Here is a 257948-nt window from a genome sequence, read left to right on the forward strand (position 1 = left end):
ACCTGAGCTTAGACGAGTTGAAACGTGCCTGTCTGGTTTTTGTGCTTGCGTTCAGTCATGCAAAACGACCAAAGATGTTGTTAGCATTTGACCCCTCCCAATGTATTCCTATAGCTCCGAATAGGGGTGAAGTTGAGCGCTAACAACGCTCTTCCACAGGCACGCACAAAGACCAGACGGGTACGTATCAACTCGTCTAAGCTCAGGTAAGAACATATCACACTATGGAAGAACTGTGTGTCCTCAGTCACGGAAAAAGACCAAAGATGCTGCTAGCATTTGGCCTCTCCCAGTATATTCCTACAGCTCCAAACGGGGTGAAGTTAGAAGTACGAGCTACGGGCACAAAGACCAGACGGGTATGAATCAACTCGTCTAACTTGGTAAGAACACATCTCAGTATTGGAAAGTGGTGGCCTGTTCCTTTAGTCAAAACATGACATCATTACCGTGGAATCAAACCGGTTATGTCCCGCCGCCTGTAAAAGCAGTTCACTTCAGGTCACCCATTATGAAATGAATGCTTGAGTATGTTGAATGTTGAATGAAACAGTGTGGCTTTAAGGAATATTCGCTTAAAACTACATGTTTGAATGGCCTCTAACCTCATGAAAGCTTTCTCAGCTTTACTCATTCAATTCATGCTTCTACATTTGTGTCATGTTATTTTCTATGAACAAGGACTCACATTTTTTTTTTTTTTTCTAACTTGCAAGAGGGCTTTTGAAACAAAAGTCTTTTCAGCAGTCACACATTAAATGTTTGCGGAAAAAGTGTACTATCTTTTTAACAGAGCCACAACGAACATCCACCGAAAACCTCTGGCATGACGGCTTTCAACCTTAGTCCTTGGTCTCTCCACTTCTCTGCGGATCCATTGTGCCACAAAATGAAAATAATTTGTTCTGCAATTTGTGGAAACATTTTAAAAGCTCAGCCATGCCTCCTTGCCTTCAGTCGATTACACCTCCAAGTGTTTCCTATTTGTAGTTAAGTCGCTGCTTTGTGTGAATGCTGTCAGGCACTTTGAGTTTGTTGAAATCTGACCTGAATTGTTAGTCTTTTGATAGATACAAAAGTATTTTAGCACGACAGTAAAACTCTCACATTGATCCTACTGTGTGGCGCTTGAACATCGTCCCTACAGTGTGTCTGCTGGGTAATCACTGGTTTCCCCACGGATAAACATGCACAATAATCCGCCATTCAGTTCCTCCAAATAAGATCCTGGCTCAGATATGGAGAAAGATCCACGCAGAGGACATTGAAGTAAACACTATGTAAGTCGTCGTCAAAGTTTGGCATGACGGTAGTTTTTATAGCGCCACTTCCTGCCTGTGCGTCCCGTTTGCTGCAGTGGCGGCAACGGCGGGCGCGGGGGCAGTCTTCTTGATGGAGGTGAGTCTGATGTGGGACGTGCTGTGGAGGTAGCTGGGCTGGCGTTCGGGACGGGAGCCACGGCCGCACTTCAACTGACTGCAAGGGCAAAAACAAAGACAAAGAGGTTGTATATTCTTTTGTGTGACCAGCAGGCAGCAAATACAGTGTGGACTTTTTAAACTGGCTTTTTGTCTCAAAGGCTTTTTCAGGCAGAGTGTATTGTATAAATCAATCAGACTATCACTTTTTTCTCATTATTGTCACTTACTTATCACTTTTTTCTCATTTTTGACACGTATTCAGTTTTTTGTCTCATTATTGTCACATATTCATCACTTATCTGTCTTATTTTTGTCACGTATTTATCATCTCATTATTGTCACGTATTAATCACTTTTTGTCTCATTATTTTCACGTATTTATCACTTTTTTCTCATTATTTTCACGTATTTATCACTTTTTTCTCATTTTTGTCATGTACTAATCACTTTTTTTACATTATTGTCACATATTTATCACTTTTTTCTCATTATTGTCACGTATCTATCACTTTTTTCTCATTATTGTCACGTATCTATCACTTTTTTGTCTCATTATTGTCACGTATTTATCACTTTTTTGTCTCATTGTCACAGATTTATCACTTCTTTCTCATTTTTGTCATGTACTAATCACTTTTTTCTCAATTTTGACACATATTCAGTTTTTTGTCTCATTATTGTCACGTATTTATCACTTTTCTGTCTTATTTTTGTCACGTATTTATCACTTTTCTGTCTTATTTTTGTCACGTATTTATCACTTTTCTGTCTTATTTTTGTCACGTATTCATCACTTTTTCTCATTATTGTCACGTATTTATCACTTTTTTGTCTCATTGTCACAGATTTATCACTTTTTTCTCATTTTTGTCATGTACTAATCACTTTTTTCTCAATTTTGACACATATTCAGTTTTTTAACTCATTATTGTCACGTATTTATCACTTTTCTGTCTTATTTTTGTCACGTATTTATCACTTTTCTGTCTTATTTTTGTCACGTATTTATCACTTTTTCTCATTATTGTCACATATTTATCACTTTTTTCTCATTATTGTCACGTATTTATCACTTTTTCTCATTATTGTCACATATTTATCACTTTTTTCTCATTTTTGTCACGTATTTATCACCTTTTTCTCATTATTGTCACGTATTTATCACTTTTTTCTCATTTTTGACACGTATTTATCACTTTTTTGTCTCATTATTGTTGAATATTCATCACTTTTTCATCTCTTTGTTGTCACGTATTCATCACTTTTTTGTCACGTATTTATCATCTCATCAGCCTCAAACATCACTTACTCCCTTGTACTTGTCAGTCCTCCGTGTAGCGGGTGAGCCCACCTGTTAAAGTGCCGTCTGAAGCTCTCGCTCAGCAGGTACAGGGCGAAGGGGTTGACGCAGGAGGAGGAGAAGCTGAGCACTCGGGCCAGTAGCGTGATGACCAGGTGGGCCAGGGACAGGTCCGTCTGGTGGTAGTGGAAGGAGCGGTACATGTACAGGACGTGATTCGGAAACCAGCACAGAGCGAACAGGCCCACAAACACAAGCACGATCTTCGCCAGACGCTTCCTCGTCTCAATCTGCAAAAGGCAGAGAGATTGTACAGAAAATGATCTTAGAATTGCAGAGTTTTTTCCAACATATATCACATTTTTTGTTTGTCACAGAGGTGCGACAAACAATGTGTCATGTCTGAACAAATAGATTCACAATTCACCAATGGATATTCTTGGACACCGTTCGTAGTCAGTGATGAAGAAAAAAGATAATGGAAAAGATAAGTTCTTAAAGTAAAAGGGCTCAACTGGACCCCATAGAGCAAAATGTCAGTCATGTCTCACCCCGTAAGAGCTGCCTTTGAGCCTGTGTATGTTCATACAGCAAGAACATTTCACCATCTTCTAATACCAAAGGGGTTTTCCATTTGGAGTTGGAGCAGCTAAAAGCCCCATGAGTCTTGTAGAACCCACAGAAGGTCAGTCACACACAAGGGAAATGTTAGTGTGAAAAGGGGTTATAGTCCCTATATGACAGGTCTCCAAGTAAATTCCCCAGACGGCCAAAATATATTGCCAGATATCTTATGTGGGAAAACACTATTGAGGAAATAGTATTGCACTTTACAAGCTTCTGCTATCCTGTCGTCATTATTCACTCCACACTCGATAGTGGTAAGCTGCTATCGTAGCCACATCTGCCCTAGTGTTTTAGGACAGTTTTATTGAGATTAATTTAAATATGTCATTTCCTGGGGAGGTCTTGATCATGGATCATGAGACTCTCTATCAGCGGTGTTTAGACCCTCTTGCATTTACCACGTGGCTATAATGAGCTGTTTATATCCTGTTCTCTTATTATGTCAGTGCCCTATGCTGGACACGTGCAGAAATGTTTTCTTTTTTTTAATTTACGCTTCCCCCTAGTGGCTGCATAACTCGGGAATAGGCTTGAGACTTCCTCATTTATTGGACATACTCAGGAATTTGTGCTCTGCAAGTCACAGGCCGGATTTAAATCATTTCACGGGCCGGAAGTGGCCCGTGGGCCGCCTGTTGGAGACCCCTGCCCTATATAGTATCAACAGAAGCACAAGATAAGGCAAATGATCTATGATGTAATGATCTCATTGCCAAAATAATAAGTTGTGATAGTGCTTAAACTTCTAAGGCAAGAAGTTTTCGCCACAGTTGAATGAAATTGCTACATTGTTTTTTTGTGCTTTTGAATTAACACTTAATAGTTGACACAAATATTAATTGAAAAAAAAATCTGCAATTCATCAGTCGCCTGTAGTTTACTAGTTCATGTTAAAAATGTGCACAAATCCATACGGGGATAAAATAAAACCAGCCAAGAGCAAAAGCGACAACACACATGCCATGATGAATCTTGCTTAGCGTCTGTCGTGTCCACTTTTTGGGCCCGCAGCTGCTCAATGTCTCAGCACCATTCCTCTCCATCTCGCTCTGTCAATAAAAAAATAAATAAAAACCTGCAGACCCGCACACTCTGGGCACTTGCAAAGGCTCATGGGAGTTGGGAGCTGCCAGATCACATTAGAATCAATGGCGACACGGCAACACCTGAAGTTACAACGCGCTCTCACATTTAAGGAAACCAAAGAAGCTGACAAAACACACTCGCTCGTCTGTCTGTCTGTACGGCGTGTCTGAAAATATCAACATTTTTGTCTTCCACTTCAATACTTTACATTTGAACCTGGACCAAAAAAAAGTTGATACCACCTTTCCATCTATTTATTCCACTTTTGAGACTCTATATATTCTCATCTTGTAAACACGTTGCTTTGTAAACACACTTTATTCATTTTTACAGGTACATGCTTGCCTGTTCTTTTTTTCCCCTCCAAAGCCTACACTTTGTCGCTGTCCCCCTGCCTGGTGCTGAACCCTGCAGCTCTTAGCAGGAGGACCCATCGGTGGATAATGGGGAGTTTTTTGAAGTCCACATCTGGTACGGCTCATTCACAAACACCTTTGGTCCACCGCGGCCTTCATCTTCCCCTCTCTCTCTGTCCGTCTGAGAGCTCTGACAATGACACGCTGCTGTGAGACATGTGTGCGTCTGCTTTGTAGTGACGGCTACAGCTTGAAAAAGGCTGCACGAAGGAAGGCCACATATGTGACACAAAAGATGAAGAATACCTTACTGTGTTTCAGAGCACACAAATACTATGTTTAGAATGAGGCTCCAAAAATATCATTCAATTTTTGTCGTGCTTTTTTGTCAGTATTTATCACTTTTTTTTCTCATTATTGTCATGCATTTATCACTTTTTTCTCATTTTTGACAGGTATTCATTTTTTTGTCTCATTATTGTCACGTATTTATCACTTTTTCTCATTATTGTCAGGTATTTATCACTTTTTTTCTCATTATCGATCACTTTTTTCTCATTATTGATCACTTTTTTCTAATTTTTGTCACGCACTAATCACTTTTTTCTCATTATTGTCACGTATTTATCACTTTTTTCTCATTTTTGACAGGTATTCAGTTTTTTGTCTCGTTATTGTCACGTATTTATCACTTTTTTCTCATTATTGTCACGTATTTATTACTTTCTTTTCATTATTGATCACTTTTTTCTCATTATTGATCCCTTTTTTCTAATTTTTGTCACGTATTTATCACTTTTTTCTCATTTTTGTCACGTACTAATCACTTTTTTCTCATTATTGTCATGTATTTATCACTTTTTTTTCTCTTTATTGTCACATATTTATCACTTTTTTCTCATTATTGATCACTTTTTTCTCATTTTTGTCACGTATTTATCACTTTTTTTCTCATTTTTGTCACATATTTATCACTTTTTTCTCATTATTGTCACGTATTTATCACTTTTTGTCTCATTATTTTCACGTATTTATCACTTTTTCGTCTAATTTTTTTTCGAATATTCATCACTTTTTCATCTCTTTGTTGTCATATATATTCATCACCTTTTTTTCTCACTTTTGTCACTTTTTCGTCTCTTTCTTGTCATGGTTTCGTCTCCTTTTTTGACACTTTCTTCAAAGCACTTACAGCAAAGTGACCTCAAACAATCAAAACAAATCGACGGCACAAAATCATCCATCATCATCTCATCACAAACAACATCACTTTCTAAATCAATGGCCAAAGCCAAAGAACCGTCCTCTCTTCCAAAGCTGTGTGTCACTTTTGCAGCCACATATTTTGTGACACACATTTATTGAAAGAATCCAATCGCTGTGTAAACCTGGCTCGTGGCACGACTCCATTGTCCCATTGTTACGCCACACAGATGGAGGGGGAAAAAACACACACACACCATTTGCTACTGTCAGCGCTCCCTGCTTATGAATAAATATGAACCACATTGTGCCACAACAAAAACTCTCTCTTTGTAAAGTTATCTTTTTTTCTCCACAGTCCGAGTTGCCGTCCGGGAAGTTAAAGTTAATTGCATTCTTTAGGTGCTGTCAATCACAATAAATTGGCATTTAGAAACTTTGCCAAAGAGTTTTTTTTGTTTTGTTCTTTTAGTAGCCGTGAACAATGAGCCAGCCTAAATGCAGATCGTAGAATGGGTAAAGAGTGAGTGGAGTTTCTGACTCCAAGGAGGAAGGAAAGTGAAGCTGTGTTGATGAAGATAAAGATGAAGAAAAAGACACATTCTTATCATCTTTACCTCTTAAAGGGGGGTATTATGCAAAATTGACTTTTTCAAGCTTTACATCATGTTATTATGTTATGTTATCATTAAAAACATGCCTGAAGTGGTGCCTTGGCACATTCACATATTTTTGAGTAATCTGTAAAAACTCTGATGGCGGCCATTTTAGGGATAGGTTTGCCTGAGTCCCCCTAGGAACGCCCCCACCTCCTGGAGACGCCTCCGAGCTTTTGCCGAGTAACCAACCACTGCTCCTCAGCAGAACCCCCTCCCCACTGATGCCACAGACAGCGTGTGGAGGGGGCGTGTCTGAAAGGGTCAGTGGTTCTTAAAGAGACAGAGGCCTATTTCAAGACATTCACTACAGCCATTTTGAGAGAGCAATTTTATACAAGGCAGTTATTCTAATTTACTGCATTTACAGACCAACAGAAGGTTTCATCATCATTGCAGTGTGATATAGACTGGTGCTATGTGACTGAAAAAAGCATAATACCCCCTCTTTAAAGGTCCTATATCATGCAAAATCGACTTTTTGGAGCTTTTAGCCATGTTGTTATGCTATTTCCTTATCAAAAACACCCCCAGAGTGGTTTGTGGCTTCATTCACGCAGCTCTCAGTAATCCTCCTGAATCCTGCTCTCTGAGGCTCCTCCCTCTCCTGGTGAACGACTGAGTGTTCAGTTGTGTCGTCACAGCGGAACGGAAGTGCTCGACGTCTGTAATGTAATGTCTTAATTCTATGCTTACGGTCTGATTTTAATTTGTAAAACAGCGTCATTATTTCTGTCGTAAGAGAGAAACAAAGAGAAAAAAATAAATAAAATAGAAAATAAAAAAAATAAAAAGGATGTGCCCGATGTGCTTCCAGGTCAGCTGTGGCCAAAACAAACACCCCTGAGCGTCTGAACAGATCAGTCATGTTTGCGCTGCAGCTGTGAAGATGGAGCTCGTTACCTACTCTGGACACACATGTTCTTTATTCTTAACTAACGATAATGTCACGGAGAAAAAGAAGCGCGTTTGGCTACGGAGTTTATTCAACCTTTTTCAGGAAGAGGCCACTCAGCTGTTTTTTTCTCCGGGATTCAGCGACTATCAGCCAAAATATTGTTTTTCTGTAACTGTCTCTGATGGATGTTTGGTGAACCTTCGCCAGAATCGAAGTGGATTAACTTTTATAACCAACGCGAGTCCCATAATGTAAACAGCGATGGAGCAGAGCGGTGAGTCAATCCAAACGTGTGTTAGCTTGTGTGTTAGCATATTAGCATGTGTGTGTTAGCCATTTATGAAGCTGTGTTGCAGATGTCAACTCCGTATAACTGCATCGTGAACCAATTTCACTTATTGCTGTTTATTCATTACGGTAAAGTATGTGCGGAGAGAGGGGGCGGAGTTAACTGAATCGAAGCGTTGTGTCTTCCGGGTTCGAAAAATACCTCCAGAAAACACTTATATTTATCACAAAAATGAGTGCTCCATAATGGTAGAGGTACAATATATCATATAAATGCCTATACTTAACTTTGGAATGGCTAAAATAGCATGATATAGCTCCTTTAAAGGGATATTTCAGGATCTTTGACATAGGGCATCAGTTATGCAGAGTGTTGTTGATTTTCTTTTTTTATTTGTTACCTGCCGTCCTTATATTTGAAGAGTTTAGTGGTGCTAGGCTAGTGCATGTCTATGGTAGCTAGTAGCCTGGAATTAAAAACCTCTTCAGAATCATGGGGTCGTCCACCAAAAGGTGCCATATCTGATTTGTAGAAAGCTCCTTTGTGAATTCCTTGCGCTCTGGATAACCAGGAAATGAGGACCTACGTCGAAAATCCTGAAATATCCCTTTAGCCCCCGCCTGAACCAAGCACATCATCTCCAGTTTCCCAAATCTAAAAGCTTTGGGAAAGGGCGTCAAAAAGACAATAAACAAGTGACAAAAACACAATGAAAAAGTGATGAAAAAGCAAAAATAGAGCTATACAAAAAAGCCACAAAGAGCGACAAAAAAGCAGCATCAGTTTTGTAGGACTTAGCTTTGAAATGAGGCGTTACTCTGGCCTAGGCTGTAAGCTCCAGTCCAGAAGCCTTTAGTTTTAGATAAAGTCAATATGTTTTTCTTTTTTGTATTCCATAATATAAAAAAAAGATGGATTTAACTTCACCTCGTCGCAAAACTCAATTCACTGTTTATCCTTTACTTCTGTCTCTTTGCATCTTTACCTTCGAAGGCCACTCTTCCGCGATGAAAAGACAGCCAAGTTGGACATTTCAATATAGTATATAGTCAATATATTATAGAAAAACTGAAGAATACAAGAAACAAACAAATCATTACGAACTTCAAAAAGCCAAAGCCGACCCTGAATGACGTGTAAAGTTTGTTTTAACTGAAAAAATGGGAAAAATGCATCCTTGATTCAGGCATTTGGTATGAGACACAGTATCAAACACACTTATTATTTCCTTCCTTTAAAAATGTCATTAATGATTTGATCTTGCTTCTAACGTTAGTCCAGGAAGGCCGTGGTTTCTTTCCACACATATGAAGCAAGAAGAAGAAAATATCAGTGTCCACTTCGCTGATGTGTCATACTTCTGATCTCAAAGGGTCAGTCTCATTCCCAGCCCCAGGGAAGAATTCTCTCTCTCTCTAATACGCCTTTATTGGCCTTTTCTGAACAATACATCTCAATTTACTCACACTAACACCGACACAAAAAGACACAGATATAGCACAGACATCACAACACCTCAGACATCGCCAGACCTGATGGAAAAATGACCCACACTTGGGGCCGGATGGAGCAGTGTCCTTGGGCAAGACACTTCACCGGCTTTGCCTCCAGCGTTTGTTCACACTGAATAAAAGTCTGACGGCGGGACAGTTGTGCAAATGAGCTCACGGGCCGCACAATCTGGCACGTGTCTCCTGTGTGTTCATTAACATGCTCTGCCCCAAATCGACGACTCGTTCAGGTAGAGTTCATTCTGTGAGGATTTGTGTGAGTTTTGTGAAGTGCTCCCATTTATCAACAGTGGGTTCAGTATTAATAATAATGGACATAATGCTTTTGGTGCTTTTTCAACAAAACCCCCCCAACTGTTACCCATTTGAGCCTGTCGGAATGTAATGGTTCAGTTCATTTAATAGTTTTGACACCAGTTTCCCAGAGTCTACCAGTAATGTATAACAGCAGCTCCTTGACAGCAAACTTTTCTAATAGTGCCCCATGGCAACTTGAGAAATCTTAACTTTAGTTTAGTTTACTTTATTTGACCAATTTTTTTTTTTTTTTCTTACCAAAATTCACATCATTATACAGTTCAGGATATTGACGTTCCTCTGTGTGTTTTTTTGTATGTATTTTCAGTCCATATAGGTTAGTGCTGTTCGACAGATAATAAGTCCGTGGCCGAGCGAGCACTCTGCCTTGGGACCTTTTGCCAGGTCATAGCATGTGTTTTGAGGACGGGAATGTTCCTCAACTCTGGGTTGAACCTGACAGCAAAATTCACCGGAGAGGTTTGGATAAGGAGGTTCAGCTGACACGAAGCATCTCTGTCAAGAGGTCTGTCATGTGAATAAAAGATGAGAAAACCATGGACTATGACAGCTATTTATGAGCAGAATGATAACCAGAGTCCAGATTTATGTGGGATCATTTTATAATAAAGCCATTAATAAAGCTATGTCAGTTATGTGTCATTATGTGTCCATCTCTTTATGGTTCATCCTTATTACATAGACTTGTGGCGGTAAGAAAAGGACAGGTCTAACTGACTGAGAATACAATACAGTTCTAATGGTGCAAAATGCACAAAGGAAGCCCACCCTGTGTTGAGGTCTCTAAAGGAAATGTGTTATTAAATTATCTGGCCAGTGGTCTGAATCTACTGCAGCACAATGCCACAATGATGAATGAGTCTGATTATTGAAGGAGAATAGCCAGGACAGGAACGAACGCATCAAAAGGGGAAAATACGACAGAAAAACAGGTGCTGTGAATGTGCCCTAAATGTTCCCCACTGAATGAGTGTGAGTCTTTTAATGTGTGTATGCACGTATAAAGCTCCAGCTACAAGATGATGTACAGCACCTGTCCCTAATCAATTCCCAACCGGTTTTTACCCACAAAGAGCTCAGCCGACCTTTAAAAGCTCCAATGTACTGTTGTTCAAATGTACAGGTCTGCTCTGGAAAGGCTGTCTGTGTGGATGAATGTGTGATTACTTGAACCTGCACTGCTCCCGCTCCCTGACCTAAGAAAACCTCCGGGCGTCACCGCTCAGATTGTGTTGAAGTGTTGAGTCCACAGCTGTCAGTCACCTGTCACTGCCCTGTCAGACAAATCAGTGTTCACCTGAGTTTGCACGCCAAAACAACAGTGACTGCACCAAATATAGTCTCACGACAGGGGCGAGACTCAACTTCCACTGCTCAAGTTACTGTTGGGGCTCAAACTTTAGTTCGTGAAGTGGCTATAGCAATATGGAAATCCATTCTCTGCATTTGGCCCATGCCTCAATGCCATGTGTCACTTAGAGCAGGCGATGATCAACCATTCTGTCGTGCCTGTGGACCCATATCCAGGTCTACCACCAGAGGCATACATAAACATAAAGAATGGAGCAAAATTGCAAAATAATTAGCTTTTCCCCCTGTTTATGATTTCCCCTTCAATCCTTAGACCGCCCTTTAAGAAGACCACCACTCCATAAAAACAACATCCTTATTGCAGCAGAGGAAAAGGTCAGAGTCTGCAGATGGAGCTGTGTACTTTAAAAAACATTTGTCTTTATGGCTGTTGCTTCTGCTATCATTGCTATGGCTGCACACTTTCGCTTTTTTACTCTTTTCTTTTGCTGACCTTTTGCCACTCATCCCCATTTTTCATATAGTTATGAAAAAACTACATGAACTCCATTTAACGCATTCTGAAATTGTTTAAAGGGGCTATATCATGCTATTTTAGCCATTCCAAAGTTAAGTATAGGCATTTATATGATATATTGTACCTCTACCATTATGGAGCACTCATTTTTGTGATAAATATAAGTGTTTTCTGGAGGTATTTTTCAAACCCGGAAGACACAACGCTTCGATTCAGTTAACTCCGCCCCCTCTCTCCGCACATACTTTACCGTAATATAAATAAACAGCAATAAGTGAAGTCACTTCACGATGCAGTTATACGGAGTTGACATCTGCAACACAGCTTCATAAATGGCTAACACACATGCTAATATGCTAACACACATGCTAATATGCTAACACACAAGCTAATATGCTAACCCGCGTTTGGATTGACTCACCACTCTGGTCCATCACTGTTTACATTATGGGACTCGCGTTGGTTATAAAAGTTAATCCACTTTGATTCTGGTGAAGGTTCACAAACATCCATCAGTGACAGTCACAGAAAAACAATATTTTGGTGAAAGTCGCTGAATCCCGGAGAAAAAAACAGCTCAGTGGCCTCTTCCTGAAAAGGGTTGAATATATCAATCAATCAATCAATCAACCTTTATTTGTATAGCGCTTTACAACAGCACCCGCTGAACCAAAGTGCTTTCCATAAGTGCAATATAATAAAAACAATTTTAGCCCAAAATATTTAAGAAAATACATATAAATTACACATGTGCAATTAGCAGTCAAAAGCGGCTTTAAACAAGTAAGTTTTCAGCCTCGCTTTAAACAGTGTCAGGTCAGTGATGGCTCGTAACTCAACAGGCAGAGAGTTCCAGAGCCTCGGACCAGCCACTGAGAAGGAACGATCACCCCACTGCTTACTTTTGGTCCTGGGGACCTCCAGCAGGTGTTGTCCTGCAGACCGCAGCGCTCTACTAGGCTGATGTGCAACAAGCAGGTCACATAAATAAGAAGGTGCAAGTCCATACAGTGCTTTAAAATATATATATAAACTCCTCGTCCTCGTAGCCAAACGCACTTCTTTTTCTCCGTCCGTGACATTATCGTTAGTTAAGAATAAAAAACAGGTGTCCAGAGTAGGTAACGAGCTCCATCTTCAGCTGCAGCGCAAACATGACTGATCTGTTCAGACGCGATGTGTTTGTTTTGGCCACAGCTGACCTGGAAGCACTTCGGGCACATCCTTTTTTTATTTTTTTTCTTCTTTTTTTTTTTTTTTTTTTTTTTTACATTTTTTACTCTTTGTTTCTCTCTTACGACAGAAATAATGAAAAAGCTGTTTTACAAATTAAAATCACGCTGTAAGCATAGAATTAAGACATTACATTACAGACTTCGAGCACTTCCGTTCCGCTGTTACGACACAACTGAGCACTCAGCCGTTCACCAGGAGAGGGAGGAGCTGCTGCTCAGAGAGCAGGATTCAGGAGGATTGCGGAGAGCTGCGTGAATGAAGCCACAAACCACTCTGGGGGTGTTTTTGATAAGGAAATAGCATAACAACATGGCTAAAAGCTCCAAAAAGTCGATTTTGCATGATATAGGACCTTTAAGAGCTTAAGTGTAAATTCAGCGTAGAGATCCCTCCTCGTGTAAGTGAACAGAAAAGGGGTTCCCTGGTCTCATCTAAAAGTGTGAGACCTGAGGCTAGTGTGAGCGAGAGAAGAAGTAAGGGGAGTGCAAAAAGCATCATGTCCCAAATCACTAAACAGTTTGTAAACCCCTCAAGGGTCACACATAGTGTATTTGGTAAACTTTTACAAAGAGACACATCAGTCAACTTGACCGATGTTTAGTAACCGACTATAAGAGTGGATATTGATTCGAAAATGAGAGGTTAAAACCCTCAGCGAACTCCAGAACATCCTCATTTCTAAATGCACATTTGTAGCTGTTGCAACCAATTCAGACCAAGCCCAAAGGCCACACCTGCTGAGCACCTGCGACTGTTTGGAGTCAGTACTAGCATCATCTTCGAGAGCTGTCTAAGATATGGCATTGCGGTCTGGTTCGGAGCACTCTAGGTAAAAGATAAATAAGAAATAAAAAAAAGACATGTTTGTGTAGCAATGAAAATAGTTGGAACTGCAGAGATTTCGTCACTCCAAGTCCAGGAAAATTACCTGTGACCCACAACATGTCTTGCACGAATAATACGAAGTGTTGCCGATCTTGTCGTCAGCAAGGCGCTACAGAGCCATCAGGCAAAACACAAACCGCTTTAAAACTCCTTTGTGCCAATTCTGTGGCAAACAGGCTATAGTTTTTAAGTAGTGTTCTTCTGGGAGACACAAGCTTCAAAAAACAAACGTCTTCATTTCTTCCCTACAGATTCCCTACGCTTCGGAGGAACATCAGTCCAACCTACCACGTCTACTAACTCTTATGTCTTCATCAGTGTTGGGAACGTTGCTTTAAAAAGTAATTAGTTATAGTTACTCACTACTTGTTCCAAAAAGTAACTGCGTTACTAACTGAATTTTTCTATAATAAAAGTAACTTGCTACCATGAAAAGTAACTATCTGCGTTGCCGTTAAAAAAAAAAGTGGCTATTTTTTAGCAATTTCCACAAGTCAGTCGTATTCAAAGTGAATGGGGAGGAACAGGAGTAAAAGAAACATGTGCCAACAGCGGCAACGATCAGGACAGACTTTACGCACAGGCAGTTTGAGACACTGAGAGAGAGAGAGAGAGACGGAGAGAGAGAGACGGAGAGAGAGAGACAGGGAGAGAGACAGAGAGAGAGAGAGAGAGAGAGAGAGAGAGAGAGAGAGAGAGAGAGATGGAGAGAGAGAGGGAGAGAGAGAGAGAGAGAGAGACGGAGAGAGAGTGAGAGACGGAGAGAGAGTGAGAGAGAGAGAGAGAGAGAGAGAGACGGAGAGAGAGGGAGAGAGAGAGAGGGAGAGAGAGAGAGAGAGAGACGGAGAGAGAGTGAGAGAGAGAGAGAGAGAGAGAGAGAGTGTGAGAGAGACAGAGAGAGAGGGAGAGAGAGAGAGAGAGTGAGAGAGACGGAGAGAGACGGAGAGAGAGAGAGAGAGTGAGAGAGACGGAGAGAGAGAGAGAGAGAGTGAGAGAGAGAGAGAGTGAGAGAGACGGAGAGAGAGGGAGAGAGAGAGAGGGAGAGAGAGAGAGAGACAGAGAGAGAGAGAGAGAGAGAGAGAGAGAGAGTGTGAGAGAGACAGAGAGAGAGGGAGAGAGAGAGAGAGAGTGAGAGAGACGGAGAGAGACGGAGAGAGAGAGAGAGAGTGAGAGAGACGGAGAGAGAGAGACTGAGAGAAATGGAGAGAGAGAGAGAGAGAGACGGAGAGAGAGGGAGAGAGAGAGAGACGGAGAGAGAGAGACTGAGAGAAATGGAGAGAGAGAGAGAGAGAGAGAGAGAGGGAGAGAGAGGGAGAGAGAGAGAGACGGAGAGAGAGAGACTGAGAACAGACACAGTCTGATGTGTGCGATAGGTTCTGAAGACAAAGGTACAGGCCGTGCAGTCATCCCTGTCCTGGAGAGGCAGAGGACACTGAATGATGGGAGCCCCAAAGGGCATCAACAAAGGCAGATGCCCACCCTCTCCCACTCTCTTCCACCCTCTCCCATGCTCTCCCACCCTCTCCCACCCTCTCCCATGCTCCTGCAGCAAGAAAAACAGCTGCTTGAGCTGACACGGCAGCGCTTCATTCAGCCAAACTGTAACGCGCCACTTTGTTTCCCAGTAACGATGACAGTAACGGTAACGATGAGTAGAGTAATTAATTAGATTACTCCATTACCAAAAAAGTAGCGCCGTTATACTTAAACACCATTATTCCCAACACTGGTCTTGATTGGCTGAGGTTATTCATGTTTATTCTTATTTATTTATGTTTATTCATATTTATATATACATATATTTCCAAGGTTTAAAACAATGTGATGTATAGTATGTCTGTACATGATACTTTAGTTCTGTGCCTGTGTTACCTGTCTCTTGGTGTGGTCGCTGAGCTCCCCTGGCATGTCGTGCGCGCTCTTGATGAGGGTGCGTGCTATGTGGTAGTAGTAGACGGAGATGATGGCCAGAGGAATGAGGAAGTACACCAGGAAGATCATGACGGAGTGGATCTTTGGGTGCATCTCGTTGGACATCGGGTACGGCACGCAGTTGGCAAAAGTGATGTTGGTGCCCGTCTCAGACTGCACCTGGAGAGGAATGAGGGACAGTGTGTTGAAGTATAGAGGTCATCTTTACAGTGACAGTGCATGTCAGGAAGAGTCCTGGTGGTTTTGAACATCTTCCATTGATGAATGATGGATGCCGCTGTGCTCTTCAATACTGCAACAATTGTTCTGTGCCCTTCTGTGCCTCGATACAACCGTGTCTCGGAGGTCTACAGACAGCACCTTTGATATCCCGGCTTAGTTTCTGCTCTGACATGCACTGTCAGCTGTGGGACCTGACATAAACAGGTATGTGCCTGTGTCCAAAGCAAGTCCATTCCATTTCATTTGGCTCAGGTGGACTGTTGTAGAAACATCTCAAGGATGATGAGGTGTCAATACTTTTGTACATGCAATATTTCCCAGGGGCATTTTTAGATTTGTGAGGGTAAAAAACACATTTAAAGAGACTGGTCATTTTATGCTCACTACTGCCACCTCAGGTCTTATGCATAACTGCAGCTTCTATATTAAAGGAATAGGCCACCGTTTTTACATACTGTGATATGCTCTTACCTCACTTTAGACGTGTTAATATATCCCCGTCTGGTCTTTGTCCGTGCGCTCTGCCAGGCAAACGGAGCACATACGCAGCCTCTCCCACATGTCACATAGCTCCAAAAAAGCTCACGATAGAAGCTACCAAGCTCTTCCACGTGTTCCCTATTTAAATAAAGTTACGTGAAGTGTTTTCATGCGAAGTATATTTACACAGAAATGTAGCATGTCGATTTTATCGGTTTTACTCCTCGTATCATTACGCCTCACAATATAGTCCCCCTTTTTATTTGCTTATAAAATCGACACGTTACATTTCTGTGTAAATATACTTCGCATGAAAACACTTCACGTAACTTTATTTAAATAGGGAACACGTGGAAGAGCTTGGTAGCTTCTATCGTGAGCTTTTTTGGAGCTATGTGACATGTGGGAGAGGCTGCGTATGTGCTCCGTTTGCCTGGCAGAGCGCACGGACAAAGACCAGACGGGGATATATTAACACGTCTAAAGTGAGGTAAGAGCATATCACAGTATGTAAAAACGGTGGCCTATTCCTTTAAGACGGCACTTCGGACCCGAAGTAAAAACTTTTTCAATGACAGTGCAGGATTTTAGAGGCAGTTGTGTCTGGGCTCATTCTACACATTAGGACATGGCTGGAACATGTAGGGGAGGAAAATACTTAGTTAGTATTAACATTTTTAAACTCTGTATAGTCCCTAATTTCGGAATGAGGCTGTAACATAACAAAATATAGAAAAAGTGGGGTGTCAATACTTTCCGGATGCACTGAATGTACGGACAAACATTTTGTAAAATAAAACAATAACATGGAATTATGCAATTAAGTAAAGTTATACTTTATTAATCCCCAAAGGGAAATTTGTTCTTTGCATTTGCCGCTGGGGCAACCTGTAGGAGCAGCCAGGATGGGCCGGCACTCGGGAACCCAGCTCCAGATGTGGAACGAGGCTAATGGTGAGAAACACCTGGCCAAAGGATTCACCTATTGTACATGTTTCTAGTGTTAGGGGAAACCAGAGTACCCGGAGGAAACCTCGACACGCAGACAAGATGCAAACCCTACAAAGAAAGGCCCCGTCCAGGTGGGAACTGAACCCGGGACCTTCTAGCTGTGAAGCACGAGCGCTAACCACTGCGCTACCGTGCCGCGCCCCCACAAGAACATGTGCTTTTTGTAAATATTTCAATTGTAAAAAAAATATATGTTTATTCAACTAAAAAGGAACCTTGGCAAGCAAGTGTATTTGTAGATGACACATTGAGGCAATTCAATGTGCGTCACAGTTTCATAAAACCATCTCTTTCCACACACACAGGAGCAGGACTGAAAATACTCTTTGATTGAATCTTGTTTTGATTACATTTCTTTGATTAAATCTTGTTCCTTCTTTTCTGTACTCAAATTGTGTAATTTAAATTTTGCTGCAGGAAAAATGTTGGAGATTTAGACATCGTTATTAATGACATCTCATTTTGTTTTTGGTTAACCCCGTCAAGTCAACAAATGATGATGACAAAATGAACGCCGGTGTCCTTGCTGGTGGACAAAAACAAGAGCCCTCATACCCTCTTGTCACTTTGTCACATTTTCTATCTCAGTCCCTAGTGACTGCCAAAAAGTTTGTGGGTGGCTGACGCGAAACGGAGGCGAGAGCAGATGGAGGAGAGGCTGAGCGCCACGGAGAACCGGCGCGCTTAACCGTCTGCATAAATCAGAATCAAGAGCAGGAGAGGGGGGCAGCGGTCCTTCATGAAGTCAGTAAATACAGTTTTATTGCTGGGGCTGCTGTGGTCCGATGGGAGTCTGCTCTCTGAAGTGATGATGAAGTGCGTTACACAGGACGAGCCAAAGTCAAACAGTTTGGTTGGTTAAATTTACGGGGACGTTTATCGCTGTCAAAGTTTTTTACGGAAGAATCACCTTTGCAAACCGTGTATTCACTTATCAACACAGAGACTTGGACCAAAGTGGTTTATGATCAAGTATTGTGACGGCAATGCTGTGAGTAACTGGGGCGGACCTGCACTGATCATGATTATTGTTATTTCTTAGAGCGACCTAACGCAGGTCAACGTGACTCTGGTACTTACTGGCATGTGGACCACTTGAGAGAAGATGGCCTCGGGGACAGCGAGAATCATCGACAGAACCCAGATGGACACAGCCTTGAGACAGGTCCAGAACACAGCGCCGGAGGTCTGGATGTCCATGGGGTTCACGATAGCCCTGTACCTACAAGAAAAATTACACACAAAAAAAAGGTTTGTCAGAGAATGAGATAAGCCTGAATTGTATGGCCCTATTCTTCTTCAGAACCGCATATGCCTCTAAAAAGCCTATTGTGTTGAATTGGTGATGAAGTAGGATTTCCTTGAAAATACAACAGTTTCTCAGTGCATAATAAAAATATATTTAGCATGATTGGCCTCGCTATAACCAAAACATCCTTTTTCTTCATGCTTGCTGTCCCTAAAGCCTGTTTCTTTCAAAGTAGAGTGGATATTCACTGTTTTCAGAGCCTCTGTCACGTCCAGTCTGTTCGACGCTGTGCTGATTGGAGGAGACAGAAAGAGCAACTAAGTTTTGAAAATGTCATCCAACAATGCTTTGTTTGACAATGGCTTTGGTTGGAAGCAATTTTCAAGCAGTAGCAGAGGAGGAGGAACTGTCCTAGGTAATGCGTCCTGTGGATTAGTCCATTATTGTAGATGAACAAAAGTAAATGTAATGTAAAATAGAAATAATAGTAACTAATTAATCACAAATCGGACAGAAATTATTCGCAATTCACTGGGATTAATCACAACCAGCACTAAATCACAGTGAATCACGATTATTCACATAATTACTTTTTATAGGGGTTATCCGTGTGATGTCATAACATGGCAGTTAGTGTTACATCAGCAAATTGAGTGGACCGTCTGCCATGTTATATGTTTCTATTTCTATTTCTGTTTAGATTTAAAATGTGCATCTGTAAAAATATCCGTTTTCTTTTTTCATCTAAATGGCTTTACTCTTATTTAAGACAAATTTCCTCATTGAGGACAATAAAGTTTATCCATCCATCCATCCATCCATCCAGTTAAGGTTAAGCCTAATCCTTATTATTATATTGTGAAGTCATTCATAATGGCAAAGCGACCTAAAAAGAAATAACTTAAAAAATAAATGTCTATAAGAGCCACATGGCACAGACTATCTCCCCCCCAGATCCCAGTGAGTGGTCATCACCTCACCTCCCTCCCTTTAAGTCCATGCCCTGCCTCTCCCTTTAAAGGAATAGGCCACCGTTTTTACATACTGAGATATGTTCTTACCTTAGCTTTGACGAGTTCTTCAGGACCTGTCTGATCTTCACCCGTGCCTTCAGTCACGTAAACACAGCGCAGACGGCGTTAGCATTTAGCCTCTCCCTCTCTCCTCTATAGCTCCAAAACAGGTCAAGATAGAAGCTACCAAGCTCTTCCACGTTTTCCCTATTTAAATATGGTTACGTGAAGTGTTCTACTACAAAGTATAATTACACAAAATCAAACAATGTGGATTTTCTAAGCGGATAAAATGGGGAACTACTGTATATTGTAAGGCGTAATAATACCAGGAGTAGTTTGGCATCCGCACAGTAAAGAGAAGATTACTGCGCGGATTTCGAACTACTCCTGGTATTATTACGCCTTACAATATAGTCCCCCCTTTTATCCGCTTAGAAAATCCACATTGTTGGATTTTGTGTAATTATACTTTGTAGTGGAACACTTCACGTAACCATATTTAAATAGGGAAAACGTGGAAGAGCTTGGTAGCTTCTATCTTGACCTGTTTTGGAGCTATAGAGGAGAGAGGGAGAGGCTAAATGCTAACGCCGTCTGCGCTGTGTTTACGTGACTGAAGGCACGGGTGAAGACCAGACAGGTCCTAAAGAACTCGTCAAAGCTAAGGTAAGAGCATATCTCAGTATGTAAAAACGGTGGCCTATTCCTTTTACGGGCACAGTGTTTTCTATCAGGTCAGCAGGGCGCTCCTGTGGAGGGACATGCTTCGTTCATAAACATCACTTGGTTGATGTTGAGCAGCGATATCAGCACACCGCCCACGCTCGCCATACATTCTCCTCAAGTCCTGTGTCTTTTGTCTGTGTCGTGTCTGTTTCACCACAACAGATTAAACTCAATGACCTCAGTCTTCGTCCGCCTTTATCATTCCCAGACCTGAAGACCTCGCCGCATTGACCCACTGACCCACCTTCTCCAGCCAATCTTTTCTAATATCGCTCTCTGAAAGCATTCCTCACAGTTTGGACACTTCCGTTCACAATAGCTCAAGTACTCGTAAGCCAGGGTGTCTTTGAAGCAAGGTAAATTGATTGGATTCCGACAAGTAAGCATTTCCTCTGTGACAGACTGCGGAGACAAATCGGACTTGTTGTTTTTTGTTCCTTCTTCTTTTTCAAATAATCTTTCACAGATTAGGGAAGAGAAAAAAAACCTTAACCAAACCAGCACAAAAACAGTTTCTTTAGAATTATAGCCAACATGGAACAACATTGACAAAATATTCACACATGTTTATATGAAAAAACAATCCAATTGAACATTTTTGTAGGACAATGTGAGGTCTTATCCATGCCTGGATTTAGTCTCGCACAAAACCAGAACAAAATGTCATAGCACAGCATTCACATCATTATGGGGAACTTAATGATTAGAATAGAAATCATGTTTTTTCCTGTTGGAAGCAAAGGGAATCTTACACATGACACATTGGAAGACGGACCGATCTGCACGTACTGCACAAATGTTACTGACAACATGCAGTTTGAATTTTCTAGACTGGTAAATCATATACTATAAACTCAAGACCTACACTTTAAAACAATACTGTATTTCAATAAGGCATTTAGTCAAGTCATGAGACCGCTGAAGGATGACAGGATTACTATAGCCTCTGTGTAGGAACCAGGCATGTTTTGTAAGGAGTCATTTGTGATTTTGTCATCTCCGTAAGATTTTGTGTCAGTCGGAGTTTACTGGTTGCTGACAGAGTGGACCAAACCGTATTAGCCCTCTAACTCTGCTTGATAAATAATGAACATGAAAAGCATGATAAGTATTTACTCTTTTGTTCTTTCACGTCTGACTGAGTTGACATTTTAAGGTGAAGGAGTTAAAAACTTCTGATATTAATATTGTATGTTCATTACATAAAATAATCATTAAATCATTCATTTGCATTCACCATCTGAGATAGCTTTGTCAGTATTGACCTTTGACTTTTTAGCCCTGTGTTAATTAAATGAAATCACATTGTTTTGGCCCAATATCACAACCGGAATTGCCTCACCGAACAGTGAAACAAATAACCAAAGTAATGTCCTAAAAACAGTCAGCAGCAGATGGGCATGTGCCCACCGTTAGATCCTCCAGTGTCGAACTACATGCAGTGCCTCAAGAATTTTAAAGAACTATGTGTGAAAAACAAAAGGTGAAATCAATGATGCCTGAGTAAAAACTCCAGGAGGTGCAGAGGAGGAGAGAAGAAGGGAAGAGAAACACAGGTGGAGCAGTGGAGGCGAGGGAGGAGAGTGAACTGTGCTCTCCATCGGGGACAAATGAAATATTTTCATTATTGTGAAGTGTGTTCAGTGAAGGACGTGCATCGCATTTGATCTGGATAAACACATATCTGTGCCGTTTTAGTGGTGTTTTCATGTCAGCTCCTCTTCCAACTACGTGATGGACCAAAACAAAAAATACATTTTTGCTTTTACTTTTTATTGTGTCAGTGACACCCTGAAATGACAATTCAAATCCTTCCTATATTTAAAAAAATAATGATTAAATGAATATGGGCAATAGCAGTAATGTTCAATGTTCTAAGCCCTCATTTAAGGGTCACAGGTTCAAGCCCAGCCTGAGCACAGTCTACATGAACATGTGTCACATCCTCAGTGAGACAACCCCTTGCACCTGAAAGACTTCAAAATGTAATGATAATGATGATCGGTAAAAGCATTGTCATATCCAAATAAAACCTCACAATTTTTGCTCACAGAAAGTGCAGTAATTTCCAATCTTAAGACTCACAAAGTGCCCTTTCCTTCAAAGCATAAAGGGTTAGTCAGGTGAGGTGGACTCAAGGCCTTTTCAAACCAATCCAATGATCTCCGTCTGGAGTGGTTGAGCAGCTTTAATGAATGACGGGACATGTTCCTTTGGAGAGAATTTAACTTTCGGACATTGGAGGAGATTGTTCAAAGCTGTTTTTTGGAAAGGGCATTTCATTGTCTGTCTTTAACTGTCTTTAACTTAAACTCCTAGCTCCTACTTAAATTGTTACCTTAATCCCTATGATGTTTTCTATCTCTAGTACTGACATGAAGCTCTTTATTTTTGTCTTCTCGAAAACCCCTTCTCTAATTTCTGGTGACAGAATTGCTTCCTGTCCTTTGACCAAACCATATTACCCACCGCAGATACATCAGGTGTGTTGTATAGGAGCTCATTTCCTGTCCACAGCTGAGTCCAAATCCCAAAACTGACCCTGATGAACAAGTAAGTGGACGGAAGGGGGCACTAATGAGCCCACTGCCACTCCCATGAGCTTCTGTCCCAGGCTAATCACGCTAACAGGTCATTAGCTGTGAAAATCATCTCCTGTCACATGTCCCGACCGATCGATCACAGGGGAATCCGGAGGGGCGGGGTAGAGAGGGCTGAGTGACTCTGTGCTGTTGCTATTGACCAACCAATGAGATTTCAAATGAGATTCTAAATTTTTTTTATTTTGGTCAGTATTGGGTTTCCAGACTTACAGGAAAACTTTCAAACTTAAATGAGTACCGCGTAAACCTTTATTAGTTTTACAGTTGATCATTCACAAAAATCTCACCTGAAGAACCAGTAAAAGAAATGTACACCAAAATGTTGCATCATTGTGATTGTTTGACCTTTCATGCTGTGGATATTCAGTAGCTTCAGGACAAGGTGCCTCATGCATAACACTTCTCTGCTGTGACATTTTCAAGACAATCACAATGCTGGAAAAGATGGGACAGATTTGACCTGTTTTGGTAATACAGTTCTACATACACTAAACATCTGCTTTCCAGGCATTATGATTGGGTTTACATTCTTTAATTTCAGATGGTGCATGTAACACTCCAGGTGTGATTCACTAATCTGGATAACAATCACGACTAACTCTGTGGTGTTGTTTCTGTTTATTTTAAGCAGCCAGTTGTGCATCCTCAGCACAAGACGCCACACTGTGGACCAAGAAATCCTCCTCTCTCGGCTGGAACACTGGGTGGGGATTCATGGTTAAGCTCTGCAGCGGTTCCGGTCATACCTGGCCGATAGACATTTTTGTGTCAGTTTGGGAGATTTTGTCTCCTCTTTGCCTCCTCTGGACCTCTTCAAGGGTCAAACCTTGGCCTTGTATTGTTCTCACTGTATATACCTGACATCTGAAGCTCCTCAAGAGTCTATCCTTGGCCCTTTATTGTTCTCACTATACATACCTGACATCTGGAGCTCCTCAAGAGTCTATCCTTGGCCCTTTATTGTTCTCACTATACATACCTGACATCTGGAGCTCCTCAAGAGTCTATCCTTGGCCCTTTATTGTTCTCACTATACATACCTGACATCTGAAGCTCCTCAAGAGTCTATCCTTGGCCCTTTATTGTTCTCACTATACATACCTGACATCTGAAGCTCCTCAAGAGTCTATCCTTGGCCCTTTATTGTTCTCACTATACACACCTGACATCTGAAGCTCCTCAAGGGTCAATCCTTGACCCTTTATTGTTCTCACTATACATACATCTGGAGCTCCTCAAGAGTCTATCCTTGGCCCTTTATTGTTCTCACTATACATACATCTGGAGCTCCTCAAGAGTCTATCCTTGGCCCTTTATTGTTCTCACAATATATACTCCCCCTTGGATCCATCTTGAGCAAAAATAGTCTTATTTTTTTGCCGCTGAAGAAGCATGACTCACAAGCTGCTACCTCTTTGAAATCCTGGATGTCTATAAACTTTCTGAATCTAAACCAGAAGAAATCAGAGGTGATAGTTTTTAGCCAAAATAGTTCCGGCCCCAATCCTTCAGTTGACCTGGGGTATTTAAATGTTTTTATTTATTTATTTTGAGACTATTTTGGGTGTCAAAAGGGATTCCAACTTGAACTTTGAACAGCAAAAGTTGTAAAATCACAATAAAGTCACAGTAACTTGCAAAAAATTAGACCTATTTTAACACAGCAGCACTTTGAGAATGCCGTGCATGCTTTTGTGACAACCCGGCTGGATTATTGCGGGGTGAGCCAACATGCATCTTCTCGGCTGCCATGTGTCCAAATTTCTGTAGCACGACTTTTAACTGGAGCATGTTGACGTGAGAGCTTGACACCAGTTTTAAAATCCCTGCATTGGCTTCCGCTGGGTTTTAGAGTTGATTTAAAAAAAAATAATAATAATAACTTTAAAAATGTAAATGGCCTCGCCCCCTCCTACTTCTCTGATTTGATTCAGCCCTATGCTCTCGTGCCTTCAGGTTGGCAGATCAGCTGAAGCTTTTGGTCCCCAAAACCCATCGAGATTAGACAGGCTCAGTCTCTGCCTGTTTTCGATTTTAAGTATTATTGTTTTTGTATATATATTTGCTTTGGCTATATATGTGTGTTTTTGTGTACATCACTTTGGCCAAGCTGTAAAGTGTTTAAAGTGCTTGATAAATAAAGTTGGTATCGTATGGCATAGCACAGTGAAAGAATAAATTATCACGGTCACATGGTCTCATTTATCAATACTGAAGAAGAAAATCTCATATGGTCCGTTTAATTTGCTCCGGGCAGTACTCTGGCCCTGATAAGATTTTCATCACACATGTGTAATCAGCAGAGGTTTTCAAATCATCCAAGGTGCTCCAATTCTCCCCAGCATTCGGCATTACAAGGCCAGCAATTTTCTTCATTATGTGCTTTGAGTCGGTGAAGGCTGGAAACAAAGCAACTTATTTGACCCCCTTATGTTGTTGTGTTGTTGTGAGTTCTACTCTCTATATCCATCTCAAATACATCGTTTGAACTGGAGAATGTAGCCATTGACCTTTACACTGATTACACTAATATTTAGACTTCATAACATCGCCACAGGAGAAAAAGAACCAGTCTGCCCCGTGTCACTGAAGAGGCTTTTCCACCAAGGTGTTGGTTCTGGGCTGGTTCAGAGCTGGTTCTGGTGCCGGGTTGGTTCCATACTGACTTGGTTTTCCACCAAAATGATAGCTTAGCCTATTGTCATAGCAATGCTTTGGGAAGTCAACATCAAAAATGGATAGTAACATCTTACTACAGCCACTTCTGGTTATAAAATACAGAAAAATAAGTTTATGTTTCAGTCACAGCAGCCGTTAACATTTTGATTTCTTCTTTCTAACTCTTGTTTTAGCTAAAGAGCATAAAGCAAAACAACAGTTTCCTCCACAGAGCCTGTTTTGGCTTCTCCAGGAAGTTCTAAGCACAAACTAACTAATATTGATTGTTTGGAGGAGAGAGCCACGCCCCTAGCTGCTGACATCACTGGTGCTCGTTTCTTGGTCCAGCTTTTAATTGGTTCCCAACCGGCACCAGAATTTGGAACCAAGAGCCAGCGTTTTTTCAGTGGAAAACGAAAGAACCGGTTCTGAAACTGGAACTGGCCCAGAACCAGCACCGGCACCAGCTTGGTGGAAAAGGGCTGTGAGAGAATCAAAGCTGCCTCAAATCTTCTCCAATGCAACACAATCTTACATACTTGCCAACTTGACCTAAATACGAAGAAAAAGAACAACAACGAACCTGTCCTTGTCCCAGGATAATGCTCCTGACAGCTAAAGCACCATGGTAAAATCTATAGTGTTTGGTGGAGATGCGGAATATAACAAGGTCTGGGCGTGTTTAAACTAAATCAAATCTTGGCTCCGTTTGAGTGCTCCCCAGTGGAGAGGCCAAACAGGAAAGTGCTGAGTGAATATTCACAGCACTGACGAATGAGAGCCACTGCTAACCTCGCTCTGAATCAACACGCTTCTACAAACACACCCGTCGAAATGAGAGTAAGAATAAACTACATACGTCTTTATCACGTAAATATTGCTGGGCATTGCAAGGTCGGAACTATCATGTGTTGTCCTGTTCACAACTATAAAATAGGACTGTTGAATATATTATTGTTTTACTGCAATACAAACTTGAAATCAATAACATATGAAGAATAGTTTTAATACTATAAGACTAAGAATGCTAGACTTCATTGTCCTCTCAGGAAAATTCGTCCTCTGCGTTTGACCCATACTGTATTATTATTATTATTATTATTTACCTGGGTGCTAGGTTATAGCAGTAGGAGACCTGGGCGCTAGGCTGTAGCAGTGGGTGACCTGGGTGCTAGGCAATAGCAGTAGGTGACCTGGGCGCTAGGCTGTAGCAGTGTGTGACCTGGGTGCTAGGCAATAGCAGTAGGTGACCTGGGCGCTAGGCAATAGCAGTAGGTGACCTGGGCGCTAAGTTATAGCAGTGGGTGACCTGGGTGCTCGGCTATAGCAGTACGTGACCTGGGTGCTAGGCGATAGCAGTGGGTGACCTGGGTGCTCGGCTGTAGCAGTAGGTGACCTGGGTGCTAAGTTATAGCAGTGGTTGACCTGGGTGCTAGGCGATAGCAGTGGTTGACCTGGGTGCTAGGCGATAGCAGTGGGTGACCTGGGTGCTAGGCGATAGCAGTGGGTGACCTGGGTGCTAGGCTGTAGCAAAGGGTGACCTGGGTGCTAGGCGATAGCAGTGGGTGACCTGGGTGCTAGGCGATAGCAGTGGGTGACCTGGGTGCTAGGCAATAGCAGTAGGTGACCTGGGCACTAGGCAATAGCAGTAGGTGACCTGGGCGCTAGGCTGTAGCAGTGGGTGACCTGGGTGCGCGGCTGTAGCAGTAGGTGACCTGGGTGCTAAGTTATAGCAGTGGGTGACCTGGGTGCTAGGCTATATCAATAGGTGATCTGGGTGCTAGGCGATAGCAGTGGGGGACCTGGGTGCTCGGCTATAGCAGTACGTGACCTGGGTGCTCGGCTATAGCAGTAGGTGACCTGGGTGCTCGGCTGTAGCAGTAGGTGACCTGGGTGCTAGGCTATAGCAGTGGTTGACCTGGGTGCTACCCATTTTAAGTGGGTCAGTAATCATCAAATATCATTTTGACAGTCTTGATGGACAAACATGCTTCATTCTATTATTCTTGTTTATTTTCATTTTTTTTATATAATGCATGTTGTTTACTTGACTCAAATAAAGTACTTAAATACTTAAATAAAAAACTTCATGAGTTGAAATGTGTACTTTTAATTGGGTGATGGCCATTATAGTAGGATGTCCTGCCATTTTTAGCAGTGCAGCTACCCTGTGCAAGATAATTTTTTTGTCCCATTCTTTGGCAAACTTCTTCCCATTCTTGTAACTGCTCAAGAATTGCTCCCATTAAATGTTTGGCATTAAGATAAAACCTTTTGAAGAACTAAGTTTTTCTTCTTTTGTTTTCTTGTTTTTAAAAGATTGTTAAATTTCCGTATTTGCAAAGCCAAGACCTGGTCGATTGTCTAGTTTCATATGAGACAAAACCGAAAAGAATCCGTAAACTGCAGCACAATGTTTCATCAAAATCTAATCTGCTGATTTAGATTTCATTTTGAGAGAACATTCGGTGCTTTTGACAAAACAGTGTCATCACCAGTGATCTTTTTGAAATCACAGTCTAATCCGTCTTGAATGAAACTGTTACAGCCGCTATTATCATTTTAATTTGTTTTCATTCTTTCTAATATTTAGCAAAAACATTTGTCAGCACTGTCAAATATTATTCAAATATTTAAAAAAATAACAAAAGTTGTATGTATGTTGTTACCTGCACTTTGTAGTTATACTTCTTATTGTTGAGTCTTTTTTGTTTTTACTCAAACCATATATTTGTGTCTCAAGGCTCTGGCCTCAAGTGATGTATGTGACAAGATAGTGAGCGCTATTTGCAAAAGATTTATAGGTTTAATTCCTGTATTGATGCACTTGTCCTCCCTGGTCTTCAAAGACGATCATGCAGGTGAGCTATATACTGTCTTATGCTATCTACTTCACTGTTTATAAGATGTTTCTTCGAGACTCACTGACTTTTTAAGCCTGAGGCCGATTTGCCTGTGAAGGTTTTTATTTTATTTTCAAACCGCTGAAGATTGCGGCGTTACATTCTCAGTCATTTCATCTTATCCGCCCGTGCAGAGACAGCGCTGACCTTGGACTGTGGCTGTTTTTGAAAGTCGGTGTGTGGAGTATTTCAGGAGATGGCGCTTAAGTAGATTTGATACAGAATTAAGCAGCTGATTGCTCATTAAGGAAGTCATCTCTCGTCATAAGGGAGTCCTAGTGGAGCATCTCATTTCAATTTGCCCGCCGTTTAACGCGACAGCAGAGGAAATGGGGATGGACAAAACTCAAGGCTTTCTCCTCTAATAAAAAAATTAAAAAACGGAGACGACGACTTTTCCTCAAGTCGGAAAACGCACACATGCTTGCTTTCTGTCCGTGCACATGACTTTGCCAGATGAGTGGACGCATCACGCAATAATTCTTCTCACATTCACACGTTAAAGTCCCTGCAAGCTTCTTTTAGGCCGGGGTAGGCAAGTGTGCTTGGCGGAGGGCCGATTTTCATCATTGTGAAAAGACCAAGGGCCGGACCTGCCAAATTTAGCCAACAGTAAAGCACCATTTTCTACAAACGCCAGCGTTGTTTGTACATGAGTAGAGCTGGTACCGTTAAACGACACCAGTCTGGTACAAGGGAAAAGAGTTTAGGTTTTACTGGTGTGTAAATAAAATAAAATACAGCTTTGATGATGTTGATGCTGTTGCCCCTGGTTGTTTCAGCTCAAATAAAAATTATTGGTTTTCCCAAATTTTTTTGCCCAAATCTTTTGTTTTCTTTTCGTCTATATAATTTGTTTTTCTTATTCCCATTTTTGCTATTTCTCTAGCGTGGCTAACTCCCGGCTGCTGTGTGCGCTCGAATTATTTCGAACTGCACAACAGCCTGGGGACCATGGGGGAAATTTTCGGGTGGATTTGGGAACCAATCACAGAACGAGGAGGGACGGCAAGACGTTGACGCGCTATTCGATATACGGAAGCTTGTAGTTTATTTACGGATAATAATAAAAAAAGTTTATTTACGGATCCAACATGACAGCAGCAGACACGATGGTATTTTTTGATCAAGCTTTAGACCTTGTTCTAAATAATTTAGCTCAAAAGTTTACAGTGGGTACGTCATACGTCATCTCATACGATGATACGATTGGCCATGGCTACGTGCAGACGCATGATAGACTTTTTTTTTTTTTTTCGTATCGCCCAATAAACGACTATGGACGATCGTAAACCACACCTCTCCTACGAGAAAATGAATTGGTGGTCCCCAGACTAAATATCACTTGTGATTTTAGTCTGGTGTTAGCCAAGCTACTATTTCTCCCCATTTTCCCCAATTTATTCCCCATTTATTCAAAATTTTTCCCAACAAATGATTCCCCATTTTCCCCACATTTATTGACATTGGAGATGAACCTGATAATGTAAATGTGCAGATCTTCTACACATTATGGTTCTGTTTTCTGCTTCTAGAAGAACCAGTCTCCAATGTCAATAAAAGTGGGAAAAATGGGGAATCATTTGTTGGGAAAAATTTGGAATAAATGGGGAATAAATCTGTGTCACTGATAGGGCTTTTCCACCAAGGTGTTGGTTCTGGGCTGGTTCAGAGCTGGTTCTGGTGCCGGGTTGGTTCCATACTGACTTAGTTTTCCACCAAAATGAGAACTGTGCCTATTGTCATAGCAAGTAGCATCTTACTACAGCCACTTCTGGTTATAAAATACAGAAAAATAAGTTTATGTTTCAGTCACAGCAGCCGTCAACATTTTGATTTCTTCTTTCTAACTCTTGTTTTAGCTTAAGAGCATAAATCTTTTGCTTTCTTTTTATCTGTATAATTTGTTTTTCTCTTTGCCATTTATTCTAATTTTTTTCCTATTTCTCCCCATTTTCCCCAATTTATTCCCCATTTATTCCAAATTTTTCCCAACAAATGATTCCCCATTATTCCCACATTTATTGACATTGGAGATGAACCTGATAATGTAAATGTGCAGATCTCCAACACATTATTGTTCTGTTTTCTGCTTCTAGACGACAACTATTTGCGTATCGATAGTGGAAAAAGTATTGTTCGGGTATTGGTATAGAAAAAAATTTGTAATGTAATTTTACCCACATTTTGCACATTTCTAGAGTCCTCTAACAGGCATTTGATCTCTGACTTGTGTATTAATGTCATCTTCCAAACCATTCAAAACATCCTGAGGGCCAGAGGTTCTACGCTGGAGGGCCGGATTTGGCCCGCGGGCCTGACGTTGCCTACCCCTGTTTTAGGCGATGCATTCAGTCATTACATATAATGATTTTATTCTTGGTTAAACTGGCATTATGGTCAGAGTGCAGAAGAGCAGTAGATGTAGTTATAGTTATATAGTGATAGCGATAGTAGCAGTCATATATATCACTTTGTCTTATCTTGTGTGTCATCTGATCCTTCTGGTTTCTAGAGTAATACCTCACACTGATAGCGTCTATTATCATAAATTACATTATCACAACAGTCGAGCGGCACTGCAGCGGGCTACAGTCCCAGCGGTCCCAGATTTCACATTTATAAATCATCGTGCCACTGTTCATTGACTCTGTGTTTGAGGTGGAGTAGATTTATTGAGCCTTAAGAGGTTATAAACATGTCATAGAGTCAAAGACCTGAGTGAGCGCCTTTTGAAGTTGCGCTATTTGTCTGTTGTCGACATTTAACCTTATGTACAAGCGAGAGGAGAACCAGAGACCGATTTACAAGATTTAACTGCAAATTCTTATTGGCCTTTATTTTACAGGACATTGTGGGGAATCCATTTTGCAAACCTGTGTCGATTGTTAGGCCACTGTATGACCACCACCACCAGTGTTAATTTTGACAACATATTTTATTTTAGTTTTAGTCTTAGTCTTTTGACTAAAATGTAATTTCATTTTAGTCGAGATTTAGTAAAAAAAACTTTTCAATTTTAGTCTAGTTTTAGTCGACTAAAATTGCATGGCAATTTAGTCGACTAAATTTAAGCCTAATTTAGTCGACTTCGCATTTATAATATTTGTTATAATCATATTTAATCAAGGTTCTTGACTTCATGGAGCTGCTCCACATGAATAAAGCTCAGAGCTGTTCATTTGGCAGTGAATTTACATGATATTTTTATTATATATATTTTATTTTATATATTTTTATCCGTTTGTTGCTACTGATGAACAACTGAATTTCCCCTCGTGGGGATTAATAAAGTATCTATCTATATGTATGAGGCTCTTTCAGACTGTCAATAGAAGTTTGGATGATTTTAGTCTCTCCTTTTAATTTTCATTTAGTCTTATTTTAGTCGACTAAAATATCTGGACATTTTAGTCGTAGTTTTAGTCTCATGAGGAACGTTTAATTTAGTTTTAGTCCAATTTTAGTCTGCAAAAATATCACTTTGACTAAAATTAAGACTAAATATTTTAGTCGACGAAATTAACACTGGCCACCACCAAAATAATATAAACCAATGATATGCGTAAGGATTAGGGTAAATCTCTTTTTTTTGGCACACTTTTCTCTTTTGAAAATCTCGTTAAATTGACAGCCTAACCGGTCATAAAACCATAATACATCGTAACTACTTCAGCTTTACACTAATCCAACATTCTTATCTCTAATATCAATATTTTCCCATTGATGCGGGGCTACCACAAGAGTTCATTATGGAATCCCTGTATCAATATGCGGTAGGTCTCTGGTGGAGTGGTTGCAGAGGAAAATCTAATTAAAATGAAGTGTGTTCACTCACCAGAGATAGACAGTGGGGACAATGCTATTAGAGCGCAGTTCAACAGGCCCCAATGTCGGGCCCCCCAGTGGCACTGTGCACTTCAACACTATACAAATTATACAGCATTATTTAAACTCAGGGGAAACAAGAATGTGTTGCTGCAAGATTTCTTCACACGAGTAAAATGCCAATGTGTTTTTGTCACAAATAAGATTATGCTATGCGCTCCATTTAGGCACACTTGGTAATGTACAATGTCGTCTGCTCAGAAGTAAATATTTTATGAGGGTTCAAAGCTCAATGAATCTGGTTTGGAATTGACTGGAAAATGTGATCTATTTGTGGGGGCTGCTTAAAGTGGAGAGGTAAGTAAGGGATATTCTTACCCTTGACCCTTGACGATACGATTTCCCATAACAATCTATATGTTAAGTTTATACATAAAAAATGTGAAAATATGACTTTTGCATGTGTCTCCCCTCAAAGGAATAGGCCACCGTTTTTACATACTGAGATAATGTTCTTACCTTAGCTTAGACAAGTTCATTTGTACCTGTCTGGTCTGCATGCGCGCCCTCAGTCACGTAAACACAGCACAGACGGCGTTAGCATTTAGCCTCTCCTCCTCTCCACTATAGCTCCAAACGAGGTGAAGATAGAAGCTATTTTCCCTATTTAAATATGGTTCAATCAATCAATCAATCAACCTTTATTTGTATAGCGCTTTACAACAGCACCCGCTGAACCAAAGTGCTTTCCATAAGTGCAATATAATAATAATAATAATGGTTACATGAATGTGGATTTTCTAAGCTGATAAAAAGGCGGAATAATACCAGGAGCACTTTGGCGTCCGAGGAGAGGCTAAATGCTAACGCTGTCTGTGCTGAGGTAAGAACATGTCTCAGTATGTTAAAACCGGTGGCCTATTCCTTTAACCAGAGACTCATGGATTGCTTGGCTGCTAAGTGAAGCTATTAAGAACATACCTGGAACATAAACACTTAAACAAGGCCATTGATGTTATAACATGGTGGGAATATTAATATAACAAACTAGTTTCCAAGCATCTGTCTTCAATCATGATGCATTGTCCCTGTTAATAGTGTGTCATTAATAATAAGGAAGTGGCCAACCGTGAGAAAACGGAACTTGATGCACACTAGATATGTAAGATAAGAAGAATGAATTTACAACCAAATATAACGTCACAACAAAGGGGTTTTATATGGATATTTTGCTTTGCTTTGTGAGGCGAAAATAGAAATTGTAAGTGGAAATATTGATTTCTAGAGAATATTTGAACTGCTGAAAGTTTGTGCAGTTCCACGACCTTACACTACTGCAGTTCTGTTTTTAAATGAAACACCGCCGTCCTTTCCTGCATGTTTTTTTTTTATTATTTCTTGGTTCATGCACAATATTTCCCTGCTGTCTGTTGTTAGAAACTACTTGTTCTGAATTCCAAGAAAGAAAGAAAAAAATGTTGTTTTCATTTGTCTGTCCCATGTTTCACAAAGATTATAATCCTAATCTTGTGGTTCGCGCAACTACAACAACAAAACCTGGGTTATTGGTGAGCAAAGCAGTAGAATTGGTCTGGAGGTTGTTGGCGCTGGAGCATGACGGCCGAGTGGGTTGTTAAATTAAGGACAGTTAGAGAAATGAAGCTATGAAAGTAGTCATGTTTTATCTAGACCAAGAAAATATGACTGTGACTCAAAAACGTTTAACAAACTGCTAAAGTGGAGGAATTTGCATTTGAAATCTTCATCCAAATCACTCTCCACATGATCATTCCAGTCATTTAGCTTTAAAATCAAATGTAGTTAAATAATGTAATGGATTGTTGAATATCTGCATTGTCCTGGACACAATAGTCCTTTTTGCTTGTGGCACACATACACCTTTGGTATGTCCGTTTGGTCGATTTACTTTTCCATAGGCTATGGGTACGGACAAAACCTAAGTGAATCAATAGAAAGGAGATGAATTAATCAAATGCCAAAAGCACATAACATGGCCCCAGGTTCTCAATGTAGGATTAAAATGAGGAGCACTGATATCAGATGCACTTTCACTGAGGTGTTCAAATTACTGATGCTACAGCATGCTCAAATCAACGGGAGGGGGACTGCTATGGGCAAGGGATAAGGGTTTTCTAAAAACACACTAGATAACAGAAATACGAAACAAAGAAGTCACAAAAAAACTCATAACAAGTCAATTACACTGTGGTTTGGCCGCTGGCGTATTTTCACTCTCTCTCATGCAGCCATCACACTGGGGGTGGTCGCCCGCCCACAGTTACTAAACTGGGCCTTTAATGCTCAGTTTTGAAATTATATGCAATTATATGTATTCTTTCTGTATACGTCCTTAATTTTTCAGCGTATATTATATTGGATTGAGTCTTTTATCTGCACATTACTTTCCTATAGTGCAGCCAATAGTTCCACTTGAATGAATGTGTATCTATACTTGTTGAATTACAATGTGTATTCGATTAGGGAGATGTTCCTATGGATTGTTTTTTTTTTTCACTATAGGCATATAGACTATTGACATAACTTTTTAAAAGAGTGTTGTGAAAAAGTATATGAATCAATAAATTAAAAAAACATAAAGTAGCAACCCACAACCCAGGCGTCCAAGCTGGCCAAGTCTGGGAAGGCTTCATGTATTTATTTAATCCATATTTACTGATTTGGTTTTGTCTCCCATAACTGCCTAATATCCTATAATCGCTTGTATTTCTCGTACTCACTGCTCTGGAGTTCATTCTTAAGAGTTTAAACCAAATGGCGTGTGGGACAAAGATCTCTTAGCAGTGGGTTTATCAAACAATAATACCGGTCACCCCAAAGTCACAAACAAGCGTCCATGTTTTACGCACGCACCGGTTGAATCCCCAAACGGTCGGGCCTCCCGGGTGTCTTACCTGTCCGCACTGAGCGCCGTGAGCGTGAACACGGACACGCCGACCGACGTGAGCTGAATCGCGGGGATGAGCTTGCACGCAGCCTCGCCGAACACCCACTCCTCGGAGAAGAAGCGGAAGGCGTCCACGGGCACGCAGGTGACCAGCAGCAGCAGGTCCCCCGCCGCCAGGCTCGAGATGAAGATGTTTGGGACGCTCCGCATGGCGCTGTTGGTGATGAAGATGTTCACCAGCGTGATGTTGCCCACGAGACCCACGGTGATGATGAGGATGTACACCGAGGTCATGACGCAGCGCACCACGAAATGGACCGTCTCCGCGCCGTCGGAGTCCGTCCACCAGACCGGCTCTTCCGCGGACCCGTTGGGGCTGAACGCGTCCCCGCCAACAATACGGTGGTCCGCGTTCAGTGAAAACTCGTCATCCATGGCAAACAAGTTGACGAAAAAGTGAAGGAAAGGACGTAAAAAGTTTAATCCACGTGGCGCGTAAAGTTGTGAGTGGAGAAAAACGCGCGCGCTGGTGATGTGAGTGATGCGCAGGTCTGAGGCTGGAGGAGACTGAAGCGCGTGGAGAAGGGGCAGCGCGAGGAGGACTCTCTCCATCCCCCCCCTTCTCTCTCTCTCTCTCTCTCTCTCTCTCTCTCTCTCTCTCTCTCTCTCTCTCTCTCTCTCTCGTGCTGTGAGAGGAGATTAAGGGGAGGGACACTTGGAAGAGCAGGTGAGCGCTCTTGAGATATGTGCGATGTTCTCTTGTATTGATATTCAGGGGTGGGCTGGCCATATGTCCATTCTGGAAGCGCACAGAAGGGCCACCGGTCTGGCCTCTCAATTTTCTCCTTAACCTCTTTCCCCCTACCTTAACCGAGCTGCCCAAACCTAAACGTTTAAAGCAGTAGGAAGTAACTAGTTTACCTTAATAAATCCTTTTCGTAGGGCTTCTGGGGGTAGTGCAAATGTTAATGGGATGATTGGAGAAGAAGAAGAAGAAGCTAACAGGCTAACGGGCAAAGCTAACTGCGGGCTAGCGCCACTTAAACTGTATTTACAGCCAAGTTTGAGTGAGAAAAAAAAATCTCCATTGTGTAATTGGATGAACAATATCCCTCTCTCCCTTTGTCTTTTCTGTCAGCGTAGTATTTTCTCTCACGAACAATTAATGATTAAAAAAAACGCAACATGCTATGACGCCTGCAGTGGCGCTTATGGCCTCTAGGGGCATGAGTTACTTTAAAGTACTGCTTTAAAGGAAAAGCATCAAAATAGCGACGGAAACGAGGTTGAAAACGGAACAAAATGTGCCGGAAAAGCAACAAAAAAGTTACCAAAAAAAAAAAACGTGACAAAGGAATGTGACGAAAACACGCCAAAAAGCCACAATAAAAATAATGATAAAGCAACAAAAACAAGACAAATGTGACAATGTGACAAAAAGTTACAATCACTTTTTGAACTAGAGAAAATGCACTCTGCGGGTGGTGAGAGGCTAGGATAATTATGTCTTTGTGGAAATGCTTATTTACGCTAATTTGGGCCAGGCTGGGCAGAGTCCAGGGCCGTTTTTCAGTCCCAGTCCGCCCCTCTTTTTTGTGTATATAAACTCTCAGTCTTACAGGAATTTGCCATTTGGTTTTCAAACTTGTCATCTGGTCTGTTGTTTGGGCAGACAAGCAAAAGCATTGATTCGTTCGCACAATCCTTCAGGATACTTGCTCAATAATCATAACAATCAAGGTCTCAAACCTTCACTCAAGGGTTTAATACTTTATCCCACAATATTTAGGCTATGTTATGCATTGCTAAACTGAAGGGCCCAAACAAGAGCTTAATATTTGTAAGATTTTAAAGGGGTGAATGTATTGTTAATCTCTTGGCCTGTCTCAGGTGCATCTTGGAGTATGGATAAATATAGCAGCAGAAGTGGACCTATGGAGCAGTAGAAACACAAGTGATTAAAATGTGTGGTGAGATCAGCCTGTGATGGAGTGTCTAGAAACTGCTATGTGTGATGTTTTAATGAATGAGCCCTATTAGAGAAAACCAGGGTCCTCTAATGCGAAAGAGTCTGAACCGCCTTTATAGTGAAGGAAGCATCAGTCGTTGCCTGAGTTTGTGGCTTTTAAAATTCTATTATTAACTTGTGGGTTAAGAGACTGCTTTTTAATGTACTGTGTCCACATCACATGTTTGTGTAGGTCCTCAGTCGTCCAGGAATTTTCCGGCACGGTCAAGATTTTTTAATTGAGATCAAGAGGTTTGCAAACGAATGATTATAGGTTGCTTCCCTTATGTTCTACTCATTCGTAGTCAAATGTACTCTAGCCTGTGCGTTACCAGTCTTACATTTATCTACAAGAGCATAAAACCTTCTGACGATGTGAAACTATCAACAGTCCTGTTGACAAAATTCCTACAATGATATTTGCAGCATGTGTTTACATTTTGCACAATTTCATTGTACAGTTGTATAATGACAAATCTGGCACCTCAACCTGATATAGAGTCAGGTCCATAAATATTGGGACATCGACTCAATTCTCATCTTTTTGATTCTATAAACCAGTACGAAATATTTTAAATGAAACAAGATGTGCTAAAACTGCAGGCTTTGAGCTTTAATTTGAGAGTATTTACATCCAAATCAGATGAACGGTGCAGGAGTTACAACCGTTTGTATGTGTGCCTCCCACTTTTCGAGGGCCCAAAAGTAATGGGACAGAGAAACAATTATAAATCAATGTATTTTTTTTCTTTTTAATATTTGGTTGCAAATCATTTACAGTCAATTACAGAAGTCTAGAAGGCATAGACATCACCAGACGCTGGGCTTCATCCCAGGTGATGCTCTGCTCTGCCAGGCATTTGGCTGAATATGAGCACATACAGTAATATTGCCCGAAACACTTCAGAATTCATCCTGCTGCTTTTGTCAACAGTCACATCATCAATAAATACAAGGGAATCCATTGGCAGCCATACAAGCCCATGTGCCCATGTTCTGGTTAATCATCTGCATTCTCTCTGGTGACGTCTTCTCTTGATTGTTGACTTTGACACACATAGATACAGACGGCATCTCGTCATAGAAGGGGGCGTGGCTTCGCCGAGGGGGAAAATAGGATCTTTAGAGAAACACAATTTTTCACACTTTTCAGCCATTTTCTGGTAGAATATGAACTTATTCATCACATATAAATAAAGTCAAGTGTAAATTGGGCCCATATGGATATTTTCTCACAGCACATCGTTCAGTCGAAGTGAAAAAACGGCAGTTGTAGCTTGCGCTAGCTAGCCGTTAGCATTAGCCTGATGCTAACATGTAGCATCAAGTTAGCATTCTCCGTTTTTTATGTATTTATGGGCTGTTGAACCACTTTGCTCCTCCCCATGTCGTTGTTTCTTTCTTTAGTAGAAAACTATATTCATAATTCAGCGTTTGTTAAGTAGTTTGTTAAGTAGTTTTTGAATAATTAGAGAAAGTTTAGATTTTTCTTCAAATTGTTTTCCAACATGACCATATATGGCCGATTCCAGAGATGCCGTCTGTATCTATACACCCACCTCCTGATCTGACCTATTGGGTTTTCTACACCAGGGAAATCATTTTTATTGTTTTTATTTGGTCAGGACAGTGCATGTTAATGAACATACATGGAAACCTACACAGATACAGGGAGAACATGCACACTCCACACAGAAAGGCCCCATCCAGGTGGGAATCGAACCCCGGACCTTCTAGCTGTGAAGCACGAGCACTAACCGTTCATGCTACCGTGCCGCCCAATTCTTTGGTCATCCACCACATTAGTTATCCGTGGTCTTCTGAGTCTTTTGCTGTTGTTGAGCTCACCAGTGTGGTCTTTCTTTTTTTATAACGTTCCAAACTGTTGATTTGGCCACGCCTTGTATGTTTGCTATCTCTCTAATGCGTTTGTTTTGATTTCTTTCAGCCTAATAATGGCTTGCTTCATTGATCGTGATAGCGCTTGAATTCATATTGAGAATTAGCCACAACAGTATGCAAAAATTAAAATATCACACTTGAAATTAACTCTGGACGTCTCATCTGTTCCTTATGAATGGGATAAAGAGAGAAAAGCAAACACCTGGCCATGGAACCGCTGAGCAGCCAATTGTCCCATTACTTTTGGTTTGGGTGTTTCATTTGAAATAAATTGTGGTGGTTTATAGAGCCAAAAAGGCAAGAATTGAGTCGATGTCCCAATATAGGGATGCACCGATACCACTTTTTCTAAAACCGATATGAGTACGAGTACTTTGATTTAAGTACTCGCCGATGCCGAATACCGATACAAGTACAAGGCAGTTTCTTCAACATTCTTACTTTTTTCACAGCAGATTGGTTTGTAATTAGTTAATTTACTCATTTACATTTCCTTAAGTAAAGTAGGCGACACATTTAAGAGCAGTTATATTAGAATTGTGCTGATGCCATTTATTTATTTATTTTCATTCAATATAATTTTACATTTTTATTGCACTTTATTAGACAGACAGAAAAGCCCTTGTCCAAAAGCTCCCCAATGCCTGTGCTTTATTCATTTATGTATTTTTATTTAACAATAGTATTGAGATGGTTATTTAGATGGTCTCTTTTCGTCTTTACTTCAGCTCCTGTAGATTTTCTCATGTGTTTATAGTAGCTTAGCGAGTAGCTACAGCGTTTTAGTCGCTGGGTTAGTTTTTCAGATGAATAAACCCCTGGGCATAAAACGGCGTCAGAATGGCCAAAACTGCTAGCCGCGAGTTAGCAACGTTAGCCTGTATGTTGTAAACACTGCAGACGCTGCAGCACTAACAACATTAAGCTCTGGTTAAATCCAGCACAGACTCTGATTTAGAGAGCGCAGTCTGTAATAAAGTCAGCTCTATGTGGATTATTGTATTTACACTAAACAATTCTCCAGTTTGTTGCTATTTTCTCTCCTCAGCTGAGAGCTGCGCCTCGTAGGTGCGCTGGCCGCACGTCAAATGGTATCGGTTTCTGGTATCGGGACCTCATGAATGAGTACGAGTATGAGTACAAGCATGTGGTATCGGCCCGATACCCGATACTGGCATCGGTAGCGGTGCATCCCTATCCCAATATTTATGGATCTGACTGTAAACCTGAAGACAATACAATGTTTAGGGGATTCTAGCAAAGCAAACATCAGTTATAGCCTCATAATGATTATAAGTTAAAGAAATGCTTTAAGTCTCTGAAAAGAGTGTAGGTTATAGCAGCAGGTGGAGACTCGTCTGTCATTTCAGGGATAATTAACCAAGACAGTCCGAGCATGCTCTATAAGGTCAGTCTCAGGCGGACACATGTTCAGTCCATTGAACCTCGCTCAAGGGCATGGGAGCCTGCCACACAGCATTAGCTCCTGGTTTATATATTTAATCCTTTACAAAAGACTAAGAACATAACAAATTGCATTTTTGCAACAGGGCAGCATTTGATAAGAAGCCATTAGTGAAAAAAAAAACTTCAGTGGCATAAAATTCCAAGGCTATTCAAGACAAGAACATTAAACAAGCCTTTTGTGCTTTTACGCAAACACCAAAGAGACTGATCGGGGCAGTAGTACTGTGATCATTTCAAAGATTTTCTCTTCAAAGTGGAGGTGAGAGATCAGGCTTTTTTTTTTCAAGTGACAAATCGGAGCATTAGGAGGACAGCTGCATACAAATTAATATAGATTATACCCTGGAAAACGAATTGTATAGACTGAGAAAGGCAACAGTGGACATACATTTCTACCGCATTTTATTCTTTCCACTGTGTCTAGTGAAATCAGAATAGCCTGCCCAACTCCATGTGATTGAGGTTAAAAGGCTCCAGGTAGCACAGGAATGTGATTTATCCTCGGCAATACAAGTCTTTTGCAAGTCTATGTAAATCACGGACCCCACCAAAGGATAAATGCACTCTGGCCTTATCTTTCGTCCACACCTTGCATCATTTCTGCCTAAAAGTCATTAGTTTGGCATCGTTTGGCATATCTTAGAAAGTCCAGCCTCACTGCTAAAGCTATCACAGCGAGTTTTCCAATCTGACATGTTTGTGGGTTTACCACAGAATATGGCAGAAATATGAAAGAGGGAAGGGAATTTCGCCAAGGCATAGAAAGTCAGAGCAGAGAGATGAATTACGATTTTCAGATTGGAAGAAGGAAGAACTTTATTTGTATAGTGCCTTTCCCAGACATAGTCACAAAGCGCAATACATGAGACAAACGTCAAAACTGTCTACATTTATTTATGGTGCAAAGGCATTTACAACATTAAAGAAACATATTGTGAAATATATTTGTGTGTCAGGCCTAATAGAAGCTATTAATCCTGACAGTTGCTGGATTGGCCTCAGCGACCTGACCGAAGCCACTCTTGTTTAGGTTTTAATAATAATCTGTTCATACTAAAAATGGTATTGACAAAAGCTGCTTTGTCTCTGCCGTTGACTGAACTTTGAACTTTCCCATTATTTATTTAAAGAGGGGGTATTATGCTTTTTTCAATCACATAGCACCAGTCTATATCACACTACGATGATGACCAAACCTTCTGTTGGTCTGTAAATGCAGTAAATTAGAATAACTGCCTTGTATAAAATTGCTCTCTCAAAATGGCTGCAGTGAATGTTTTGAAATAGGCCTCTGTCTCTTTAAGAACCTCTGACCCTTTCCGACACGCCCCCTCCACACGCTGTCTGTGGCATCAGTGGGGAGGGGGTTCTGCTGAGGAGCAGTGGTTGGTTACTCGGCTGGTGACAAAAGCTCGGAGGCGTCTCCAGGAGGTGGGGGCGTTCCTTGGAGGACTCAGGCAAACCTATCCCTAAAATGGCTGCCATCAGAGTTTTTACAGATTACTCAAAAATACGTGAATGTGCCAAGGCAACACTTCAGGCATGTTTTTAATGAGGGAATGACATAATAACATGATGCAAAGCTTGAAAAAGTCAATTTTGCATAATACCCCCCCTTTAAACTAATATTTCCATGAAAAATCCTCAAAAGCAAAGTTTGCAGCATGTATCAAGGACAAATGAGAACTTTAAAAAACAATGGCAGAGAAAGTTCATCGGAAACATTTTGTGGTTGAAAAAAGTTGTTACTTCGGGTCCGAATGCACAAGCTTATATAGAGAAGGTGCAGTTACACAAATGACCTGAGGTGGCAGTAGTGAGTATAAAATGCTCAACTTTCATGTAGCCCTTGTAAAGATGTCACTGATAGGCAAGTTTGGGCAAGATTACCATTCACAATATCTCTATTATAGGCATTAGAAAAACGAGCTGTAGAAAAACCTCAACCTGTCCTTAAAGGCCCTGTAGAAAACGTTGCTGTGGTCAGAACGTGTTGCTAAAATTCTAAATGTATCACTAACATCCCGATTATTCAAAGGGATGAGTTTAAAAGCGCCTTTTACTGCTACACTCTGTCTACATTATGTCCACCAGTAAAATCGTTTTCGCATTGGTACTACAATCGCTCTTAATACACTGAAGACGTTACGACAGAATCTCTTTTTTCCCCCCACACGTTTCTGCAAACACAACATACTGCAATGGGGCAAGATGGATTTCACTCCACTACGAGGATAAATGCAGCTCCAATAGGCTAGTTCCTTAAAATTGAAGTACTTTTCAAAGTGTGTCACTTCAATACTCTGTCTTTATCCTCATCTCCATCAGTCCATGCTTTGTTGTTGCGAATAGAAAAGCAGTCATCCAGAGCCACACTGCTACACTGCTGAAATGGTGCTATTCAGAGGACGACGGATTAGAAAAAAGATGGACTCCGAGTAGATGCTAAAAGCTAAGTTGAACTAATGGGGATGAAAAGCAAAGATGAAAAGATATATTGAGTACTTTAGTTGTTTGGGCTCTTTGAATGGGACAAACAGGACTCAAGGCAAAATCTGAAAGATGAAAGATGAATCCAGAGATGGTTTTCTCTTGGTCATTAAAAGTCTAAATTTGATGTCATAATTGAGGTTGCTGACAAAGCCTCTTGAGGTTTTCAATTCTTAAATCAACCCAGTACAGATAACACCTTCACAACCTTTTTCTATGATGATGATGATGATGATTATGATGAAAGCTCAATCGAGAGGGACAGGCATGAATGACTGAAATCCCCTCCTATGAGAAAACATTGTGAACAGGTTAAGGTTGCAGTTCATGTTCAGATTCGCTACTATGTAAATCTCAAGCACAAGTGCATCTAACCTCACACTCGTCCTGATTCGTTTTGCCCTTGAGCAAAACACTTCACCTGTGTGGATGTGGTGTGAGAGTGATTGGCTGGGGGTTGGCTGATGGGGCAGATGGGCAACTTCTTCTTTTATCCAGGACATCTGTCATCCAATTCGTGCAACGTGTGTGTGGTTTTCCTCACAAACATCAACTTAAAAAAGACGTAAGCCGAAAGATTACAAAAGAAATGAATTGTTGTGATAGTTGTGGTTATGTAAGCGCTTTTGTCCACTGGCCTCTGACGTTCCTCTGGTGTTTGTTTTGAAAGTGGCGACCGGAAGAGCTGCCCTCTAACCACATGTGACTCCTGTGAGCTGTGCGTCCCTCCACCTCCCGATTTGTGCTGGATTTTAGGATTGTGTGCGGAAAAAAGACTGGGCTATGAACAACACGCCGCCAGGATTACGGTTGGTGTGTGGACTTCTATTTTATCTTCATTTTGTGTTTTTATTTTATGTAATGTTAATTTGCATCAGGGCTTTTCCTTTTGTGTTGATGGTGACCACTCAGGACAACACCAGCTTTACCCATGCTCCTCCAGCAATATTTGCTGCTACGGGTGTGTTCACTTCACTAACTAACTTTTGAAGCTGTATTGGTTTTCCAGATTATATAACAACCGTGCAATGTTAGTAGATTGTTTCTTCGGAATTCTCTACGTAGTCATATGGGAGAGGAAAAAATATCGTACTAGGGTGATTGCCCTTAACATTTAGATGATGTGAGACATGATATTGTACAACATTATGGCTCTAAAGAATGCACTAAATTTGCTTTTTACAGCTGAAAAATACTAGTTGTGAAAGCTCGACTTATAACTTACTTCGATGGCTTGTCTAACCAACTGCATTGAGTGAGTCAGGAGACGCTATCTGCAAAACTGACTTTCTGGAGTTTAAATTTCTAATTGGTTTAGTATCAGAAAAGTTACTACCTTCATTGTATAGGTTTCCTGTTTGTCCAGGGGCAGGGGAGGTGTTTTTTTTTCTGCTGACTGAGACCTGTAGGGATTATAATGCACACACAACATGCCCAGCTGCCCTTTGTCTGCCTCTGTTGTGTTTAATTCAATTGATGGAAGAATAAAGGCCAAAAGAAATATGCATTGTCACGAGCTTTCAGGGGGTCAGAGCTGAACGTGTTACAACTGAGCTAACACCCAACAGAAATGAAGCTCGGGGCCCACCAGCAGCTGAAATGTCTCTCAACTACATCAAGAACATCTATGAAGGATGTGTGAGTACAAGTCAGAAGGAAGAGTGTATCGTTTTGCATCTCGCAAAATACTGTTGGTTAAATATTGCTGTTGGCTCAATGTTGAAAAATAATTTATGAGGCCTGTTGAGGTGGTGAAGCATTAGTAGCTGCTTCTGTGTTGTTGCCAACAATAGAAAGAGCATAGATCATCATTGACGTGTGACAGTACTAGTATCATTGAAGTCTGTGTTACCTACAGAAATGAATAGGTGAAATGATCTTGTGATGCTACTGTGAGAGAGAATGTGCCTCAAAGAATGTGCTTGTTTAGACTGTTGGGAATCTGTGTTTATTCTTGTATATTACAATCCCATCTGTCGACAGAAGATGCTGTGATTATAATCTTTGTTTGCATTATCTGGTTTGAAAAAAAAGGATTTTTGTCTCACAGATTGTCATTTATTTCAGCACACAGCAGAACCATGTGGTATGTGTCCCAGACAGGTCACGTCCTCACTCCGTAGGTTCTGGAACACTGAAAAGAAGCAGTCTGTCAGTGTTATGCTACACTGAGCCTTGGGAGTTCCAACGGTGATGTCGTCATTGCATAACACAACTAAAAAATGGTCGGCATGCAGATTGGGAACCACAATGGAGACTCCGATTTGCATCATAATGCTCCTTTAGGACAAAGCAGTGCACCTGTATGAATCAAGTAGCTTGAAGTAGAACTCTAAAACATAATTTCCAGGGCCAGGCACCTTTCTGATTTGAGTTTATTTACTGATTTTCTGAGTTTAAATCTAAAAGATACAAGTTGTACACATATACAGTGGGGAAAAAAAGTATTTGGCCAAAATCCAATAGAATGTCTATGTGAAACTGACCAAATACTTTTTCCCCCACTGTATACTGATGCTCTATAGTTGTTGGACACAGCATCAACAAACGTGACAGAGTCAGGGGTTAGGGACTCTATGATGCAGTTGTGTTCTTCACATAACACTGATCCCGACATGTCTCTGTGTGCAGCTGAGGCCTCCGACGGTGGTCGGACAGTTTCACACGCTGTTCTTTGGGTCTGTGCGGATGTTCTTTCTCGGAGTTCTGGGATTTGCGGTTTATGGAAATGAGGCTCTGCACTTCAGCTGTGACCCCGACCGGAGAGAACTCAACCTGTTCTGCTATAACCAGTTCAGGCCAATAACACCACAGGTACATCCATTTACCACAAGATGGACGACACTTAAAAGATGTATTATACCAGATAACAAATGGACACTTACTTAAGGATTCTTAGTCTTATCAATATTGTGCAACATGAGCTAAAGTCAGTAGAAGCGTTGTGAAACTATATTGTACTCCTCACCTTTGCTGCTGCTGTTGCGCAGGTGTTCTGGGCCCTTCAGATGGTGACAGTCCTGGTTCCTGGAGCAGTCTTCCATCTGTATGCGGCCTGTAAGAACATAGTCCAGGAAGAGATCTTGAAGAGGCCTCTCTACACAGTCTCCTACATCATCTCTGTGCTGCTGCGAATCATTCTGGAGGTCATTGCCTTCTGGCTCCAGAGCCATCTCTTTGGGTTCCAGGTCCGTAAGTCCACTGTCATCAAGCAAGGGTTTGCATTCAGAATAATGTGTAAACTTTAAATGGAACTGAACTTAACCAGAATGTATCATTTTTGCAGTTCAAATCAATATTGTTACACCTTGAAATAGGGTCATAGTTCTGAGCATTCAATGGCTGGTTGAGTTTCAGAGTCCCAGGTCTTTCAATGTGGTCTTAAGTGGCACATTTCATGATGTCATATGGTGCAGGCCCCTTGAGTGTGATTCATATGGTGAGAGCAACCTCCACAAGGGTGTATTTGAGAGTGTTTTCAGATTAAGCCAGGTTGTACTGTGACCGACGGGGTCTTGTGGGGCTAAGGCCAAGCTACAATGAATAAGTTACTTCCTGCAAAAGCCAAGTATTAGCATTCATTTTATTGATCTGCACCACTGCACAACATGTGATGCTATTAGTAACTGGTGTTGGATGTTTAACAATTAATACAATGATTTTAATTCTCAAAACGCTTTGATTTTACTAAACCATCTCATGGAACATAACAGTCTAAGGCAGGGGTGTCAAACATACGGCCCGCGGATCAGGCCTAATTCGGCCCCTGCCCTGTAGAGCATAAATTCCAGAGTATCTAAAAAAAAAGTAAGTCTCTAGCCCATTCCTGTGCGGAGTTGTGAATTTTTAAAGAATAACCAGAATGCTCATTCTAGCCACTAGGGGGCATTAAATACAAAAAAAAAGGATAGAGTTCCACACGTGTCCAGCAGAGGGCACTGACATAATAAGAGCTCAGGATATGAACAACACATTATATAGCCATGTGGTAAATGGACAGTCTGCCCCAGGGCGGCTGTGGCTTCAATAAAAGTTTACCACCACCAAGTGAATGAACAATGACTACTGCACTTTCAGGAACTTGTGACACAGGCTTGTAAAGTGCAATACAAGTGTAAGCTGTTGTCATTAATGAAGCTACAGTCAAGTTGGGGCTTTGATCAAATCACAGCTTATTATTATTCATTTATTGGAAACATTTTCTCTATTATATGTGGCCCGCGACCCGCCATGGGAGCTGAATTTCGGCCCACGACCCAAAATGAGTTTGACACCCCTGAGCTAAAGAAAGTGTTTTATTGAAAGCAGCAAATTTGTATGTACTACTGCTTTTTGCTCAATTGTTTTTGCTCGAGTGTGCATTCGTTCTCATCCAATCAATGCGAAACCCCTTTTTTACCATCCAATCCAAGAGCCAAACCGCTCCAGACCCCACTGTTGAGGGTTATCCGTGTGTGGGTATGTTAGGATTAAGTTACTTTCTTATCAGATTACTTGTTTCCATATTTAAGAATAGGTCACTACACATGGCTTGGGGTCCTTGGATCCTAGTATGAGAATAGGGGAGATAAGACTCTAGTGTCTCACGACTCCTTTCTCTGCAGGTGCACCCACTGTTCATGTGTGATGCCAGCGCTCTGGAGAAGACCTTTAATGTGACCAAATGTATGGTTCCTGAACACTTTGAAAAGACCATCTTCCTCAGTGCAATGTACACGTTTACTATCATCACTATCATCCTGTGTGTCGCTGAAATATTTGAGATTCTGTGTCGCCGCCTTGGATATCTCAACAACCAATGACCACCGTGCGGACCGAGAATCTTTGTGTCGCTGATACTGCCACTTCAAAGGGTCTGTATGCTGCACCCTAACAAACGTGCACCCAAACATTATGGCAGTGAGTCGGGAAAGGTGTAGGTTCAATGTAGAAGTGTGTCGGGACTGACAGCCAGAGATTGTGTTTCTTCTGTATTTGAAGCTGTGACGTCAGGTGAGATGATCAGCTACAGTTGATGAAGCTTGAATGTGTCTGGACTGGTGCTACAAAAAGTGTGACTGTGTATGGAGAAGGTGACTGTTTCGATCAGAAAACATGGCTGTAAAATTCCAGACACGTGTAACAGTAGTTGCTGGTTTGCTAGTCAGAAGTACCATTGGTTAAATTCAAGGGTGCTGGGTTCCATTCCAACTATATCAAAAAGGTTTTAGAAATCATCAGTCATATGTTATATGGCCATTATTCAGTGAAAGTGCCTCTGGACCTGAGTATAATTGTGTTCACAGTAAACTGAAATGGGGCCAGCAGCTCCACAAACAGTGTGCTGACAATACACTCCTATTATGAGCCAAAGTGGCTGACGTCACACTTCATTTATCTCTTACATTTTCTATACATTGGCGCACTTTAGGGTTTGCTTTGTTTTAGATCACTGGCTTGGCCAATTAAAAAGTAATACAGTATTTGAATTTGACTTGAGTTTAGAAAACAATGATAGTGAACAAGAGTAACAAAAAGGCTACTAAATTAACATTCTACAAAAACTGGACAACTCGATACAGTTGGAACTTTGAATGGATTTTTACCAGAAGACATTCTTGATTCAATGAGTTTAGTTCAATTTTCTGTCCATCCTTTGGCCTCAATCACTCTATAATTTACTCTGTATAGTAGTTTAAGACAATGTTCTGTATGTTGTCTGACCAGTCGAGTTACTGTATTGTAAATTATTACCTCTGATGTATTCTCTCCAATCAGACATCCATCCATCCATCTTGTGTTAGTGTATTATGATCTCAGGTAAAGTGCATAGACAGATCTTACAGTTCTGTTGCTCTTTTGATCAATTTGTAGATACTTTATGCACTTGAAAACACATGGCAGATGCCATTAAAGGTGCATTATACAGTGCAACTCTTTCAATATGATTTTACAACAACCAACAAGATTTGATATTCTCTCATATGCTCATATACTTTCATATAGGCTGCCCATAATAATGATAGTTCATTTCATTCACCAAGATAATCTGCCTATACATCTTTAAATTTACTTTGCACTAAAATGACATGAAAGCATTGTTCTTGTCCAACGTCCTGACTCAGATTAGAGTTCAGGAGTTTAACTGTGTAAGACTTGAATCGTTTTATGAGAAATGATTGCATATGTAGCATGATGACCACTTTGTAAATACATTTAGAATGTGGTCATGACTGATATTACTTGTATATCTATTTGTAGTACTAAACCTATTATGTGTAATTACTATATACTATGAAATAAAGGTTTCTTATTTTCCAGCAACAGAAGCTGTATGTCCTTTATAGTTCTTCGATGTACTGATTTCGCAAAACTTGTCTTTTACAAGCAGCCAAGCTCAGCAAAATCTTTTGTATGTCTGTGTGTAATACTTTGTTATATAAATAAAACATTTGAAGACTTTCTGGATTTATTTTTTGCAAAAGAAAATATCTGGGAAATAAGTGTAGGCTATAAATTATTCTTATTCTCAGTCTTTGTCATTTCTTGCACAAGGTTTTTGAGTTTTTCCTTGCCATGAAGGAACGTCTAAGGACGGGGGAACAATCACTGTCAACTAGCCAACTCACTGTTCATTTTTTTGTAGAACAGTACATTGGTGTATTTGTGTAGCCTTCTGAGGCAAAACCTTTGATTTGATTAGACTTGATTTGAATGTCTGTCCTTCCACATTCCTTTGTACAATCTTGGTACATGCTTAAAACTGAAAATGAAACGAAAATAGTTGAAACACCTCTTGAAAAAGTGTGTGCTCATTTGTGCATCTGGTGAACTCAACTCCTGACATGGATTTTCACCTATAATTACCTGAACTGGGTACGGAAACAAAATTGGATACCTAATAAGATACAGGTACATATTGTACATCTGACAAGAGATGTGAAAATTAGTGTGTGGTAAGTGGAAGTTGGATATTTTGCTGACATGCATATTAATCACTGCCAAAACAACATACTATACATAGATATGATGAGAGTGTGTGTATCACTGATATACGAAACTTCACTTCACTTCATTGGATATTTATGAAAGTCTGCAGGAACAATTTTTATTTATCCACTACTGCGGGTTGTTACAGCATTCTCAGTCGGTTAGGAACATGGACCAACACCTTCAGTGCTGATGTGGACTGCGGGCCCCCCTGACGCACAACGAGTCCTGCTGCTACGTCAAACTGACAGGCAAAAATGTGAGAGTACTGACTTTCTCCTGCAGCTCATCAGAATGTATCGCTTTTTAGACGCAGAGGGAGAATTGGAGATGGATTTTACAATTTGAAAAGTTTGAACAAGCACAAAGCCAGAAAAGGTCAGCTGAGAGATTGAACCGAGATCCACACCGCTGAGAAGCAGAGCTAACCTCTAGCTGTTTTGAATTTTAGTGATAAATATATAAAGTTGACCCGCAGTGCTGACCTACATTTGTCATTATTTTTGAAAGTCGCAGTCTCACATCACCGCGGTAGATAAATGTTCACTGGCTTGACAGGGCTCATAAATCATATCACACATTCCCATTCATTTAGACTAGAAGTCAGAAAGGATATAAAGTTTGTTGAGGTGGTCGATCATGATCTGTCTCGGTTCCAACTAAAATCAAAGGGAGCAAGCCAAACAATATCAATCAGCGTTGTGATGAATGAGCTCCATTGTCTATTTACTAACAGGAAAGTTTCACCGGATCCTTACAGGCAGCCAACAAGATCATACTATAAGAATGAAAATATAGGCCTACTGTATGACTTAGCCTTATATGGGGCATTCTAAAACACATAGTAGTGAATTGTTTATAATACAATACTATAATTCATTTTTTGTCAGTTAGAATGTTGTATAGCCTACTGCAAAGCTTAGTATGGGAAAAAAAACATATAAAAGCAATTTGTGCACTGATCCATTCAACAGTCCTGGGCATCAAAGAGGACCGGAAGAAAATTGCCTGTTGAAATTTGCCATGGGAATTCGGGGGAAGAAGGAACTCAAAGGTGCAACAGAACTGCAACAAACGGATATTTTTGGTAAGCGCCTCCGTACACGCCTCAGTCATCATTTCTCATATTTTATTGTTTATCATTATGTCTGTGTAAGCTCTCAGTCGTACGGGCGTTGTCCATCTTTAATCGAGGTACTTGAGTCATCTTGGAGGAGTTGCGTTTGGCCCGCTTTATGCTAATCTCCTCAGCCGACAGGGCACTGCCAGTCCAATGAGACGGAGCCTCAACCAACAACAGAACAACAGGCAGGAAATAGTTATGAATAGGGCAGGACAGATCAATACTCTACTTCGAAGGTGTTCACCCGCCACAGGTGAGAGTAGCTGTGAGTTGAGGGGAGGAGCCAGACCAAGCGCAACTCCTCCTATGTGAGCTTGATCTAGACTGCGGGCTGAGCTGAACCTTAGTTCGCTGACGAAGCCTTTTGGATGAGAGATGAAATGCTGGAGACTTCAAGTACAGAAGATGACTCAAGTACCTTCATTGAAGATATAATGACATCTACCCGGGGATCATCACTGATGTTGAGGAGGGCAGCATTCAGGTCAAATGCATGCACAGCAATGGCGTGAATAAATTTAAATAGCCATGCCCAAGGGAAGATGTTAACTGGTATGCTGATGAGCAACTGCTATGTCTCGAATTATTTGGAGCACTACAAATATTAAAAGAGAAATAAGAGTTCACAAAGACTGACACTGTTGTACACTGTTATGTAGGGCAAGGCAATGTTCTTTTTTTTTTAAGACACCAGTACACTAATATTTGGTTTACATTATTGGTAACTGAACCACACTTTTTTATCTATACCTATCCTAAATGATTTTTATGTTCTGTTTACCAGTAACTGGCCCTACTGTTATGTCCACTCTGTCCCCCGTGTTGACCTTTGTTCACCTTGTTGAGTTGATGTTTTTTGTTATCATTTTATTAAAATTACATGTATCATACATGTTTGGTTATTGACATAAATGTATAGAGGTGTTAGATAATACATGCAACAATTTGTGTGTATTTTGCTTTGTCCTGGATGTTTTAAGAAATAACAAAACCAAACCATCTTCCTAGCAACACTGTGACAAGTTTACGAGTTTTTAAACTTGTACAAAATATAAAATTTAGCATATTGAGCATGACCATTATGTTTTTTCAGTAGGTATACAGTCTTGTTTTTAGGAGGAAATCTTTTTTGTTTTGTTCTAAGATTATTATTTTTTTTAAGTTTATGACATCCAAAAGGCACCGCATTTAAAGAATGACCCATTTATCATTACTAACAAAAAACTAAATAATAAAATATTAATAATAAACATGACTTTTACTTCCTGAAGCGATTGAGTGGCCTAAAAACTAAACATAAAATAACTTACCAGACTGCTTGGACTGAAGGGTGCAATCAACAGCACAATTTATTTTTTGGTAAATACTATTTTTGGTGCAAAAAAAAACATAATTTGTCCTGCCATTTTCAGAATTATTATTGTTTTTTTTTTTTTATCATGGGAATGAAAAGTCCTCTGTTGAGAGGAATTTCCCATGATGTAGTGAGCTCATAGCGAACTCTATCGAAGGAGTGGCACCTGATCTCACGCTGACATCACCGTCCCGTGAATGCGGCGCCTCCTATTGGTCAGTAACGCGGAAGTACAAGGAGCACCTATGCTAACAACAACAATCAGTTTGTTCGCAATTCCTGTATGAATTTGGGACCGCCTGGGACTGCATAAACGCCATGGCTGTACCGGCCGCGCTGAAAGCCGTCCAGCACCACGTCCGGACCGCACAAGAACACGAGAAACGGGATCCGGTCGTGGCTTATTACTGTAAGTGTGCGGGGCTAACCATGGGGCTAACGCACTGGCTAAGGGTAGCTTCTGGAAAGAGCAATAAGGAAACTGCTCTCTCTGTCTGCTCGTATAAACCTCCAGAAACTGTAGTGGGAGATTTTAAAATGCTGAGATGCTTCGCTTTTGTAGGATTTAGTTGATGTCAATCGTGTGCGTGGCAAATTCTTAAGTCAGCTGTTACTGGCCAAACTTCTAATTAAAGGTCAACTTCGTGGCTTAATTAAGGATATATTTGATCAAAATGGTTGGCGTGATCCTTTCCTTACCTTAAGGCTAACATGACACACAGCCTGGGGTGCCTCTCGGATCAGATGCTTGGTTATTCCCCCAAATAATTTCAATAATCTTTAGCATAGAGTTTGTATTACTCTAACAGATGGGATAAATTATTGACTTTAAAATAATACTGATTACTTGAATATAGTTAGAAATCTTTAAGAGATATCTACATATTATAGCTATTTGGTAGAGCTTGACCAAGACTGATTTTACAGGCTCTCGATTATATGTGGACTGTGAGAGCTGTGGCCTATCTTTGGTATAGGTCTGGTCATACTTGTTTGCAAATTGCCTGAGTCATGCATTGAGCATGCATTGGCATTTGCGTCTCTGCTGTAAAGAATGGACACCACTCCTGATCAGAGTGCACCGAGTACACAGAGTCACAAGGTTTTTTTTTCCCACTATGACGTATGAATTTTAAGTGAAAAAATTTCACTATGCCCCTTGAAGTGTGATTGTTGCTGGTGAGTTACAACTGAATGTTCAATTTGTGACTCTTTATACCTTATACCATACCTCTTATACCACATTGCTTTGTAATTTTTGTGTTTGTATTCCCTCCAACGGTGCAACAGCTTGATGTGTTAATCAGTATCCCCTAATTAAACGTAACTCAGACAACCCAGTCCAGTTGGCGACTCTTCTGTGATGAAAACCCCCTGCACGACTGAGAGTTAAACTTTGAACATGAGATGGAACAGAATATCATCAGTATTCTTGAGTGCAGATGTTTTCAGACACCTTTAGCTCTTGAAGACTGGCTCAAGGACTAAAGCCTTGTGGGGCCTGAACTCGAACATTGTAAGAGCCTCTTGTTCCTTTTCACCAATGTTTTATATCTTGTTTTTTTGTACAGAGTGTTTTCATGCACTGCTTTGAACAACATCTCTGGGCTCTGGACCCGTTGCAGCCGTAACAATCTTTATTCCTTACCATAGTGGATTTAGTTTTGAAATCACGTTCTCTGTCATTGCACTACAGCTGTTGCCATTGATGAGCAAATTTCAGATAAATCAGATTTAAAAACTGAAAATACTGCCCTGGACTGGATTTCCCACAAAAAGAAGTTTACCGACACATATGGAAGGTTCAGTTTGTAGAACCCTAGGCGGAAGTGTGGTAAACTACTCTATTAACTTTGTACAGGTAGCTATTCTTTAGTCTAGAACTATAAACCTGCGGCCCATAAACACCTTAAGAAGAATGATGCATGAATGACTCCTGATAACTGCTGTTCCTCCTCACACCGTGTGATAAATGGACATGATTTGGCCGTCATTAATCAGGCCGTATTGAAAGGTGACACCACATTAGCCACAATCATTATATTAATTGAACAAAGGACACAGACCTCGTCCTCTGGGTCTGGGAACAAGCAGCTTCAGGAGGGGATTGATGACAGGACTATTGGGTTTATCATTCTGCGCACTTACTTAGTTGAGTGTTCAATCTTGAGCCTGAAGATATTGATACGAAACACATAGGTCCTGAGATTACAGCCATTGTTGGACCAGATTTGTTCTACTGGCTTCCAACAGAATGGCGTTGGGCCCTTTGAAAAGCCATGTTGAATAATGGACTCAATGTAACTCTACTTTCTTCCTCATTGTTTGTGTCTCCAATGCGTGCTGCACAGACTTCTACGAACTTAGCAAAGTTTTAGCCATTATCCTGTCATCTGCTCGTGTTTACCCTCTGAAGCTGTGTTCATCCTGTTAGTATGGACGCCTGCAGTCTCTGGCTCATTACTGGTCCCTGATTGGCTGCGGAAGAGTCAGGATGGAGCGCCTGGCATGCTGGGAATGTTTGGGGAAGGATTTAACCGTGAGGTTTTTTTTTTCCCGAGATGCTCGTGACTAGTTGTTTGTTACACTTAAAGATCTGTTTGATCCAGTGTTTGCGTTTCTGCCAGTACCAACACAGTTTATTTTATTCTTGCTCAGATCTCAATAACGACAGTAATTAAAAAGGACATTTTAAGAAGATGGTGGATTGGAAATTGGATTGGACAATATCACAAAAAGACAGAGCTGCTTGATACGAGAAGAGATAAGGATAGTCTTGAAAATGTCATTAATTTACAGTGTGTGTACCTTTTGTTCTTGAGCAAAGATCTTAAGAAATAGAGATTGGGATTGTGCTTTCAAAACTATGATTTCTGGGATTCCTGCTGTGATGATTTTGATGTGATTCTCGACTTTCTGTATTGGTTTTTGGTGATGCTGGTCTGTGCTTGCTTGTTGCCTGGTGGATTTTCATCATAACATTGAACTTAATTTCTACTGAATTGACCTAAACAAGGCTATAATGGTACTAAATGAAGAAAATCATTACTATGACTGAACCGACACAGTGATGTCAGCTCCAGATTAAAGTCTTAATAATTAAGTAGAATGTTTATTTGGCAGAGGTCACTTTGCCTCAGGTCCTCATAAACAACATGGAGTCTATGTGACAGCTAGGACGAAGATTCCCTAAGTTTTTCCTCATGTCCCCCCCACACTGTCTAACTCTCTGACTTCAGTTTTTGCTCCTCATCATCCTCGGGCAAGGTCAGTCACGCTTTCTGTTCTTCACTTGGTAAACAAACATGCTGTACTATAAACTATTGAGGAAACATTTGGCTTGGAAGAAGCTCAGAAGCGAAGAGCAGTTCAGCAGCTACTGGAGGTTGGTAGTAGAGCTGAACGATATGGACAAAATTTCACATCTTGATGTTCATGCCAGATATCTCGATATCGATACGATACGGGTTCAATCAATCAATCAATCAATCAATCAATCAATCAATCAAAGTTTATTTATATAGCACCTTACAACAACACAAGGAAGACCAAAGTGCTTCACAGAAAGATAAAACAACATTAAAAAATCAATCAATCAATCAAATAAGTGCGATCTAAGTCTTAAAAGCTAGTGTGAAAAGATGTGTCTTCAATCTAGACTTAAAGAGGGACAGCTCAGTGAGAACACGCAGACTCGGTGAAAACCAAATATTTTTCAGAAAAATAAAAGCATCATTACACAAAAGAGTGCAGTTTTATTGATCAAAATCTATATCATTTATATCTCGATATCAATACGATAACGATATATCTTTCAGCCCTAGTTGGTCGTAGGGCTGAAAGATACCATATCGATATCGAGATATGAGCATTCACGATATTAATATCGAACAAGCAGCAATTTATCGTATTGATATCAAGATATTAACATTCAAAACATTCAAATCGAAAAAAGCAAGATATAAACTATATAGATTTCATCTATAAAACTGCACTCTTTATTAATATGTCTTGTAATTCTTGGTTTTCCCTTAGTTGTATGGTATCGATATCGAGATATCTGGCATGAATATCGAGATATGAAATTTTGTCCATATTCTTCAGCCCTAGTTGGTAGTACTTGTTTCGGTCAAGCAGGACTACTCCTACAGGGCTAATCAGTTCTATAAGCTGTGATTGCTATTATTCCAACTCTCATAAACTGTCAAATGAAAAGGAAACTTGAATGTAACAGCATTAAGTCTTATACTCGATATCAGAGTTGTACTAATCTTACGGCTGGGCGTTAAGGCTGAAAGAATCTTGATTTTTCTTCCCACCTATTAATGAATCAAACTCACATTACATCAAATCAAATCAATAATCAATATAGCTTATATGGTTCATGAATGTCCACAATACTCTTTAAGTAAATCAAAAAACAACTAAAGAGTCCAGTATTATTTTACACAAGAAACTTTCCATTTTACCCCTCCCCAAAGGAGTAAAATGAATGACTTGCGGGTTGAGCAGTGAGAGGTGAGGCAGAGCGGCGCAGTCCTGTGTTTTGTGGCTCATTGGTGCAGACAGAGCAGACCACTGGAGGTCAGCACCAACATGTGAGTGAGTCCAAGGCTTAGACCCTGGCCCCTACAGGCCTGCATCTGTGATCTCAAAGAGGATGGGATAAAAGCAGACGAAGGGGCAATGGAGGACAGAGGAGACATGTAAGAGCAGTCACATAAGTGCATTCAAGGAAGTTTTTTCTATATTAGCCACATTGATAGTTTTTTTCCTTGAAATAGCTGAAGCAGCGGGACATCGAAGGAGGAATAGATTATCTATCTATAGCAAAGTAATAATCTTCTTTTTTCAGTCATTTGTAATTTTAGGCATTATATGGTTTGTAAAAGTTTCCAGGAAGGTACTTTTAACCATTTGCAGCTGAGTCGTAGTGACATGTTGTTCGGTCTCAACTAATATTGGGATTTTGAGGCAGTTTTCCGTGGCTTGTGTAAACAGTGTATCTGAGTATCTGTAATTAGCGCAGCAGATGGTGTTAAATTGTCCACGGTGTGAACAGATTGAGACCTGAACCAGACGTGGCTGCAGTTCATCAATACCACTCTCAGGCCATGCCGTACGGAGTCAAGAACCAAACTGCTTTTTTTCAGTCATTAAGAGGGAACAAATTCCATCTGGATTTTATGGCATTTGTTGCGTAGAATAAATACAGACAAAGACAAATAAAGCTCATGAGCAAATAAGCACACATCTAAACGGTGTTACTGGGCACGTCAACAGGCCTGTCATTTGAAATGTTAGAAGAGTTAAGCATTAATTGGTGAATAATAAGTGGGTCAAATATTTCACCCACAAATATTGCTTCTTTTATTTTTAAAGGGGGGTGTTATGCACATTCAACTTTTTCAAGCTTTACAACATGTTATTATGTCATTCCCTCATTAAAAACATGCCTGACGTGTTGCCTTGGCACATTCACATATTTTTGAGTAATCTGTAAAAACTCTGATGGCAGCCATTTTAGGGATAGGTTTGCCTGAGTCCTCCTAGGAACACCCCCACCTCCTGGAGACGCCTCTGAGCTTTCGTCACCAGCCGAGTAACCAACCACTGCTCCTCAGCAGAACCCCCTCCCCACTGATGCCACAGACAGCGTGTGGAGGGGGCGTGTCGGAAAGGGTCAGAGGTTCTTAAAGAGACAGAGGCCTATTTCAAGACATTCACTACAGCCATTTTGAGAGAGCAATTTTATACAAGGCAGTTATTCTAATTTACTGCATTTACAGACCAACAGAAGGTTTGGTCATCATTGTAGTGTGATGTAGACTGGTGCTATGTGACTGAAAAAAGCAGAATACCCCCTCTTTAAATATTTGGAAAATATTTGTAATACAGGTCATATAATTAGAATATCATGAAAAAGTGCATTCACTTAAACTGTGAAACAAAAATATAATAGACTCATTACATGCAAAGTGAGATATGTAGCCTTTATTGTTATCATTTTGATGATTATGGCTCAAATTAAAAATCTCATAAAATCAGAATATTTAGAAAATTGATTGTAAGCCATAATCATCAAAAAGCAAAACCTTTTTGCTTATTTACCTATTTGCTAAGATTGCTTCTGTTACAAGCTTATTATCAAAAGTCAACATAATTTAAAGAAAATAAGATTCCTTAATTACCATTGACTGTCTCTTTGACTGGCCTTTTAAATCGAGAGTGATTTAACACAAAGTAAATGAGACAATCCAATTAAATGTTTTGGCGGCCAAGCTTTTTCTCAGGTCTCAGCTCACGCCCACGCCAACTGAAATACGTCTGAATTCATCCCAAAGCTGTACATATGGACAAAAAGAAAACTGCTAACAGCTTCATTGACGTCAATCAGATTCTGTGGCTTGTACAAGATCAAGGCCTATCGCTAGAACTTTCTTCACATTGGCTGAAAAGTAAGTGCTTTCATGGTGGAAAAAGCTTTTAGTTTATTGATAAAATGTCATTAAAAGTCAATGTAAAGCAAATGGTAGCGCAACTTGACTCATGTTAAAAAGCACAAGCAAGAGGCGCAATACAAAGAGAGCCTGAGGTGAGTGTAGCTCATTGTTCAGAGTTCTTTTGTGTAAACACAGAACAGAGTTGGCTGTAGCACTTCTGTAATGATCCAATCAGATTAAAATGGCGGCTGAACTGGAGCCAAACGCTGTCATCCAAAGGTTTTCAAAGTGAGTGATGAGGCTTCATTACAAGCAACAAATCACAGTGTCGGCGCAACCCTGCCATCGATCGACACGTTCTGGGCGGGACACGGCTCACAAACTGGACCTGTCTGTGGACTTTGGTGGATGAATCCTTTGTCTCAACGTAAAATGTAAACTGCACAGGAATTTGGTTAAAGGCTGGATTAAGCTAGTGGCCCGATCCATTTGGGTGCAACAGAAATCTTACTTCACACGTGCCTTTTCGAATGAACTTTTCACTTGGTGATTTCTTTTGCGGAAGCTCTCGGACCTGTATTTCCTGAATTACAGTATGTCCGCTGCCTGTGTACCATCACTGGAGCTTTGGTGTCATTGATTTGATAGCCTGCCCTGCCGTTGTTGGGTAAAAATTAGAGGCTCACATACTGCATGTAGCATGTTTGAATTCCCTCTGTTTTAAGTTATATTATGTGCTAAGTCGTGTCTTTAATGGCATCTTGTTGCAGAGCGCACAATAAATCAGAAGCAGAAGAAACCCTTATCATTGGTGAACTTTTCCCATGTTCTGTGACGCTACATCCTCCGCATCGTCAAAGGCTACAGTCTGTTCAGTCTTTGTCGGCCGCAGAAGTGAGGCTTGTGGTCCGCGGCACAAAGGAGGTCTTTGTCCCTGAGATGGACTGGAGAGAAACTCTGTATGGCTACGAGATCCCTGGCAGCTTGCGAAATTCAGAGATATCAAGATGATTTAGAACCGTGCTTTGGACGCAAAACCTTGGAACAAGATTAAACCTCCAGAACATCCGGGGCCTTTCTGTGCGGAGTTTGTATCCCACATAAAGTCAACCCAGAACATTGCACAGAAGGCTAATCGTCCAGAGTGGGCTTAAAGGAACAGGCCACCATTTTTACTTACTGAGATATGTTCTTACCTGAGCTTAGACGAGTTGATAGGTACCTGTCTGGTCTTTGTGTGTGCCCTCAGTCACGCAAAACGACCAAAACTGTTGTTAGTGTTTGGCCTCTCACAATGTATTCCTATTGCTCCAAACGAGGGTGAAGTTGGAAGCTACCACGCTCTTCCACGCACAAAGACCAGACAGGTACGCATCAACTCGTCTAAGCTCAGGTAAGAACATATCACAGTATGGAAAAACTGTGCCCTGTTCCTTTAAGTTCTGGGTATGGCACCTTTGTTAAAACTAATCATGCTAAATACATGTTTTCAATCTTAGTATGACCTCTTGACCGCTTCACTAATGATAGAAAATAGAATAAAAAATGGTCACAAATACTCATGTTTTGTCCTATTTCGTCTATTTTTAGCCCCGGTGGAGTTAAATGCTCAATGGCTAATCATTTGTCATTCTCTGGCCCCAAAACACTGTAATGAGCGAGATTTGTGGAAATGTTGAACGTTCAGACTTCGTGAACTTGGCAGTGACTTAGTTCAAATCTGTGTTCAGAGAAAAAAAGGGACATTGTTGAAGGGGGGGAAAGGAGGTGACTCAGCCCCTAAACACGAGCTGGAAAGGCACAAGCTCACTGCCACTTCGAAACGATGACTAATCTCCTAATCACAATAGGAGGTTCCAATTTTGGTTCTTGACATTTTTTTCTTCTTCTTCTATTTTCACATCTCTCGTTGTATCGAACCACGGTGTCTGAAAATTGAGTTAAAATGTTTTGAAGCCATTTATTTCTCGTAAAAGTAAAGCTGATCATCTTTAATTGACAATATTGGAAGTAAAACCTTTTTAAAATGTTTGACATATCTGCCCAAACTCGATTCTCACATTGTGTTTTTCTTCTTTTTTTTCTTCTTCCTGCCAGGAGTGGAGCTTCAGCCTGAAGGCAAATACTAAGCACTGTCCTGGAAATATTTTTCTGCAAAGTTAACTTTCTCAGCTCAGGCCTCTGGCTTCAAACTTTGCGCTCTGTCGTCCCCGCGGTCCGCTCGCTGTGGCCCATTCTCCGCAGTTTAGTTTAATGACCTGCTGTGTCATGCCGTAATTGCCTCACCCTCTGTAGAATATGGTCAGAAGCTTCTTATCTGTCAACGTTTTTTTATTCGCTTAACATTTATTTTCCATAAAAAGTCACAAGTGTAGCGTCGATGCTGTGTTATGTATTAGAGGTTAAGGTGAATTGGGTGCAAGCTTAAAGGGAAGTGATAAATCTTTGAGACGTTAAGGCCCAAACTAATTGACAGAAAGGGGACTGTGGGAGTTGGACTCAAGTAGGTTTGACTCGAATAAAGAAATATTTTGAGCTCAGATGCAAGCGAAATCCATTATTGACCAAAGATTGTGTAAGATTTCTTGCTCGGCTGGTAGGTCTTCGGAAAATCATGTAATAAAGAATCTACAAATTGTAACATTTTTGTAGTCGGTTACAGCAGATGTTGTCAGTGCATCCCCGTGTTCAATTGGTGGGCCTCATGTTTACAAAGATTGTTTCCTTTTTTCTGTTGTGCTGCAGGTCGTCTGTACGCCATGCAGACGGGGATGAAGCTGGACAGCAAGTCTCCGGAGTGTAGACAGTTCCTGATCAAGCTCATGGACCAGCTGGAGACGGTGAGTCACGCATTCTCGCTCAACGCCTCTGTGTTTGAGAGGCCACAGCGCACCGGCATAAAGGACACGTATTGCCACAGGAGCACAGGTTGTTATTAGAAAGAGTTTGTTTTGCCTTAAAGATAAGACTTACTATAATCTTTCTGACACTGTGAGGCTTTGGTGGAAGAAAACAAGCGAATCAGTAATGGATATTAAAGCGGGGTTACACTTTTTCAAACGCATCTCGAGCACTATCTTTCACTTTGTTGGTTAAAAAATGCCAAATTTCCCTGGGCCCAGGAGAAACCCACAACTTCCAGACTGAGGGGCAAAATCAAATGACACATTTCCACTTCAAAACTGAAGAACTGCCACACATTTTGCCACACGTGTTATGACATCACATGCATCCCCTGTATAAGACTCAAGTAGGGCGGCTCGATTATTGAAAAAATAATAATCACGATTATTTTTGTCATAATTGAAATCACGATTATTCAAACGATTATTTGTTGCCTTTAATAAAAAGTCTATCTTTATTTTAGTTATTTATTAATCAAAACACTATGATGATATTTTATGTTGTCTGGACAGTCAAAGTACAAATGATTTCAAGTACGCCTTGTTTAAAGAGAGGTCTCTGTTTCACACCTGCCCCCTGCTGGCCAGCCCTCACACCTGTGCAAGTAAACTGAGCAGTGCGGCATGAGCCATGGCACGTGAACAGCGAAGGGAAAATAATCCTTTGCAAAAAAAATATATATATATAAATATAATCGATTTTTTGCAATTATGCTAATTTTGTAATCGTTTACTGTTGTAATCGAAATCATAATCGAATTTCGATTAGACTCAAGTATTACTCAAACATGCATGGATGCCTCAAAACATTGTAACATTGTTAAAAGATTATGTCTGCATTGAACCTGTTACTCAGAGCAATATGTTTAATTTGTCCCTCAATTTAAAGCAACAGAGTTTATCAGAATCAGAATCGTTTTTATTGCCATTGCTTGTAAACAGGTTCACAAACAAGGATCTTTTCTCGATGAAGACGTGCAACATTAAACATAACAAAAACATAACACAGAGTTTAGATAAAAATAAGCACAAAACTTTAAACTACAAGGCCATGGGGCATGCATAAAGAATAGTAAATAAATAAGCTAAAAAACAATATGGTAAGATGACAGCAATTGACATGGAACAACAAGAGTACAGCTAGTGTATAATTCTGTCACTTTCTTATACTGTCTTGTCTTCCTCATTTGCTGAAACAGAAGTTTGCAGACAGCTTACACACTGCTGACAAGCCATTCTCATTATACAGACTCTAGATTTTAATTAGTAGCTCACTCAAAAACTTGAAATCAATCCCTGGCCACTTGAATTTTAAATATGTGTCAGGGTCTTTCTGCAACCTTTTTGGAAACTCTTCTGAATAATGTATGGTTCTAACTTTTGAAGTTTCATTTTTAGTGTTATAAATATTAGCCACTATTGAAGTCTTAACTCACTGCGTATAAAGATTCTGCCTTTTCCTTATTTTTTTGTTATTGATATATTGTTTTAAAAGGTCTGTACACTTGCCTGTAAACCACCAGGCAACGAGAGGCTTGACATTTACCTGGATCACAGCTCCGGACTGGACCGGGGTCCTGGACTCTACAGGAGGGTTTTCTCTGTTCTGAGGTTTCCTGTTGGCATCTTCACCTCACCACAGAAGTGAACCACATTAGGCCAAGTGAAAGTTTGTTCAACTCACTGCTTTCAAAGGAGGTTTAAGTGGCGTTGTTTTGATGATCTTGGTAGGGATATTGATTGGCTCTCTGTGGTTTCCATTGCCTTTTATATAATCATTGGAGGTACAAGGCGCTGAACCTACGATGCGACGGGATATGACTCCTTTCAAGTTCAGCAGCTTCTATATTCTCCTCTGAAAATAGTGGATGTGTGAAGAAGGCTGTACACTGCAGTGATCCACCATGTGGTAAATGTGGTTTCCTCAGTAATGTTGGAGCATATCACCTATAACTCTGTTGTTTTAGACTGTGTGAGACATATGTGTTACTGGGAGTATAATTGAGGTCACACTGAGGTCAATGTGTGAAATTTTGTACTTGACTGACTACCAAGGGACAAGAGCAACCAACGCTGTTCACAACTTTAAATTTGTTCCTTGACTTGTCCCTTTTTCAAGGAGTGATGTAATCTTTACTGGTTAACAGTGTATTAGATCCTCTGACATGGCATCCATCCTGTCCATTGGCTTCCCATTGGGGGGTTGTTACGTGTCCAGGGAGGCAGACTTTATTTGTTGCTCAGAGCCAATTAGCAGCTCTCTGCACGGACACTGAAGACACCGGCGCAGCAGCTTGTCCCAGTAGGCTTGTTTTACTGAGGCTCTCGGGACGTTCATTAAAGTCCACTCAGGATGTGTCTCACCACGGGACACACATCCGCCACTTTGAACATGGCACCGTGAGTTTTTGGTACACAGACACTAATGGATGCTTAAAGGACGGTGATGGTTTCATGGAAGAGCATAAACTTAGGATTTTAGGGGGTGTTTTAGTTGAGGTGAAAGAAGTTTCAAGAATGAGATCAACATCACGGACTTCTAGTCAGGTGATTGTGACCATCAGCCTGGCTTCTCTTATGGAGATGGGTCCCCGGGCTCAGCACTGCCTCTGCCCACGGCTCCCAACGGATCGTCAAATCGTTGTACAGTTGATGTATTATGACAAATAAAGCACCTTTACCTGACTTCTTCTTCCCTGATGGAACGGGATATTCCAAGATGACAATGCCAGGATTCATCAGGCTCACATTGTGAAAAAGAGGTTCAGGGATCATGAGACATCATTTTCACTCATGGAATGGCCGCCACAGAGTCCAGATCGAAAATCTGGGATGTGCTGGAGAAGACTTTGGCGCAGTGGTCACACTCTCCCATCATCAATACAAGATCTTGGTGAAAAATGTATGTACACTAGATCAATGCCACAGTGAATGTGTGCTGTAATCAAAGCTAAAGGTGGCCCAAAATATTACAGCGTTTTTTGGGGGGTTTTTTTCAGGGTTTTTTTTCTCAGTTTTTTCTTTTCTTTTTCTTTTTGGTCATTAAGTGTATAATACTGTGTTCTTTCATATTAAGAGCCCACAAGTGAGTAGCAGCTGTTTACTGTGTGGCCAATTCTAAATACGAGCTGTGAATAGTGTATATTGTAATATATAAGACTTCCTAACATTTTATTGCCTTCATTTTGTCTTGTCAGATTCAAGCAAGTGACTTTCTCATTGAATTACTTGTGTGCTTTTGGGCTTATTGTGTTTTTGAGGATCCTTTTTCTTTCCCATATTGCTTGAAAATGTTGATCTGCTTAATAATTTGGAACGTCCTTCTTCAGTAGTTTTTCCCTTAAGTGGACTTGCCTGGCAAACTAATCATCACAGGCGTCTGCGATTGTTTTCAGTGATTCAAAGAGCACTGATACACTATACCATCCATGAGTTTAATTAAAAAAAAAACAACCTTTATGACGCTTAAATGCAATTTTTCGTAATAATTCGGAACAGTAGAAAGATGCAATACAGTCTAGTGCTCACAACATAAAATGGATAAATGTTTTATTTATTTCTTGGTTGGGTAAAATAACCACATTTGTTTGACTCTAAATCGCAGCAATTTGCGGCAGTGGAAAAAGCTCCTGGCTCCTGCCCTGTCCATTGAAACTGCACTGGAGCATCACTTGAATCCAATCAGGCTCTTCCCACATGGGGAAAGAGGTTAGGAAAACCCGGTCTGTGAACCTTTACGTTGTGTCAAAAACATGCCTTTAATTTCCGAAAATTGTTCCACTTGTTGATGCCTCCCAGCAGTGCCCCCTCTCTCTCTCTCAGGACGTCCTCCTTGTTCTCCATGGACTGGAGTCTCTCCGTGTGTTCGTTACATGTTGGACTCATTAAAGCTTGGTCATCACGGATCTCTTTGGATACGGCCTCTACCGGGACTCACTGGAAAATCACATGCTTCTAATGACTTTCATGTGGGTCCGGACGGGGGAAAAAACCAAGAAGGACCATTAGAGATAGGACAGGTAGCAGGCAAACATCAACTGTTTTACAGGCTTATTTAGTTTGTGGTCCGCTGCATTCCAGACAGAGCTGGCATAGTGGCTACGATATTTTCTTTTCTTCTAATCGTAAGTTGCTTTCAAATAAAAAAAGGGAAGCAGAGATATGGTGTATAAATTGCAAGCTTCCTAGCCGTTCTTCAAACAGATCCTCCATTATCTTTACATGACATACTTCCACCTGCTTGATTCATGTAGCTGGGTTTCTTACAATGGACTATTTTGCACTTTCTCATTGAAAGTCATTATAAGTTAAGTTATATTTTTCAAACAATCAAAAGGTTGTTTCGTATAGCCTCCATGAGACGATGCCATTTCACGTCAATGGTATCGTCAATCACTGTTTACTCACTAAATGGCACAGATTCTTGTCCTTTCAGCTCAAACAAATTGTAAAATGCATTTCACAATTCAGAAACAAAGTGAGACAAACAAAGTGGCTACAAAGTCATTTCAAAACAAACCGAATGTATTAGATTCACAGACGGTGATTACTGGCGAATGGACTGGTCAGTAAGGCACAAGGGTCTCCAAACTTTTTACTTATCGTGAGTTATGCTATACAAAACTGACACAAGCTGCTTTTAATATCAGTGTACTTGAGTAACTAGGAGGTTTAGGCAGAGATGATGATGTTCGAAGCTAAGAAAGAACTACATTGTGAATCAAATCTCCTGAACAGTTTTACCGATCACTTCAATGGCAGGATTCCTTTATTCCCTTACGGCTTGTTCATCCTCCTTCAGACATGTTTCTCCAAAGTTAGCAAACAGTGTGTCCATTCAGTGTCCACCTGAGCCGACTGCTTTTTGGGTGCATTTAGCCGTAACCCAACACCGCCCTGGACACACTGGTGGAAAGATACAGCGCCCGAGGTTAAGTTTAAAAAGTACAACGCCATTTGATTCAGTGGGTGCAACGCAGGTGAAGAAGTGTTCAATTATCTTCAAACCCCAAGCTCAAGTTTTTCTTTTTTCTTTTCTAATCTTCAGCAAGCAGCGAGCGAAATGTCAGCTGGCTTTTTCACGCGCTTTCGCCCACTTTTGAGCGAGAGAGAAGAAAGTGCGTCGGACTTTTAAGGGCAAGAACTGAGCACCGTGCCAATCGGTCCCATCTGTCAAAACTAAATTATTGCCACATTAATTGCTCATGCTTTTGCTTGAGCTTGGATTAAAAAGAAATGTTCTCAATCAGGGAAATTCAAGTTATCCACCTTTACAAATGTTAATGGCTTTTTAGGCCTCAAGACAAAGTTATCATGTTAAAGACATTGTGTGACCTGGTCCAGAGTTAAAGACTAACAGATAATGTTTTTAAAATTATTATTATTAAATTAGCATAGACAATTTTACATAAGGGTTAGCTGACTTAAAATTGCAACTGTCTGAAGGAGTTGTATCAAACTAACCCAGGGTCCTCACTTACCTTGGTAGTAGTACATGTTGCGCAAGTGCATGTTTTCTTGAACTTTTACTTTTGAGCTTTAAAAGTGCTGCTGCAACCTGTGACTTTCCCAATGCAGGACTAGGGCTGGGTACAGTTAAATTGTTTTCGAAACCAGGTAATTAAAGGGATATTTCAGGATTTTTGACATAGAGCCTCATTTCCTAGTTATCCAGAGTGTTGTTGATTTCTGGAGATATATTTTTTTATTCATGCAGTCCTTATATTTGAAGAGTTTCGTGGTGCTAGGCTAGTGCTAGGCTAGTGCTAGGCTAGTGCATGTCTATGGTAGCTAGTAGCCTGCATTAAAAACTTCTTTAAAATCATCGGGTAGTCCTCCAAATGTTGCCATATTTGATTTGTCGAAAGCTCCTTTGTGAATTCCACGTGTAGTAATGTCGGTAAACAAACTACTGTAGATCCGGTAACCTAGCAGATCACTCCGCCCCTGCGTAGCTACAACCAGTAAGCTGATGATGCTCAAATATAAGGTATTTTTAATGCAAAATGGTTATATTTAAAAAATATTCAGTCAACACAGACATTTATATCAGTATTCTGGTGTTATATAAGTGATTTGCCTCAGGTGCACTGTGCTTAGGTCAGACTTTAATGCAGGCTACTAGTTACCATAGACATGCGCTAGCCCTCTAGCCTAGCACTAGCCTAGCACCGCTTAGCTCTTAAAATACTGCATGAACTAAAAAATATATCTCCAGAAATCAACAACACTCTGGATAACTAGCAAATGAGGCCCTATGTCAAAAATCCTGAAATATCCCTTTAACCAGTACTGATACCTGAGCGATACTTTTTTCTGATACCTATACTAAAATTTTTGTCCAGAAAACAGAGCAAATTTTCAATATCGGGTTCATCTTCAGTGTCAAAAATGGGGAATAATTTTGGAAACAATGGGGAAAAATTGAGAGAATCTTCTAGACACAAACAATTAAGGAAGTAGTTTATCAAAGTAGACACCTCATGTATTTTAACTTATATTCGGCTACTACCACTATGGCTTTAGCTACAGTGAGACTACAGTGTGACTGAGTTGTCTTGTTTTTTTTGCAGATGAAGAAGGACTTGAAGAACAACGAGTCCATAACTCAGGAGGTGGTGGGAAACGCTCATATCGAAAACTACGCCTTAAAGATGTTCCTCTACGCTGACAATGAAGACCGGTCCGGCCGCTTCCACAAGTAACAAACTCCTAGATTTCATAACGGACATCGGACAACATACAAATTCATTTAACCAGAATGGGATTTCTTTAGTTAAGATTCTATAGGTCCCAACAGTGGTTCTCAACCTTTTTTTTTGTTTTTGTTGGGACCCTCAGTAACAACAGGGCAGGTTTTCCTTTCAAATTACATAGAAAATACACCTCCCATATGAGTTGGCAATCCCCCTGAAATTATTTTGCGGTTGACAAGCACTGGCTTAAACCACCATTAAAGGGATATTTCAGGATTTTTGACATAGGGCCTCATGTCCTAGTTATCCAGAGTGTTGCTGATTTCTGGAGATATATTTTTTTTTTTGTAATTTATGCAGTTCTTATATTTGAAGAGTCGAGTGGCGCTAGGCTAGTGCAAGGCTAGCGCATTTCTATGGTATCAGCTAGCCTGCATTAAAAACAGTCTGACCCGCTCCACATGAGCAAATCACTTGTAACGCCAGACTAGCCATATAAATGTCTGTGTCGATAGAATAATTTTAACCGTTTTGCATCTAAAGTAACTTATGTTTGAGCAGCATCAGCTTTGTGGTTGTATAAGCTATGCGCCGGCGGAGTGATCTGCTAGAAAATAGTTCCTCAAAATGCGATCATTCATGTGATGCAAGGTCAGTTATACTCCAAAAATTATTCTATGGACACAGACATTTATATGGTTAGTCTGGGGTTATAAGTGATTTGCCTCAGGTGCTCTGTGGAGCGGGTCAGACTGTTTTCAATGCAGGCTAGCTGATACCATAGAAATGCGCTAGCCTTGCACTAGCCTAGCGCCACTCGACTCTTCAAATACAAGTTTCGTGCCTGTCCTGGCTCCCTCCATTTGAGAGTAAACCATTAATGTTACACTGAGAAACGACTTCAGACCACCCGATATCTCCTTTTCTTCTTTACAGTAGTTTAGAAATGGACAGCTCGCAAACAGCTTGTCTTCACCCGGAGGTTTTCATGTTTCTTAGCGAACGCAGTGACTCATGAGACACAACTGTTGAGTTCATTTACTGTGAAGGTTTACACTGACTCAGAAATAGCACTTCCACGTTCATTCACACCAAATGTTTTCTCTCGAGCCTCTAATGGGCTCCTGATAAAAGGATCCTGAATATGACGTATTCGTAGTCTCCTTCATCTCTGTCTTTGTGTGAAGTAAATAAGCAACAAATACTACTTTCAGGGTTGTTTTTCAGATTCTCAAACTTCAAGTTGTCGTAGCATTGAGCGAGTGCCACCATCAGACTAAGCAATAAGCCTAAAATCTACAAGAAATATTGTTTTTCATTGATGGCTGGTCCATATCAGTGTGTTTCAGATGGAGAACATGCATTTTTTAATATTGTTTTGGATAATGTTCTGCACTCATTTAGCAGTTTAACAGATTTGGATAACACATTCATGTGATGTTGGTGTCTTGACCTCCTGCTGACTGGTTCTGGTAGCAGAACAAACAGGAAGGTGCGTTTCCTCATGCTAACCGCCGAGTTTTGAGTCGGTGAATGGGTCCAGGTGACATAACCCGGTCCAGTTTGTTTGTTTTCGACTGTAAACATGGCGTCACCCGCCTCTGCTTACAACCGAGGTGTTATGAAGCCGGCTGGGAGGAGCGCCAGGGTCTGAAGGAAAACAAACAGGCTGCGTATAATGAGGAGCAGGGTCAGCACAGCAGCACACACCTTGTAAAAACAGATTTTCACCCTGGGGCTGAGCGGGGCCAGGACACGCAGGGGAAACAACCTAAAGCTAAACGATGTGCATAGATTATTAATAGAGGTGGGCCGTTATCGGCATTAACGTGCTGCGTTAACGCGAGACTCTTATCGGGCGATAAAAAAAAATATCGCCGTTAAACTATTCTCAAAGCTGGGTTGGGAGCTGGGTCTATACTCTGCAAGCTGTGATGACTTTCACCATGATATTTTATGGTCAGCACACACTACACGACTTTTATGCCCAATTTCGGACGCACAGGAGAAACGTGAGTGAATATAGCGTCTCCAAAGCGACACACAGAAGCAGCGGCCAATGACGGAGTGAAAAAAAGACACCGCAGCGCCTCCCTCTTTAAAACAGCGACATAAACAACTCATTTCATGGCCAAAGCCCCTCACGAAACAGCGCAACTTTATCACCAAAAGTTCACGAGAGCCTTTTCCAGCTACATTTCAACCGCGAGCAGAGTTTAACCACAGCACTTACTGAGTTTGGAGACGAACTTTACAGCTACTTTTCTCCGAGTCCGTTAGCTTCTCTTTCTCCGCTGTCTCCTCCTCCGTTTCCTTTTCTTATCAAATCCAAAGAAATACGTCCCGCATCTTCGTGCTGTCGACGTTTATCTCCATTTTGACAGAACTATCGCCAGGTTGAAGCTCGTAGTAGCAGTAGCTGCAGCAGCATGAACTGCGTTGTTGTGACAGTGATCACGTGACACTGTTGACCAATCAGGAGACGCGCACATGTTTCCCACGCTCACAAACAGAGGCCTGTTTTTTCTGATCTGGTAAGATGGCCCACATTACCCGTAAATAAATACCTGGGGACTCCTGCCACAGCTGTCCCATGTTCTTTAGCAGGTCATAGTGTGCAGAAGAGGAGATTTAGTTTGTCACAAAGCTACTGACTGTAGACAGTTCATCAGGACCTCTTATGTAGTAGGCCTACAGTTCAAAATTAATGTTTAACTGAATAAACAGTTAGTAAACACAAGTGCATCTTCTTGAACATGAATAATTTTCATCAGCAATTATCATAGTAGAACATTCTCAAGCAGTTTGTGATGCATTTTGGAAACAGGAGATGAGCCCCTGGTCTAACGCACCACCTGACTTGAGAAACTTGTTCTCAAAGACTTACTTTTAGTCATTATTTGGGTAGCACACATATTCTGAATGGCTTCGGCAGAATTCAAGCGAGCCATTTTAATCTAGATTAATCTAGATTAATTTCAAAATTAATCTAGATTAATCTAGATTTTAAAAATTAATCTATGCCCACCTCTAATTATTAATTATTTTTCTGTTTGTTGGTGCAGCAAGAGGGTCCCAGGTTCTAATCACAAACTTTTTTTCCCCACGTGCTACAGTGTCCATCAACAGGTTACTCCACATAGTAAATCACCTAGATTTTAAGAATGATTGACCCGGTGCCATTAAGGATTACACACAGACAGTGATTTCAAATGACAAAACATGAAACTTCAATGTTTTTCTAGAGCAGCATCATCCGTTCTTCTTCCCAAATACATGAAGGCTATTTATCAAAAGGCGGGGTTCCTCGCTCTAGCCTGGACTTCCCGTCACCTAGTTAAGGTTGTAATGGGGCAGTGGGAATATGCCAAACATGAATGGGGCGGTTGTGGCGGTTGGGCCTCTGTGAGTTACAGGAAGTGTCTGATTCCAGCGCAGTTTCCCATAAACATCCTCAGACCTGTGCGGACCAGAGGACAGGCCGGTCCAAGCGCTGGGAGCTGGATCACTTACATGCTCTGACAGGAGCGCAACCAGGAAAATGATTGTGGCTTGGCTTTAAATGTGACCACTGCCGTCATGTGAAAATCATTTTCTTCTGCTCAAATCTTACCCGGTGTCAGGATTACTGAATTACATGCCAAGATTTAGTCTGTAATTTATTTTCCAAAAATAATTAACCATTGTCACAATTCAGTTCACACAGATGACAGAAGAAAGAAATTGAAAGAAATTAACATTCAACATTCTGGATGAGTTTCCTTAAAAGACTTCAAAAAACTTAAGCCAATGAATGTCTGTAGTTTTTTAATTTAAAATATTTTTATCCTTGCATAGATTTTATTTTCTATTTCAGCAGATACAGTACAAGGAGGAATTAAGCAACAGCTGAGAACAATAGAGGCCTGTGCCTTGACTAGTAGAAAAATTGCCATACACAGAAGATAAGAAATGTCAAGTCAGGTGACTCATTCTTTTTTGACATTGTGATGCGTGTGTCTCATCTCAGTATGGCTAATACCACATGAAATGATGCTGAATCAGAGCTTGCATTGAAATGCTTTGTGTTCAAGAGTTTCAGATTTTTATTTAATTTAGTTTTTTTTATGGCATCAATAATATTATATAAACATAAATAATGGACATTTTGCCCTCCACTTACAATAGTGCTTTACTCCGCTGTGTAAAGTTGAGGCGAGCTACAGACAAAAACAAGGTAAGACGACATAAACGTCCCAAATATGACTTCTCTTTTGTAAGAAAATTATTTTAAATTGCTCTGCCTTTCTGCCTTTTTCTGCAAACACCAACAAACCTTTTAAGAGCTCGCTGGTCGACGCATCTCCGCGGTGAAAGCTGTCATTTTCAGAAGAGAAACAGATTTGATTTTGTTTTGCTTTTGCAAAGACATTTGACAGAGGAAGCACAGATTGATGAGGCTTTTTGGCAGTTAATTACACATCCCCATTCCCGCCTATAATTAAAACATTTTATTCATCCCGCGGTTGGGTGTAGCTGGTGGGCTGCTGCTGCTCTTATTCCAGCCTCGTTAAGCTTTAAGACTGATGAATATTCACCACAAGCTCCCAGTGCTAATGAGCCAAAACCAAGGAGTTTATTACAGTGGGCTGAAGTGAGGGAAACCCAAAACTTTATGTATTATTGGCTCAAAGCACGGAGAATTTTTCAGTAGATTTATTTAATTGTGTTCTTTACTTCTCATTAAATGCTGTGCCTGCTTTGTTTCTGTTTATGAGTTGCAATATCAGTAAGAATGCACAAAAGCTTTCACATTCCAAGCATGCCGTAATAATGCTAGCTTTGCGTAATGTGGGGCCATTTAAAGGAAAAAAGCACTGTTACTTTTCACAGTAATATTACGACCACACACACACGATTGATACTAAACTTACACAACTTACTAGTACTACTGGGTTCTTTGGAGTACTTCATGTTTTGCTGCAACTGATTCTTCTAGTAGTGGAATACAATGTGTCTTGCCTTACACTTATTGTAAAATGAGACATTTGTGAAAAAACCCACCTTTTTTATTATGAAACTCGTCTACATTACCGTGACAGTATTGCTCCCACAAAGTTGTGGAATATGTTGTTCGTACAAACTCATCCCTGTGAAGAATTGGGACGTTAATGAGTTTGGACCACAACTGACATTTTATAATTGATGTGCTCCCTCTGTCGTTTTTCATAAACAAAACAAAAAAAATCATGCTATTAGTACAACAAATAATGTCATTCCATTTCCATTTCTACAAGACTTTCTTTGTGCAAAGTGTTAGCAAAGCCAGTTGTAATTTGTGCTTTCTATGGTGCTGTCTCATTGTCCATCAGACCAGACCTTAATACCGGCATTGCTACCGTTTAACAGTACCCAGCCCTTGTTCTACTGAACTTGTATCATCTTGCAAGCAGCCTGCTACATTCACCAAATCTGCCAGTATGCCATAGTCTCTGCACTTTCAGGACATTTCTTTCAGGACATGTCGATGAAGAAACTAAAATCTCCAACTAAAAACGAGGCTGCAATATTGAGCGTGTGTTCTGTTCTCTGTTAGAAGAAGCGCCTGTATTCTTAAGCGATAATTAACTCAGAGCTCTGCTAATTGGCAGCTGCATTCACTGATGAAAAAAGGCCTGGCCTCCTTCATGTTGCAAATCATCATTTATGACGAGAACTGTTCTTTTATTTTAGGGGTGCACACTTTCAGTATTAATGTTATTTCAATATTAAATGATGCAATACCCATATCTCAAGAAGCCACAACAAATCGCCTTATCACTTCCATCTGACTGACATTTACGCACTTATGAGCTGAAGACATTTAAGATCTACAAATGAATGAAGAGGCACCGAGAGCCCCCCACACCTGCAGCACAGTGGAGGCGTCACAAGAGGAGCTACAGGAAACAAAAAAGGGACAAATGAGGAGAAGATGGAGAAAGACGAGAGCAGAGGGAGCGGAGGGAGCTGCGCATGAGGAAGAGGAAGGGAGCTGGAGGAGCAGACCAGTGCAGGACGCCACGCTTTGCAGCAGGGACAAACCCAGGAGGCGGTGCACCATTTCAGAGGAGACTGAACATGGCAGCCAGCCAGGTTTCCTCTGGGCGCTCCAGTTTCCCCTGCCTCCAAAAACATGTTGGTCCGGTTGGCCTACCATGGCGGCTCAGGACTCACCCAACACCTGAATGAATAATAATAAATCCATTTCGTAGTCCTTCTGGGGGTAATACAAGTGTTAATGGGATGGGTCAGAGGCGCAATACACATTTATGGAATCACAAAAAGAAGGCTAACGGGCAAAGCTAACAGCGGGCAGTTTTTTGTGTGTGCAATATTTACAGCCAAGTTTGAGTGAAAAAAAATATCTCCATTGTGTCCCGCTCTCCCTTTGTCTTTTCTGTCAGCGTAGTATTTAATCTCTCTCTGAAATATGTAGTAGTAGTAGTTTATTTGGTCAGTTCATTCCTTTAAACGTAAAAACATTTCCAATTCTTTGTGTACAACACGACCGAAAGGGTTTAGGCTGAAGTGAAAACTTATAACACCTAACCCAGTTTACAGACTTCCACGAGAGAAAAAACAAAACAAAACACAAACATTAATAATGAACAATATCAAATGTCAAACAGAAGAGAAATAAGCATGTATCTGAAGTTAGTAACATAAATTTCAATATTCCAACAAATATGTACACATACATTTGTTTTATGTTAATTTAGTTGGAACTTAATCATGTCATCATTATTATTTTTTATTTATTTTTCTTACTTTATTCATCCTAAACTTATACATTCTTGAATTTTAGTAGCTTTAAACAACTTTTTGAAAGCTTTGACTGTTTGGGACTGTTTTAACTGATCTTCCAGGTCGTTCCACAGAAATACATCCACTCTTTTTATTCTTTTTAGCTTTTGCTTTTTTGAAAATAGCAGTTCCTCGGAGGTTATACTGACTTTTCCTGTGTTCAAAAAGCTCCTGGAAATATGGCAACTTTAAAAATGTATAAAAGTTCAGAATTTTCCAAATTTAGTTCCATTTTAATGGTACTGGTCCTGATTTAGTCGGCAAGGCAAGGCAATAGAGTTCACTGTGTTCAAAGAGTGAAATATTGTAATAAAGCCATTGCAAAATTCCCGACAGTAGATTATTGCAGTTTTTCTGATACTCTGCAGCCCTAATTACATAACCCGGTCATTTTTATTAGAGATGAGGTCCCCAATCCTGCCTTATTTCATTAGTGCTGACAGAGACGGCGTTTGAACTTTGTGCCTGTTTTTGTGTCATGAGGATTGGCTCCATAATTACTCTTTTCCTCATAACATCTTGACTTAGTATTTGTGGTACTTTTGACTTGTCTCTCCTCAATTCGTGTTTCTTCATTTCTTTCCTTACACTTTCCCCATTATGTGTCTCGCAGGAACATGATCAAGTCGTTCTACACCGCCAGTCTGCTGTTTGACGTCCTGGTGGTGTTTGGGGAGCTGTCAGAAGAGGTTGGTGCAAAGTAGAAGTCAATCAAGCTGAATGCGATAAACTGGGGAGAATTTGTTGCCAAATGCCTTCAGCAGCTTTCAAAAGCAACACATATCAACATCAAAAATGGCAATATTTGGGATTTTCAAATGACTGTTAGCATAAAGTCTTACAGTGTTGCATTGTTTTTAATTTAGGGCACAACTAAAATCCCCCCATGTCAGCTGTTGCCTGTAGTCCATTCGCTTTGACATGTGACAGGCAGCAGATCTGTGTCAGCCTTGTTCCTAGTTGTCAGAAGAATCATTATCCCATCAACGCGACGCTTGTGTGAGAGCCAGTGTTTAGTGTCTCGCTGAAGCCTGACTGAGGACAGATCTGGTGGCATGTGCTAAAAAGAGGTTTTCAGCATCTTATGTCCAAACTGTGGAGGGACACATGGCGACAGGAGGCGAGTTGGCACCAGGATGTGTAATAGAGTGAAGTACAAGCATTCTCTTCGATGTAAAGAGTGCGCAGGGCAGCGATGGGAGGAGGAATGAAAAGGAATGTGGTCTTTAGAGCTCTTTATTGTGCTACCCTGCAAAGCAAGACATGTGAGACTTTTGTTTTCGCGTAATCAGCTATTGATTCCCTCAGAGTTTTAGGAAAGCCTTGACTTCCACTTGAACATTCTGCTAATGAGTGATGTTTAAAGCGGACAATTGATGGATGTGAAAGCTGCTTTTATTTGTTTGTGATGAATGTGTCTTTTTCAAGGCCTGCCATTTGATTAGATAGCGCTCGTCGACCACATTAGTGACAGCAGTATGCGACCGCCAACTCTGTTCCCGCTTCACCACCAAACCTGGCACCATTCAATCAAACTTGACAAATGCAGAGTGTCTCTTTCACTAGGATTTAGTCACAGAAAGTGCCACCTTGAATGACCTCGCTCAGTTCTGCCATATTTTCCGGAGTATAAGTCACACCAGCCAAAAAATGCATAATGAAGAAGAATAAAAGCATAAATAAGTTGCTCCAGAGTATAAGTCGCACCAGCCTTGGCAACTCCCTGGGCATGGGGGCTTAACTGCACCCTTGACAAGCCTCTCCCGGCAGCACGTTGTTCAAGCACCCATTTGTGAACTCGCTCAAAGTAACCTTCACTTTTCGCCAGTCCTTCACAAGTTTCTCACTCCAAATTGTCTTTCAGTTAAAACTAGCAAATGATGCCTCAGGCCACCCTGCTAAAGCCTTTTTTGAGATGCTTCCTTCAGGGAGAAGGTATCGCTCCATCATATGTTCTACTGATCGACATATGAACAGTTTCTTTCCACAAGCTGTGATCGCTTTAAACAAGGCACTTTAAACAGGCACTTCTATTATATTTATCGGTGTGGACTTTTATTGTACAATGTTTTGCCCTTAGGCTTTTAATGTGGCATTGTTTGTTTGTTCTGTTTTTTATATTGTGTCTTTTTACTTGTTTTACATATCGCACTTTGAGCTCTTTGCACATTTTTTTCCAATGTGGTTTTTCAAACTGCAAATGGCCAATAAATGAATCTGAATCTGAATCTGAATCTGAGTTGCTCGATTACCGTTTTGTATATTTACGGTTGAACAGGAGTAGCAGATACTGGTACACAAGCCTAGAGCGCCCTCTAGTGGCTGTCAGTGTGAAAGTAACAAACATGTGATATATAAGTCGCAAGTGAGACTTATAGTCCGGAAAATGCAGTGGTAAATTCTTCAAAAAAGTCACATTTTTGTGCCCCCGAAATGTTTGGCACAATAAACCTGAACCTAAATCTTTTATATTTTATACTAGCCAGTTCAAAGGGTCAAGGATGTCACTGCAGTCTGACGTGTCTCTCTAAAAAGTCAATACTCACCACGAGTAGTGCTGTGTTTGTGTATTTTCACAACTCTTGCACTCACCAAAACCCAGCCCCTCTTCCCACTCGCTCCCGTTGGCGCCAGATCGTTTCGTCCTGTTGTGAAATCACTCCGCAGTGAGTCACGGTGCACCTGCTTTTATAACGGTGTCATTAAAGCTGCATTTTCCAGGCTAATATCGCGTCAGTGTTGTTTCAGAGATTAGCTTGGCCACCTTTAGCAGCTCGGCTCCACAAACAGTCAGCGCTGTGTAAGGCAGGACTGGGCCATTGTTTTGGGTTACGCCGTTGGGACTTATCTGGTCAGAGCAGGGCTTTCTCCGTTCAGGCTTATCTGAACCAGCGCCGTGGCCATCTCTCTGCAGCCCTCATCCGGCCGATACACAATCACATCGCATGACTACTAATTTTATGCTAACCCACATTCGAAACAGGCCAAAATACCATCATGGGAACTGTGTAGGCCATTCGAGCAGAATATTGAGAACACAAAAACATCCAGTATAGGGCAACAGTTTTGGACGAATATGTAGTTATGATTTTTCCTGCAATGTATGTTTCCAAATGACATTTTAAATATGTCCAGCAGCACTAACATTGAGATATTATAGTTTGTTGTTACTAGGGAACAGTATGTTGCCTAAACAGCCTTTAACATTAGCTGATCATCACTGTTGCTCTCGATGCAAACTCTTATCATTCAAACGTTTTCAAGAGGGAAGGAAAACTGAAATCACTCACTGGCATCACAACATGAGCCAAAAGCTGAGGTCAAACTTTTCTTTGAGGGCAATAAAGTACTCTTTAATCATGATATGTGTTGTAATACCTCGCCATATTTTGTCTGGCCAAGAAATACCTTTTAGGCAAATTGATAGGCCATTTTAATCCCAGGTTGTAGAATTAATGACCATGTAACGAGGCTTCTCCTCCATTCTCCCCTGTGCTTTCTCGCACCAGAACATCCAGCACAGGAAGTACGCTCGCTGGAAGGCGGCATACATCCACAACTGCCTGAAGAGCGGAGAGACGCCGCAGTCTGGACCCATCGGCATGGAGGACGACGAGGAGGAAGCAGGTGGGAACCGCTGATACGGCACAAAAAACACTAAACATCAGCGTCGTCATCCATAACAAATTAGGCCAAATTCAGTCGCTGAGGGCCACAATCTGGGGCTGTCTTGGTCTCAGAGTTTGTGTTAGTCCCAAGCCTTGATAGGAAGCAGATTCTTGGAAAAAGGTGGGGTAGATGTTATATTATGTCTTTTTTTTTTACCACTACTGTCCATGAATGCCACATTAGATTTGCAGCTTCATTGAAATTAATTAATTTGCTTTGGTTGAAAGATATTTGCAAAGATTATGATTCTTTTCAAAGCATTTGTCTGTCTGGGGCCCCTTGTTTTTGTAGCTGGGAGAGCAACCACTCACTCAAAGAAAAATACAGTTTTACCACTTTCTTTGAGCATTCACCTTTTTTTTGTGTTTGCTTTCTGAACAAACAAAACATAGATTTCTTTGAATGTGGTCATCAAGTTTCAACAAGACTAGATTTTATCATTATTATTTTTAAAGCAGTCAGATGAAAATAATGTAGATAAAACATGTGAGGAGTGAGGGCAGGTTGTTTGCCTTAGAGATAACGGATTTATTTATTCTTCTGCATTTCCTCACATTTTACGTCCAGCCTCGGTCAGCCTCCGTTCTCCTGTTTGTGACCTTTGCTTCATTCCCATCTTTCACTATAAAACCTAACCTTTAGCAGGAGCAGGGCTTGGACAAACACCGGTGAAATCCAGCGAGGGTGGCCCCATTATTAGAACAAAATGGCTCCTAAAGTTCAGTGCATTTGGTGGAGCATGTGGTGGGAGAAGACAGGCCTTCTGTTTGGATGTCCACCGGGCTGTTCTCTCCAAATGTTCTCCATCTTCCCGCCCAGAGAGATTTGAGCAACTTTTCCATGTGGTGTTTGGCTCATAAGGCCACATGTTGGGTGCAACTTTGGACTTTAAAACAATTTCATCCAAATAGGGTTAGGGGTTATTGTAGCCTGCTGTATCCTAACAATTTGTAACATGAACTCACAATATTCTTATTTAACTTTATCACACACAGTAATTCAAGTCCTAGATACAAACTGTATGCACAAAACATGTTTAAATAAATAATAATGAAACAAACTATGTACACAGCAAAAGAGTAAAAGTCCAACTTGACGTCAATTTTATTTTTCTTAACAGAACAAGTAGGAATAATATAATATAATTGGACACATACTGTGGTTAAATGTGTTGTCTACTTTTCAATCATTTTTCGACCTACACAGAACCAAATGCTGATGGCTTCGAGCATCTGGACTCATTTTAAAATTGCAGCTCCAGTTGTGCTGATTGCGTCAGGGCCCCCGAGGGACAGCTCTGAGCTATGCTTTCTGACAACTTCACCTTCGGACATGCGCTTCAGGCTCAGAGGGCGAAGCCTGAACGTATTTTTCATGTCGGGGAACGTGTGTCGAGCAAATCTTTCACGAACACAGGCCAGCTGGAGGTGTTTTCATACTACGAAAATGTGGGCGTGTGCCGTTTTGACCCAGACTTTCAACATGACATCAGTCCAAAGACAACACGGAAAGACATGGACATTTCACACTCAACTGACACATTAGCGCACTTTTGAAATGGGTTCGAGACGACTGCGAGTGGTTAAGAGTTGTGACTGCTTGCCAAGGCAAATCTATTTAGATTAACGGAGCACTGCAAAGACTCTAAACAAATACATGGAGCGGTGGAGAAGAATGTGCTATAGCTTCATAACCTAGAAAAAAACAGATTGATATCGCTGTGCATAGAACACTGATATATATCGGGGATTGCTCCGGTTTAAATGGATTGGGGATTGGACAAACTGGTTGGATCAAGCGTGCGTGTTGGAAATTTGATGTTCTCCAAAGAAGTCCTAATGTAGAGTTGCAAAGACACAAGAGAAATGTATTCACCATCAATATGGGACTCGGAGACTTGAACTCTCCATACATTGTGGTGGTATTAATCATTCAAGTCTCACTGTGCTTTCACAGAAGAGGGTTTAAATAGGCCTAATGGTGGCGTCAAAAGAGAGGCCAGAATGCCAGTAAGGCTTGTAAGAGACATCTTGGCCATGGCACATTGATTAGTGCATAGCAGAAGGCTTCTGTGAGGTTTTGTTTATGCCAAGGGAAACAGATTAGTGTTTTTCAGGGGCTAAGATAATAGCATAGATGTAGTTATTGATTGCCAACAATGGTCAGCACGAGAGGTGTCCTTGGTAGGCGGTGCAGGGGCAAGAAAATTCTCTCACTGCGCATCCATTCAATATTTTTAAAAATGTTCATAGAAATTGTGAGTCAAAGCATGACCTTTGAGAAAATTGTGATGAATATTTTCCCGCCCAGCCCAAATTTACAACCGTAAGTTGAAGCCCTTCAGCCAATACATGTTTTTAGTTTCATCCCACTTAAAAATCTTGTCCTAAAAACCGCAACACTCGAGACAGCTTGATGTCAAAACACTTCAGTTCAGTCCCTAGGCCGGCAGCCTGTCGTCCTGTGACCATTTTTTTTCCTGCCAGTCCCCTTTTCCCTTAACGTCTCACACTCACTTTCACACTCTCGCCCCACCGCTTTGTTAAACTTGCCTCTCCCATCATGCACTGGGGGCTCTTAGTCTGTCAGTAACGATGATGGCTCATTCCCACTGAGGCACAGAGCCCCACAGCGAACGGTGAAGTCATCCCCAGCGCGTGCAGTTTTGGAGTTTTCTGGGGCTAAAATAAGTGGCTGGATTTCAACAGCTGTGCTAGTTCGGCACAGCTGGAACTCAAACTAGCTTTCATTACTTTGTACAGTTTCATGTTTGAACAAAAGTGACAAAATACATATCCGTCAGAGTCCCTTATTGGAGACTGATTGCTTTTGCTTTTAATCAAATACTCTGTGGTGTACTTTTATTGAACGACATTGAGATGAGAGTCATGGTCTGCAATGTCCCACTGCAGCGTTCAATTACTTTCTATCTTGAAAACGCTCTGACAGAGGTCCGTACCACACAGCCCATATTAATGACGTCCCTTATTTTTATTTAACAGTGAAACTGTTTTACTACCAATTTGTGAAATATCTCAGATCCATTATAACTCTACGAGCGACAGTTTATGAAAGACATCTCCAACTGAAACCCTTCAAATGTTGAAGCCGATCATTATGCGGGATTGGATTCCCAAACCTGTCATATTAATCTTCTGGGTGAAAGTCCTTTCAACTTGCCAACATCAAGCACATACATTTGAATATTCTCATCACTTTTGGACGCAATTATGAGAAAATGACCTGACTATTGACAGAGAAGGCACTGAACATTGTGCCAGTTTATCTTTGATGTCGATATGTCCAATGTCACTTTCAACATTGTTTGTATAACATATTTACATCAACACTGGGGGCCCAATGTGCTTCACATAAAAGGCAAAAAAGGCACACACTTTAAAGGGATTTGGCACAAAGAGACAAACAGTTCATGGAATTCTTGTTCTTTCTCAGCCCGTTCTGCACATGCACCAATCTCAGCCAATCAAAGAAAGGAAGCCAAACAATAGTTTTTCTGTATTGCGTCACTGCCACTTGTACCGCAATATCACTTGTGAAAGGTTACAGTGCCACAGTTCTCCTCTGAGCTCCATTAACCTAGATAGACCTCTCACTTGTTAGGCTCCTGCTGCTTCTTGGAGCTCTGGTCGTTTTTAAATAGCAGCATGATACCAATACAGCCATATGGACTTCCGATAAAAAGCAGGGGTCATGGCCAAGATGGGTGTGAATAGTATTCGTTTTTAGTGGCCTAGTTAAAAGCTTTAAAAGGTCAATTTATTTGCATTATCCTTTAAATTCAATCAGAAACACTTTGGTTCAAAAGATCTTTCCAATAGATTTTTCTCCCCACGTTTTTTTTTGTTATGTTTCCTGCATTGCATAATGTGGTAGCGCTCTCCAACACTTGACCGAAACCCTCATGTCCTTCAGCTTCGAAAATTAAAAGTTTCAGATTTCACGCTCCCATGTCAAAAATGTCCAAAAAACCTGCCAGACAATTATCCACTGACGCCAGAGCATGTTCCTCTATGGCTAAGTGCATGTATTTGGCAGGAAACGGTCCAATTTGAATCAACACTGAAGTCGTCAAATGAATAGATGTTTGGTTGTGTTTTGAGACTTGTATTTCCCGTATTTAACGGTGAACTTCTGAAAATGTCACCAGTAAAACCGCTGTGGTGGTAGTTACGTGACTTGACACATAAGCGTTTCACTGGAGGCGGCACAACTTGCTTCTATTTGTAACTGTGCTTTTATATATTTTAATATGTAGTTCAAATGTTTAAAACTATGACATAATAACATTCCTCCATTCACTTCTTAAAGGAACAGGCCACCGTTTTTCCATACTGTGATATGTTCTTACCTGAGCTTAGACGAGATTATACGTATAACTGTCTGGTCTGTGGAAGAGTTTGGTCGCTTCTAACTTCAACCCGTTTGGAGCTATAGTTATATACTGGGAGAGGCCAAATGCTAGCAACATCTTTGGTCTTTTTGCGTGACTGAGGGCACACAGTTCTTCCATACTGTGATATGTTCTTACCTAGGCTTAGACGAGTTGATACGTACCTGTCTGGTCTTTGTGCGTGCCCGTGGAAGAGCGCGGTAGCTTCCAATTTCATCCCCGTCTGGAGCTATAGGAATACATTGGGAGAGGCCAAGTGCTAACAACATCTTCGGTCTTTTTGCGTGACTGAGGGCACGCACAAAGACCGGACAGGTACGCATCAACTCGTCTAAGCTCAAGCAAGAACATATCTCAGTATGGGAAAACGGTGACCTGTTCCTTTAAACCCAGAGTACACCACGCAATTGTTTTTTGTCTTGTACGTTTCGAAGTCCCGTTGCAAGATGTGGGGAAGGTGAAATCGTGAGCCAACATTCGTCTCAACTGTTAAATGGTTCGAAGATTGAGTCGTAGCTATGGCTGAAGTCTTTCGAGTTTCAGGCTCCTGGGCAGCATGAGGTGTGTTCATTATCGTGGAAAGGCACAGGGGACAGTCAAATGCGGTGCAGTTCAGGCCGGGGCACTGTTGCTTTGTCTCTGGCAGTGAGCTGGGGGTGTTTGTTGACGGCCTGCCTGACAGAGATCATTGCTGCAGCGAGAGGATGGCTCTCTCTATGACAGGTACTCCAGAATACAGTATCAGACTTGCTTGACATCTCTTGCAGCTTGTCTTTGGTCGTTCTATTTTTAATCGTTGCTCCGGTCTCCCTGGACAACCTGTATTTTCACGCTTTGACATACAATTTTTCCGCGCAAAGAGTGAGGTTTTGTCTCAGACAGACACAATTGGCTGAAGAATTATTTTAGATAGATGGAGATGTTGGGCAGCTAGGTTTAGGAGTTCGATGCCATCAGATATTGTACAGTGTATGTGAGCATAATGAGCAAAGACCCTTCACCTGCTTACCTCCAGTTGGTGAGTTCAGGCAGCACAGATTGCCACAGTGACAGAAATCTTATCTATTTGGTGACGTGAAACACTTTTATTGCAGTGGAAAAGAGGCTAAATTAACTTCATATCCATGGTGACTTTGTTGAACTGTCACCACTTCTCCCAGTGCGGCGACTGGCTGACAAAGAACAGTGCTTGCTCATTTTGGACTCTATTGTCCAACGTGCCCCTTGGCAAAGCACCGCTGTCCGCTAATCGCTCCAGAGCGGCTCAGTCCATTTGTAAAATGAGTCATCTTTTCTCTCACTTCTGACCACAAGAAACGGGTCTGTGTCCAATGTTCAGGAACAGCTTGCAACTACACTGGATTTACGAGAGAATTTCCAATGAGGCATTTAATTCAGTGAAATATGCTGCATTTCGTCTTAATGTTGTCGTTTACAAGGAAGAGCGTTGGCACTGTGGATTTACTAAACAAAAATCCTGGCAAATCTTTTATTGTATTGTTTTAAAGGACTTCCTGACTTGTGAACTTTATACTTTATGCAAATTATTGGTTCCGTTTATTTCCTTTTTTGATTTGAGATATCTAAAACATCCCCACATGTCGATAGAACAAAGAAATCTTTAGAAAAATCTTTGTGGAGAAAAGTATTCTTTCTCTCTGGGTTTGGGTTTTGGGACTTTTGAAAAAACTTTTATCTGTACAACAAACATTTCCAAAGCTTGACTGAAGACGAACGCGACTGGGGACTTTCAAAAGCCCACTCTGAGCCTGGCACTAATGAGTTTGACAGAGAGGTCTAGTCTTTAGCTTTTCTATTTGTTCTTAGTCCTGCTGTAAAGTCCCTGAACTCTTTCTTATTCCGCATCGGTGTGTCTTGCTCTTTCATCTGCTGAAACCGCAAAAGCCAAAGAAGATAGAAAAGTCTGAGATGTTAAAAACTCTCATCTCCCTGTTGTGCCTTTGTCGGCGTAAGCTAATGAAACACTTCCAGCTGGGGTCACAACAAAGCACAAATGTTACGCTTTGTGCAGGTGGGGAAGCTTGGGCCATTACAAAACCTTACGTGGACATTTAATGGATAATTGACGGCTTTTGGGAAATTCCGCATTCATATGTCTGCAGGAAGGCACGTGATAGAGTAGTGAATGCAACGAGGTCACACTGCTTGAACTCTTATGCATGTGGCACTTTTGAAAGGAATAATCAGTGTTGGGCAAGCTATTTTAAAATGTAATATGTTTGTATTACATATTATGGTTGAAACAATTTAGTTGAGTTACACTAGTTACTTTTGAGTTGCTTCTGAGTTACTTTTGGCAAAATGTGTACGGAAAAATGTAATAATGCCTCCGAACAAACATTATTTTTTTTCCCTTCGCAGGAGCTGCATTTTACTTGGGGGAGTTTGGAATTTGTTTGTTTGTACATCAATGCAAACCCTTTAAATGCTCTTGTAGCTCGAGTTACTTACCGTATTTTGTTTAAGTAATATGTTATATTCCGTAGTGACAGAGAAATGGAATATATTTTTGTAACTCTTAACTTTAGTAATGTGTTTACCCCCAACACTGGGAATAACCTTAAAGGGGTTAAATCGACTTTTTCAAGCTTTGCATCATGTTATTATGTCATTCCCTCATTAAAAACATGCCTGAAGTGTTGCCTTGGCACATTCACGTATTTTTGAGTAATCTGTAAAAACTCTGATGGCAGCCATTTTAGGGATAGGTTTGCCTGAGTCCTCCTAGGAACGCCCCCACCTCCTGGAGACGCCTCCGAGCTTTCGTCACCAGCCGAGTAACCAACCACTGCTCCTCAGCAGAACCCCCTCCCCACTGATGCAACAGACAGCGTGTGGAGGGGGCGTGTCGGAAAGGGTCAGAGGTTCTTAAAGAGACAGAGGCCTATTTCAAGACATTCACTACAGCCATTTTGAGAGAGCAATTTTATACAAGGCAGTTATTCTAATTTACTGCATTTACAGACCGAACAGAAGGTTTCGTCATCATTGTAGTGTGATATAGACTGGTGCTATGTGATTGAAAAAAAGCATAATACCCCCTCTTTAAAGCAAATACCTAACATTTTGAACCTTTTTGTTTTGAGGACCACTGTATTACGGTATCTATCTTGTGGCTTAATATCCTGTTTCATAATGACAATATGATTGAATAATTGTATTTCTTTGTGACACTTGTTTTATGTTGACTTAATAATAAAAGGCACATTAATGACAGAGATGCCAACCATAAAGCTGGTCTACGCAAACATCTGAGTTATGACCGTGTAAACAGTGGATTGCATAACAGTATTTCTGCCTCATTATGGCCGTTTCGATATTAAACAAAGGGAGTTGCTCGCATTCCCAAGGCCAGTGGTTCACATGTTCACATTATGCACTGTGAACTTGTGATGATGCTGTAAGGCTAATTAAAATTAAGTCATTCATTTTCTAGACTTTTGTTTTTGTACGACAGCCATCTGTATATTTTATAGTATTACAATCTGATCTGTATGGCCTAACTCTCGGACCAGTTGGAACCCGAATAAATCAATACTATGCTGTGGAAAAGTGCCTTAAATCTTTAACCACTGTCTAAATATTCCTTCTTATTAGATTAGCGTAGACAGTGCAGCCTTTACTGTAAGCCCTATTAGCTCCTCTATCGCGTTACCGGCAGCAAACGTGCGGCGTTGTATCTCATAGACCTACATTTGTGTACATAGGAGAGAAGCTTAGCCTGACATCCCCTGCCTGTCAGTGTACATAAACACACTTTTAACATGTTACTGAAAGCCTAAGTGTTCTCCAAAACATTAGGAAAGGGTCCGGTTTCGTCCTAAGCCTTCCTGTATGCGGCGGTAATGACAGTTTGGTTTGTAACCCGGTGTCAAATCCAGTTGATGTCGACAAAAGTGAGTCTAATCTCAGAAAATATCTCTGGCTCAGAGGCATGTTGTACTTTTGTGAGGTGTGGTGCCGAAATCTGCAGAGCCCCAGCAAGAGGATCGTATTATATGTAGAATTTGCAAATAAAACGTCGACTCGGATGGCTCTGAGCTGTTAAGTAAATATTCGAATTATATACAAATTGACAGTGGGTACATGTTTATTAAATAGTTTTGATTCTGCAAAGAGGAGTTTCCATGTTCTCATAGAAAGTGCTTTAGTTTCTTGCATCATATCTACAAGTTTAATCCATATCACAGTCACACAGGCAAGGTGGGTTTAATAATAGTCTATGAATGACAGGACAATGCAAGCATCAAACCATTGATATACTGTCCTTTTGTACTGTCTGTGTTTGATTTCTCATGTTGTCCTCATGGTTTTCGCAGACGAAGAAGGCGCTTCAGGATACTCGGCCTCCGGACCGTCAAACTATGGTTCGTTCAGAGGCGGAGCTCCTTCGCAAAACTACGAGGACGAGGGATTTGGAGCTGGGCCTGGTCCCAGTCCGGGGATCGGGTTCGCCCCCGCCGGACCGTCCTCTGGACCGCCGTCCGGACCCCCCAGCATCAACTACAACAACATCCAGATCCCACCGGGAGCCCACGCCCCGGCCAACACCCCGGCTGAGCTTCAACCGCCCTCAGGTACCAGCGGTCAAGTGGTTCCGTGTTGTGTTGTATTCTATTTTCTATTTTCTATTTTTTCTATCTTTTATGTATGTGGATGTTTGTCCACCCATTCTCAATAATCAGTCCTAGATTTGAAAATTAAAAAAAAGCACTCTCACCTCTCAGACTGAGTGGGGCTTTTTGGAGTGAAAATCTTGACCCACCACTTCTTTAGAAAATGCATTCCATCAATATTCAGCAACGCTAGAATAATGTTGCATCATGCTGAGAAAAAAATTATGTGGACAAAGTTATGTTGCTGGAAACATTTAATAGTCTTAATGGGACCAGGCCTGAAGTCAGCTACGAAACTGTTCTCTTGTCTCCCATTTAATTCAATATTATACAAAGATAAAGACCATAGAATTTACCATGAGGACCTAACAAGTCTTTTTGAAAAGCGTGGCCTGTCCCTTTATCCATCTGCTGTAATCTCATCTTAATTTCCCCTGATAGCGCACTTATACGTGACACTCTCTTCACTTTCTGGCAATAGATTTTCCCCAAAGACTGATCCAATGCTCTCAAACAAACAGTGGAGCGTGTGTGTGTCTGTGTGTGTCTGTGTGTGTGTGAGGCTGTTAATCCTGGACCAATTGGGGAAAAAATAAAAAAAACAATTACGAAAAACCCTCCAGAGGTTAGCCGGATGAGTTCAGCGCTCCGATGACATTATCTAATCAGGTGGTGTCACACAAGACCATTTTGAGTGTAGAAGTTTATGTAAGGCTTCAGGCCGCACTGATGAGTCAAGTTAGGTCAAAGCCACAGTGTCTTTAACAAACAAATATTGACAGGTATAGATTAGCTGGTTTTATGCATAAATTTGTGAAGGACGTTGTAACCAAATAATTGCGGTCTTTGTGATTTTTTTTTCCTGTATGTCCGAACCATAACAATCTGCAAACAAACATAAGCCTATCATAATCCCGTAATCCTATCCATCATTGTAACAAACCATAGCTCTGTCTGTGTTTTAAAGGAATAGGCCACCGTTTTTACATACTGAGATATGTTCTTACCTTAGCTTTGACGAGTTCTTTAGGACCTGTCTGATCTTCACCCGTGCCTTCAGTCACGTAAACACAGCGCAGACGGCGTTAGCATTTAGCCTCTCCCCCTCTCCTCTATAGCTCCAAAGCAGGTCAAGATTGAAGCTACCAAGCTCTTACACGTTTTCCCTATTTAAATATGGTTACGTGAAGTGTTCCACTACAAAGTATAATTACACAAAATTAAACAATGTGGATTTTCTAAGCGGATAAAAGGGCGGACTATATTGTAAGGCGTAATAATACCAGGAGTAATTTGGCATCCACACAGTAAAGTGAAGATTACTGCGCGGATTTCGAACTACTCCTGGTATTATTACGCCTTACAATATAGTTCCCCCTTTTATCCGCTTAGAAAATCCACATTGTTTAATTTTGTGTAATTATACTTTGTAGTGGAACACTTCACGTAACCATATTTAAATAGGGAAAACGTGGAAGAGCTTGGTAGCTTCTATCTTGACCTGTTTTGGAGCTATAGAGGAGAGAGGGAGAGGCTAAATGCTAACGCCGTCTGCGCTGTGTTTACGTGACTGAAGGCACGGGGGAAGATCAGACAGGTCCTAAAGAACTCGTCAAAGCTAAGGTAAGAACATATCTCAGTATGTAAAAACGGTGGCCTATTCCTTTAAGTTTATCTGCAGTGAGAACATTTGCAGAAAAAGCAGCGACATTACCTTGATCGTTTTCTTTAACAGAACCGCCCAAACCCACACCTACACCTCGATCCATGCCCGCTGTGGACCCTGGTCTCCTCAACGCCCAGCCTCAAGGTAAGCAACAGCTGACTCACAACAGGCGGAACAACCATTCACTTTTGCCTCTAATGCTTTAACCATCGAGAACTGTCAATTCCAAATCCAGAAGCACCACTTATCCTTTCTACTGAAAACATTCCTGTTATATTTAGCGCAGAAACCCGCTTGTAAATCCTTATTATTTTTTAATAGGACATTTACAGCTATGAAAGAATGTGTCTAACAGAGCCTAACTGTCCTCAACATGTTTCATCTAAAGTTTAAACTTTCACTTTTGTTGTTCTTCGAGTTCATTCGCTTTTAAATTCATTGTGCCGTGACACCATTTGAGAAATATCTTTATAATAATGACATCTCACTTGTGCTGACTTTCAGTGGATCATGCCGTTTATGCAGAATGCTAAATTTAACCTTGGCTTTCGCTCTGACTTTGAGATTTTCCAATGCCCCCCCCCCCCTGCTGGGTTCCCATTTGGTGTGGTTCAGATCATCCTCGTATGAAGCTAGCATTTTTCCACAGTTTAGCAGAGGCTTATCTTTTGCATGTTTTATATGTTATGCCTGAATTTGACTGCTGGTGGAATCGCCTTTGAGCCGAGCAGTGAAGTTTCAAAGTTGTCAAGGTAGTGTGGGAGTGTTTTGGACAAACAAAATGAAAAGCACGAGGATTTCAGAGAGCATCTACCCTCTTGTATTAGAATAGAATAGAAAGAACAGAAAAAACTTTATTGTCTACTATGCACAATGATGGCAGAAATTTGCCTTTGGCTTGCTCATACATTCTAATACATTTGCCCAGCAATGTACATAATAAAATCAGTTCATTATAAAATCAGTTCACTGCAGACACATTTGCAGCAGGTTCACGTCATTAAGGAAAGAAAAAAAGGAACAGACTTTCTGAACGACATTAATACTTACGACTTATTCAGCTCCTTGATGGCAAAGCGAACAAAATAATTCCTGTACACATTTTTCTTGGTATAAGGAAGTCTGTATCTCTGCCCTGATGGAAGGAGCTCAAAGTGATGAGAAAATGGGTGGCTATCATCATCTGTGAAGGGCATTTAGTATTATCGAACTAAATGCCCTTCAAATCAGTGTGCAAATGTTCAATATGAATCGATAGAAGATTGTCAATGATAGTATTTGATAGTGTTTTCAGGTGTTTCTCTTGTGCATGATTCACAGCCACCTCTGAACCCACTGCCTGTGAGAACTCCTCTCTGCAAACACAGGCCTCCCCCGATCTGTCTGGAAGGCAGAGATTAGCAACACAACAAGGCCAAAAATAAGAACTTGTATGTCTTGTTCAGCGCATTGTAAATATCGAATCAAATGAAATCGTGCCCTTCATATCGAAATGTGTATCGAACCATGACTTAAGTGAATCGTTGCATCCATAGATTGCATTTAGGACTGCATTTAGCTTATGGGAAATGTCCAGCCCCATTGTTTCTTAAACACCCAACTGACCAAGCGCATTTTCTCCAGTTTGGCTTTAGCCAAATCTAAAGGCTTCTTGAAAAAGGCTATGAAAAAAAAAAAGAGTCAAATAGCAACGAAAACAAGGATGAAAACACAACCAAAAACATGACTAGAAAGTGATGAAAAAGCAACATAAGAGCCACAATGAAGCAATAAAAGAGTGGGAAAAATGTGCCAGAAAAGCAACAATAACGAAACGCGACAATAGTATGATGAATACGCAAAAATGAGACAAATAAGCAACAAAAAAAGCAATGGAAATGAAAAACCAAAAACTATAATTGACAAAAACGTGCCCGGAAAAGCACCAATAACGCATTAAAAAATGTGCCAAAAAAATATATGAAAAAAGCCACAAAAGAGTGACAAAAACATGACAGAAAAGTGATGAAAAAGCCTCAAAACAGTGACAAAAAAAGTGATGAAAAAGCCACAAAGGAGTGACAAAAACATGACAGAAAAGTGATGAAAAAGCCACAAAAGAGTGACAAAAACATGACAGAAAAGTGATGAAAAAGCCACAAGGGAGTGACAAAAACATGACAGAAAAGTGATGAAAAAGCCACAAAACAGTGACAAAAAAAGTGATGAAAAAGCCTCAAAACAGTGACAAAAAAAGTGATGAAAAAGCATCAAAAGAGTGACAAAAACATGACAGAAAAGTGATGAAAAAGCCACAAAACAGTGACAAAAACATGATGAAAAAGTGATGAAAAAGCCACAAAAGAGTGACAAAAACATGACAGAAAAGTGATGAAAAAGCCACAAAACAGTGACAAAAACATGACAGAAAAGTGAGGAAAAAGCCACAAAACAGTGACAAAAACATGACAGAAAAGTGAGGAAAAAGCCTCAAAAGAGTGACAAAAACATGACAGAAAAGTGAGGAAAAAGCCACAAAACAGTGACAAAAACATGACAAAAAAGTGATGAAAAAGCCACAACAGAGTGAAAAAAACATGACAGAAAAGTGGTGAAAAAGCCACAAAAGAGCGACAAAAACATGACAGAAAAATGATGAAAAAGCCACAAAAGAGTGACATAAACATGACAGAAAAGTGATGAAAAAGCCACAAAACAGTGACAAAAAAAGTGATGAAAAAGCCACAAAGGAGTGACAAAAACATGACAGAAAAATGATGAAAAAGCCACAAAAGAGTGACATAAACATGACAGAAAAGTGATGAAAAAGCCACAAAACAGTGACAAAAAAAGTGATGAAAAAGCCTCAAAAGAGTGACAAAAACATGACAGAAAAGTGATGAAAAAGCCACAAAGGAGTGAACAAAAACATGACAGAAAAGTGATGAAAAAGCCACAAAACAGTGACAAAAACATGACAGAAAAGTGATGAAAAAGTCACAAAAGAGTGACAAAAACATGTTGGAAAAGCACCAAAAACACATTAAAAAAAAGCAATATAAAAGACACACACAAGAAACCTACGAAAACACGACATGAGCGCTTCAAAAATGTGACAGCGTGGCAAAAAAGTTCCTGTTTTGTAGGTCTTAGCTTTCAAATGAGGCACTACACTGGCCTGGAGTCTGTAAGCTTTTTGATGCGCTTGGTTAAGGCAGGTTCATAAGGTGGTAGCTATGGTTCAGGAGATCAAATGGGATATTCCTGCCGACATTCTACTTCAACCCAAACTTTGCAGAGGAAACTAGACGCAGGGAAAGAACAGAAACCTTCAGAAGTGGCCGCGGCGCCGCAGAGGGACAGACTTTGACTTGACCTTTTCGAAGATCAATCCAAGTGTATACTTTATGCATGCGGCGTCGTCATCAACAACAGCAAGCCCTTTGTTTGAAATGCCACCTTTATGTTTTCCTATCTGCCACAGCACAACATGGAGTCTCCGAAACGAAACTCAGCGCAGGGCGAAAACATTTAGACGTACGCTAGAATTCTGTGAAACAAGCCAATCAATGGAAAACCCCAGACTATAACAGAGCTTATTCAGTTGCATCTGGAGACTTCCTATAGATTTTGATGTCCCATGGTAAGGTTAAAGTGCACCTCGTTGTCCCCAAACGGAAAAGTGTCATCTGCTATTGACCCTTCCCTCAATGCCTCCAGGGTAATGTCCAATCTCCAGATCTTGATTTAGTTTTTGACGGGATTACGAAGCTGGAGGATTCCTGTCGATCGGGATGGACATTGGTGAAAAGCATCGCTTGTTTCTCTTCCCCTCGTTCATGATGAAGATGACTCGGTTAAAGGAATAGGCCACCGTTTTTACATACTGAGATATGTTCTTACCTTAGCTTTGACGAGTTCTTTAGGACCTGTCTGGTCTTCACCCGTACCTTCAGTCACGTAAACACAGCGCAGACGGCGTTAGCATTTAGCCTCTCCCTCTCTCCTCTATAGCTCCAAAACAGGTCAAGCTCTTCCACGTTTTCCCTATTTAAATATGGTTACGTGAAGTGTTCCACTACAAAGTATAATTACACAAAATGAAACAATGTGGATTTTCTAAGCGGATAAAAGGGGGAACTATATTGTAAGGCGTAATAATACCAGGAGTAGTTCGAAATCCGCGCAGTAATCTTCACTTTACTGCGCAGTAATCTTCACTTTACTGTGCGGATGCCAAACTACTCCTGGTATTATTACGCCATACAATATAGTTCCCCCTTTTATCCGCTTAGAAAATCCACATAGTTTAGTTTTGTGTAATTATACTTTGTAGTGGAACACTTCACGCAATCATATTTAAATAGGGAAAACGTGGAAGAGCTTGGTAGCTTCTATCTTGACCAGTTTTGGAGCTATAGTGGAGAGAGGGAGAGGCTAAATGCTAACGCCGTCTGCGCTGTGTTTACGTGATAGAAGACACGGGTGAAGATCAGACAGGTCCTAAAGAACTCGTCAAAGCTAAGGTAAGAACATTTCTCAGTATGTAAAAACGGTGGCCTATTCCTTTAAGACTGAAGACTATTTAGAGAAAGCTACGTTTGGACGTTTCGAAGTCAGATGTGTGCAGGTTGAGATGTCGAGATTGTGTCTCTGGATGGAAGGAGGCCGAGTTTGGAGCTGCCCGGGTCTGGAGAGGACTACGATGATATCTCGATTCCTTTTCTCTGTTCAACAAAATGTCATTTCACCAGAGCTAATTAGCCTCTTGTTGGCGATGTCAGATATCAGCAGCACCGCACCTGTTTGCTCCTCTGTCCGTTGCTATGGCAAACATCGCAGTCATTTGGTGTTGGCCTTTTTCCTCTATTGCTTTTTGTTTATCAATGCAAAAGGAGGTATTCATGAGCAATTACTAATGAATTGAATGAAAATGGCCCTTTTTCTTTTCCTACAGATCTACCCCTATGTTAAATATTTGCGACATCCACAGTTCTCAGCTCCCCCCCACTCGCTCTCACTGCTGAGTCTCGTGAATGCAGACGTTTCCCTAAAAAAAAAACCTTGCTACATTTTTAAAAAAAAGAAAAAAAAAAAAGTATCTAATAACACGCCTCCAACTCGACTGGATTAGTGCTGTCTGGTGCTGCAGATTTCACCAACCGCCCCTCCCGCTTTTGGGAAATAAAATGCGTTTTCAGCACTGCGCGGATAAATGGGCGACATGAATTATTCAGAAAGAGCCTCCCCAGAGTGGTTTTAGGGATAATACCTCCAACATAATTATTATAAATGTATTTGAGAGTAACTGCTTCTGATTCTCATGCATAAATAATTAAGTATCTCTGGGCATCGTGCTTTTTTTTTTCTTTCTTTTTGGAGGTTTGTTGCGAGTTGCGCCAAGTTGAACATGTGTTTTTAATCCTCAAACTTGGCGCCGCTTCAGTTTTTTGTTTTCACACCATATTTCATGCCCTAAAGCGGGATGCATAACTCGGTGCCTTCAGAGGAACAACAGAGCAAGGGAGTGCGAGGGAAAACAAAGAACAACGTCCCGAAAGACATCATTTAAGGTTAAGAGCTGGAGTTGTAAAAGCTTGCAAACTGACTGTCACGTTATTGTCAAAACAACCAGCTGTCTATACTTTGTTATACCTATCCCAAATGTTTAATCCAAAACGATGATCAGAGCTAATGTGTCGGAACTAGATTACAACACATATTTAGGACACTTTCATAACTCACCTGCATATCTAACATATTCACATAGAACATCCCATACCCCCTGTCCCTTGTTCTTTTCTTGCTTATCACGTAATATTCTGAATGAAAAACCACACGCAGTGACAAATCCTTTTCTCGTTCATTCACCGCTGTTAGAGTCTAGAGCTCAGTGATCGTTCTTCAGTAAAGATCAGGTCATGTCTGTGTCATTTTCACCAACGCCAAGTGAATGAGAAACCTTAGTGCAGTATCGGAAAGGTTCTTCTGAGAAAGCTGTTCATTTTTATCAATGTCCACCCTCACTAGTTCACATTCATATTTCTATGATGGTCTGAAAATCCAGCATAAATATAGCATAAGCCTGAGGTATATCTTGCTCTTTATATAGACTTGCGTCACTCATGTTCATTACAGCCGGCCCCAGGGGAGCGCATGGTTCCTGCTCAGTGCTATGGCCTGGATATGCGTCGCTCACATCCGCTGTGTTAATTAACTTTATGAAAAGAGACATATTGAGGCTTTGAATTCACACCCGCACCATATGTCCACATTCTTTTTCTAAGATCTGCACTCCATCCATCACTGAAAAAAGGCCACCTTTTTTCACAATTTGTATGTAATTTGAAGAGATTTTTTTTCCCTTGCATCAAAACAACATCGAACAAAGTATCGAAAGCAGGTACTGGAAAAAATGTATCTTTCAAGACCAAGTTTTGATGCCTGTTTGGCATTAAAGGAAGTTACTTAGTACTGCTTTAATTGAGCTGAAAGAACCAAGTAAATCGTTTACCTTAATAAATCATTGTTGTAGTCCCTCTTGAGGTAATGGTCTTTCATCTCCCCCGGGTGTCTCTGGCCAGAAAACCACAATTGCAACTTCCCTGCACCGGGTCGAAGTCACCAATACACTAATAGAATCACGAAGAACAAGCTAACAGGCTAACGGGCAAGGCTAACTGCGGTGCCACTTAAACAGTATTTACAGCCAAGTTTGAGTGAAAGAAGAATCTCCATTGTGTAATTGGATGTACAATATCCCTCTTTACTTTTGTCTTTTCTGTCAGCGTAGTATTTACTCTCACGGGCAATTAATAAGTAAAAAAACATACATGTTACGACACTTGCAGTGGTGCTTATGGCCTCTAGGGGCATGAGTTACTTAATAGTGCTTTGAATGATACAAGTTTCAAAGAAATTGTCTTTTATTGAATTATATATTATTGTTCTCTTTCTGAAGATGGATGACAAACATTTTGGTGTATAGGCATTGAAAAATATGTCCTTTAGGTATCCATATTGTAAATCAAGTATCGTTAAAGTATCAAGAAAAAAAAAGTTTGATTAAAAGTTTATGATGGCATTATGACTTAATGGCCTTTATTTATATCCTCACAGTGTTTCCAAGAGTGACCTGGTCGAAAGATCACAAAAACAGTGGCATATTGACCAAGTGATCAGATTCTTTTCAATTAGATGCAAAGTTCTGACAGAATTAAGAGTAAAGTTTCAGGAAAGTGACATTTAATCTGATTGTAAATCTAAATATAATATATAATATCTTTCAAGATATTGGTTTCCTTTTTATTGTTTAAGATAATACGTATAAAAAAATTAGGCCCGATTAAATTGCTAATAGCTGCAATTGTCCTATTGGTAATTCTAATTTCTTATTTCAAGCCAGATTACTTTAAAACTGGTCAGAAACGTCATGTAAAGAAAAGAAGCAGATTGAAGCTAAATGATATTTCAGCTCCTTTAAATCATAGCAGATAACAGAAGAGATAAGTGCATTAAATACTGACTACTTTGATTACTACCACAGTTTAGTTACCATGACACAGAGACCAGAGTAGATCATTTCTCTCAGCGTCTTTACATGGTCATCATCACAAATGATCAGCCTCTTATGTTTTATTAGAGCACACAAAAGGCACACGGGGTCACTGTGACTATGCCATTTTAAATAACCAATGACTTGAATTAGCGCTGCATGCGACTGATGATTGTTTTACCAGATGAAGAATGAAGACAGCAATATTAACAGCCGCCTTGGGGCCGCTCGCTCCTCATAGCTTTATTTTCCTTGTTAACTTTTGTTTCAACATCACATTTATCTTCGTTTGATGCTTCCGCTATTGAATCCCTTGCAATTAATCAGTGGTTTATTGTCTTCCATTAAAATCTCATTAGGGAGCTCTCATGTACAGGCGGCATCCACACTGTTTTGTTAAATAAAAATGAGCGAAGAATGAGAGTCCTATTGATTAAGTTACAGACATCAAGCAATATTTAGCTGAATATTGGCTTAAACAAACCAGAGATAATTTAATTATTTTATAATGAGTGAAATTCGAGAGTTTGAGAGCAAGTATTTAGGCATTACACTGCAATCCAGGACAGACTGTAATGTATTTGTTGGTTTACGTTTCATTATGAAATATTTATTATGAAGCTCTTCACAACATGTACCAGCTGGTGAAATGTATGACCTTCCAAGCACAACCAGGCCTAGATCAGGGGTTCTTATATGTTGAATCCAAATGGGGCTAAATGATCAAAAAGTATTTATTTTAATTGTTTGAATTCACCTGTAACCCAATAAGAACCTAGTTTAAGTTGGTTTTGCCTTGAAAAGAAATGATTCAAATTTTAATTTTATAATAAAGCATTTTGTTTGAGGGGTTGGTGCACAGAGGTCAGCTGTAGAGCAGACACATCTGTCTCGCTCTGTGGAGCGTGTTTGACAATCATAGCAGAGCAAGCTCCCATGAAAAGATCTAAATAGTTGAGATTTTAACTTTTCACTGAGTTTTTATTTGGCTAAAATGGGCCTTGACTTGAAACGGAGGCATTTAGGCTTTTAGCCTCTTCCCATAACGTTTGTGCCTGTCCAGAGAGGAAGAAGAAGAAGATCTTTACTTATATAGCGCCTTTCACAGACATGGTCACAAAGCGCTTTACATGAGACAATTGTACATTCACTCCATACTCGGTGGTGGAAAGCTACGTTTGTAGCTTCAGTTTCCCCTGGGGGAGACTGTCAGAGGCGCTTTCGCGACTACACACGTCTGCGCCAACGGACCCTCTGACCACCACCATACATTCACTCACACATCATTCATCCTGGCCTATTGTGCATGTTTTTAGTGGTAGGGGAAACCGGAGTACCCGGAGGAAACCTACGCAGACACGGGGAGAACATGCAAACTCCACACAGAAAGGCCCCGTCCCTGGTGGGAATCGAACCCGGACCTTCTAGCTGTGAAGCTAGCTGCGCTACCGTGCTAAGGAGAGAGGAGGAGTTAAGCAGACAGAGGAGAGAGCGCGACATTGGTCTTCCTGTTTTGCCCTTTTCTGCGTATTCTGCAACATAGGTGCACTGTATTTACTATTTTGATTTTAAGCTAAATATTTTTTTATTTATGTTGAAAATTGATGTATTAACAAATAGTCAAAATAGTACAATTTAGGCCATTATCGGGCTTCTCCACCAGCCTGGGCTAAAAAGATCCAATAAGAATAGAATCTGCCATCTTGACTAGAAATAAGCAGCTGCAGTTTATGTGGATTATTAATTTTTTTTAAGGTTTTAAAGGTGTTTGTGGCCAATATAACCTGTATCATCCCATCATTGTTCCTGACTTAAAACAGCTCTTTTCATGTTAGACACATTATCACATAATACACTAGGGTTATAGTGCAGATACAACAAAATATGTCGGGGTGCCCTAGAGATGAAAAGGTTGAGAACCAGTGACCTAGATCAAATCTGAAATCAGGACTAAACTGGGTCAAAAAAGGTGGTGAGCAAATGTAATTCTAAAAGTTTAACGTTGTCACTGCCTTTAAAAAATGCCTTTGTGTTTTCGGTTCACAAAAGAGCAACCCATCACTTTACTACTGCGATCAAAACTTTCATGAGACAACTCCAAAACTCATGGCCCACTTTTTAGACAAACCCTAAATGTCCAGGCAGCTTGTGATGAAATTACCTTCAGTGGGTGGCACTTCGTTGTTGTATCATGAGAAAAGTAATTTGCTACAACCAACCATTTGCAAACCTGTAGTGCATTAAAACGATGAGATTGAATTGAAAGACCGTCGCGCCTGGAGTTATCTAAATGCTAATCGTTGCCACATTTTGCAGCTTCAAAACCACTTGATCACAGACTCAAATTTCCTTTTCTTAAGTCTTCCTTCAGTTCATGCTAAACCAGATTTTATAGCGTTGTTCTTTTGGGAATAGGTCTAACTGGAGCCAGGACTCTGAGATCCTGCCATCACGAAGTTTTATGATTGAAGAGCACTGACAGAGCAGCGAAGGGAGTGTCCCCATATCAAAGTCATTATAAGACTCAAGGCTCAAGGCATGTCTCAAAAAGTAGGTTAACTTTGAACAGTTACCGCGCAGCTACGTGTAAAGTAGGCCATTCACACAGTCTGAGAGAAACAACGGTCGAAATTGTGGAATCGTCTACATTACCGTTTGCCGTATTTTCCGTACTATAAGTCGCACTTTTTTCATAGTTTTGCTTGGGGTGCGACTTATTCTCAGGTGCAAAATATACAATCTCACAATGTTGTTATTTTCACCCTGACAGCCGCTAGAGGGCGCTCTGGGCTTGTGTTCCAGTATCTGCTACTTTTGTACCACTGAAGATTTCAAAAACGGCAATCGAGTAGCTGAAAAAAAGTTTGGAGTGAGCGAGCGACTTGTGAGGGACTGGCGAAAGTTACTGCATTAAAGAAAACAAAAAAAGCTAATCGCGAGCTAAAAGCTAGATGACCACAGCTAGAGGAGCGAGTTTGCAAATGGGTGCTTGAACAAAGCGCTGCCGGGAGAGGCTTGTCAACGGAGCAGTTAGCCTCCATGCCCAGGTAGTTGCCAAGGCTGGTGCGACTTATACTCCGGAGCGACTTGTATATGTTTTTTTCTTCTTCATTTTGCATTTTTTTTGGCTGGTGCGACTCCAGATCGACTTATAGTCCGGAAAATACAGTAAAAAGAGTTTACAAAAGGCGAAGAAGCTATGGCGTAAAAGGATTTATTTGACACTGGCACAATACAACCGCACCGTTATTCAAGCTACAGCTACACAGTGTGGGATAATGAATAAGTTAGTGCATAGTGCAGTATATGATGGCCTCCAGTGGGGAAGCCAACTGTTAAAAAAGGGGGAAAAAGAACCCGACAAGCCAAGTGTGTTAAAAAATCTGTAAAGGTCAAGCTGCTTTTGTCCACTTTGACCTGTCTGCCTGTGTGAATCCAACCGTGTCAGCGGTGATTGAGAGGTCATAGGCGCAAGAATGATGGCCAACCTTTCCGCACAAAAATGTTTCTTCTCTGGTCATCACAGAATGCGTAAAACAGAGCCCTATTTAGCAGACGCAGGAATACCGTTTCTCCAGAGGAACACTTTGTAAGAACAACCGTTGAATGTCATTTGTTCAACCTGCTCTGACCGTCAGTAAGTGCAAAGTCTACAGTTTTGGTTGGACCCGTTCGGATCCGAGGAGTTCCCCCCCCCCCCCCCCCCCCCCCAAATAAGAATAATAAGAGTAACTGGAGTCCTGAGGCTCTGCAGAAGCACCAGCCACGGCCAAGTCAAACCCAGACCAACACTGGTTCAACTGCAGTAAGTCCGGCTGTAAATCTGAAAATCCACAGCGTGTAGAGAAAAGAATGGACTGTCTGTGACCGATGCCTTTCATTTCGATTTAATGAGAACAACCTTATATTATTAAAAAGGAACAAACAAAAAAACATAAATGCAAAAGCCCACACACAACCGACCGCCGCTCTCCACGAGAAAAAACAATGTCTGAATGAAAATAAGTCAAGTACAACAGTAAAATCAACAGGCAATTTGAATCCAATTTAGCTTTAATCATATATTCTCTCTCGGCAACACGGCATATACGCAATTGTGAATAAAATCGCTTTGTATTTACCTTTCTCGTCTTCAAAGTTACTGCAGTGACACAGAGAGGCCCTAACTCTACGTATTGAGCAGTCACTAATAATGACAGTAATTATTTGCTTTGCCTTAGCCGCTCTCACAACGACCACCACTGATCACATTAATGCTTCTCTCCGAGCAGCGGAGCTTAAAAAACATATTTGAGACAGAAATTGAATTATGCTACAACCGTAAGCCCGTAATCCCCGAGCGGATCTGCCTCCTCCTTAGAAAATGTGCTGAGCGCAAGAGAGAGAGAAGCGAGAGGCCAGACTGTAAGAAGATGGGAGTGCGCCAGAAACTACAAGACTTCGACATTAGACAGATATCTGGAGAGGGGAGGACAGTGTGTGAATGGAAACTTAAGAAGACATCTCTTCTTGTTCTTGCATTTGAAGCGCACTGACGAAGCACCAAGGAGAAAGAATCTTTCGATAATTATGAAAAGATGTTTTCAGCCTCTTGTGATGACAAAACTATACATATGGAAGCATGGGTTTTCATAGCTTCAGTTCAGTATGAATATTGTTTTTTAGCCGTTTTGACAAGATTATTTATTATTATATGACTTATGGTTGCTTTGGAGGGGTGCAATGCATCATGGGAAGTGTACCTGACACACACATGGAAGCACATCTTTGCTCACTGCATGCTATGAGTGATATTCGATAACAAAAAACATCTTTTTTTATCATTATTAAGTCAGAACAATACTGAAAAACAAAATCAGAACCAAAAACAAGGCAAGTCATAACTAAAACTGAACTTTTACATATTTTAAAGTTATTTCAGGCTGTATTAGCAAAAACAATTGCGTGTTTTGGGCTTGTGTGATGTGATGGATATTTTGTCTTATTATATTGTGATTATGATTTAGTGTAATTTCCCCCTCTGTCTTTATTGACTTTGACATGAACCATTAATTAATCTGTCGTGGAATGAGTGTTTTGGACAAATGTGGACTAAAATTGCTTTGCGTTCTTTCCTGCAGGTAATGTGCAGCTTTCCGCGGAGGACTTCACCCGAGCTCAGAAATACTGTAAATACGCCGGCAGTGCCCTTCAGTACGAAGACGTGTCCACCGCCATCCAGAATCTACAGAAGGCGCTGAAACTACTCTCCACCGGGAAAGAATAACGCCTCTGTCCTCTGTCTATCTCCCATCTCTATCTCCAAGCCCCGCCCACCAACAGACTGACCCACGACCAGCCAATACAGCCACCACTTCGGGTCCCGAACAATGACCCGAGTGTCCCCAAGACGCAGTTATTAAGGAGAAACGTCAAAGCTACAAGATGATTGGACGAAAGTTGGCATGTGACCTTAGTTATTATACAGTATAAGAGAATGAGGCTTTCAAACAGAGCTCTCACAGAAAATAAAAGATAAAGACCAAAAAACTAATTGTTGAAACTTCACAAAAAATTAATCACAAATGTATTTTTCTTTGCCTCATATCATACATAGTTTTTTTTTTTTTGAAAGTTGAAAATCCCAAGACTTCTCTCCATAATATTAGATTATAAATGAGAATGAAAAACAAGTTCTAAAATCTAAAACTAAACCATTGTTTCATTTTGGTTTTAACATTTGAGTCAGGCCCTTTGTAACTTGATGTTAAATTAATAAGTAGCATTGTAGACTAATGAGTAAAACATTAGGTTTTGAAGACAAAAAAAGAACTAGTGCCTTTTCTACAAAAAAAGTATTGGAATACAAAAATGCTCTCTCTATGTAATTAAGTCAGCTGTGAAATGTGGATTGAGAATAATTATTTTCTGTGAAACTTTAAGACCCACACTGTTAAAAGGATAAAATAATAATTACATTTAAAAAAAATACATAAATATATCTTCAAAATTCCCGTTTACAGTCATCTGATTTGTGTCCACTCAATTTTATTGTGAAATTGATCTTTGTCTAAATCTGTTTATTTGTTAGTTGTTTTAGATGCTCTAATAAACTCGCCTGCAATTTATGCAAACATCTGTTCTACGTTTTAAGGAGCACTTAGCGTTCATTGCTGGGGTAGATTGCATGGGACAGGTCACTGTCGTTCCACCTTTACAGATTATTATATTTACTATTATTCTGCACTGATGTAAAAACACAATCTGTTCAAGACATTCAAGCTTTTGAATAAAACTTTTGCAGCATAAATTCCGCTACTCATGCTTACTGCACAAGTAGAGTGTGTCATAATTAAAGCAGTACTAAGTAACTTGTTAACCTTAATAAAGCCTTTCCGTAGTCCCTCTGGGGGTAATACAAGTGTTACTGGGATGATTGGAGGGTCTTTCATCTCCCCCTGGTGTCTCTGGCCAGAAAACTACAATTGCAACTTCGCTCCCACCGGGTCGGAGCCACCAATACACACTCATGGAATCACGAAGAAGAAGCTAACAGGCTAACGGGCAAAGCTAACTGTGGATAGCACTACTTTAGCAGTATTTACAGCCAAAAAAAAATATTTCCATTGTGTAATTGGATGAGCAATATCCCTCTCTCCCTTTGTCTTTTCTGCAAGTGTAGTATTTACTCTCGTTGACAATAAGTAAAACAATGCAACATGCTACGACACCTGCAGTAACGCTTATGGCCTCTAGGGGCACGAGTCACTTAGTACTGCTATATTCAACAGTGTGTTTAGTAGTAATAGTTTTCAGATAGTACTTGGGTTCAACATAATCAAGAACTTTTAAGCAGAGAGCAGTTCAGTTTGACTACCTTATAAAATTAAATAGGAATTATTATGAGTGTTATTTACATTTGATCAGGTCTTCGGTTCTGAATTTGCCTTTCAGTTTAATCACGGGGTTAGTTCTTGATGCTCAGCCTTGGATTTTCTTAGGCCTGCCCAGTGCAGTACACGGTCTCTGTGACCTCCAAACTGTTTGAGACAGATGAAAACCCACTTCAAGAGGATCGGACGTTATTCTCTCAAACCACCATTGCTGCTTCTGCCATCCACAATTCAATTCTTTTTTTTGTTTTCTTTTCACCTGCAACATATTTAATGAAACTCTTCATCTCTCCTTATCTCGAGCACAAGCTACTTCAGTTTGTTTTTCCGGATGTATGTTCACTCCTTAAGGTTCTTGACCTGGACACAAACATCTGTCCATAGACCGTCCTCAAGAGTAAAAGACTGAAGAGGTTAGCGATGGGTTTCATGGGAACATCGACCCTTTTACTCCTCATATTTTAAGAGGTTTCAGCCTTTTCTCTGCACCAACATTTTCAAATCCATTTACAAAACCTCTTTTGAATCGCATGCGGTCTCTCCTCACACTTCCTGTTCTCTGCTCCCTTCCTCTGTTGCAGATATTATTAGCCCGAAGCACTCAACGTCCAAACCGTGCATAGATTTATTGCAAAAAGGTCCAGTTAATTTACCTCTGTGGAAGTCTCCAGAATTCAACCGTCAATCTTTCAAACAGTCTGTCAAAAGTTAGCTCCATCTGCTCAATGGCCAAGGACATGCTGTTTAAACCCAGCACGACCCTATATTTGTTCAACGTTTTCGGGAGTGGAAAGAGAAGAGGATGGAAGTTAAGTTCTAGCTGCAAGCATAAGGACTTTCAATCCGATACAGTTAATTTTTCAGTTGTAAGGGAAATCAGAGCACCCAGAAGGAACCTATACACAAGGCCCCACCAAACCCAAGATTGAAGCTGGGACTGTACCGCTGCACTGTTTCTCATTTAACATCATGTTATTATGTCATTCCCTCATTAAAAACATGCCTGAAGTGTTGCCTTGGCACATTCACGTGTTTTTGAGTAATCTGTAAAAACTCTGATGGCGGCCATTTTAGGGATAGGTTTGCCTGAGTCCTCCTAGGAACGCCCCCACCTCCTGGAGACGCCTCCGAGCTTTCGTCACCAGCCGAGTAACCAACCACTGCTCCTCAGCAGAACCCCCTCCCCACTGATGCCACAGACAGCATGTGGAGGGGGCGTGTCGGAAAGGGTCAGAGGTTCTTAAAGGGACAGGGGCCTATTTCAAGACATTCACTACATACATTTTGAGAGAGCAATTTTATACAAGGCAGTTATTCTTATTTACTGCATTTACAGACCAACAGAAGGTTTGGTCATCATTGTAGTGTGATATAGACTGGTGCTATGTGATTGAAAAAAGCATAATACCCCCTCTTTAATAAGTGGGACTAAAAAGAAGCCCAAGTTTTGCCAGTTTCCAGGCAGCTTTTTTCATGGCTTGAGGTGGTGAGGGTGACGGTCACTATAGGATGGGTCAAAGCCGACTCCTTTTTATCTAATAGAGCCGAGTTAGATATATTCATGATTTAAATAAAAAATATATGGATGTCTAAGAATCTGCATTATCCGTCTTGTAAAAAAACTGCCTGAACATCCAGAATGGTCCAGGGTATTTCATCACAGAGTCCATATCTTAACCCCATTGAAAGTCTTTGGGGTGTAATGGGGAAGCCTTTGCTCAGTGGTCAGACTCTCACCCATCATCAATGTAAGATGATGGGTGAGAGTCTGAATTCAACACTGCCCTGGATGGAAATCATTCCACATTATAGAAGCTCATTGAAACAATGCCGCTGCTGTAAATCAAAGCAGTGGTAAGATCACACACAGCATTAATGTGTGTTGTGTGTGATCTTTTTCTTTTTGTGGCGATTATTTGCTGTTCAGGTGCTTTAATTGACTACATGTACGTAGTGATAAGCTGTACACTAAGCCTATGGAGCAAATCAAGCCCCCCCATCACTTAATTTCCTAGGTTTATTTTGACATATGTGCAGAGATCGAAGTAGTCGTGAAAGGTTTAAGTATTGTCATTTCCTAAACTTGCAGAATGTTCCTCCCATATCTCTTTTGACAGAGGAAAAGCGACCTGCTACCAAGCAAGCTAGTCTCATGATGGTGTGCAGAATCATTGCATATTACATCCAGACAGGGGCAAATACTTTCCGATGGGACATATAAAGGTGAACGATACATCTAAAGTGAAAATGTCTGAAATATGTGACACAAATCTTCATTGGTATAAATGGCTGGGGGGCTGCTTGGGTTTAATGTGTGAATCTGTTCGTTCAGCACCATTACTTCCTGGTCTACATGCCGTTATTTCCTCCAAAGGCATCCACGTGAAGATAACCATGAGAAGGAATAAAACTCAGGGTGGCGAAGGTGAACGAATCCAGCACACCTCATTTGACTTTAATCAGAGCCTGCTCACATCAAATCTGCAGGAAGTGCTGCACACAAATCACTGTAAAGAACAGGATGTTAGCGCCATCTTGAAGTCGAGTACCTGGTATTACCCCTATATTTGCGTGGTGCCTCTAGGTTGAACTGCATATCCATTTAGATGAATGTCCCACTTTTCATTAGTGCTCTGAAATGAAAATGTGATAAAGACTAAGGTGAGTGTCCTATCTTGCTGGGAATGGCATTACCGTAGTCCATAACGGGCCCCCAACCTGTGGGCCGTGGTTCAGAACTGGACCATGCGCTAGTGTGTGTGTGTGTGTGCGTGTGTTCCTATAATTACGACATTGTGAGGACCAGTTTCAGTTTTTAACTAACAAAGTGAGGACATTTTTGGAAAGTGAGGACATTTTGGGTGGTCCTCACTTAGGTTTAGATTAGGGTTAGGATTAGGGTTCAGGGTTAGGGTCTGGGTAATAAATTTTCTAAGAGTGTCCTCTTTAAGATAGAATTATAAAAGTGTGTGTGTGTATCTTTATCAAAGTACGACAGTCATTTTTCAGTCCATCTGTGTAACTACAAGGCAGTTACTCAACCTCAATTGTAGTAGCAGTAGTAGTAGTAGTAGCAGCAGTAGTAATAGCAGTAGTAGTAGCAGTAGCAGCCATCTTAATTGTCACTTACCAAGAAGCATTCAAAATAGAGACACACTGAGTTTTTGTTCACGCTGAAGCAGTGTTAATTTCGTCGACTAAAATATTTAGTCTTAATTTTAGTCAAAGTGATATTTTTTCCAAATAAAATTGGACTAAAACTAAATTAAAAGTTTCTCATGAGACTAAAACTATGACTAAAATGTCCAGATATTTTAGTCGACTAAAATAAGACTAAATAAAAATGAAAAGGAGAGACTAAAATCATCCAAACTTCTATTGAGTGTCTGAAAGAGCCTCATATCATGTAAATTCTCTGCCAAAGGATCAGCTCTGAGCTTTGTTCATGTGGAGCAGCTCCATGAAGCAGAGGAACAAGATTAAATATGATTATAATTAATATTATCAATGCAAAGACGACTATATTCGTCTTAAATTTAGTCGACTAAATTGACATGCAATTTTAGTCGACTAAAACTAGACTAAAATTAAATTACATTTTAGTCAAAAGACTAAAACTAAAATAAAATATGTTGTCAAAATTAACACTGCGCTGTAGATGTTTTATGGCACCACTGAAAACTCCTAGGGGTCATTTATTAGGAAAAGTGCTAAATAGGGCGTGCATGCTGGAAATTAAGATATTGCTAAATGTGGGCATGTTGCACCTAGTTTACCATTTAAATCACATATATTACAGTATTAGCGCATAAAATGCGTAAATGGCTCTGCCGCTGATCCACTTTCGCGCGTGCTACTCTTTTTGCGCATGACCAAAAGCTTAATAAATGAGCCCCGTAGTGCATGAGAGACTTGTGCTGATTGATTGTCATTTCTACGTTTTATGACGCCTGGCCCTTATTCAGAACTTCCTCCCAAAACGCTTCTATTGTGAAATGTCTCCGGAACCCCCGGTATCTTCCTCTCTGTAACTTACCACAGCCCCTGCAGCGCCTCCGAACTATCTGCCCGCTGTTTGTCAAATCTCAGCTCTGTGCACGTCCCCTGTGCGCGCTCCCGCCTCTACCCCTCACTCACATCCCTCTCTCTCTCTCTCTCTCTCTCTCTCTCTCTCTCTCTCTCTCTCTCTCTCTCTCTCTCCTCCCAAACACCGTGTTAGTGCTTCACTTCTTCAAGGACCGTCTCCAAACTTTGCTTTTACGCGCCTGTGTCCGGCAGCGCGCCGCGGACAGTTGGATAAAGTTGCCTCTTCTTGTTTGGTAAAAACTTCGTGGACAACTTTTTCTTTAGGTGGGAAACTTTTGTAAGACAGGACGATGTTCTTGAGAGGAGACCAGCTGCCGCTCCAGTGAAACATGTAAGTAACAAATCGGAATCTCACTTATGTCCAAAAAAGTGCTCAGAGGCACTGTAACTCTAAAGTGTGCGCGTAAAGTTTGTAAGTAAACTCTGTTAAACTTGTTGAAGAGGTTTTAAGATGAAGAAGATCGTAATATTTATTAAGTGGACTATTTGCTGTCATGGATCAATTGACAAATTGTTATAAACTGTGTTTCGACTGGAAAAAAAGTTACGACATAAGCAAATTGACTGAGGCATTAGAGCAGACGATAATCAAAGATTATTCGCCGGGCTGTCATTGAACATTTCTTGATGGTCTATTATCATTTCCACTGAACCTTCTAAAATTCTAACTCACTGTTTTTGTACATTATTATTTCAAGATTGGTTCTGAAAAGGATTTGTGGTGGTAGAGAAATCATTGTGAATCATTTTTACATGAACATTTCTTCAGTTAATAGTTTGGCATGTTGCTGAATGTTGAAACTGTAATGTATGGCCCCATTTTGATTCTACACGTTTTCATTATGTTGGTCACTTTCATAAATTGTCTGTAAACTGTCTGTAGTAGCATTTAAAAGTTAAAGAAAAGTGTCATGTCCAAGGGCACAGTTGTCACTACTATGCAAAGCCATGATGATGGATAAAACTGCCTTGAAGTTAAGAAGTGACAATGTATACCTGAGCTGCTGCTGCTGCTGCTGCTTCATGGACTTGACACTGAAAGCCAGAACAAATCTCTATCATCCATCGGTTGCGTCAGATCAAAACTTTGTTCAACTCTTCGGGGTCACATGGGGTTTGCGAGATCATTTCAGGAAGGCCGGCTGGCATACTTTCTATAGTTTGAACAGAACATGTGCCTCTGTAGGGGTTGCAAACACCAGCAAGAAAACAAAGCAAATGAGACCCAGTGGTTTAACTAATAAACACAGGGAAATGTATATAGCACTTTTCCACCTTCACTGGGCACTCGCTCTCACATTCAGTCAGCAATGGACACAGGGTAAACACTCTATAATCTGAATGTTGTCATATCTGTTATTTGCTTATTGCATTTCTCAGAGATTACCGTTATGTGTTTTTTTTTTTCAGACAATAATTAGATCGAATGGGATTGCCTTATCCGTTCTAAAGCTTTCTTAAACTTTTTTTTGCTGAGTCGCTGTTGTGTAATTGATCTAAGGGATCTGGAGTATCTTTCCTTTTACCTCTCAGACTTAACCCAAACATAGAGAGAGGGTCCTTTGTAATGGCTCTTAGATGTAATCAGGTCTAATTTCCCATGTTCCACCTCTGGCTTCGCTTCCACAGTTTGGGAATTGATGGATTGTGGGATAATCCATTTTTTTTTTCTTTTTTCCGACCCGGAACGCTGCTGGGAAAAGGCTGTTCCATGATGCCGTTTGGCTGCCTATAGACGCTGTGCATATGTTTACAATCTGCAGCATTCGCCCCCAGTGTGAAACGAGGAGAGACGTGCAGGGATCCACGCCATGATTTGTCGACTAGACGCTCAGTTGCAAATGTTAGACCCTTCATAGATAGTTGTGGGCTTAGTTTTTGGTCAGAAGTAGTATCGTACAAACTTTATAAGACGCCAGAATGAAGAAGTTGTTGTTTGCTTTTCAGATTCAAAGTTCAGCGAGCAGGCTGTATGGCTGGATTGATCTCACTGTTCAGAGTGTGCTCGTCCTTTCTGTCTCCGAGTTGCCGATACAGAAGTTTTTTGTGTCCGTGATTTGTGTAGCACCGTGGTTAAGAAGTGAAGTTTGCATGTTCTCACCGAGTTTCCTCCTGACACTGAGGTTTCCCCCCCAATCTAAAACAGACGCAATAGGCTTACGCTTCCAACTAGGTTATAGGACAAATGTCTCTCTGGGGACGATAAAATAGTCTGCAAATGTTTTTTTTTGTGGGTAGAATGTGTCGCCTGAGTCTTTCCTCTGGTGTTGTGGCAGCGAGGTCAGCCTGGATCTTCATTTCTTTGAGTTATCATCCTGCGGTAACCAATCAGAAGCCAGATGCGCAGCTCTTAATGACTCTACGCTGCTCCCTGTTTTGTTTTTGAATTGCCGTAACTCATCGAAATGACTTCATTTTAACCAGATTAATCTTCCCATCTGATGTCACCGCCGTAGAACTGAAGGCTATACAGCATGAGACCATTAGCTGAAACGTCAATGCTTTCAGATATGATTGTCTTTTGGGAGGGAAGTCAACTCATTCCTGTATTCTGATGTCAAAGTGAAAATAATTAGGTCACAGTGTTACCCAGAATCTTTCACATGTGCAGGAAAGTCCAGAGAGTTGACGGTGAGTAGCGGTGGGCACAGTCTTTGGTCGTTGGAGTCAGTTTTCTAAATTGTTTTCCTGCTTCATTTGCATGTATTGAAATAGACCCACTTCGTCCAACCTTTTAATACATTTTACACCTAACATCATAGGGCTGCTCGATTATTTCTGTCATAATTGAAATCACGATTATTCAAACGATTATTTGTTGCCTTTAAAAAAAAAGGATTTATTTTATTTATATGTTTATTAATAGAAAAAACTATGCTGAATATTTTCTGTTTTCTGAACAGTCATAAAAGTACAAATGATTTCAAGTACGCCTCGATTAAGGAGAGGTCTCTGTTTCACACCTGCCCCCTGCTGGCCGGCCCTCACACCTGCGCAAGTAAACTGAGCAGTGCGGCCTGATGACATCATCACACAGCACTGTTTTTTTTAATTTTTATGTCAGACAAAAGCCATGGCACGTGAAAAGCGAAAGGAAAATAATCCTGAAATAACGCAAGTCTGCTTTGCAAAAAAAAAAAGAATAAAAAGAATAAATAAAATAGAAAAAAAAAAAAAAATGAAAAAAAAAAAAATTATAATCGATTTTTTGCTAATTTTGTAAATCGTTTACTGTTGTAATCGAAATCGTTATCGAATTTCGATTAATTGCACAGCCTTATAACATGTTACTCTGTATTCCTTTCGCATGAACCCGGCCCTATCTTTACTTGACTTTTGAGACTTGATTAAATATTGATACACGCTTTAAAACAACATTGTAATTATGAGATGAGCGTCATGCATTATATTGAGTTGGATGCTGAACACATACAAGCTGAGGAGAACGTCATTCAGAAATTAGCTTCGGCTGCAGAATACATTTATGACCTGGCGTATACATAATCATATGTTTGCATATCTTTGTATAAGGTAATTACCTCAATTAGATTAATAATAACATGGGCAGGGCAGCAACAATTAGGTCCACTTAAGCTTCAGTCCCTCCTCAAATGTTATTATTATGTTGTGTCTTAGTATAGACCGATATAATAGTCTGGAACTGATCTTTAACTCGCATGTTTTGCTTTCTTTTTGCATTTGCGATGACCTTAGATGACTTCATAACTCCGACAACATGAACAACAATGACACTTTCATATTTGCCAGTGTGTTGCTATGTTTATGTGCGTTTTTTCCTGTGTTTCTGTGGCACCAAAACCAGGCCTGGTGTATGTACCTCAGTGTTTTGGGACAGCTGGTGTAAACTTGCATGGATGCACGCATAAATCAAAATGTCATGTGTTTATGGAAAGCATTTTAAATCAATTACAATGTTGTCTATATTTGGATAAGTCAGCGACCAGCGACTTTTCGACACCTACAGTTCTATCTGGCCGTGGTTTCCACAATTGTTTTCCTTCGCAAGCCAGATTTGTTAGCGACTCGACGAAGGGCATTGTTTGCAGATGATTTTGTTTTGTATCAATTTTAGAGGAGCTGCCAGACTGACAATGCTCCCCTGGAATATATTAGGAATGCTACAGCTGCGGAGTCAAAGCAGTGAAAGAAAAATGGCTTCCAAATTGAGAATGACAGGGACGTGTCAGTGGTGAAAATATGATGCATTATCGCAAATACACCACATTTGGCAACAACTTGGATTAAGATGATTGCAATAACAATACTATTGCAATATATATAGGTTTTTTTAATACAATTTTGGCAGAACTACAGGATTAATGGCTTTGTTTGTCGGCTTTGTAAAATTAGATGCAAAGCTCAGTGATTTTGCTTCTTACGATATGAATGTTTTCTCACGTTATATTGTGATTACACCAATTTGCCGATCTATTGTACAGCCCTCGTTCAGATGAATGCTGGGAGGCATCGGATAGACATTTTTGTGTTGTTCTGCTTCCTATACATACAGTAGTTGACTCCTGCTTTGGACCAAAGCTAGCTGGATTAATATTTAATGTGTTATTGATTGAGTTGTGTTACCATCCATCCATCCATCCATTTTCTTCCACTTTTCCACTTCTGGGTCGTGGGGGCAGTTGTTGGAGCTGCCCAAATCACATTGCACCAGCCCCTTATGGCTCCTCCTGCAGGTGGTGGGTCCACAGAAGGACGGCCTCGTGGTTCTCAGGCCTGTTGGTCTCTCATAAGGGGCCTCTGAACCGCTCTTTGTCTGACCCGTCCCCTAGGAGCTGTTTACCAGGTGCACAAAGCCCCGACAACAGAGCTCCCAGGATCATTCGGGTGCTCAAACCCCTCCACCACGTTAAGGTGGCGGTTCCAGGAGGGGTAGTTGTGTTATAGTTAGTAGAATTCATCTGAGGTGCTTGCAGAGGTGAATCCAATCCCCTTTTATAGCACATTGAAACAACAAAAGTGTTTCCGAAGTGCTGCACATAAGATCATGAAAACAATGAACAGATACAATACTGATTAGCTATACCACAAAAAGAAACAGATTAAAAAACAAGATAAAAAACAGTAGATAAAACAATAAAACAAACAAGATCAATGTGAAAAGCCTGAGAATGAAAGTGGGGGACGAGATTTTAAACACTCCACAGTGGGGGCCGTACGGACGTGGAGGGGCAGAGCGTTCCACGGATTAGGGCCAACAACGGAGAACGCTCTGTCCCGCTCTGGTTTTACGGTTCTTCTTAGCAACCACCGAGCTGGAGCTGGCCCTCAGACCTCAGTGTAGACTTGGCTGAGGTCTGCGATACTACACTGAGGGGCCAGTCCCATCAAAGCTTTCAAAACAAACAACAACATTTTAAAGCTTACAGGGTGATGTGTTCGCGTTTCTGGCTCCTGTTAAAGAAACATGCCACCGTTTTTACATATTGACAGATGTTCTTCCCGGAGCTTAGACGAGTTGATGCGTACCTGTCTGGTCTTTGTGCGTGCTCTCAGTCACGCAAAAAGATCAAAGATGTTGTTAGCATTTGGCCTCTCCCGATGTATTCCTATAGCTCCAAATGGGGGTGAAGTTGGAAGCTACCACGCTTCTCCAGGGGTACGTACACAGACCAGACAGGTACGCATCAACTCGTCTAAGCTCAGGTAAGAACATATCTCAGTGTGGAAAAACAGTGGCCTGTTCCTTTAAAAGTGGGTGACATTTTTCAGCTGTGGCTTGGTAATCGGATGGAAATGGCAAGGTAACCTGGATAACGGGATGTATTTACTAGCCTGACAGGCAAAACGCCTATGCTTTTCTCATTCTTTATAAAGAAGTGTGATCTTGGACCTTAATAATGTGCATTCTGAGGCGTTAAACCGGTCAAAACTATCAAAGAGAGAGTAAGAACAGACAGCGTCAATGAACAATGGACATTTATTCAAACAGGACAGTTCAGAATCTCTTATACTGTGCTAAAAAGGATGTCCAATGGATGTTATAGTTTAATACAGTCCAAAACGTGCAGCAAATTTCCTTCTTTTTTTATGATCTCAGTGACAGTGCTGTAGCATCTCTTTAGCAAGTCCGGTTCCATCAAAGACACACTTGTTCAGAGTCACCAGGGGCCATTACACACCGCTCTCCTCCTCACTAACAACTGCGAGAGAAGGTTAACTCCATCTGACGTCAAACTCCGAACCGATCTCGGTCGAAACAGATTTGGGCCTGGTTCAGAGAGCTGCCCGGTTATAGCGCGAAAGAATGCGTTTAATTAAATATGTGAAGATTTTTGAGACCGGTGACATTAAGGCAAGCAGAATTTGATACACATGGCATCAATGTTAGCAGATGTAGCGGTGCCAGTTTGAACCAAATCCACACGGGTCAAATCTGGCGCGAGAAACATTCACCTCTAAATGCTTCAAGTGTAAAGTTTTGAGCAGTACGAGCTGTTAGTAAAGATAACATGGGCCACATTGTGATGGCTGGAAGACTATCTCAAAAGATACTCCAAACCACAGCGCTTGGTTTTGCAGTGGTCAGTATTTATCTGAGGTGTGAGGAGGAGTTAGTATCTTAAAACTTATTGCGCTGAGTTGTTATCATGTGATTGTTCTCTGTGAGTTCCCCCGTCTCGCCCCAAATGCATGAAGAACAGGGAAATCTCCATGACTCACTGTCACTGTCGCAGTGATGCAAGACACATCAAACACAACTTCCTTTTCCATAGTCCTAAACTCGGCTTCACTGGTCATGCCTCTACCTGGCTTTCACACTTTTCCAATAACCCAGGGGCTTAAAGAGGGGGTATTATGCTTTTTTCAATCACATAGCCCCAGTCTATAGCACACTACAATGATGACCAAACCTTCTGTTGGTCTGTAAATGCAGTAAATTAGAATAACAGCCTTGTATATAATTGCTCTCTCAAAATGGCTGTAGTGAATGTCTTGAAATCGGCCTCTGTTTCTTTAAGAACCTCTGACTCTTTCCGACACGCCCCCTCCACACGCTGTCTGTGGCATCAGTGGGGAGGGGGTTCTGCTGAGGAGCAGTGGTTGGTTACTCGGCTGGTGACGAAAGCTCGGAGGCGTCTCCAGGAGGTGGGGGCGTTCCTAGGAGGACTCAGGCAAACCTATCACTAAAATGGCCGCCATCAGAGTTTTTACAGATTACTCAAAAACACGTGAATGTGCCAAGGCAACACTTCAGGCATGTTTTTAATGAGGGAATGACATAATAACATGATGTAAAGCTTGAAAAAGTCCATTTAGCATAATACCGGGGTTAGAGTTTGGGTCTTATGTTTTATTACATTATGTTCCTGCAAAGTACTAATACACATTAGTCCATCGTGCATCTAACCCATAGGTAAAGTTATTACACATTGTTCCAAAGCACATTACATTGTACTAAATTTGGCAGGTACTCAGTTACTCACTGCCAAGAAAGCCCTCAGCTGCCATGTGTGCGAAATGCGCTGTATAAATAAACATGCCTTGCCTCTCCTTACACAGTACACATTCAAATATTTAACAGCAATTATTATATGCTAAGTTTTTATGCATTATTCTTTTATTGATTTATCATTGGACTGAACGTTACAAGTATTTCTTTAGTAGTTTTACCATATGGTACTTTTTGCTGGAGTCCCACAGTGAGTAAAGTGGCAAAAGCTTCATGTTGACATACGTATGAAATACACAGAGAGTTATATGTATATTTTTGTGGCATTTCATTTGGAGAAACAATGATTTTCACATAATTTCATGTTTTGTTTCTCATCATTTATGTCAGTGCTGGATCGTAAACCAGACTTCTCTGCTCAAACAGTCACTCAGCGCTCACAGTACTCATTATCCAAAGGTAGTTTTACTTGAGTAATCATTTTGGTCACTACTTTTTACTTTTTTTCCAAAGTAAAGTTGAGTAAATGTTTTGCTACTCTGCCCATCTCACAGTAAAAGTTGTTCAAACATCAAGTGCGAGCCAACATGCCTTAAAGGTGCATTGTGGAACTTTTTATGTGGAAAAAAAAAGTTGATTTGACCTTGTAGTGACGCAGTGGGTGTATGAGTGATCAGCATTGTGCCCTTACTTTCCATCACGGTGGTCTCTACAACGCTCTACGATCAATTGTTTTGTAGGTTTTCTGGTGAGAGGGTCTGTCCGCAATGAAAACCTTCCAAACATTTCATCCTGGAGCTTCCTAAAGACCGCTGTGATGGAAAGTAAAGGCGCCACGCTGACCACTCACACAGCCACTGCGTCACTACAAGGTCAATATGCACAAATATCAACTTTATTTTCCCACATAAAAAGTTCCATAATGCACCTTTAGTTTGAGAACCACTTTTCTAAATAATTATATGTCCTATACCTCTTTAGCAAACACCACGAGTAACGTCCTTTTTGACCCACATCCGTATCTCGCACATTTGTCTCCCTGTGTTCTCCTCGGTCACTGTATCTTTTCAAAATGGCCGCCGCGGGGCCCGTACAGAGCGGATGAATCGGAGCCTTTATACCGCTCTGTCCCGGGTCTCGGGGGGACTCCGGCAGGGGGTGGGGGGTTGGGACGGCACCAGAGGAAGGACCCTGGACTTCCACAAAGACGGGACTTCACTCTGAATGTCAGCACATGCATGAATTTGTGTCTGCGGAGTTGACAAAAGGCTCGGATAGAAACTTTTTCTGTTCCCTGAGAGGATTTAAATATTAATATCGCCCTCTGCTGCCGCTGCTGCCTCCGAGTGTTCGACTGAACGGAAAGGTGGTACGGGGGCAAGAAGACTTAATTAAAAGTTTGAGTTTCTATCCTTAACTATTTGCTTTTCTTTCCGCACCTTTTGAATATCAATCAATCTGGGCTTCAAGCTTTCATACATATTTGATTTAAACAGACGGAGCTGGAGATGGGACATCTTTCTTTCAAAGACTAAGAATAAATATTGGAATTGGATAAGAAGTCCTATCCTTTCCAGGTGAATGTTAAATAGCGTACTTTCCCCTCTCTTGCATTGTTTTCTAATTTTCTAATACATGATGCTTGTATTATTTGGTCATCCAATGGGAAACCAACATCCAATTATTATGACTAGCTCAGTGACAGTGTGTGTACAAAATATTAGCCTTTGATTGCCTTTTCAGTCCTCTACTTTTCAGGAAGATTAGTTTCAGGGAAAGTTACGGACCGCTACATGGTGAAGGACACGCTGTTATCAAAGTAGATTTTGCACAATACAAGTATTTTTGCCATTTCTGAGAAGCCACGGTCAAGAAAACACGAAGAGATAATCAGTCTTTGGTTGAATTGATCGATACAGGTTTATTCTCTTCATTAAGGTAAACATGCCACAGTTTCAGTCATGGAGCAGCGAAAATCACACTCAAGCAACTAGCTACACATATTTAACAGTAAAGAAATACATCTCTGGCAGTTCAGGAGGTGCCATCAACATAAAACAGCCTTTGACAAACTGCCGCTCACAATATGTAAGGTATCGAGCACTGAAAGAGAGATGTATGGCAGTGCTGCAGGCTCAGATTCATAAATGAGTCTTTACCACCAGGATTTATGTTTGTCATATACAGTAGAGTATCAGACGTGCCATTGATTTAAAAGTGCTCCAGCGGCATTGACAATTCACTCATTGATAAAACTCTGCTATGGTCAATGTAACCAGAAATATGAGTATAATTTAGTTTCATGTTTCAGGCTGGGTGAAAAGAACTGACTGTAAATAAATCAAATTTGAATTGCCTATTATATCCAGCTGGTTCCTCTTCCACTGCCTGCGTCCCTTTGGTAATGAACACGATCAAATGCTCCATCATGTTTCCACCATACTTCATCTTCGCTTGTTTATGCTTTCTTGTTGTGGAGTCTATGTTTTTCAGGCTCGTTTTGGTCTTACATTTTGTCCGGGACTCGCAATAAAGTAACCAAATATGAGGATTTAATATATTGCAGGATTGCCGGTATGCTTTCTTGTAAATTCCTCATGTGGCTGAGTTTTATGGTGCCAATGGCAGTAATGTTCACGTACTGTAAACGTTCTGACGTGTGTGCCCTCTGACCTTTAGGGAGTCCTCTGCTGGGGGGTGGAGCGTGCGAGGAGTGTTCCCTCTGGTCCTGCTCTGGATGAACCTCCACACAAACGGTAAGACACTGATGCTAACGGACTTGAACGTACGACGTTAGGGCACATACGGTGGTCTGTCTGTTCACGCAGTATGGAAAAGGTTGTTCTCGCAGCTGTTTTGAAATAACCATGGATAAAACATACAACTGAAATAGAGAATACCGTAAATGCTCTAATATAGGCCTGGGCCTTTATTTACTCAAGGGCATCTCGGACCAGGCCTTTATTGGAACCAGGCCACAATTAAAGACAGGCCTTTATTTCTATTTGAGCAAAACGAACGACCAGGAAAATGAAGAAAAACGAGATTTGTGTCCATTTGCACCTAAAATATTAGGTTCATTTATTAATTAACATTTCAAACCCTCTCCCAGCGGCTGGAACATTGACGCCTTTTATTTTGTCGGGACAACAGGAAGTGTTTCGTTGCTGTTAGCGGAGCTTCAATGTCACTGCAGGTTTCTGTTTCGTTTTTACCGCGGACCGGATTATTTGTTGTCATCTTGTGTAAAAGGCGAGTTTAGACGGAGCGTTTGTGTTTGTGATCGATCATGAGACTGACCCGAGAGAAGACGAGACGCTCGCGCTGATGGGAGGAGTTATTTTGAGGCGTGGGACTGACCTGCACACGGAGCAGCTGGACGTGCTTTGAAGACGCGATCGTGACTTTATTAAAACCCTGGAGGGTCACACAACATTTGTTGCCCTGTTTCCAAATATCGTCACAGGAGGTTTGAAAAGTGGCTAAATCTATGTTAAAGTTACGCCCGCACCGCGCCTCTTGGCCCGGGTTCCCGTTTGTTTACTTCCTGCACGTGAGTTTTCATTTACACGAGTATGAGACAAATTCCTAACATGGGGAATATTTCTACTGCTATAGTTTGTAATAAAAGCCCCGGCCTGTTTTAGAGACCGGCTTTTTTTTAGCCTCCGTCAGCCGCGAACCCAGCCACTGTTAGAGACCCGGCCGCTTATGGAAAACAGGCAATATTGTAGGCACCATGATGGAGAGAGCTCACTCCAAATTTACCAAACAATGAACCTTTACTTAGAGCTGACATATAGAACAAAGTATTTTTATTGGTAAAAACATGTGCCTTTACAGTGATCGGGCTCGCCTTTCTTCAGACCAGCTCGTTTCCATGGAGATGGAAAAAAAAAAGAGAATTCATCTGTCATTTATTGAAAGATGTATCGATATTGTAATTATCGTGACCGGCCGAACAACATGTTATTCAAAATCATTTATTATTGCATTATTCAACCAGAGAAATATTTGTATTTATTAACAAATAAATCAAATTCCGTACAATATATTGAATGTTTATCTTTCTCATTTTGTATTTACGTTACACAGGTCAATGAAGGCAATAAACACTGCACTTACGATCATTGTTTGTTTTTTTCCTCACTGAATGTGAATATTGATTGTATTTTTGATTACTTCTCGCCAACCAGCAGTAAATCTCTCGTCCCTCGTCTAGTTCCTGTTTGTGCCATATTTGCGGAGCCCGGCTTGGCCTCAGACATAACTCACTCTTAACAATAGTGGAATTGTTGAGTGCCGTGAATGTGGGCGGTTTTATCATTTATCCAGAGCTGCTGTTTCTCTATCTCTGCGAGGACACGCTCAGGAAACAGTGGTCAGGACTGAGCGTAAATCAGGTTTAGCGACGGGACAAAAACATCGGCGCAACAAGGATACAGTCTGTGCCGGGGGACTGACTTGCGCTTCGGAGTTATTGTGTTTAGTTATAAGATTTAGTGGGGATGGTTTTGAGACATGTGGGATGCAGGACATTTCATACCGCAAAGATACATGTGTGATTGCTACAGAACGCTGACTGTATTTAACTGTAATAAAAACTAAGAAGAGGAAAAACGTTCTCCCGTTACTCCAACATTACTTTAACAAAAGCTGAATTCTGAATATATTTTATACTAAATAAACATACACAGACATGGAGCAAAATGGTTCAACAGGCCATAAATATCTAAAGGGACTATACGGAGTTTAGAAAAGTTAAAATGATGTATTTTCCTCCCTCTACATGTTCCAACAATGTCCTAATGTGTAGAATGAGCCCAGACCTGTTCACCACAACTGCCTCTAAAATCCTGCACTGTCGCTAAAAAACATGTTATTTCGGGTCTGAATTTCCGTCATGCATGAGCTTAATATAGAAGCTGCAGTTACACATATGACCTGAGGTGGCAGTAGTGAGTATAAAATGGCGAACTTATATCTAGCCCACATATGTCAAAGTCAAGGCCCGCGGGCCAAATCCGGCCCGCGAGAGGGTTTTTTCTGGCCCCTGGGATTATATAATTTTATTATTAGAACTGGCCCGCAGGTCACTGCACGCCAGCAGCATCCAGGTACTTTACACGCACCAACGCACTACATTTCCCACAATGCAACGGTGGCGCTCCGAGCGGGAGGCCACTTCCTTTCATTATTCATCAGCGGGCATTAGCATCACTTCAAAAGTCAACTTTCAGATAGTCTACCCTTAAAAATGGCAAAACGGAAGGTGGACACTGAGAACTGGGCTTTTCTGTGTGACATCACGACTCATCTGAATAGTAGTATATTTTTAGGTTTTCAGTCTGTTTAATGGGGATCACTAGACTATATGCGGTCATTACATTTTTTTCAATGAACATTCGATCAGTCCGGCCCTCGGCTTGTTCCTAAATTTTTCATTTGGCCCCCCATCCATTTGACTTTGACACCCCTGATCTAGCCCCTTTAAAAATCGGACAATGCTAAGCATGAAGCTAACTTTAGCTTCAGGTGCTAACGTTAGCAACGAAGGCCGTTTTTCGCCTCTACAGAATAATTAGTTGTGAAAAAAGACCCATATTGACGCCATTTTGGCTTGACTTCATCAGTGAGTGATGAATATGTTTTGTCTCCCAGAAAACAGTTTGAAAGAATGAAAAATTGTTATTCAATGTTTTCTTCCTTCTCAGCTAGGTCATACCTGTCAAGTTTTAGATTTGAAAATGAAGGACATTTTCCAGCGCCCATTGTGAGCCGTCCCATCAGCACAGCCAAGCTCCAAGATGGGGTAAAATAGGGTAGTTTTCCGACCAAAATGGGACATTTGAAATCAATGCAACCTCACGACAACTGTCACCCAGGCTACAGCAGGCGGCATTTCTCACGAGTCGAGTAGCAGAGTAGCACTTCAGTTTGGAGAGGCAGAGGAATATTAAATTATTATTATTTTGTTATAATACGGGAGATTGGCGGGAAAGAGGGCAAGCCTAAAATATAGTAGTTTCCCGGCCAAATCGGGACACTTGGCAGCTATGGGCTCGGCCACTAAAGCTCACACCGTAATCATAAAATGCCAGACTGGTTTGGTTTCCCTGTCAAATGTTTTGATTCAGTGTTGAGAAATTGACCGCAAACATCCAAACCATATGAATTTGCTTCTGTAATGACTGTACGTCCACAGCTGTGAGAACAACCCTCCATCCTGAGCAGTTAGCTGGAATTACCGACTGCACTGCTGTGATCACTGCGGTGATGAGGATACATTAAAATGATAATCAATATGACCAGACCATAATAGCCACTGGTGTTTTCGCTGTGTTTACCATGTTTTATGCTAATGTTCACTTATTTGTCATTCATTCATTTATGTTTTGTTTTCACCTTGTCATATACATTTTCTTTTTGTCTGCCTTTTGGTGAAAATGTCACAATAATCTAACCATGTTATCTTGAAATCTTGTTTCTGTTGTATTGTATTTGATGAATCCCCGATAATTGTCCTTTATTGTGTGGCGTTCTCACCAAACAGCAGACATGAATATGGTTTCTCTTCACTTTAATGTCTCTGCACGTGTCCATCATGTGTTCATTTATGTGATCCCGTCTCATTTCCTTTTCCCATCTTGGCTTTGGAGCTTGTTAATGTCGCTTCTGGATGTCATGTGTTGCACTAACCACAACGTGCCACAACATATGAACTATTATCTCACCAAACATTCACAATAAACTCATTACTTCATTCACATTCTCGCACTTTTATATAAGGAGATATTTCACCCCATTTGACCGTTGTGAAATACTTTTGTGATTTACGTGTGGATCGTCTTGAATATGAAAAACATGAAAAACATTTTATTATGATGGAATTACAGTAAGGAAACAAATCAAGATAGTGAAGGTGTGAAACACAGGTCAGATATCGTTTCCATGGCGATGAGGTCCATTATTACATTTTCCACAGCGGGGATTTCACTATCCAGTTTATGAAGACTGGCAATAGTTGCTCAATAAGTAATATTATGCTTTTTCTTTTATTGAAGCTTTGACACTAATATTGCTCCCGAAAGCAGAGGGCAGAGGAAGATGGGAAACAACAGCCAAAGTTGGGTTCAGAGTGTTTCTTTTGGTCGGCTAATACAGTTTGTTTTGGCACAATCCAGCTGAACACTGTATTGTGCGAGTTTTATTAGCTCGTTTTGTGGAACAGACAGAACGTTCATCAAATCGTAAGCTCTGATGAGAAGTTTATGCAAATTCACAAATGTAATTGCTGGACCAGTCAGTTTTGCTCAGGCATAAATTTGAACAACAAAGGGGTAGAGATGGATGAGTTTGCAACATTGGAACATCTGGCTGTGAAAAAGCAGAGTCATGTCAACTTTCAGATGAGCAAAGTTTTTAAACACGGATGAAGCTGGTGGTGTGCTGCACTGACGCTTCTTTCGGAAAAAACTAAAGCTAAAGTTTGGCGAGCTAGACCCATTAACTTGGAGTGTATAGCTTTCCTCGGTCAGTCCAGTCAAACCTTCAATGCAGCAGACAACAGTAAAGAGAGACAGAGAGAGAGTAAGTAAGCGTCTCTAATGTATTTTCCAGCCCACAGCGGCCCCGGGCCCAAACCAGATTTTCGAACGCTCATAAAGTTCTCACCGCACACATGGAATGGGCTTCACAGAACATATGGTGCACGGCATTAACACTGCTTTCACCTACTTGAGGTAAATAGTGTTAAGTGGAGTGACTCTGCAATAGCATCGGATACTTCTCCCACTGTACATCATTCAAGTTGGCATTAAATACTGTACATTGGCACGAAAGTATCGCATGGAAATATTGAGAACAGCTCTGATGGTGTGAAGTTTGCACTAACTCAGATCTCTTCCAGTGCTCCTGACAAGTCGCCCAGTGAAGGATCAAGCATGGGTCAAATGCACATGGCTTCATTTTTCCTCATTTGCCTTGAATACGCTGCGTAGTCTTCCTTTACGCCCATCCTTTCGCTTGCAGAAGTTCACTTACTTTTCTTCGCATTCGATTTAGTAGGCCACGGCTGACAATGATTTCCGCTTAATGTGAAATGAGAGTCTCCAGATGTCCCAATTACACTCCGCTGCAGTCTGATTTAATGCCACGTAGTGTTATAAAATCAAGGGAAGCTGCAACTGTTATTACTTTGGCATTTCGCTGCCATTTTTCTCCTGTTTGGCCCACATTTTTTAGCCCTGTAACACTTCTGCCCCTCCCCGCCGGAGCCTCTCCTCTGCTCCTCCTCTGGGATGCCTCTGTGGATTATCTCCTGCTGAAAGATGACGGACAGGACACACCTGGAGTGATTCAACTTCGCCTCAAACAGCCGTCCTTCTCGCTAAACTCAATAAACCGGCTAAATTACCCAGCCGTGGCTTCAGCTGCGACGAGCACACAGTTCGCTTTATAGGTGTAATTCAGATAAACACAGTGTAATCTACAGATCGTTTAGACTCATTTGCAAAGTAGTGAAGTTTCCACAGCTGCTGCTATAGAGCAAAGTAATTTAAAGTTTAAAGTGGCTCAGATGATTGAGGATGTGACACTGTTCCCAAGCGAGAGATATAGTTTCACATTCTGACTACAAGAGCTGGACACTCGAGTTGGACACTCGAGATGAGGCCAGTCTCCAGGTAGTCTTGGTGAAAGCAAACAGGTTTGATTTCAGCGGAGACCACATGGAGACTTGAAAGCGTCTCCATGTGGTCTCCGCATGGTCTCCGAGAGGTCTCCGTAACGTCTCTGAGACCTGGCGCATACAAGGAAATCTTAAAGAGACTCCATGCGACTTCACTTTTAGGGTTCATTTTGTCATGCACTAGGGGAAACTCCTGTTCTCCAGTCCCACACCTGGGACACCCTCCTCCAATGATTACGCCCCCCCCTGTCGCCCTGAATCTACCGGGTGACAGGGGGCGTGACCAGCCTGTCAGACCTGTTGGAACTGGTCACGCCTCGGAAGTAAGAGCAGCTGATGACGGCCAGCAGTTGGCGGCTGAAACATGTAAAGGTAAAGATTTCAACATCTCTAACCCTAGTGTCTGACAAAATGAACCCTAAAAGTGATTCTGTAACACGAGTAGACACAATGAATGTTACAAAGTCCATACGACTTGTTGAGATCTCCTTGGTATCCAACATTTTTCTCTGAGACATTGTCACAGCTGCTCGAGACTGCGTAGACCTCTCAGAGAACTCTCGAAGACCACACGAAGACCGAACCTGTTCGCTTTCACCGAGACTACCTGGAGACTCGCCTTTTCTCCAGGGGACGTCTCTGAGACATCTCCGTGACCAGCGGCAGCTCAAGTGTCCAACTAGTCTCTAACCAGTCTCTCAGCTGGTGAGATAGGCCCTTTGTACGGGTGCAATCAGTCCGAGTTGCGGAGATGACTCACCATAGTGAGATAGGCCCTTAAGAGTAAGCTTCTGCGATTAGAAACGAAATGTCCTCAACTCAACCAAACCCAGTCGAGTCATCGATTTAAGCTTTACTACAGTGAAGGTGTAATTCAGATAAACACAGTGTAATCTACAGAACTTTTAGCCTCATTTGCAAAGTAGTGAAGTTGCCACAGCTGCTGCTATAAAACAAAGTAATTTAAAGTTTAAAGTGGCTCAGATGATTGAGGATGTGACACATCATTGTTCCCAAGCGAGAGCTATAGTTTCACATTCTGACTTCAAGCACTATTTGGAGACTAGTTGGAAACTCGAGTGGCTGCTTGTCACGGAGATGTCTCAGAGACGTCCCCTGGAGATAAGGATGGTCTCCGAGAGGTCTCCATAATGTCTGTGAGGCCTGTCGCAAAGATCTCAAAGAGACTCCATACAGCTTGTTGAGATCTCCTTAGTGTCCGACAGACTGCGTAGACCTCTCAGAGAACTCTCAGAGAACTCTCGGAGACCATGCAGAGACCGAACCTGTTTCACTGACTTTTACCTGGAGACTCGCCTTTTCTCCAGGGGACGTCTCTGAGACATCTCCGTGACCAGCGGCAACTCTAGTGTCCAGTCTCTAGGCTGGTGAGATAGGCCCTTTGTATGGGTGCAATCAGTCCGAGTTGCGGAGATGACTCTCTCTGGTGAGATAGGCCCTTAAGAGGAAGCTTCTGCGATTAGAAACGAAATGTCCTCAACCAAACCCAGTCGAGTCATCGATTTAAGCTTTACTACGGTGAATACTTCCTGCGCCAATGAGAGCCTGCACAGATACTCAAACTACAACCATTCTGTGTCAGCAAGCACGTCCTCACCATCTTACACAAAGGCTTTACAGAACATGTGATGACCTTCTCTTTCACTAGTTGGTTCCCCTCGATTATTGCAGAACAAAAACTGCATTAATATACAGAAATTACCGCCTCTATACAAGTCTGAATGTAAACTTTTCAGCAATAAAAAGTGATTAAAACTTGTTCATTATTAATATGAAACTAAGAAACAAAGGCTGAACACTCCACAAACTTTTGATAGAAACGCAAAGTTTAGCTGTAACTTCACCGCTCAGTTACGCAATCGCCTTTTTCTGAATAAATTTTATATCTGAGCCACAAAAGACAATGCGAGCTCAACTCAAGTAGTGTTTTTTTTTTTTTTTTTTTTTGAGATGGAAAGCCCGATAGAACTCACCACCCCCAAAAACATGTCCCGCACGGCCACGGTGATTCCTATTATCTTAATTATCTTGTCATATAAATCCAGCGCTGTCGGAACATTGTCTCTTCATCGTTATAATGAGCGTCTCCGTATATTTTCTCAGCTGTTTGGGACATTTGCGATCGGCGCTAAACGACTCTCAGACACTACTCTCAGTCCAAACCCAGTCTCCGGAGGGTTTGTTTATTGTTATCTATGGAGCGAGCGGCCCCGTTCTTTACACACTGCTCGTATCTCCGCTGTAGACGGACCAAACCACATGGTACTAGGTTTGCACAGCTGGAGTGACTTTACTGATGGAGAGATATGCAGAGTGATAGTGTATGAAGTCACTAACAAGCGGCAGGGTTCAGTTATTTCAGACGTCACTGAGTCGCCATGCATTTTAGAGAATATCCGGTTTATTAGTTAGTTATCCAGTTTATTTGATCATTCTTCTTCTCCTGCTGAAATGCTCTGATCTATATTTCATGGATTTTGTTCGCACTCAAACTGTGTTCACTACGGCGTCATTGATTTGTTATACCATTATGGCATTGGCTCACAGAAAGAATATTGTGCTCTATTCTGGAGATAAAGACCACGTTAATTCAGAGTTGTCCAAAAACTTTCATGGTTTACAGCAGGGGTAGGCAACGTCAGGCCTGTGGGCCAAATCCGGCCCTCCAGCGCAGAACCTCTGGCCCTCAAGGTGATTTTGAGAAACATTACGACACAAATTAGAAAGTACTTTAACATTTTACACAGGTTTTGAGCCCCAAGCTATTTCTGTTATATATAAATGATGTTTGTAAAGTATCGGATGTTCTTGATTTTATTCTCTTTTCGGACGACACAACGATATATTGCTCTGGCCCAAATCTTAAGGAGCTTGTGTCGGTGGTTGAAAGAGAATTATATAAACTAAAAAGTTGGTTTGACGTAAATAAATTGTCACTTAACTTAGATAAAACAAAATGTATGGTATTTAGTAATAAGGAGATAAATGATGAGATCAAGATCAAGATGAATGAAAATGAGATAGATAGAGTAAATCATATAAAATTTCTTGGAGTGATTATTGATTGTAAAATGACATGGAAACCACATATTTTAAACACGCAAAAGAAAGTATCCAAAACTATTGCAATTTTGTATAAATTGCAATATATTTTGAACAAAAAAAGCATTACATTTACTTTGTGGTTCTCTTGTCACACCATACCTAACGTATGGTATCGAGATTTGGGGAAATACTTATAAAACTGGAACCAATCCAATTTTCCTTTGACAAAAGAAGATTAATCAGATTAATTAATTATGCACCTTACAATTCACCAAGTCATTCACTGTTTATCCAATCAAAAATCCTGAAGTTCTATGACGGCAAAGTTCATTTACAAAGTTAAACAAAATAAAATCCCTAAATGCTTGCAAATATTGTTTACCCAGCGAGAAAGTAGCTGTAATCTCAGAGGAACATATATATTTAATCAACCGCAAGTACATTCTACATTAAGAGAACACTGTCTATCAAGCAAAGGAGTTAAATTATGCAATAGCTGCTGCAATGAGTTAAAACAAGCTACGTCTCTTTTTCAGTTCAAAAATATTTACAAGAGAATAATAATGTAAAAAAAGATTTGACAGAATGAAAATTAATTAAATATGCTTCTGGAGCGGACAATGGTCCACCCGTGTTAATTCAGCGAACGGATGGTTATTACCATTAACGTGCTGCATTTATGATTTAAAAGTGAAGGGCCGGCACAATAAGCTTTAGCTTCTGCCTGCGCCTGCTCATTTATTGTGTTCATTGCTTGACTTGCATGTTTTGAATGTTTTGAATCATTTTTAAATGACCAAACCGAAATAAACCAAACCAAACCATTTTTAAGGTTAAATGGGAGAAATACTGTCGATACACCCAATTAGGTCATATCATGTACAACTCTGGCATTTGTAGAGAGAGATTCAATCTAAAGTTTGAATAGATTTGGTCTGGTGTAAGATCAGATAAAACATCTTATCGGAAGAAGTCATAATTCTCTTAATTCAGATTATATTGTATCATCTAAAGTGAAAAACAAATGTTTTTAAAAGTGAAAGTTCATTTGTCTGATTTCAAAGTGGGTTTCATGCTTGTTCCATTGACATCAGCATTTGTATCTTTATCTTAGATTAGTCCAAACAGACTCAAATTCAACATAAAGAACCTTTTCCTTATGCAATTTTAAGTCATTTATCTCATTTAAGATGGTAGTTTTTCCAGTGTAGTGCTTTACTTTGCTTTTAACTTGCCTGCCCCTGGTTTACAGTGCATGGCTGCGTCAGTGGGCCTGTACATTTGCAGTCCTCCTATAGAAACAGCTCTGTTCGGTATTGAAAGTGTTATTTCGCCTCTGCAGACGTTACTGACGTTGAGCGTGAGGTGTGAACAGGAGCGTTGGCTGATGTCACTTCACACTCTGGCATTAACAACCTTACACAAACTTGTTGTAGTGTGCGTTTCTTTAAGCATCAGGACGGTTTTGTTTTCTGCGTTTCATACTTGTGACCTCGCTCTCGTCACCAAACTGACACAATAGTTTCATTTGATTTTGACTTAAACCTCTTCATCTCCACCTGAATCGAGCACATTTTCTCCAGTTCGGCTTTGCCCAAATCTAAAAACTTACAGCCTATAGGTCAGTGGTGTAGCACCTACCAAGACCAAGACCTACAAATTTAAACAGATCTTTTTTCTTGCGTTTTTGGGCGCGTTGAAGGCACTTTTTTGACATTTTTTTTCATTGCTTTTTCATCAATTTGTTGCCACTTTTCTGTTGCTCTTATGCTGCATGTATGTCACTTTTGTGTCACTTTATTGTCTTATTGTCCATTTTTTGTCCATTTTTTGTCACTTATATGTAGCTTTTGTGTCACTTTTATGTCACTTTTTTTGTCTTTTTTTTATCACACTTTGACAATTTTTTGTCTTTTTTGTCACTTTTTTTCATTCTTTTGTCACTTTTATGTCGCTTTTTTGTCTTTTTATCACACTTTGTCAATTTTTTGTCTTTTCATGTCACTTTTATGTCACTTTTTGTCTTTTTGTCACTTTTTTCACTTTTTTGTCACTTTTATGTCACCTGTATGTCACTTGTATGTAATTTTTTGTCACTTTTTTCTAAATTTATGTCACTTTTATGTCACTTTTTTGTCACTTTTTTGTCAATTTTTTGTCACTGTTATGTCAGTTTTTGTCCCTTTTTTGTCCCTTTTATATCACTTTTTTGTCACCTTTTCTCCTTTTTGTCATTTTTTGTCACTCTTTTGTCCCTTTTTTGTTCATTTTATGTCACTTTTTTGTCACATTTTATAGACATTTTTTGTCACTTTTGCGTTTTCTTCTCATTTTTGTCGCTATTATGTTTCTATTTTTTTCAACAAACTTTTAGATTTTAGATAAAGCCAAACAGGAGATAAAGTGCTCGGTTCAGGTGGGGGTTAAGAAGTTAATAATGACTTTTTTCTTCTTCTTTTCTGTTAGTCTTCACAGAACTACTAAATCCATGGCTCAGTCCAACTTCAAACCTGTCGTATCCCTGTAGTTCAGGCCTGGTTTACCCTGGTTATATACGTGGTTGACTCATGGGATTTAAAAGCCTAAGTATTGAGAAGAACTGTGATGTCCTTCCTCATTATTATCAGCCTTATAGCAGGTCAATATTAAGCCATATTACTTCCACATTAAGATCTTTTTGTACATTTATGATCTCGCCCATTATGTTGTCCACTTCACAGCTCTTTGATGACTTGCTGAATGCAGGTGCAGCGAGAGGAATGTGGTGGAAACATTTTAAGCACAGAGCTGTGTAAAGGGAGAAGGCCAAACTGATCAGCGTCACTAAACTGGAGGCGACTCTGAGAAAAGAAAGAGAGTATTTTTAGAGTCAGGGCAAAATTGCTTCAGGTTAACGTCTGGCGATACCGAGATACCGTCTAATGTCTTGATAGGATTGAAAGATGTTGAAAGATGTGAACCCCCCACCCTTAAAGAGTCGGACATTTTTTGAGCTTTTAACCTCTTACCCCCCACCTGAACCACTGTCTCCAGTTTGGCTTTACCCAAATCCAAGCACTTCTCGACTGGAGAGCAACAGTGTAGTGCCTCATTTGAAAGACCTAGAAAACTGATCCAAACTTTTTGGTTTGTTTTGTCGTTTTTGTCACATTCTTGTCACATTCTTTGAGCGTGTTTGTCGTGTTTTCTTAGGTTTTTCTGTTGCTTTTTTGTTGCGTTTTCATCACGTTTTTGTTGCTTTTTCATTGTTTTTGATGCTGCTTTTATGTCACTCTATTGTCTCTTTTTGGTGGCTCTTTTCGTTGCTTTTTAGTCACATTTTCGTTGTGTTTTCATCAGGGTCTTTTGTATGTTTTTTTTTTTTGTCGCTTCTTGTCGTGGGTTCGTCTTTCTTTTTTTTTTGCTTTGCTGTTGCATTTTGGTCGCTTTATTGTCACATTTTTGTTGCTTTTTCATTGTTTTTGATGCTGCTTTTATGTCACTCTTTTGTCTCTTTTTGGTGGCTCTTTTCGTTGCTTTTTAGTCACATTTTTGTTGTGTTTTCGTCCGGGTCTTTTGTTTGTTTTTTCATTGTCTTTTTGGTCGCTTTTTGTCGTGGCTTCGTCATTTTTTTTTTTTTTGCTTTGCTGTTGTGTTTTTGTCGCTTTATTGTGGCTCTTTTCGTTGCTTTTTAGACGCTTTTTTGTCACATTTTTGTCACATTTTTGTTGCTTTTTCATTTTTTTTTTGGTCATTCTCTTTCACTTGTGGCTTTTTTTCTTCATTTTCGTCACTTTTTTGCTGCGTTTTCATCACGTTTTTGTTGCTTTTTCATTGTTTTTGATGCTGCTTTTATGTCACTCTTTTGTCTCTTTTTGGTGGCTCTTTTTGTTGCTTTTTAGTCACACTTTTGTTGTGTTTTCATCAGGGTCTTTTGTTTGTTTTTTCATTGGGTTTTTTTGACGCTCTTTGTCGTGGCTTCGTCATTTTTCTTTTTTTTTGCTTTGCTGTTGCATTTTTGTCACTTTATTGTGGCTCTTTTTGTTGCTTTTTAGTCGCTTTTTTGTCACATCTTTGTTGCTTTTTCATTTTTTTGGTTATTCTTTAGTCACTTTTTCACTGTTTTGTGGCTTTTTTTTCTTAATTTTCGTCACTTTTTTGCTGCATTTTCATCACGTTTTTGTTGCTTTTTCATTGTTTTTGACGCTGCTTTTATGTCACTCTTTTGTCTCTTTTTGGTGGCTCTTTTTGTTGCTTTTTAGTCACATTTTCGTTTTCATCAGGGTCTTTTGTTTACTTTTTCATTGTTTTTTTGTCGCTTCTTGACGTGGCTTTGTCATTTTTTTTGTTTTTGTTTTTTTGCTTTGCTGTTGCATTTTTGTCACTTTATTGTGGCTATTTTTGTTGCTTTTTAATCGCTTTTTTATCACATTTTTGTTGCTTTTTCATTTTTTTTGTCACTCTTTTGTCTCTTTTTGGTGGCTCTTTTCGTTGCTTTTCAGTCACATTTTCGTTGTGTTTTCGTCCGGGCCTTTTGTTTGTTTTTTCCTTGGGGTTTTTTGTCGCTTTTTGTCACGGCTTTGTCATTATTTTATTATTATTTATTTATCTTTTGCTTTGTTGTTGCATTTTGGTCACTTTATTGTGGCTCTTTTCATTGCTTTTTAGTCGCTTTTTTGTCACGCTTTTGTTGCTTTTTCATTTTTTTTGTCATTCTTTAGCCACTTTTTCACACTTTGTGGCTTTTTTTCTTCATGTTCTTCATTTTTTTTGGTCACTTTTTTGCCGCGTTTTCATCCTTTTTGACACTTTTTTTCAAGAAGTTTGGATAAAGCGCTCGGTTAAGGCGGGTGGAAAGATGATATAACGGCCCCTCAATGTAGTACTTCACTTGATTCCCGCCCTCATAGTGTCGCTCTGAACACCGTCATCTGTGCAGCGCCGGACCTTTAGCCGCACCGCCCTCGCCGTCGCGTCCACAAAATTGCCTTCTACCTGATGAGGAGCCGCATTCCGTGGATCTCCCGCTAACGACATTTGGATGGAAATAACTGTATGAAATCATTGTAATGTCTGTAATGGCGGGGCAGATTGGCGCTGGCACCGGAGCGCACATTTACATTTAGATAGAGGAGCGCCCGGGATAAGCACGTTTTCAAAGTAATGAATTGGTCGCTTTGTGGAAGTGGATGAATTTGATGGTGTTAATTGGATGGCAACAGAATCAAAGCCACGTCAAATTGAGTGAAATTGCAGTCATTTAATTCAATGCTGAGCCTGAATTATCGGAGGAGGCAAAATAAAAACATCATTTATCTATTTGCTTTTTTCGGGGGAATCAAAGAGTGTTTGGATTTTCCTCCTGTTTGTACATATTAGGCCTGTTTTATCACATTCATGCGTGAGTCTCAGTTTACAGATAGTGAAAAACATTGAATGAAGTTTTGCATCGGGATTGGGACGGTCCGGTAGTATTATCATTTTAAAGAGGGGGTATTATGCTTTTTTCAATCACATTGCACCAGTCTATGTCACACTGCAATGATGGCCAAACCTTCTGTTGGTCTGTAAATGCAGTAAATTAGAATAACTGCCTTGTATAAAATGTCTCTCTCAAAATGGCTGTAGTGAATGTCTTGAAATAGGCCTCTGTCTCTTTAAGAACCTCTGACCCTTTCCGACCCGCCCCCTCCACACGCTGTCTGTGGCATCAGTGGGGAGGGGGTTCTGCTGAGGAGCAGTGGTTGGTTACTCGGCTGGTGACGAAAGCTCGGAGGCGTCTCCAGGAGGTGGGGGCGTTCCTAGGAGGACTCAGGCAAACCTATCCCTAAAATGGCCGCCATCAGAGTTTTTACAGATTACTCAAAAATACGTGAATGTGCCAAGGCAACACTTCAGGCATGTTTTTAATGAGGGAATGACATAATAACATGATGTAAAGCTTGAAAAAGTCCATTTTGCATAATACACCCTCTTTAAAAAAGTCAATACAATACCCTTTAAAGTGATAGTCTGTAAGTTTGCAAAGTGAGGAGACATAGGGTGAAATGTGAAAGTGAACTCCTCCCCTCTTGGAACAGAAATCCCTTCTTAGTTTGCAAAATGAGGAGAGCAGGAACAGAGTTTTGAAAGTAAACGATCAAGCTCCTCCCCCTCCCCTCCTGATTGGATCTGACAGGCTGGTTCACAGGAAAAGCTTGTCTCATTGGTCAGCGCGTGAGGATGCTCGACTGTGATTAGCTGCAGAAATCTGGGAAGGAGGGACTTTGTGAAAAATAATTTAGGTGTATTTGTACTTACTTTACATCAAAATGCAAAACCAGGTGGTCGATTTTGCCCATTTTGTAAAATGTGTAAAACACTTAGACTTCCAGACTATCACTTTAAATTGCATGCCGAGTCAGTGCCGAATGATGTGGATATTGGTGATTTCTAGTGATGGGCCAGTAAAATCTTGTAACAGTTAGAGGCTTTCCTGGTAAAAGAAAAAAACATCGATCTTTTTATTTCATTCAGTCATTTAGCCGCTGTTTGCTCTAGATGGTGCTCCTTACGCTTCCCCCGCCTGGTCAGCCATCCGTGCCGGCTCTTGTACCTCTTTAACCTCTTGACCCCCACCTGAAAGTGAGGACATTTTATCCAGCTTGGCTTTACCCAAATGTAAAAGCTTCTTGAAAAAAGCGTCAAAATAGCGACGAAAACGAGGATGAAATGTGACGAAAAAGTGACGAAAACACAACGACAGCGCTTCAGAAAATGCGACAATAAAGTTACGATCACTTTTGTAGGTTTTAGCTTTCAAATGAGGCGTCACCCTGTTGCTCTCCAGTCGAGAAGCTTTTAGATTTGGATAAAGCCGAACTGGAGAAAATGCGCTCGGTCCAGGCGGTAAGAGGTAAGAGATTAAAAGCAGGACTTCGTAAAGAACAGGAAAACCACAGTTAATTGGAAAATGGGGTAAAAGCAGCACATTTATTCATCCCTAATGACTTTCATTATCGGTATATGGACCAGAAAACATCTGTGGTTTAGCGGCTCGCCACTCAAGGCAGCACAGTGGAACACTCTGCGCCGATGACCTGCTTTGTGACACTGATACGCAACTCGCAGAGTGAAGCACTTTTCAAGACAATTGACACTTTGGTCACGTGACCAGATGTCCCTGAAACAGACTCCGGCGCAGTTTTTAGAACAATGGCCACTTGTAGCAGAGATTCATGACAACGACGCTACGGGCCAACATTGCCCTCCATTCCTGTAGTACCTCAGTGTATGGGCGACAGAACAAGCTAGTTTTCCATTAGAAAGCATTGTACTTTAGACAGCGTGGTGCCAACATTTTTTTTTTCTTTCTACAACTAGATATTCCTCCTGTGAGGTTAGGCACAATCAAAGGGACAAGGCTGGTTTTCGTAAGGTACACTGCAAAAAGTGAATATCAAGCATTGGCTTAAATGTCTTGAATTGAGGAAATGTTTTTTGTTTAAGGCAGTTTTATCTCATTTAGACTTTTTTCCTGATCTGACCAAGTTTATTTTGCTCTTTTGAGGACGTTTGTGACTAGTTCTAAGGTAAATCTCACTTGAAATAAGAAAGTAAAACTGCCAATGAGATAAGACCAATTTTCTTACCCCATTGGCAAAGAAAATTACCTGAAATAAGGACGAAATGTATCGAAACGAGTCAGAAACATCTCAGAACAAGTGAAATAATCTGGGTCAGGAGCCCACCTACAAATTTCATTGTCAAAACATCTCAAATTCGGATTATTATACTCAAATTGAGACTTTTATACTAATCTACTTCATTACTTTTTGCAGTGTACATTTTAGAAATCTCGTATACTAATGAGGGCCGGACTTTGATTGACAGGCCATTAGCATCAGAGCTAATGACTCGGGCTCGGCTACGACTGAACTACACGTCACGCGAGCGCCGAGTCTACAGTGAAGATCCCCAAACCCTTTTGCCCTTTTAAGGAACAGAGCTGTGTAGGAGGAGTCTGTAAACCCGCCATGGATTCCCTTTCGAACGTAGTTGTTAACGTAAACGGGGAGGAGTGAGAAGGAGCTGTCTATGGTGTCGAAGCAATCTGTTTCAGGAAGAGCGATACAAGCTCCGGAGCTCCGGGTTTTTGCCGATGAGACAGCTCAGCAATATGAAAATATATCTCCAAACAGTACAAAAGAAAAACTCTTGTGATGCCGATCGTCCTCTCCTAAAGCCTAAAGTACCCATAGTCTAGTGTTAGTAGTACATTAACCTCTTAACTTCCACCTGAACGGATCCCATTTTCTCCAGTTTGGCTTTACCCTAATCAAAAAGCTTCTTGGGGAAAAAAGCACCAAAATAGCCACAAAAAAATTAGAAGAAAACAAGGATGTAAACACAACAAAAAAGTGACAAAAATTCAACAAAAATGTTACAAAAATTCAACAAAAATGTGACAAAAATGTGACAAAAACTCAACAAAAATGTGACACAAATTCAACAAAAATGTGACAAAAATTCAACAAAAATGTGACAAAAATTTAACAAAAATGTGACAAAAATTCAACAAAAATGTGACAAAAACTCAACAAAAATGTGACACAAATTCAACAAAAAAGTGACACAAATTCAACAAAAATGTGACAAAAATTTAACAAAAATGTGACAAAAATTCAACAAAAATGTGACAAAAACTCAACAAAAATGTGACACAAATTCAACAAAAAAGTGACAAAAATTCAACAAAAATGTGACAAAAACTCAACAAAAATGTGACACAAATTCAACAAAAAAGTGACAAAAATTCAACAAAAATGTGACAAAAACTCAACAAAAATGTGACACTAATTCAACAAAAATGTGACAAAAACTCAACAAAAAAATGAGAAAAATTCAACAAAAAGTGACAAAAAGCTCAACCGAAAAGTGACAAAAATTCAACAAAAAGTCACAAAAACTCAACAAAAATGTCACAAAAATGAAAAAAGAAAAAATTGAAAAAAAAAAAAACATACAAAAGGTGACACAACACAGCAACAATGCGAGGAAAAAGATCAGTTTTGTGGGTCTTAGCTTTCAAGTGAGGTGTTACACAGGCCTATAGCCAAAGATGACAGAATGCATTTGGTTTAGGCGGGTATATCAATATTGTGGTATGGATCTGTCCATCTTTCTTTACTGTAATGTTGAGATGGATTTGTACAACCTCACGTTGATTCTCAGATGATTTCAAACCCATATACTGTTTTTGCATTATACCTCTAAAGTGCTGTTGCTCAAGCCTTTGAAAACGAAGAGCACTTTCAGTATTAGACTTTTAGAATACGACGCGCTTTGAGCGAAGGAGCGCAGCTGGGGCCGCCGCCGCTAAAGCAACACACCAAAGAGTTTAAACCAACAATGGAGCAGCTATTTGAATAAAAGAGGCTTCACAACAGGAGCACACTTCAGCAGGATCTGGTGAAGGATGTGGGCCTGCCGCTGAGTCAGGAGGAGATCAGAGGGAAGAGCACGTGTATTTTCACAATGACGTTGTATCGTGTTCAATCAACTTCCTCTCTCCGGCCTGCGGGAAAGATGAGAAGATGGTTTACACCGGCTTAAGATCAGCCAAAGTTGAAATGGATGAGGAGGCAATGCCATGAAACAGAAATACAGCTTTTCTTTGCATTTTGAACAATTATCTAGTTTTATCCATTTGTGTTTTGAGACTCATTAGCTTTAATCAGTCTCAACACATTCCTATAGATGCACTGTTTTAACTGCTCTATGGTCAGCGCTGCCTTTCTTGTCGGCAAACCCTGGATAAAGCGTAACATGAGCGCTGAAACGTTAGCCGTAGCTTTTAGCCGCGAAGGAGGAGGCTGAATTGACTTCTATCAAACGCACAAAGAGGTGTCCCGCGCTCCCCTCTTTCTCCCGTCTCGCTCTGGGAGGGTCGATTTTTTTTTTTTTTTTACCGCGCCCTGTGATCCACTGATTCCATTCACAAACGCAGAGGCCGTGGCTTTGTGCGGGGGGAAAAGCCTGGAATGTTCGCCTTTTTTTTTTTCTTTTTTTTTTGCTCTTAATTATTTGTGGGAAAACTGGCTCGCTTTGATGCAGAGTCCAAATGTTTCTGAAATGTCGCGCTGAAAGACTAATGGCTACGGATTCGGCAATTTGTCCTGTTTATGGATGTAATGGGCCAGTAAGTGGTGCACCATTTGGCGTCGCGACAGACAACCACCACTTCACTGAACGAGGAGGATGTGTTCGTATGAAGTTGGATGAAAAAAAGCAGTGCATTATTGTAAATCTGTGTGTCTTTCATGTCTATAAAGCAGGTAGATGTTCTCACAATCACCATGCTTTAAAGCAGGGGTAGGCAACGTCAGGCCCGGGGGCCAAATCCGGCCCTTCAGCACAGAACCTCTGGCCCTCAAGATGATTTTGAGAAACATTATGTCACAAATCAGAGAGTACTTTTAACACTATTAGAGTTAAATGGGAGAAATAAAGGTAGAAACACTGTCAATACACCCAATGAGCTCATGTATTATGTACAACACTGGCATTTGAAAGAAGTGCACTGGAAAAGGAATAATCATTTTAAGGAACAAATGACATGAATCTACTTGAATTAAGAGATTAAATCTAAGGTTTGAGTAGATTTGGTCATTTGAGACGAGATTAAACGTCTAGCAGTAGTTATTCTCTTAAAGCAGTACTAAGTAACTCTTCTCCCTAGAGGCCATAAGTGCAACTGCAGGTGTAGTAGCAAGTTACAATTTTTTAACTTATTAATTGTCTTGGAGAGTAAATACTACGCTGACAGGAAAGGCGAAGGGAGAGAGGGTTACTGTGCATCCAATTATACAATGGAAATATTTGTTTTCACTCAAACTTGGCTGTAAATACTGTTTAAAGTGACGTTAGCCCGCAGTTAGCTTTGCCCGTTAGCATGTTAGCTTCTTCTTCATGATTCCATTAGTGTGTATTGCTTTCTCCGGACCGGTGGCAGTCAAGTTGCAAGCATGGTTTTCTGTCCAGAGACACCAGGGGGAGATGAAAGACCCTCCAATCATCCCATAAACACTTGTATTACCCCCACAGGGACTACGGAAAGGATTTATTAAGGTAAACACGTTACTTAGTACTGCTTTAATTCAGAGAATTTTCTGTCATTTCACATGATTTCAAGTGGGTTTTATTCTTGTTCCAGTGGCGCTATAGGATTTGTATCTTGGATTAGTTCAAACCGACTCAAATTCAACATAGAAGAAGAAGATGCACTCACTTTCTGTTTCTGTTTTTCAACATAGAAGAACTTTAATTCAAGCAATTTTAAGTCATTTATCTCATTTAAGATGGTCATTTTTCCAGTGTTGTGCTTTACTTTGGGCTAATAATCAGCGGCTTCCGCCCTCGGCCTATTTACAATAAAGAAAATCGGCCTCCACCAAGAAAACTTGCCTACCCCTGTTTACACTGACATGGTTAAAATGGATGGATTTATACTTTCCCATAATAATCCTATAAAAATGCTGCAACTTTAGACAGTGGCATACACTGTTATGGCTTTAAACCTCTTGCCCCTCGCCTTAACCGAGCACATTTTCGCCAGTGCGGCTTTATCCAAATGTAAAAGCTTCCAGACTGGAATTATAGGCCAGTGTAACGCCTCATTTGAAAGCTACAAAATTGATCTTAACTGATCTTTACCCTCACATTGTTGCAGTCCCTTTTTGGACTTTTTTATCATCACTCTTCTGTCACTTTTTGTCACCTTTTTATCAACATTTTCCACCCGTTTTTCACTTTTTTCCGGTCTTCTGTTGCACTTTGGTCTCATTTTTGTCGCCGTTTTCGAGAAGCTTTCAGATTTGGAGAAGATGTGGTTGAAATCTAGAAATGATGGTAGAAAATGTGCATAGATTTCAAGTAGTGGGACAACTAATGGAAGGAGAGGTGGTTTCACTGATCCCCAACAAAGGCTGGCAGTTCTGTTATTGAAACCCATTGCGAGGGACTTCATCTAACGTGCTTGTGAATGTTTAGTGATTAAGACGGGGGGCCTTTTATATGAACTGTGGGATTCAGGTTCTCGTTGTCCCTCCCGGTCAGGCAAGTGTTAAAATGTCAAGTCAAACTCATCCGTGTGCAGACGGGGGCCGCTCTGACGTTGCCAGCGCATCGGCTGTGGTTTGGCTGCAGCGTCAGGGCTGATCAACGGAGCTCATTGTTGGGGCGTCGCGGAGAGCAGCGCATTCTCTGCTTTTTCCACTTCAGCTCAGTGTCTCTGGGTTTTACATGACTTTTTTTTTTTTTTTTTACGAGAGACACACGGCTCATCGCTGCACCATCCAGAGACATTCATCTTCGTTTTAGCTGCAGGGAAGCCCGAGTGGAAGAAATCCGCTCGGAGACATGTGCTGTCTCTCTGATGTGGTTTCGTAAATTATGATTTAAAGCAGCTTTTTACGGAAATATTTGGACAAAATTAAAACTTCTGTTGCATTTCCCAGCTTGTTCTGTTTATCGTCAATAAAGATAATTGGCAACATTTCCAAACTTGTCTATAGATACGGCTTAGTCAGTCGGTTTAATTCAAGTCAGTTATGGTTCCAGCCGAGGTTGGAGCTTAATGGCTGCTTAAAGGCGCATTATAGAACTTTTTGTGCGAAGAAAAAAAGTTCATATTAGTGCTTATTTGACCTTTCAGTGACCCAATGGTTACTTTCCATCCCAGAGGCCTCTAGGACGCTCCAGGGTCAATTGTTTTTACGGTTTCTGCTAGGTTTTCGCTGCTGATGGAACTGTTTCCACGGTTACGCATACATTCCATCCAGAAAACCCTACCAGGACGGCCACCAGGATTGAAAGTAAAGGCGCCATGTTAACTACACCCACTGTCACAGTCACTGAAATACATACTAATGTTAACTTTTCTTTTTTTCATGTAAGATGTTGCACCTTTAAGAGCATCTGGCATAAACATTTTTGTGTGTATTCGGCAGAGAAAAAAGCATCAAAATGTTTTTCAAAACCCTCTTTATAAAATCTTTACATAATACAGATAAAAAGGACATTTGTATGATTGGTGTGATTACTGTTACTATACTGTTACTACATCCAACATATACACTCAACACAGCATTAACATTGCACATGATCTTTCTATTACTGTCTCTCTTGTAGGATTGTCTCTTTGTGCATGTAATTATAAATATCTTTCCCGCAGTTGTCTTGTCCAATGACACGGCACTTGTTTGATCTTCTGTTCTCACTGAATGGGCCAATCCCCCAACAACACACAGCATTTATTCATCCAGTTTGTTGATGTTCTGATTTATCTATTCCTTGTCTGTCTTCTTTGGGGATCACAGTATCTAGTCTTAGATACTCGTTTTACTCGTAAGCGTTCCTCGATAACTCTGGCATGATCTTACTCTATTGCGCTGTGAATTCAACATTCCCATCTTGAGTCTGCCTTTTTTAACCATAATCTTGACTGCTGATGTTTTATATGTGTCTAATGGTATGTCGTTGGATGTGTCTTGAAATCGTTGGCATTGTTGATCCTGTTTGTCAAATAATAATCCAACTCCTTTGTGTTGCATGTTATAACGGACTTGTCGGCCAGTGCTACTTGGCACACGGTGCATTATAGGTCTTTAAACTTGGGTTCCCTCTCTTTTGATTGTCAGTTTGCTCTTAATTCTTCAAAGTGAGTGTCTTTCTTGCGTTCCTTACTGGGTCTGAAACAACTTCATGTCCTTGACGTGCTAAAAGCTTCTAATCGGCCCTGTGTCTGTGTAGCATGACCCTCCTGAATTAAAAACGCTTTCTTTCACTCAAGAGTCTTTTGATGTGTTCCTAATCTTGACAGTCTGTCTACTGTCCTGCCCCCCCTGCTTTAACCATTGTCCCGACGGGGGGGCTCTAACACATACAAAAGTAATTGATTCCCAAAGTTCTTCCATCTCGCTGCCTCCAGTTCTCGGCTGCGTGGCCCCAGACTGTAACCTGGTTCTGGAGGGTTCCCAGGGGGTGATCAAGTCTCCGTGCTACCCCCAAAAGTACCCCAACCTCCAGGCGTGCCGCTGGGCCATGCAGGCGCCCCCGGGACACATCGTTCAGCTGACGTTTGTGGACTTCGAGCTGGAGGAGGCGCCCGGCTGCATCTACGACTGGGTGGTGGTGAACACGGGGCTGACCGACGTGCGCTTCTGCGGCCTCACGGCGCACGGGCTCACTCAGAACTCCACCGGGAATGAGATGGTCCTGTCCTTTAACTCAGACTTCAGTGTGCAGAAGAGAGGCTTTTATGTGGAGTACAGACATGGTAGGTTATTAGAAAATGGCTATGGCTGCAGTTCTTTCCTATGTCCTCAACGAAATAATCAGTCTCAATGGGTTTAATTATGTTTTGAACCTGATAAACCGGTCATGTTTACCACCACAGAGTTTATTCATGTTAAACCCCTGGAATAGTTCATAGCAGGGGCAGGCAAATTATGGCGGAACATTTACTGTAGCTCTAGTTTTGTTCATCATCTAAGCCACATGTGTCAAACACAAGGCCCGCAGGCCAGATGCGGCCCACAAAATGATTTATTGTGGCCCTTTGTAGAGCATGAATTTCTGAGTGTGCCAAAAAAAAGAAGAAGGAAGTCTCGAGCCCATAACCCCATAACTCCGCACAGGAATTTAAAGAAACAGCCAGAATGTTCACTCCAGCCACTGGGGGCAGCTTAAATTTAAAGCAGCAGAGGGCACTGACATAATAAGAGATCAGGATATAAACAGCATATTATAGCCATGTGGTGAATGGTCAGTCTGCCCCAGGACGGCTGTGGCTACAATAGTAACTTACCGTAACGATGAATAATGACTATATGTAGCACTCTGACAAACATGTGACACAGGCTGATGAATATTTCTGTATTTTTGGAGTGACAGGTGCTTGGATCTCAGTTGTGCATCTCGTTTCTTATAATATCTTGTGGGCCAGTGGATTGATGCTTGAGGACTGGAATTAGGAAATACATTTTATTCAATTTGCAGACACTTTTCTCAGAAATAACTGTCACAAAAAAAAATCACGTGCCCCTGAACTCATGGCAACATTATAAAACAGCTCATATCAACAACATTCTGGACTCTTTGCCTGTTCGGTCTCAAATAATTGTGAAAACAACAAGAAATTTGACAAAACCTGCCAACTATTTTCAGCTATTCAGTCGGTGTATCTCTCGAAAGCATTTTGCACTGTTTGATTCAAAAGACACAACAGTCTGGTGTCCTGTAGAGCAGTTTTATTTTCATTGCAAGGTTCAAAGACTTGTAGAGATCAATGGTCTACTGATTTTTTAAAGAGTCCACCGGCGCTTTGTTTCTTTTTTTCAAAAAGGGAGAGTATGTTTTTATAAGTGCATGTATCACTCCACGTTCAGAGTGATACATACGCATTTACCTGACCCCCAAATCAATTCGCCCTCACAGCCGGCTCCCCCTAAACTCAATGCTCAATTCTCAAAGGTGCACTAACATTGTGTCCTTTTTCTGTGCTGTGTGATTTGAAAACAATTTGACCACTATTCAGATGATTACCAAGCAATTGCGGCTTTGCGGATTTGCAGGAATGACTTTATATTTATTTTATTTATTTGATGATTCTAAGTTCTATTTTAAATTTGAGCTTTTTCACTTTTGGTTAACAAATACACAGACAATTTTGTACCGAGAAAAACATGTAAGGTGGATCTACGAACAGTTAAACATGTTTCCATTAACGTTCATTCGAGAATTTGACTCATATCACACTACCTTAAAGGAATAGGCCACCGTTTTTACATACTGAGATATGTTCTTACCTTAGCTTTGACGAGTTCTTTAGGACCTGTCTGGTCTTCACCCGTGCCTTCAATCACATAAACACAGCGCAGACGGCGTTAGAATTTAGCCTCTCCCTCTCTCCTCTATAGCTCCAAAACAGGTCAAGATAGAAGCTACCAAGCTATTCCACGTTTTCCCTATTTAAATATGGTTAAGTGAAGTGTTACACTACAAAGTATAATTACACAAAATTAAACAATGTGGATTTTCTAAGCGGATAAAAGGGGGAACTATATTGTGAGGCGTAATAATACCAGGAGTAGTTCGAAATCCACGCAGTAATCTTCACTTCATTGTGCGGATGCCACTTCACGTAACCATATTTAAATAGGGAAAACGTGGAAGAGCTTGGTAGCTTCTATCTTGACCTGTTTTGGAGCTATAGAGGAGAGAGGGAGAGGCTAAATGCTAACGCCGTCTGCGCTGTGTTTACGTGATTAAAGGCACGGGTGACGACCAGAAAGGTCCTAAAGAACTCGTCAAAGCTAAGGTAAGAACATATCTCAGTATGTAAAAACGGTGGCCTAGTCCTTTAAAACCCCCAGGTTGTTGAGCTTTCTCTCTAACTCGTCTGTATGCGCTGTAGTTGCTGTGGACCTCAGGAACCAGAAGATCCTTGTAACGAATGGAAACGGACAGGTCACCCAACTCTCGTCCTCCGTCTCCGTCCCCGCGCTCAGCCACCTCACCGTGTGCTTCGAGGCTGAGCGCACCTCGCTACCCTCTAAGGTATGACGTCGGGCAACACGTGGTCCTCACAGCAAAGTGTTCTTTTTGTGTCTGTGTGGCTTTGCCGGGGGTGATTTGCAATAATGTGTCCCGTTCCTGTCTCGTGACTCTGCAGAAAGAGTGGTTCTTCACATACTTGGACAAGAAGAAAGTGGCCCTGAGTTTCGGTGCGAGCGGCTCGCAGATGAAGCTGGTCGTGGATGAACAGGAGTGCTCTGTGGACTCGTTGATATCCCAGGCCAACTTCACGTCCGCCATGAAGCCCTTCTGTGTGCTGTGGTCCTCTGCCAGCGGGAAAGTGGTTCTCTACTACAACAACCAGTACCTCACCACGACCTGCAGTGCTCTGAGCGGGAGATCGGTGTCGGCCGGAGGACTCTTCAGACTTGGAGGTAAGGGAGGGGGGGGAGACAATTTGGGAAACAGGGGTCAGCACAGCAGGCCTGGCGAGCGTTAATTTACTTCAGTATCCTTGACCACAGTTTGTAAATGAGGGACATAGGGAAGGGAAGGGAGAGAATTCAGTTTTCCGACCTCGTAAACACCGCAATCTTCTTCCTCAAGAGAAACTGTGATGAGTGCCCGGGATAACACGCAATTCTGAAGGCTTTGTGGGTGAGATAGGTGTAGAGTAAAATATGGATGGGAGTTGGGCACCAATCAGTTGCCCAGGATGCAGTGCCAGCACGGAATCGCACATCGATAACGCATCAATGCTGCTCTTGGCTGAAGAACGGTAGATGAGTAACTTTTAAAATGATGAAGGCTCACATAATGTCACCTAAATGTCGAAGGGCTTTGCTCGCCTGGGGAGCGGTCTGAGCTGGAAGCGACACTGGCCATTTCTGCGTGCCTTTTTTATGCGTTTATCTCCGCCCTCCCTCTGCCCGCAACTACACCTTTCTCCGGGATGAGGTGTTTCTTCCTCCGCAAATTTAGCTGCCGCGGCTTATAGTAAGGTGCGCTTAATTGGCCGAAAATTAACGTTGCACTAACCCGCAGTTAGCTTTCCCCGCTAGCCTGTTAGCTTTTCTTCGTGATTCCATTAGTGTGTATTGCGCCTCCGGGTTGGAGCAGGGAAAGTTACAAGCATGGTTTTCTGGCCAGGGGGAGATGAAAGACCCCCCAATCATCCCATCAACACTTGTATTACCCACAGAGGGACTACGGAAAGAATTTATTAAAGTAAAGTTACTAGAAAATAGTACGGTATATGGCCATTTGTGGGCATGTTGCGCCTAATTTACCGCTTGAAATGGCCTGTATTACACTTTTAGGGCCCCAAATCTGATTTGTAAATGAGAGAATGCTGTGTGACTAAAAGAAGAAGAAGATCTTTATTTATATAGCGCCTTTCACAAACATAGTCACAAAGAGCTTTACATGAGACTTGGGCTGTATCAGAATGTCCACACTATTCCCTATATAGTGACTATATAGTGCTCACGCCATTTTGTAGGGGTGTCCGAATGTCCAGAGAGAAAAAAGTAGTCCACTCGAAATTTCCCACAATGCATCTCGAAAAGTAGTGAGCATCGATGGTCACTAAACGGGTCAATATAGACCACAATGCATTGCGAGAGTCGGAGAAGAGCCTGACAGAGACAGGTCTTTGAACTAAACAACACGACTGAATGAAATTAGCTGTTTCAGTCGTGTGTTTGTGTTTCTCATGAATAAACGACCTAAATATAAACGGCTACGGTGAAAAAATGCTAATGTTAGCTGCTAACCTTTAGCTTGAGCTTTTAAATGACCGACAGCTTCCTCTCGAATAATCCAAGCCATTCATGTAAAATCCATGTGAAATAGAGTGTATCTGACTCATATTTATCCATAAATATTCCACTGTCTCATGAGTTTGGTCTTTATCACAGAAATACTTTATTCCCGGAGTTTAGCGAACTTTTAGCAGATAGTCACTCAATCTGCTGGCGCTTCGGACACCGGGCTCTGACCGACTTTCCTTTTTTGTGATGATAGTTTTAATTCTAATTTAAATGACAAATAAGACGCCTAAACAGTCGTTCTGTTTCATAAAATACGTTTGTAACAATAAATAAATTAAGATAAAAAAATGTATTTAAAAAAACGCCTTGTGGCTTGTGTCCGAATCGCCAACAGAATCAGTGACTATATAGTCGACTATATATTGCGGGCCTATGTAGTGAATGAGGGGTTAGGGAATAGGGTGGACATTCGGATACAGCCAGAGTACCTCTGACCACCACCATGTATTCACACACACACACGCATCATTCATCCTGGCCTATGCATGTTTTTAGCGATAGGGGAAACCGGAGTGTCCGGAGGGAACCTACACAGACACGGGGAGAACATGCAAACTCCACACAGAAAGGCCCCGTCCAGGTGGGAATCGCTGCGCTACCGGAAAAAAAAATACATAGAAGTACATATAATAAAATACATACAGAGGAGTTTTGCACATGAGCAAACACTTGGTAAATCTTAAATCAATTTTTGTCCATCAGTTCACCCTGAACATGTTGCCAGGCTACACGTATCAAAAGTCATGTTCTGTCGCACAATTGTTGTTGTTATTGTTGATTGCATGACCGGAGATTGACCTGCCGCCTTGTACCTCTTGACCAGGCCAGCAGAGCTTTGATGGCTCCATCTACAACTTGCGCCTGTGGGACTACTCCATGTCCCAGCAGCAACTCAGCTCTCTGACCTGTGACACCGTGGGCAACGTCATCGACTGGGACAACGCTTACTGGGACGTCCCATCCACAGTGGCCCAGACAGACGCCTCGCTCAGCTGCAGTGAGTAAAAGTGCTGGGGTGAATGCTTATAGTATACACAGATATTATCAGTCAGTGGGGGAAGATATAGAATACATTTTTACATAATGAAGAGACGGCTCACTATCCACTTCTCTATATCTGCACTCACATTGATCCTCCAATTCTAATTCCCAGAACCATTTCAATACACTCACTTTACATACATTCTGTCAAAGACTCAAGGCCAAAAAGCCTCAAAACAAAAAGCACATGTTCTTCACTTTCCTGCACTTCTCTGACCTTACAAGCTGCATTTTTAGCGATTTACAATTGAGAAATATCTGGAGTCCTAAGTGTTTCGGGCACGTTGGCTCTTGGCAGAGGCAAGCTTTCGCCACAGGAGGTTCACTGCAGCGGTTCGGACTGAACGCCGGCCAACACTGAGGGCTTTGTGAGAGAGTTTGAGAGAGTTGTGCAGAATCAGGGCTTTTGCTTCGACTCCGTGGGTCATTGAAGCGCATAGGCATGAGGCAGGGCAATAGGCTGAGGTTTTTAGGTGCTTCTCTCACCAGGCGTAGGCGCATCTCCAGCGGCTCAGGCTCACACAGGGTTTGCTCAGGTTAGGTCTGGGGTTGCGTTGAAGTCTTGAGATGCCGCGCATGCATTTTCAATTGGCTTTTTGATCAGTGGCTCCCAGCTGGTAGGTCAGGGTGAAAAAGTGAATCGCAGCGTCATTTTTCAGTGAGAAATAGGCCTTTGCCAAAAATTTTAATATATGAATTGTTTTGTTATAGTTTCACAGTCTTTGATAATCAGGCGTATGATTAAAGCTTGGATCAACAGGACCATTTGTAGATCATTTATTTTTCATATTACTATAATTATTGTTATTATTATGAATTGAAATGTATATTATTATTTATATGTTGTTATATATTGGTTAAGGATCACTGTTTTGTATTATGCAGTTGCATCTCCATATCGTTCTTGAGGTAGCCATACAAATTTCAGCACGCATAATAACGAGTTTTTCATACATTATATTTCTAAACGGGCATTTTTCCATATATTGAAGATATGGCTACATACAATTTCAACAATATCCACCATCTGCTGCAGCCGCAAATGTTCATCCATTCAGGATATGCTGTTGCAGATGACTTAATAGAAGATATCACCGCTACTGTATTTCAATATCCCTCTTTATTATCTCTTCAATAACTTCAATAACACCATCATATAATTGTTGTCCGTGTCTAACTGCAAACGTGTGACCTTGTACCATGTGTCGTTTGTTTTGACTGGTAATGATTGCGATTCAGCTGCTCTTGCTCCGATTCATTAACCATTCATCCCTTACAGATACGGATATAATGATGCATTGTTATGCAAAACCGCCTCCTCTGCTTGATAACTGTGTATTGTCCACTAACGTATGCCTCTTTCTTTGCAGTATGCTCCCCAAATTGCGTTCATTTAACCACTGCTGCGCCAACTAGTGGTGAGTGCTGCTAACAACAACCTGCTTTGTGCGCGTGTGTGTGTGTGTGTGTGGGCATGAGATGTAACATTAACTGCATATAACAAGTATATTTCAATCAGAAAACTATGATAGTGTCTTGTGTGAATGTTGCAACTTATAAATCGGCCGTTGGTTAGAGAAATGTTCAGCTTCAGAGTCCCTCTGTTTGTACAAATAAAATAATACGCTGAAATTCTGTACTGACAATTCCATGGGCATGAATGCTGTCAGTTGTCTGAATTTTCAGCCAAAGGATTCATATGGCATGTTTGTGTTTCTTCATTTTTGTCAAAAGTTAAGTATTACCCTTACACGTTTTTTTCTTTTCTTACCCCTTACATTGAATCCGTGTCCTTGATTAATTCAGCACTTTTTAATAGCTGTGTTTTGAATGCATTGAGAGCAAGCTACCCAATCGTCCACTGCCCAATGATCATTGGTTCTCATTTGCCGCGGTGCCAGTCAGAGAGGCGAGTGTGGCAGGGGCACAAATTGAGAAGGCCGAGACTTGTTGTTTTGCAGCTCTTAAAAGTAGCGCATAGAATAACAGCTTGTCACTGACAGTCTGTACAGAGGTAAGTTTACTTCACACTGTGCTTAGTAAGTCGTGTAGGGGGACTGTAGACGACTATACATGAGTAGTTTCGTTGAGAAGTTTTACTTTTATTTCACTCCATTGGACTTTCTACTCTGCTTCATTTCTATAGAGACTCCATGGTACATAAAAAGCCTAAAATTGGCAGCATATTTTGCCCCTTTTTAAAGCTTCATGACTCCAGAGCAGCAGTTGGCAGTGTGCAGATGTCCTCTTAATGCCACTGACTAACAACAAGGAAATCGGTTTGTTCAAGCCATCATTGCCGTTATGATTTGGTATTCTAATGTTGTAATTACTGCACCTATAGATACAGACGGCATCTCGTCATAGAAGGGGGCGTGGCCTCGCAGAGGGGGAAAATAGAATCTTTTGGGAAACACAATTTTTCTCTCTTTTTAGCCATTTTCTGGTGGAATATGAACTTGTTTATCACATACAAATAAAGTCAAGTGTAGATCGGGCCCATATGGATATTTTCTCTCAGCAGATTGTTCAGTAGAAGTGAAAAAACAGCAGCTGTAGCTAGCGCTAGCTAACCGCATTAGCCCGATGCTAACATGTAGCATCATGTTAGCATTCTATTCATGTATTTATGGACTGTTGAACCACTTTGCTCCTCTCCATGTCTTTGTATCTTCATTTAGTAGAAAACGATATTCATAATTCAGCGTTTGTTAAAGCAGTTTTTGAATAATTAGAGAAAGTTTAGATTTTTTTCAAAATTGTTTTCCCCCTTAACTGTTTTCAAACATGACCATATATGGCCGATTCCAGAGATGCCGTCTGTATCTATGGGTTATGTAGTGAATGATGAAACTATTGCAAGACTATGAAAAGTACTACTGCCTGCTTTCAGACGTTATTGCAGGCCTAGTAAAGGTAACGCTGCACAAAAGTCTATGCTGGATATACGCCGAAATGGACAAATCTTTTACTCAGAAAAGTCTGAATTTCAGTTTTTCATTTGTTTCATTTCATTGCTGCCAACTCAAGTGCAAATTGGGGCCTGTTTTGCAGAGTTTTGAACATTCCCGGATCCTGCCGTTATCTCTCTGTTGAATATTCCGAAGAGCGGTCTGTGAAATGTGCTTTTTCCTCTGACAGAATGGCGAGTAATGAGAACGCGGGTCACCGAGCTGATCCGTAAAAGTGCTCTCTTTTCAATCACGCCGCTATTGTTTGATAATGTGCGTTTCTATAACTGATGAGGGGCAGAGGTGGCCCGGATGTTTCCCTCAGATTGAGCGCATTTGTTTATACTCTGTGTAAACATTCATACAGAAACGAGTTGTCTGTTCTGAATCTCCCCTGCTCTTACTTTACTCTAATTCATTGTTTTCCTGCGTCTTGGGTTTGATAGTGGCCTTAATGTCATTATGTGCTGCCACGGCCGCATCGATCCAGGATTAGCTCTAAAGAAAGATAAGGTGAGGATAATTGATCCTGTTGGGAGCGTCTGATTACCGTGGCTGAATTACACAGGCGAAAACAGCCCACGCATAGTGAGAGGTCACTGGAGAATTCAGTTTAAATTAATGTAAATCTATTGCAGCTTTTTTCAAGGAATATGGTTTTATATGTACTTATAAGAATCCATCAAAGTAGAGTATGGGTAAAAAAAGAAAGAAGGATAATTGAAAATTGATTATTATCCTTATCTGAAGCCAAGTGTTCAGAGATGTTGTTTGTATTGTTTATATTTTTTATATTATATTGTTGTAATAGAAAGGCAGAGTGCGTAACATTTTGTATTCTGCTGTTGCAATTCATAACATGCCTCTAAAAAGCAGCTGGACACAGGAAATGTAATTTTTTGCAGTGGGTAATCAAAGATAGGATTTGGATTTGTTCAACTATAAAAGTATCGTAATATAATAAAAGTGAATATCTTCATTATTATATTTATTGGGTGAAATGAGACGTGGTGTGACTTTAAACATAAAACAAACATAATACCTTTAACTTATAACGCACTTTACATACAACAATCTCAAAGTGCTACAAAAGACAGAGACTTAAAACAATACAGATTATAGTTTAAACATTAAAATGGGAATGCAAATGTCTTGAGCCCCCTCATAAAAGACTCCAGGGTTTGCGGGGCCCTCAGATGTGGCGGGAGGGTGTTCCCCAGTGCAGGGACGGCTGTTTGAAACATGGTGGCAGCGGGACATTCAAGATGCGGAGAAGTTGGTAAGAGATTTCACGGGGATCAATCCTGTTTCAATTGGCCGTTCTCCTGCTGAAGTACTGTGATCTGTATTTCCACCGAGCCTTTCTGCTCAAAATGCGTTTACGGCACTCACTGTTGATTATGATTTTTTCGCATGCCGCTGTCTAAAAATGGTGGCTTGTATCTTGTGTTATCTCTTGTATAGAGAAGTATTGCTCACCACATGTCTTTGTTTAGGGGCCCTAAAGCACATTTAAAAGCCACAATTATGATAGATTTTTTTTTTCTTCATTTGAACCAAAATGGTGGAAAAAGTTGAGGGAATGTATGCATATACTGTATACCAGGGGTGGGCAAGTTTGCTCGGTGGAGGGCCTGTTTTCTTCATCGTCAAAAGACCAAGGGCCGGACCCTCCAATTGAAGTAGTTGAAGCAAAGCATCACTTTCTACATATGCCAGTGTTGTACATCATATACACTGTAAAAATGTCCATCTTAAATTAGATAAATGACTTAAAATCACTTGAATAAAGGTTTTTTTTAATGTTAAATTCGAGTCGGTTTGAGCTAATCTAAGATCAGATAAAACGCTAATGCCAATGGAACAAATAGAAATCCCACTGGAAATCAGACAAATTACATTTTACTGTAAAAAATATTTATCATTCACTTGAAATTATACAAAATAGTCTGAATTAACTACTCCAACTTTAGATTTAGTCCCTTAATTCAAGTAGATTTAAGTCATTTCTACCTATAGATGTGTATTCTTTTAGGATTATGGCCTAAAAGGGTGCTCTGTTAAGACATTTTAACAGAGCACCCTCTCTTGCAGATTTTTATTCAGCAAGAGACAGAATTTCACATTTCTAGAGTACTATAACAGGCATTTGATCTCTGATTTGGGTCATAATATTTCTCAAAATCATCTTGAGGGCCAGAGCTTGGTGATGGAGGGCCGGTTTTGGCCCCCAGGCCTGACGTTGCCTACCCCTGCTGTACACTATGTGTAATACATATTGTAAAATCACTAAAGTCCCCGCAGGCTAACAAAGCTGTTCATTGTTCTTTTCATTGGACCATGACCCTTTGTGCACTGTCAGTTTATGTGAAAACGCCGCTCTTAAATATGGTGTAAATGCCCATTGAAGTGGCCTGAATGGTAAGACAAAGTGTCGCGGACATCTCTGGACATTCTTGTTTACTTTTCTTCAAAACGACCACACAATGTTAGCCGGCCTTAGACTCTTTAAAGCGCTTATTTTACTATGGTTTTCCACTGGCCCTCTTTAAGTGGACATTTTATAGATGGGGAGAACTCATTGTTGCTCCATTCTTTTAGAGACCTCTAGTGTTCTCAATGCATTTCTCCGTCTGATGAAAGAGCAAAGACGGTGCCCATAGAAGGAGAGAGTGTTATTGTGAGTGTTGAGATTCAGGGCTATCTTCTTCTCAGGCCCCATTGTACTCTTCAGGGCCACACAATGAGGGAAATCAGAGCAAATCATGAGCAAATCAGACAAGTGACAAGTGAGTTCTTATAGTGAAAAAAGAAGTGCCGTCTTTAATCCTTTCAGGGTTTCCTTGTGCTTTTATTTATTTGAAAGCTGTTATATATCATCTATTCGAAATCCGTTGCATTCAGAAAGTGCAATGAGGAGTCTCAAGAATGTAGTTTATCACTCATTTGATAATTCTCTTGGCATATATGTAGCTTTGGCCAGTACAGAAAATATTCTTGTTGTAGCAGTTGGCATCCATCACTGTTATTTGTCTTTAAATATCTCATGGCTTTCATATTTAATTAGGTCTTCTATCAATCAGAAACACTGAACCTGTTTTGACCGCTCATGTCAGATCCTGGAGGCAGACTGGTGCCATATAGGGATTATTATGAAAATGATTATTGTACATCCAAAATATAATAGGATCAAAAACAAATGAATTTCTCGATTTCAAAGACATTATTCTTGTCCTTTGCTATTGTAACCGTTATTATAACAACAGATATGCCCTGAATGTCATTGCAGTTTAGTAGGGACACACGTTTTCTCAGCATAAGCTCAGTTTGGTACAGTAGCTGGAGTAGTCGTAATCAAGTATACCAGTAAATATTTGCTTTGAACACAAGGCTTAGTTTTTTACAACCGTGCTGTCGCCTCCGGCAGCCCTACAGTGCGTTTCATGTTTCTGCTGTCGCCGTAATGAGTGGAGAATCAGACGCCAGGAGCAGAGTGGGATCAGGCGACTGCTGTGTTTGTGTACACTATAGACCACTTGTGTACGTTGCGTAACTCACATATGGAGTTTAATGGTGAAAGAGCGATAGTAAAACATGAAGGAGGAAGGTGACTGTACTTCAGGTCACAATAGTTCCAACTGCAGGTAGTAGTATTAAAAAATCATATAATCATGTGCATTTTGTGTTCATAGACTTAATGATCCTTAAAGGTGCATTATGCAACTTTTTGCGTGGAAAAAAGGTTGATAGTAGTTGATGGTAGGTTTTCTGGTGAGGAGGTTCGTCTGCAGTGAAAACCTTCCAAACAATTGATCCTGGAGCGTCCTAGAGACCACTGTGATGGAAAGTAAAGGCGCCATGCTGACTCATACAGCCATTGCATCACTACATCAGTGTTAATTTCGTCGACTAAAATATTTAGTCTTAATTTTAATCAAAGTGATGTTTTGGACGACTAAAATTGGACTAAAACTAAATTAAAAGTTGTTCATGAGACTAAAACTATGACTAAAATGTCCAGATATTTTAGTCGACTAAAATAAGACTAAATAAAAATGAAAAGGAGAGACTAAAATCATCTAAACTTCTATTGACCGTCTGAAAGAGCCTCAGATCATTTAAATCCTCTGTTAAAGGAGCAGCTCTGAGCTTTGTTCATGTGGAGCAGAAACATGAAGCAGATGAACAAGATTAAATATGATTATAATCCATCCATTTTCTTCCGCTTGTTCGTTGCCGGGTCGTGGGAGCAGCTGTTGGAGTTGCCCAAATCACATTGCACCAGCCCCTATGGCTCCTCCTGCAGGTGGTGGGTCCACAGAAGGACGGCGTCATGATTCTAAAAGGGCCTGTTGATCTCTCATAAGGAGCTTCTGAACCGCTCTTTGTCTGAGCCGTCACCTATAGGACCTGTTTGCCATGGGAGACCCTACCAGGGGCACGAAGCCCCGACAACAGATCTCCCAGGATCATTCGGGTGCTCAAACCCCTCCACCACGTTAAGGTGGCGGTTCCAGGAGGGGTAAGATTATAATGAATATTATAAATGCAAAGTCGACTAAATTAGTCTTAAATTTAGTCGACTAAATTGACATGCAATTTTTTTCCGACTAAATCTCGACTAAAATTGCATTACAAAAGACTAAAACTAAAATAAAATATGTTGTCAAAATTAACACTGCACTACACGGTCAAATACACACAAATATCAAACTTTTTTCCACATGAAAAGCTGCATAATGCACCTTTAAGGAAAACTTGTCTTCTTCATTTGACTCATTAGGAAGCCAATTCCAGATCGGGATCAGGAAAAATTGTCGAATCACATTTGAGGCCATCTTCATTCAGAATATAAATGATTCATTAAAACACTGGTTCACTCTTGCGCAATCTTGTTCCTAATTGTCATGATAAGGAACTAAATTCAGGGGGGAAAAGCCATTGCTATTGGGCGATGTCAGACTTTCTTTTGATAATTCAGGGATCGGGTGGCGACGATTTCCCTCGCTTTCCCTCGCTTTCCCTCGCCATTTAAAGTTCGTTAGGGAAAACCATTTGTGTTACAACTCCTTAAGTTACAGCATCTGAACACTTCCTGAATAGCGTGAACTTAAAATGTCATATTTTTGAACAATAATGTGACTACTCAGCTCATTTTGAGAAAGAGAAGATTGTGGTATGTTAATTTCATTTCTTATTCCAGTCTTTTACCAAACTCCCAACAAATACTAAGGGTTACTTTTGTATTTACATGATGGAAAACATCGTTAGAACAAACAGCACCAAAACCAACCGTGAGCCAATTGTAGCAGCTCCCTGTAAATAACAAACATGTTTTTGTCCGTAATGAGCCACTGCCTGGTCACCCGTGATTAGATCAGTTAGGCTGCCTTAGCTACGCCATAACAGCCAGGAGAGGTGAAACGGTGACTAATATGCACAACAGGAAGCCATCTGAACAGCTTACGTGAAATACAGAGTTCAGGATTGTGATGTCATATCGCTAAGCATCATGGGATTTGCAGCAATAATAGATTAATGGAGATTTGAAAATTGCATGGATTAACAGATTTACCGGTAGTCACTCAGCAGCTAACGGAGTTGTTTCTCCACTTTTTACACTGTTTTTTGGCTCATGTTAGTCTGTGGAAAATGTATGCTAGCACCTATAAACACGATCTCCATGGTAACAGTGAATTTTCCTGAACTCTATAGGTTCATACGGTACATTAGAGCTAAAGGTAGTGATAAACAAATGAAGGTGTCATCAGCTTACACAAAATATAAAGCAATAAAAGCACTAGAATGCAACCATTTACACCAATAAATGTAGCAGCTTTGATATTGTCACTGTAACATGCAATATAAGGTTAATTAACTGTCATTCAAACTGTCATGCCTACCACAGCAAGCTGAACAGTTTTCTTAGCTTCGACATCCAACGTCCAGTGAATCTTAAAACACCTCAAACATTATCGTTCTTTGGCTTGGGAAAAATGCTAACCACCACTTCAGTAGAACGCCATGTTTAATTGGCACATATACTTTTTCCTAACTAGACATAATGTAAATCTTGGCAGTGAATACGCTTATTGATTGCAGTAGAAGATGGTCCGTGAAAAGAAGGTAAATAAAACAAGATTTGTACCTGTGAAAGTCCTTAGTTTGGTACTTTCTTCGTTTTAAAGTGTTTATTGGAGCCAAGCCTCACTTCTTCCCTCATTAGCCCTCCGACCCTTTGTCCACTATTTTTACAGTCTCCAGTCTCTGCTGCCAGGGACTTTTTTTGGATCATATTTAGACTTTAGCGGTTCATAATCACAACCAGGTGGATTGAAACAAAAGTTAGTCCGGCTGCTGGGGTTCTCCTTCTCCTCGCATGCAGCCGGAGCATAGAGCGCTCTCGAGTTTCTGCAGGGAGCGATAAAAGCACAAGTATGCGAAAGGCAGGCCCTGAGCTGGCGAGATGAGAACATGAGTGCGCACAATCCTGAGCTGTGTGTGAACCGTGATTAGTGGATTCCTTCGCTCCACGCGGCCAGGAAGAGATGAGAGGATGGCATTTGGGGAAGCACGCCGCTCTGGAAGCATCCGACCGGCTTGTTTAAGGGGAGACACTACAGGCAAAACTCAATTTTTTTCAGTTTTCAGGTTTTGGGCCAAATTGGTCTCTGAACATATAAGCTTTCACCCGGAAACAGAAAATATACCTAATCTTCACAATAACATGTTTAAATATTGCGCTGATTCAATGTTCCCCCATAGACTTATATGGGACAATGCAATTTCAAGGGCCTTTTTCTCAAAACACATTTTTCTGTCATTGTGGCGACACTATGTCCACGTCAGTCGGACCTAAAGACTTCAAATTTTCCAGCCTTGGACTGAACAATATTTGGAAGATTTTTTCAGAGGGATTTTTTACTATTTAATCCCTTAAGCCCCATTTATGGAGTTTTGAATGTCAAAAAATAAGGCGAAAATTTAATTTTTACACATTTTTCCATTAAAAAACAGCTTATTTTACAACTAAACAAGAAATCCAAAATCCCCTCTGAAAAAGTCTTGGTGACTCATTCATCAATAAAATGAAACCATAAATTTGAATGTAGCTCTATCCGTTATTCAGATTTCGTCGCCGAAAAAATGGGAAATTTGGGGCATTTTTAGGCATAAAACACCTTATTCTTATCTGAAAAGATGAAATGACAGAAAACAATGTATTTTTTTCTCACATTTATGCCAGTAATCTACAGCAAAACTTTCAAATTGATATCTGTTAATATACATATTTTCCCTATTCACCTGCAGTGAAGCATGCTGCTAAGTGGGTAACACTGGGAGTTTTATGGTGGAAAAGTCCAGATGTTTGGACATGAAGGGATTGTTACTTGACATGTGTGTTCGTATTTTCCGATTTGAAACAGATTGTGAAGTTTTGACTCGAAATGTTTGTCCTTCCATCTCACTTGATGTATTAATGAATTAGCGTTGTGTAGCTTTCTTTGGGCATACTCGTTGTGTTTGAATGGCAGAGCTGAACATGTAAAATGTAAGAAAGACAAAAAAGCTATTCAATCTTGCTAACATTTTGTCATTATGTTTTTGTTTTCGATAAGGTGTGTCTCCACCGAGCCTCACGTCTTTCACCTCCAGTTGCGCCTCTTCAGGACCAGGCTGTCCAGGTAGGAGACAACATCTGCACACATTCAGAGTCAGCCAAACAGGATCCAAATATTGCATCTAATTTCCTCAGCGTTTACATTGTGTTGTGTTTTGTCTCTGGGATTTTTTTTTGGCTTAGGCAACATTTCTGAAGCTGCCAATTTCCCAGTGTTTATGCTTTATCAAGTCTCTTTAGAGCAAATCCTCTCCTAATTTAGATACGTGTTGTATCCATATTTTAGCGTTCAGCCCCCATTCAAGCTTTGTGTGTAAAATGTAAAAATACATCTCAAACTGAAATATTTAATTGCCTCATTTATAACCCCATGAATTTATATGTTCTCTTTTAGATCATAAATTTGAATTGAGTGCCTAGAGCCTTGATCAATTGTACATTTTAGCATTAAAAAGCAGTCTCTGAAGCCTAATAGATCGACCACATGTAAAACTATACCAATCCTTAAACAGCCTTCATATTTCTGGGTAAAGCAATTAGTCCATGCACTCAGACAGTCTCCTCAGATAAACTCTGTCCCTTAGGCTATGTTATTATTAGTACAGACCCCAGAGATCTATTCAGCCAACAGGAAAACCATGCTGTGTCAGAACTTAATTGGACAAGAGCAGTGACTTTATAAATGTTGGTTCAAGGAACTATTTATATGCAGATTTTTTTCCTTAATGTGCATTTCCCAATATTGAAGGTACAACATAGAAAAGCATTTTGAGAATTAAAGCAGTGCTGAGTAATTTTTTTACCTTAATAAATCATTTTCGTAGTCCCTCTGAGGGTAATACAAGTGTTAATGGGATGATTGGGGGGTCTTTCATGTCCCTCGGTGTCTCTTATCAGAAAACCACAGTTGCAACTTCACTGCCTAGGGGTCGGAGGCCCCAATACACACTAATAGAATCACGAAGAAGAAGCTAACAGGCTAACGGGCAAAGCTAACTGCGGGCTAGCACCACTTAAACAGTATTTGCAGCCAAGTTTGAATGAAAAAAAAATATCTCCATTGTGTATTTGGATGCACAATTTCCCTTTGTCTTTTCTGTCAGCGTAGCATTTAGGTACTCTTGACCAACTCCTGACTTATTTGGAGAAATCCCACAGCTTCAGATATGTTTCTCCACCGGTATTTAAGTTTGGGTCTAATGGAGAGCGTGTATTTTCTTATCAGCTCACCTTTCGTCCAACGTCGGACAATGGCGCGGTGGTGTGTTGTGTACAATATATTTCGGAAGTCACATCTGGGTTGTGCACAGTAGCTCACAGTCTACGTGAGCCAAAGCCGGTTTTAATGTCAGTTCTCACACTCTCACACTCCAAGGGGACTTTTACTCTAAAGGTCACTGCTGTTGGACGATGCCCTTGAGACACGCAGTTGAGATAGAAATGTACTTAAATGGTTAGACCAGCAGAGGCCAAAGGTCAATGGGCCAAGAGAGACTGGAAATTCCAAACAATCTTAAGGAATTTGTTGAACGAAAGGTCAATTCTACTCACTGATTTACCTAACGTGTATTGTACAGGCTACCCATTTCACAAAAGCAAACCACTTTGTGAAAGATTTTGCCTCTGTTTTTCCTGGTTTGACATATATTTGAGATGTTTAAAGTGGATCTTTTGGTGCAGGATGTGACATATGAGGTGGAACTGAAACATAACTATCACCCTTTTCAGTTAAAAAACAATGTATTATTGTGTGCACTTTGCCGTTTTTTTTTTCTTCTGCCCTTGGAGTGAGGTGTAGCACCACACCTTTGTTTTGAGATTTGCCTTCATGATACATATCAGACACAATATCACTTCTTTACTTAAAGTTATAATAAAACATCAAACATGTCCATGAAATTTTTGTAGGGCCTAATGAACAAATTTCAGGTAAGTTTGCTGCTTTGCCTCACAATGGAAATGTCATTGTATCTTAAAACCAATTGCTTATTTTATAAGCCGCTTGTTGCTATACCCACCATGCACTGCTCATATATTACTATCATACCGCTCCTTGCTCATTTGTCTGTGCTTGTCTGTCCTCTGGTACTCCCTGTCACAGCCTCTTCCTCTGCCTCCAACCCATCCACTGACTCCACTAACTCCACCCCTGATACTAACGCCGCCACCAGCCACGGTAAGACCCCAACCCAAGGCCTAAACAACTGCCTTACCCCTCCACTCCCTACTCTTCATGTACTGAATCAAGCATCATTTTCTTTCATTTCAACATGAATATCCAAAGTGTTGCACAGAGTATAAAAAAGTAAAATGCAACTGTTTTTTTTAGCTTATTCAAATTTCAAAAAAGTGTATTTTATCCATATTTTCTCTTTTTCATATGTGGCCTGGGAATAGCCGTTGTTGCTTTTTCCTTGTTTCAATGGCAGGTGACCTCATTGTAAACATGTGACAGGCCCCCCCTCACCGTTACACAGGATACAGGTTTCAAATTCCTGTAATTAAACTTCACCTCACAATCGCAAAAGATAAGGAAAGACCAGTGGGCAACCTTTACTGTATTGTTTTACTGTTCCTTCACAAAAGTTAACCAAACACTTCATTTATCACTGATTTTCATTTCTACAAGCGCATTCAAACCCGTTGCATTCCTCCTTAGCGGTGCCCGGTGCCAGCTCTCCTCTGGCCGATGGGTTTCTTTCCACATTATGAGTCCTCCTGTGCAAACAGACTGGCACTACAACTCGCCCCACTGCTCCAAAAATAACAATATGAATATTTCTTCCCAGTTAGGATTCCCATTTAGAAAGCAAATGAATACGGACCAGAGGTTTCTCAAATAAGTTTTACTGCAACCAAAGATTTAACTCCCAGTAAAATCCAGGCTCGCGTCCAAACACAGCCCCAAACTCCCTGTTCTACCGCAGAGCTTATCTACCACGGGATACATTTTAAAGTTGGGGCTTAAAGTTGGGTTTTGGACAAATTTATTTTGCATCTACAGTTACATGTATCAAGTCTGACAGTGCGTGACATCCATCCAAACAAGGGAAGCCTGGAGGGGGAGGCAGCACTGTCACAATAATATTTTTGGCAGAAATCACATATAATAATATGTTTCTGTATTGGACAACAGCGCTTTGCAAGCAAAAAGCGTGAAGTGTAGGGCGTTACAAAGACGCAGCATGGACGGGTTACAAAACGAAAAGCTTCATTCAAAACCATGTGGAATCCAGGGCACATGTTCCCCTTAGTCACATGTCATTTTTTTGCAGCAGTCAAAAATGGACACCACCCAGGACTGGAAAATACAATCATTATTATTCGCTGCACACAAAACCATTTCTTTCTCTCTTTTTTTTTTTTTTTTGCAGTTAATTAACCTTCATTTCTTTCCACTTATCTTCAGGCTGTGGAGATGAATACATTTAAACATGTTTTAACAGTGGAGTAAAGAACAGAGCTTGACAGAAGATATTATTTCATGTTCATGGCCATGAATGGGAAATGTATTTCACCTCACTGGCAAATAAAATATATATATATATATACGATCAATATAGATATGTTTTTGTTTATTTGTATGTATGCTTGTTGCTGCAGCTCTGTCACCTCCCACCCCTCCGTCCACCCCAAGCACTGCTCCACCCGCTTCTCCCAATAATCAGCTCCTAACCACAGCCGCCAGTTCCAGTGCTGCCCCCTCCTCCTCCGCTGGTGGTAAGGCTGGGCTCCTCTGCTGTGTCTGTTTTCCTGGGAAGCATTATTAAATATTGCTATATACGACCATGACTGCTGCTCATGGTTTTAAATTCATCTTTTAATGTCTTCAGAGCTTATTATATTTAATCCTCTGCCTCTTCTTCTTTTACACCAACTTACTAACTTCATGTGCCAAGTCAAGACACTTCAAACCTCAACATCTACTCATATATTCACTATCCCTCCTTTGTTGATGTCCAAACCATTTCAACTTGCTCTGTTGCTTCCAGTCACAATGGATCTTACTATCTTTTCCTATTATAGCGCAATAAATACTTTCCGGGAAAATATTGTTTTGCTTTGTCACAAACACTTTCTTTTACACCCTTGATACACTGTACCTGCCAAATGTAGTACATTATAATGTGAAGTGTATTTGAATCTGTAGTGACTTGTACCTATGTGTTACATACACAATGGAATAATACGCATTAGTACTTTGGAGGTACATACTGTCATAAGACTCAAGACCCTAACTCTAAGCTTTAGGGTCTTATGTCTTGTTTCATTATGTACCTCCAAAGTACTGAGACACATTATTCCATTGTGTATGTACTACATAGGTACAAGTTATTACAGATTGTTACAAAGCAGATTACAATGTACTAAATGTAGTTTGGTACATTGTTTCAAGGTAATGCCAAATAAAGTGTGACCGTGTTTGTGACACTTGTAACAAATGTCACAAACATGTTTTATGACATTTTGTGTGTCTGTTTTTGTTTCATTGCTAACTTCTTTTGCTAACCAGCACTGACAACCACTACCATGAGTTCCACCACCCTGCCTGCTACCACCAGTGCTAACGTCACACCAAGCAATAATGCTAACAGCACTGCTATCCTCCAGCCTACCATTACTACTAGCAACCACACCATCATGACTGCTAGCGCCAATGCTACCACAGCTGCTGTGGCTAATGCTATCACCAGTGCCATCAACGCTACAGTCTATGCTTCTGCTTCACCCGCTAATACCACTGCAAATGGTAAGACCATACAGCATCCTCAAGGCTTGTAGATATTCTGTATTCAATGTCATATCAGTGGCACTGTACACAAACACACACAAACTAAACTATATGTTTTGTAATCCTTTAATATATGGTTTTGTCACATTACAGTAGCCAAAACATGCATTGATTTTGAGTGGATAAGGGAGGCTAGGCTTATCATCATGTAGATACTGCATACTAATGAATCATATTGTTGGAGGTGAGAAGCCATGAATGGAACGCTCTTTATGAATATGAATGTGCAGCCAGAGATATTTCAGCCGTGTAACCTTGAAAAAAGTTTCCGAAGAAATAGTATCATAATGTAGAGTACAGATGTCTTGCCTAGACGTTCCTGCGCTATAAACATTTAAGATTTTGGATCGCTTTGCTATCATCTTTGAAATAGGTTTTTAAGTGTTAATCAATTAATAAGCAAAGTTTATTTGTGGAGCATGATGAGTTACGAAAGGTGCTTCCCAGAAAGAAAATGTAGGCTACTCGAAATTACACGATGGCAAGTAAAATCCATGAAATATAAATGATCATTATAAAATTAAATGTATAGTGAATATGAATACCGAGGCTTTGATCCGAGTATTAAAATTAAGCAGCATAAGAAGAATGATGTTATGAAAATCAAGGCCTTCATCACCTTTAATTTTTGGCACAGATCATAATCTTTTCCCCGACAACAATGACTGTTTTTTATGGGTCTGTGTGGGTGGGAGGGAGGGTGTGGGGTTAATGGGGAAGTGTTGAAAAGTCTTGCAAGGTAAATTTTATTGGTATTATAGCTTTCCAGTAGCTTTTTCCTAACTCCATCATTAATGCTGTTTACCCTTTCTTAGCCCAACAGTCCTCCAGCACTTCACCGGCTTCAGCAACTAACTATCCATCTACTAACCCAGCCACGCATGGTAAGGACGAGCTGCTAAACTGTTGGACGTTTCACCCACAGTAGATCACATTACTTTAAAAAATATCTTCATGCTGCTTTTTATCATTTCATTGATTCTAAAAGATCTCTTTGAAAGCCTTGGTCGGATGTTTCAATAAGCAGGATGAATGTTGTTACCACTTATTATACTTATTACACTTGTAACATAATTATATATATATACTTTTTAACAAATGCTAGTCGATGAACAAGTTCCCCCTAAAACCCTGAATCCCGAACCCTGTATGACTTTACAGCTAGTCCTTATATACTACAGTATTTAGAGAGCAGAACAAGAAGAACACAAAAAACTCTAATGCAAGCATAAATAAATCTTAATCTTGTTTCAACTTTAGCATTCAGCACCTTCTTTGACTGAAACACTGCATGCTGCTACATTAGTCTCTCTCCCAGATCTAATCATCCCATCAGTCCTTCAGCTTTCTCCTGTAGTTTTTCCAAATAATCCACTGTTTTTATTTTCCAGGAACAACCTCCCCACAGCTGTTAATCACTACTAACCCAACAGCCACTAACTTAGCTGCCACTTCTGCTCCCTCTTGGGGTAAGGCACAGCGTAGTTTCGATGCAAGTTTGGGTTTTATATTGCCATTTTTCACTACCGTTTACCTTTCAGCTTCAAGTTTATTCAGATCTGGTGCTTTGATTCCTTCTTTACATAGTATTTCTCAGCGGGGACTTGATTTCTTGGGACCTCTTACTTACTTGTCTAACTTACCTTATTGCCATTAGACTTTATTAAACAATTCAATCAATTGACCAGAACTCAACTAGCATAGATAAAAATCAACCTCCTTTTAAAGGTATTGTTTTGAAAGACAACCGAAAAGTAGACATTTTAACATATTCATTCCCTGTGTAAGTGATAAATTATGTGCATTGGTAATTGTTGTGTATTTTGTTGTTGCTTTTTCACCTCATTGGCCTTTGCCACTTCTCTATTTTGGTGACAGTAAAGAAGACTGCAGTATCATCACAAATCAAAATCTCCAACTATCTGGTCAAAGGATCTTCAAAAATGACTTCCCAAACACCAACTTCTAAGTTACACATTGTGAAACGGAGACATCTTTTTCCATCATACCCTTCATCCTCCTCCGAAGCTCCCACCAGTTTTGTGAGATCTTTGAAAACAAAGTTATTGACTGTAAATCGACCTCCAAGATTGGTCCGGAGTCTCTCAAGCCACTCCCATCAGCCCAGATTCTCACCCCCGACCGTGAGGCCTCCTGCTCAGACGCCGCCTCCATGGTCTCGGCCCCGAAGGCAGCGGAGCTCCAAAACGTCTCTCGGGTACATCTCTACTCCACTGATATCACAAGGAAGAAAACGACCAACCGGATCAAGGCGACCGATTTTCAGGACATCACCGAGACCGCTCACGGTTCACGTCACTAAACCTCCGGGTGAATTCACAACAACGCCTAAACCGAAATATGCCACAAAGTTTACAACCCCACAGAGAAGATATACGACAAGAGCTCCTTATTTCACAAAGCAATTCCCAAACCAGCCAGCCAATGGAAGTTATCCTTCAACCACAGCAATAGTAACGGATAGGGGCACTTCAAAAACAACTAAAAGTAAGGACCAAAATAGAAATATTACAACTATAAAACCTAACCTTACAACTTTCCGTATGCTAACACAGAATGCTAATCCAAGAACAAGTCCAAAACCTTTACTCGATATCTTTAAAAGTACAACTGCTAATGCTACCACCACCACTGCAAGAATTACTTCCATGCCTGGATTACATGCAAGTAAAGTAACTCAAAATAGCAGAAAGCTTAGACCTACAACCAGTACAGGAATCTCAACATTTACTAAAACTACTAACCTTCCTGCTTTTACTACTATGACCCAAAAACGGGTTGCCCAAAATCCCAAAAGTGATGCACATGTATCTAAAAATTCCCAAGAACATACCTCTACTGCTAGCCCTACACGTCTGCCAAACTTAGAAATAAACACTAAGGTTTTAAACATCTCTGCTCCTAGTTTGGCATCATCATCATCACAGTCATCTCTCAGCAACAGAAAGAACAAGCAAAGATGGTCGCCTGTTAGCATAATTAGCCATGTTAACCAATCAGTGGCTACCAATAACTGGACTGACCCCATAGAGCCCCCTATAATTGAATACGCATCCGGACGTGAACCATTTGTGTATGATTTGGGAAATTTCAGTGATGCTGGTGATGTTTTTAGCCTGTACAATTTTGACTATTCTTTAGGAGAGCCGCCCAATGTTGAAGTGCAACCTTTTCCTGTTCAAGATACGGCGGCAAAACAAGAGAATCAAAGTCAAAACATGGATGAAACAACTATACAGGAAAAGATTGAAGAACCGATGTCTTTGATAAATCCCACTCCAACTTTACCTGCAAGGTCGTCGACGGCTACGACAGACAGTGCTAGCTTCAATGTACATGACTTTTCTCCACCGTTGTTGCGCTCAAGCTCCCATCTTCCAATAATAATCCCATCCCCTATTGCAACAGAGAGCTCCACACAGCACCCCAGGTCCGCTCCACCGAATCTTTTAGCCCCTCCAGACACCATAGATCGAATTGAGGCGCATTCAGGACCCCCTGTAATCAGACATGACGCTGCTGAAGGGTTTACACAAAGGCCCTCCGAAGCGAATTCATCGCTGCACGTTTTTTCCAAAGCACTTGAGCCAGTACAATCTTCAACATTGCCTTTTCACGCTCGCCCCAATGCGACGCCAATACTTTCCTTGCTTCCGCCGCGTGTGCCTTCAGTTTCCACAGAACTCACCAATCTTTCCCTAATCTCCCGAGCGCTTGATCCAACTCAGCTTTCCCATATTGATTTTGCGCACAATGCCTTATCTGATAGAGATAGCTTGCTCCCCCCGATGCCTTTGTTGCCATCTGTTCCTGCACTGTGGAGTCTTCAAAGCACACAAACAGACCATTCTCAATCCCATGCCACAGCTAAACAACCCGTTGACCAGATCGTCCCATCTTTTCCAGCTCAAAGTCGACTTTCCCCCTCACCCACTACACCGCGCTTTCTCAGTTCTCCCTTATCAAATATTTTACAACCCTCCTCCAGCACTTTGTCAGTTTTACACGGCCCCACAGAGAGGCATTCAAGTAGCGCGTACCCCCCTTCGGATGACAGAGCACATGATTTTGGCCATAAGCTCGCTACGACTTCTCTGCCAAAAAATTGGGACTGGAGTGAGCGCTTGGATAGTGATCGAAAAGCCTCTTTAAACTTTGCTTCTCCGTCGCCTCTTTCTGGTACATCCAGCATTCTGTACGCGACTGCACATTTATTTTTCCCGCATCCCGACAGCTCGTCACTCACTCCTTCCCACATTGCGCTGACAGGGCAGACTCCTGCGCTGCCAGAGAAGTCAGAAAGTAGAGAGACTGCATTGCGAGATGCATCTAATCCTGCAAAATTGTTACCCAATACGCAGATTAGCTTGACATTTGATAGAGACTTATTGAGATTGTTTCCCACTGCTTCTCAATCATTCCCCACTCTCGGAGCTCTAGCCACTCCGACGCCGAATTTGTTGAATCCCTTTGTGGACAGTAGCACCCTTTTCAGCTCTGCAAGTTCCCAGAGCGCTTTAGGGCAAGATTATGCACACATTTTATACCATACATTACACCTCGCACCAACTTTGACTAATTTCCCTTCAAGTTTCAAAGCAGATACACCCGTTACCAGCAACAGTCAGACACTTTTTCATCCAGCTGCGCCTATGCATTTTCCTACTCCCTCTACCCTCCTTCCACCAATCGCTGCTTCCTCTTTTCATGCAACGCTTACCGAGCAATCTAGTTCAAGTATCTCTGGCTTGTTGTCACCCACTCCCAAATCTTCTGAATTCCTGCAACCCACGTTAGCGGTAATCCAGCCATTCCAATCTATGCCAAACCATAATGGCACTGAGCTTTTGAGGGAGCACAATTTGACAAGTAGCCAATCAAAATTTGACGAGCAAGCGTTCAGAGTCCACGGTGACAAAATGGAAAAGCCTGAGGCCCCGTCTAATAAAGTGGAATCAGATGGGAATGGGGAATCTCCACCAATCAGCGTTGAAGGAGCGAGTTCGTCAAGCCCCGTGCCTACTAAATCGTCAATTATCGCCACAAAGAAACAGATCTCTCCTGTGTTTGACATTGCAGACATTGCTCCAAAAATCCACTCACTGGAAAGATCAGAAGAAGAGTTAGCGTCTGCTTTAGAGGAAAGTCATAACCATACAGATGGGCTACAAATGGACTATGTTTTGAATGCTGAAAAGGCCTCAACATTTTCTCCAAGACCTACTTTTACAAAACCCGGTCCGCTTTATCATGACCTCCCACTAGTTTATGGCCTAAATTTGCCCCCTTTAAGTGCAACCTCCACACCACACACTGTTTCGAATATCAATGGCCCAGATCAAGAGCGCATGCCGGGGATGGAGGACATCCCCCCTACTGGGGCCACCGCTGTTTTGACATACAATGCAACCAAAGCAAGAAATGTTTCGGAAAACGTTGGGATGTTGACAGGAAGCAAAATAGGCCTGGATCCAGCTGCAAATGGCCGGAATATTTCTAAAGCTATTGCAAGATTTGACAATACAGGAACCTCTGAGGAAGCGAGCAGCAGTGAGGAAAAAGTGGTTGAACTATCACAACGTTTCACGACCACAAAAAGGCCATTGTCGAGCCAGAAAATAGTTAGCGATGACGAAATGAAAAAGGCCACATCAAATCCTTCCAAAGTTACAAGCACGAAGTCGAAAATGCCTTGCCAATGTAACCGTCATTTTACCTGTGTGTGTGGACTGACCCCGGGGAACAGTATGTGATGAAGTCACACCAACGTAGATGTAGAAACTCGACTTTTAGGATGTAGAGCAAATCAAAGTAGTGCCATAGACGGTATTCAGTTTTAGAGTCTTCAACTTATATAGTTCAGTTCAATTTATTCGGTCAAAATTATGACAAAAGATTTACATTCAGTTAAGTATACTCCTTCATAACATTACATACAAAATGACTGAAAAGGTATAGGCTGGAGCTAATGCTTATTTTGCCTAACCTTGTTTTTTTGTTTGTTTGTTTTTTAAACTTACAGCACATGTTTTTGTTAAACTTTCTAACATAACATCAGACATTCAAAAGGATTTTATTTTATTTATATTATATATATATTATATTATTTATAACTTGCAAATCACCTGTGTCAAGTAGCGCTGCACAAATACCTGATTGCAATCAAATCACAATTTAAATGGTTGCAATTAGAAAATCACTTTTTTTTCAAATGGTCTTTTTCTCTTTTAACTCAACTGCACCAAAGACTTTAAGACTGAATACACATCATATGATTTTTAAGGTGAAAGGGGTAATCGACAACAATGTAGCTCAAATTCATAACCACTCTGATAGTTTTTTAGTACACACTGTTAAAATGTATAATCAGTTCCTCTTGGTTTGGGGTCATAACTACTAACATCCATTCCATTGCAGTCACTTGTAGTTTTTCGACAAATTATTTTTACGTGTGCTTTTTGATGCCATCTTTTCTACTTTACTTAAGTCCTTTTGCTTATACTATTAAACAGAACATTTATTTTGTGTGTGTTTTTCAGCCTTACATCTTTGTCCTTATGTAGTTTTGATGGAACAACTTTTTTTCCTCAAATGATTTTCCATCCTGTATCTGCAGCAGCATCTTCTATCAAGATATACCTGATTTTGAATGAACTGTAGTGAGCTTGTAGCGACATCTAGTGAGCAACCAGGCACATAGCAGGAGGAAAGGGATGCGCCACACTGTATTTGACCATCCAAACTCTAAGCATATTTATTTCTTGTCAAACACTAAATAGCACTAAGTAGGATGTAATTTTACTATTCTTTGTTTGTGTTCCAAAAAAACGTAGCAACTAATCAGCAATGACAAATTTGAATGAACCAAACAGGCCTTTAATGTTTGAATTAACAGCACAAAGGTCTCCAGCTGAACTCCTGCCATGTGTCAAGCTCTCTATCGTCTGCAGTAGTATCAAATCCAGACTATTGATTATGTGAATATTATGCTCCACAGACAGTTTGTTCTACCGCGTGGCGTTTGTGGTGGAGGACAGCACTCTGACCATGTCCCAGGCTGACGTCGAGGAGGCTGTGGTCATCTGGGTTAGTCACGAAAGCAGCCATTTTAGATTCATCACTGGAGATGGTTATAGGACCCACCACTGTGATCTTTATGCTAATGTGGGTTGGCAATCTCTAGAAGCAAGGAGGGAGCAGCATTGTCTGCTGTTTATTTATAAAGCTCTTCTTGGTGTCCTTCCTGATTATTTGTTTAATCTTATAAATGTCAGGTCAGATGCTGACCAGCTGAGGTCTCAGGACATTTTGACTCTCGAGTCTCACCGTGTAAAGACAGAATGGGGAAATAAGGCCTTTTGCTACTTGGCACCAAATGTCTGGGATGAGGCACAGAAAACCTTTTATGTGGATAATCTCATGACCTTCCATCAGTAGTATATGGACCCATGGAGTATCCTCCATGGGTCTGCTCTTGTTTTTAAGTTTTACACATTTTCTTAGTATTGTGTTGTAGTCTAATCGTTCCACTGTTGTCTTATTGTTAACTGTTATTTACCTTGTATGTTTTAACAGGTCTCTCTTGCAAATGAGACATTGAGTCTCAAGAGACCACCTGTATAAATAAAGAATAATATGAGAGGTTAGCACGGTGCCATTACTTTCGATCACAGTGGTCTCTACAATGCTCCAGGATCAATTGTTTTGTAGATTTTCTAGTCCATTAATAGAGAAAACCTTCCGAACAATTGATCCTGGGGCGTCCATAAGCCTACTGTGATGGAAAGTAAAGGTTCCATGGCCGCTGGGTCATTACAAGGTCAAATACGCACACATGTCAGCTTTTTTTTTTCCACATAAAAGTTGCATAATGCACCTTTAAGAAACCTACACATTTCACAGTGTGTTTACTTGCACAAACGCCCTATAAATAAAAGCTTTATTTTTCCACAGTTAAACCAGACATTTCAAAACTGGACCCTGTCTGTCACTGTGGACTTTATAAGGTAATGTAACTGGACTTGCCGCTTTATAACTCACAGTATTCAATAGCATTGTCTGCAATCCTCTCTCGCAGTGTGCAGTCTGGCTCAGCTAACAACGGAGTCATGAGGTAAAACTCACTAAACTGCGCTTAATTTCATTGTGAGACCAGCTGAACTCATCTGTTTTCTGTGTTTGATTATGAAAAGTTACCAGTGCCAGGCGCTGCTGGTTCACTACTTCACCACAAACGAGAGTCTGGGAGAAGCAGCTAAAGCTCGCCTGTCCAAAAGCCAGGCTCAGCTGGGCACAGGACTTCGCATCCAGGCAGGCTCCATCAGTGTCACACTAATAGGTACTACTGTGTAATCAACAAATACTATGTTGCTAAAAACAAAATAGAAATATCAAAGTTGCTGATGACCATAAATTTACAATACAAACGTTCAAATCAACTATGAAAAGTTTTTGTTTTTCCATTACTGGTGCCAAATTATGGAACGATTTAAGCTCAGATCTAAAACTGTGCTCAAGCATGAATCAGTTTAAGAAGAAATATAAAGAAAACATTTTTTTTTTGAAATATGAGACAACAGAACTTACAGATTACAAGTGATTCGTCTCATGTATGTGCCTTGTTACTGTTGCTATTTAGCAATTTTCTTTTGAGTTTTGAGTAATTATGTAGGAACAGGAAAATGATGTTATCAATCTGTTTTTGAAATAGGGGGTGGGGTTAAATAAGTTTAACTTCTCCTCGCTCCTTTTTGGACATGTGCATTTGTATTTGGCTTTTCAAGGAAACTGGCAAGTCTGCTTTTGTCTTTTTGATTTGTAATAGCCTTTATGTTTAAAATTTTGTAAAGGTGTGTTGTGTTGCTCACATGTTCAAAATAAAATAACGAACGAACGAAAGAAAGTGCTCAGAAATGTTGTGTGAGGTGCTTTTTGGTATATTGGCTATATTAGCGAGTACACATCGGAAAGACTAACACCCAGCGCTAGGTTTTATAGATTTTCTTTGGTGGTACTTGGTGTGAAATGTTATTGATCCATAGACTTAATTGTCAGTATTAATTTTAGTTTTTACCAAGAACGCTTTTCTGTTCATTTATTTAGTTACTTCCTTCTTTTCCACTCAGAAAAAACAACATACAACATCTTAACATGATTTTATTGTTGTCTACAGAGAACTGTCCAGAGGAGGTGTCCGTTCACTATCGCTGGCCTGAGTCTCGGCCCACTGTGAGCCACACACTTCCCTGCTTCCCCAACAAAGACAGCAGTGCCTCCAGGACATGGTAAAAAGAAAGAAAAGCCAAGAAAGAGAGAGAAATGTTTATGCGATGTTTACAAAAGAAGTACAAACTGTGCCTTTATAGATGTGTGTCTTTGTCTGTTGTCCAGTCTGATTAATCCTCAGAACTTCACGTCTCACTGGTCGACTCCAGACACAAGTAACTGCACCGTCATCAATGACATCCAGGTATCCGCAGGTAAGAACCATCACTGAGCTCTCATTTGAATAGGCTCAAACTAAAAATCATCACAGCATTTATTACAGCGCATTTCCTTTCCAGAAAGGCACATGTATTGTGGTGTAATATGTTTATTTTTAACATGCAGAAAATGCAGCCGAAGTGGCGGACCAGCTTGTTGTCATTACCAACAATGAACTATCTCAAGAAGAGGTGAGAAATCAATCTGTGGGTGCATGAAAAGTGTGTGTCTGTAGCAGCGGATTTAATTAAGCTGAACACTTTCTCTCGCACCAACACTTCATCAATGTGTCTTCTTGATCTGATTGTAGGTGTCCCAAGTGGTGACCAAAGTGAAGGAACTGGTGAACGTGGCCAAAATCAACACGTCTTTGGCTCACACTGTGGTCACGATTATCTCTAATGTGATGAAGCGCCCAGAGACCACGCTGGCCGCGACGTCTGAGACGTAAATTATAGCCCTCAATAATTATGTTTTATAGCAGTGTTAGCTTTGTCGCATACGTTATTTTGTGAGGTTATTTGGGGGGAGATGTCTTTTTTTCTTCCGTACAAAAACTAAACGGCTAATTAATAATGACTGTCCAAATGCAGGTACAAGATAAGATAATGGAGAAATGTACTTATTTACAGTATTACAAGGTGCTACAGGGATCTTACCAACTTCTGTATAATGCATTTCTTCTCTCTTAAAGCTACACCGCACAACATTTGACCCAATAAATAGAATAAAATACAAGCATTTATTTCAATACAGATATTTCTATATTTGAAAAATGCCTAAAAAATGAACAAACAAATGTATGTTTGCTGTGACCGACTCACCTCTCCTAAGCTCGCACTGGAACTTTACTGGGGGCCGGGACGTCTCGAGCTCGGAAATTTTGAAATTTATATAGATTTAGTCCTCATCCAAATCCATTATTATATTCCCCACTGCATAAATATAATTTTCTGATCATTAAGAGTGTGGTTGGTATTGCAGGCAACAATATACTGTAATCCAAAATGTTATACAGGGTACCTTTTAAGAGTCATATTATGCAGAGCTAGCTGTCTAAAATGTCTGGTCATTTTTATTTTTATTTACAAAAAAATGGCTACTTAAATTAAATTAAATATTTTAGAAACAAATAAACACTATTTAACAGTAGTGAGAGGTTACTCTGAAATGCTAAAACTCCCATTACTGAAGTACTGAATACAGACAAGATACAACTAAACAATGTTAGTCTAAATATGTCTATTTTATCTCAGAAGATGAAGATGAAGTCCTTAGTAAAACACAGTTTTAGAGAGGATGAATATGGCATCCTGCATCTCCCCGTGAGCGTTTGTCAAATAACAAACCACTGAAAACTATGTTCTTAATTTTCATCATGTCAAAGCAGCTAAAAGACAAAGGCAAAACGGAAAAGTAAAGAGAAGCTGTTAAATAATAAGCTAATAATATCCATTCCAGTGTTGATTGTAAATGTATGTTCTTATTTATTTTCAGAGCTCTGAAAGCAGTGGATAAACTGGCACAGAAGATCGAGTTTGAGGGAGACACTGTCAGCATCACGTCCAAACACTTGGCTGTGGGCGTCTCTGCTCTGAACACCACCGTGTTTAAAGGCACCCGCTTCAGCGCCTTCCTCCCGCCCAACGCCTCACAGGCACAGGTACATCCACACAATCTGTCTGTTGCTTTTGCACGGTAGTACAGCGGTTAGCGCTCGTGCTTCACAGCTAAAAGGTCCGGGTTTGATTCGCACCAGGGACGGGGCCTTTCTGTATGGCGTTTGCATGTTCTCCTCATGTCTGCGTAGGTTTCCTCTACCACTAAAAACATGTACAATAGGTGAATCCTCCAACCAGGTGTTTCTGACCACCAGCCTGGCTCAACATCATGGAGATGGGTCCCCGAGCGCCGGCCCACGCTCACTGCTCCTACAGGTTACCCCAGCGGCACTGAGGATGGGTCAAATGCAGAGAATGAATTTCCCTACGGGGATTAATAAAATATAGCTTAACCTTAACGCCTCATTTGAAAGATAAGACCTTCAAAAATGTGTCTTTTTTCCTTGCATTTTGTCACTTTTTTCATGCTTTTGTGGCTCTTTTTTTGTTGTACTTTATCCCCGTTTTCGTCTCTATTTTGACGCTTTGTTCAAGAAGCTTTTAGATTTGGGTCATGCCAAACTGAAGAAAACGTGCTCAGTTCAGGTGGGGGTTAAGAGGTTGAGTCTACAAGTTAAGTTATTTAGGTTGACTTTTAGGGTGGCTTGGCTAGGGTGGCTTTTAGGGTGGCTTGTCTGACCAAACTCCTGAATCATTGCTCTAATGTTTCCCTCCTCAGATTGACTTCGTGTCGACCCGTTCCAACCCTTTAGCTCAGGTCATACTCCCGGCCTCTCTCCTCTCCAACGTCTCTCTGACCGAAGCCGAACGCAGCTCTCTGTCCCGGATCAACTTCATGTTCTTCTCCAGCACCAACCTCTTCCAGGTCAAGCGCGGCTGCCATTTAGAAATCACGACCACAACATGTGCAGGACTGTATGGCTGTAATCTTATTTTACTTCACATTTAGAGAGAGCAGGACGGCTTGGCTCTGAACAGTTACGTGGTTGCCAGCAGCGTTGGGAACTTCACCATCAGCAACTTGCAGGACCCAGTCAGGATCGAGATCGCTCATCTCACAGAACAGGTGAAGAACGTTTGCTCAGACAATAGACACCAAACAATGTCATGACGTTTTGAAGTATATGTGCCTTTCTTGTACTATTCACTTCCCTCATGATGCTTAAGGTCATGCTCTTATCTACTCCTGTATCACTCCATTTTTCTTGTGTAACTTTCAGGCGTTTGACCCGCTCAAGCCCCCGGTCTGCATGTTCTGGGACTTCGCTATGAAAGGTGAGTCAAGATCTCAGCTCATTACAATATCTCCAGGGAAGCATTTGCGAGAAACCATACTCCTCCAAGGGAAGAGGCGATTGTCCAACATAATTGCAGCTCCCCTCGATCAACGCCTTCTCCGTGAACACCTCAGTGGCCAGAGAGAAGTGATCTAGCAATCTCAAGATATTGATTGTCTGTTTGAAATGTTGAGTCAGTGAATTTGTTTAGATAGAAAGATCGAATGACCAACTCTTTTGCAAGGTTTGTTGAAAAGTCCCCTCTCCGCTGAATAAAATGTACAAAAGCCTGTTTGTTCTATTCTAGCAATTACTATTTCAACATCACAGTGCTGCATCAGATACACCGTACAAATGCAGAAGTGTAACATAGTGAGACACACTTTATTGCTGCGTTTTGGAATGACAATAGTTGGATGTCAGCTGTGGTTTGTTCCTGTGTGTCCACCAGATGGCACTGGAGGCTGGAACAGAGAGGGTTGCCAGGTCTCAACAGAATCCAGCAGCAACAAAACTGTCTGTCTTTGTGACCACCTCACTCACTTTGGCATCCTCATGGTAAGAAACAGCACTAATGATACAAAAATACTTTTTTATAAAGGTTCTAAAGTAAAAAGTAAAAAATTGGTTGCGTTTTAACCCATTTGTAAAAGCTCACTGACCCACAATGAGGATGGCTATTTGAGATTATTTGAGACTATTTGCAAATACTGTTTACTGGAATCTTCATGTTTTTGAAGCCGCACGTTTTTCTTTGAACCCTTGATTATTTTCTACAGCCAATACTTCAGTACTTTCACTTAAAGGAAAAGGCCACCGTTTTCCATGCTGAGATATGTTCTTACCTGAGCGTAGACAAGTTGATACGTACCTGTCTGGTCTTTGTGCGTACCCGTGGAAGAGCGTGGTAGCTTCCAACTTCACCCCATTTGGAGCTATAGGAATACATTGGGAGAGGCCAAATGCTAACAACATCTTTAGTCGTTTTGCGGGACTGAGGGCACGCTCAAAGACCAGACAGGTACATATCAACTCGTCTAAGCTCAGGTAAGAACATATCTCAGTATGGAAAAACTGTGACCCTTTAAGGCTGGGGTGCCTGATTTTTAATGTTCAAAATGGGACATTATTAGTTTTGGCCCAAACTCACAATCCCTGCTGCACACCAAAATTTTTCAAAGCAAATTAATTATTTGCACGTTTCACGCCCGTGTACAGCTTTGAGTGGCGGCAAAGTGAAGCAGGTGGGGCCAGGTTCCCCAGCTTTAAGTTAAAGTTTGACTGACTTTGATATTTATTTGAGTAGATCACTAGAACTAGATTATGACTGGAAATTCTCTCAAGGACTTTGAACACTACGGATGAGGAGTGAATGAATTATGCTACTGCTATAAGCACTGTATACGTCAGACTTCAGGTACAGTCTGTCTGTGCTTTTGTATCTGTCCCTATCAAATACACAAAATAAATAAATAGTTGTAACTTTTGAGAATCTGTGCTCTGTTGTTACATAATGCATTTTTAAAGCTGCAGTAATATTGGGCTTGTCCAGCTACTCTCCAGTGTCCACGAGCCGTTCTCCTCGAGGTCTTTCTGACTTCATGTTTCGTGCGAAATCGAACAAACTACTTAAGCTAATTGGTCAGGTTTTACGTTCAGGCTGAGTTCTTTGTTGGTTTTCTTTGATCACAACAAAAACATGTTGGCTTGTTTCTACATGAGCTCACATCGGATATAATTGATTTATTCACTTTTTACAGCAGTACTGAGCACAGACTTTAAAGACCACGTTTATTTATTGTCTCCCTATTGTTTCTCTGCAGGACATTTATGGGTCATCTGCGTACATAAACGAACGGAACACCAAGATCCTCACGTTCATAACTTACATCGGCTGTGGGATTTCGGCCATTTTTTCAGCGATTACTCTCCTCACGTATATCGCATTTGAGTAAGTCACACTATCTAGATGATTTAGTGAACCCACTCGGGGCAGCGTGTTAGAAATGTCTTCATCTAAAACGGCTTATGTTGATTAGAGGCTGATTTATTAACCTTGGGTAAGACACTTCGCCCATCTTCCGGTGTCTGTGTAGAATGAGAGTGTTTTGCACACATAATATTTGCTTCCACTTATCAATAAAAGCTAAAAGTCTGGCCATGAAGTTCAAGTTAGGTACATTTATTCTTGATTTTACCTTATGTACTCGGATCAGTCTTAGACATACAGTACAATGTATTGACTTTTGAAAATTTGGTATCATCATCACTCATAGTCAATGCTAGCGATCACAAACAAGAGAATATTTGGAGGCATTTTGCAACTGTCTTGAATACTGTGATAACAATTGTATTGTGAAACTTCACTTGACCTCTTTGATTATGTAGATTCCTTACAATTATGTATATGATAAAATGTGCTTGTCAACCTCTTTACCCCCACCTGAACCAAGCACATAGCTGCAGTTTGACTTTAACCAAATTTTAAAGCTTCTTGAAAAAAAGTGATGGAAAAAGTGATGAAAAAATGATGAAAATGTGACTGAAAAAGTGACAAAAAAGTAAGAAAAAAGCAATGAAACAAATTGTCAAAAACATGAGGAAAAAGATCAGTGTAGATGAGTTTTGTATTGTTCAGATGAGGCCTATTGGCTGAAACCTTTTAGATTTTGGTAAAGCTGAAGAAGAGAAAATGCAGTTCAGTTAAGGCGGGGGTTAAGAGGTTAATCTGCATTAAAATGATAAGACAGGCAAAACAAAGCTACATTTATGTCAGGAGGATCAGTACTAAATTCGGTAATTCAGTTATTTGATGTTTTAGTTTTCGACTGTGTAAGGGGAGAAATGTAATTGTAATTATTAATTAGTGCTGTCCTATTCGTTGCTCACCCATCTCCTTCTCTCCTTCAGGAAACTCCGCCGCGATTACCCCTCCAAGATCCTCATGAACCTGAGCACGTCCCTCCTCTGCCTGAATCTGACCTTCCTATTGGACGGTTGGCTGGCCAGTCTGAGCTCTGATTGGCTGTGTGTGTCTGTGGCCGTGTTCCTTCACTACTTCCTGCTGACGTCGTTCACCTGGATGGGCCTCGAGTCGATCCACATGTACATCGCCCTGGTCAAAGTCTTCAACACCTACATCCGCAGATACATCCTCAAGTTCTGCATCGTCGGATGGGGTCAGTGCTGCGAAAACAAAACACTATGAGGCTGTTTCCTCCTGGGACACCACTGACAGGAGAATTATGTTTTTAACCACGCTGTTTTTTGTTGCATGGAGCTTCAATGTTTTAGCTTTGGGCTTTGATTGACAGGTCTAGGATCCAAACTGTCAAATGTAGCTCAGTCAGTTCAGCTCAGCTTCCGGAAGTTATCAAGAGTTATCAATGTTTATCAAGCGTCGTTTGCCCACAATTGCCCCCACCTTCACCGAGCGCATTTTCTCCAGTTCAGCCGACCCACACCCAAATCTAAAAGGTTCTTGACTGGAAAGCTATAATAGGCCAGTCTCATTTGAAAGCTAAGACCTAGAAAACTGATCTAAACAAATCATTTTCCTTGCGCTTTCATTTTCCATAGTTTTTTTTTTGTCTGGATTTTTTTGTCACGTCTTCCATCGCTTTTTGGCATTTATTTGTAGCTTTTTTTGGGTCATTTTTTTTTTTTACTTTTTGTTGCTCTTTTGTGGCTTTTTTGTAGCATTTTTGTCACATTTTTGCCACTTTTTCCATCGCTTTTTTTGTCACATTTTTATCACTTTACCAACTAAATTTAGTTTGTAATGTGTTCTGTAACAAGCTGTAATAATTTGTATCTATGCAGTACATAAAAAATGGAACAATGTGTATTAGTACTTTGGAGGTACAAAATGTAATAAGGCAAAAGACCCTTAGCGTTAGGACTTAAGGTTAGGTTTAGGGTCTTATGTCTTATAACATGTGTACATGTGCACATATGTACCGCCAAAACACTAATACACATTACTCCATTATGTATGTAACCTGTAGGTACAAGTTACTACAGTCTTACATAGCACATTACATTGTACTTAATGTGGCAGGTACACTGTAGTAGTGTAAAGTTAATTTTTTTGTGACTTTTTGTTGCTTTTTTGTTGTTGTTGTTGTTGCGCTTTTATCCTTGTTTTTGTCTCACTTTTTTGTCGCAATTTTGACACGTTTTTCAAGAAGCTTTTAGATTTGGGTAATGACAAATTGGAGAAGATGGTTCAGGTGAGGGTTAAAGGAATAGGCCACCGTTTTTCCATACTGAGATATGTTCTTACCTTAGCTTTGACGAGTTCTTTAGGACCTGTCTGATCTTCCCCCGTGCCTTCAGTCACGTAAACACAGCGCAGACGGCGTTAGCATTTAGCCTCTCCCCCTCTCCACTATAGCTCCAAAACAGGTCAAGATAGAAACTACCAAGCTCTTCCACGTTTTCCCTATTTAAATATGGTTACGTGAAGTGTTCCACTACAAAGTATAATTACAAAATTAAACAATGTGGATTTTCTAAGCGGATAAAAGGGGGGACTATATTGCAAGGCGTAATCACACCAGGAGTAGTTCGAAATCCGCGCAGTAATCTTTACTTTACTGTGCGGATGCCAAATTACTCCTGGTATTATTACGCCTTACAATATAGTTCCCCCTTTTATCCGCTTAGAAAATCCACATTGTTTAATTTTGTGCAATTATACTTTGTAGTCCCCTCCTAGAACCGCCACCTTAGCGTGGTGGAGGGGTTTGAGCACCCGAAGGATCCTGGGAGCTCTGTTGTCGGGGCTTCGTGCCCCTGGTAGGGTCTCCCATGGCAAACAGGTCCTATGGTGACGGGTCAGACAAAGAGCGGTTCAGAAGCCCCTTATGAGAGACCAACCGGCCCGGTTAAATTGTGAGGCCGTCCTTCTGTGGACCCACCACCTGCAGGAGGAGCTATAAGGGGCTGGTGCAATGTGATTTGGGCAGCTCCAAACAGCTGCCCCCACGACCCGGAATCGGACAAGTGGAAGAAAATGGATGGATGGATACTTTGTAGTGTAACACTTCACGTAACCATATTTAAATAGGGAAAACGTGGAAGAGCTTGGTAGCTTCTATCTTGACCTGTTTTGGAGCTATAGAGGAGAGGGGGAGAGGCTAAATGCTAACGCCGTCTGCGCTGTGTTTACGTGACTGAAGGCACGGGTGAAGATCAGACAGGTCCTAAAGAACTCGTCAAAGCTAAGGTAAGAACATATCTCAGCATGTAAAAACGGTGGCCTATTCCTTTAAGAGGTTAAAGGCATTTTAAAATGACAACAACGTTTTTTTTACCGTTTTGGTAAATGTCCTGTTCCACGCAGGTCTCCCAGCTGTGATCGTGGGAATAGTAGCCGCCATAGACAAGAACTCATACGGTCTGCAGGAATACGGCCGAGGGGCAGATGGACTTGGATCTTCAGAGTTGTACGTATTATACAGTTTGGTGCCTAAAATAAAATAAAAAGTGTAAGTTTAATCTTTGTGATTTGTTTGATGCAGTTGCTGGATCAAGAACCAAGTGGTGTTCTACGTCACCTGTGTGGGATACTTCTGCCTGGTGTTCCTCCTCAATGTGGCCATGTTCATCGTGGTGATGCTGCAAATCTGTGGTCGCAACGGCAAGAGGAGTAACCGCACGCTCCGAGAAGAGGCGCGCTTTCAATTTGCTACTTTCCCCAGTTGATTTTGAGTTTGAACTAATGGGAAACGTTTCGACTTGTGCGCTGCAGGTGCTGAGAAACCTCCGCAGCGTCATCAGTCTGACCTTCCTGTTGGGAATGACCTGGGGATTCGCGCTGTTCACCTGGGGACCAGTCAACTTAGCTTTTATGTATCTCTTCTCTATGTTCAACTCACTGCAAGGTAATGTAACTGTCATGCTACATCAGCGAAGGGCCCTGTTGTGCTATATTGACCTTTTCGAGCTATTAATCATGTTGTGATGTAGCTCCCCCCTGATAAAAATGCCATGAGGTGGTGCTCCTCAGGGCTGAATTACTGTTTCTCAAGCAGAATATGTTTAACCAATGCATAACTTTAGGCTTTAAAATGGGAGATACCAATGCTAAGCCTGAAGAATGCATAATATACAGGCTAGTAGTACCTTTGACCTTTCTTCATCCTCTCAGCCTTCTCTCCCAAGTGATTCATCTGCATTCATAAATCTGAACCGTATGTACCTGTAATAATATACAGTATGTGGCTGAACCGAACAGAGGCCCCTGTGAGTTATGCAACCTTGTTTTTTTCATCACACCTTTTAGATGATGGGCGTAGACAGTGTCACAGTAATCTCACCCCTGTGCTTGTTAAAATGCAGGAAAACAGTGCTATAATCACCGTTCCCACGAAGCTGCGCACGTGCACAATTGTGGCTCACACATTGTCTGCGCACAGAAAATCCATGCTGCGCACACACACTGAAAAAAATCCAAATAGCTGACGATGATAGACGTGCTGGAGGAGCTGCCTGTCTCACAGTCAGCTCAGCGTCTCCCCTGTCATAGACTCATCCCTGCCCTGTTCTTCTCCCGCTCCGGAGAGGCCTCGATGTCAGGCCATCTTTGCGCCTTTCGCCCTCCCTCTGCAGCTTTGGGCAAAGGCATTGACAGGTACCGGCTGGAAACATGCGATCTCTATTTTACTGCAGAGTCAAATAGAGATTGCTACAGAGCGCTGAAGTCCACAGGAAAGACGCGCTGTCGACCACATGCGTTTACACTCAGACACTGGAGCTGAGCACTGGCCACGCTCAGCACTGGCCAAGCCACACGCTCTCGTCTTCATCCAAAACATTGTCCAAAAATGAGCAGCACGCACTAGTGATGCGCGGGTCGGGTACCTCAAAATTACGGCAAACTTCGGGTGCGGGTGGGTTCGGGTTACAAAGTGCACTTTTTTTATTCCTTATATTGTTGGCTTACTACATACAGTGCATTCTTATCCATAAAGGCCACACAAAGCCGGCTGGATTTTGTTGAATGTTTTCTTTCATGGGACAAACGGATCATTATGTTATGTTTGCATGTTATGTTTAGATGTCACCAGGCCTATCGCTTCTGTATGACTTTGATCACTGCAACAAATGCGTCACAATAGCCGTTCCCAAGCACCTAATGACACGCACATGTGATCAAAGTAATGCATCAACAAGAAGCAAGGTGAAACTAAAATTAAAGACACAGCATCTTACTGACCTGAAGAGAGCAACTTCGCAGCGTCAGGTAAAGCTGCTCCACTTTAGTCCAAACTCTGTTTACTTGACAGAAAGACTCGTCCATGACGTGGTTGAAGTAAAGCCTCATGATAGTTTCTGCTCCTTGTTTCCTGATAAGTCCATTCGCGATTTCATAGGTTCCTCAGTGGTGCAGTAAGTAGCAAAACAAAGCATCAAGTGCCAATTCTCGCGTTTGAGTGATATTCAGCTGCAGCGTGACTCATGCAGCAGTCGGGTGGGTCGGGTTTAAATTAAGGCGGGTCGGGTTGGTGCGGGTCAGAAAAAAAGCCGACCCGCGCATCTCTAGCACGCACAGTGTACAGGCACTGTAGGGGTCCAGCTGATTTGATCAGTGTGTGTGTGTTGTTACAATCAACGTAACATAAAAACGTTTAACCTTCATTGGCAGCAGATGGAGAGTACAAAAATAAAATAAACACATTCTGTGGCAAATATAGCTCAAGATATTGTTTACCAGAATTAACCATATACCAGAATACAGGAAATCATCTGTGAAAAAAGATCCGTCAGTGTCGGGTCACAGTGCGTATGCCGCTCACAGTGACTGGTGAAGGGACTGCTCAGAGAGTTTGTGTGTTTGCTCAGACACATGAAAAATTAGAGGGAACTTTGGCTATAATGATTGTTGTAATCGCTTGTCAATATTTAATGTTTCCATTTTCAGGTCTCTTTATCTTTATTTTCCACTGTGCGCTGAAGGAGAATGTGCAGAAGCAGTGGAGAAGATACCTCTGCTGTGGACGCTTCCGTTTGTCGGACAACTCAGGTCAGACTCTTCACGTCGTGCAAACTACTAAAAACTATTGTCGCTCTGCCTTTTTCTGGTTTAGTCTTTCTTTTAGGCCTGTTTGGTTCTGACTCTGGGCATGCTTTCGTATTGGCATCTAGGTGTGGTTGAAAACAAGTGCTGGTCTGACAGTTCCATTCAGCAAATGTCTCTGCAGTTTTCTCCGGCTTCTCTACCAGTTTAAAGGCCAATTTGATAGCAATCATCCAGAGATTATCCGTCATTATGTTTTAAAACTTTAGTGATTTAGGAAGAGAGAAAGTTCCACCGTTCTCTGGCTCTGACCGAAACTTCACTGCATCCACCCAAGTTGCAATTAATCAGAATAACCACACGTCCAGCCAACAAAACATCTAAATACTGTACTCCGTCGAGCCTGAGAAACAAAAACTGAACCTGCCTCGGTCCTGAGCCTTGGCCCTGTTCCACGTTCCCACTGACGTCTTTATTAAATCATGAACACTGTGTAAGTCCGGTGGATCTGAGCCTAATAAAAAGATTACGGGGAGTTTGTGTCTACAAAGGAGCAGGAAGTTTAATGGTGGTCGCGGCCAGACTTCAGCCCAGACCTGCCAAACCCACGCCGGTTCATTTTGGAGCACAGGCGGGGTCACACGCAGGGTTAGCCCAGGGATAGTCCAGGTTTAGGTTCACATTTTCTTTGAACCTGAATGTAGACCAGACGTTTATTTGCGCGATACTGGATTGGAACTGAACTAAATGGCGAGGGGGACGGTTCCGCGTGTTGTTATGGAGCTGACTTGACATTTCGGATATTAGTTTTCGTTGTCTCTGCGCTAATATTTTACCCTTAAGCCCACATTCATCCATGTCCATACAGCCCTAGATTAGCCCTTGATTTAGTACTGGTTTAACCCTGGATTTGTCCTGATTCTTATAGTCTTGACTTTTCCTTGTTTACACCGTCATGCTTCTGTATTCTTGCATCATCACGTCTGTTAAACTTAAAGGTCGCTTCTCTTCTATATGAATAAACATTGGCACGCATTAGTGCAATCTCAATGTTGTCTCAACCGGCCACGCTCTCTGATGTGATCGTTCTGTTTTTTTGAATGTACAGCATGTATTTATGTCTGCGTGCAATCCCCCGAGCGTGAGCGTACTTCTACATCGCGGGCCTCACTCCAAACCCCGTTACCTTCTGCACATATGGGAACCGTTAACTTTGGCGACGGATGCTGATTATCTGTGAAAATATTCTGTCACCGTTGCAAGGTAAAATGAGACAGGGCAGAAAAAAAGGAAGAGCCTGTGTCGATGAAAATGTTTTTTTTTTTAAGGGAGGACACTCCAGGCAAAACTCATTGAAACTTTGACCTGGAAACAAAAAATAATCTTCACAATACCATGTTTAAATATTGCGCTGATTCAATGTCTCACCAGTCAAAACACATTTTTCTCTCATTGTGGCGACACTGTCTCCACATCAGTAGCACCTAAAGACTTTTTGAAGATTTTTTTAGTGGGATTTTTTTTAATCTTATTCGTAGCCTGATTTACTGAGTTTTGAATGTCAAAAAATAAGGCGAAAATTCAATTTTTGCTGATTTTTCCACTAAAATACAGCTTATTTTAAGATAAAATATCCATATTCCCCTCTGAGAAAGTCTAGTAGCTCATTTATCAATGAAATAAAACCATACATTTCAATGTAGCGTAATCAATTATTCAGATTTTGTCGCTTGTTTTTATATGAAAACATAAAGTGACACACATTTACCAGTACAACAAAAGGTTCAAATTGATATCTGTAAATTAAAATTCACCTGCAGTGTCTCTTGCCTTTAAGGGGCTAGATACAAGTTGGCCATTTTATACTCACTAGTGCCACCTCAGGCCATACGTGTAACTGCACCTTCTATATTAAGCTCATGCATGACGGCAATTCGGACCCAAAGTAACAACTTTTTGAGTGACTCTTCAGTGCAGGATTTGGGAGGCAGTTGTGGTGAACAGCTCTGGGCTCATTCTTCACATTAGGACATTGCTGGAACATGTAGGGGGAGGAAAATACATCATTTTAACGTTTTTTAAACTCTGTATAGTCCCTTTAATCCTCAACACGACTGAGTGTAAAAGGATGCATTGCAACCTGATCTAAATGCTTAAATGTCTGTTTTTCTTGTTTGCTGATGGCAGACTGGAGTAAGACGGCGACAAACAACACGAAGAAAGTGAGTTCTGAAAACCTGGGGAAGTCTCTGTCCTCCAGCTCGTTCGGCTCCAGCACGGCCAACTGGACGTCCAAGGCCAAAGCCACGCTGAACCCCTTCAGCAAACGCCACAGCAACACAACAGGTAGGACCGCACACAGAGGCCAGGCACACTGTTGTACCCTTGTGTGTTTTTTGTTTTTGTTTTTGTTTTTTTGTCACATCCCCCACTATGCACAACAGACTACAATCCCTTTTCACTGGTCGTTGATGACACCTTTTTTAATGTGTGTGCCTTTGTGTTTGATGTAGACAGCTCTTCAAACCAATAACCAATGAGGATGATCGACAGAGGTAAAGCCAAATCCGATCGGCTGAGTGACTTCCTGCTTCTAGCATCGCGCAATCTGCTTTATTTCCCCAAATATATGCACCTAGAATAACTCAGAAATCGCTCACGTGCAATTAGGAAAGAAGTTCTGTTCATGCATTTTGGGAAATAACGCACGGTGTGTTTTGATTGGCTGGTCAGTGTGATGTCATACATGCCTTCTACGCTGAGCGGGCGTGGTCTGATCGATTGGTTGCATCCACAAAAACTTTACTCCGCCCGCCCAGGGTATGACGATGCACATGAACACACTTGCCTTGAGCTACGCCGCATCGAGCTAACTGAGCTAACTGGCCTTTTTTTTTTGTTAACCCGTGTGGAGTTTTTGAGTGATCAGCGTGACTTGCATTGTGTGGTTCAATCTGTTGTTATTTTGAATGTCACTGTGGTTACTTTCTGCCTTTCAGACAAGGTAAGCATCCCCAGCCTGTAGTAGGGCTGTGCAATGAATTGAAATTCGATTACAATTTCAATTATTATTACACTAAAAGATTATCTTTTTATTAATGTTTTTTTTTTTTTTTTTGCAAAGCAGTCTTGCATTATTTCACGGCGCTGGGATTATTTTCCCTTCGCATTTCACGTGCCATGGCTCATGCTTTTGCCGGACATAAAAACAAACGGCGCTGTGTGATGATGTCATCAGGCCGCGCTGCTCAGTTTACTTGCGCAGGTGTGAGGGCTGGCCAGCAGGGGGCAGGTGTGAAACAGGGACCTCTCCTTAACCGAGGCAAACTTGAAATCATTTGTACTTTTATGACTGTTCAGAAAACAGAAAATATTCAGTGTAGTTTTTTTTTTAATAAACACATAAATAAAATAAAGACTTTTTTTTTAAAGGCAACAAATAATCATTTGAATAATCATGATTTCAATCATGATTCGTGATTATTATTTTTTCAATAATCGAGCAGCCCTAGCCTGTAGCAGAAGTCGTCGGGAGCCAATGTTGCCGGATGAAAAAAGCCCAGCCCTTCCCAAACAACACGTCTTCATTGTATTTTATAATTTCTAAGCCGCTTAAGTCAAATTCAAAGTTTCCTGCATCATCTAAGCTCCTGCTGCTTCCCTACAATGCCCTTTAAGTGGAATTAATTTAATTAATTTTAATTTTTACTTTTATTGCTCACAGGCAGACATGGGCGGCCAGTGCCAGAGCAGCTGCAGTGCATTTGACTTGTTTACGTCGAGTTTCATTCTTTAGGAAAAACAAACCGGATGACTGAACAGCAACACTATAGCAAGGGAGATATAATTCAAACTGTTGTTATTAGGAGCACATGAAGTAACACAAGCTGGGGAGGGTGTTGTTGATTATGAAGTCGGAGAAAAGGGCCTTGCTCAATACTGTATGTTAATCCCCGTGGGTTCACACCACAAACCAATGCAAAACGTACCTTGGCAGTAACTTTGGGATGGGGTTGTTTAGACTAAATCTGTGAATTAAGTTTATATCACTGAGATTGCGTCAGCGCCTCTTTTTATTTACACCCATACCCTTATCTTGTTTTTGACATGGGTTATCGCCTCTCTAAGTAAAACTCGCGCTGCGTTAAGCCTCGGTAAATCCACCGCATGTGCGTCAAAGCTCCAAATAGATAAAGAACTCGACTGTCTCTTAGTTTTCCAAATTCCTCTCATTTCTATAGGGTATCTCGGCAGTAAATTAGACAGATAGTTGCGCTGATTCTCTCTAAGGACCACACACAACTCGACGTCATTCGAGAGCTTCGGCGTGCGACATGTGGAGACTGAACTCAATGCACTGTTCAAAATTTATAGCAGCTATAAAGAAATACCAGGCAAACACTGTCCACAGCAGCCACGCTCTAAGTAGTGCCCAAGTGTTATTTTCAATGAGATAAAATATAACCAAAAAAATGAAATGTAACTATAATTTTGACTCACAAAAGGATTAAACTAGGGATAGAAGCCAAAAGAGTGCCACTCACCACGACTACAAAGACCAGCAGGGTCATGCCCACACACCTCACATGTATTAGTGTAAGAATGGAGCCGTCATCATCAATAAGGCTCAACAGAGCTCCCATCTGGCCCTCACAATTTAAAGATAAGATAACAGACATGATTCTGCACAGCTAACTCCCTCAAAACGTATTGCTTGTCACGATGTGATGTCTGGGGTGTGTGTACCCTTCATCAAATACATCATCCATGTCTGCATGCATTTAAGTCACAGTAATAGAACCTAAGTGCAAGTTTGTTCAATCTGTGGGGCCGCTGCTGGAGGTCTTTATTTAAAGATGCACCCACATGGATTAGAGAAAAAATAAAGCAATTTAGTCAGAAAGTGAAATCCAAATTAAGTCACTTTTATTTATTTTTTTTATCTTCAAAGAATTGAACCAGAATCTCCAGACATAAAGGAAATCGCCTTTAATGTTAAACAAAACATAGGTGGTCTCTGCACTGAGCCGGTGGTCCGTTCGCCTTCATGTGGTCGGGATGCAAGACAAAAGCAACGTACTTTGTCGTCCTTTGTCTGGATTGGAAACTTGTTGAAAACTATGTCCAGACCAAGCGCCTCTTTCTTGAAAAGGAATAGTCGCCACACATTCTCTGGAAATTACAAGGGAACACCATGCTAAAAGGTTTTATCTTGATCGTATTAAGACTTTTAGTGATGTTTTGTTTGTTTGTCACTCCTCTGACACACTTCAATAAGCACTGCTCTCTCATTTTCTTAAGATCACATTTAAGCACCCTTAGGTCAAAAGTGCACACCTTATTGTTAAAGAGTGAACTCCGCTGTTTAAACCTACACCCAGAGCAGATCCACTGTTACAATTCATACACAGTTCTCAGTGGTCACATGCATGGCTAAAAAGAGCTGTTTTCAGCCTGGATTTAAACATTGTCAGACTTGAGGTCTGTCTCACATCTTCATGAAGGCTGTTCCACATTTTCGCTGCGCAAAACTGAAATGGAGCCTCACCGTGTTTATTATTGACTTTGGGAATCACCAGGAGACCCCTCCCTGTAATAGGGTTTGTTAACCTTTGCGTCATGCGTGCTGTGAACAAATGTGCCAAGTGCTCTGAATACGAGAGGTTTGGGGACTTGTTTATAAATCAAGAATTGCCTCCAACGGTTTTGTTTTTGAGAAATGAGTTTTTGTCAGTGGACAGCCTTCAGTTTCTTCAATAATTGCCAGCAAGAATCCCCTCCATTGTCAGGTACTTGCAGGCAAAAGTGGTTTACAAAAGAAATGACGTGCCATGACTCACGCACAGTAGTTCGAGCTAAAAACAATAATTGAACACACGCTTAACCATTTGTAACGCCACATTCAAAAGCAATCCCCCTTTGTTTGTTAGCCTCTCTAATTAGTTTTGTTGGCCCCGTCCTGTTAGTCTCCCCTTCATTGCTGAACACTCATGCGTTGGCTGGCCTCTATGTTCCCTTTTCTTTTCATGTGAATTCCTGAGCCAGAGAACAGCACTACTGCGGTCTTGGTCTGTACCAGATGTGGCTTTGGACATTTGAGGAGATTAATATACTGTCAATGTTACAAGTCCGACATGAGTCCTCCGTATATTCCATTTTTCATTTCATTTGGTCTTATTGTTTGCAAATTTTGAATAATTTTTGAATAATATTGAATAATTAGCTGTGTCTAAGCCAAGCTCACCTCCATCATGGACAACATCTCCCACCCACTGCATGGGACTGTAGAAGAGCTGAGCAGCTCTCCCAGTGGCAGACTTAGACACCCTCAGTGCAGGACGGAGCACTACCGCAAAGCCTTCATCCCCACTGCTGTCAGACTGTACAATAAGACTGTAAAGTAACATGTGCAATAATCTCTGTATCAGCTGCACTTTATTCCCTGTACCAGCATCACTTATTGACATCCTGCACTAGGACTGTAACTTTACACCCAGATATTTCATTTATATGACCTGTTCTAGTTTTTTTAATCCTATTTTTATTGTTGTTGTTCACCTATTGTTGTATTTCTGCTGCTTGTTGTACATGGGATACCTCGTGTTTATTCTATTTAACTGGTTGCACATTTTCCTGTCTGTTTTTGCACAACTCTGAGTGATCTTCTTGAACGCCGACTGTAACAAGTGAATTTCTCCATTGTGAGATCAATAAAGGATTATCTTTTCTTATCTTACCTTAAACATTGTGTTCCACTACCTGGAAAAAGATCAGGTACAGGGCCTTTATGTTAAAGTCCAGTTCATTCATTCTTGCCAGTGATACTCCGACACCCAACGGTCATCCATTATTTCAGTCACAACATTCATCAGCTGTAAGACAAAACCTCTCTCTGGTGTCGACTTCCATTCAGAATTTCTTGTGCGGAAAGGAAGGCGTGTTTACAGTCACCCGTGTAATTGAAAAGCATAAGTTTGTTTTGCTGTTGCCGCTCAAGCTCCCTCTGTACGTCTCTTCCATTGAACAAAATAATAACAATAAAATCATTGATGCAGATTATTCCCAGAGAAAATGCTCCATGGCGCACATAAACTGAATTGACGACAGGAGTTGAGCTGTAAAACACAAAACCACCTGAACAAGAGCTGGAGTCGCTAACAAGTTCCCACACAGAACTCATTCGTTCTCACTCATGTCACGACTCTTTACTATGAAGCCATCTTTCTTTAAAATGACCAAATAAATAATCAAATACGTAGCGATTTTAGAGCTTGCTTCTCACCCGGTCACGTCAAAGGTTGAAAAGCGCTATATAAATAGAGTCCATTTACCCTTTAAAAAAAGTCACGGGATGGACAGAAATATCCTTGTTTTTTTCCCCAATGTGTGTAAACTATGCTGGCCTTAATTTAGTGTGAGAGAACGGGGCTATTTATAAAAGCTAATGTTAAAATAAAGTCAATGTCAATGTCAATTTTGTTTATAAAGCACATTTAAAAACAACCATTGTCGACCAAAGTGCTGTACAATAACAGTAACAATATGTACAATAAACACAATAAAACTTAAACACAGGTAATATATAAAGGCACTGTGTCTGGTCTACATGGAACCGAAGGCCAAAGCAAAAAGATATGTTTTTAATTTGGTTTTAAACACCTCTACAGACTGAGCCGAGCGCACATGTAGAGGAAGGCTGTTCCGAAGTTTAGGGGCCACTGAGAAGGCTCGGTCACCTCTGGACACACGCCTCGATTTAGGAACAGACAAAAGGAGCTGGTCTGCAGACCTCAGAGCTCTGGAAGGACAGTCGAGCTGCAGCAGTTCTGACAAATACATAGGTGCCAGTGAATTTAGGCATTTAAAAACAATCAGCAGAATTTTAAAGTTGATTTGAAAGGGAACTGGTAGCCAATGTAAAGAGGACAGAATGGGAGTGATGTGCCGGTCAGCAGGCGGGCTGCGGCATTTTGGACTCCCTGTAGGCGCTGGAGGGATTTAAGGTCCAGCCCTGTGTAAAGGGAGTTACAATAATCCAACCTTGAAGTGATGAAGGCGTGGATCACCTTCTCTAAATCTTTTTGTGGCAAGTAGGCCTTAATTTTCGCAAGAAGTCTTAGTTGGAAGTAGCTGGCACTAACTAAAGGAACGTTCTCATTACAGAAATAACCCAAACATTAAAGTTTGGGAAATGGCATAAAATCAATTCAAATCTGTCTTCATGTCTTTAGTCCAAATGAGAATTATTGGAAGATAATTTCCCCTGTTGTATATTAATAACTCCTGATTTTATACCCTGTTATAATATAATATAAATCAATTATTATCTGTAATACCCAGAAAAGCCCCTGTGTTGCTAATGTGACAAAACCATAGAAAATGCCAGAGGGGGCTTGTCTCAAAAACACTATTTGCACCGAAGCAAATTTGTCATTTTTCTGAGAGAACTCTGGAAGACACTTGAGCTTTTTCCTCTAACGGTGAAAACGTCCAAGTTCCTGTTGCACTCCATCTTCTTATCAGGGACCAACCGCTGGGACACTGAAATTACCCTAAAGATAAATGTTTATCTCCTTTTCTGTGATCTGACAGAGGTTTCCATTCACGTTATCGATTGCTTTTGTTTATTTTTCCGCATCAAGATCCAAATTTTAAAACCCAAAAGCAATGACATGCACTTTTCGGTAAATTGCAGAGACATTTTGAGCAGGTAAGGTAGTTCATAAAAAGTAAGACTTGCTTTCTATTGTTACAGCTGTCGAGGTCGGAATCGTCTTTTCGAGGAAGCGTCGTTTGAAGCTTATCCACTTGGGAAGTCAATATACGCTCCAACCTGAGAGTGATTTATTACCCAGACATTTTGCTCAAGCATTTCTTTTGCAGTTTAACAGGTCGATTTTGTTCAGAATTTTCTCATGTCCTGTGAGATCAGCATTTCGATTTGTTGCAGGAAATTGAGCAAAAAATGTGGGATTCTTTTGTTTACGTGAGGGGTCAGTAGCTTTTCTGTGTGCAGGTGTTGGCCTTGTTCGTTTGGCAAGTCAAAGTAAAAAAAAAATTCAATTGTTGAGACTTCTGACAAGAGAGCTAATAGCACAAAAGCCCATGTGGATAATAGTTTTCAGTGAGGTAATCGACTTGTCTCAAAATGTCTTGGTTTAACTGAGTGCAAAATGAAGGCAGTTTACTGTATGTGAGTGTGTCTCATGTCCACTGAAGGAAGCTATAAACTGCATCTCAATATTGCTCTAAGAAAACCAGGTCCATGTGAAAAATGCATCTTTTTTCCTTTTATAATGACCTGGGTTTGACCTTTACTTGGCCTCACACTCTCAGAGCATCCACTTTCTCTGGGAAAACTATGAAAATCTTTAAAAGGAAGAATGCCAAACCAGCAGATTTTGGGAGATATGGAATTGGAAAGCAAAAAAACAGATACACCCAATGGTCTTAAAAACAACAGTCGAGTTTCCAAATAATAATCCGTTAAAAACATTTGGGAGCAATTTCTTTTGAGAGCCGCACTGTCAGATGGATTAGGCTCGACTCGGTGACCTTTTGCATTAAAAAGCTGATTAAGTTTGTTCAACTCTCAATTTTGCGGCTTGATATCGACACTTCAGTACACTGGCCTGCAAACACTTGTGGTTCGGCAAAAGGGAACTGGGAAAATTCCAGCCTCTGACAGGGGAAAACCACCCTGAGATGATCAGAATGGTCTAACTTCTGATAAGAATGCCACAAAGCCAGCCCCACTGAATGTATCTGAAACATAAAATTTTAACAGCGATGTGAAACTAGATCCCATTATTTAAAATATTTAGAATTATTTCTGCAGAGGAGGTTTGTTTAGAATCAGAATAGGTTTTATTGATCATTGTTGTGAACAAGTTCAAAAACTAGGAATTTTCTTTGGTGCAAACGTGCAACATGAAACTCTAAAATGACAGTCTGTAAGTTTAAATGTTTTACAAATTTCGGAGATTGTGTATAACTGACCGCCTGGGTCTGAAATTTGACATAACATAAGTAATACTAAATAATAATATATTTTCTAAAGCCCCTCCCGAATCAGAATCCCCGGGATATCACTTTGACCAATGAGACGAGCTTTTCCTGTGAACAGGCCTGTCAGGGCCAATCAGGAGGGAAGGGGGAGGAGCTTTATTGTTTGCTTTTGAAAATTGTGTTGCGACTCTCATTTTCCAAATAGGAGGGGCTTTCTGATCTAAGAGGATTTGAGTGTTTACTTTCAAATTCCACTCTATCTCTCCTCACATTGCAAACTTACAGACTATCACTTTAAGGTTAACATTTGATAAGCTTACTGTTATGGCATTGGCCGTGTTGTTTGCATACGCTTAAATCATTTAGCTGGAACGATCTGTGCAGAGTTGGGTCAAGTCTTCTTTGCTCGAGTCCAAATCCACCTTTAACTTTGAACTTAAAAAAAACATTATAAGCTATAGAAGTGTATATTCAGTGTGTACTTGAGTAGTGCATCTCTATGAGCTCGTAACTTTCAAGTGGGAAATAATCAACATTCCTGTTGTCTGGAACGCAGCGTAAGCTCTCACAGTTTAGGTGTAAAGGTATGCTATGGGAAGTGCTCCATAGAGCTCCTGTGTGAGTTTTTTTTTTTTTTTTACATTGGATCTGTGTCTGTTTGGTTTTAATCAGGCCTGCACACGCACACACACACACACACATGCACACACACACATGCACACATGCACACACACACATGCACTGTACTGTATTGTAATAACGCTGGACATAGCTCACATTCTTCGGCTCCTGAAGTCTCCATGTAACTCTACTCTGTCTCTGCTTGTTCTATTTCTGTAAGAGAAAAATATATACAGTATCTGCAATTAAATTAAAATGTCACCTCTGTGTTGTGTAATAGCATTGAACTCTATACTTCTCACTTCTCAGTTAGGACGTACAATGACTGTATAATTCCATGTTATTGTTACAAAGCATCAATTATTGCGTTAATTCCAAAAAAATGGGGCAGAGCTGAGCTAGCTGTGGGATAATTATTAGCAACAAATGCAATAAATTCAACGGAAAGTGCTGTCCAGCGAGCATATAGTTAGTGTTTATGGCAACCAGAGGCTTGTTTATTTAGTTTCTCGGATTACATCACAAATACCACACAAATCTGAAATTCGAATCACCCCTGATAGGAGCCAACATGGAGAGATTGGGAGCATAATGGACAATCAATGAAAAAATAAATTGAACTGTTTTTGCTCTGTCTAATTGCTCTGTAGTTGCATCTGCCGCCTCACTGACCTGTTGCTGACTCAAAAAACCAAACAAAAAAAAACAACCTTTTGTTTTCCCTTTAGACCAATGTTATTTTGACAGCGGACATGCTTTGACTAATGTCTAACCTTGTTTCTTCCTCTGCGTCCACAGATAATAAATGCTTCTCGACCCCGAGCGGCCCGAAGTGCGTCTCCTCCTCGGTGTCCTCCTCAGAGGCGGAGCCCGCTTCCTCTCCCTCCTCCATCCTTCCCGTCAGCCAGATGATCGATAAGGTCAAAGACTACTGCTCTACTCGCTCTGACAACTTCTACAAAAACATCATCCTCTCCGACGGATTCAGCAACAGCACCAAGTTTTGAACAGACTCCCGCTTTACTCCATGGACTCAGTGCGCTTTCAGATGAGTTTTGTTGTTGTTGGATAAGCAGAAACGCACAGTAGTAGCTTTAAAGAAAGTTCATTCTCATGTCTTTTGATACCTGCTGGCACTTCAACTTTACCTGTTCATCATTATTAGTCACTCTGAGTCATTTGGCCAGGTGTCCCAACAAACATTATTATTTAGGTGGAATATGTAAATATTTGTTGTCTAACTACACCAGTTTTCGCAGCGCATGACACTTGTTAATGTTTTACTGAAAGGTGATTGCAAATAAATCAATATTTGAAACCATGTTGCAGCTGGATAATCGCTGACAGTATTTTAAAGCAGTACTAAGTAACTTGTTCACCTTAATAAATCCTTTTCGTAGTCCCTCTGGGGGTAATACACACTAATAGAATCACGAAGAAGAAGCTAACAGGCTAACAGGCAAAGCTAACTGCGGGATAGCGCCACTTTAGCTGTATTTACAGCCAAGTTTAAGTGAAAACATTATCTCCATTGTGTAATTGGATGAACAATATCCCTCTCTCCCTTTGTCTTTTCTGTCAGCGTAGTATTTCCTCTCACGAACAATTAATGAGTCAAAAAACGCAACATGCTACGACACCTGCAGTGGCGCTTATGGCCTCTTGGGGCACGAGTTACTTAGTACTGCTTTATAAACTTCCCTGTTCATAAAGGTAGATTGTCTGGAAGCTAAGGGCTAATGTTTGGTTTTGCTGCTTCAAGTCAAACACACTTACCTTAATAAACTATTGAGGTATTTACATAATTAATAATGTTGTTTAAAGGATCAGTGATTATCCACCGCAAACCTTTTATCTGACCATTCACAGAAATACATTTGACAGCAACTCATCTTCCCTGATGTATGAGTTGAATTAAACTGACATTATGCTCCGTCTATAGCTTTGTTTTCGCCAGTAACTCAACAATAACTAGACAATTGTTCTCATCATTGCTTTTTTTTTTTTTTTCAGGAAAAAAAAACTTTTCTGAAGGCTTTAGATCTTGGCCAATAATCACGAATTGGTATTTTAAGCCATGAGAAAGGGCTAAGTGTTTTACTGGTCATTATTGTTGACCAAGGCATCCGTCCAAATGTTTTTTCCGTCTTCATGTAATGTTCTTCTCCACCACAGATGACTTATGGATACCTAAGGACTGACACCAAAGCTTGTTCGACATCTGTGAAAAAGAACAGACACAAACCACTTTAGGATTAACTCATAAATTCTCTTTAACTGCAGTCTATGTCTCGACTTTCCCGACGTTCAGCTTCTTGGCGTTGCTTCTCGAAAGTGCTTTTCGCTGATTTCATTAATGCCTGCTGTTGAGCTAACCCAATCGCGAAAGGCGTTATTATTTTACCGTCCATCAAAACATTGTTCAGAATTAAGCAGTATATCAAGCAATAGTATTTGTGCATAAATCAGAGAAAAACGTTATGAAGTCAGGAATTTAGCAGCCAAGCTTCGCCTCCTGACAAAGATTTATATTCCAAGTGCACGTGTTGGGTCTGGACTAATTTATATTTCATTGTTTGTCCATGATTGTTAATACTTTGGTCACGTGAAGCCATTGTATTAGGATCTTGGCCCTGTTGGCCAAATAGGGTACAGTGTAGTTGTGTGACAGTGGTCTTTCTGTTTCAAAGCATAGCATAAGGCTAGAAATGGTATACTGGACAAGTCGGCCTAAATGTTCCTTTCAAATCACTACAGTGCATTATGTTATGTTGCCCATTGTGAATGATTACAATGGCTCAGACCCACACCAGGACACAACTGTCAAAGAAGTATCATGTAGTTTTTTTTGTAGCTTTAACCTGTTACTTGATCAGGGGGTTAGGTTTAGGGTGACGGGTTAGGGTTATGATTAGGGTAAGGAACAGCAAATGTGATGTAAGTTGTGTTTCATTCACACAGATCTTACACATATTTTTAGAAACTAGAAGGTCTTGGCTTTCAAATGAGGTATCACACTGGCATATAGGCTGTAAGCTCTCCTGTCAATACGCTTTAAGATTTGGATATGCATACTTGCGAACCCTAACCCTAAACTGGCAGGTAACAGGTTTGTCCAAGTTACATATTTTCATTGTTTTATAATGTGTCCTTCTCCTGGCCTGTTTGAAATCTTGACCTGCCCGATCTCTCACGCCTTACTGTGATTTCTCTCTCTGCCACCATGCACATTCTCCTCGGTCCATGTCATTTGTGATCATTTTGTTGAACCTTTTTGTTCCCAATAACATAACTGTACATAAAAAATACACGGATTAAATGGAGGTAGTGGTGGACAAAGTTGGACACGACGAGTTTCAGCCCGTGGATTAGGGCTCTGGGTGGTCACTGTAAAAATAATGTCTAATCTTCCACTGTATATGAGACTATGAGGAAATGAAATGCGGTCAAGGTGGGAGAGTACAATAATATACGGTACTGTGCACAAGTTTTGGGCAGGTTGAAAAAAAAAAAATCTATAAAATATATGTTTTGATAAAAGCAGAACTAAGTAACTCATAAGCGCCACCGCGGATGTCGTAGCATGTTGCGTTTTAATTGTCTGTGAGAGTAAATACTACGCTGACTTTGTGAAGTCAAAAACACACCAGGAGTACTGTCCTTCGTATTCGTAAAAGTCATTACTTCTGCATTCAAACTACATTTATTGTGACGTCATCAATTTGTTCCATTAGCCTATAATGTGGCTCAAATTTTGTTGTCTTTGATTGTTCTCCCTTCCGCACACAAAGGACCCTCCACGTAAGAAACAAGAAGTTAAAAAAGCTGTATTTTACTTTGTGTCTTTTTAAAGGGATATTTCAGGATTTTTGACATATGGCCTCATTTTTCCTAGTGTTGTTGATTTCTGGAGATATATATTTTTTATTCATGCTTATATTTGAAGAGTTTAGTGGTGCTTGGCTCGTGCTAAGCTAGTGCTAGGCTAGTGCTAGGCTAGTGCATGTCTATGGTAACTAGTAGCATGCATTAAAAACCTCTTCAAAATCATGGGGTCGTCCTCCAAACGTTGCCATATCTGATTTGTAGAAAGCTCCTTTGTGAATTCCACGTGTAGTAACGCCGGCCGCAGGTAAACAAGCTACTGTAGATCCGGTAACCTAGCAGATCACTCCGCCGCTGCGTAGCTACAACCAGGAAGCTGATGCAGCTCAAACATAAGTTCCTTTTAATGCAAAATGGTTAGATTTCAAAAATTATTCTATGGACACAGACATTTATATGGGTAATCTGGTGTTATAAGTGATATGCCTCAGGTGCTCTGTGCTTGGGCCAGACTGTTTTTAATGTAGGCTACTAGTTACCATAGACATGCGCTAGCCTAGCACTAGCCTAGCACCACTAAACTCTTCAAATATAAGGACTGCATGAGTTCTAAAACAAATCTCCAGAAATCAACAACACTCTGGATAACTAGGAAATGAGGCCCAATGTTAAAAATCCTGAAAAATCCCTTTAAGACCTGAAAATGTCCATTTCAAGGATACACTGCCCAAAGTCTGAAGATCAGAATGGCACAGAACACTCCTAATCTAAGCAGTTTTCAAGGATTTGTTTCTTTTTGGTTCATTCCTGCCATTTTTATTACCACAAAATAAAAAAACATTCACCTAAAGCTTTTGCACAGCACCGTACCGTTTTTGACCATGTTTATTCAAAGTGTGTATGGAGCCATAGACTTTGTAAATATTGAGAAATGTGTGTGAACTGTCTGACTTCTATAGTGTTTTGATATAGGTTGCTTTTGTTCATGCCAGTACGGGGTCCAGAGAGGGTCAAAAAGGCTTGTACATATAAACACATTCCTTTGACGCGCAACACTTCGGGTATTAGCTTCTAAGAGTCAGTCCTACTGTCACTTCGACGTTGAAGTTTCCAGACCAGAGTTCATGGAGGGGAACGTTGTACATTATTGTTGTATAATCATAGTGTTTTGTGAATGTGACTGAAGTAAAGCCAACAGGAACATGCTAGCCGACTCACAGAAGAAACTGCCTCGATGCATTGACGTTTCTCTGTTGCAGCTTTTTGTTTGGGGAACACGTTGGCCTTTTTTTTCGATTTTGAAGGAAGGGATTCTGAAAAATAATTTTGTACTTCATTGTTTTAAAAGGAGCGGGACAAACTGTGCACCATCAAAACTTGTGAAGCACTGAAATGAACTGGTTAGAAGTTGTTTAATGATCTCCGAGACAGAAAAACCATCTTGCAAATGCGGTTTTAGAAAAACATAATCGTACACTATACATAAACTAAGATTTTCCATAAACCAATGTGATCCTAAACGGTCAAATATGAAGTCATTGCGTCACCAGTCTTTATGTATAAGCTCTGGCAGTTCATATGAAAAGCCCCTGTGTTTTCTGGCACCTCCAACATAAAACACAAGATTTTGATGGTATGAGAATATATAATGGCCGTTGTGCTCCTCCCATGGCCTCACATGACAACTTTTATCCAATTCATCCAATTTTTTCCATGTAGAATTGCTTTTGGATGGTATAGAATTTCATGATGTTTAGTTTAGCATGATCCCTACTCAGTTTGTTGGTGACCTTTTACTATAGCATGATGTTTCGTTTTCTGCTCGGAGCTGCTTGGAACAAGATGAAAAATATATACTATCCCTTAATCGTCTCCGTCCAGAGTCACTGACTATTAACAATAACAACTAAAAGTTTGTAGAATAGTAGCTTCCGCTCGTTCAGCCCTTGCTAATGTTTTTGTTATCTCAATCCATCAAATATGCAGCACTCAGATCCCATGGTCGTCTGGCAGCTTCTGTTGCACGACTTTTGGTTCTGAAAAATCCACTTTCGAAGCCAAATGGAAATCCAGCAATGGTTCTGCATAGCGTTTTATTATTAACACAATCAAACTGAATTCGTTTTGCGTGCCGGGACGGAGTCTATTGTTTGAGCGTTCACCACAGAATCATAATCGCACTGCAGTGGAATTACCCACGCACAAGCTTGTCTCACGACCACATAATGCAAAGGTTATTATTTATGAATATTGAAAACATACCAAACTCGCAGCCACGCAACTGTCCACGTTCAATTAAACTGTCACAAAACACCGATGCGCAAACAAACATCTCAGTGAAATCAGATATGCACAGCTAGAACTGGAAAGGCATTTGAAAGAGAACCTCATGTATTTAAAACTTGGCTAGTCAAAGTCGGGAGCTGATCATTTTACAACCGTATCGATTATATCAATACAATGATTGACCAAATTGAGCCAAAATGTGCGGCTATATACACTCCTCCCTCAGTCAATCAAATGTCCAGTCACATGACCCCTGGACCCTGTTTCTGTGTCTTTGTACAGGTCTTAATTTAAACTTGTCTGTAGTCATTTATGTAGGATATTATTGTATTGGACCAAATGTTAGTGACTGTTGATGCTATATTTTCTCTTTGTTGTCTGTGATGTCATCAATGGCAAATTCAACAATTAAAAAGGGAATTAAACATAGAGTACATTAGTGGTCATTATTCTCAACTCAAGCTCTCAGCTGTGTTAGACCAGTGGTTCCCAAAGTGGGGGTCGTGGTGGGACACTGAATTGGGGGTTGCAAGAAGATTCTGAGATCATATTTTTTTTTACATTTCTGACTTTGAATTTGATGTATTTTTGATTGAAAACACATTTTAGTGCAAAAAATATATATCAAAATACAGTATCTAAATCAGCATAATTAAACCAGATTTAAAATGTTTTTCACCTTAAAGGGACGGGCCACCGTTTTTCCACACTGAGATATGTTCATACCTGAGCTTAGACGAGTTGATACGTACCTGTCTGGCTTTACGTGTGCGCTCAGTCATGCAAAATGACCAAAGACGTTGTTAGCATTTAGCCTCTCCCAGCATATTCCTATAGCTTGACTTTACTGCTCGGACGTCGAAGTGCTCCAAGGTATTATTACGCCTTACAATATATATATATTTATCCGCTTAGAAAATCAACATGTGTAATTTTGTGTGACTATACTTGTATCGTGTAACTTTTTACATAACTCTATTTAAAAAGGGAAAATGTGGAAGAGCGTCGTAGCTTCTAACTTCACCCCAGTTTGGAGCTAGAGGAATATGCTGGGAGAGGCTAAATGCTAACAACGTTTGGTCACAAAGACCATCAACTCCTCTAAACTCAGGTATCTCAGTATGTAAAAACGATGGCCTATTTCTTTAAATTATTATAAATGGTAATTACATTTGACAGGAGGGGATCCCTAGTTGTTTGTTGAGTGATTCTGGGGTTGTGGCCTGAAAACACTGTTGTTTGATGATGTTTTTTTACCCAAACCTTTCGTTTACAGTTTCTCCTCTGTAGCCTCAGCTGCCCTGGGGTGCTGCCAATCTGCACCTGGGCCACTCCTCTCCATTCAAACAGCAAAGGCCAATCTTGCCCTGCACGAACCCCTGTTTAAAATTATTATTGTTTGTTTATTTGGTTGGGACAGAGCATGTTAATTAACATACTCATGCATGTCATGGGCTAAAATTCTTACATCAGGTAGGTGGGTGAAGTGTCTTGCTCAAGGACAGTGGCAGTATTTACTGGCTGAAGGCTCTAAGGATCCACAAATTCTCTATTTTCTAACCACTGAGTGACTGTCAGTCCTGTGGAGTGGTCATAGCCCTGATCACCAGACTTTAACAACAGGAAGTAAATTATACTCCCTCAGCGCCGCTATAAAACTCTCCAGTACCTATGTCCTGCTTGTTGACACATCTCAGGTCCTCTCTGCCAATATGTTGCACTAGAGCCTAATTTGAGCTTTCTCCAAACCACACTCAAACTGAGCACTTAAGTTTGAAGCCAGATCAGTCCTGAGTGTGTCCATATAAACTCCATCATCTTCATCACCTCTCCATCGCGCCGTCCACAATCCCCAGAACAATACCAGGATGTCTGTTTCATCACCCTGTTCTTGGCTCCACTCGTGACAGACTTCTCCAGTGTCTGTCTCCTGGTTTTTGCGGATTAGCAGATCGACAGCATGTTAGCAGATAGCTCTGTTGAGATTGGCTGCTGAAAGAGGTCAGACGGTGCTGACATGAGAAAACTGCCATCCACTGACTCTCCGCGGTTAGTCGTTTTGGGAAATACTTAAAGTCAGTGAAATATCTCCCCAAATGCTAGTCTTTCGTAACACATCTTATGGTACAGCACATTTACACTGAAGGCGAGCTGTTTTTGTTTTATTGCCTGTGTTTTATTATTCCCCTGCGGATACAACATGGAGACAAAACCTCTTATGACAGCACGATTAGCAGAAGGCTGTTGATCAGGTCCAACAGCCAACAATTATTTTGCAAATATTCATCTATCAATCAGTACATTCACTTTATTTAGAGATTCCGTTATTTTCAGCCTGCGTTCTCAGACCTAAACCCCAGCTGTTTTCCCCTTCACCTTCCTCATAAACAAATAAATTGTAAAACAAGAGGAGGTGTCCGCAAACTTCAGAGCCCATAAACTCTGGGATGCTTTAAACCCGGTGTGGTCCTGCTGTCCAGCACTGCAGCAGAGCGCGCCGAGGCGAGGAAAATAAATCAGTGCTAAGTGAAACAGACGTTACATGGTTTGAATGTTGTCGCCCCAGGAGTCCTCGACAAACAGGATCGTTCGGGTGCCTTGTATCTGGACTATTTGGCAACTGAGAGGAATTTCTCAGTTTTATTGTTTACAAAGGTCTGAATTCACATCTGGTTTAACATAAATGCTTCAAAAGATGCTGAAATGTGAATAAAACACAACTTCAGGTGCTTTTAGGTCATTTACAAAACACAATCATCACATCACCATCAGCAACAATGTTTAAAAGTGTATTCCTAACGGGATGATGGAGGATCATGTTCATGTTGTTCAAAATAAATACATAGAGCTGTTTAATTCATAGTGAAACTGTAGTACATAATCTGTACTTCTCTTGACCTTGCAATTAGGAAGTCAATGAAACCGGAGCACTTGCAGATGGTGCGTTCTCATTGTCCTCCGAGGTCAGATTTTCCAGGTTCCAACATAGATTAAGGTTAAAGGAATAGGCCTCTGTTTTTATATACTGAGATATGTTCTTACCTGAGCTCAGACGAGATGATGCTGTTGTAGATTGTCTTGCTTAATAAAGCTTAAGAGATGTTTGTCTAGTCAAGATGTGAAGTTTATTACACAATGCATTGCGGAGAGGGTTACACATGACGCGAGTTCATGGTAAGCTCTGCCCGAGTTAGCTTTGGCATCACCTTTTATAGGTGAGCACACCAAAGACACCAAAGGCACACAACAAGGGGAGCACAGAAACACATAGAGATGGTAATACAGTTGGAGATGTCAATGCAGGCCACCAAAAGGCGCTTTGCATGGTAATGCATCAAGGTGGCGTTTGGAGACAGAAGGAGATCTTTGTCATGTTGAGGAGACGGGCCATTTGGGCCCTATTGTCTAGAAGTGTGAGGGTCTCGTCTGGAGCACAGGAAGAAGCCGGTCTTTCTACCTGTTTTAGTCAGAGGCCCCAGCAGGTGATCCAGCGACCAGACGCCAGTGTGGTTTACCAGCTTAACTGGCTAAACTTGTCACAACAATGCCTAACTGTCTTTGTGCGTGCGCTCAGTCACGCAAATGTTGTTAACATTTAGCCTCTCCCAGCAAAGGTATAGCTCCAAACTGAGGTGACGTTAGAAGCTGTTCCACGTTTTCCCAATTTAAATACAGTTGCATGAAACGTTGCATGATCCAGGTTACACAAAAATCTACATGTCGATTTCTCACCCCAATTTGGAGCTATAGGAACATTTTGGGAGAGGCTAAATGCTAACAATATTTGTGTGACTGAGCACACGCGGGAAAACCAGACAGGTATGCTTTGTTTAAGCAAAGGTAAGAACATATATCAGTATGTAAAAACGGTGGCCTTTTCCTTAAAGTGTCCAGCCCCCAGAATCACCTGTTTGGAGGATATTCTGTCAATCTTACCAACCAATCACCCCTGCATACCAACCACTCCTGCATTCACCTATAACCACGCCTCTTATTACACATAAGCCTTATATGCCAGGCCAAGCCTCTTCATTCACCAACCTCCGTCCCACCGTGTCTGATTTATTTTTCTTCCTTCTGCTTCGAAGGGGGGTCCTGAAGAGCTCGGTACATCCGAGACGGAGCCCCCACCCACAGCCTCGCCCAGCTTCACTCTGCTTCTTGACTCATTAATAAATGATTTAATTGCACTTTGTTGTGGCGTGGTCCTTGCTTGTGAATAACCCATTATGATTTTTTTTTAAGGGAACAAGAGCACCCAGAGTAAACCTACACAGACATGGGGAGAACATGCAAACCAACAGTGAAAGTGAAGTCTTGTGGCAAGTTTGTAGAATTATAAGTGACACCCTGCGTTAGAAGTAAATAAAACTTGCTATATTTTTATGTTCCTTGTGTACTTAACCCTTAAGTTGCCCTTAGCTGCTCACCCACCGGCCCACCAAGGACAACTGAGAAGCTCGAATTAGAGCTTCTTCTACTCATTACTTATTTATGTGTCTAACCCAGAACCCAAAGAATCGTGTTAAAAAGAAATATTGTTTTGGTCAATTGTGATTAAAAAAGAATGAGGTATAATAATGTATGAATGCATGAAGTCTGCCTTGTGTTTCTTTTGCGCTGAGCATATTCCTGACCTGTTGTTGTAACCTTCACACACCTTTAGTCTTTCAGAAAAACGATGAGGTACACGACTATTTAAACCAGGGCTGAGTCCAAAACCAACATCTTCTGAAAACAGTTTAACCCGGTGAGAAGCTGTTAGCCACATTTTGCTGATGTTGATCAAAACTGATCACGAGCCAAAGTAGCTGCTCGAATATATAGCCACGGAATCTAATTCAAATATTTGCAGAAATGGACATGCCAAAGAATTTTCAGAGACCTTCTTAGCCCTGCAGTCACTGGAGCGCCAAAAAATGATTCCACCAACAGAAAACATTATCTTGGCGGGAGCAGAACAAGCTGTCAATCAACCAGCTCAGACCTTTATCTACAGCCAGACAAACTGAACACCGGAAAATGTGTATCGCAGAAGTGGAGGGATAACAAATCAGCTTTTAGTGAGCAATAAGGAAAGAGTGGCCAGCTTCTATGGGCACTACTCACAGGCCTGCGGTGCCTCAGGTATACAGCAACTCAACTTGACACTCATTTGGCTTTGGACACCTTACTGTGACATCATCTGCATACCCTCTCTATATGTCATATGAGACATTAACAGTTCCTTCTTTCCAGAGAGTCTTCGAAGCTGAAAGCTCATGAGCAATTTAGAAATGTGGGAATACACAGAAAAGCCATGCTGAGGTGACTCGGGCCTCATTTGCCTCCTTGGAAGGTCCCATCGGGAGGAGGTCCCAGGGAAGACCTAGGACACACGGGAGGGAGTGTGTCCTCAGCTGGCCTGGGACCGCCTCAGGATCCCCCTGAAGAGCGGGAGGAGCGTGGAGAGGGAAGCCTGGCATCAGCTCAGAGGACTGCCTCCACGACACGACTCTGGTGCGACTCTAGTGCAAAGAGTACACATTATACTCATGTATAAGTTACATTGAAGTAAGTAATGAAAAAGTGACTATCCCAAACATATCTGAAAACAAAGTAGAGTTTACTGAAGTTTCCTTTTGAAGTATTTTTGCCCATATATGTGATATGTTTTTGTACTTTATAGTCATAGATTGCTCAAACGCGTCTTATCTTTTCACTGATATTGCTGATACACGCGGAAAAAGGAGCAAGAGAAAATCAGATGCTTTAAATTAGACATTTATTTGTTGTCTCATAGCCCAGTTTCTCATAGTAGAACTCAAACTGCTTCTACCCAAATATTTTCCTCCATTTCCTCCTGTTATATACAGTGCTCCTCTCCTCGCTGCTCCTGGGCCAGATGTGTGTGTGGGGGTGACATATATAGGGTGTCCCATATAGGGATGTTATCTATTTATTTTACAAACCTTATATACAATAATCTTTTCTGTGCCCCAAGATAATCATCTTCCTACATTCACATTTGACACTTTATAAACTGATAGATTGATCTCCAATCTGAGGTTTTATCAGCACCATGATTGTCATTTGTCAATCCCTGGTCATTGATCCTCATGAATTATCATGTACTTCTGTTGGGGTGTGGCTGGTTCTAATTACTCCCCTGCACTTCCTCCCGATGCGCTGGTTTTATAAAGAGCTCTAAAGCCACCCAACCACATTACCACAGCTTTCTCACCTCTACAGTGCCACAGGAAGCAGGAGTCACATCAGACACAATTTCACAAACCACTGTAAGAGCTGCAAGACCAAATACGCCAGTAATTGGCAACTAACCAGAAAGCAGACTTCATCTCTTAAGCCTTAGGGCCACTTTGTTGTGGACACAGTTCTCACCCAAAAGATATCGTACCAGCGTCGTGTGAAAAGCCCTCTTCACACAGTTGTTCACACCATATTTGTTTCATCTTCATTCTTTCATCTAGACTCAGGGGTCTGTCTCGCTGTTGGGCCCCATTTTGACATTCAAAAACGTGGACATAATGCCTCATAATGCCTGGAATGTCAGACAACAAGTATTTCTTAACCACTTATTCTCCCAAATGTCCCGTCCCTGACAAGGCTTTGTATGTTCACAAATGTTTCCTCTTGCCTTTCTTGTTGTTCCCACTGCTTTACTGAGACATCTCTGTGACATAACTGTTTCCTATTTACCGAATGTCGGATTAGAACAGCTATGGAAACTATGAAGACTTTTATCCTCTCTAATATTGTTATTGTCTGAACAGAGGAACATCAGAAGCTTTACTATTTTATGGTATTTGCAAAACAGCTGTGACCGAGTAAAAGGTCAAAGTTTGGCCATGTTAGTGTTTTATGGACATGGCTGAGGTTAATTGTTGTCACTAAAGCAGATTGATGTGCTGCTTCGATTGATAGGTTTTTCAGGCAAAGGGAAAGCCTCAGGTCCCGTGAAGGAATGCTGGCCCGGATGTGCACCGGACACTAAATATGGAGGATTTAGCCAAGATTTTGTTGGATTTTGTACTCAGACCATCACGACAATCAGTCTTGAGAAATAAACAACACTTTTCACCTGTGTTTTCAACAAAACAATTCCACATGAATTTTGAGTTTGAGTTTAAGTCAAACGAGCAATTTTCCATGAAAAGTTTAACTTTCTAACAGGGGCGGATTTAGAAAAAGAATCACCAGGCGGCAAGCAGGGTCAGGGATGGCAACACATTTTACAATGTCGAATGTTTATAGGGGTTTATGCAAATTTTGCTTGATCCCAAGACAATTTTTCCATTTAGATGCAGGCTGATCCCCCCAAAATTATGTGCAAATACTAGCACAGACCTATAAGTAGGGGCTTTCTAACTCAGGTAAATCCTCTTTTTGGGAGCCACAGTAGTCGGCACCGTGCTACTTGTTTTAATTCTGAGCCTCTGTAAGCACCCAAGTATCTTCTAGAGTACCCCTTTTTTTAGAGGTGGCAGCTGCCACCCCATGCCATCCCAGTAGATCCGCCCCTGCTTCTTAAACCCGCCTTAACCAAGCACATTTCCTCCAGTTCAACTTTACCCAAATTTAAAAGAGTTTCTTGAAAAAAGCTTCAAAATAGCAACAAAAGTGAGCTGTAAATGAGGATGAAAACATAGCAAAACAGCCGACAAACACGCAGCAAAACAGGCGGAAATAACATGACAAAAAAGTGACAAAAAAAGACAAAAATGCCACAAAAACGCAACAAAGGTGACAGAAATGTGACGAAAAGCATAAAAAATATGAAAAAGTGCACAACGACGTGAGAAAAAAAGCTTTTTTTAAAATTTTGTAGGTCTTAGCTTTCAAATGAGGCATCACACTTGCCTGTTGTAAGCTCCAGTCGAGAAGCTTTTGGATTTGGAGAAAATGTGCCTGGTTAAAGGGACTCAATGGCAGTTGTCTGTATGTTAAGCTGGTGCATGACGGTGGCGATAGTTGGTGCTTCAGCCCGAAATACATTGAAACATTGGCAGCTGCCCAAAAAGTTAGTCCAGTTGATTCTTTTTTTCAACCTTTAAGATAGAATGAAGCACCTGGTTGCACCAAATAAAACAAATAAAGAAGTATTTATCAATCACCTGCTTGCACTTTTGAGCCGCTTAACTCTACTGTCGCAGCACATTTATGAACACAGACAGATGTAGACAAATAGACAGATGATGTGTCTGTTTCTTAATGTTTTCTTTTCTTCTATACAATAACAAGAAGCAGATTCACTCGTGGCACTAGCCGTGGACTTTAGTGGCAGGAGACAGCTTTGTGAGAGCATAAATCAGGCAAATGACTCTCCCCAGATGCTCCGTCCTCTGACTGCGTTCCTCTGTCCTGGTCCAAACCCGCCCAGGTGTGTCCTCTCCTCTGTGAACCCTCTGGAGGACAGGGATGAATCACCGTTAGACTGATGTTCCCTCATGGACCAGGAACCAGCGTCATCCAATTCACATCATTGACCGGAGCTGCCAGCAGTAAATTCTATGAGGCCACCTGGGAAAATAAACAGGGAACATTTCCACAACTGATCTTCATCTATGACTCCTTTGTGAAAAACTTGTGAAAAAGAAGAAGCAGAGTCGTTGCAGTAGGGGTTCTAGGGGTTGGTTAGTGGATAAGTGGCTTAGTGCACTCTGGCCTCATTGTTGTGGGTTCGGGTCCCGCCATTGCTTTTGTGTGTAGGAAATGTTTCTGCCTGCACTTCAAGCTCTTTTGCATCCTTTCCAATAAAGCCTATAGGCCTTGAGCTATAACTACAGAGGTTTTTTTTTGGAAAATAAAATAAATTCCCAGAAATCTCGCATGGCATTCAGTCTAAACGCATGCCCCCACAACCTCTCAGCGCCTCGTGACCCAATGAAAGCGTCCAGTGAATTGTAGAAACGTTCTTCAGTCAGAAACACTCCTTCAAACACTGTAATTCTCTGCAGATGGACGGAGCCTCTGAACGCTTTTCCGTCAAAGAGGACTTTGATTTGACAGACGGAGATGGATGACTTGCTTTCATGATCTTTCCCATAGAAAATAGTTGTATGTGATATAGTACAGTAAGGATAAAACGCAATATGGATCTTTTATGGATAAATGATGTGATCCCTCTTATGGCGTACAGCTTTTCCTATACATAAAAAATAAAATAAAATCCCAGTGTGTCACACGAATAGAGTTTGAACAAAACAGGGGAGACAGTTGGGTGAAGACTTTGCGGAGACTGCCCTGACTGACAAATACAAGAGCCTATCTCAGCGGCCTGGAGACTAGTTCGAGACTAGAGTCACTGACAGGGCTGGACTGGCAGAAAAAAACGGCCCGGGACTTTTGGGTCAAGACTGGCCCTCTAAAAAAAACAAAAACAGTCATATTCAATGCAATAGTCGAGGTGATGAGCAAAACAATGAGCCCTTGGCTTGAACTAAAACAGTATAAGCTACGAATCGAGGACAACAGTTGCATTTTGTTTCTGCTGAATTCACGCTAACGCCTCAGAGACTCAACACTTTAATCTTTTCATTTATAACTTGAAGGAACTTTTGTAAAATGACTTAACAATCTTAAAATGTGCGTTCCATTAATAAAGTTCCACTCGCGACTGCAACACAAATAAACTTCTCAAAACCAACCAAATGATCCCACTGTAGATGGAAGATGAAACGGTAAAACTCACCACAGAGTTATGGAGGTGTGAAGTGAGAATAGAAATCCCAAAAAGGAAAAACATTGTAAATCCTTTCAATGGAAACTAGAAGATTTCCAAACTGCACTGACGACGAGGGGCAAGACGGAGTCACCTGACAACTCCCAGCATGCACTTCTTTGCAAACATTTGTCTAAAATGTATAAAAATTAGAGGTCTAAGGTTCTGTGGGTTCTGGAGGGAGTTACAATAAACTATTTCCTCTTATATTCGCAATGTGAGGGGCACGAGTGTTATGTCCGAGAGGCCCATTGCTCATTATACGAGATTATCTGGGAACCATGACTCAAGAAAGCGTGCTACTAGAGGGGTATAAAATGTGTCACATCCCTCTAGTGGAAGAGATGTGTAATTGCATACATGTAATGATAGAGATTCTGAGAGAGGGGTCCGTCTGCGGCCTGCAAGACAGAGGCGTGCCGTGAAGTAGGCGTGTCGTGAAGTGACGTCACTACACGACACGCCTACTACACAAAGGGAAGTCACGTTAAATCACGCGAGATTAGGCTGTCGAAAACTGGAAGAAAAATGGCAGACCGTATGCAAATAGTAAGTGTGTTTTATTTAGTTTTAATCAGTCACACAAGTTACAGTGTATTCATGAATAAATGCACATCACCCTGAACAGATGAACAGGCCACGAAATTTTTAAAGAAGTGAAATAATACATTGCAGAGAAAGCAATTTGTATTAGTTTCTCCTGAGAGTCATACCATGTGTGCCATCAACATGTCGTTAGCCACATAGCATAATTGCTAAGGTCATTTTGTATTGTTAAAATGGCAATAAGAGAAAAACAATGTATTTCCTAAAAGACAATTTTTTTACATGTTTTCCAAAAACTGGTAAAATGGGTTAGGCAATTATGTTTCTTATCTTATCACAGAAACAGAAGTTACTGACCATATATCAAACAGGACGCAACATAATTTAAGGCTACATTTGGTTCTGTGATTTTGTTGTTGTTTAATTTAACCCCTTAACTCCCACCTGAACCGAGCACATTTTCTCCAGTTTGGCTTTGCCCCAATCCAAAAACTGAGACGAAAAAAGTTGTGGAAATGTGACAAAAAAGTGACGAAAAATTGATGACAAAAATGACAAAAATGTGACAAAAAAATCACAACAATATGACAAAAATGTGATAAAAAAGTGACTAAAAAAATTACTAAAGATTTGACAAAAAAAGACAAAAAATGACGAAAAAGCTACAAAAATGAGTTGAACACCCAACAAAAAAGGATGAAAAAAAAATCTGATGACATGAGGAAAAAGATCCTCTCGGTTCAGGCGGGAGTTAAGAGGTTAACAAACGTCAATCTTATTTAGGTGACAGTTCACACCCTGGCTTAGAGATTTCACCTGCCATTGCAAGAGGCCCTTGAATTTAGAAGGGGGCCAAACTGGTGCTTAATTTGTAAATGAGTATTTTCAGGAACACATTTTTGTCGGAACACTCTCATTAGACACCATTTTATCAGATACATTTTTGCCGGATCGTCCAAAATATTTCCCGGATCCTTTACCCTGAAAAAAAATTAATTGAACGGGGAATCAAATTAAGCACTGTTTGGTATGAACCATGGTAAGATTAGTATGTAAGAATTGATGGACATATTTCAATGTGCACTGCAACATCTAATCTGTGTTTGTTCTTTTTGGACAGTAAATTGAAAACGATTGAGGAGGCACTGGTGAGACACTTACCAGAGGAGGCGGCAGGGAAGCTCCAAGCCTTCAAAGAAAAATTGCGAAAAGCAGCGGGCTGCAATGGACCATAGCCAAACATTTTTGAAATAAAAAAAATGTATTTGCTTCCATTTTTTTACGTATTTATTTTGTGTAGAGCATATTCTGGCCGCATTTCACAGAGCCATTCACATAACATGAATTACTAAAAAAGCATGTACGTAAAATACCAGATAACAATGTAATGTTATAATCTTCACTACATACATATTTGACAGACAGTAATAATGAACGTCTCCTTGTTACAAAATGCCAAAGGAGGGCGATGGGCACAAAGTTTTCACGGCGTGTGTGGTCTTTATGATCAGTAATGTGAGAGCATGGGTGTAGTGGTGTAATAATGGCTTTGTAATGTGCTTTTCAATCCTGTGTTGACAAGTTTCTCAAAACGCCACAATGTAGTCTTTATTCATTCACTCCACACTGGGTGTAACGACTGTTGTAGCCACAGCTGGGGAAGAGTAGTCAGGCTGCCAATCTGTGCTCTCGGCCCCTCCGACCACCACCAACCAGTCTCTCACTACGTTCACACAGGCAATGTGGGTGGGTGAAGTGTCTTGCTCAAGAACATACCAGACTGCACTCGTGGCAGCCAGTATTCGAACCACCAACCATAGGCCCCCTTTAGAAATGAATCTACAAATTACACAAAAGCACTGACATTATTTGACTCATTATCTCTTGTCCTGAGCCTCTCGTGGCAGTCATAGAACATTTTCCACTGCAAATCCCTATTGATAAATTGTTCTTTTTTTTCTAAGTCTGAAGTAATGGCAGCTTTTGTGGGCTAATTTTAATTCTTTAATATTCATAAAATTCGCCCTTAAAATGTATTTTCCCACTAATATAATGACAACAACGACATGCCCCAGAAAATTCATTATTGGGCAAAGAATGTGCAGCAAACCGATGAATCAAACTATCAATAGTTTTAGTGGCTACTTGGCCTCATACCCCTTTAAGAAACGTGAAGTGGGCGTGTCGTGTAGTGACGTCACTTCACGACACGCCCACTTCACGGCACGCCTCTGTCTTGCAGACCGCAGACAGATACACTTGGATTCTGATGGCTTTTTACTGTTAATTGTGGGTCGGTGTAAGGTATTATGGGTCTTATTTCGGTGTGATTGACCCATCCGGCCCAAAACTACGTTGGCCCACCGGGAAATCTCCCGATGGGCAGTCCAGCCCTGGTCACTGACATGTCTCCAAGACGTCCCCTGGCAATTAGGTGAGTCCCCAGGTAGTCTTGGTGAAAACGAACAGTGGAGACTCTACATGGTCTCTGGGAGGTCTCCGGGACGTCTATGAGGAGTAGAAAAAAATTGCAGGGATATCACAGGTTGAGGACAACAAATAGTATATGCGACACAACAGCTTGGAGATCTTTCGGAGACAATGCCAAGACCACATGACTGAAAATCGAACCTGAGACTACCTGGAGGGTCTCCAGGGGACGTCTCTGTGACCAGTGGCACCTCGAGTATCCAACAAGTGTCCAATAGTCTCCAGACCGGTGAAAGAGCCCCTTAAAACCGCTCAACCAATTTCTATGGTTTCTATTTGCTTGTGAGAGCTAGAAAGAAGTTTTGACGGCAGCTAACTTTAAAATCCACTTCCTCCTTTCACTATTTGAGAACGGGGGGAAAAACAGATGACAGACAATTAATGTTCTTATACCGTGGCCTGATTTGTGTGAAGAGCTCCAAACAGTTTCTCCTGATAAAATGTTCAACTAAACTCAAAACACCCCAAGCCATCAGAGTCTTCCTTTCAGCGATCACGACCTTCTTCCTGCCTACATTTACTCATGCTGTCTACTGTATCTTACCACCTCTGAACAGGCTGAAACAAAAATCAGTGTGAGCTATCCATGAAAGATAGTAATTGGCAAGAGTATAGAAATCATCTAAGTGCCAAACCATTAGTCCCAATTACTGTGCTTGTTTCGCCTAAACTGCCTCTGTCTGGTGCAGGCCATATACAGCAGCCCTAAGCGTCTGGGACAGTCAGATTGTTGTTTCCAGGTTGGATCTTGTCTTTAATTATCTCACCACGGAATTGAGTCAGGAGCCATAGCAGACACAGAGCAACATGTAGACGCTCGCTGCTCACAATCCCCTCAATTCAAGACACGGGAACGAACAAATATGGCTGGAGTTCTGTTTGACATTTCCTTTACACTGAACCTTTACAAACTATTTGAGGCTGTGACATCACATTGCATCGAATAATTGCAAGGTTCCGTTTATTTGTCACTCGTTGCAACGTCAGACCAGTTTTACTCTGGTCGGGGGAAGCCCATTTCTGTGGCCCAGATGTTGGACTGTACTTTTATGGTCAGGTTAACCACGGGAACTGAAATACACAGTTCCTTCAACTATGACCAAACGATAAAGAGCTGCTGTCTGACTTCAGTGGCAAATGCTCGGTCTGTCGAGTGTTGGGCCACAAAACCTATAAATAGTAATGACAGCAAACATTTATCTCTGAACCTGAAGGATTTTTGTTTGTTTGGTCCTGTCTCACAATGGTGTAGGCAACATCAGCCCTCTTACAATCAACCAGGGGAGTTTAAGAGACAACTGCAGGCAACAAATCTGTCAAAGTCCTCCTAAACCATCCAAATCCTAACCTGTCACTTCTTCTTCTTTTAAAATACAATGTTGTAGCATCGTATAACTGCTCTGTTGGAAGGTCTGTTGGCTCGGTCCTCCGTCTTTTGACATAGAAAAGAATTGGTCCGTCACCAGACTTAATAATAAAAATGCATTGGTTTTATATAGCGCTTTTCTGGACACTCAAAGACGCTTTACATTGCATTATTTGTTCACTCCATACTCTGTGGTGGTAAGCAACTATTGTAGCCACAGCTGCCGGAAGCGAGGCAACCAGTCTGCGCCATCGGCCCCTTCGACCACCACCAACCACTCACTCACGGATTACATTCGCTCGGCTTCCTGGCAGGGGCGGACTGGGACTGAAAAACAGCCCTGGGCTCTGACCAGCCTGGCCCAAATTAGCGTAATTGTGCACTTCCACAAATACATATTTTACCCTCTTACCCCCCGCCTTAACAATAACGAGTGCATTTCCCCCAGTTCGGCTTTTTATTATTATTTTTTTGACTGGTATCATCAGCAAAAAGAACGGGAAAGGTGGTCGTAGAAACAGAAGCAAAATCATTAATATAAATGATAAATAATAATGGTCCCAAAATTGAACCTTGTGGTACACCATTCTCCACGGAATTCCTTTTAGATTCATGTTTTTTTTATACTGGGCTTTACCCAAATCTAAAAGCTTCTTGACTGGAGATCAACAATGTAACGCCTCATTTGAAAGCTAAGACCTACAAAAGTGACGGAAGCTTTTCGTCACGTCGCCACATTTTTGTCATATTTTTGTTGTTTTTAAAATATTTTTTTCTATCATTTTTTGTTGTGTTTTTCTCACGTTTTTTGTTGACTTTTCTTCCTCTGTTTCTCGCCATTTTGATGCTTTTCTTTTTAGCTTTTAGATTTGGTTCGGTTGAGGCGGGACCGGTGGCCCTAGAGCCAGTGGCCCTTCTGTGCTCTTCCAGAATGGACATATGGCCAGTCCGCCCCTGCTTCCTGGTGTTCCCAAACGGTCTCCCATCCAAGTCCTGCCAGGCCCTTCCCTGCTTTGCTTCCAAGGTCTGACAGGACTGGGCATTGCAAAGGCGGTATGGCTTTTGCTATGCCTTGTCTACTTCGAGAGGTAATATGGTGGCGAAGATGGAAAGATGCCCAGGCTGATGGTTTTTCTGCTGAAGAAATGCAGTGGATGAGGGTTGGTTGTGGTATGGATGTGGGATGAAAGCAGAAAACCTACGCTAGAAAAGTAAAAGAAGAACTAACCGTCTTTCCAGAAGATACTAATAATTTCGAACACATTCCTACGTCTGTTCCTTCATATCTTAACTTCATGTTGAAAATGTTCCCCAACAGGACTTCTGCAAAAGGGCTCCCTCTGCTGCGATCCAGTCCAGAACAAATAAGGTCCAGAACTGAAATAAAGATGCGCCAACTTCCCCGCGAAACTGAACGCAGCACACTTCTCTTCTTGACAGTCAGAAATATGAGGTGCTGAAGAGCATCTGCTTTCAACACGAGCACAAGGCTGACATTTGAAACAGGCAACATCAGGCATCAGTACGGACTGCACAATCAAAAATGTACTTCTACTTTGCAGTAAAAATAGGCCATGCGGAGCAGAGGACTATGTGGTTTTAGTTTTAATATGTTTTTAATTTCCAGGTTTTTTTTTTATAAGCCACGTGTTTGTATACGTTTATGTGTGAGGACAAAATGGCAAATGTAAAGTGTTTTTCTAAAAACTGGTGTGATTGTCTTAAATGTGTCTCAGTCATTATCCTGTCTCTTGGTGCGTTTTTGGCAGTAACTTAAGAGAGCGTCTAAATAGCCCAGATGTTGCCCAGAGATTGTTTGTCTTTTAAATTACGCTTCAGTTGACAAAGAACATGTTTCTTTTTAAGAATCGAGCAATTCCACTGAGGACTTTCCAAAACAAGGGAGTGGAATCATGGAAAATTGGTCAAATGCAAATGGCAACGTGACTCTGACAGATGTGTAAAAACATTGGGATTCAAAGAATTTTCGCATTTTATTTTGCATGATTGATTATGACAAAATAACTCGCTGGGATTTGGGCATCTCAAATACACTCGCTGCTGCCCTTTTTGTTTTGTTTTTTTTATTTCTTGGTTTGACAGATTAAAAAGTGAAATCAAAGATGGATGAGTATCCCTATTGGAGATCCTGTTTTGAAGTCCTCCTCTGCCTAACCCCCGCCTCTCTCTCTCCCTCCTCTTTATTCTCTCCATGTGCTACAACAACCCAATACTCCAGCTCTCCTCTCACACACTCACTGTACCCTGGCTCTGTCTGGAACTCTGCCCAGGCACCTCTCTGGATACAAGCCCAAAACGAGGCACTGATCCTTGGCTAGACCTGGGTGGCTTCCTCCCACTCCCTTAATCTGGACGTGCACTTTCTGGAACCTCTAGGAGACTTTTTATGGAAAACCTCTCGTGTTTAGGTTAGTGCTACTGTATTTGGACTATACGGCACTTAATTTCCCCAGAGATTTGGAGGGATTTTACATCAAGGCTTGGGCAAACACAGGTTTGCAAATCTCACACCTGGGGTTCACCAACCGGGAACAGAATGGACCTCACTTACTTTTGGATCCTGGGGACAATGCTTGTGTTGATTCACCAGCATCAAGGTAAATCTCAGCATTTATACATCGTTTAGAATCAGAAGAAGAGACAAATTTATTATGGCTTGTTGTTCCTTATAATTGTTCCTTATAATTGTCTGAGAACATCATGTCAGTATACATTATTGGATCAATCCATGTATTATGTACTAAAATTTTGATTAACAAATTAAGTAGTAATCTAGTCTCAGTGTTGAATGATAAAAGCAATAAAAGATAACACTGTATGATAGGTCAAAGAGTCAAAGAGTGTCAAAAGTGCACATTTGGGGGGGGGCTAGAATTGAAAAGGGGACCCATTGCTTTGTCCAGTCAGAGGATCAGGTCATAAGAGATTTTATTGGAGCAAATTAAATGGTGAAAAAAAAAAAAAAAAAGGGACTATGAAAAAACTGCAGTAAATTCTCCAAATCCTGCACAGTAGATTTGGGAGCCCTGGGGAAAAAAGAAAAAAAAGATTAGAAACATGTGGCTTGCCACAAATCATATAACAGCTCATTTGAATGAATGAAGAACTGAATGTAAATGTGGCATTTTTAACATTTCCATTTACAAAATCACCAGGATAAAATTCCTGTGGTCGTTTTCCCAATTGATATAGATATTAAGTTGTCAAACGAAATGTTTCATGTTGTCAACATCCTTGTGATGTGAGTCCTCATAAACATAGTTATTACCGTCGAGCTCATCACGTAACGTCATCAGGCAAGTATGTCTGGAAGTGCAACAGGTGTGCTCGCCTTAGTCACACATATTTGGAACAGTTCAAATCAATGACACTGTCACTGTGAGTCGCACTTTCGCCTCACAATTAGAAAGTATATGTTTGCAGGTTCTTTGGCCTCGGTTATCACTAAATACTGTAGATGGAGATGTACTTGAACTGGTTTCTCGGTTTAAGTACCTTGGAGTCAAACTGGACTCTAATTTCACCCTTCATTAAACATATTAAAGAGGTTGTAAACCCTGTAAAATTCAATCTCCATAACTTTAAACAAATCAGGCCTTTTGTCTCCACCACTGCTGCTAAATCAAATCTTCATTGTATGATTTATTTCAGAGAGCACTGTTTTACCGTATGGTCATTTGCTGGCATCACTGCACTAAAACCTGTAGAACAGCTGTACAAAAAAGCCATCAAGGTTTTTGCTAAAAAACGTACCCATCTCACCATTGTCTAGAGAAATATCATCTTTAGAGTTTCAGAACTTTTAAAAACGCTTGTCTTGTCTACAAATCCCTCCATGGCTCGGCCCCTTGAAATCTCAGTGGGTCTTTTCTGGTTAAATAAGGCAAAAAATTGTATAGTAACTCTAGGTGATGGGAAGCGCTTGTAGGCAGAGGATGGATGTACTTTGTACTAAATCTAAATTTATCTTGAGAATGGTTGACAAGTTCAGTGTTTAGTGGTTGTACCTCAGATCATAAACATTGTGGGTTCTATTCCCTCCCCATTCAGTGGCTTGTGTTAATTAATGGTGTGCATGCCCTCCATGTGTTACTATGGGCTCTAGCAGCATAAGTAACGTGAGAATCCAAATCCTACCTAAAGGAAGTTCATCACTTTTTGCCAACACTTTTTTTTTTACATTAAACAATAAACAAAAATATACTGGGCCAAAATTTAAATAGTGAAAATGTTTTCTGTACATTTTTTGACATCATTAAAATGTATTAACCAAAATCTACCATTTCAAATCTCTATTCATATCCACAATCTAATCTCTCTTCTTTTCCAATGTCCGCAAAGGGAAATCTCTTCTCTTTCAATACAGAACAGTGGTCTTCAAAGCAGCTGCCTGTTGCCCTCGGCCACAGGATCAACAGTGATGCAAACTGGCTAATGCGCTGGAATTTACCTCTTCCAGCTCTACATGCTACAGTCTGTCATAAATCCTCTTTTCATTTTGATACAAATACTTTTACACTGATGGACTTGTTACATAATGGCCTGGAGGTAATTATGATGCTGTTCTCTCGGAGGCCACGCCCAGAAAGAGGTCAACTGCACAACCAGCTTGACTTCTTGTCCTCTGCTGACCATATGGCTATTGTTTGTTTGATTTTGTGAACATGAAACACTAGGATTAAGTGTACAAAAGAAAACTGGTCAAGGCATCATATCTTTAGGTAATCCAAAGACTTAGCCTACATCAAGTTCAAGCTTTGCCCATTTCACTCCATTTTGCTTGTGTGTTTTAGCTCTTAGAGGAATCCCCCCTCTATAAACACAGCTCCACTGACCCTTCAAACCAACTAATTCTCCACTCAATCCCTTTGACGCCATCTATGTGCCCATCTTTTATCACATAACAAAGTGTTAGCATGATTGAGCTTTTAACATAGTGTGTAACTGAGTGTTACTTAGACCAGACAAGGCTGAAATCACACTGAACATGACCAGATCCAGGGTTTGTTTCCAACACTTTATGAAGTCTGACTGTTACATGCAGTAAGTTTACATATTTTCTTTAAATCTGGATGAGATTACCACGATCGGTCAACCTTCTACAGCAGTTTTCGTAATTAAGTCAAGATTTGCAAGTTGGGCCATTAGTGGCCCAAGTGGCTTCCTAAATAGAAACAGAGAACATAATTCATGTTAATATGAAGACCAAAAGAACAGGACAGACAGACTACAGAGCCCAGATGAAAGGGAGTCGCTCTGCCGTATGCAGCTGGGGTCTCAGAGAAACTTCAGAGGGTTTTTAGACAACACAGTGTACCACAAACCAGTGAACACACTGAGGCAAAAATTAGTCCATCCCAAAGACAAAACCCACAAACAAATGTGGTAAATGTGGTTTATTCTATTCATTGTAAAGAAGAAGAATGCAAAGAGCATTATGTTGGAGAAACTAAATACAATTGTTACAGAAGAGGCTTTATCAACACCGCAGGGAAAGCACAAGTGGCCCTCAGTCTGCTGTCCACCTCCACCTCAAAGCCACCGACCACTCCTTAGAGGACGGAGAGGTCAAGATTTTATCTAAAGAAAAACATTACTTTGAAAGAGGAGTGAAAGAAGCAATTATTGTGAAGAAAGAGAAGCCTTTCATGAACAGGCGATGTCGGGCTTATGTTTCATTTGTCCCCCTGTAACTCAGCCCAGGACAGATCAGGTGATTAGCAGTGATCAGCTGAGATGAGGCCCGTTCAGACTGAAACTCAGGTGTCAGGTAGGACTTAGAACAGCAAAGACTCTTGAACCACAAATAAGTTTTCCTACAGGTGAGAATAGCTGCTAATAGAGGGGAGGAGGTGTATAAAGGTTCCAAAACCAACATGTTTTGTGACTTTTTATTGCAGTGATGTAATACTCGTTCAGCTCAATGAATGCAGTATCGTCAGTGTGAACTGCTAATCAAAAAGCTGTTGAAATTCCTGTTATTTTTCTGTTATAATCTCTTGCTTTGTTGTACTGAAAATGGTCCAACAGTAATACCCGTGCTCCTTTTTCCAGTATAAACTTGGGGATTCCACTAGTTACTGTATATTGCTTCATATGACTAGTGTGATCCTTTGATTGGTCATCATTCTGTGATTCCATGTGTGCAGCAAGCTTTCCTAAAGCTATAAAGCAAAACGTCCAAATGCCCGTGACCCCATAAAGAATTTCCCGAAAACCTTTGCAAATATCTATCAGAAACTAGAACCCCTATTATCCTGGCATCATGCTGAGGTTGCACAATAATTCATAAACGTCCTTTAATACTACAGAGATATTGCATGGGTGTTCCTTTAATGACCTACATTTCTAAGGGAATCAAGATCTATCGAAATATTGTCAAGCATTGTTTCATTTATCTCACCCTGCTGGTTCGCTGAGGTCCAAAATGGATTACCCATGATCCCCTGGTGCACTCTCAGCTATCGTCGAACCCAGTGGAGCCTCTCAGACTGGCTCATAACAGACAGATTACCGACTGCGGGCCCAGGTCCAGCTTGGGCCATGTTTGTGGAGCCGGAATCCAGACCAAGACACGGGACTCGAGACATTTGCATAAATACCTGGTGCACGTGGGAGGCCAGTGTGAGAGCGAAGGGGCTGGAGGGAGAATAACTGCACGAAGCTATAAGTCTGAGCAGAACAAATAGGGCAGGGGAGAGGTCTAGAGGTTTATGTGCTGCCAGATGTGGGATGGTTGAACATGGATTAATTAATAAAAGTAGGTCATTATGTCGAAGCAGGTTTCATTTTTGTTCTCCTCAAGTGGAAGTCTTTGTGTGAATGTTTTTGACGCAGTTCCAATGCGGCGTTCGATCCTGCGGACAGTTAGCAAGTTGGCTAGTCCAGGAGACTTTTCAGAGTTTGTTAGCCTCCTCAATGTATTTACCTATTGCTGTTAGCATTAGCCACCAAACATTGCAAATCCAGATGTTTTCGGCCCATCGACCACATTTAGATCAATGCCTAATTAGAAAACACTTATGACTGTACAGACCTTTTGAGATGTTACTTTAGATACAAATTAGCATCTAAAAGTCTCCTCTGCGCTAAATGCTAACTCAAATTCATTCAAGTTTCTACTTTCTGTGGGGTCAGATACACATCCAATAGCCACTAAACATCACTCTATAATACGATGATGATAAAGAAACCACAGAAATGATGAAAATGCCATGAAACGGACAAAACATACCTCACCATATGTTAGTATTACTCCATTACCTCCCTATTCATTTGTATGGGGATGGAACGCTCAGTTTGAATCGGGTCCGGGCTATATGGCTAACAAAATGTGCGCATTCGTAAGAACAGGCTTCGACAGCTGAAGGACTGGTGTCTGAAAGCGATCATGTGATTATGTGTTTGCTAGTTGTCGGACAGACCATGAGGGCAGGTGTGGCTGCCAAGTTTGTTTTTTCTTTGCAGCGGGTCCCAGGCTTCCCTCTAGAGTTACAAGCCGTCTCTGAGTTGTCTTCACCCAAAGCTTAATCAACAACTCGCACGTTTAGAATTGCAGATTCATTCTTGTGCGCTGCATATTTCTCTAATGAGTTTTGAATTTGAATTGTTTTGACATTTTCGGCGTCGCGCTTTGCCTCAGCAGGTGCTGTTGTACAAGTGATGGTTGATTACAAGTTTGTAAAAGACTGACGTGATTGGAGTCATTTTCATCGGACCCGCAGTGACAATAGCGTTTGCTCATGCTATTGCGGGTTATATTTTCCAACCATGATCAAACATTAATGAACTGCCAAGTGGATAGAACAGAACAGAGTGTCTACGGTGAGGGTGAACCAGGAAGCTCATGTCTCAAGTGGAAAAAGTTTGTCTTTTGCCTTTAGCGAGGAAACAATTAACTTTAGCCTTATGTCACTGTCTGCAACAAAGGAGACTGGCTCAGATCCTAAAATTACCAGCTTTTAGACCTGGCATCGCACCGTCAACGCAGAATTAATCTATTATTATATTATAATATTATTGCAGTTTGCAGTAGCCTAAAAGCTTTCCTTCCTGTCTGCCACTAAACTGTAAATAATACGTTAATTTGGGGTTAATGTGGTTTTGCTGCACCAGAAACTCTGGTCTTTTGTAATGGACTTTAATGAATGTGATGTGAAAAGTTTCTGTTGTTACTTTTGTATTGGATATTAATGTGAAAATGACTGCAAACTGCTTCAAAATCCAATGCGGTAGGTCATTAAAACTTGTGCCAGAGACATTTTCAAAACAGCTGGGGATACGTGTTTCTGCAAGCAGTTTCAGATCACATTATGATGGGTAATTTGGTGGATAATTAATGATATTGTTGTACGCACACGTTGCTCGAGACTTTTCCCCCAAATGCATTCAAGTTTAGTAGCAATTTAATGGGTCTTTCATATTGTAAAACTGCTTCGAAGTTCAAGTTTTACGTCTGCAAAGTGTTAGAGCTGCAGAAGGTTTTCTCGATTGAATGGATTTTCGATGTGACAAAATATGGGTTTTCAATTGTTAAATACTGTCTGAACAGATTTTGCCTGGGCTCGCCAAAAAGAGCGCATTGATCCGCAGTGGTGTAGATAATCCTAAGAATGGCTGAATAGGAAAACATTTCTGAATTCTGTAATCTGTTCAATATGTTTTTTTCACAAAAACATGAGTGCTCAAGAAGCTGTTGTTGAGCTGGCTTCAAATCACAAAGCTAAATCACCTGAACATTATCTGTATGATACATTTAGTTACAGTAAATTGCTCACTGCAATGAACACATTTCACCTAATGATGTGTTTCACTGTCAGCCATAACTTCCCGTTAAATTTCCTGCTTTAAGCCCAGTCTAATCCCAACGTATGGAGAAAATACTATAATAACAAACAGTGTTGGAAGTGGTTCTCTCCATAATGCACCATGACATTAAACATAAGACCAACATGTGGAGTATGGCTGCCATGTGCGAGGGGACAGAGGCAAGGAAGCCTCATTTTAAGTATGTGACTTTATTTATAGTATTCTTGTACCTGCTTGAATTCAGCTTTAAAGGGACTATAAGGAGTTTAAAAATGTTAAAATTATGTATTTTCCTCCCCCTACATGTCCCAGCAATGTCCTAATGTGTAGAATGAGCCCAGACCTGTTCACCACAACTGCCTCTAAAATCCTCAACCTCAAAAAGTTGTTACTTCGGGTCCGAATTGCCGTCATGCATGAGCTTAAAGAGGGGGTATTATGCTTTTTTCAATCACATAGCACCAGTCTATATCACACTACAATGATGACCAAACCTTCTGTTGGTCTGTAAATGCAGTAAATTAGAATAACTGCCTTGTATAAAATGTCTCTCTCAAAATGGCTGTAGCGAATGTCTTGAAATAGGCCTCTGTCCCTTTAAGAACCTCTGACCCTTTCCGACACGCCCCCTCCACACGCTGTCTGTGGCATCAGTGGGGAGGGGGTTCTGCTGAGGAGCAGTGGTTGGTTACTCGGCTGGTGACGAAAGCTCGGAGGCGTCTCCAGGAGGTGGGGGCGTTCCTAGGAGGACTCAGGCAAACCTATCCCTAAAATGGCCGCCATCAGAGTTTTTACAGATTACTCAGAAATACGTGAATGTGCCAAAGCAACACTTCAGGCATGTTTTTAATGAGGGAATGACATAATAACATGATGTAAAGCTTGAAAAAGTCCATTTTGCATAATACCCCCCTTTAATATAGAAGGTGCAGTTACACGTATGGCCTGAGGTGGCAGTAGTGAGTATAAAATGGCGAACTTGCATCTAGCCCCTTTAAAGTGACTTTCTATTCACTCTACAGTGATTAGTTGTCCTTTGGCAACAGAGGCCCAGTTTTAGGGCATTCATCCAAATATCGGCGGGCTGAACCCTGCTCTGGCCGGTCCACACTGTTGTTGTGTCTTTGGGCCGGACACTGCACCCGCCATGCCTCCTGCATCTGTGCACAGTGGTGTCTGAATGTGTGTTTGCAAATAGCTCTGGCTACGGTCTGACTTGGCATATTTACAGCGTGAGTCACAAAGGTGCTGCTGTGGGGAGCTGGGTGTGCACATCACAGAGAGCCCGTCCTGGTCCACAAACAATACAAACAATGCAGCACTGGTCAAGAAATTCAATTGATAATACAGTTTTTTTTTTATGCCTTTTGTGTTCATTATGCATTGTCCCAACCAAAGAAAAAAAAAATCTAAAAGTCTTCTTCTCAACTGTGGATGGTGAGGCATCTCAGTAGCCTCTGCTGTCCTGGATGAACTGAACTCCTCTCAGTGCATTCACACGGGCACATCCACAAAGTGTCTTTTCTGCTGTAAAACTTTTCAATGTTATGATTGACAGTTGTGATAAGTAACAAAGGTAACTGTCAGACGTGTTTAGTTTCACATTTTAGTTGAATCGCATTATCTGGCCATGCAATTCACACCCTTAGGACAAAAAAGAAAGGGAAAAAAAAGGATTTCTTAATGCTGGAAATAGATTTATATTGTATTTTCCAAGTCTTAGAAATCCAAAGATATGTGAATTCCTCTCACTGTTCCGAAGGTTATCTGCCGAGCTGGAGACAGTGATGCTTTTATGGTCAGAGCTGAGACGCTGCAGTCAAGATTTTTAACCGCCCTGAGCCAAATTCACGCTTCACAACCGTATGAGCCGCTGAGTGAAAGGTTGAAACTCACTACAGAGATTACAGAGAGGCAGGTGGTGTGAGGAATTCCCAGGCATGGTCACAAATAATATGTGGGTTGAAGAGCAAAGGTCCAGAGTGGTATAAAAGAGCAAGAGTTGTAGATATTCTGCTTTTTATCACTAAGGTTATGGATACACTAATCAATATTACTAGAAAGATGGGCAAAATAGCTTAAAGCCATGCTGCGTAACATATTGGATTTCATTGGATTTCACACCCCAAAAATCAGTCTATTAAAACTGACGTATCGCAGCCAATCTACATGGTAGTACATGACACTCCAACAGACATTTTCCCATGGACTCAAAGGAGGCAGAAATTGAGCAATATCTCTAAAAGTTTGAAATTGCATAATGAAACCAAAACGGCCTCTTTTGCCAGCCGCACTTCCTTACACACTGAAAGTTTCAAACATTTAGGCCACATGGCACCTTTCAGTAGCCGAAATACTTTTTATATTGCATTGTGTAAGCTAGCCCATCAATTGTTAGTATTTTAAGAAATACTTATATATAGCACCCCTCCTGGAACCGCCACCTTAACGTGGTGCAAGGGTTTGAGTGCCCGAATGATGAGCTCTGTTGTCTGGGGCTTCGTGCCCCTGGTAGGGTCTCCCATGGCAAACAGGTCCTAGGTGACGGATCAGACAAAGAGTGGTTCAGAAGCCCCTCATGACAGGCCAACCGGTTAGAATCGTGAGGCCGTCCTTCCGTGGACCCACCACCTGCAGGAGGAGCCATAAGGGGCCGGTGCAATGTAATTTGGGCAGCTCCAACAGCTGCCCCCATGACCCGGAAACGGATAAGTGGAAGAAAATGGATGGATGGGTGGACTTATATATAGCAATTTTAATGCTTTAAGATGTCGTTGCAGTACCTCGTTGGTAATTCTTGTTGCCACAACCCAATCGCACAATGGAGATAGTTGTTTTAACACAAACTTGACTGTAAATACTGTTAAAGTGGTGCTAGCCCACAGTTAGCTTTGCCCGTTAGCCTGTTTGCTTCTTCTTCGTGATTCCATTAGTTTGTATTGGTGGCTCCGACCCGGAGCAGGGAAAGCTGCACTTGTGGTTTTCTGGCCAGAGACACCAGGGGGAGATGAAAGACCCTCCAATCATCCCATTAACACATGTATTACCCCCAGAGGGACTATGAAAAGGATTTATGAAGGTAAACACGTTACTTTGTTCTTCTTTAACGGCTACATAGAGGTATAGAGACATTGGTGTTGCAATGAAAGCAAAGAATTAAGGTCATCCGTTTCTGCCCTGATTGTGCTGTGGAGAGTCAATATAGGTTGAGGTGGCTAATGAGTTTGCTGCTGCGATGGAAGACTCTAACATCTGACTACAATAGCAGCGTTTACATTTGCTTGACATCTATCAAGCAAGACTGGCGTGAAAAAAAGCAAGACGGGTCATGGCCCAGTTTGTTGACCGAACCCGCACCTGCAGCCTGTGTGACCCCGGCTCAGGATATTGAGTGAGAGTCAATGTGATTTATGGTGTTTTCACAACGGCACTCAGTAAGCATGGCTAAGCAGCGCGTCATCTCTGTGACCAATGAATTAGGAGCAGAGTGGAGAGCTGATACTTTGGGTTCATTCGGGAGTTTGGATTGGATAGACACAAATGTGACACAGCAAATTGAGTGGAGAGCGGTCTGTTTGTGTATTTGATGATGGATTTATTACTGAAAATGAGCCGACTGGGTTAACTTGGTTTCTTCTTCTGTGCATGTTCTTGTGGTGATTTTAAACGTAATACATTACCTATACATTAACTATTTTCAGTATTTGTGAAAGTGTCATGTGAAGTCATAGTTTATTTTATAACAATTACCCTTTTGGTGCCCGGTAACTGGTCATTATATTTTCATCACCTGTGTATTTTTTCTACTCATCCTGCATGTTTGTTAATTATGTTTTTCTAAGTCACTCATCTGCAGCTCTCTGCCCATCCGTCTGTCCACTCCCCGTCTCTCTGCGGTTTGGACTGACATTGTGGCTCCATAGAAATCCTGGACAGTCTTTATGAAGTGGGAAGTGTCCGTTATCTGTGCGGTAAAGAGGAGCTCAGAGACATGGGATCCACTGATGCACATACCACATCTGTGCAGGAGAGCCCTGGAGAGCTCACCCACAGCTTCAGTTTCAAAGTGCTTGGAAAGTTTGGATTCATTTAGTTACTTTATTTGACAGGGACCATGTACAAAATACATTATTCTTAAAAAGATGCTTTGTACCAGATTTAACTAATGCTAATATCCACATTGGGAAAAATAGTCACCATTTTAAGACAGAAATGACATAAAATTACTTGAAGGTAATGGATTAAATTATTAATTTGAGTTGGTTTGGTCTTGGTTGATTTGGTCTTAGTGTTTCAATAAATATTTTTAAATGCAAAAGTGAATTTGTCTGAATCCAGTTGGGATTGATGGTGCTTGTTCCATTTATCTTATCTTCGATTAGTTCAATCTGACACTAATTCAACATTTAATACCTTAATTCAGAAGATTTAAAGTCCTTTATCTCATTTACGATGGTCATTTTTCCAGTGCACCTGCAGTGAGCAGGTGCACAACATTAAAACACACAAAACACACAAAAAACTGTCAGTAGCGCAAACAAATACATACATTGTTAAAGGGATATTTCAGGATTTTTGATATAGGGCCTCATTTCCTAGTTATCCTGAGAGTTGCTGATTTCTGGAGATTTTTTTTAAATTGTAATTCATGCAGTTCTTATATTTGAAGAGTTTCGTGGCGCTAGGCTAATGCGAGGCTAGCGCATTTCTATGGTATCAGCTAGCCTGCATTAAAAACAGTGTGACCCGCTCCACAGTGCACCTGAGGCAAATCACTTATAACACCAGACTAACCATATAAATGTCTGTGTCGATGCATCACATGAAAGATCGCATTCTGAGGGACTATTTTCTAGCAGATCACTCCGCCGCTTCGTAGCTTATACAACCACGAAGCTGATGCTGCTCAAACATAAGTTATTTTAAATGCAAAATGGTTAAAACACACAGACATTTATATGGTTAGTCTGGTGTTATAAGTGATTTGCCTCAGGTGCTCTGTGGAGCGGGTCAGACTGTTTTTAATGCAGTCAAGCTGATACCATAGAAATGCGCTAGCCTTGCATTAGCCTAGCGCCACGAAACTCTTCAAATATAAGAACTGTTTGAATTACAAAAAAAATATCTCCAGAAATCAACAACACTCTGGATAACTAGGAAATGAGGCCCTATGTCAAAAATCCTGAAATATCCCTTTAACATTAGCTTAACAAAACCATTTAAAATATACTGTGTCAAAACCATCACAGCCTATTTTTTTTACAAAATGCAAAATATATATACATATTTGTTTATTTGGTCGGGACAGTTCAAGTTAATGAACATACATGGGACTCATGTAGCCTTGGGCCAATTCGCATGTTGTCCCTTCTTGCTCTCTCAAACACACTCTCATTCATCCTGGCCTGTTGTACATGTTTTTAGTGGTGGGGAAACTGGAGTACCCGAAGGAAGTAACTCTTTTGCATTTCTCGTTTGCATAAAATCCTGGTATGCGCTGGTCTCATCTGGAGTCTTGTTTAGGCCTGGTTTTAGTCGTTCTGGTTTCGGCCTGATCCAGTAATCACATTCAGACCAGTCGTAGCTGAAGCGCCAACTTTTGATCTGGGAATGAATGCTTCCATCGCTTGGACCACTGTCTCGCCAAGTTAAAAAGCAAAAGGTTAAATCTCCAGACAGTCCGTTTGCTTTGAAAGGCAGATAAATGGATTTCCAAGGAGGTCACTGCTCATTAGCCACACGGCACCTTGGGTTGTGAATGACATGTTGTTGTGGTTGAACTGCTCTTAGTTCTGACTGAGCCGTGGACACTGCAGAGTGTGGGTTGTGCGATGTGAATGACAGATGGACAGATTACCACAGCTCCAGAACAACAGAGATTTGGACTGGTCGTTATTATGTAATAAATCAAGATATAAGATCAGTTTTGCTCTCCACTCGGTTGTGGAATAAGTGCTTTGTTATAATACATGATCATGTCAATCTACTGAAGGATGTAGTATATATTATCACCAAGTGTGGAGTGAATAAATTATGCAATGTAAAGCAATGTGATCACAAGTGCATTATTGTTGCTGTTATTAGCATTATTCTGGGTGTAAAACACGTCAAGAATTCTTTGTCTTAAAAAGAGCATCCCCACCTCTGACGAGACCAACTCCACACGGGTCCTTTTGTAGTTCCTCTAATTGCATATTTTCATTCTGTTCTCAGGTGACAGCAGTTCCATCCCAGGCCCCAGTGCAGAGAAGAGCCCCCCAACACAGCTTCGTCACACAGCCCATCGTCGGGAGAAACGCTGCTCGTGTGAAAATCAGAAAGACAAAGAGTGCATTTTCTTCTGCCACATCGGCATCGTCTGGGTCAACACTCCAAGGTGAGCTGCCTCAGAGCAGAGAAACAAACATCAATTCATTATAAAATGCAGCTTTGACTGATGTTTTCACTGCAACCAGACACTCACTGTTAGCGAACGTGCTTAGTGTTGATTTATAGGTGATAAAGTGGACTGGGAGCTGGGACAGGAAGAGTGGTTTGAGTTGAAGAATGAGGCGTTCACACGTTTCATTCTTTCATTCTGATATTGAGACAAGGATAAAGATATTTGGCCAAAAGGAAAACTGGACAGAGATCACAGCGCAGGAGTGCGGGCACTGTTTATGCCTCTGAATCGTTCCTAATCTGAAGTGTCTAGGCGGCACGGTTGCGGAGTGGTTGCCTTGACCTTATGGGGGGAGTACAAAAGGTTTATACGGTCTAAATGTCTTTTCTGATGTCAGGAGGTGTCATTTGATTTAAGTTGGGAGAAGACTCTTGATTCTAAGGCACACATTCTGTCATTTAGCAGAACTTCATCAGACCCATAAGTATGCCTCTGTTTTGAAGTGTTTTGAAGGTTTGCAACTGCAGTTTTAATGACATGCTGTGTTGTGTTTATGAATGAACACTGAAAATAAACATAGTTTAGTTTATTTATTTATTTTTGCAAGGACAGTGCATATTAACATAACAGCTCAACTGTAAAGTATGCCAGAGTTAGCCAAAAGGCTAGTTTTCATCTGTAGTCCTCGGCCAGATGTACAGTAGGCGCCCTGGAAATGGGGAAAACAAGTTATCACAAAAATTATCACATGGCAAAATACAATAAACATCACATTTGCAGCAGCAGCAGGAACAAGACACCAAAACAAACATGCAACAAAGAGTTCATGCGCGACAGAGCTTAAGTGAGAATGCAGGAGGCAACATGAGGAAGCACAAGCAGGAGTTCATGAACAACTAGAGTCAGTTAGATAAAAGATACAGTCAATACAGATTAAAAGATACAAGCTGAGAAGTCACTACAATTAGCTGCTTTCCTTTAGAAATAGGTGTTAAATGATTGATAGCTTTCCCCCTCAGGCAAATAGACATAATAATCAAGGCTGTTTTCTTCACTAATGTAACATCTGTGTTAGTTCAACATATCTGACTAATATAATATTTATCCATAAAACTGAACAGTCCCTTGAATTTGCCTTTATTGTCTTTATTCTAGAATAAATTGTTTACCAGAGTTTTCAATCTCATCACACAGTTAATCCTTTGTTTAAACAATACATAATTTACCAAAATATATAAAAAATAAACCATGAACAAGCTGTATTTATAATAGTAACGGCATCGATGATTGATAATAACAAACAGTGTAATTGGTCCAATAGTCAAGAGTATAATATAATAAACCCTGGGCAATGATGTTTAAACAACTGTCCAATTTGTTCTAAATCATTCTCCATCTAAACCTTTACCGACAGATCTTCACAGATTCTGATCTCCTTGGCTTTAGCGTTACCTGCTCTCCCCACAGAGAAATAAGGAAACACTTTGTCAGTGAAAGTTCCAGTGTAAGAATAGATGAGAGTCATGTCATCAGCGTCAGAGAAGGTCAGCTGACCCTTGTCGTAGTCAAGCTGTACTGTGATTCTCGCTGGACTTCGATGAAGGGTCAAGACTTTAAAGAAAGCATCACAGTATTTCCCATTGTAGTGTGACAGACACCAGTGTCCAGTCTTTGGGACATGTTCAGAATCTTCTTTCCTTTCAACGGACTCTTTACTGACACCAACAAACCAGTTTTGATGGTCGTCCACCTCCACGTCCCACTGGTGACGCCCGCTGCTGAAGCCCTCTGAGCCCATGACGGAGTCGAAATACGTGAGTCTCTGTGGATTATCAGGAAGCTCCTGTTTTATGTCATGATATCTGACTCCGCTCAGATCCTCGGAAAGACGCAGCCATGGACTGGCAGTGTTGGGGTCTAGAATGACAGGTCTGTACTGAACCTCTCTCCTCATTCTGCTCCAGGCTTTGAAGCCCAGGTTTCCCAGGACTTTGGCCAGGTTCAGGGTCAGTTTGATGGGTAGTCTAGGGGGCGCCCGTGGCAAAGGCATTGGGCTGTAAGAATAAATAAGGTCCTTAGAGTGCAGCTGCTTCTCCAGCTCCTGGATGTGATGGTCCAGAGAGGTCAGTCTCTTCCTGAGGCTCTGCAGCTGTGGGCCCATGGCCTGAGCCTGTTTGTTCTGCTCATCTCTCAGAGCAGATATTGCCCTCTGCTCCTCCTCCTGAAGGAACCTCTGCAGCCGAGAGAACACAGCTCCAATCTGACGCTCGCAGTAAAACGCCTGCTCCTCTGCGTAGCACTGCACCTCCTCGTAGTTCTCCAACAATTGTTCACAACTTTGTCTCTGCTCTGTCAGAGTCTGCAGCTGTGAGTTAATCTGATCCTTCAAGATCTCCTGTCCCCACTCCGCCCTCACCACCTTGTGCTGTGGGTGCAGGCAGAACTCGCACAGAGGACAGAGCGCCCGCATATCATCCAAGCAGAAGAGAACGGGGACTTGAGGGTGAGAGGGGCACACGGCCCACGGCACCTCTCCTGCCTCCTCCTGAGTCTCCTCTGTCTGCTGTTGGGCCGAGAGCAACAGGCTCTGTCTGAACTGCTCACTCAGCTCCCTCAAAGCAAAGTTGACCGGTGGATGTTCATTGGATGACCTCCTTCGACAGATAGGGCAGTTTCTGGTGTCCTGCTGGTGCCAGTACTGAAGGACGCAGCTGCTACAGAAAGTGTGGTTACAGCCCAGAGTCAGTGGGTCTGTGAAGGTCTGCAGACACACAGGGCAGGTCAGGAAGGAGTCCAGCAGCGACTCCGCCATCACTACTCCTCCTCTTTACTTTAATGTACTACTGTACTGCTCCTGTCTGTGGGGCCAAACTCACTAATGCACACACAAATAACGTACTCTCATATACACTAATGTAACAAACTAATCAAACTCACACAAATCCCTCTGAAGCGGTTGTTTTGTAACACGAACGTCCTCAAACGCTGCCACTCCGGTGTGTTAAGCCCAAATACTTTCAGTTTGTCAATCCTTCCTGGTTCAGTCACGCCTGAGGCATGTGTGACAGAACCAGGAAAGACTGGTTCAGTGGTTCACTCTTAAGTTCATGTTTATTTCTGGTTTCGTTTAGTTTTATTGTGACACTGTGATGTAAGTAGCACATATTTATCATTTGTCATTTTTACTTTTACCATGTTCTTTATGCAGCGAAGGGACCGGGATGTGTGTGTCCAAGTGCAATGCAAATATTTTAGACCAAATATAGTTTGTCAGTTGTCTGTACCTTCCTTCTTTGGAAAGCAATGTGTCACAGGAGCAAGAAAACACCTCTGCCTCAGCTAAAAGAGTAGATTCAGTGCACGCAAGAGGAACAATCCAATATACAGGATTGTCTTCTGTGACCCCCGTTTAGTCGGCCTCCTGTTGCTTTCAGTGAAGCCTCAAAACTCAGACATCTTTTACTATCTGCCTATGTAAAATATTACGAGGTCTCAACGGTTTCGACCACGGCAGAGGAAGGAGCTCCCAAACATAACTCGGTTTACAGACCACAATGTGACAAATGGTATTACTCTCCAAACTCCAGGACTCAATATTTCAATAAAAAAAAAAACCAACAACAATAAAACAGTGGCTTATCCCTCGCCATAATCACTATTAATGGCACAGAACTGAAGAGAGACTCAATTTGTTTTAATAGTCTTGGTTTTATCTGAGATTAGAGAAAACAAAATTACAACCAGACGAGGGTTGCGCGGTGAGAGGATTGTATTTGACCGTTTTATTGAATCAGCGCACACTTGGGGAACGCAGTAGGTCTAGATTTGGGTGAACTATCAACACGAAGCACGAAACATTGGTCGGGTTGAAAAAGATAGATTGAGGCTGATGGAGACAGACAAGACGTGACTGGAGACATTGTGTCCAGCGGTGGATGGGTCTGGGCGGAGAGGCAGGATTACAGTGTTTAAGCCAAGCTGTCTGTGTGTGTTGTACGACTCCCGCACGATGCAAATGAGAACAGATCGAATCCTGTGAATAATCGGGATGGAAGTGAGAGATAGAAACCACCCCAGGTTAAGTAGAAGTAGGGCTGCACAATATATTCTCGAAAAATATAGTATCGCGATATCAGGTGATGCAATACCCGTATCACAATGTATCACTAAAGTCTTCTGTTTTTTTTTTTTTTTTTTTGCAACGTCAGCCAAAAACAAACAAAGCCTTGAACAAGGGATGTCACGATTATTGTGAGGGAAAATATTGCGATTTTTCAACTATTCATGATTAGTTACCTCTTAACCCCTCAAGTGTATTTTCTCCAGTCCGGCTTTACCCAAATCTAAAAGCTTCTCGATTGGAGAGCAACAGTGTAACGTCTCATTGGAAAATGAAGGCCTACAAAAGTGATGAAAAAAAATTGTGGCATTGACGCGGGGTTTTTGTCACTGATTTGAAGCGTTTGTGTCGCATTTCCTGTTATTTTTTTGTATGTGTTTTTGTTATGTTTTTGTTCCCCTTGTCACACTTTACTCACTTTTTTGGTATGTTATCGTTGCTTTTCCGGCACGCTATTGTCACTCTTTTGTTGTCTCTTTTGTCACTCTTTTGTGGCTTTATCATCCCGTTTTTGTCCCTTTTTTCATTGTTTTTTTATTTTGCTATTGTTGCTTTTCCGGCTCGTTTTTGGCGCTCTTTCTGCGCTTCTTTGAGGACTTTTCATCACTTTTTTCTTCACTGTTTTCTCACATTTTTTTGGTGTTTTCATCCGTGTTAGTTTGACTTGATTTGGGTAAAGCCAAACTAGAGAAAATGTCCTCGGTTCAGAGTTTAAGGAAGAAAATCTTGAACATTCCTCAATACCTTTACAGTCCTGTCCAAAAGTTCACAAAAGAGAAGCAAGACACGTAGCATACTTTTTCATATTTATCTAAGGGTTGTTTTAATCGAAAACTTTTGCTTTTGTCATTATATTAAAAAATAAAAAAGTAAAGAGTAAAGAAGAAAAGAGAAAAAGTTAAATAATATATTAAAAAGCAAACTAATAAATGTGTCTTTCCATGCTCTCACACAGTTCATGTCCATTTTGCATGTGATTCTTTTGGGACTCTTCCTTTGGCAGTTATGAAAATGGATAAGATTTGCACACTTGACTATTGAACCTGCCGTCATGTGTTTTGGAGCTAATGATGAGCACACACAAAGAACTCATGAGACGATTTACCTTTGGGCCATAAAATGTTTACGATTAACCGACAGTGAGCTTTTATAACTGCGGTAATTGTAAAATCGCTTATGCTTGACATCCCCACATTGAACTTATAAATGTGTACAGTAGTAGTAGCCACGGTGCCACACGGTATATGGAAGCTCAAAGGGAGTGAAGCAAGAAGCTGCCTCCCCCTGTGTCATGTAAATTACATTTGCATTTCATGATGTTGCAGTTGCAGACATTACTTTTACATTTACATCAGATAAACAATCCGTCGTGAGTATTCTGCAACAGTTTCAAAACACAACTATATACCTGTACATGTTTGTGACAATTTGCAAGAGGTCATTTTTACAGCATACTAATAAATAAATAATAATAATTATAATAGTTATTGTTGTTGATCATAACAATTATCCATTCCTGTCATTATCAATGAATGAATATCCGATTTCATATTATATAGACACATTGGACATTATATTCTGCAATTCTGCCACTTCCTATTCGTCATTATTTTTTATTTATTTATTTATTTTTATTGCTTTTTGTGCTCATGTCAGGAAGAAATATTTATGTTGCAAGTCATATGGTCTTGTCGTCATTACTATCCACTATTTTATTATCATTATTATTATGATACCGGCACGGTAGCACAGCGGTTAGCGCCTCTGCTTCACAGCTAGAAGGTCCCGGATTTGATTCCCACCAGGACGGGGCCTTTCTGTGTGGAGTTTGCATGTTCTCCCCATGTCTGCGTAGGTTTCCTCCGGGTACTCCGGTTCCCCCTACCACTAAAAACATGTGCAATAGGTGAATCCTCCAGCCAGGGTCTCCGGGCGCGGCACTGCCGTCGACCACTGCTCCTTACGGGTCGCCCCAGCGGCATCGAAGGATGGGTTAAATGCAGAGGACAAATTTCCCTACGGGACAATAAAGTATACAAACAAACAAACAAACAAACAAACAAACAATAATGACATGCCTAAATTGTACCTGATCTAGTGAGATGCATTAAAAAAGTGTATAGTGGCCTGTTGAGAGTGGGTGGTAGTTCCCACCCAGCTGCCCGGACTAGTTGACTTCATGGATAATGTTTACCTCCTATACTGTGTGTTAATGTTAGTAAAGACGAGGCTTTTTGTGCCTGTTACTGTTGTTTAGTTTGAGTAGTTAGAGCAATGACAACAGAGAAGCAACAGTAAAATTTGTCACTTCTATAATTTGAACAAACTTGATGATACCCATGATACTGTTTTAGTTCAAATGTACTGATTTTGTTCAATTTGTTGTCTTGTTGTAGTGTTTTTAAATCATCTTTTGACACAATTTGCTGTAGTTGAAAAACGAGTCACTTACGATTTGTATTTACATGAAGTGGTTTAGTGAAATATCGCAATAGTATCATTATCGCGATATTTCTATATATCGTTCGGCCCTGCTGAGAAGAGACTCCACGGATCAACAACAAACGAGTGAACTTTTTCAAAAACATGTTCTGGATGCCTCACTTGTTGACGAATAACACTTGCATGTGCTGCTCTTCCCCTTTTTCCTAGAAAGTAAGAACATTTCAAACTAAAATCTATGAACTTTTTCATTTCGCCCTCCCCCCCGGTTTGGTGTCGGTAGTAATTTAGTTAATTTAGCCTCATGAGCAGAGGCGATGAGTGAGCTCTCAGATGTGGCCGTTTTAACTGTAAAGCACCCAGCGGACTCACAAACTGTAATTTACACTGACTTTATTCCGGACCCTTTTTCCTCCAATCCAATCTAAATGCATTAACAGGAACTAAAGGGAAAAACCACAAGAATCTCAGACCCGTGTGGTCACAGTCTGATTGGCCTGTTGCCAGTTAGGAATAAGCAGCATGTAATTAACCAAAACTACACGAGTGAAAATATCTCAGCCTAAAATAGATGCATTTTAGGAATTACCATCTTCACCGTTGCCTTAGTGTACAGGCTTATTGTAATTATCTGACAGGAATAGCAGATAGGGTTAGCTTAATTTTTTCTCGGTTTCTACATAAAAGGTGCCGAGTGGAAGTGGTCATTGCGAGGAACCACCTCTAATGAGCGCTAAGTGGTGACTGGAGCTAAAAATACTCGGTAAGTGTTGGAAGTAAAGGATGTAAAGATAAATGTAGAGACTGGAAATAGGACTTGGCTATTTCCAGTTATGTGACGGCGAGCCTTGGATTACTGTAAGAACGTGGAGTCACCAATTTAGACGGCTGTTGTTCAGGGGAGGCCGGGGCTGTTTGTCACACGGGTCGGTTGTCGCATTGCTTCTGTGGCCACACTAGGGGGCGCTGTGACGTGATATTGCTATTGAACATCGAGTTTAGCGTTCTGATTCTCCTGCTGTGTTAAACTTCCATTCACACACAGAAAAAAAACATTGAATGAGGAGAGGGTTTGTCCTTTTCAGAGGATTTTGCAGGAAATTAGCATCCGAACACATCATGCACACTGCAAAAAGTAATTAACTAGACTAGTATAAACATCTCAATTTGAGCATAATAATCAAATTTTTTGTTGTTTTGACTGGTTAAGATGTTGTTGGGCATTTGTCCTAGATTATTTCACTTGTTCTGAGATGTTTCTGACTCATTTCAATACATTTCGTCCTTATTTCAGGTAATTTTCTTTGCCAATGGGGTAAGAAAATTGTTCTTATCTCATTGGCAATTTTACTTTCTTATTTCAAGCGAGATTTACATTAGAACTGGTGTGAAATGTCCTCAAACAAGCAAAGGAAACTCGGTCCGATCAGGAAAAGTGTCTAGATGAGTGAAAACCGCTCAAAACAAGATACATTTCCTCAATTCCAGTCATTTAAGCCAATGCTTGATATTTACTTTTTGCAGTGCAGGCATTTAAAAACACCATTAATAACAATAAAGGTAAAGGTGCTTTATTTGTCACTATACAACGAACCTACGCAAACACGGGGAGAACATGTAAACTCCACTCAGAAAAGCCCCGTCCAGGTGGGAATCGAACCCGGGACTTTCTAGCTGTGAAGCACGAGCGCTAACCGCTACCGTGCCGACCAAAGCAAGCCCACTCATTGTGCACGTGGGGAAACATTATCACAGTCGATTTTCTTCTCTTTGTCGGTTATTAAATATTTAATGCAGAAGGATTTAAGCTCTTAACCCCCGAGTGCATTGTCTCCAGTTCAACTTTACCCAAATGTAAAAGGTTACAGCCTATAGGCCAGTGTAACTCCTCATTTGAAAACTCATCATCTACTTTTTTGTTGCCCTTTTGTTGTTTTTTGTCACTGCGTTTTCATTGCATATTTTTGTCACTTTTTCATTGCTTTTTTGTCACGTTTTCATCCTCATTTTAGTCGCAATTTTAATGTTTTAGATTCGGTTAAAGTCGAACTGGAGATAATGTGCTCGGTTCAGGCGGGTGCAAAGAGGTTAATAACAAGATTTAAGCTTTAAAGAGGGGGTATTATGCTTTTTCAATCACATAGCACCAGTCTATAACACACTACAATGATGACCAAACCTTCTGTTGGTCTGTAAATGCAGTAAATTAGAATAACTGCCTTGTATAAAATTGCTCTCTCAAAATGGCTGTAGTGAATGTCTTGAAATAGGCCTCTGTCTCTTTAAGAACCTCTGAGCCTTTCCGACACGCCCCCTCCACACGCTGTCTGTGGCATCAGTGGGGAGGGGGTTCTGCTGAGGAGCAGTGGTTGGTTACTCGGCTGGTGACGAAAGCTCGGAGACGTCTCCAGGAGGTGGGGGCGTTCCTAGGAGGACTCAGGCAAAGCTATCCCTAAAATGGCCGCCATCAGAGTTTTTACAGCTGACTCAAAAATACGTCAATGTGCCAAGGCAACACTTCAGGCATGTTTTTAATGAGGGAATGACATAATAACATGAGGTAAAGCTTGAAAAAGTCGATTTTGCATAACACCCCCCCTTTAACACATGTGCGGCTCTTGTTATATACTTCAATGGGCTCTTGTGGGATGTTTTGTTGATGAACTGTTGACCTCAGCTCCCGACTCCCCTAAATAAGTCTGTGAAACCGGCTACAAAGCTATTTTCCCTTTCTACGCATGCACTACTGAGCTACTATCAATCTGAAACGCACCTTTCTTTAACAGCCTTGGTTTTTCAAAAAGGATATCTTGCAAACCTGTTTTTGTAAGTCTATAGAACAGTTAAACAAACACAAATGATTCTTAACCATGTTATGACATACCTGGAGTCATATTGTCACAGATATATTGTCATATTGTCTTTGTTTTGTGTGCGTTGTGTAATAGAGAGAAATTGCCCACACATTGTCAAAGCCCATAAACCATCACCAACAGCCCTTGTGTGTTCATTGTGCCGCCATCAATTTGTTAGCTGCAGCAATTATGTATGTTTACTTGTCAGGCTATGAACAATGTGTGCACTTTTGTGTCTCTGCGAGTATGATTCCCACAGAACAAAGAGTTTGAGTGGTTGGGAGCAGCTTCATCTTTATGCAAATGCAATCGATCACTGTCACGGAGCACAGTTCGCTCAGTGTCTGACAGAGATTCGGCTGGATTCAGTCCATAACGGAGAGTCCCGAGCCAGTCACAACAGCGGGCCGAGCCATCTCCTTTTTTTTTCTGCACACACATGAAACCTCGACCACACAAAAATATTTCAGTTTGTCTTTGTCATTATCCGCTGTTCCTTCTCCAAATTGTTGTTTCAAGTGGGTTCAAGTTCAGACGGTTTTTACGGGGGGTGGCCCGGCGGTGGCAATAAGTTAAAGCTGTGTACCGTCATTCGCGAGCTAACTCGGGCCTACCAAAGGTGTCCAAACCGGAAGAGCTTTGCGGTGCTGAGGACTCCCCCCCCCCCCCAATAAAGATGAGAAAAACAAACGTGGTCAGACAGAAGCTGGAGGAGAGAGAACGGTGCCGAGATGAAAGAGGCAGTTTTATCACCGCTCACCCTGGAAATGAGAGCCAGATGTCAGCCATTTTAGAACAGCACAAAAACAGGACTGCGGAGTGTCTGCTGAATCCTCACCATGATCTATGACCGAATCTAGACACATGGTATTAGTCAGAGCTTCACATGGCAGTAGAAATGTCGTCCACTCCAAAACTCCAAGCTCTCACAGTAGGCTACATCCCCTTGAATATCCTCTTTTATTTTGTCAGCGCCACATCTGATTCAAAATGAAAAATCTAGCAAGAAAAGTTATCTGACGTCCCACTTTTGTATTGTTTAGTGTACGGCCAGCACATCTCACACTGTGTTAAAGGCCCCATCTGTACCTTTTCCCCCACACAAATGTTTGAATATACTGAAGCTGATTTTATTCCACTCGTAAAAAGAAAATCAAGTACCGGGTCTTAAAGGCACACTGCGTAACGTTTTTGGACTATACTGTTGCTATCAGTACAAAACATGTTCCCAATGAGCAGCTCGACACAGAAAATGCTATTTTTGCTGTGGGTAATTGAAGAATGGATTTGGATGAGGACTTATAAACCTATTTAAATCTCAAATGCTGGAGACGGACCCACTCCCAGTAAAGTTACAGTCCTGTCTTAGGAGAGCTGAGCTGCTCACGACCTGTTTTTTTTTGTACATTCATGAGGTATTTTTCAATAATGAAAATATCCGTCCAAATAAATGCTTGTATTTAAATTTTATCTATTGGGTAAAATGTTATGCGGTGAGGCTTTAAATAATATTTCATTGGAAAATAGCAACAGTACCTTGACGTTTTAACAACTTTCTTAGAATAAATTATTTCCTTGGAGCCATCTGCAAAAGCCATTTTCTGCTGCTGAAGCTCAAACCCATCCATTACAACAGACGTGATCCACTGATCATTGCTCTCGTTACTCCCTACAACTGATGTGCGAGCTGCCACCAACATTGTTTTTAAAATGTTAAGGAACATATGCGTTTTTTCTCTTTAATTAATCACTGTTCTTTATATATGATCATAGACGTGGACCTATGAGGTTAGACACCCTGATGAAGGTTCAAGCCGACACGCGTTGGTGTGCTTTTTAATGTTTCTGGCCCAAAAAATAAAGTCTTTTCGACTTTTTGCAAATGATGAGTGCCTGGATCTGATTTTTTCTCTGCTGGATACCAGAAGCTCCCTGTTCTAATGTCTGTTGAGGCCCTCAGTATGAGAATTGGAGTTTAAACTTGACTTGTCTATATCTCAGTTTACACTGTTACGGAGCGACTGCAAGTGCAGAATGACCGCCATATTGTTTAAAGTTCAGCTGAGCTCAGGGCAGGTGGAGATCAGACACTTCTTATGTGTTGCTGCTGATGTGAGGAACAAATATTTCCCACGGTGCTGTGGACCGCGTCGCGCTGACTATGTTTTCTCAGCGTGAGGGTGTGAGGGTCAGAGGTGAACACGTGTTTTACCTCCCGCCCTAATTACGTAATTCCACGGTCAGCCATCTGCGTCATCATGACTTTTGTCTGACAGGCCTTTGGCATCTGTTTAATCTCTATTGTATCTCATCTGAAAGAGGACATGTCAGCAAATCTCCAGCCAGCGTTGAGTAGTTTACGTTTATCTGAATCTGTCTTCTTTTTGTTTTAGCCAACTGGTTCCTTATGGATTTGGGTCGGTCAGACTGAGGAGGGAGCTGAGCCGCTGCCTCTGCAAACACAAGCAGGACCGAGAGTGTCAGAGGTTCTGCTCCATCAGGCCAAGCACAGAGTAAGTGTTATACTCCACACGCTACTGTTGTTTCAAATTATAATTATGAGGCCATCTTTGCTTTAATTATCAAGATTTAGTTTCCCGTTTACATCTTTGTTCCCGAATCATAATGATTTGTGGTATGAGTCAAAGATTCAGAACTTATATGAAAGCCTTACAAAAGGTCAAGAAGGCTGGGTTTCAGAGTAAAGCAATACCGTGATCTTTACTCATCGTTTCACCCAAGACTCGTTTTAATGCCACCCGAACAAGCTTCATTCTGTTAACACGCTCTCCTGTTACAGAGAGGACACCAGAGAAGACAAAAGGACGACCCCGCTCCACCACCTGGTTTCCCGCGATGCATTGTGGGAGAAACGGAACCGACACGCTCTCAAGCCTCACACCTGAACACAACCCGCCTGCGTACCTGAGTAGAAATCCTTCAAACAAGGGACTCTTTGTACAGCCTGTGTAAATGTAGGAAGATAATGTATTCACTGCCAAGGACTTTTAACAGAAATGTAACCAATAATATGCTCTTATTGTATTTAAATGTATGAAACTTTCAGTCTGCCTAACAACTCATCTATCTAAGTAGAGGGTAGACTGGTCAAAACATGTACTCAAATTAGAGTAACACCTCTTAAATAAGAACTGTAAATTATCTATCAACATGGAGCTTTTCTCACTTAAATGTGACCCTTGTTATGCTTATCACCATGTTATGGAGCAGTATTTTTGCTTTGTTCACTCAGTTTTGATTAATTCTATTCGTGGTCACTTCCTTTTCCATTGCTGAAGCGCTCTGATCTGTATTTCCAGGATTTTGTTCTCACTGAGGGAGCATGATGGAACTGGACCCCCATTCTGTGCTCCAAGCATCTGTTCACCTCAATGTCCTACTACTGCCTCTAGAGGGCGCTTCAGGCCTATTATAAATCCTGGCCAGCCCAGTTTCCTACTCTCTTTTCTTACATAGGAGAAGAAGAACTTTATTTATATAGCACCTTTCACAGACACTGTCATAAAGCTTTACATGAGATCATTTTACATTCACCCCTGACCCCTGACTGACAGAAAGGCTGTCACGACTGCACACATCTGACCGCCACTGCGCATTCACACACACACACATCATTCATCCTGCGCTATTGTACATGTTTTAGTGGTAGGGGAAACCGGAGTACCTGGAGGAAACCTACGCAGACACGGGGAGAACACGCAAACTCCACACACTGCAAAAAGTATTGAACTAGATCAGTATAAACATCTCAATTTGAGCATAATAATCCAAATTTTAGTTGTTTTGACTAGTTAAGAAGTTCTCGGGCATTTGTCCTAGATTATTTCACTTGTTCTGAGATGTTTCTGACTCGTTTCGATACATTTCGTCCTTATTTCAGGTAATTTTCTTTGCCGATGGGGTAAGAAAATTGGTCTTATCTCATTGGCAATTTTATTTCAAGCGAGATTTACCCTAGAACTGGTCTGAAATGTCCTCAAACAAGCAAAGTGAACTTGGTCCGATCAGGAAAAGTGTCTAAATGAGTGAAAACCGCTCAAAACAAAGATACATTTCCTCAATTCAAGTCATTTAAGCCAATGCTTGATATTTACTTTTTGTAGTGCACAGAAAGGCCCCGCTAGACTTCTAATTCTACGACGTGAAATATCTGAGGTGCCCACAAGAAGGTTCACCGCCTCAGTTATGCATGTTATGTCCTCTTTGGAACTTTGACATAATAATAGTATAATAGAAAGCAATTATCAATTTAGTAGAATATCATGTTGAAGAAAACCAAATACAGTTAAACCGCAATCAAAAAGAGGGTCGATGTTGTTGAAATCCTACATGAAGTGATTTCTGAAATGCATTAGTCGAATACCATTTATTTGCATATCACAGGGAATCCTCTGTCTGATCTGAGATTGACTCCAGCTGGACAAACCTTTTACGGCACCGCCATTGTTTTCCCTCCGTGCAGACATAACAATATCAAATTCATTGCACCATATTTTATCGCATTTAAAGTACATTAGTCTGGATATGATTATGCCCCATACATTAGCTACACTATCTATGTAAATATTGTAGTTTCTCCTGTTTTTATTTATGTCTGGCACGTTCTCTTATCTCAGAGCATAGAGAGAAGCGAGAGAAAAAGACCAGTGACTTTTTAACACTTAATTTTTCATTCAATTAAGACAGGGAGTGGTATAATATACATTTGTGTAATAATAGAACAATCCTGTATAATTATAATTGAAAGGCTTTGGAGTTACACATGCTTACATTTCCAGGTTTGTGGTTTTATATTCATGATTTCTGTTGCTTTACTGAAACACTCTGGTCTCGTGGTTCTCGACTGTGGTATGAGGTGGATCACTGGTGGTATTTGCTTTACTCTGAGGCCTTGAGGAGTATTCAGAAGCAGCTCTGGAGGTCAGATCGAGCTCCCCGACGTTTGTCCTCAGCCCCGCGAGGCCAGGGTTCTAAAGACATGTTCAAGTAGTCAATAAAATACTTATGTTTGACAGTTCCAAACAGACCACCCTGGGCTGTATGACTAGATATATTCTAAAGGATTAGGTGGAAGCCTATCACTCACACTTGGGTCAAGGCCTTTCGCTGGTACGTCATCCTCCCTCTGTGATCTGTGAGTTGTGTCGAATCCATTTACCAAGAACAACAGATGGGTCTGACCTCACCTTCAGAGTGAGCAGACAGGCGTGATGGACGAAGCCTATATAAAAACAACCTTTACCATGGGGCTTTCAGAACAACAGTGTTTGGAAAAGATAAAGTTGCTGACATGCTAGTTTGTGTTTCCTTTATTTGTGAATGAAACAATAAATAAACATACTGACTTTAAACTGTCTTGGTTGACTTGTTTTGGTAAAGTTATACTAAACTCAAAGCATCGAATATGTCATTATTTGTGGCCAATATAAGGTTGGAACTGTGTTAATGGACACGTATGAGAGTCGTTTCTATGTGTTGTCCCGTATTCAAGACAAACGACCACATGGACCGGCCAGAGCTGGGATTGGAAAAACATCCTTCACTTTACTAAATAACCTCGTCCACAAACAACAACATGTCTTTTTCTAAATATTGCCCAACCCAGTAAAGTGTTCAGCTTAAGTGAACTCAGCAGTGGTTCAGTGGTTCAGAGGTGAGGGGTCAACCTCAGCAGAGGTGAGTGAAAGGACAAATTTCTAAAGTTGAGATAAAACATGTTCAAACTCTTAAGTTCCAGAGAATGGTAGTTGGATGAGGCCTTTCGCACCTTTATAATCATAGGCTGCGGGCGCATACCACTGTGACACCTCAGAACATGTTATACATTTGCATAATTGACAGTACAGAGACGGGGGTTGAAGTTTTCCGAAGACACAAAAACGCAAAAGGTTTTTGGCCTCAAGTGAATCGGGAATCAAATAAAAATTTACCCTTTATCTCATTCATTAATTGGCAACACTTCCCAGTATTGCAAAGAATGGATAAATAGCATAGTATCACTCAAGTTATTATGGTCAGTATATTTGAATTACTTACAGAAATACAGTTTAGTTTAGTTCATCTAAACCTACAATATGAAAATATGTTAGATGCAGGTTTGCAAAATGTCACATTTCCAATGCGATTTCGATCCTATTACTCTTTACTCTGCTGTAAAGTGTGATCTGCACATTATAGATGAACTGAACTGCCGAGTGTGTCAGTATGCATTAAGATGGTGGGGCTCACAATGACATAGAGTAGTGGGAATCGGGGCCCCTCAGGGGGTTGTGAGTGTTGGAGACTGGAATGAAATCACGACTTAGTCATATTGGGTCATCAGTCGCACCAACTCTGTAGTACAGTCAGAACTTTGGCTTTCAAGTACTGTTTGTTTTGGCTTGCATATCAGTATGACGCACAGCAGAGGTTATTTATCCCTCTTCTTGTAGAAGCATAGCCAGACTTCAATAGTCAGACTAGCACACTGTCTTGAATTCAAGTCTCCTGGTCCCGCACTGATAGTAAATAAACTTCCCCTGCATAAGACATCCAGACTCCTGCCTATTTTTCATCCATGCTCTCGGACACCGTTTCATCTCTGACGGTGAGCACCGAGCTGGAGGTCCCAGAGTGATTTGTCAAAAATATTCCTTAAGTGTAGGATAATTCATAGTTGAAAGGGGCAAACTGAGGTCAAATAACAAAGTCAGTCGGTGGCCGCGAGCTGAAACCGCTTATCCCACTAACCACTGTGCCACTCAGCATCACTGTGAAGAAACATGCTCATAACACAGAAGGGGCACGGGCTGCTTCAGGCTTCATGCTGGCCTTAACAACAGCACCATCTAGTGATGCATTTTAGTTACTACATATGCTTTGCCAATTTCACACACAAAAAAAGAAAAAAAATCCCTTAACAGAAGGTAGTCTTTGAATATGAAATATAACACAAATATATGGGTTCATTTACACAAACGGATAAAAATAATCAGCAGAGGCTTTTCCTGGGAAGTCTTTTTTTTTTTTTTTTTAGATTCATTCTAAACAATTTCATACTAATCTACACACAACTGCATCTGTAGTTGGTTATTTAGGTGGAATTTCAATACACTTTTTGTTTGTGTTGACAAATAATTTGGCTATTTATTTAGTCATTTACAAATACAAACAGAGCAGAATTTCACTGACTGGCTCATTTTCTGTCCTGGCCCAGGGAACGCACGCAGTAACTTCCTGCCAGCTCTTTCCAGTAAGTCTCCTCAGCAAACCGCACATAAAGCTCGGAGTGGATGGGCTAAAATAACACGGTCTTTCCTCTTCCCTCCAAAACTGGTGTAATTACAGAAAAACTCCCTCTGCGCGTTCTTTACAGTGCTTTGGTCTATGTGCCACTGTGCTTTATGAGTTCTGAGGGCTCCAGTGAGACTTTGAAGATAAAAAAAAAACATGTTGTTGATGTGACAGCTCTTTCCTAGCAGCCAATCGGGATCCTCAACGGTTTCTTTGTGCTGCTGCTCAGGCGGGGACTATAGGCCAAGTTAAGACAAGATTTCACTCCCTAATTTTCGATGTCATTCAAGAACATAATGTCAACACGGTGTTAAAGGTGTGGAAAAACAGAGTGCATGTTTGCGTTTATAACACTGCTTGCATCTCAAAACGCAAAAGTGGCCCTGAAGCTGACTGACGGGAAACTGTTTGTCAGAATAAGCATAAATACGGCGCTAACAGCCGAACCTTGGCTCACGTTGGCAGCAGGGAGTCAGACCTTTCTATCCTGGACTCTGTCAGGACCAGACTCCGGTCCAAGGAAAGGGCCCGAGGAGGTTGACTTGACTTCGCAAAAAAAGCGGTAAATAAAAAAATCCCTCCCTTCTTTAGAGAGGAGTTGAGGAGCTGAAACATCTGGGAGGTGCTCAGAGTAGCGCCGCTGCTCCACGTGTTTACCCATGTTGGTGAAATAAGTCAATTTGTCCTTGATTGGGGAGACCGGGGCTATTTGTCACACTTTTTTTTTTTTCCAGAGTTTGCTGCTCATCAACAGAAAGTCCCACAAGAGTCAGACTTGCATCAAATGAAAGCTTGAACCTTCTCTCATATAGCGATAAATACTTATAAACCGTCAAACACAACAAAATCAACGGTGATGGGGTTGGTTGTCATTATTGTTTTTGAGGGGGTTTTTTATGTTAAAGGGGGGGTATTATGCAAAATGGACTTTTTCAAGCTTTACATCATGTTATTATGTCATTCCCTCATTAAAAACATGCCTGAAGTGTTGCTTTGGCACATTCACGTATTTTTGAGTAATCTGTAAAAACTCTGATGGCGGCCATTTTAGGGATAGCTTTGCCTGAGTCCTCCTAGGAACGCCCCCACCTCCTGGAGACGCCTCCGAGCTTTCGTCACCAGCCGAGTAACCAACCACTGCTCCTCAGCAGAACCCCCTCCCCACTGATGCCACAGACAGCATGTGGAGGGGGCGTGTCGGAAAGGCTCAGAGGTTCTTAAAGAGACAGAGGCCTATTTCAAGACATTCACTACAGCCATTTTGAGAGAGCAATTTTATACAAGGCAGTTATTCTAATTTACTGCATTTACAGACCGACAGAAGGTTTGGTCATCATTGTAGTGTGATATAGACTGGTGCTGCGGGATTGAAGAAAGCATAATACCCCCTCTTTAACTTGAAATGTGATAATCATTTTTGCTTTTTGAGATAAAAGGACAAAATACGTTTTAAAACAACTGCAATGCAGATGTGCTCACAACACTCATTTGAACTAACCGATTGATTTTTTTTGTGTGCAAAATGCTCTATGAGGCGCAAAATGTGCAAATTCACTAAAATGACCCAAACGTACGGCCTCTATAAAAGCTATAAAAGCAACAAAGTGAAAACATATTAGACATATTAAACATTTATACCCCATGTGACAAATAACCTCTCAGTTTTGTGACAAATAGCCCCGAGTGTCCACTTTATACATCAATATATGCTAACAAATGGCTTTAGCATGTTAGCTCTAAAACAGCTCAAATAAGGCACAAACTAAAGGAAAGCTCTCTTTACAGAAATAACCCAAACGTTAAAGTTTGGGAAAAGGCATAAAAAACAATTCAAATGTCTCCTGTCCTCATGTGTTCAGTCCAAATGAGAAAATCATTATTGGAATTAAAGAGGAATACCAACATACATATTATACATCAGCAGCAGCGTACAGTGCCCTCTAGTGTGGCTATAAAAAGCAATGTAACAAATTACCCCACGTGACAAATAGCCCACTCTCAACTGCTAATTAAGGGATCTGTCCATGCAAGTTTTTCACACTTGAAAAATAACATCAACAATCTTTGTTCAAGCAAATAAGGATTTTATTTTCATCAAATTTTGAATTACATGTTTTTTTTACCTCCCGCGGGAGGTGTTCCAGGCATGTCCTAGTGCAGGGGTGGCCAACCCGCGGCTCTCGAGCCGCATGCGGCTCTTGGCCAATCAGAGTGCGGCTCTTTGCATGATTGGAGATGTTTAATACAATGCGGCTCTTTGCAAAATAATTGGTAAATATTTCCCATAAACTGTAACAGTCTTTGACCAAAAATCCAACCATCGTCCTACAGACCCTGTTTCCATCTCTACATGAATGAGAGTCTGTATCTCCCTCCTTTTCGAGGCGGTGTGTAAAAGGTGCCCGTGCAGCCTCACTCAAAGCGGGATGTAGGTTAAACAACAGGCAGGCAGATCGTGGCTCTGGGATCAGCTTCTGTGCTTTTCAGATTTCTGATCAGCTACTCTTTATTTGATGTAATTTGGCCTCATATTCACAGAAAAAGATCAAAATTAGGAAATGGAAAAAAGCGGAGCTCTTATGAAGCGTATGATGCGAAGCGCGACATCGCGTATCGCGGAAATACGCAAAGTCATGACTTTTCTTTCACACGGGCTATAACTGTAACAGATGCAACTTAAAACAGACTCTCAGACGTCCAGAGGCTCCTGGTTAAAGTTCATGAACTTTATGCAGCCTAGAGTGCGTTCTCTGCACAGTCCAGTCAGGACGAGGCTGCAGGCACTGAGCGCACAGGCCAGGGGCGAATCAGAGAAGGGGGCTCAGTGGGCAGGGCCCCACATACAAACACACCCCAGCATAAAAAAAAAAAAAAAAGAATAATAATAATAATAATAATCTAATTCTGTCTCAGTCAGAACAGGAAACACACAATGTCATTTAATATACATGTATTTCAATCTTGTTGAGGAGTAAAACCATTCAATCTAACACAATTATTAAAAAAAAAGAAAGAAAAAGGCATAAAGTTATAGTTTATTGTGATTAAATAAAACGGTCACATTCTATTTAATCACAATAAACTACCGCCCCGGAATCTCGCTAATGGTCGGTGCCTTTGTGGCTCTTCACAGGATCAAGGTTGAAAATTTCGGCTCTTGGTCTCCGACTGGTTGGCCACCCCTGTCCTAGTGGGACAAGGCCTCGTGGAAGACCCAGGACACGCTGGTGGGACTATGTCTCCGAGCTGGGCTGGTGTCGCCTCGGGGTCAGAACAGCTGGAGGAGGTGTGTGTGGATCGGGAAGTCTGGGCATCTCTGCTGAGACTGCTGCCCCCGCGACCCGGCCCCGGATAAAGCGGAAGAAAATGGATGGATGGATGGATGTTTTTTTTATTTTATTTTAGTGTTTAAAAAAATGCCCCATGGACTTTTGGGAACATAGTTACAGACAAATTGACTTATTTCAAGAAAATATCACTTATATCACATATAGGCTACAGTATAGGCTACAGTATAGGCTGTACTGTAAAAGCGAGGACCCACCAAGATAGTTTCCAGCTTTACACATTGTGGCTTCAAACAGTTAAGTCGAGCGCTTTATTTGTCACTGTGCAACCAAATTGCATTCAGATGTCGGGTTAGTCCTGACACCAGCATGTTTTCGGAGGTCGGGGAAACCGTAGCATCCGGAGGAAACCTGGCTGGCTGCCTTCAGTGCTCCTCTGATCCTCTGACACGGTGCAGCGCCTCGTGGGTTTGTCCCTGTTTCAGAGCGTGGTGTCCTGCACTGGTCAGCTCCTCCCTCTTCACACCTTGCAGCTCCCCCTGCCTGATAGTACGGATAAGGCATGTGTGGCTTCGCTGTGAGTCTTGCCCAGATACCTCCACCTTTCTCCCTCCTTGTTTCCTGCAGCGCCCTCTTGTGACGCCCCACTGTGCTGCAGCTGTGAGGGGCTCTCGGTGCCTCTTCAGTGTTTCGTATTCCTTATCCGATCTTCGCTGTCATAAGCGTTGCAGCTCGCGTCTGGAGCCGGTGTCAGTGCATGCTCATGACTGTGTTTACATCGACATCGTCCCCTCATTATTCCCGGACACAGCCTTGGTGCCGCCGCAGACTCCGGCAGCTTAGGGTCCAACAGTAAATCTGTCCTCTCCCCCAGACAGACACACAACTCACCCGGCACTGACACCTGCCGCCGTGGATAGTGGGTAAAAGCAGGGCTATAAAGTCTCAGTCAGGCCCCGGAGCAGAGGAGACGTGTGAGAGGAAGAATATAAATCAACAACATTAATGCAGGAAGCTCAAGCCAACACCAAAACTTCAGACCAGAAAACACTGACGGAGGGCGGAGGGACGAGGACGCTCCTTTATTAAGTTTAAACTCTAACCAGCTTTTTAAATCTTAAATAATTAGGCCTATAAGTGCTTTCTACCGAGTCACCAAACTACCCCCAGGGTTCTCAGTACTCCTGGGAAACACAGGGCTATAGGTTTACTGGGTACAGTATGTGTGATAAAGTGATCAGTGAGTGCGCTAGTATTTTCAGTACTTTGTCCTCATTGTTATGTCTAATGGATGTAAGGACAAAGTCAAGAAATTGCACTTTTTCCTTAAAAAAATATGTGTTTTCAGCAAATATTTGCTCCAGGTGGACAATGTGCACCTGCTCTTATAGTAGCAGTTGATTTAATGTGTGTGTGTCCTTTTGCGAACATCCATAAACTCCTTACTGTGCACAGTACATTACTACTACTACTACTACTACTACTACTACTACTACTTCTGCTACTGCTATAAAGTCTTTGTAGTATTGTTGTCATAGCAGCGAATGAGTAAGGTAAGCAGTTGGTAAAATCTTTACTTTATTTACTTTAACCTCTTAACCCCCGCCTTAACCCACATCTAAAAGTTTTAGGGCAGTGTAACGCCTCATTTGAAAGCTAAGACCGTCAAAACAGATCTTTTTCCTTGCGTTGTTGCCGTGTTGTTGCGACCTTTTTCGACGTTTCTTTTCATTGCTTCTTTGTCGCTTTTTTCGTTGCTTTTTCGTTACTTTTTTGTTGCTCTTTTGTCACTTTTTCACAATCATTTCGTCACTTTTCCGTTTCTCTCGTGTCGCTCTTTTTTGTCTCATATTTGCCGCTGTTTTTGGTCAATTTTTTTGTTGCCTTTTTTGTCTGTGGCTCTTTTGTTCAGTTTTCATCCTCATTCTCGTCTCATTTTTTGTCGCTATTTTTGATCCTTTTAGATTTGGATAAAGCCATCTGGGGGAAAATGCGAGAGGTTAATATAGCTTTACCCCCAGTGGAAGCAAAAATCAAGATCCAAAAGTGTTTGTGTTTTGTTATAGTAATAGTCAGGGGCGGACTGGGACTTAAAAATGGCCCTGGACTCTGACTAGTCTTGTGTTCCTATGTTAAAGGAACAGGCCACCATTTTTACATACTCAGATATGTTCTTACCTGAGCTTAGACGAGTTGATCCGTACCTGTCTGGTCTTTGTGCCCGTGGAAGAGCGTGTTCGCTTCCAACTTCAACCCCGTTTGGAGCTATAGGAATATGCTGGGAGAGGCCAAATGCTAACAACATCTTTGGTCGCTTTGCGGGACGGAGGGCACACAAAAAAACAGACAGGTACGCATCAACTCGTCTAAGCTCAGGTAAGAACATATCTGAGTATGTAAAAATGGTGGCCTGTAAGCTCTTACTACCCTAAGTGTATTTTCTCTAGTTCGGCTTTACCCAAATCTAAAAGATCAACAGTGCCTCCTACAAAAGTGATTGTAACTTTTTGTCATGTTTTTGTTGTTTTTTCATAACTTTTGTGGCTTTATCGTCGTGTTTTCGTTACATTTTTGTTGCGTTTTTCATTGCTCCAGCACATTTTTGTCCCTCGTTTTTGTAGCTATTTCGATGCTTTTCTTTTGAGCTTTTAGATTTAGGTAAAGCTTGGTTTAAGGTGGGGGGGTAAGAGGTTAAGGAGAAAATTGAGAGGCCAAACCAGTGGCCCCTAGAGCCATTGGCCCTTCTGTGCTCTTCCAGAATGGACATATGGCCAGTCCACCCCCGGTAATAGTAGTAGTAGTAGTAGTGGTAGCCTTGCAGTTGCAGTAGTAGTGGTCGTATAGCAGCAGTCAGAGTGCAGTAGTAGTAGTGGTAGTATAGCAGCAGTCAGAGTGCAGCAGTGGCAGTAATCTTGTGTGTGAAAGTAGGAAACTGGGGCTCAGCTGTGGCCACATTACGGATGGGGATGTTCCCGTAAACAAGTGCTAAACGTGCAGCGGTAAACAACTTCTCAGGGCGTCACATCTGTTCACCATTAGCCTCTGTTCACTCGAGCATCTCCAGCTACTAAGACTTAAACTCTCCCCAAACATGAGTCACTAATTACACCTGTTTTCAGAACCGTCCGGGCCAAGAATTCGGGTAAAAAAACAAAAAAAGCATTCAGCGATTTTCAAGCTCACACGGGACTTTAGTTTAGTCTCTGCTTTTAGATGTGGTTTGGCCGGTTTGTGATGAGGTAGGATATATGTTCAAATAGATGGTGATTCAGTGGGTTTACAGGAACCAGGAGCAAAAGCAGTGTTTCTGAGCATCTCTTATTTGGAGGAGGAAATGTGTAACACCGGGTTAGGTCTATAGGGGGCGTTGTCTGACTGCAGCGCCGCAGGTCAGTCGCTGCTTTTTTTTTTCTTCCCCAAAACTTACAAGAAGCGTGTCTCAATTGACCGATCAACATTTATTCATAGGGTTCATAAGGCGAAGACTTTTATCCAAATCTAAAAAGCTTCATGGGGGGAAAAAAAAGTGTCAATATAGGGACGGAGACGAGACGGAAATGCAACAATAACAACAAACAAGAGGCAAAACAAGTGAAAAATGACAAAAAGGTGATGAAAAAGGGACGAAAATTAGACAAAAAAAAGTGATAAAAAGAGACAAATAAGTGACAAAAAAATGACAAAGAAGTAACAAAAAAGTGACAAAAAAGTGACAAAAAAGAGACAAAAAAGTGACAAAAAAAGAGACAAAAAAGTGACAAAAAGAGACAAAAAAAGGGACAAAAAAGAGACAAAAAAGTGACAAAAAAGAGACAAAAAAGTGACAAAAAAGTGACAAAAAAGAGACGAAAAAGTGATGAAAAAGTGATAAAAAGTGACAAAAAAGAGACAAAAAAGTGACAAAAAGTAATGAAAAAGTGACAAAAAAGTGACAAAAAAGAGACAAAAAAGTGATGAAAAAGAGACAAAAAAGTGACAAAAAAGAGACAAAAAAGTGATGAAAAAGAGACAAAAAAGTGACAAAGAAGTAACAAAAAAGTGATGAAAAAGTGATGAAAAAGAGACAAAAAAGTGACAAAAAAGAGACAAAAAAGTGACAACAAAGTGACAAAAAAGTGACAACAAAGTGACAAAAAAGTGACAAAAAAGAGACAAAAAAGTGACAAAAAAGAGACAAAAAAGAGACAAAAAGTGATGAAAAAGAGACAAAAGTGACAAAAAAACAACGAAAAAGTGACAAAAAAACGAAAAAGAAGTGACAAAAAAAAGATGAAAAAGTAGCAAAAGAGAGACAAAAAAGTGACAATAAAGAGACAAAAACACTTTTAAAAAAAGGGACAAAACAGTGAATAAAAAGAAAAGAACACACGACAAAAAGTGATAAAAAAAAAGAAACAAAAATGTGATGAAAACACAACGAACACACAACAAAAAGAGATAAAAATGCTTCAAAAAAAGGAACAAAAAAACATTAAAAAAAACAACAAAAATATAAACAACAAAAAGCTACGATCAGTTTGGGGTCTTAGCTTTCAAATGAGGTGTCTATAGGCTGTAAGCTCCAGTCCAGAAGTTTTTAGATTTGGGTAAAGCTGAACTCGGTTGGGTATGGGGTTAATTGTGTTTGACATTCATTCATTCATGCACATGCGCTGCCTAACACTGCATTCACCACATGTATTCCATTCTTAGCCGCTCTCCTGGGACTCAAAGTTCATCTTTCAGCCCTCTTTAACAACAAAGACTTTTAATTTTAGCCTGACTCCTGCTGTTGGCACCTATTTCTTAAAATGCCTCCATCAAACGAGAGGAAGAAGTGTTTTTTTTGTTGTTGTTGTGTTTTTTTTTTTACTTTTCAAATTTCTTCTTCGTTTTCCCGGAGCTATAATTGGACTCTTGATTATTCCTGTGAACAGATGCCTCGATGGCACATTCTCACAGTGAACATGGCTCTGGGAGATGCAGCAACAGACTGTCAACTTACTCACAGTGCCACGATCCCAAAGCAGTCGAGCGAACCAATGTTTGAAAAGATCTGGATAAAAATAAAAAAAGTCTCAGTTTGCACATTTACAGCGGCATTTTGGAACGAAACTCCAAATTCTTATGATCTATCTTGGCTGTTTTGTCCCTTTTATTGTTTTTTTTTTTGTGTGAATTACAGTGAAGGCAGATTGAATACTGAAATAAACATTGAAAACACAGACCTCATGACTTCAGGTTTGGCTGCTGATACGTGATTGTGCAAGCGTGCGTGAAAACAACAAAAACATTATGCAACATTATTGTAAGCTCAGTGGAGTTTCTTTAGCAAAATGTCTTCCATTTTAAAAAAGAGACAAAAAAGTGACAAAGAAGTAACAAAAAAGTGACAAAAAAGTGATGAAAAAGAGACAAAAAAGAGACAAAAAAGAGACAAAAAAGTGATGAAAAAGAGACAAAAAAGTGATAAAAAGAGACAAAAAAGTGACAAAGAAGTAACAAAAAAGTGACAAAAAAGTGATGAAAAAGAGACAAAAAAGAGACAAAAAAGTGACAAAGAAGTAACAAAAAAGTGACAAAAAAGTGACAAAAAAGAGACAAAAAAGAGACAAAAAAGTGACAAAAAAGAGACAAAAAAGTGATGAAAAAGAGACAAAAAAGTGACAAAGAAGTAACAAAAAAGTGACAAAAAAGTGTGCAAGCGTGCATGAAAACAAAACAAAAACATTATGCAACATTATTGTAAGCTCAGTGTAGTTTCTTTAGCAAAATGTCTTACATTTTAAAAAAGAGACAAAAAAGTGACAAAGAAGTAACAAAAAAGTGACAAAAAAGTGATGAAAAAGAGACAAAAAAAGTGATAAAAAGAGACAAAAAAGTGACAAAGAAGTAACAAAAAAGTGACAAAAAAGTGATGAAAAAGAGACAAAAAAGAGACAAAAAAGAGACAAAAAAGTGATGAAAAAGAGACAAAAAAGAGACAAAAAAGTGACAAAGAAGTAACAAAAAAGTGACAAAAAAGTGATGAAAAAGAGACAAAAAAGTGACAAAAAAGAGACAAAAAAGAGACAAAAAAGTGATGAAAAAGAGACAAAAAAGTGACAAAAAAAGTAACAAAAAAGTGACAAAAAAGTGTGCAAGCGTGCATGAAAACAACAAAAACATTATGCAACATTATTGTAAGCTCAGTGTAGTTTCTTTAGCAAAATGTCTTCCATTCTACCCAGAATTTATGGTGAGAAATTCCTGGATTTTCTGGATGGGTTTTCCTCTGGGCGTCGCCTCATCAATCACTCCCACGAGGCCGGAGAAGCGCAGTGAAGCCCCTGCTCTTGAATGAAGCTGCAGACACTATAAGTTCACTCTGTGGGTTCAGAAATGACCGTAATGTGTCTGGAAAACCAAACCGACGATAATTACGCTCGCATCAAATGAACCCGTTTACAAGCAATAGTTAATATTCTGAAGTCACGCGATGGCCTCACAGGGTGCATGATGGGAAACCTCTCATATTGGGTCCGGCGTCACCCACAGGGACTCGTTTTTTTTGTGTGTGTGAAGAGTAAACGGCCCGTGGGGAGTGTGTAAACCGCGGCCAAGGGAACACCCTGAGGAAGAGTGAAAGTGTTCAATATGGCTGATGTTATGTTATATTACTTACTTTATAACAAGCACTTTTTCTCAAGTTCGGTCTTAGGCTACAGTGGTACGCTTAATTTGAAAGCTAAGGCCTACAACACTCATATAAACTCCTTCCTTGTTTTTATAGTAACGTTTGAGTCGTTTTTCTCCCATTTTCGTCACATTTTTGTCACATTTATGTTTATTTTTTTTTAACCTCTGATCAGACAGTCAGAACAGCAAGGTCAACAGTCAACGGCCAATGTACCAAACCAAGACAAAAAACAGCATTAGGACAATTTTCTTTTAAAACTATCTCTCAACACATCTCTTGTCACATTTTCATGGATGTTTTGTCACATTTTTGTTTAGTTTTTGTCTCGTTTTTGTCACATTTTTGTCATGTTTTTGTCACATTTTTGTCATGTTTTTGTCTCATTTTCATTGTTTGTTTTTTTCCACATTTTTGTTTAGTTTTTGTCACATTTTTTGTCTCGTTTTCGTCTTGTTTGTCTCATTTTTTGTCACATTTTTGTCTCGTTTTTGTCATGTTTTTATTGGATATTTTGTCACATTTCTGTTTAGTTTTTGTCTCGTTTTTGTCACATTTTTTTTCATGTTCTTGTCGTGTTTTTGTCTCATTATTGTCATGTTTTTGTCTCATTTTTGTCGCATTTTTGTTCATTTTTTGTCTCATTTTCGTCTTGTGTTTGTCTCGTTTTTTGCCGTGTTTTTTCTCATTTTTGTCACATTTTCATTGGTTGTTTTGTCGCATTTTTGTTTCCTTTTCGTCTTGTTTGTTTCATTTTTTGGTCTCATTTTTTGTCGCATTTTTTTGTCTCGTTTTTGTCATGTTTATATTGGATATTTTCTCCCATTTCCGTCACATTTTTGTCACATTTGTATTTATTTTTATTAACCTCTGATCAGACAGTCAGAACAGCAAGGTCAACAGTCAACGGCCAATGTACCAAACCAAGACGAAAAAAAGCATTAGGACAATTTTCTTTTAAAACTATCACAGAATGGAACTTCCAACTGCACTAAAACTATTCAAAGACTTAAAAGTGTTTTGCCTGGGTGTGAAACAACGAGACAACATTTTCTGGGAATTCATCTTTGCATCTGCAAGGGGTAAGGGGTGAGTATGGACTGTATAGGAACCACATTTCCCTTTGATGAAAATGTACTTTTTTGTTTAGTGTAAGTACTGTCTGTGAATATTAAACTGTATTGTTTTATGCTTTTTGTACAGTGTTTTGTAATTGTAAGTGTCGGGGACTAAAGATGGAAATAAGCTCCAAGACCTACAGCATCTTTTCATATGCTCAATAATGCTCCTGTATGTCCCTGTCAAATAAATAAATAAAACTTAACTAAGCATTTTCATCACATTTTCATTGGTTATTTTGTCGCATTTTTGTTTAGTTTTTGCCACATTTTTGGTCTCATTTTTGTCTTGTGTTTGTCTCGGTTTTTTTTGCCATGTTTTTGTCTCATTATTGTCTAATTTTCATTGGTTATTTTGTTGTATTTTTGTTTAGTTTTTGTCTCGTTTTTGTTACATTTTTTCATGTTTTTGTCTCATTTTGTGTTGTGTTTTTGTCTCATTTTTGTCACATTTTCATTGGCTATTTTGTCGCATTTTTGTTTCGTTTTTGTCATGTTTTTGTCAAATTTTTTGTCATATTTTTGTCTCCTTTTCATTGGTTATTTTGTCGCATTTTTGTTTAATTTTTGTCACATTTTTTGTCACATTTTCGTCTTGTGTTTGTCTCGTTTTTTGACGTGTTTTGTCTCATTTTTGTCACATTTTCATTGGTTATTTTGTCGCATTTTTGTTTAGTTTTTGTCACATTTTTTGTCTCGTTTTCGTCTTGTTTGTCTCATTTTTTGTCATATTTTTGTCTCATTTTTGTCATGTTTTTATTGGATATTTTGTCACATTTTTATTTAGTTTTTGTCTAATTTTTTGTCATATTTTGTCTCATTTTCATTGTTTGTTTTTTTTCCGCATTTTTGTTTATTTTTTGTCCCATTTTCGTCTTGTGTTTGTCTCGTTTTTTGACGTGTTTTGTCTCATTTTTGTCACATTTTCATTGGTTATTTTGTCACATTTTTGTTTAGTTTTTGTCACCATATTGTCATGTTTTTGTCCATTTTTTTTTACACATTTTCATTGGTTATTTTGTCGCGTTTTCACCTCATTTTTGTCACATTTGCATTGGTTCTTTTGCCATGTTTTGGTCGCATTTTTCAGAGTCCTGTAACTGTGATGAAGCCACAAAAACGTGACTAAAACGTGACAATCGTAACGAGGAAGACGCTTAGATCAGTTCTGTAGTCCTTAGCTTTCAAATGAGACGTCACACTGGCCTATAGTCTGCAAGCTCTCAGGTCAAAAAGCTCTTAGGACAAGGACACCCCCTGAAAAGTATAAGCTACATGTTTGTTTGTTCGGTCCATACTTTTCCAACTGGATATCTGTATGATCAAGGCCGTGGGAACCCAGGGTGCTGAGGGGGCTGCAGCACCCCCTGGTGGACAGTTTGGGAACTGCAGGCAATATTAATAAACAGGAAATATGCGGAGAAAAAGTGATTTTTGGGGTACATTTTGTCCCTCAGCACCCCCTAACTAAAATATCTTCCCACGGCTCTGTGTACGAT

General features: G+C 40.8%; 6 protein-coding genes across 6 annotated transcripts; 4 read left to right on the forward strand and 2 right to left on the reverse strand.

Moving 5' to 3' along the window:
- Positions 1 to 1304: 1304 nt before the first annotated feature.
- Positions 1305 to 35741, reverse strand: nmbr (neuromedin B receptor). The gene is made up of 5 exons (XM_079571833.1): positions 35176 to 35741; positions 18340 to 18481; positions 15487 to 15705; positions 2773 to 3011; positions 1305 to 1476 (listed from the first exon to the last, which is right to left on the reverse strand). Exons 1-5 carry the CDS (start codon positions 35601 to 35603, stop codon positions 1317 to 1319), a joined length of 1188 nt encoding a protein of 395 aa, XP_079427959.1. The 5' UTR covers positions 35604 to 35741; the 3' UTR covers positions 1305 to 1316.
- An 8022-nt stretch (positions 35742 to 43763) lies between these two features.
- On the forward strand, positions 43764 to 47837 carry gje1a (gap junction protein epsilon 1a; the record flags this gene model as incomplete). The annotated part of the gene is made up of 4 exons (XM_079572261.1): positions 43764 to 43848; positions 45667 to 45849; positions 46026 to 46223; positions 47640 to 47837. The coding sequence occupies exons 1-4, from the start codon at positions 43819 to 43821 to the stop codon at positions 47835 to 47837; spliced, it is 609 nt and encodes a 202-aa protein (XP_079428387.1). The 5' UTR covers positions 43764 to 43818.
- A 4856-nt stretch (positions 47838 to 52693) lies between these two features.
- vta1 (vesicle (multivesicular body) trafficking 1) lies at positions 52694 to 103250 on the forward strand. The gene is made up of 8 exons (XM_079571840.1): positions 52694 to 52890; positions 61670 to 61764; positions 68400 to 68527; positions 75961 to 76036; positions 78857 to 78974; positions 87768 to 88025; positions 89800 to 89874; positions 102385 to 103250. The coding sequence occupies exons 1-8, from the start codon at positions 52800 to 52802 to the stop codon at positions 102528 to 102530; spliced, it is 987 nt and encodes a 328-aa protein (XP_079427966.1). The 5' UTR covers positions 52694 to 52799; the 3' UTR covers positions 102531 to 103250.
- A 5132-nt stretch (positions 103251 to 108382) lies between these two features.
- Positions 108383 to 194363, forward strand: adgrg6 (adhesion G protein-coupled receptor G6). Its single transcript, XM_079571866.1, has 32 exons — positions 108383 to 108553; positions 118331 to 118407; positions 141355 to 141702; positions 143842 to 143984; positions 144100 to 144376; positions 146598 to 146771; positions 148186 to 148233; positions 157386 to 157451; positions 159489 to 159563; positions 162995 to 163063; positions 163571 to 163648; positions 169198 to 169286; positions 170154 to 170206; positions 170278 to 170313; positions 170393 to 170538; positions 171373 to 171484; positions 171591 to 171679; positions 171810 to 171874; positions 171994 to 172130; positions 173181 to 173346; positions 174024 to 174170; positions 174255 to 174371; positions 174526 to 174580; positions 175034 to 175140; positions 176406 to 176533; positions 177493 to 177761; positions 179930 to 180032; positions 180108 to 180258; positions 180338 to 180470; positions 182510 to 182611; positions 184793 to 184951; positions 194033 to 194363. Coding segments are annotated over exons 1-32 (3930 nt in total). The 5' UTR covers positions 108383 to 108551; the 3' UTR covers positions 194242 to 194363.
- A 21376-nt stretch (positions 194364 to 215739) lies between these two features.
- LOC306974559 (endothelin-2) lies at positions 215740 to 241147 on the forward strand. The gene is made up of 4 exons (XM_079571860.1): positions 215740 to 216086; positions 228511 to 228673; positions 240490 to 240609; positions 240897 to 241147. The coding sequence occupies exons 1-4, from the start codon at positions 216026 to 216028 to the stop codon at positions 241000 to 241002; spliced, it is 450 nt and encodes a 149-aa protein (XP_079427986.1). The 5' UTR covers positions 215740 to 216025; the 3' UTR covers positions 241003 to 241147.
- Positions 230076 to 231491, reverse strand: LOC306975044 (zinc-binding protein A33-like; the record flags this gene model as incomplete). The annotated part of the gene is made up of 1 exon (XM_079572464.1): positions 230076 to 231491. One exon carries the CDS (start codon positions 231489 to 231491, stop codon positions 230076 to 230078), a length of 1416 nt encoding a protein of 471 aa, XP_079428590.1.
- Positions 241148 to 257948: the final 16801 nt, after the last annotated feature.

Source organism: Gobius niger, assembly GCF_951799975.1.
Source record: "Gobius niger genome assembly, chromosome: 15".
In the NCBI taxonomy this organism is placed as follows: domain Eukaryota; kingdom Metazoa; phylum Chordata; class Actinopteri; order Gobiiformes; family Gobiidae; genus Gobius; species Gobius niger.

Bases quoted from the DNA above. Each gene is read 5' to 3' on its own strand.
- nmbr (XM_079571833.1), bottom strand. From the start codon at position 35,603: ATGGATGACGAGTTTTCACTGAACGCGGACCACCGTATTGTTGGCGGG. The intron at 18,482-35,175 runs GTAAGACACCCG...TTTTTCTTGTAG, and splicing joins ACGGCGCTCAGTGCGGACAG to GTACAGGGCTATCGTGAACC. The intron at 15,706-18,339 runs GTAAGTACCAGA...ATTCCTCTCCAG, and splicing joins CTCAAGTGGTCCACATGCCA to GTGCAGTCTGAGACGGGCAC.
- vta1 (XM_079571840.1), top strand. From the start codon at position 52,800: ATGGCTGTACCGGCCGCGCTGAAAGCCGTCCAGCACCACGTCCGGACC. The intron at 68,528-75,960 runs GTAACAAACTCC...TGTGTCTCGCAG, and splicing joins CGGTCCGGCCGCTTCCACAA to GAACATGATCAAGTCGTTCT. The intron at 78,975-87,767 runs GTGGGAACCGCT...TGGTTTTCGCAG, and splicing joins GGACGACGAGGAGGAAGCAG to ACGAAGAAGGCGCTTCAGGA.
- adgrg6 (XM_079571866.1), top strand. The intron at 170,539-171,372 runs GTACTACTGTGT...TGTTGTCTACAG, and splicing joins CATCAGTGTCACACTAATAG to AGAACTGTCCAGAGGAGGTG. The intron at 174,372-174,525 runs GTGAAGAACGTT...TGTAACTTTCAG, and splicing joins TCGCTCATCTCACAGAACAG to GCGTTTGACCCGCTCAAGCC.
- LOC306974559 (XM_079571860.1), top strand. From the start codon at position 216,026: ATGGACCTCACTTACTTTTGGATCCTGGGGACAATGCTTGTGTTGATT. The intron at 216,087-228,510 runs GTAAATCTCAGC...TTCTGTTCTCAG, and splicing joins GTTGATTCACCAGCATCAAG to GTGACAGCAGTTCCATCCCA. The intron at 240,610-240,896 runs GTAAGTGTTATA...CTCCTGTTACAG, and splicing joins TCCATCAGGCCAAGCACAGA to AGAGGACACCAGAGAAGACA.